This window comes from Vidua macroura, chromosome 5, assembly GCF_024509145.1.
Source record: "Vidua macroura isolate BioBank_ID:100142 chromosome 5, ASM2450914v1, whole genome shotgun sequence".
NCBI lineage: Eukaryota > Metazoa > Chordata > Aves > Passeriformes > Viduidae > Vidua > Vidua macroura.
This window is the reverse complement of record NC_071575.1, coordinates 22,319,476-22,554,207: the sequence shown is the minus strand read 5'-3', so window position 1 is coordinate 22,554,207 and position 234,732 is coordinate 22,319,476. Positions and strand designations below refer to the sequence as shown.

General features: G+C 42.5%; 3 protein-coding genes and 1 long non-coding RNA gene across 8 annotated transcripts; 3 read left to right on the top strand and 1 right to left on the bottom strand.

Annotated features, from left to right (window-relative positions):
* The first annotated feature begins 20,969 nt into the window (after positions 1-20,969).
* Positions 20,970-31,179, top strand: FBXO7 (F-box protein 7). 2 transcript variants are annotated; one of them, XM_053978625.1, is made up of 10 exons: positions 20,970-21,201; positions 22,509-22,803; positions 23,740-23,800; positions 23,954-23,967; positions 25,293-25,434; positions 25,898-25,981; positions 27,070-27,162; positions 28,123-28,299; positions 28,954-28,991; positions 29,350-31,179. In XM_053978625.1, exons 1-10 carry the CDS (start codon positions 21,080-21,082, stop codon positions 29,752-29,754), a joined length of 1,431 nt encoding a protein of 476 aa, XP_053834600.1. In that variant the 5' UTR covers positions 20,970-21,079; the 3' UTR covers positions 29,755-31,179. The 2 variants fall into 2 exon arrangements, with proteins under 2 accessions (XP_053834600.1, XP_053834599.1); XM_053978624.1 differs by having other exon boundaries at positions 20,971-21,201; positions 23,740-23,967.
* Positions 31,180-35,562: 4,383 nt separating this feature from the next.
* SYN3 (synapsin III) lies at positions 35,563-227,731 on the bottom strand. 2 transcript variants are annotated; one of them, XM_053978623.1, is made up of 15 exons: positions 227,653-227,731; positions 205,603-205,654; positions 200,673-201,160; positions 188,789-188,846; positions 178,989-179,080; positions 167,155-167,311; positions 161,195-161,284; positions 68,238-68,300; positions 58,663-58,805; positions 53,326-53,400; positions 49,878-49,980; positions 44,057-44,191; positions 39,058-39,142; positions 37,305-37,602; positions 35,563-35,800 (listed from the first exon to the last, which is right to left on the bottom strand). In XM_053978623.1, exons 3-15 carry the CDS (start codon positions 200,987-200,989, stop codon positions 35,668-35,670), a joined length of 1,749 nt encoding a protein of 582 aa, XP_053834598.1. In that variant the 5' UTR covers positions 200,990-201,160; positions 205,603-205,654; positions 227,653-227,731; the 3' UTR covers positions 35,563-35,667. The 2 variants fall into 2 exon arrangements, 1 of the variants encoding a protein (XP_053834598.1); XR_008437310.1 differs by lacking the exons at positions 37,305-37,602; positions 39,058-39,142; positions 44,057-44,191; ... (9 more) ...; positions 205,603-205,654; positions 227,653-227,731 and adding an exon at positions 36,891-37,133 and having other exon boundaries at positions 35,652-35,800.
* On the top strand, positions 37,157-56,605 carry LOC128807921 (uncharacterized). Of its 3 annotated transcripts, none has more exons than XR_008437312.1 (5): positions 37,157-37,216; positions 54,102-54,476; positions 54,609-54,695; positions 54,811-54,937; positions 55,147-56,605. It is a non-coding gene; the product is annotated as an uncharacterized LOC128807921 (long non-coding RNA). The 3 variants fall into 3 exon arrangements; XR_008437313.1 differs by lacking the exon at positions 37,157-37,216 and adding an exon at positions 37,433-37,476; XR_008437311.1 differs by lacking the exon at positions 37,157-37,216 and adding an exon at positions 53,502-53,655.
* On the top strand, positions 120,744-158,343 carry TIMP3 (TIMP metallopeptidase inhibitor 3). Its single transcript, XM_053978626.1, has 5 exons — positions 120,744-121,073; positions 146,376-146,458; positions 152,436-152,547; positions 153,233-153,354; positions 153,986-158,343. Exons 1-5 carry the CDS (start codon positions 120,950-120,952, stop codon positions 154,181-154,183), a joined length of 639 nt encoding a protein of 212 aa, XP_053834601.1. The 5' UTR covers positions 120,744-120,949; the 3' UTR covers positions 154,184-158,343.
* Positions 227,732-234,732: the final 7,001 nt, after the last annotated feature.

The following is a 234,732-nucleotide window of genomic DNA, read 5'->3' as shown; positions in this document are numbered from 1 at the left end:
ACAGGTCCAGTCAGGCTAGTGTGGGCAAAATTAAGAAGAAGAAATTCTTTCCCTAGCTTATCTTCAAAAAGGACAAAATAAAAATACATTTGAAAGTAATAATAAAATGCACTTCAGAAGCATCTTTCTCAAGGAACTCAGTTTGTTTGCAAATTCCCTTTAATTAGCTGTTGTGTCTCTCAAGGGAGCTATTATTCATATGTACTAAAAGGCAAAAAACCCTGCAAAAAACTTGTAAAAACTCTTACAATCACTCAGCTGTCTGACACTGGGATCTGCCTGCCTTTGTTCCTCTTCTGGTATCTCCCCCTCAAAATCTGGTTTCTGCTGTTTTCCATTCTGACTTACTGTCCATCTTTATTTTCTTCTTTACTTGATCCTTCAGCCTATGGGCTCCTCTTATTCTAATCTATCCCTATTTTCCTGGATCAAACCCCAGATTTTTTCTTATTTACTTTTCTAAACATCTGACTTTTCACCCTTTCATTCTCTTTCTTTTCTTCTCATTGACAGCTCACCTTTTTCCCTCAGCAGTCTTCTCACCTCTGTTTGCCTCAGAGGCACCTTCTGTACCCTCCCACCTGCTTCTCTCTGCCACCACCCCCTTGTTCCTTGTCCCTTACTCCCTGCATCCCACAGAACTGATTTTCTACTTTCTCCTGCCTGTGGCAGCAGGGGAAGCACAAAGGCAGAGGGAGGTGATGAAGTTAGAGATGTTACCCTGAAGCCCAAAGATGCAAGTGTGCTCTGCACTTCCTCAGTTTGGGCCATTTTCTGGTCATGGCTTGACTCTGTCAGGGAAAGACTCAAGCCAGTCTCAGCTCTGCTGCCACACTGCATTCAGTGAAAATGGAACCCTAGCCCAGTGTTTGAAAGGGAGCAAACACTTGCTCTATGCCAGCCCCTGATCCATATGGCTGAACGACCAGGATTGAAGTCCAGCACAGAGTAAACCTGTCCAGATGTCACCAAATGGAAAGAAAACCTCCCATAACAAAGTCTTCAAAGCTGGGCACTCCCTTTTATGGTTTCAGTCTTGTTTCGCCACCAACTGTGCTTAGGAACTGGCTGCAGTTGATACCACTGATTACTGGAATCACTGTTCTCTGTAAAGCATAAGACAGAAAATTCTCCACCAATGACTTCTGCTGTGAGGGAAAAAGCACATTTGCTGATTAGTGCCTGATGTGTATGAGCTTGTAGCTTGATGAGGAAAATGGAGGGCTAAGACCAAAGTGACAAGCAAAATGATCAGAGCAGAGCTTGACAGAGAAAATGTCAGGCAAAAAAAAAAAATTATTTTGGTTTAAATTGCAGCTGAACAATGCAAAATATACATGGCAAAGAGGTGTCCATGTTTCTTGCAATTAATGAAATTGAAGAGGTTTTTTTTTTTTTTTTTTTTTTTTTTTTTTTTTTTTTTTTTTTTCCCCTCTATGTTAAGTACCTGGGATGAACCTTAACTTTAGGAATGAAATATGCTAAACCTCATTTCAGCTGGCAGGACTCAGTTCTCAGAAGTAACTGTTCTCTGGATGGAAGAACTGTCCTGGGCTTATTCTCTGTCTTAATGTCACTGTCATTAGTGTCTTTCTCCCTTTACTTAAAGATGTGGTTTGGACAAGACTCTGCTGAACATTGCCAAGCCTACACTGAGTGATCTAAGTAGTGGCATTGTGATTTTTTTAATTCCCCTTTTAAATTCTGGTTTTTTTTTCTATTTGGTTGATGTGATTTAAGATAATTCCTGAAATGGAGCTTAAGCCTGATTTTGTATTCACTCCAACTACTACAGATGTTCAATCCAGCTGTGAATTCTGTCTGAACCCAGGCAGACTGTATAACATTTTGAGTCTCTGATGAGGAAAAAAACCTCAACAGTCTTAGAGATATCTCCTCTTACTGAAAAGAAAAAGAAAAGCAGATAATATAGAGTTTCAAAACAGAAAGAGTATGGCAGATGATATCCCCAAGACAGACCAATAATTGTTCACGATAAGTTCAGAAGAATTTCTTTCGTCTCCGAAGGGCTCAGCTACCTTTCCTAGGCACTGGAACCATCAACTTAAGTCAGGGAAAACAAGACTGGAGTGCAGCAGGGAGAACTGGAACCTGAAGTAAAAAAAAAGTAAAAGAGGATTCACTGGAAAAACTGAAGGCACAAGTTATGCACACTGTTTGAAGATTCATTTGTGGAAATTCATACTGATTTCATGCTGATTCAAATATTAACTTTGAAAAAGGCTCTTCAATTCCCAACAACTTTTAATTAAAACTGGCACAACTACAAATGAGTTCTAGAATCACCAGGGTCTTTCTGATACTAATCTCCTCCTATGGTCATGTGTAGTCAGATGCTGTGACTATAAGACTTGGGAAATCAAATTTTTCTGGAATAGTAATTTCCTGGAATGGCTGAATTACATCTTGGTCAAATATTCATTAGGATTTGAATAAACTCATATCCATTTATAACCATTATGATTTGCTAACTTTTCCCACAGATGCCTGTAATGAATCCTTGGTTCACTGCCCTTTTCTATGTGGAATCCATGCTGAGAAAAACTTTTTTAGATTCCTTTTGCCACTCCTGGCAAACCAACTCTGTGATGTTCATTCTATCATTCTTTGCCTAGAGCTGCTAAGAAGTTCAGGCTGAAATCTGAGAGGGACTTTGACTACTTTAAATTATGATAAACTGAATGTCATGAATCCCTCTTACAAGTGGTATTAGTATAACCCAAATCTATGTGAAATGGCAAACATAAGGTGTTAGTCTTCCTTGCTGACTATCCATCTTGCTAAAATTTGTAATTCTCTTACAAGCAAATCATACTCACCTCTTTGGAGGTAGTGATGTTAAAGGCCCCTGATCTGTAGTGAGCAGTGAAGCAGACTTAAGAAAATAATTGGAGGCTCCCAGATATATAATGGAATCACCCTGGTTTGGGAGAGCAAATGGAGCTGGCACAAAGGGAGGGTCTGTGTGATTTCCTACTGGACAGACTGTGCCCTGCAAAAAGTCATTATCAAATATTTCTAGCTGAAACATTTTTATCTGTCAGAATGCATCAGCAGTGGTTGAACAGAAAGAATTTTTCATATTCCTATTCATATTGAGAAAAGTCTGATATTAAAGAAACCTTGAATTAAGCAAGTAAGTTGGTGTCATGCCCTAAAAATCAGCAAATTATGGCTCTTTTGAAAAAATACAGGTATCAAAGAAAATCTGTGTGCCAAAGTTTTCAAAGTTTTAATTTGAGCATTCTAGTGAGTATTCTGAACAGCAGCCCCAAGGCACACACAAAAAATAATTCTCTGGACTATAGTTTTCTTTCTCTTGTAGCAAAGACACCTTTTTAAATTTAATGCTTAAGGTGACATTTCAAGAAAATCTTCAGGCACTCTTGAAAAGCACTGGAAGTTACTTTGGACAGAGACACAAAAGAGCCTTTTATATCATCTAACACTTAGCCCTGACCCAGCTGCCAATCCTCCCAGACCTGTTTTGGGTGCTGCACAGGTAGGGGACCTTGGTTCAGGTATACTAAGAAAATAGCTATTAAAATGTGAGAGGGGATGAGGCCATGAAATTAAAGAAGAGTAATACAGACAGTATTTACTGTAGTTACTGACACTGTGAAGCTGAAAGATTGAACAGGAAAAACACTGGCATGGAAAGGTATAAAACCTTAAGAAAAAAAGCTGGAAGTTGGAAGAAGACAACTTATAACCATCAAGAACCAGCCTGTTCCAATGAGCACTGAATAACTTCCTTGACTGACTTAGAAAAGTCATCCTGTGTCCCATTGGGATGTCCATGTGTTAAAGCTTAGCCTGTGAATTCAATATAGTGACAGTAGCTGATAAGTAGTTCTTTTAAGCTGTATATATCCTGCTTGCAAAGTTTTTTGTGTGTGGTAAGAGTTCCTTGAACAAAATCAGCTCTGGCCCATCTTTCTTAACTGAAGTCTGTTCTGAGAGCCATGGGAATGCTCTGAATTACAAGGACTATTGAAACTGCTGGAAAAACTGGGTGTTGTTGAGATAACTCCTGCAACAAAGGTGAAAAGTAGATAAGAATTGTTATGTACTGCACAAGGACTGTCTGAGAGGAGCCTTCTTTTTGGGTGTGACCTGTACTTATACAAGATTCTGAATCATCTCAAAACAAACAGCTTTGGACTGCAATCACATTGGGAACCATCACAGATTACGTATCACTGCTAACAGGTGAAGACCAAGCAGCACTACAAGAGCTATGTATCTCAAGAACACTTTTAAGCTGTTTGTAAAGCACCTCTGAAGGTGCTTTCAGGTTATTATTATTTCGTATATTATTTCATATTATTATTTCATATTATTATTTCAGATATTGTCTCATATTATTATTTCATATTATTTCAGGTTTCAACTCTGAAATAATTTAATTATAAATAATAGCTTTGGTTAATTAACAAATGCATATTTCCAAAATAACTATTGACCAAATTTCCCAAAATGTCTTATTGCTTTTCTAAGTAAATATTTGAGAGGCTGAGTAAGACTGTAGTGAAAGAAAATTCATCAACTCAAAAGATAAGCAGAAAAGTCTCAGAAACTACACTGATATTAAAGACAAATTACCTTCAAATCCAAGTTAATGTGTGATTTGAAGACTGCTGGAGAACTAACTAGGAAATAGTCTACTTGTGCAAAGGTGTCAATCTGGCTTAAAACTAGAAGAATGATGGACAAAATCAAAGCAGATGTTAATTACAAAACCACATCATAAACAGTTATTGCTTAGTTAAAGTAAAGGCATTTTATAAATGATAAATCTGAAGAAGAATGCTGGGAGATGGAAGAAGAAAAATACAGAAAATATTCTAAGGGAAAGAGTGAGAGTATTCCCTTTGGAAAAACCACTGATTCCTCCTGGTTTAGGCCTTGTTCTCCTGCTGTTCACAACTGAATATGCTTTGCAGATGTCTCTCGCATGCAGTGAAAAATCTAGGGCAGAGTCGCCATTTTTGCTATGTGTTTGCACAAGAGAACTAAACTCTCCAATACGATTAGTGAAATACCGGTAAATAGGACTAAATCCTTTGGAAATTGATGTTAGCACATTTTTCTGCCTATCAGTGTTGAAGAAAAGGGACTTTTTCACATAGAGAGTGCTTCATTATCAATATGATCAAAGACTTTTTCTGAAAGGTGCTGGATGCAGCCTTAGTCTGATTGTTACTTTTGATTGGACTGTGCGGTCTATTTATACTGTACAAAAATTAGATGGGTTCAAAGAGAAATGGGGAATTCACACAGAGATTATAAACTTCTCAATATGAATAGGAATGTGAATATGACAGGATAGCTTGGTGTGCCCTTGAACCTTCAGCGTTTAATTATGTGCTATGTAAGAAAATTATCTCAATGACCATGATTTTCAGTAATATGTGCCACTTCTTGGCACATGGCAGGTATAGGTCATTTTAGGAAAAATAAATGTCTACTTTGCTTATGAATAACAAAGCAGATAATTGAAGTATCCACAATGAAAAGTGAAGAATGGGAACAAACTCTATGACTTGAATTATATTACTTACAGGAATTGAATTAATTTGATTTGAGAAAAAACCCAAATATTCTCAATCTTCACAGGAAAAACCCTAACAAGAACAATAATAAAAAGCTGTGGCATTGATTAAAGTAGTGAAAATCTTGTATTTATATACTTTTTGAACATAGATAACTATTTCTTCAAGATAGACACAGGAATTGTTACTGGTGGAAAATAAACAAGCTCTCTGTGACACAGTCTGCCTGCAGCATCTTGCTACCTCACTGAACACAAGTCTTATGTCCACACACCAAAAGCATAAAGGATCAGCAGGAAAATGCTCATCTCCAAAATCTAAAGAAATAACACAGATCAATTACAACAGACTGAAAGATTGCATGGGACTTCCTATGGGTACAGAAGAAATCTGAATATTGTATATAAGATGCATGCAAGAAATTTCTAGGGTGCAGTATGGAATATGTTAAGATACAGAACAATGGCTGTATTTTTCTTCCTTCCCTTTTTTGTACCATGAACACGGGAATAGTTTGGCATCTAATACGAAAGGCTTGAGTTTGAGCACTATGAAAATTACTTAACAAAAACCAGCTATCACCAACTCACCCTTATGCTTTCTAAGCAGAGCACCCATCAACCGGATTTTGTACTTGATATTTAGACATAGCTATATGAAAAGAGAGACAAGTCAGAAATGTAGGGCCTGTGTTTTAACTTCTCCCTTTGCTAACTGAAACCATCTTTGCAAACTTACATTTTCATCCAGTTTGGTATGAATGGGCTTATCAAGATAACCAGATAGAAAGCTGTAGAGCCAGCAGGAGGAAAGGAAAGGGACACAGTGGGTTTTGTACCATGGATTGACATATTTGAAATACAAAATCTGTCAGACTGGAATGTTAATGCCATTTATATTAACAAGAAGCAATTATAGCAATATGGTACACTGAACAGTTGACTGTTTTTATTAATTTGAGAGTCTCAGACAAATCTAGGGGGTCGGAGTCTCAGAAGAGCTATATAGAAGGCAATCTGCAAAGTTGTGTTAGTTTATAAATGATGCTCAATTAGCCACTTTTTATCTAAGAGTAAGAAAAAAAAATTCTAGAAAATCATAGTAAGAACTGTAAGCATTGTTTCATATTCTCTTTTGAAAGCTTTACTTGTAAATTGTAGGTCAGCTTGTCAAAAAGCTTAATCAATCTAGATCCCTTTTATACCTGCAACTTTCCATTTGCAACTTTGTATTCTCTAATATGGTTAAATGTTAATGTTTTCATGTGCAGTAGTTATAGTCAGCTCATTTGCTGGCACATGCAGGAAGAAATATAAATTAACTGCACTTCACACACTCAGCAAAGGAGTCTGGTTTTGAAAATAGATCATTAAAAATCTCTTTTCAGAGTCTTCAGTAGCTTTAATCATATCCTGTAGCTGGATCCTTAGAAATCAAAATTTGATAAGTGTCCTTTGTGGTACAAATGGTGCTACTTCCCACAGAGTAATTAGAAAGTTTGCTGATCCTAGATCAGAAAGTTTGCTGTACACACCTAGATCCTCCACTTGACTTGACTTTTACACTATCAATGCTCAGCTGGTAACTGTATAGCAACGTGGACAAGTGGCCTGTGTTATCCTGTGACACTTCAAAGATAACTGCAATAAACAGTCCTGAGATGGACACAGCAATTTCTCCTTGGTCTTTGCTGCTTGGGGAAAAAAAGCCAAACTCAGTCAAGAAAACATCTGCTGTAAGGGAACAATTTAAGAAATAGCCTGTAAATCAAATTTGAAAGGACTTCTTGTTTGTATTATCTAGAATGAAGAATGGGTTTCCAAGGGATTAAAGTATTTTAGGGATATGCCTGGTATTCAAAAATAGATTATATGCAAACGTTTCCAGGACATGAATTTTCAGTGTGGTGCAGAATTTGACACGTTTACAAAAATGTCACAATTTCACAGAAATACAGGACATTCCAGTTTTTCATGACAGATCAACCTGAAGGTCTCTGGGACTGCAACAGCAGAAGCCAGATAGCTCATAAATATATAACTCAAGTTTTATCAACTTTTTAATTGTTCCACTTTGCTCTTTCCTGTAAGAAAATTTTCAGTATCTCCTTTAGATCTTTACATTACTCCATTTTTTTTTGTCCAGCCCCAAACCCATTCATTCTCCTTTCTGTAAAACTCCCTACTTACTAAGATATCAACAGAAATCTCTTTAAACCTGAATTACAGCAAATTTAGGTATTAGGACTAAAAGCATCACTTTTCACCCTTTCATCTTGATTACTTGGGTTGTCTTTTCTCAGGCATTACTACAGTGGTGGCACAATATTATAATGAAAGAGCCCCGTCCAAGAGAAAGTTCAAACCATGAGTCTGTCCACTTTCCTCTTAATTTTTTTTAGGCAAAGCAAAATTCCTGGAAAAAGAAGCTGTAATCCTAAAAGGTTAATTTTTACCCTAGAATGCCCCTAACCAAACCAGTGTCTAGTACTGCAAGTCACAAAGTCCCTCCTATCACCATTACCATTTTAAACTGCCCCTTTTCAGCTCACGTATCCTTTTCTTCACAATAGTGATGTAACAGAAGAAAAACCAGAAAGGCTGGAGGCACAGTGACAGCAGTTTCCAGCCACCAGTTTCACTGAGACAGAATGCAGAACTGCATGTCCATGCTCCTTTGGAATCAGGATGTGCTGTGCTGTGAAATTTTGCAGCCTGCTGATCCATCTTGCTGTGCTATCTGGCTCACAACAGAGCAATGCCTACTGTTACCAGCTTCTCCATTGACCCAAACTGTAGAGATTAGCACTTTGCAAACTTTTCTGATATCCTAGAAGTTTTAGCCCTCCCCACTCCCAAGAAAAGCTATACTATTTAATATTATTTTATTAAAATTCTATTGCAAAAAAAATGCTGATATAAGTGGAAAAATCAATGTGTAATCATGCCATTACAATCTTACACTGCACAGGCTAAATCAGTTTTCCATAGCAACCCAAATTCTGGAGTTTCTGAAGTTCTGAATATTTGGCATTGTGACAGTCCCCTTCCTTTAGTAGGAGCTCTTTGGAAGGCAATATACACTGTACCAGCACATAGATAATTAGCTATATAATCAACCTTCCAGCTATACTGTACAAAGAAAGTAACAAATGTGGCCACTGTAAACTCTGTGGTCCTGAATATTCATGCAATGACAAACTGAGGATGCTAACAGATGTCTGAACTGATACTTCCCAAAGAGACCTGTGAGGTAAAATATTTTTTAAAAACCCACAAAACAACATTAGTTGTCAGGGGATGTTTCCTTTTTAAGAAGTTTATTCAAATAGATTATTGTTGGATTGTAGTTAAATGATAAAGTATATCTGACCTGAAAAATAATTTCCCAGTATATTTCTTAATTTCATTTGCAATCCTTCTCCCAGAGCCCTCCTACCTGCATTCTGTACAATACTTACAGGAGCCATGTGTGTATTCTCCAGTCTGCACTGATTGTAGCAGAAGCCTGTGCCACTGACAGATAAATGCCAATGCCAGGAATAAATAAAGCAGAAGTTTCTGGGAAATCTACAGCATTAATTCTGCGCCTACAGAATACAGAAAGGGGCATTATTAGACTGCATGTCAAGAGACTAAGAAGGACCTCTGATCACTGAAAACCCTTCTGCTATAAAAGGCAAAGTCTATGCTTCAGTAAAAGCATTTCTTAGAAATAATTGACCCATGAATATTTTAGGAAAGAAAGACATTTGTACCACTACACCTTGGAAAAAGAATCCTTGATATTTGTCCAGGGTGGTTTTTTTTTTTTTTTTTTTTTTTTTTTTGGTGTGTGGGTGGTTTTTTGTTTTGTTTTGTTTTTGTTTTAATTTTTTTTTTTTTTTGGTAACAAAAACCTTTCCTTGGGAGAAGAATGAACTCTTTAAAGAGAAATCTTCTTGCCAGGCAAAGAATAAATCCATGTTTAATCTCAGATGCGACATCTATAAATAAATCCAGGTTGTCCAAATGCTAGCATTTGCTGAAGACAACCAAAGCTTTTGTTTTCTCATTCTGCTTCCTTGCCTAAGTAAAGAGCTCTGGAGAGGATCCATTTTTCTAAATTAAATCTTACTTGAATATTTCCCTGCCAAAACAAATATTTCTGAAATTCAAGGATATTGTTTTACAAATTGGTGTGTTGAACTGAGCTGAACATTGTAAAGATATCATATGTCATCTTATTATGCAATATAATTCCTCATTGTTCCCTGCTATCTGGCAGAGATCTCTGAAACAATTGCCTTTAATCTGCTTTTCCTGGGGCAGAAGGCACCAGCTACTTTCAGTTAAAATAACTATAACTTTCCAATAACATCTCGGGCATGCCTGATACCTTTAGGTATCTTGTTTGCTGTGAGCAAAAATCAGATTATATACTGGGAAGATGGCAAATTTCAAGAACTATGGTTGGGGGAATGAATTGGGGTTTTGAAAATCATGCAATAATTTAGATTGAAATAGGACTTCAGGAGATTTTTCTGGTTCAACCTTCTACTCAAAGAGGAAACAACTCAGAGACTCTGCCCACCTGAGTCTTAAACTCATCCAAGAATGCAAACTCCCCAACATTTTCAGCCCTTGTTCTGGTGCTCCCTAGAATGTTTTCCTAACTGCAGTACTTTTCTTGATGTGACTTATGCCTTTTGCTCATCGTTGTTTCAGTGTGTACCCTTGGAAGAAATTGGCTCTGTGTTCTCTTGGGTTTTTTTGGGGAAAAAAAAAAACTATTGGAAGGTAGGATTGAAGGCTGTAGAAAGACCTGCTTTTATATTAGTATCTGTATTTGGAGAACTTGTAGGAAACTCTATAAAAACATTTTTCTACTGGCTGTTCCTGGTACAAAGACTTTACAGTAAACACTTGTTGAGCCCCATCCAGTTAAAATGGTAATTTAACATGTAAATTCATCAAAAAATATTCTGTAAAAAGCATCTTCCTGCCACATTAGCTAAGATACACCAGCCCCTGCACACATTTTTATCTTATCCCTTTTTTGGCTTTTTTTTCATCGAACACAAACAGATTATTTTCACGGCTACAAGTCCTTCATAGTAGCAGATTGTTAATAACACCAATTCTGCCCTCTTTCACCCTCATTTCCCCTGCTGTATCATAGCCATGCTCACACCTGTCTTGCCCCAAGCTCTGATACAAATGAGCTGAAAAAAAACCCAGCCAAGGTGCTCCTTCAGAAGCTTTATAAAGCTCATCTCTGAGTGTAGCAGAACAAGTACTTTTAAAACCCATCGGAAGCAGAGTTAGACGAACCACTAAAACTTTACATTGAACAAAACAGTGGCTGCGTAATTATTGCAATGTGGTAATAAAAAGCTGTTTCATCATAAAACTTTGAAAATTATTTCCTTTACTTACCTTGAAATGACATAGTTGATCTTAACAACTGAGAAACTCTCCTGCCCACTCCAGCTTGGGAAAGTCTTTCAATACTGCTTGCTTCAGGAGCTCTATCCCAATCCTCCTGCCTACAAGGGGACATAGGAAAGCATGTGCCCTGCAGATTGGATTCAGGCACCTGAAGGCCCGGATATACTGCTGAATAATTTAATCCTAATTTTTAACATAGTTCTTTCAACACTCTGATTCTGTGATCCTTACCTAGATCACTTTCCAACTACAAATATTCCCATCTATAACTCCTCTTAGGCTCACATATAAGTCATTTAATATAAAATCAAGGCAATCTGTTAGGATCATTTTGTCCCTGAGTTGTATTTCATATCAGGTCAGGTCAGGTTTCTGAAACTCTTATACTCCCTTCACTTGTAATGTGGGTGACCTTGGGAAACACTTGATCATCACCTTTACCTCAGATTGCCTCACATCTGTTGGATGAAAAAGCAAGTTATGAAGTAGCAAGGCAGCTTCTCTATGTAGTGGTTACTTATAGAAAAAGTGTGACATATGCATCTGAGGTGTTGGTATGTCAAAGGCAGAAACTGTCTGAATTGTTGCTTGTGTACAAGAAGTTGTTTGAGTTTTGAAGACAATCCTCTAAAATGACTTCACGTTTCTTTTACAGTACATGTTTTGCCACTGCACCTTAAGCTTTACAGCCTGCTTCAGATATCTGACTTATTTCTTTACCTTCTTTCCTGCTTTAAGGAATCTCTACTTTCTGGAATGTTTCAATGCTATTTGTGCATTGATAATATACACAGACCCTATTGTCAACAAACAGAGCATCTTTTAATTTCAAATTCCTCGCACCTTCCTTCTTTTTGCTCACCTTCAATTAAGACATAACTAAAACTTTAATACTGAATGATGTCCTGCTTTCCAATGTTTGTAACACAAGTGTCTTTAGCTTTTGACCTCACAATTGATGAATAAAAAAAACCCTGGGCTTTTTTCATCGCTGGGTTCCATAGTATTAGAAAAGCAAAGAACTGAACTTTGTGATAATGTAACACTGGAATATCTTTTTATAAAATGCATGTTTTGTGAAGGAGAAGTAAGTTATGATTCCCTGGGAATTCCTGTCTCCAAAGCAAATATGGGCTCTTACTGAAATAAATTAAAGCTCTGTTATGACTGTCAGTGAAGGCAGCCAGTGATCTCAGGTGGAATTTCTCTCAAGGTTCTTGTAGGCAGGCAAGAAGCATGAAGGCAGGATCTATTACCTCAGCCTTCAATTCTCACATTCTCACAATTCTCAAATTCTCACCAAGCTCTTCAAATATGAGAAATCCCTTTGGGAGGGGCACTGTTAATCTGCTTTTACTACTAATGCAGGGGTGTGCCAACTTAGTCTGTTCATTCAGCACTTGGAAGCCATGCTGACTGTCACAAGAACTCCTGTGCTCCCACTAAGAAACACCAGGCTGAATTCTCATTTCTAAAGGCATCAGAAATCCCTAGAAAGCAAGGGAGATCACTACTGTTTTGGATGATTGATGTTTGCCCTGCACTTTTCAACTCCTCAGAAGCCTTTAAAACAATGCTCATACAGCCAAATAAGTGGACCTGATCCGTACTTTCATTTCAGTGTCATAAACCCTTTTATTTTTCACCTCACAAGTCCATTGTTTACCTGTCAGTATGTTCAGTACATAAATGACAATTAATCCTTAGCATGACCCAGTTTTTGTTGAATTTGTGCTTTGTTAAACTTCATTACTAATATTAATTCTGTAAACAACTGAAATTCTATTACATGTCCTCCACACCCATGGAGTAAGCCTTAGGTAAGAGACAGTGAAAATTAGCATGAATAGAAAGAGTATGGAAAACATAGTGTAGAAATTTTCTGTTAAGGGGCAGAATTATGGCAATCACTACATTTTTTTTAAAGAATAGCACATGCAGGTGCTGTCCCATGCCAAATGCAGGAGTGAGGCTCAAGGTGTGCAGCTCTGTGGCTGTTCCAAAATTGTAAGCTTTTTTCCCAGTTTTGTCTGATTATCTTCAGCTAAATGTTGCACTATAAGTCAGGTTGCTGACACTTTAAGAAAAGAAGAAATTGTATGACCATCTAATCCTGGTTCTAATAAAGTATATAGGTATGAAGAATGTAGCAGAAGCTACTGGACTGTAAGAGAATGCAGTCATCAATAAAACATAAATTCACACCTGGGATGCACACAAAAGAAAGGAAATAAATGAGGGAAGAGACAAAGTGTGTTCCTGGTTTGAGGTGACAAAAGGAATATATTCTCTTTCAGTATTTAAGAAGCTTGTTCCTTCATTGCACATCTATTAAGAAACAGTATTCTGTACATAGAGTATTTATGATAAATGAACATCTGGCAATGTTAGACATAACATAGTCCAGCCCCTTCTGAGTAATCCTCACTTTAAGACAGGATTAGCCTCAAGCCTTAAGGACAGCCAAGACAGCAGGAAAAAATACCATGTGTTTAGATCTTTGTCACAGATCTGTTAACAACATGTATGATACACGTTTTCATAAATTATGCATACCATAAGCTGCAAAAAATCTGTATCCATGACTTCCCTCAATGAAATTTGGACAAGGATGGACAGGAAAGAGAACTCTAGTAAATTATTTTATTGCACAAAGCCATCATTGTGGGAGCCAACACAGATTTCTGATTTCTTGGATATCACTTTGGCAGGCACTAGCTGTTGGTGAGACTGAATGGTTCTGCTCCACTACTCTACCCTTTCCCCATACCCATGTCTTGGCTATTGTAATTTACCATCTGTCCTACCACCTGCAGAGTGAGCATGACAAAGCAATCCGAGTCAAGCAGGAGCAGGTTTGTCTTCCTCTGTAACACCACCTTCTTTTTACACAGGGCCTCCTAGGATACACTGGCTTTGAGAGTTCCAAAGTTTTTCAACTTAATCTGCTGGTATAATAAAATAAGGTAGGTCAGACACTGCTACATGAGATTGACTAAATGAGATTACATGAGAAGGGAATGCACGGGTAAATTCAAAGCATGTGTGAGAATTACATGGTGATCACAAAGGAACAGAGAAGGGTTTCCTGGCATGAGAATGCAGTGGTTGAGTTGAGTGCAAAGCAGGCTCTGAGCCACTGTGTGGTGGGACATAACCACACAAAACAGATTCACAAAAGCTGAGACAAATTGTTTCTTTCTGTGACACATCCCTACTACAAAAGTAAGGTTTCTTTGTTCAAAATTCTTGTACTGATCCTGATTTTCACTACCAATGACAGCTACTGCTCAATTTCCTAGAAATAACAATACTGTTTCTCAAGACAACTTCAAGTCTTCCCAGTGCTGCACTAGAAAATTGTTTATTAGGGACCTATAATAACTTTACACTGGGCTTACCACAGAGGGAAGTCACACATCCTTTTCTAACATGTCTGATTGTGATCAGACATGCCTATGTATAAAACCATGCTAGTTAATTAGTAGCAACAGGTTTTGCTAGTTTCCCAGTAATCTGGAGTCTATAGAGTCATTCCTGAATTTCTAACAAGCATCATATTGTCTTGGACAATCTTTTCCATAATCTGATAGAAAACACATAAATGCACTTAAGCACAAACCCTCCCCTCCACCAAAAAACCCCACACCCCACGACCCTTTGTTAGTCTTACTTCTGTATTGAACTTAATATTATCAGGTCAGACTATAAATGGTTACAAATCTATGTTCTACCTAGCACCTCATAAAAAACTGGTCTTTGATAGATTCCCCACTATAAGACAGACAAAATGCATTATCACTATTGGTAATAGACCTGATATTGGTTCTTCGAGGAATCCTTACAAAGTTATCCCAGGACACTATGAAAGAAAATGTAGCCTCAGGGAAAAAACATTTTAAGAACATAATCCACGTTGTGACAAATTTTGAAAATGTACCCTTTAATTGGTCCATCTCTAGTTCTTATGCCTTTTTGGTTTTCTCTATTTTAAGCAACTCAACATAAATACTTTAAGGAAGCAACAATACCTTATGTGTATTATGCACAACAGCCTGCTGAAGTCATATACCCTACATGTTTTCTAAAAAAGTGTCCTAACTTTTCCTGCAAACTAGAGACTTTCAATCCTGTTTAATAAGGGTAATAATAATTAAAAATCAAGGTAAACTCAGAAAGATTTTTCTATTATTAAAGGACATGGATATTTACTAAATATTTATCTAGCAGGATTGCTAGAAACTTTGATGCAGATAAGATATCTCATTCCCATAGCATTTCATTCACAATGAGGAACAGAAAACAGCAAACTTGGTCATAACTGTGCTTTGGAGTTGATTAGTTCTTTGGATCTTAAATGTATGTTGGGTAAAAAACTGAACTGCCATGGGAATAAAAGACGTAACATTTCATACTGCTTCTTCACACCAGTAAGCTGTACTTCTGCACTCCAAAGCTCATACTTTTGGTTTCATTCCCAAGCCCCTCTCAACTCTGGGATCGATTGTCCAAGGTCAGTCAGATGACTGAGACAGACAGAGCTAAGCAGAAGGAACTTGTCCGCTTCCTGATAGTCTAAATGAGAGCTGCCAATTGCACTGCTGAGGACAACAGATGTCAGACAAATTGCTCTGATTTTTATCTTCAGTAACTGAGCAGGCACAGACCAATATCTGTATGTAAATAATTCTTTTAATTCTTTTGTCTTCACAAAGATTAAAGTATTTTCAAGTACTTGAAGTAGAGAAAAAGATTTAAAACTCCTTTGTTTCAGTTTGTGTACCTGTCTCACCCTAATGAAGTACTCTACTTACCACACTGTAGACACCATGTCTGGTTTCTCTTTTGTGAACAGTCTGCAAAAACTTTTAATAGAAATTGCAATAGAGATTACAGATGAAATTTGCCTAAGAACTCAGTGAGCTTCTGATGTAGAAAAAGTCAGCATACTTCTCTTGTACAGGTTTACACACTATCTTAAACTGATTATCCTTAGAATAGAGTATATCTGAAAAGGAATTTTGTCATTGTTTTATCTTGGTCCTGTACAAGATTCTCCAGTCTACAACCCACAGAGCCATTTCTTTCACTTTCAAACATTTAGAACCTCACTAGTTAACAAACACAAGATAAACAGTTCTCAAACGTGATAGCAAATATAGAGTCTACCCAACCTGAAGTCCAGAAAGAGCACTCTAGTTTCCCAAATATCTCTGCTGTTATCACAGAACTGGGACTGGATTTTTCAGTTTCTTCTTTGCCCCACTGTTTCTAAGTTACTCTGCAGTATACTCAAGAACTGGTGTGGTTTCTGCAGCTCACTCAACAATGTCAAATCAAAAAGGATTCAATAGCCTCAGGGTTTTAACCCTTCCTACACACTGATACTCCATAGGGAAGATCACCTCTTGAGGGAAAAGGAATATAAAGTTTATATGATTGATAGAAGAGATATATTGGCAGGAATGCTTAAATTTAACAGCAAATGACACAGGAGTTTGCTAAATGACATAAAAGCAGATGAACCTTCTTTCCAACTACTGGGAATACCCACAGAATAAGAAAAACTCCAGTAAGTTCCTGTTCATGGTTTCCTGCAATCTACGTAGAAAGAAATGCTATCCACTTCCCAGCTCATGAGGCAGCTATCAATCTTACTCAGTGAAATCTTCAAACAGAAACCACAGGAGCAAATGGCTGCCCCTACCCCACAAGTTGTATCTGTGACTATGTCTGGGACACTCCCCAATTTTTCAGCAGCTTTGCAAAAAGCTTTGTGTTACCACAGCTTTTCCTAAGAGTGGCTTTACAACTGATGCCCTTCATAAAGGCTTTCAAGGCCTTGGAGCAGGGTTGCCAGAGAACTATTAATCTATGCCAGGCTGCAAAATAAATAGCATAGCTGCAATGCCTACACAGAATCTGTTAACAATGGATAACAATGTTGGGAGGCAGTTGTCTGATGAGCTGATGGAAAAAAAAAACATTGTCACTGTTTGGATCCATTGAGTCAATGTTGCTGAGGTCTGTAACTGCCCTATCCTAGCACCTGAGCCAGGACTATGAGGCTCATTTTTACCAAAGTCCATTTAGCAAAACAAAAATCAGTGTCCTTGTTCTGGCTCTGCCCTGCATGCTGCCCTCACAGCTAAGAACTGAGGGGTGGTTCCCAAGAGATAGGGAAAGAGTGTTTCTCTGAAACAGAAACACTGAGATGGTGAACAAGAATGCAGCAGGCCTTATTTGTCTGGAAGCTGCCCGCTTCAGACTCAAGTCCATCATCTGCATAGCTGTGTTCTAAGCTTTCTTCTCAGCTTTTCTGCTCATCGTTTGGCTCATTCACCAGCCTCTTGTACAACCATTCCCTTCCTTTCATGGAGCTGAAAGTAGCATGAAGCACTCTCAGCCTAGGCAGCCACTTCCCTGGGTTCACACAAATTGCAGTCTTGTCAGATTCCCAAGAGGTAGATGCAGTGATGTCCCTGAGAAAAGAATAAGCCTCTTTTTACCACCCAGAGAAATGTGATTGTAGTCTGCTAATGAAAAGATACCAAATTCTGACTTTAGTGTGCCACTTCAAATACTTTTGCTCAGCACACAACTCCCAGCAATTTGAAATTGTTAAAAATATGCAAATACAAGAAAAACCACTAAAAGTGCTTGAAGCAATCTGGCAAACTCCAGGAAAACTGCTGGAAGGTCTTCTGCTCCACACAATCAAGGTTTTAATCAGAAACAGAGAAAATATGAGAGCCACATGGGCAAACTCAGGTGCTGTTTAAGGGTCATCTGCAGACAGCCAACCTGAGATGGTGTAATGAAGAGTTCCACTCACTGTATAGAGCATTAGCATAAAGGGCTCTAAAATACCTTCTAGCAGTAAAGCTGGCCACCAGCAAGCTGCAAGAATTTAGGAGGTTGTCTCCACTAGCCTTCATTTGAATCTCCTCCACTGGCACACTTCAATAGCACTTCAGACTCTGGCACTTCATCTCCTGGTGATACTCCAGCCTTCATACCCATCTCTTTCTCATCCCACACTTTATCACATCTTTCAGTGTGATTCTTGTCATTCAAAATATGAGCATCGTAAGTTAATATATACACATGTGTATTTATTTATACATATTATAAAATACATTCTTTGTAGTGACAAATACATGAAGAGAAATAACATAAAAGGTCCACTGGCTCACAGCTTTATTACCACACTCATCTTTCAGGAAAAAAAATTTCCATGATGTATGTAACTGAACCAAAGAGACCTTTACATTTAATAGTTCTCCTCTGCCATGGGACTCGGTCAACAGGGCCACAGCTTTAAATTTCAAATTACTCAAGAGCACCCACAAGGGCTATCAGTAGGGTTTTACAGCTTTGGTGAAAGAGGTTCTATTGCTTGTGTTTCATCCTGACCATGAGGAAAAGAAACACCGTCAATAAAGTACTTTGAGTAGAGAAACCACATGGTCTTCAACAACCATTCCAAGCTACTGACATAGAGCCTTCTTTTGTCACCATACTGTGTATTATCTTAATGAAAGAGACTTAAAAATAATTCACGCTTTCTGATGAGTGAACTACACTGAAAGTCAAAATTCCTCTGTACACAACCATTTTTTCAAGCCTCTGAGCACAAAAGTTTCCTGTACTATTTTGACAAGTGCCCTTCCCCGCCATTGAAAGTCTCCTGCCTGCAGATTGAGACAAAATTAAAATGGGGGAGAAAACCTCTAACTCATCAAATAACAGCCCCTCCTTCTAGAATGATGCATGAAGAAAAAATAATGATGGTCTTGAGTAATTTGAAATTTGCCAGACTTGAAAGCTGAGGAAAATGTTTTAGCCTTTCATCCTAATTGTTTCCTAGGAGGTTTTCCTGCTGTGTGGAAAATGTGTCTAAACCTTACATTGAGTGGAAAACATGTCTAAACCTTACATTACAGCATGACTTATAAAGTTCAAAGGAAAAATTCACAGAATGGCAGCAAAAAAGCTCACTTGTAACTTGGTCTAGCTGGTTACCTAATAATGACTATTAGTCAGCTCCTGAGAAACTGAACCACTTCATGTCACACAGTCGCTTCAGCTTGCGCAATCTACAAACAAGGTGGTTCTGCTGTTAGCACCACGTCTGCACCCGTGGACATTCCTCATACTAGGGAAGCTTCCTCCACCCTTCCAAAAGAGCACAGACTAAGATGCCATAGAGCCAGCACGATAACAGGAGGTGGCTGTGACACGGATAACTCTGAAGAATGAAACAGAATAGGACATCCACAGCCAAAGGAAAATGGTAATGATGTTGAGGCAGCAGCATGACACACTTTGGATTCAACCCTCTTTGAGAGAGCAAAGAATTTCTGAAAGGCACAGTGCTCCTAACGTGTTCTCCTTTCTACTTCTCTGCCAGTTCCACTCCCATCCCCCTCTGTGGCGGCAACCCACTCTTCTGGGTTTATTCAGAATGTGTCCCCATTTGATGACTGTGTAAGCACTCCTTCAAAAAGGGCAGTGGCAAAGGGCGCAGCTTCTCAGGAAATCACGTGTTGTGGAAGAGCTGGTAAGTTACACCAAGCTGACTGTAATTAGCTCTTCCCTCGTCCAGCGAGTGGTGTTCCAGCTAAGCAGCCTCTTTCCATTCATCACCTCCAGTACAAGCCTCTCCTTTCCACTGAGGAATTTATTGGCATGTTGAAAAGAGAGGATGGCTGCCCTTCAGCTTGAGACCTCTCTCACAGCCAACTCTAAAAGGAATTGGATGAGATTGATTGGATGGTCATGTTCAGATGCATTAAGGAGAGTTCACCTGCAGCCCAGAATAGTTTTTTGAAGTTTCAAGTCTCCTTTTTCCTGTTGAGCCCCTAGGTTCTGAACGAAGACAAGAAGACTGTTCCTACAGGGTTAAGCAATGTGAATAGGGCCCTAATAAGCAGTTGTACTTGATGGTAGGTGTGTAAGCTAGGTCTTGTGATTTCACAAGTATTATTTTAGTATTATAGTCCTAGAAAGTTTTCTTGTGTTATTTGTATGGAGAAATGTGATGCAAGCCAAGTTTTATTGTTAGAAAGAAAACCAAGATGATCTGAGAATATGCATTGTTCTAAGTTACCTCTGAATTTACTGCTTTTGAAAATTTTGAAAATTCGATGGAATTCATTAAACAAAGTGAGAACTTGAAAAAAAATATTGCTTTTTATATTATTCACCCAGTCAACATTATACTCCTGCCAAGTGTGCATTTCCAGGTAAAAGACGTGAGGAAGGCTTTTTTTCCAAGTATTACAAGTGAAGGGGAACTAAAGCCAGCAAAATTCAGTTTGTACCATTTCATACTTTTGTCGAGATTATTTGCTCACAGGTGTTGCAGCACTACCTCTGAAGTGACAACTAAGCAGTCCGGTCTAGAAAAATCGGGTTCCTTCATAAAACTAAACACTCTCGGGGGCAGCATCATCCTTCAGCCTTCCCCTTTGCGCACTTCCACCCTCACCCACCGTTTAACACCCAGCCAGGCTATCCCTTGTAGTTTTCGCTACAGAACATCGCCTGGCCCGACGTCACACCGAGGAAGAGGAGGGCAGCGGCCCAACCACCCTCGCCACGCGGCGTCAGGCAGCCCGGGCGCAGGAATTACTGCCGCCAGCGGCTGATCCATGGCAGGGTAGGAGGCTAAGCAGGACTGGAGCCGTTGTGAGGCGCGGCAGCGGCAGCGGGGCCGCACTCGCAGCGGCGGAGCCACACACGCACCAGCGGCGAGCGGAGCCGCACTCGCAGCGGCGGCGGCTCCCGCACCGCCCGCGGGGACGCGCGCAGCCGAGCGCCCAATCATCGATCGTGGCCGGGCCACAGCGCGGCACGCAGAGACAGCGATCGGGGGCGTGCTGCGAGCCCCGGAGGCGGGGCCGGGGCCGGGCTGAGGCGGTTCCGCGAGAACCAAAACAACGGCCGGGCCCGGCAGCCCTTGCGCCCGCGCTCTGTCGCCACCTTCACCGCCGCCGCTGCCCGGCGGGGCCCGCTCGGGGCGTGAGGTGGGCGCGGAGACCGTCCCCCCCTTGTCCCGCTGCCGCCGCCATGAAGCTCCGCGTTCGGCTACAGAAGCGAACGGCGGCCCTGGAGGTGCAGGGGGCGGAGCCAACGCTGGGGGAGCTGCGCGCGCAGCTGCGCGCGGCCCTGCTGCCGGCCTGGGGGTACAGGTAGCGAGCGGAGCGAACCATCGCGAGGGGTGCCGGGGGGGGGGTGGCGATGCCGCCCGTGCGCGGCCCGGGCCGGCGGGGCCGTACCACGCGGTGCGGGGGGAGGGATCTGCCCCCGGCCCCGGGGCGCGGTGCTGCCCCCTGCGGGGCGGGCGCGGCGCTGCCGCGGCGGCACCGCCCGGGCCCGGGGCGCGTCCCGGGGATTGACAGCGGCCGGCCCGGCCGCTTTACCCGGCACACGGCCCCGGCTGCCCGCGCTCCTGCAGGGCCTGGGACGCGGGCTGCTTCCCGGCCGGGCACTGCGGACCGGGCAAGCAAAACTTTGGGAGTGCTCGGTTGCGAAGTGTGGGTTGCAGCGCGGTCAGAGCTGACTGAGATTTCTGCGCGGCGCTGAAGTTACAAAACGCTGTAGGGTCTCAGTTTTACACTTCCCTCAGGCTTCCGGGAGAATCTCTATTTAAGTTTCAGAAACACTTTATCTGTGAGGAACTCATGGCATCCTCCGTAGAAAAATGAATCGCCTGTAAAAGGGGAGCATTTCCTGATGCTGGCTGAAGGGTTTGTGTCAGAAACCTTTAATTATGTCCGACGTGCTGGTGTTTCACTGGTGATTCACACAGCAGTGTGGGCACGAGGAATCTGAAGTTACTGCTTGTCATGCTGCAGTGGGTGTATTTTGTAGCTGCTTCCCTGCTAACCAGTTTAATTTCTTTTTTCTTTTTTTTTTTTTTTCTTGAAGCATCTTGTTACCCTCATTAGCAGCTAGCATTCTATAGCACACCTGCTGATCACTGAAATTAATGTTCAGCTTGATGAGAAAGCAAGTTGGTTGAGTCTTCAACACTATTTATTTTTTAATAATCCGAGGCAGTAGTTCATTTAGATCTTGTTTTCCTAACTGTGATATCTTTTATTTTGAAGGGCACTTGTCTGCTTTCTTTCATAACTGTTTTTTGAGCAATTTCTGTAAATAAAGTTTTATTTACCAAGCAGCTGCAGCAACTTAAAATGTACTTGGCAAGAAACATGGGGGAAATAATTTAATATAATCTTTTTTCCTCTCACTATAAGATATGGGTAATTAATAATGGACTAAGCCCTCTGGCACAATACTATTGTAATATGCAGTATGCATTTCTAATTGTAGAATTATAGAATCATTAAGATTGGACAAGATCATCAAGTCCCATCTTTAACCAACCATCATAAGGCCAAGTAAACCATAGCACCAATTGCCATGTCCAGTGTGTGGCTATCCAGGTGCAGCCAACCATGTTTCCTTACTGTTTTTTTAAATTATTTTGCAGTTCTGATACCACATTTTCAATAACATTGAACAGAAAAGATGCTCTCACAGAGGATCAGAAGACCTTAGCTTCATATGGGATTGTTTCTGGTGATTTGATATGCTTATTACTAGAAGAGCCAGATGGACAACCCAGCCTACCTCCTCCTCCTGCTACTCCTGCCCCACTTCAGAATGGTCATGAGCCGTCCACCTTGACCCCCAACAACAGTCAGGCCAACAGTCCAAGAAAAGGGCAGAATGAGCAATCTAACAATGAGAAGGTTCAGGTGGAAGTTCAGGAGAGTGATGAGAAGGTAAGTACATGAGAATTTTCCTGTACAGCACAAAGCAAAAAGGAAGGTCTCCTGTTGTGTCAGTTGCTGTACTGTATAGGACTGAATTTCTTGGGAATATTTGGCTCCTTATACTTGTTTGATACATGCTCAGTTATTTGAATTGAAATTTGTCTCTGTTCATTGTATATTACTGTGGCACAGAAGAGAGCCCAAAGTGTTTCAGGTTTACAGGAGTATTATGTTTTTGCTGGAACATGGACTTAAGGAAGTAAGGATTATGTTTCTTGCCTGCCTCAGTGCTGTCTTCTTGAGGGACTCATTTTAGATTGGGGCAAATGCAACAGGCACTGTCTTTTCCCCCTTTCCTGACCCTTACCTTAGGTAAATCTGCTTACAGTTTTATTTCTACTCTTTTTTAAATAATGTGTCTGTGTGCAGTTTTGTCAGTTAATTGATAACATGCCATGATTGAGAAAAAAGGAAGCTACAATGAAGCCACAGTCCTCCTCAAGTGGCAGCAGGTGCACTCCATTGATTGATTTTTTTTTTCTCCCGTGCTGTTTAGGCCTGTTGTGTTTGGTGGCAGCCCAAGTTGCCATTTTGGTTACTTGCCATGCACATTGGCTAAGTTCAAATAAATGGTGATACTGTAGTGATTAAATTATTCCTGTGTATCTTGCAAAAATTCTCATGAAGGTTTAATATATTATAATCACTTTGTCTTCAGTTAGTATATGCAACAAAATGACAGACCATTTAATGAAGGGTTTGCATTATAAAGATTAAAACCCACAAAGGTACATATGTAATCCCAGTCTCCATCTGGAATGCTAGAAAATGGAGGTATAATGAATCCATACAACTTGTATGGGAAATCAGGCTGGAATAAGCAGCTGTTGATGTATATAGAGATGTAATATTCTGAACAAATATATGTTTTGCTTTCCCCTGAAGGCGGGATCCAGCCTAGAATTTCCTTCTGGATTAGTCCCAGAAGATGCTGACCTGGAAGAAGGTACAGGTTCCTATCCCTCCGAACCCATGCTGTGCAGCGAAGCTGCTGATGGTGAAACACCCCATTCCTTAGAGATGCTCTACCTTTCTGCTGAGTGTACCAGTGCCACTGATGCCTTGATTGTTCTGGTTCATCTTCTCATGATGGAGACAGGCTATGTACCTCAGGTAGGTAGGTGCAGAACCAAACAGAAGGTTCTAGGTCAGTGTGGGGAAGCTGTGGAATATACAAGCTACATCTGTGGATCTGCTTCTGCCTTTCTGTATGTCAGTTGGCTGTAGGGGCTGCTGAAGGATCAGCTTCTCAAAATTCCCTGAGAAAGTCTTCAGGCTAAAGACTGGAGCAGCTTCTAGGTGTGGAAGAAGAGGCCTGTCCTTGTGTTTCTGTTGGTCCTCAGCCTCACTGAGACCCAGCTGAACCTCCTGCTTCTGCCTTTTACTATAGAGCATGTGAAGATGTGCTTAGATTGTAGTACTTCCCCAAAATACTGCCTTAATTGTTGGTGTCATCTCAGTGATACCTTGTCAAGTGGTACATAATGAGGTCTAGGTCTGCCAAAAAAGTGTCTCTAATTCCATATTCAACTAAGTGTCAAGTTTGACTTTGGTTTTACTAATCTGTAGAGGTATCATACTCAAGCACCTATTGCAGTACATCTGTACAATGTATGGATTCCCTTTTCCCCTTTACGTTTGCGTTTTATGTTTACTAATACGTGGCTGAATGTGGAGAAAAAGACTTGATCTCAGGCAGGTGTTTAAATTCTCATCTTTTTTCTTGCAGTGAGGCTGACTAAGCACATGTGGGTTTCTGGTTGACCAATACAAATTTAATAAATCTGCTAAGTTCATTTCCTCTGCATATTTTGAAATACTGTGTAAAGAATACATTTGCCACTGGGAATAAAGTTTGTTTATGGCCGTGAGCGGGCTTGGAGGTAGGGAAGATGAATGCTGTGCAGATTTAAGAGGAAAGAAAGAACCTACTTGTGCTTATATTGTATCCCAGCTCTGATAATCCATCTGAGCTGTTTCAAAATGAAATTGAAAGCAAACCTGTTAGTCGAGTCAGGTTTTCTAATTAACTTCAAACTATCATTCTTAAAGCCCTGTCGGATACTGTAAGTTCACAGGAGGGGTGCAATAGTTTTTTTTTTTTTGAGCAGCAAATTAATTATGTGCAGGAATTGTCAGAATGCTGGAATGGATGACAGAATGAAGTCTGTGTCTCAAAGAAATGGGTGTGAATGCTCACTGAATGTCTGTTCCTATCAGGACAAAAATTACTGAACTTCACTTAGATTTGCTGTTAGTTTTGGGGAAAATGTGTATAATCATACAAGTTCATAGTCACTGTGTCATTAGGACCGTTCTAAGAGTTGAATTGCAAGCATCATTCTCCCATTTCCTAACTTCTAATCCTTTTCTCACCCCTCAGCATTGGTACATTGCAAAAGTATGACAGTGTGTTTGTTATCTCTTTACATTTGTAGGGGATAGAAGCCAAGGCAGTCTCCATGCCAGAGAAATGGAGAGGGAATGGTGTTTATAAGCTGCAGTACACACATCCCCTTTGTGGAGAAGGTTCTGCTGGTTTGACTTGTGTGCCTCTGGGAGATCTTATTGCTATTAATGGTAAGTCAGTCAAGTCTTCATCCTGGATGCACATTCCTAAGTATCACCATTGTTTAGGAAGAGAAAACTTAAGTGTGCTTTTGTGTGTTTTGAACTGTACCTTTATTACTTGGGTTGCTGAGGTGCAGAAGATGCCACTTCCTGATGCTGAATACTCTTTTCTAGTCTCTGTATTAACTGTTTCTTTCTCTCTTGTTGTAAGAGATTAATCCTTAGGGGTTTCAGCTGGCCTTTTCATTGCAATATTGTAGAAATATGTTGTCTCATTTCATAGGAACTTTGGTTCCGCACATTGCCAGATATGAAGGAAGTAGGTTTGCTTCAGCTAAAATGTTTTGGCTTTTTTAATGTTTTTTTGCAAGACTTACAACTTCCAGACTATGTATTACTTCAGTAATGAAGTGGTCTTTGTTGTCTCTCTATGTTTAAATTTTTGAAATGTCTTTCTTTCTTTTATTTGTAGCAACATTAAAAATCAACGAAGAGATTAGAAGTGTTAAGAGAATCCAGCTATTGCCATCATCCTTTGTTTGCTTTCAGGACCCAGGTATGCCTGAGCTATGATCTCATAGTAGTAAACCGAAAAGTAAAGAAGGGACACAGTAGGTAAGAATATGCTTTAGTAGAGCACCAAATAGGTACAGAATAGCAAAAAAGAATAAAAGTGTGGTTACCATTTAGGTTAGTCATAACTTCATGGTAAAAGGATTTCAGAGTGTAGCCATTTACTCACACTTTGTTGTTAGAATAAATTGTATTTCTTGGATTAACAATGTAAGGAAAGAACCTTGCAGACCTCAATTTATCCTTTGGCCCATATGCCTGTTATGTATGAGGTCCTAGGCATCTCTGGGAATAGCAGTGCTGGGTGATATCCCCTTTCTGCCTGGCAGCTCAGGGCTTCAGAGGCTGATGGTACCTACACTCTCGTTGTGGTACTGTAGTTGTTAAATTCTTTTTGTCAGAAAATATGCTGACCACATAGGTTTCTTCAGAGTGCCAAAATTAGAGTGAAAACTAAGTTGAGGGAGGAGAGAAGGGCAGACCCATGTGGATCCTTGTGAGGACTGACCTGACCATCCTTATATTCTCTGGAGGATATGAGTTGCTTTACTGGCAGTCCAGGCTGACTCAGTTTCCTATGTTCTGTGTAGTCTCCGATGTACAAGTCTAATTGAAAGGTTGTAGAAGAACTAGCTGAGTGCTGAAATGTGTCCAGTATAACACTAAAGTCTTCTTGCTCCTCTTTCTTCAGAGACCAGAATGGAAGAATACTTCTGTCAGAGAAATGGAAGATTGCAGGCTCTTAGAACATAGATCTATGTTAGGCAGGAGCTTTGAAGTCTGACAAAGGAAACTCTGACAGCTTGAGAGTCAGTTTGTTTTCAGAGAACTCAAGTCTTTCCTTTAACTGTGCCTTCTAAGGCTGAAGGGAAAGCTTAGCCCAATCATGGAACTGGTTTCTAGTTTTTCAGTGACTGACTTGTTGGAGGAAAATTACACTCTAGCTGCAGAGCTGCTCCTATCAAGATCACAAGCAGATTAAAGTTGTGTTAATAAGAAAACTGTAATTCTTATATAATTGTTGCATTATAACCTCTTGAAGTTAAGCTTTTTCCCTCTCTTCTTTGATAGAGAAGGTTGCAGGTGTTTACAAAGACCTTCAGAAATTGTCCCGTCTCTTTAAAGACCAGCTGGTTTACTCTCTCCTGGCTGCTGCCCGACAAGGTGAGAGAAAATATTTACAATTAGAGATGGTACTTAAGTTTTGAGGATGGAAGGAAGGGAATCAATCTAAAGCCTTGAAGAAGAGTGTTAGAAACAGCTGTTCTGTGATAGACATATAAACAGTAAGCACAAAGTAAAATATACATGCTAAAGAAATCATATTAATCTTTGTAACTCAGAAAATGTTACTATAATTCTGGTTTTAATTTTTGATTGCTCTAGTCTCACTTCAGAGATGGAAATGGAGTGGCTGTTTTCCATGCATAATGATGAGGAAATCCTACCACAATAATTTTGTAGCAGTAGTTCTGTAGTTTTGATCTATTTCTTTCTCAAAACAGAAAAACTTATTTAGCATCATGTTTGGCAGTCTGACCTCAGGAATGATCTTGTTAGGAACTGGTCATCGAGGGCTTGTAAAGGATGGTAGGAAGTAACACAGGCTGGTGTTTGTGAAGCAGGCTGTGTAGAAAGCCAGGCTTTCTCTGCATACTTAGTGCCATAAGAGGTCTCAGCTTTGTATTCTGAAGACAATGGAATTCCCTCTAGATTTCAGTGCATGAAGATTTTATGTGAAGCACGTGCTCTATATTTGTGGTTTTCGCAGGGTCATGAAATTGGGCAGGTCTTTTTTTTTTTTCTTTACTTATTCCTTAGCTCTGTGGCCTATAAGCATTTGGTGTGGAATGTTTCGTAGTTTGTAGTGCTCAGTATAAAGTATCATTTGCCCTATTTTGCACCTCTTAAGTGTAGTTAGAGTTGCAAGACATCTGTTTTGCAAAGAGTCACATCACAGTAGTTGCTCAGAAAAGTGGTGTAACTCAGGCATCAAAGGGAGAAGATGTAAAGAAAAGATTATAATGTTCTTCCTTTCTTTTAGGGTCATTGGAGATAGAAACACTACCTAAGTGATGTCGAGTTTACTGTAATTTTTCTGAACTTTCTTTCTCCTTTCTTTAGCTTTGAACTTGCCAGATGTGTTTGGGTTAGTGGTCCTTCCTCTTGAGCTCAAGCTTCGGATTTTTAGACTTCTGGATGTCCGTTCCCTCCTCTCTCTCTCTGCTGTTTGCCGTGATCTCTACACAGCTTCCAATGACCAGCTTCTCTGGAGGTTTATGTATCTGCGGGATTTCCGAGGTAATGTTAGGCACATCTTTTTCTAATTACATTCTCATGTTAACAGGGGGTTAGTTCTGACAGGTTTTGGTAAGAGGCTCCTCAGGCAACCAATAATGATTATTGAAACACTGTGAGTAAATGCAGTTTGTGATACTGATCAGTACAGTTGGTCAGGTGGATGCAGAGTTGTTGCCAAGGAAAATGGTTGGCAGTCTTCTGAGCCATTACTGGTGCTCTACTTGGTTCATCCTATTGTGTGGTGCAGGCTTTCCTTGTTTTCATCTGTGTCCTTTGCTACCTTGGTGTATTGACTACTGCAGATATTAGGAAATGGAGGGAAGATATATTCCTGCTTAATTTCTCACAAGAGAGTTAAGAAACAAAGGTAATTAAGGGAAGTGCTGTCAGAAGGCAAAGGCAGAGATGATGTTTCTGGGATTTCTCTATTTAATAACATTTGGAGATGATGCTTTACATGGAATGGGTGTGCAAGTAGATTATCTATCAAATGAACCTGGAGCTTTATATTTTTAAAGCTACATTATCTTTAGAAAAAGATGTATTGACTAAAAGTGTTTTTCATATCTTGATTATTCTTTGAGTTCTGACAAACTGCAGATATCTGTGGCACAAGATCTGTTGCTTTTCTTAATGCATTGCTTCTCTTTGCAGATCCTATTGCAAGGCCTCGGGACACAGACTGGAAAGAAGTAGGTAGCTTTTTTTATATAATCTCTCTCAGATAATCTTAGCTTGAGAATAGACTTTGGGAGGCAGTAACTTTGAGTTAAAGTTTAGCTTAAAAGTGCATACAGAGTGTTCTGTGTGTGCATGTTGGTCAGACTAGCGGAAAAGAAAGGAACATCAACAAGTTACGTGGTGCATGCTCCGTGGGGGTTAGAGGTCTTCCAAGGCTGCTGTGCCTGGTCTTTGGTGGGCAGGGGAATTGCTGCTCTGAGTTTTCAGACTGGTGAGGAGCACTTTTTTGAGAAGTGCTGTAAAACTGAATACAGTTGCTGAAGCTGGAACACTTAGAGAGCTTTAAATACTTTTTTTTTCTCTCTGCAGCTATACAAGAAAAAGTTAAAACAGAAGAAAGAAGCCCTGAGATGGAGGCACATGATGCTTCTTCCTCCTATACCTCATCCAATTCCCTTTCATCCCAACCCATTCTATCCTAATCCCTTTCCACCCAACCCATTCCCATCAAATCCGATCTATCCCCCAATGATCATTGGGGGAGAATATGATGAGAGACCAACACTTCCATATGTTGGAGACCCAATTAACTCGCTCATTCCTGGCCAGGGAGAAGCACCAGGTCAGTTTCCTCCATTCAGACCACATTTTGACCCAATTGGCTCCCTGCCTGGGGCAAACCCTACGCTTCCAGGACGAGTTGGTCCCAGTGACAGGTTTCCACCTCGACCCAGCCGGGGCCGCCCCATGGACATTCGCCGTGCATTCATTTAATAGCTGCTTTTTCCTGCAGGGAGTTTTGTAGTCGCTGAGCTTGCTTTCTAACTACAGGAGATTGCAAATCCCAGGCACTAACATCTGCCTTCAGATTGTTTCAAGCACATGCGTGCACGGTGATGTCCCAACCTCAGAGGCTGGGTTTGTTTTGTGCTCTGTTAGTGCTGTATCACCTGGCACTTAAGGTCTGTTCCTCAAAGAGCTGCAACTTAGAGCAGTTTGTTCTGCTGCCCCCCCTCCTTGCCCTTAATCATCTGTGAAGTGCTACTTAGAGACCAGAATAACAGCCAAATCCTTACTGCATCAGATAAAGAGCACTTTAAATACAAACCCTCTACTTGTCTGTCTTATTTGAAGAGTTTTACTGCCTTGCCAGGATGAAAGGTTTTGTTTAAAATCTACCCAGCTAATTAATAATCTTTATTAACAGAAAAGTTACCACATAGAACAGGATACTGCCACTGTTATGGTGGATATGTGTTCATGGAAATTTTTAAAGGTGTTGTTTCCTTTTTCTTTTAGTATTTTATTAGGTAAAAAGTGTTTTTGTATTGTTACTTAATGCACAAAGAATACACCGAAGGGATTTTCTTTACAATGGAAATATCAGAACACAAATTAATTCATTTTACAAACAATTGACTAAAGTCATGCCACAGTGCAACTCAGAAGTCTAAGCAGAAGCAGAGCAATTTTACAGAGAATCAGCAGCAAAACCTTTGACTTTGTCCTTGCCTTTACAAATAAGGATCTGTAGTAAGTGACTGCATTTATTGTGTTTGATCTAAAAGCGGTGTGAAAATGCATCTGTTCTCCCTATCTGACGTACTTAAAGAATTAAATAGACTGACTTGGTTACAGTGGGAATGGGATCACAACAACATGAGAAGCAGAATGAGTTCTGACTTCAGTAAATTCCATTTAGTTCCATTACTTAAGTATCAGATGATATCGTGCCAAAAAGAAATGTATTGTAGCATGTTATGAGCACCTTTCAAGTGTTGTCTTATTAACTAATGAGCAGCTAACAAGACCACTGTTAAAGTATCCTGATGAGACCTGCAGCCTGATGCTGGAGCTCAATTAAAGGAAGATTGGAATGACTAAACTTTGCTAGAATTTTTAATTTCTTATGTATTTTTTTAAGATTATTGATCTCAGTGTTTCTATAAATGTGAATGGTACTAATGACTTTTGTGACAACTGATATTATTTTCTAAAACTTTTTTTAAATTCCAGCTGTGGAAATGGAATGACATTTCCTATTAAATACAAGCTATTTAATTAGTAATACTTATGTGCTTTTTCAGGTGAGATTTCAGTGGTTCATCTTCTTGTTTTGTATAAAATCATCTGACTTTAGTAAGGTCAGGGAGTTTTGCCAGTGGAAGTAAAATATAATACTTTATTTTGCTGTCAAAAGTTGTATTGCTTCTTTCTTCCTTTTCTTCTTCACAGAGATAGTTTTCTTTCACTACCAAGATTAGCCTTAATTTTTAACATTTGCCTTCAGTGGTTGAATTGCCTGTTCCAAAAGCATTTTCAGCAGTGAAGTGTATAGTCAGATCTCTTATAGTTTGTAGCAATTCTTAGTATTTCACTGACTATAAAAAGGAAAAAGGTAAATCTACACTGTGTTGGTCTTGCACCATTTCGTCCTTGTGATGAGTGCTTCAGCAAAGCATAAATAATATTCAGATAAGGTTACAGAGCTTTAACTGATAAAGTAATTAGTAACTTACCTTTTTCCTTTTTTTCCAAGCTATTTCTGGGAACAGTGATCACATAATGCGTGTGCGAAGTTTATTTTGTGGTGCCAGTGGTGCTCACATTGCCAATGCCTTGATGACAGTCACATGGTTTGTCCTGCTGGCAAGCCATGTGCTGCTCTGGAATTGGGTCCTCTTTTTTGTGAAGACAAGCATGAAGTCATGCTGATGCCAGAGGTTCAGTTTATCCTGGATTTTGTTATTGAAATGTTTGTTTTTGAAGTAATGAACTCAGCCCTTTTACACATACACCACTAAGTGACCTGAAGATACTCCCTTTTTTTGTTGTCCCTCACATTGTAGTAAAGGTGTTGTGAACCAAAGATTAGGAAACCTGACTTAGCTGGAACTGTAAAGTTCCTTAAAGAGGAGTTCCAGTTATTCATAAAACAGGGTATAAAGTGAGTATCTCAGGACCAACAGTATAAAATTAGAAGACAAAACAGAGGAAATACTTGAAAACTAGCTGCTTGCTTTTTTTATTTGTGACCTCCAAGTTAAGTGTGTGTGTCATTGCTGTGGCAAATGATATAAGAGAAATCACAAAAGATGAAATGCTTAAGATGAGCATTCCTTACCTGTACTATTCATCAGTATCTAGCACTGTAAAGGTTGCTACTGAGTCACTTGGAAATAAGGAACTATTATCCTTGGCTTTTCTGTGTATTATTTTATCTTATTCATGAAACTTTAAGCCAACCAGATGAAGCAACTGAGCCATACACAAGGTGTAAGGTCTTACGTACCTGCTTGTGATTAGTGGAAGACTACAATACCACTGCATATACAAGTGGTATTTTGTAAGCAGGGCTGCTGTTCTGCTGGACCTTAGCTTGCCTGGGGATGTGTGTTCCATTCTGCTTGAAATACCACACCTAGCTGTGACAAGAAAGTCAAGGTGTTCTTCAGTTTGTTGCTAAACAGCAAAACGTAAACTAATTTTCTAGGTGGTGGATATGGTTGGGTGTCGTAGCTGTGTCCCAGCTACTTCTTGGGCTGGACCCAAACACACAAACCTACTCATGTTTCCTGGCTTCCATGTGATGAAACTTAAAGCAAATAGGACAAAAGAAGCTTTGACCAGGTGCTCAGTGTTCACATCTGCGTGAGAAAGATCCCAAGGTGTGCAATGAGGCTTGTATGCCTTGTGATATAAATGTGGCTTTTTTTTAACCAGTTTTTCTGTTTTCTTACTGCCCCTGCAGTTATATTTAGGTACCTAAATGCCTCTTGGGTGTACCTTAGTTTCCCATTCATGTAAAAGAAGAATACCCTTTGTATTCCCTTTTCTCTTTTTCTAGAGTGTGGGGATTTTGGAGCAGAAAGCCAGCATCAAAAGCGCTAACTTGAAGGGATGATGCATCTGTGACTCTCCTGCTAGCCACATCTAGTATGTGAGCATCGTAACTGTAGACTGCATGTGTTCTGTTTGGACAATTACAGGACACAACAGATTTTCATCATTCTAACTTTAGAAATCAACTCAGTGTTTTAAAGCACTTCTGTGCATAGAACTGAAGGTGCTTTTTCAGGAACTATAGACTAAAGCTGAGAGTGCCTGTTTGTACTTGATGTTGCAACTTAAAGCTAGGTGGTGAGATGCAATTCTGTTTGCTTGTCCCTTGAAAGATGACAGCTGGGAGCTGTAGGCAAATGAAGAGATTGAGTTGCTGCTGGGTATGAAAGCTGACAGTGCTGTCTTGTTCCTGTGGTCTGTCAGAGGACAGTCCTGCTGTGTTCAAATGCAGCCTCAGCAAATGACCCAGCTGTTGCACTTTCAGTGATGAGTTGCTCTTGATTTATGGGGCCATGTCATACTAGTCATCATTCCTTTTTGTATATATTCTATTGGTGAGGGAATCACGGAGTTTCAGGGGATAAAGCAACTGAGGATTCTTGCAGTAAACTTTCATTTCTGTCTCTGCATCTCTGGTGACCATTCAGAAGGGAAAGGGATAAACCATGCTGAAGGAAGTGTTACAGAAGGAAATCCTCTTCTCCATATAGTGAAGCCTGTTAATCTGCTTCTCTTGCCAGTGGGACACTGCTTGCTCAAGGCCATTTCTCACTCTTTTATTGCTCCTGGAGACAAAACAGCAGGGACTGGGTTTTTTTTTTCTCACATGATGACATATATTTATGATGCTGCATGGTAAACCGCTTATCCAACCCTGAAGGACAGCACAGAGCTGAGGAAAACAACAAAACAGAAGACAAAACCATCAGAGAATAAGGTGGTTCTGTAATACTGAACTTGAGGTATAAATCATTGATCCAGATGAGTCTCTTGAGGGACTTCCAATCTGGAAAAGCTATGCTATTTGCCATTACGTGTGCAAAGGCCTGCTCAGGGGTAGGTCATACAAGGTCCAGATGACTTCATTGGATTTAAATGTTCATTACAGGTGCTATGCAGGAAGGATTTCCTTGTTTGGCTTTATTCCCACCAGTGAATCATAAGATCCAAGATGGCTAATACAGCTGTTGCTTTTGCTGCTTTGGGAATCTCCTTGTTTTAGTGACAGCAAAGATCTGGGCCATTGGCTCAAATATTTTTTTGACTTACTGACCTCCCTGGGCATTCCTAAGTATCATCATGGTGAAGTTGCCAAGGGAAGCACAAAGCCAAGTCTGGCCTCAAAGCTGCATGTTGAGGAGGTGGGATGAGGACTGGCACCTGCATTAGGTGTGTTCCAAACAGACCTCCCAGGGTGCAAGGGGTAGACTCTCAGCTGGTATAAATAGCTATAAATATATGGATTTACCTAGGGTGAGTTTTTTTTCAGTCATGAGCACAGCTTGTGGGGGGTCTGTCATGTCCCAATTCCAGTATATGTGCACAGCCACAGCTTCTTCCAGTGTTGCAGGATTAGAGGAAAAGCACACCAGCAATGATCCATCTCTGTCTTCTCTGCAAGAATAATTCTCGGGAATGGTCAGGGAGAACTAATACTGATTGTTACTGCTTGGGACAATCCCATACATACCCTCCTGTGGCTTGGTGTCTCAGGAAGGACCCAGGTCATCTTATTTGTGAAGTATAATTTTCCAGTTCTGTTACAAGTTTGTCACCTTGCATTCATTTTGCATTCGCCCCAGCAACGTCAGTGGGAATTCAAGGCAGGAGACAGGATTTCACTCCATCTCTCTGTCCGTCCAGTATTATGGAACACTCAGCACACAGCTATGTGCACTTCATCAGATCTGCTATTAATTAAGCATGTTCCTGAGGGACATACACAGCCAGATGTGACCAAGTCACCAAAGTGCTTGGAGTTTAGCTGGGTTTTGTCTGGAATTTGTGTGAACTGTGAGTGTGAACTCTGGTGTTTTCAGGGGCAGGGGAAGAAGTTGTTTTTTTGTGTGGAAGACCCATTTCTGAGGTTATTTTTGAACTAAGGCTACAGGGTTAGAACATGACATTTTTCTCTCAGACCTCGGGAATCACACGCAGGGGACATAAATGCAAGGCATGAAACAGAGATGTTTTACCTGCTATGAGCAGAGTGATCTGGAACAAAGCAGCAGACCATCTGGCTGACCTGCTTGTGTGATCTTTGGTGCTTACTGATGCCTGGTACCGTATTTATCTTGAACGTAGTTTTGCTCTGAAAAGTGACCTTTTATGAAGTTGCTATAATGAAATTCCACTGTTCACTGGATGCTCAAGCATGCTTACTTTGTCAGTCAGTGGATACTTATTCTTGATTCTGCCTTTGCATGTGTGTTTCTGAAAGAAGCCTAATATTTTTTTAGCTTGATCTTAACAAAAGTTCAGTAATTGGAAGTTAACAATTGTATTGGCTATATGCAAATTAAAACCTAGTTTGCACTGTCATAACTGTGTTGACTCCACAGGGGTTAGCAAGAGTAAAATTTGCTTTACAGCCCAGTAATTTGAACAGATACGATTCTGATTATGCACAAAACCCAATGAAATAGTGACACTTTTATACAGTCACTTTTCAGACCGTTATTTGAATATTTTCTTTGTTTTAAAACAACTATAGTTTTCTAAATTCTCTTTACCCAGGTGTTAGTTGTAAGTCGCTGGGTTCACTGATTGTATTCCAGGATGACAACAGGTATGACATAATGTAGAGTGAGGGCTGAAAAAAGCACAGATCCAGCTGCAGGACTGTTAATCAGAAAACAGGCTAGCAAATGATTTCCTCAGGTTGCGGATGGTCTCAGCTTTTGCTTCGTCTTCAGTGGCATTTCCTCGCTGAGATGACTCAGATATGCTGAAGCTGTTTGTCAGGGACTGCGATTTGCTGGAAGGGAAAACAGAGTTCAGTCTCAACAGGAGAAGGTGGGAATTCAAAGCTGGTTACTCATGCTTTGTGTTTCATCACACAGACAAATGCAAGGATAAAAGGCTAGGCTGGCATGGAAAATAACCATGTGCTAAGACATCCAGAAGTGGGGGAGGTGGGACGGAATGAGGCATGGGCAAGTGGCTCAGTCCAAACTGGTAAGTGTTGATGAAAACATCTGACTAGAAGTATGCAGTTGCCATTTGGTGAGGCTGTTGTGAGAAACCCTGACGTAATTTCACTACTAATACAGAAGAACAGATTAATATTAGGGGCTGCCTGTCTTTCATCAGCCTTACCAGGAATGATGGGCTTGGCCTTTCGGCTGTGAGAGCCCCAGAGGCTGGGTAAGTTCGTATCCAGATCCCCTGCAATGTGTGCTGTTTCCTGCCCTCCCCACCCTGTCTGCTCTGACTGTCAACTCTGTAATGCAGATCTTTGGGTTGACCACACTGCTCGTGCTGACTGTGTATCTGCTAGTGGTCAAGTTCAGATCAGGATGTGCTTTTGAAGTAAATGTCCCAATTTTCCCTGCTACCATGCTTAGTTTCTTCTGATCAGTAATAGGTATCCAGCACAAAACCAGACTGGAAAAAGTATCTGAAATATGTATAGTGTGGTGACTGTATCCTTAGCACCAACATTTTGATCCTTAAGTACACCTCTTTTAGTTTGCCTTGCTAATATAAACATATAAACATGAACACTGAAAGCCTGTTATAGAACATTGCTTCTCTGCTTCTCAGAAATTGTCTTCTTATTCCTAGCCTATGTTTTATTCTGGCCTGTTCATACCAAATTGCTTCTGTTGGCTTCTTGTCAGCATCAGACCTTTTTTTTGGTCAGTTTTCCTGCCATGGTGCCAGCTAGATATTCTCCACAAAGGGTGACAGCAAAAGCTGCTTCCAAAGATCCACAATAGTTCAGCAGTGTGCTCTGTTCTAGAAGAGTGCTTCTACATACAGTCACCATCTGGAATTTTATATACATGAATACAGCCACTTCCCCCTGTCTCCCCTGACTTTTTGCTACCAAATGCGAAAAGTACCTTTGTAGCTCCTGCACTTAGGAAATAGTGAAGGCATAACTCCTCGTGAGCTTTCTGGCTAATGCTGTGCTGTTTGCAGCCTGTGAGGATTTTACACCCTGCTGGGAAGGCGGTGGCTGTGTTGATATGGCCGGAGTAGAACACACGATGAACACTGAGCGCATGAACAAGAGGAAGAGTGTGAAATCTTTGTGATGTCAAATACAACCTGTTCTTCCTGACAACAGGTCACTGGTGCACTGTTATGCCAAGGGATACACATTTACCTCTGAAGTCACTCACAGTTGTGCAGGCCTTTGTCCCTGGGGACTGCCGCTTGACAACAGGTGATATACTCTCCATGTCATCTCAGGATACTTTTTGGACAGCCTTATTCTAATATCTACAGATACTAGGAGTTTGTCAGAGACTTACTTCAGGTGTGGGTGTGGGGAGGTTTGCTGCTTGGACATTTCCGTGGGGCTTGGCTGGCTGGGAGCCCGGCCTTGGGCAGGAGGCCGAGGCTGCTGTGGAGGGAACGCGCCTGCCTTGGAGGCCTGGACTGGAGAGGAGCCAGTTGCTGATCGAACTTGCTGTGGAGATCCAGGTGACCTTTGCTGCTGAGGGGAAGTGGACTGGGGACTCTGGGGCTGCTGTCCTTGAGGAGACAGCCGCTGCTGTGGGGGTGCATTTGTTCGTGGAGGCTGAGATCCCTGTGGCTGGCGTGGTCCACCTGAGAGGGACATATAGACATAAACATGAGGAAATGCATGTGGTGGGCAACAAGCATGGAACATGTCTATGGAAGGATGGGTTTTGCTAAGAGGAGAGACTCTTCAGAGTAGCTTAATGGATAATAATATGGCAAATCCTCTCTTATAGGCCCATTGGTGTCATGCCCTCCTCTCTAGAGTTGTCCTTTTCTCTACGTTCTTCAGCACTAAAGAAGTCCCTCCACTCTCCCCAGAGGGAGTCACTTCAGCCTGCCTTACTTTTCATGTATCTGGTGTTTCTTATCCTTGGTGAGCACTTCCTGCTTGGGTAAGGAAGAGTCACTGGAGAAGCAACTGTGTGGGAAATGTAAGCTGACCCTGCTGGTTTGGGTCATTAGTCCCTTCACGGGCCCAGCATTTTGATGTGAGACATTGCACCCTATCACTATCCATACCTCTGTTCCAGAACCATCACCAGGTGCCTTCAGTTGCTTTGGTAGCAAACTCTCAGAACTGAAGAGGATGTAGAAAACAATTGGGCATGACATGAGAAATTGCTGGACATGACAGATAATACTGTGAGAACCTGACAAAAGTTGCAGATAGTGTTGTGAGGTCTGGCTGGATTTCACAGGGGATCAGGGGAGTTACATGAGAAAAAGTTTTACAGAGATTGAAGGGGAGTACTGGAGACAGATGGAGAGTAGTATTCTGCAAGGCCAACAGCTCATATCACTAATAGTATAGAATGCCAAGATTACATATAAATGCTCAATTTTGGATACAGCAAAACTGTGACCAATGAGGAAAAGGTAATTAGAGGAGGGTGTTAATATGGTAGAAGGTTGAAATGGAGAAAGGAAGGGAAGGTGGCAAAAGTGAGGGTCTAATGAGTTATGTGAATTGAGTGGCTGGTGTGATCTGGCTACCCATGGGGCAGCCCTGTGCTTCATCACCTCAGCATACATCAGGACAATAAGCCAAACCTCTTGTTCTGACCAAGCCACATAAGTCAAACCTGCTTCTGCTCTCAGGAAGAACTGAGGGTGTGCTCTTGCTGACATGGGAACTTCGGGACAGATGATCAAGGATCCTGGCATTGCAACATTGATGTCTGTTCCAAGCCTGACAACACTAGCATCTTCTCATCACTTCTTAACACTTGTAACTGCACTGCTTTGTGTGAACACAATATACATTGTGCCCAGAATCCTGCTCCAGTGCCAGTTCAAGTGGCCTTGTTTTGCTGAGCCAAGTCTTACCAGTGGTATCAACAGGATCTATATCAAATTTTCATCCCCCTTTCTGAGCTGCTGTGGAATATGACAGTATCTGCTTTAATAGTACACTGAATTTGCTGCCTGCTTGGCAGTGAATTGGAAAATGAGCAAAACATTTATCCTGATACATGTTATTTAGAAGGCAGACTGATAGGACTCAGAGTCATCACTGAGATGGGAATCGGACAGCTGTACCTTGTGGAGGAGGCCGTGGTTGTGACAGTTGTCCAAGCGGAGGTCCAGTCTGAGATTTCATTGACACAGGCTGAACTTGTGGAGGCTAGAGGGGAAAAAAGCCAGTCTAGTTAATACAGAGTCCCCAAAGAGAAGCCCTGAGGTAATACAGGAACTGTAGAGTCATGAAATGTTCTTTAAATACACATTCACACATGCAGCATCTGGCTGGTAAAATCTCATGGGACTAAAATGGAGAGGTGAGTAAAAAAGAGCACTGAAGTTGTTTGCTTACAGGGAATAACAATGAAATTAAAATTTAGAATGTTTTTTAGGTAATCAGGAATTACCAAATGTATCTAGCTTGAGGGGTTCTCTTAGTCCCATCTCCCATTTTGGACAGTTGCCAGCACCAGATGTTCTGAAGGAAGGAGGGATGAACCATGGAAATATCTACGGAGTAATCATCTCTGTACCCTAAGGGGTCTCCTCTTGATTGCTAATAAGCATGGGCCAGCTTCAGCCCTGAAACATGAAGCCTATTATCTGCTCCACAAAATTTTTGCAACAGTTTCAGATATTTTGTTTTCATATTTACATGCAGACCCTTTGAGTCTTGCTCAACTTTCAGCCTCGTTGTCTTTCCTATTTCTTATCTCTGTTGCTTTGTTCCAAGTTTTGAGACTAGTTCTCACAACCTGCCCATGCTAGGCCATTCATTATTTTGCAAACCTTCATTGCCCTCTCTCTCATTTACCTCCTTTCTAAAGCCAAGAGACTTCAGAATCCCTCCAGTCCCTCCATGGGAATATTTCCAAGTCCCTAATTGTTTTCATCACCAGCTTCTCTTTCCCAGCTTTGTAATTTCTCCTGCAGATGCCAGAGATGGGTCTGCTTACATTTTTCCAGATGAAGCAATATCTGGGTTCTCTGTATACATTGCCAGTTCATTTTTCCTGCATCCTAATTTCCTGCTTTTCCCTTGTCAACACAACCATAGGCTGAGCAATGGTTTTCATTAGCCTGTATGCGACAAAGCATTTCACAAGGGAATGGTTGGTGCCACTTGAAAGTTCTGCACATTGTTTATGCTCTCCCTCTCTCTACCCCCAGCTTAGTTTACCCTTCAGTCTTCCATACGGAGTTTCATTTGCTGTTGTGGTGACTGAACGTATATAGCTCTGTCAGATGTTCTTCACTGCCATCCCTGGTCCTGACTAGCGCAAATAATTTGGTGCCATCTGCTCTTTCTTCTCTCTTGCTGTTTAGTCTTTTTGACAGATTTTTTAATAAACAGATTAAGCAATGCAGAGCTGCTGCAAAAAGGGCTGGTCCAAAGTTAACAAAAGTCTGAGTAAGCCTATTGCACAAAATTGTTTATGAAAACCAGGAAAGCTGGAGACAGATAGGCTGGTACATGCTGGATTATTTACATGCAGAACATTGTGATAAAAGGGTCTTCAAGGCTCCTGAAAGGTCAGGAGAATGAGCTAAGTGATTCTGGAAATGTGAAGAAATGTTTCATAGTTGGAAACATTGAAATTAGTTTCAACTGACTAACATAAGTGTGATGAAGTAGCCAGTCCATTTTTGCACTATTTATCTGGGACTTGCAAATGGACGGGGAAGGACAATCTGGGAATTTTCCATTCATGGCTTCTAGCCCTACATAGCTTGGGAACTAAACCTTGCCTTGGTGTTGATGGAAATTACCTGTTCTCATGCTGTGAGATGTTTTGATTAGATCAGGCAAAGAAAAGGAATTGGATCTCATATTCACCGCTGCAGCCTCTCCCTACAGTCAACCAAGGCATCTCAGAAATAAAGGCAAAACAGGTTTTTGAGGCTGAGAGATGAAGGGGTGAAGGCCAGCCCAAGGTCTTCTTGTGGTGGGTCAGAGAGGCAGGGACAGAACCACAGCGTAGCCATAGGACAGGGTTTCATGTTGAAGGCATGAAAGCAAACTTGTCATTAACATCTTTTCCTCTCCTGGGCTCAACCAACCCATTTATCAACATGGCCAGGTGCAGTATCCTTGAAGTATCCCCTCTGCTGTTTGCAAGAATTAAAATCTCTAACATCTATAGCTGAGGTCAGCTTCTGCTACACAATAAAACTTTACCTTTTAGCCCCTCCATGCTTTCTTTTGTAGCTTATCTGTTACCTTGCCTAAGGCTTTTTGACTAGCTACATCATTCTGACTGATTGCTTGTTATCTACCACTTCATGAAAGAATTCATAATGAAATGAAAGGGAAAGAATCAAAAAGAAATTAATGGGACTTCTTTCTTCTTTGCAAAAAAAGCATGTGGTAAATGCCCTGAGCTGTGGTTTCTGCTGATTTATTTATTCTTTTGTATTCTTCTTTAAATTATTACTTGAGATAATTCATAAAGTCTATGACTTACTTGTCTAAATTTTTCAGTATTACTCTTACAGCTTTCAAACCACATATTTTGTATCTGTTGTACACCAGTTCCTCTGGAGCATTAACTATTTCTAATGATATTGCACAGTTTTTTTTTGGCAGCTTAGTCACTTCCCAAATTCAATTCACTGGATGTGGCCATCTGGAGTTGGGGGCTTAATTTTTTAAAAATATCAGTCATCACTGATTTAATAACTGTTTTTGTTCTTTTTTGTGTCATTCTGATCAGGAAAAATTACAATGAGGTAAAGAAGTTCCCCACTTTCAGCAATTACATTTACTAGAGTCACAATGCTGTGACAACTCCTGTGGTCTTCTTTTTCTCCCTAAACTTTGGATGATCCATAGAGCGTACCAATTGTTTGGTAGGGGTCCATTGTTCTGATGAACTCAAACAACTTTTTTCATTCTTTCCTCCATCTACTCCTCAAAATTAATTTCTGTCCTTTTTGCATTTCCTTTTATTACTTGTAGTTTGCCACATAAAGGTCTTCTTAAATGTCAGATTTCCAAATTTGAAATATATTTTCCCCCGTTTGTCTTAAATGTCTTTTCTGTCATTCAATTCTACAAGTTTATTTCTCACATTCTTGGTTCAGGAGCAGATCAGAAACACATATAGGCATTCTGGAAAACAGTGGTCTCTCAAATAACATCTATACAGTTTTGCTGCTAGACAGTTGGTTAATTTTCTTTTCTCACGCTTGTGTCATATCCTTACTTTTTGATATAATTTTGTCCCTTGGACATTAAATCTAATGGTACACACTCACTATCTGACTTTGTACCTGGATGTTTCCTATGGCAAAGTCAAGGTGTTTTTACCTCCCTCTGAATTGCTGTCCCCCTGTGATATTTGACTTGCTTCTTGATAGCTGAAGTCTCACATTGTTGTGACTTGTTACTTTTTCATCTCTGTCAATTCTGTTCACTCAGTTTCATAATTTCTCAGTTTTTCTCAATCCAGAGACTAGTATAAAGAGGTCCAATAATAAATATAGGTATTCTATTCATACCCATAGGATATTCAAGGATTCATATTTCTGTGTATTCAGTACTGCTGTCTTTATATTCAGAATTGCTCTTTGTATTGCTTCTGTGGAAGTTTTCATCTGTAGCTCTAGTTCTGTATCTCACCAGCCTACATATTTAACTCTTTCTCTCTGGACACTTCTGTTAGAACATTATATTAGTAATGCAGCATGTACAATTTTTGTGATGTTTGTGGCACCAAGCTCTTTCTCTATTAGTAAAACACTCTAGTTAACATGTTTGTGGTTTTAGTTGTCTTGATTATACATACAGGTATTTCTAGGTTTTATTACCAATGAAGACACTTTTCTTATTTGACTCTTCTATTTGACACTCTATCCCTTCAAGACTTGTTTTGGTTTTGTTTTGGCCTTAATTTAGGTCTGCTGTAATCCAATCCAATCCTGTACCAGTATATTACAGACATAGAAAACAGATGCATCTGTCCATGTTCTCAGTTTCTGTTGGCTTGCCCTTTGCTCTTAGTTCATGCACTCTGTATCTTGGCTATTTCAAAAGGTAGTTCTTGATTCCACTTTGTAAATGCTATCTCTTCTGTACCACTTTCCCTGCCTCAAAGCATTTTCAGTGTCTATTAAATGTTTACTCCTTCACTCTAGCTAAAACTTGGAATTACTCCAAATATTCTTCATGCTGAGTCCTGGTTTAGCAGGAATGGACTGTCATATGACAAAGGCAGAGCACCATGAAGTGCCTTCTCCCATTTTTTTGTCTCAAGTGGAAATGAAAATTGTACCAGTCTCTTGCAATCACTTTTGCCCCTCAACTTTTTACTCTCTTGTCTCTTCTGTTGTACAGTTTTCTTGTCCTCAAACCTTCACACTTGGCTCTCTGTTAGATACTGAAAGAGGTGTAGCAAGTACACCTGGATACTCAGGTTATGTTCTGGGGTGTTTCATTTATATTTAACTGCCTCTGGGAAATGTGGCGGTAAAATTAGATGCATTTGATACTCAAAATAGATGTACACAGGAAGAACTAAGGGGCCAGTTTAAATGCAAAAGTAACAGGTTCTTATATGAGTTCACCTTTAGTAAAGCCTCCCCCTGATGAAGGTGGCTAAGGACATCTCTGAAGAAGAAACTGCAGTAAGGAATGGAACAAGTCTTGCTGGAGATTCCCACTTTCTGTTCTTGAAAGCAGAACAGAAATGCAAAAACCAGAATGAAACCTTTCCTGAGGAATGGTGTTAGACGGAAATGAAACTGGGTATTAGAAGTACCTCTAAAAATGCCTGTCTTCAATCTGAATCAATGAATTTAGTAAGTCAGAATGTCTAGATGTATGGACATGCTACTGGTGTGATGTCATATTTATCTGGAAGGAGAGTAAGGGAGAGAGATGTGTTCCTTAGGGGCACCCACTTCAAAGAGCCTGTGAGTCTCCTTTGGGAGAGCAGGAGTCAGTCTGTCCAATACACTCCCATATGGGACTGTTCAGCTCTGTGAGATGTGTGACTGCCTGACACACTCAGCAAGGAGGGAGAAAGAAAGGAGTTCAGGGAAATAACTTGGTCACAAGGTCTCTGTTCACTCATACCCAAGGCCTCAATGGCGACGGTGTAGATCCAGCAGTGACAACAAGCTGAGTCATTTTGGAAACAACCAGATCAGCTATAAGTTGTCTGTCCTCTTCTATGTGCTCCCCAATCAGGGGCATTGAGCTGTCCATCACCTGCCACAGGAGGCAAAAACAACAGTTAGTAAGGTGGTTTCCTGCTGGCAGATACCTGTTTCAACTCACCTCTTACATTAACCTGTTTTGTGTCTGCACATCCTTGTCAATATCTACAGTCGCCACTTTCCTCATGCTGAAACACGCTTGACTTTTCCAGGTGTGGGATTTCGCTCAGGGTTTTTTGGAGATGCATTTCTCCCAACTCTCCATCTTCCTTCCCTTCACAACTTGGGAGCCAAGCCAAGACTTATGGTGGCTGGAAGCTTTCTAAATCGACTTAATACAAATTTTCTCCTTCACCTGTCCTGAGGAGATGCCTCTGATGGATAAGGTCTCTCTGGCATTGTCCCACAGTACTTCGGGGTGACATTGCAACTTAAAGGGCCTCAGGAGAAGAGAAACAACATGTACTGAAGCCTGAGGAGATGAGAGCAACAGGGACTGGAGGAAACCAGGAAACATTTGGGATCAATGAACACAAAGCACTGCACCCTGAGAGGGAAAATAAACACCACAGATGTGTAATGAATAGGATGTCACCAAACTGGCACCAAGTGCAGGAAAATAAACTCAGTCTCTGCTTGTCTTCTTGATAATGCTGTGATACAACTGCTGCTTCCCAAGCAAGTTCTACAAATCTAATGGGGAAAACTGAGAAGCAGGACTGTGGGGGTCGGGGAAAGAAAACTGTCAAAGGGTCTTTGAGGTAAGAAATGGCCTCACAACAGTAATACTGAAAGCACAGCAGACCCTCAGCTGTATAGCAGCCCTGAACATGATTTTCAACAGTTCATCATAAATCAAGTGTTTTGCAAACATTAGCTAAATCCCACAGGAAGAACTGTACTCTGATGAAGTTAAGATTCAGCTGGAGTAAATATAATAGTACCAAAATATCAGGGTTGGAAGAGTTTATTTTATTTTGCTTTTATTTTTAAAGAAAACATTAAAATCCCTGGAAATGCAAAGTTGAAGGTTGAATTGCTGAAGAAAGGCACTGACTCACGCTCAGATAACAATCGGAAGTCCACTCCACCCTGGCAAGGCCACAAGAATACACTCTTGGAGGGAAATGGAAAATTTTGCACCCTCTTTTTTTAAATTTAAAGTAGAGGAAATCGGTGAGGTGAGTTCACTGAGTTTGTATTCTGCTCTTTTCTTGCAGGGCAATGGTTTTGTTTAAATTCTACAGGTCTCTTCTAAGAACACTAGAAAAGCTACCTAGAAAGTTTTAACTAAGGTACACATGGAAAGGGGGTTGTTGTTTATATCCATGGCCTACTTGGCCCAGGGGGCAAAAGGAGAAGGTTAGAAAATTATATGTCAATGTTTGGCTAAATACACAAGGTGGCTTTTCCTTCCACTATCCACTTAGCTGTTGTTCCGTTGAGAAATGAGGCGAGGAATGTGACGCTTCCTAACAGTGTCAGGGGATGGCCAATTCCCACCTGGGTCTCACTAGCCAGGGGCTCCTGGGGGCCCTCCAGCAGGTCCCTGCTCAGGTTTCCCTCCTCTGCACTCCTATCTTTAAAGGAAATATGGCAATTACAGTTCCGGAGAGAGAAGCAGTCTCCCGTGTCCCCGCACGGTGCGGTGCGAGGGGCCCGTGTGACCACTAGATGATGCCCTTACCCTGCCTAGAGTCAGGCGAGCCGCGCTCCCGGCTCCTGCCCCACTGGAGTCACCGGCTCTGCTCAAAACACCCCGAACCCCGCTTTTCATAGATTCGTAGAATGGTTTGGGCTGGAAGAAAGCTTTAAAGGCCATGCAGTCCAATACCCCTGCTATGTGCAAAGACATCTTCAACTAGATCAGATTCCTCTCGCACCCCATCCAATCTGACCTTGAGTGTCTCCACAGATGGGGCATCCACCACTATCTGCACAGTAAAAAATTTCTTCCTTATATGTAGTCTGAATGTACCTTCTTTTAGTTTAAAATCAATTATCATTTGTCCTGTTGCAACAGACCCTGCTAAAAGGTTTGTCCCTTTCTTATGGGCCTCCTTTACATACGGGAAGATGCTTTAAGATGTGCCCTGATCCTTCTCTTCTTCAGGCTGAACAACCACAGCTGTTTTGGGAGCTATCTTCATAGGAGAGGTTCTCCAGCACTTTAATAATCTTCATGACCCTCCTCTGAATCTGCTCTAGCAAGTCCATTTTTTTCCTGTGCTGAGAACCCCAGAGCTGATTTTCCCGACTCAAGGACTGCTTTTTCCTATTTCTGTGGCTGCAGTGGCTGAACAGGAAGATGATGCTTTATAAACCAAATGCTCCAGGGGGAGTGAGCCCTGGTGCAGTGAACCCTGGAGCAGGTTTCACCTGAACCAGTGAAGGTGCACCAGGGATTAGGCTATCTGCTGCCCTGAGTGTAGTATCTGGCAGGGGAATGTGAGATGTGGGAGACAGCAAATACAGGAGTGAACAATCACATGCATAAGGGAAGGCCTTTGAAAATGGCAGTGATTTCTGACATCAGCTGGTTGACACTAAACTGAAAAGAATCATGAGATGTCACCTTCCCTGTACTCCAGGAAGGGTGAATTGGTCTGGAACTGGGCAGATACAAATGCTAATACTGAATAAATCAACAGGCTGAAAGGAATATGTGAATTACAGACAGATTGCACTCATCCCTTCCTGGGCGATCACAGAACAGCTGGGCAAGGCAAGAAGATGTCAGCACATATGGACCCAGCCTTTGTAGCTGCCCAAGGTCAGAGGCTGCTCCTGGTGCAGCTGCTGCTGCCTGATAAGGTGAATGAGGGGTGAAGGAAAAGTGCCCAGGCAAAGAGACTCAGGAAAAGATCATCCTGGTTCTCCCTCTGTGCCTATCTGATGCTGAAACCTGGGCTTGTTTTTTCACACTCTGATGTGCAAGAGTGGAGTGTTAGGTGATTTCGAGGGAGGGAGGGAGGGAAGGAAGGAAGTTGCGGAAGGAAGGAAGTTGCGGAAGGAAGGAAGTTGCGGAAGGAAGGAAGCTGCGGAAGGAAGGAAGTTGCGGAAGGAAGTTGCGGAAGGAAGTTGCGGAAGGAAGTTGCGGAAGGAAGGAAGGAAGGAAGGAAGGAAGGAAATAAATCAGTGATTGGACATAGCAAAACAAATGACAGGCACTGCTGAAGGGATGAGCAGGGCTCCTTGCAGGGCAGCAAGGAGCATGTCTAGTAACATAGCTTAGCTTTATGGCAGTCAGGGCTTAGCGTATTCTTCCAAGAGGAAGAATAAATCACATGGACCATTTTGCTTGCCCTCTGCTTGCTTCATATTTTTCATCTTAGCAGAGATGTGGAAATGGGCTAGATTACAAAAAAAAAAAAAAAAAAAAAGGAGAAGGAAGATTATTAAACCATACATGTTGCTGATAAAGTTCTTTAAAGCAGAAGAAAAAAGAATTACCAGCATTTACTGTTAAATTCACAATCTGTTTCAATATGAGCCATGAAAATGGTACCTAAGTGTGATAATGCTCTGAAGGCAGAAATGTAACAGATTCTGCCGTTTGTCATGGGAAAAGAAAAGAAGGTGAAGTTCAAGTAAGAGCAAATACCATGTGTGCAAGATTACTCTTATGCTGTTGATAACTCATCTGTCTTAATCTTATTTTGTTTGCAACAAACCACTGTGATAAATCTCAGTTCATAGCACTGCCCATCACTACCTCTGTGAATCTTTCCTGAAGAACTACTTTGTGAAAATTAATTACTGCCTGCAACTGCACTGTGCAAATTCCTTGTTTGTTCAGCCCATTTAGGCATGCTTTCTTGTAAAGTGTCACAGCACACTGTTCCTTCTTACCAAGAAAATACAACTGTCACTCTGTCAAATAACTTTTTTCTCCCACTATCAAAAGAAAAAAGCAAAACAAGGGATCAGTTTCAGACCAAGAAAAGTATCCCAGGAAGTTGGCTGGAGGCAATTAATTACTTGTCAACATCTCCCTTAGATCTGCATAAAAAGGTACCTGTTTGGCTTTGTTCTGGTCCTTATATTGCACTACTCTGCTCCTTTCCCAACAACACCTATCAGCCTGGCATCTGAATGCCTGCTAGATGTTGGTATATCAGGCCTGCTCAATCAGGTTCTCCACTGGGATAATCCAGCATGACCCATCTGAAACGATATTGTGTTTCTTCTGATTTGTGTTGTGTTAGATGCATTGCTGCTTACCTTGGTCACAGAGAGAGGAGCATGAGCGTGCATTTCTCTGCGTGCAAGCTGATGATGGCTGTTAGGGTACGGATGTGCTTCTCACCAGTCAGTTACACACAGTGGCAGATGTGAAAACCCAGAGGCATACCCAGACAGAGGCATATAATCTTTAAGCCCAGAACTAGCAGAGTGTGCACGTACATAGGCTTACGCACAAGAATATATGTAGGGATATGAAAATCACATATCATGTCTAACCATGTGTGGACACAATCCAAATGTCCTTACAGTTGTCTCTAGCAAGGCTGCTTTCTTGCTCTTTTTTTCCCAGCTGCAGGGAAACAGTCTGCTCTAGGGGATGCTCCTCTAGGTGCTGATGAATTGCATACGGGAGCAGACCCATTAGCCCTGGCCCCATCAATTCAGGAAAAGACAGAGGCTTGCCAGCGTTTGGTTGCTGGCAGCACGCTTCTATCACATGGCCTTTGACAGGTCACTGCTCCCCTCCCTGGGGAGAGCAGATACATAATGCAGGAATGCACAGTCACTGGAGGGCTCATGTGGTTCTCATCAGCATCCCAGCCCTCAGCGGGTGGGACTGCTCTCCCACACATAGCTTTCCAGTGTGTCAGCACCCCTGCATGAAGCCAATAGGCTGGCTCTGCTCGTCTTCCTCGGCTGGCCTGTGTTGGTGGAGTTTACAGCAGGTCAGATGTTGTGTCTCTTCAAGTCACATACTGACAGAGTCACTTGCTTACTTGCTGGATTGTCTCTCCTCCAGGGCATCTCTTCAGTTTCCCCCTTTGATTTTCTGGCCAGCTTTTCCTTCTCTGCCCTGTTAGGATGATCTGAGTGTGCTATTTACCCCACCTCCATATCTGCCTCCTGGCCTGGGAAGGAGCACACTGAGCTTTAGCTCTCAGAGCCACAGTCTGTCCAGCCCTGAATACAAAATATTGTAGTACACATTACCCATAGTAACTTTGTGGTGCTTGATGGCGTCTTACTGTAGTGAATGCTGTCTGCACAAAAGATTTTAGAAAATACACCTTTCTTTTTTTGTTCTATCAAGATGCTCCTGTTGCTTGTGAACCTTTTGCTACACTCTCACCATTTATTTTCCTCTTTTAAATAAGGTGCAACTAGGATTTTTGTTTGGAAGTCCCCTTTAAAGTGATCAAAGAAAGGTTCATTCAAACAGAAGCTGAGATTTTTAATGAACTGAATCATCTGCTGGAAATCTGAGGTGGCCAAACACTCTGCGGCTCTCCATTTCCTTTCACAGTCCACACTGAGAAAGGAAGGCACTTCAACCCTGACACCTTGCTGTGTATCTGCTAGTTTGGCTGGGGCTCTGAATCAGTTCCTAACATATCAGTGGGTCATGGCCTGAGGATGCAGGTGGGCACGGAGGAGCAGACACTGCAGCAGCACGCAGGGTTGGTGCATGTTGGTGCATGTGAACTCCAAGGCAGAGTGCTTGCAATCTACTTCCCAAAGGAGACTCACATTCAGGTTGCCTGTGCTCTCACCTCAATGATATAGTCTTTTCCATCTTTGCTGTGGACAGCTTTGACAGCGCAGATATCCAGGCCTCCAAACATTTCTGCGCAGGCATCTGCCCAGAGTCGGTACCTGCAGAAACCACAAGAGCATGGCCTAGGATTAGCTATCCTTGGGTAGTCCACCAAAACCAGCCACCCATCCTGGGGCCCATAGGAACACAAAGTGATTTGGGAGCCCTTATTACAAGGTGTCTTTCACGTGTTTTGCTGGGTCCTTGACTCCCTTTCTTGACTCCCACTCGCAAGAGATGGAGTAAAAAAAAAGTATCTTGCCTAAAGTTTCCCTTCATTTCAGATTGATTCAATCCTGCCCTCAAAGCCACCTTAAAATGTTTCTTTCCTTCCCTGGTATTTATATCAGATCTCCAGTTGGTTGTCATTCAGCCAAGCTATAAATATTTAGCTCATTTAATCTCCCAGTAGTGTTGGCCCCTCAGCGTTTGTATTGGCTTTGCCTGAAAGCCCTCCGTTATGCAGGCGGCTTTCTCCTGATAAGATGTCCTGGACATTAGGACTGGAATAGGATCAGAAAGTGAGTGTTGAATTTAGCAAGGAGTAGCCATCCCCTCTCTGATCTGTAATGCAGTAGCTCCTGCATTTTACAATTTACTTTCAATTTTATCCTTTTACAGTCTCCTGCTTCCTTCTATCCCTTGGATGCTGTTCCTAGTCAGGCAGTCTCATCACATGGACCAGGCACTATTTGTTGGAAGGAGACCTTCAGGCTGCAGCACTTTTCCCTATCCATCCCAGGATGGGAATGTGAGCTGGTGGCCCCCTTAGCTATCCTGGAGTCAAAGGAGGAGCGAGAATGACAAGAGGCATATTATGGGGGGACCACATCCCCCTGCTGCGCAAATGAGGAGGGAATGAGGCAGCCTGGTTTTATTTCCTGCGCAGCTGTGCCGTGGTCCTGGCCATTTAAATAAAAATAATAATCTCAGAACAGCAGATCTGTAAGCAGGACTATGACATGATGCAGAGAGGGGAGAGAAGGCCACAGTCTCATGAAAACACTGACATTTTGCAGACCCTACAGGGACTGGGGAAAGAGCTGTTCTGGCTAAAGAACAAATTTACGTCCTTGAAGCCAGCCAGAGTCCCCGTAGCTTGACAATATAATGATGAACTTGTGTGAACACAATGTCTCTGGGAAGAAGAAAAATTATGGCTTATATGACTACTGGTACTCTTTTATCCCTAATGAGGAGACCAAGTGTGTTCACCCTGGACCCCCAAGGAAGACAGTGTATGAGGAGGAGTCAGTAGCATTAGGAGGAAGAGAATTATGGACTGCATGAGTCAGGCAGGAGGCACAGAGAGCACCCCTCTGCACTGCTGTGGCCCAGCATCCAGGGGCACCATTGTGGGAACTACCTCTCTTCCTGAAGAACATCTCTAGGTGTCTGGGCTCAGCAGCCAGACTCAGGGAATTGTTGATCATGCCAGAGAGTCTGATGGCTACACATCTTCAATGTTTGTTGGCCATAGGTGAGCACTGGGAGCATCAGGGCTGCTGGGGTGTAATAGGAGTATTACAGGGAAGAAGAGCATATTAATGCACATGCACCAGGTGTTGCATTTTAAGAGGATTTATTGTCATTTCTGCATTACCTGAACATTTCAATCCTTTGTACTTATGTTCAGTGCAGTAGGTACTTCAGGTTGCTCCTACTCATCAGAGCATTTGAGTATATTCCTGCCTTGTTTAATGCACTGGCAACTCACAGATTTCAACAGGGTTTGTTGCATTTATGGCTGAATAAGGCTGGAGTGCTTAATTGTGGTACATTTAACAAAATGAACCTTCAAAATGCAGTGTTGTAGGCTGGCAGGAATCTGGGTTTTAGTCCTACAACACTGCAATAAGGTAATGTCTACCCTTCATGCGTCTAGCTTCAGCTGTGTTATAAACAGCCTGGATGCATCATCATGTCCACTTCCCACTATTAGTACTGTTAGGGTCTTGCAGAGTCACCTTCAGCATCTGATTTGGGGCTTCGCTTCCCTGTTTCACAGAACTAAAGGTGCAGAAGGGACCTTTGATGGTTGCCTGCACAACTCTCGTGTTCCCAAGAGGAGACATTTCTTTAATCTGGTCTGAGAGGACAGAGATTTGCCATCCCCTTCAAAGCATCGATTTCTGTGCTATGCTAACCTTACTTTAAGAAAATATAGGAAATGTTCAAAGGAACCTTTCAAGCTATAATTTTTTTCTTGCAGTATTATACTTGTAAGTAGTGAGAAATACCTGTTAACAGGCTTTCATATATTTAAAGACCCTATGCTCTTTTGGTTTTTTCATCTTTAGGATGAAGAGGTGTTCAGCTTGTGGGCAACTTCTTCCAGGTCTGTAACAGTTAATGAAGGAGAGTGAACCTCTGCACTGCAGGCAGGGTAGTCTACACCCCTACTGGAAAAATATCAGTGGTCTGCTAACTGAAAAAGGTGGAAAACTACATAGAACTACATAGAATTGTTGCATGTTTTTCTCAACAGCTCATTAGGTTTTTTTCTGAACATTCCTTTTATTGTCCTTTGGACTTTCTCCAGCTCCTTGCTATTTCTCTTCAGTTGTGGTGCCCAAAACTGGACAGAGTCAGAATTAATCATGAACCTGACAAACTGGGGGTACAATCTGAAAAAATCTTAAATTCACTAAGGATGAATGCCTACATGTAATCTATGGATTCTATAAATGTATGAATAATCTACTTAGATGGGATGGAGAAAAATGATGAGAACAAGTGTTAGGTCTGCAGGATAGAAGTTACAGCAAAGCATGTTACCATGAGTCCACAGTGTCAGGCAGTTGCAGTATTAGCAAATATCACAGTGATTTAAATACATGGAAGTAACATTTGTAAATTTTAGTCTGCAAGATGCATGAGGGAATTCTTTCTGCTCTATTCAGCAGTGAGAAGACCTTACCTTAGACAGTGACCACTTTTGTGAGCCTAAAGCAAAAATGTGCTTTCAGCACTTCAGCTAACAGTTTTTCCCTCTGTTAAGCAGAAGAAAAACTCTTTGTCTGCCTCTCATTAGTAATATACTTAGAATAACCTCATGTTACTTTGTGTTTTGTGCTTTGACCTTTCTGATTTTATCCCTGATGTTTGTACTGGTACGCTTGACCTAGCATGCTGGTCTTGTTTCCTGTGGTTGCATTCACTAAAGATCTAATGATTTAGCAATGTTAGTTTCTAGCTGTACTTTCAGTCTGTTCTTCAAAATAAGACAGTTTGCCTTTATGTCCTTAGTTTTTTTTTAAGAAAACACTCGGTCTTTTAAAGTCTTTATCCAGCCTCTCAGGAGACCTCTCTTACCAGTTCTCTCAATTAACCAAAGTCGGAAATACAATTCCTCCCTTCTAACCCAAGAATAACTCATACTGTCTTGAAACACTCTTCCTTACCTCTCTGTCATTGCAATCTGTTCTAGCATCGCAGAACCTGTATTTGCCTTCCAGTTTCCAGAGATAGAAGTCCTCCTAGGAAAACAAACCAAAAACATAACCTGAACATGAAAATAGACTCCTGACCCATCCTCCCGCATACTGTAGTCCTCATTCTTGACTCTGTGCTTGTACAGGAGGGGATGAGGTGAGGTTCTTCCTCCCAAAAGCCTTTCCAAATCCTTCCTGAACAACACTCCATACAGGATATGTTGTTCAGACTCATGAAAAACTGACTGAGGATTTTAGGCAGAGAAACCTCCAAGGAATCTTGAGCACACATCAGGCTCTGTGAGTACTTTCTTTCTTTATACATCAGACCTAGGGGAGCTGAAATGTGTGTAAAAGATCTCTAGGATAATCTTATGTTCTGCAATGGGTAGCATCCTCCATCCATGGAACAGAAGCTCTCCAGGCAAATATTTACTGAGCAGCTTCACAAAATATCACTTCTGACATTCTGGGTCTACCTAAATTTGATTTCAATTGTACTTCTGTGTCCACTTCAATTTGATTTCAGCAGTACTGATGTCATAAAATATATTATCATACTGACTTTTCATTGACTTTTCATGGTGGCTCACTGTGTTAGGACTTGGAGAATTTCTTATTTCAAGGTCTTTGGAGTTTCATTAGCTTCAACTGATACTTATTTTCCAAAAAAGGTACTATTGCTAGAAAATTCTGGGTTTCACCATCACTGTCAGTGGTGAAAATTTTCCTTTTCTTCACCTTAGGCCCAAAGCAGACATTGGACAGCCTGCTCTGACAACATTCCAGATAACCCTTCCATAGTGTACAAGCCAGGACAAGTCAACTAGCTGACAGGATACATCCAGGAAGCCTCTCCACACTGGAAGAGATTTATGAGGGGAGTATGAGGTGCGATCCAACACTTCAGTATGAGGTTGTGGGAGCCCTTGCTGCCAGTTCTCTCACATTTTCAGCAACACGTACAAAAGACACTGAATTTGCAAAACTACGTTCAGCAGTGATAATACTGATGTCCTGCTAGATTATAAACTTGAATCATTATAGCTGACTACCTAAGGCTCCCCTTTACTCTTGTGAGAGACATCCTGGAGTGCTTTTCCCAATTCTCCTCCAAACTGGTACGTTTAGTTGCTGTAAAATTGAAATGGTCTTTGTGACCATGTTTATTGGAGTGGACTGGGGGGCCAAGAAGCATGATTACTGTGTCAAATAACCGTGTTTTCACTTTTGGGCCTGTTGCCTTCACCTAGCATCCATTTTGCTGCCCTACTTCCTAAGCAAAAGAATGGATTCCTTCTCAAGCTTGGACTGTCATGAGCCCTTTGATGGTCTGTAAGGTCAGTGTTCAGTCCTCAGCCTTTCTTTCTCTTTTGATATGGGATTCTTAGGAGTATATTTTTTCAGCTCTGCAATGGGAAAAAAACACTCTTGGCTATCATTTATTTTTAACAGAAAATTGCCCTGCAGTGGTAGAGGACATGCAAAATCCCATTAGTACTGGTGGGAACTCCTGGAGTCTCATTAGTGACAAGATGATTTGACATTGGTGTGTTTAGAAAATGTACCTGGCATACCAAATGTAAGCAGCTGTGTTGTCCCTAAGAAAATTAAACCACAGTTTGACAGTTTTACAAGGAAATTTGACATGGGAAAGCTCCCAAAATAAGAACTCTGCTCAAGCCATTGGGTTAATTTGTTGGACTTGTTTATTATCTATCCATCTTGAGGCAATTTTGGGCATAAGATTTAAAATACATCTCTCTGCTGTATTCCTAACTTTCCTATTAGGGAACTTTGCTATTTTGAAATGGGAGAGTTTTATTTGAAGCCCACTGGATCAGACACCAAACCCTGCATCACAGCCTCTGTCAAGATCACTCCCTTCCAAGCAAGTCTCAGCAGTTCAGGTGTCAACCGTGCCCCCAAACTTACAGAATCACAGAATCACTGCATATTCTCAGTTGGAAGGGACTCAAAAGGATCGTTGAGCCCAGCTGCTGGCTCTGCACAGCACCATCCCCAAGAGTCACAATATGTGCCTGACAGCATTGTCCAAATGCTTATTGAACTCTGTCAGGTGTGGTGCTGTGACTGCTTCCCTGGAGAGCTCTTCCAGTGCCCAATCACCCTCTGGTGAAGACCCTTTTCCTGATATCCAATCTAAACCTCACCTGACACAACTTTAGGCCATTCCCTTGGGTCCTGTCACTTGTCACAAAAGACGAGAGATCAGTGCCTGTCCCTCCTCTTTCCCTCCCGAGGAAGTTGTAGACTGTGATGAGGCCTCCCTTCAGTCTTCTGTTCTCCAAGCTAAATAGACCAAGTGACCCCAACTGCTCCTCATACAGCTTCTTTTCTATTTTCTTTATTGTATTGTATGAAGTGAAAAAGGAGACTTAAGACAAAAAAATTTTGCTAAGGATGTCCTACCTCAAACCTCATTTCTCTTAGGGACTGAAAGGCTTCCAACCATCCTAAACATCAGGTGGCCACACAGTGTACAGTCAGTATCGTAGAGAGAAGGACCCCAAACTTTTAGAGATTAGTTGCCCAAACAGATTTGTGACCACAACACCTTCAGCATTGTTTAGAAGTGGATAAACGAGCAGAACAAGAGCTCTTGGTGTCCTAGCTCAGTCTGTAAGTAGCTCTAGTTTAGACACCGTTGATGTGATACCCCCTACAGAGCACATTGAACTGCACTGGAGATGACGAGTCAGAAATCCCACACATGAAACTACAAAGGAAGGGTATTACCCTCTTACTAAGAGCTGGTGGTAAGAATAGCCCATGTCTGAAAGTCAGTAGCTGCTGGCTTAATTCAAAAGCGAGCAACATTTCATGAGTATAAACTGGAAATGATCCTGCTGTTTGCTTCCAGTTGGGGTGAGTGTGGAAGCATAATTTCTGCCCCAATTTCCCCTGTAACATGAACTGTTTTCATGTTTTCTCTTTACCAGTATTACAATGGCAGTCAAATACACTCGGTGGAATTTTAGGCATGTATAATGTGCTGCTTATCTGCTGTTTTCAGACTGGTTCAAGGCATGGACAAAGTTGGAGTATGCTAGCAGTGTAAATCTGGAGTCACTGTGCTGAGGCCAAACTGGGAAACTGAACTGAAGCCTTGGGCCATGGGCTGGAAGGAAGTGCACTGAACATCTGGGGCAGGGAAGAATGCATGACTCACCCTGCAGCATCCTCCCTCTGGCAGATCCTTGGTGCAAAGTAAACATATTCTGGAGAATTTTAGTGCAGTCTTTTCTCAAAAGAAAAGGGGTTTTTAAAGTCTATATGTGTGGGTGAAGGTATAAAATTACTGGATAGATTCCACGGCTCACAGATCAAAGCAAGTCACTTGGTATGACGCTACCGCAGATGCTGGAATTGCCTTTAAGGCTGAGATTTGCTAGCATGACTAATGGTTTTGAGTCTCCTATTTGGGACACCAGTGAGAGCTCTGATATTTTGGGTTCTTTTACCTCTGTCCTTGGACATAGTAGGGACTTATGCCATAGAAATAACCTATTTTGTTTAATGCTGGGGCAGAAGGAACAGTTCCTGTTGGGACTGACTATACCACTCTCCCAAGCTCACATCCATAAATGGCTCTCTGAATCTAAGTCAAACTCCTGGGTTAGCAAGTCACTGGGTGAATCTTGCTGTTTGTTTTCTTGCTAATTAGCTTCATTTCTCATTAAGGTGTTCTCTGTTCATGACTGTTTTCACATGAGAACATTTTTTCTTTAGCAAACAATTCTTTGTGCAGCTATATTCCCAAGTGGGATTAGGTCTTAGTGTGACTGCTTTCTTTCCTCAGTCATCTGGTATTATTTCTGATCCCTGTTCTGGATGAGTGCATGGTGAGTGCAAATAATAAGTGAGGAGAGAGTATGGTCAGGCTAACTTGGCCTTTGTTTCAGTTAGAGGCAGTTGGGGAGTAGGCTCTGGAGCCAAGGCTGGGTGTGTTGGCAGGAACAGGGAATTTTAATTGATATTTTAAACCTTCTTTCCTTTGGCCAATTTGAGTCAGACTCTCTGAGATGTTAATGTAGTATTAGGCAACTGTGCTATTGTTGACCTGATTCAATTAAAAAGAAATTTTCTTTCATTGAGATCACATGAAGTAGGCAAGTGTCCCCCACGTCCTTCCTTCCCATGAAGAATGTGACTCAGTCATTATCTAGTTTTCTTAAACATCTCTGTGCTAGGAATCCAACTTGGAATTTTAGGCAGTTATAGCTGAAAAATATATGATTGTGTACATTTGATTATCTTGTTTAACTATATTTCAGCAGAACTATGGCCTAGAGGTTTGTACACATGGACCCAAAAGTCACAGTGTTGTGGGTTTTAGGTAACATATGCAATTTATGTGGCGACCTGAAGAATGTACTGCTGGAGCTGACTACTTGTCCAGAATTCTCTGGTTGGATAAGGAGCTTCTGGAGAAGCTGTGCTGTGTGGCTTTTTTCATTTACTGGTTTGTAGTAAGAAGAAACAGGTGTCTTACTGACTCATGTGGTTACATCTCTAATTGAACGTGGTGACTAATGAAGTTTGGCTGAATGCTTTTTAATACTTTTAAACGTACCAGTGTTGAAGATTGCTGTCATGCCACCTCCCTCACTACCTACCCCACAGAGCAGGGAGGAACTTCGGGGCACCCACAGAAGTGTTTCACCTCCTCTCCCTCCTTTGTATGTGTCAAGGAGCACACATGCAAAATGCCCACAGAAACGCTGTGTGCTGCCCCGGCTGAGGCCATTCGTACCCAGTGCTCTGTGCCCCTTGTGTGATGTGTTGCTGTGATCTGCAGCTGGGGAGAAGATAGGGTGCTGCTGTGGGCTGAAGGATGGGGTGCTGCTATGGCCTGGACATTGTAGGACTCCAGGAGTTGCAGCTAGTTCAATCTTTTTTATTTTTTTCTCCAGCTGGAAAGTGGGCAGGTTCAGTTTCCACTAGAGGGTACTTGGAGCTGGAGGATTTTGCCGGGAAAGATGAGCCCTTCAACAACAGGATGGAGAGGTGATGGCTGAGCACAGTCATTATAGTGGGAACTAACTGAATCTCAGAAAGAGACAGAGAGAGATTTACATTCCAGAAACAATGACCTGACAGTGACTAATGAAGAAGATGATTGGTGGATGAGGGATCTGGGTTCAGAGGTGGGAGGAGAACAGCAGGGTTATTCTTCAAGGAAATGAAGTCAGCTACCTACTCCTGCCCAGAGCAGACACCGACTCAATGACATCCACAGCACTGTCTCCTCCCCATCTTGCTCTGGCACAGCCATGCACTCACATGTAAGCCTTGTAGTTGCTGCCAATTTTCTGGATTCGGATGTCATATTTGGAGTCAATGAATGGCTCGGTGGTGGCATAGGTTTTTGCCATGGCTACTATGCTGGCCATGTCCCGGAAGTCGTGCTGGTTCTCAACTTTGACCTTGATTATCAAAATCCAGTGAAAAAGAGACAAGAGCAAAAAGAACATGAATACTTGGTGAGCAGAAGTCATCTGTGCACCTGAATAGCACAATGTCAGTTAAACCCCACACAGACACAGCTGAGGACAGAGCAAGGTTTCTGTGATTCAAAGAGAGAAGCTTCCCAGAGCAAGTCAACCCAGACCAAATCCATCTCATTCTCCTTCCTCATGCACCAGCCCTGGTAATCCTGGCACCAGAGAGGCAGCTAGACCTTTGCCCAAGTGGCTCTTGCTCATGCTCTTTGCTTTTAGGATGCTTCAGGAAAATATTCAATCTCTTAAGAGGTATTACTTCATTCAAACTTTGCAACTGCTGTTTCCCATGTTGGGACGGATGAAAACAGAGTACTTTGGATGGTCAGGAAATACAAACCAATTCCAGGAAATCAACATGAGAGCTGGTTGTCTGTCACCTCTATCCTTCAGTTCCCTGGCATTTCACATTAACCCACTCCAGACTTTCTTTGAGGAGTTGTGCAGGTCTCTTGCCTGGGCACAAATTCTGAAGGAAAAGGATGTCTCTGGGGGAGTTTTTGACTCTTGGGGAGACTTGTGTGAGGCAATGGGCATGTGGGTAGGACAGCTGGTTGGGTGTTAGACTTGAGTCTCACTTGGAAACAAAGGAGCAGTTGAAACCTATGAGCTAAAGTTTTTCTGAGAAGATGGCTTTTCACAGATCTGTATTTAGTTATTGGAAATGCTCTGTATTTAATAAAAAATAAAAAGTGAAATGAGGAATGACCAAAACAGTAGAAGTTCTAATGATATAGTCAAACCTCTACAAAAGCTCATTGATTTGGGAAAGCAAAACTGAACAAGCAGGTAACAAGAACATAGTGGACAACTTCACCTTACTCATATCTTTAACCATGGCCTTTAGTGTATTGGCAAACACTGGTTTGGTGCATCCCAGAAACTTGTAAAAGTCTTGTTCCTTAGGGCTGGACATATGCAGGAAGGGTGGATTAATTTGTGGAAAAAAGACCATGACTGTATGAAAAGAATGAGCAAGTGAGTGACTTCCTGTACATTATTACCCTAATTTTGTATTTTGGTGATGCTTTGAGACCACAGCTGGGGATTGCAACCCTACTTTGCTAAGTGTGCACTGATGGGTGACAATCCATGGGTCTCTTCTCCAGAAGAGCTTCCCAGCTGCGCCCCTGTGTGTTAAAGGAGGGTGATGCCAGACTCTGTGGAGCCAGCTGAAGGAAGCACATGCAATGGTATTTGGTGTTTCTTCGCAAAGAGCAAACAAGTGGTTTTATGTATCTGCTTTCAACCATGGGAGGGTGGGAGCCATCTTCACTAGGGAACAGAGAACAAGCTTGTTGCTAACCCGTTTTACTCTGTTTAGATTGTTCTGTGTGAGTGCCAGCTTACACATAGAGCACATACAAAGATTTAGCCACATCCTGTTGCAGAAAAGCTTTCAAAAACAGAACAGTTGTGGGGAAGGTGAAAAGTGCAACCAGTTTGACCTGTGACCACTTCTAGATGCCTGAATAGGAAAAAGAACTCATCTTTGCTTCTCCTATTACTGACCAGCAAATACCCCTAGTCCTTCTCCCTTTTGCTGTGGTGAGGACTGTGCTCTCACCGTCCAGGAACTGCTGAGAAAAGGAGCAGAGGGCGATTGCAGTCATCTGTGGGAAGGGAGGGTACTGAAAAAAAAAAAAAAAAAGAAATAACAAATATAAAGGGGATATGTAAAGGCAACCATTGCATGGCATCCAGGAGGAGCAGCCTTGCTCTAGGCTGTGTTGTTTCCCTCTCTGGGAATGTGTGGGGATGTGCAGGGCAGAGTGAGATGGTAGGAATGCCTTGGAGGCAGCAGGGAGAATGGGAGAGGGAACCCAGAGTCTAGACTTGCAAAATACTAGAGAGAAACAATGCAGGCTGTGTCGGAGCTGGGTATTTTTGTTGCACTGATAAGAGCTGCCCTGGGCTGAATGACATCAAGCAAGAGAGTCCCACCCAGATGAAATGATCACAGGAGGGACTGCAAGGGCAGGCGACACTGACACGGTGTTACAACATATTCTCCCGGACCCTTTTGGGAGTGAGAAGATACAAAAGCCATTATATAATGACCTACTTGGAACAAGGACATTTGTGGGATTTGAAACAAAGTGCTGTGCTTGTGCAACAGATGTCTTTGGGCCCAAACTGAAATGTTTGCATCCTCAGCCCAGGAACATTTGACCCAGAGCAAAGGAAAGGAGGAAGCTGCCCCCTCCAGATTGGAATTAGACCATATTGATATTGCTAGAAAGGAGCTCATCTTGTTAAATGTGATGTTTCCTCAAAAATACAGCATGTCTGGAAAGGAAGGGTCCATTTCTTCTACCACCCCTTCCCTACAAGGAGAGAAGGAAAACAATTGAAAATGTTCTCTCTAATGGGCCTGAGGACTTTTGGCTGGGTTAATAAAGAGGGGGGACTCACCAAGGACACAAAGTAAGAAATGAAAAATAAAGATGACTCCCACAGTGCTACACCACTGCACAGTCCTCGGGAAACAGCTCTGACATCTTCCTTGGCCTGTGCCAGAGTACATCCCATGGACTTTTCAGAAAAAGCAACCCACAGAAGTCCCCTTGTAGGGGATCACAGCCTTAGTTCCCACCAGGCATCAAAATAATCACCACACCAAAGCTGAAATCTGAGCCACCATTTGTTAATTGTTAGAGCCAGCCAAATTTGACAAAACAAAAGCCGTGTTCTGGGTTAATGCTGGTTTATCCCAGGGTACAGTTATTACTTCATAAACAGGAAGCACTCAAGTTACAGTCAAATTAGATTTATTTTCCTGCCTTATCTATTGAGTCCCCCATTTTATTAGCTTTCTACTTTTAAATTTTGTATAATTCATTTCCTCCTGCCTTGTAACCCTTTTAGATGTCAATAAGATATCCATTTTCCTAACAGAAGAAAAAATCCCAGACATAACCAAATCCAGGGTGGATGTAGTATGACACCAGAGGGCATTATTTAAGAAGGTACTATTAAAAATCAACCCAGAGCAAAGTTTCCAATTTACCTAACAAGAGACAAATCTGTCTTCTAAAATGGCAGGTTGGCCAATACATGAAACTGATAAAAGGAGTTGAAAAGAAATCAACAGGAAGCCATTTTCCCCCCTCTCTCTCTTTTATTTTGTAACCTTCTTAGGATAAATGCTATATCCCATTAACTGCACAGAGGAGTGCAAACAGTGAATACAAACACAGCCCCTGCCCTGGCAGCCTGTTTGCTTAGCTGTGCTGGCTGTTTGAGCAGCAATAGACTCATTCTGAAGCCATAAGTTGCTGTTTGCTGTAGCATTTTAGTGACCTGTTAAGAAGGGTTTGGGGCAGTGTTTGACAAATGCTTTTTCTGAGTAAGAAAGCTCCTCCTCTTCTGGCTCTCTTCTCTAACCCAGGCACCAGTGATGCCCTGGCATGCTCCCTGTTGGAAAGGGGAGTCTGGCTGGATAGCTGGGGTCGTGCCCACGCAGATGTGACCATACCTTTGTCCTGTGGTGGCATCTAAGAGCCTGATGCCACCACATGACCTGCATCTGGCACCTGTTGCCATCCTCAGCCTGCTCAAGAAGCACTGATCTTTCTGCCTTTGGCTGCAGAGTAGTCCAAGGGGCAGGTCATGAAGAAACATTCTGCTCCATCCCTGTTGCAGACCTTGTTTTGAGGCCGTTCTTGCAAGGCAGGGTTTTGGATTGGGTCTGCCAGAGTTAAAACCCCACTGTGGCAATTTCCTGGGCAGTCTGAGCCACATCTGAGACCTGTGTGAGCACACATTCCTTCAGTGAAGGATCTGTCTGGGTAGAAACTTCTGCTTTCTCTGTCTCACAGTTCCTTAATCTGCTGCCTCTTCTGGGTGTCCCTGGACACCAGGGTCCCAGGGCTATGGCTCTCCTCCCTCATCTTGAGCCTAAATGCTGCAAGGTCTTGCTTTGCAGTCCCCTTTTGCTTTCATTATGTGGCCACATGAAAAAATAATTGGTTAGCCGAAGTGCCATAATTATCTTAGTCTGCTAGGACTGCCCTAGCCTTGCCTTTCTTGAGCATCATCCAGTGTGAACTCTGCTTTTGAGGTTAACTCTGCCCTACAGGCTAAACACACACCACTTTGGAGATAACTTGCAAAAGCACTTTCTGTGTCCAAAATGAGGTTAGCGCCAGGTTCAGCTGGAAGGTGAGTGTCCAAGGCTGAGCCAGGGCTGGACTTGGCAATGTGATGTTTAACTGAGCCTTGGTAGGCTTGTGAAAATGCATGGTCTGAGTGTTTTGCTCCAGAGGAACTGGTGCAGCCACACAAAGTTTGTGATTTTTTGTCCATCTCGACCTGCTCTCAGCCTTTCCGTAGGGACCCTACCATCTTGGGTTAGTGGGTCTTCAGGAACAGTTCTGTGCAGATGGTTTCCTGAATCTCTCCATTCCTCTACCCCAAATTATGCTTTTTTTTTTCTCAGAAAATACCCAATCCAACTGACCACAATCAGTTTAGACCTAACTTTGACCCACCCCAAAATAGTGAAGTCACAGCGGCATCTGCATTTCCTTACTATCCTCACAATGAAGTTCCCCATCTGCTGCCTTTAATGCTTTGAACCTTCCTAATACAGAGCCCAGGTCTTGGCTGCTGTGGTCCTTGGTGCCTTGGATCAGTCACTGTTTCCTGTGTTCAGCAAAAGCTTTCAGACTGATGTGCAAGAAATGGGGATGTTTTTGCTATTTTCAAGACATTTGGAACATCCTCACTCATGAGTCAGTGGGAATGCAGTGATTGGGCTGCTCTGTTGTGAATGAATGTTACATGTCAAGTCATTATTTGTCTTCTCTAAAAGAAAATATTTGTTCCTTGACAAACGGAGGCAGCCCTTTCCCTTCCTTTCCCCTTTAGCACACTGGATTTTCAAAGCTCTCACTTTTGGAACATTCTATTTCCAGTCCCGAGAGAGACAAGGTGACGAGCTGTCCTTCCTGATAAAAACCTTGCAGTATTTTTACATTACAGAGTGGCTCTGTTTAGTTTGTGCTATATTTATACCAGGAAAAAAAAAGAATCAGAGAAGCCTTTCCCATCCAGTAAGAGAGAAAATAACTCTGACTATATTATTATGAACAACAAGTTTTTCTTCTACAATGTCATAAATTCATCCGAGCCAGGATTTGTACTGGGAAGGTGTTTTCATAATTATGGGGTAGGAGGGGACAGGAGTGACTCTTAAACTGACCTAATTAGAGAGGTCTAAAAATAAAGTAGGAGTAGCAAAATATACATATATATAAAATTGATATAAATATATGTAAAGTCACATGATCAGATACTGGTTTTACTCTCTTTGTAGATCTGGCAGTTGTTTTCTTCTCATGATCTGACCAGGAAGAGGTGAAGAGGCTCTTTGAGTGAATTTGCAATGCTGGGCTCTGTTCCTAGGGCACTTTAGGGTCATGTTAACACACAAATGGCAAATACTAGCACACTCTGAGCTTTATTCTTTTCCATGGGCTCTGGCATTATGAGATCCGGAGTCAGGAAGAAGTGTTATTCCTTTCTCACTGCAGTGCTGTCCCTATTCAACAGAGACCCCCCCATTACTTCTGGGGTAGGTGGGCTCAAACTGCACAATGCTTAAAAATGCCTTGACCTCTAAGGAGCTGCTGGGTAAACAGCAGTTCTGTCCTGCACATGGAAAGACATCTCCTCTCAGTGTCCATCCATGGTTTCCCTGGAAGATTCCTTGAGTACTGTTGATCCTGTGAGTCTAGGCAACTTAAGTACAACATGAGAAAGGTCCTTCTCTGCTGACTCCATTGTAAACAGTTGTCTAAGCAGTATTTCTACAAATATTTTATTTGTATCGATACTGCACAGGGCCAGCAGCACAGAGAGCACTTGTTATGATCTTCCAGTGCCATGGAAATATGAAGTAACTCCAAATATTGGAAGGAAGATAATGATTATCATGGGAGGGGCTAAGGGGCATGTGTTCTGTTTTTAGATTAGAAGATTGTCTGTTCCTGGGTGAAGGCTATTACTGGTGTCTCTGTTCAAGTCAATAGAGAAGCTATTGTTTCTGCATTTCTCAACAGAGATTTCAAAAGATGCCTGTTACTGCAAATTTGTTTTCTCCATCTCCATGTGCACCTCACATGCACACATCACTTGGCAAGAGCATTTCTTTCATGAATGGTATACTGCCACCCCTTTTGGCTCTGATCCTGAATAATAGCTGCTCCTCTCCCAAGCTAAAGTGACCCACCCTTAAGGGGTAGGCAGTCAATAGAGCCTATTTTGTACAAGTCCTATTGTTATTTTTCATTTTAACTTTGAGGATTCTTTGTTCAGCCCTCTGATTAAAAAATGTGGTGAGTGAATTTTGTGAGAATTATGTCAAAACAAACAATATGTGAAAATGAAAGTCTGTTATAATTATGCTCCTTCTAGCAATTATTGCAAATTAATAAGCATTCAGCACTTACACTGCCAAGAACATTATGAAAATGAATTAGCAATAAGTATCAGGTAATCATTATATTTCCTCTGGTCTGTAACACAGAGAAACTGAAGAAAACTGTGAAATGACACAAATCTCCCTGAAAGCAGATGGTGGAACTCTTTGGGGAAGAGGCATTTTCTGCGTCCAGAATTCTTCTGGCTCCTGCCCACTACCTCAGAAAAATAAAGAGTAACAGTGCCTGGACTTCCCATCTTTGCTCATTCTTCTATGTGTTGGTGCCTCCCATTACATGTGATTTTATCATTAATAACAAAAAAAAAAGTAAGTACTTCCTTGACAATTTCTGTTGTAGTAACACTGTAACCTGAATGCTCACGTCCTTTGAAGCACCAATTACAGGTACAAATACAAAGCTCGCTGTCTTGGCATCATTTGTTGCAGTAAGTACTATTTTAATACTCACATGTGTACTTTGGCTAATACATCAGCTATTCTATCCTTTATTTCTGCAGTCACTGGTTTAATACAAAACATGACCTGATGCAGGTGCTTTATTAATATTTATTTTGTTGCACACATCAAACCAAAAGCAAACCTATCTCTTTTCATATTATGTATATTTTATAGCTAAAGATCTGCTATTTCCTGCTATCATCTCTACTTCTGAAAACCAGTGCAAGGAAATAATTTAGCTCTCTCTAATGTCACTGGTTACTGCTTTTGCATTATGATGGTTAAAAACACCATAATGTCTCCTGGGAACTTCCCTCTTCTGCATTACTTTATTGTAGGTTTGATTTTTTTTAAATCTGTAGCTGTTACTTTTCTAGTATACCCATAATTGCACTTCTCTGTATTTCTCCTGATATTTTCTGTGGTTTCTTTTGTCAGTCCCACTGGGGCTTGAACCCTACTGTTTCAAAAAAAGCATGAAACAAATTCTTGTTACTTGTGTTTTAAACCAACTGATTTATTCTTTATTTTATTTTATCTTTCTTTCTTCTCTTTTTGCTCTGTGCAATGAAATGCAGTGAGTCTGAAGAGAGAAAATTTAATCCATCTCAACTTTCCTTCAGGCTGCTTGTGGCTGGAGAAGGGCCCAAACTAAAACCATAAGGTCAACAACCCTTGCTTCCTGTACCTTCCCCATCTACTGAACAGAGCAGTGTCGAAACTTTGTGCCCAAATGCATATTCAGACTTTGCTAGTAGTCACTAATTTCATAATGGACCAAAGTAAACTTGGCTTCAGACCAATTCTTTCTTCTAAGATGCTGGCTGTTAGCCTATCTTTATCTGGAACGACTTCCTACATACCCTCCTTGTACCTCTGAGTACAATTGTGCCAGGAGTCTGAATAGAATCTCTCTTCCTCCTTAACTTGTGACAGCAAAAATCAACATAATTAAAGGATAAAAAGGGAGGGAAAGTAGGAGGTGGAAGAAGATCTGGTGTGTGGTGCAGAAAACAATAGCTAAATGTTCTGCTGAGAGTTTTGTCTGGAAATGCTGTTAAGATTGGAGTACTTTTCTCTGATTCTGCCCTCATTTCTGTAGCCACTAAGAATCCTTGGTGCATGAGACACATGAAGCCCTGCATTACAGGTGAAACGGCAGAGCAGTCAGAGACATGCAGACTTGCAGGGTCCCAAGGGAGAGATTTTCCTCCTGCTTTGTCCTGGTTGGTTTTTGCTAATGAAACCCTTCCTAGGAACAAGTTAGTGGCTCCCTACAAGCACCTCTAGGCTGTCTGCACACACTCTAATTCAATGACACCTCTGCCTGCTTAACATAGGCAGCACCAATATATTAACCAACATTTCCTGCTTATTTACATCTTTGTTCCTTGATACTGAAAACCAACTCCATCACTGGCACAGGGATCTGTGCCCACTTCCTCCCCAGCAGCTACCATCCAGACAGGGGAACATTGCAACCAAAGCAAGAAAGATTATTAGATCCTCCATGTGCAATCCAGCAAGCCAGAAAGGGCTTCTGTTTCCAGAGCACAAGCAAACAAACTGTACCAAGTTTAAATTTGGTGTAACTATATATATTTTTCAGGCAAAGTGCGAGGCCAGGAGAAGGTCTAGGGAGGCACTATGACAGGCATATTAGTTATGAAGTTCACGTACCACTCATTTGGATTCAGAGATGATACCTCAGTTTTGTACTTCTGAACAAACCAAGTTTTAGACAGATAGGGGATGCCTTTTGAAAAGATAAATGGAAGAAAAAGGAGACACAAGTGCAACAGGAATGTGCTGGTGATGCCTCACTGAAAGGGGAGCCCAGTCACCCCAAGAAACAGAGACTGCTAATTCACTGGGGGAATAAAGATCCCAGGGAGCCTGGGAAAAACAAACAGGTCCTTCTGGGTAGTGAACTGTTTTTCAGGATTCCTTGGCAGGCAACCAGCCACTCTGCTTTGTAAGGTCTTGTTCTTCCTTGCAAGGAGGAAAAAAAAATAACTGAAGGGCTCCCATTTTTTGAATAAGGTCATCATAATGCACTCAAGAAGCCCAGTGCCACAGCTCCTCATTGTGAGTGCTATGGGGTGTAGCTGCACTCTACAGGTGCTTGAATAAACAACACTACCACTTTCAGGAGAAGCGAAAATGTATAAAAGACAAGCCTAATGACTTCAGCCCAGCCAGCTTTTCCCCCACGCTTCACCAACCCCCCTTCCCGCATCCCAGACAGCCTCCACCCCAATCCCACTGCCTGTCTCCAAGTGCGTGACAGCGGAAAAAGGTCTTTTCTCCCACAGGAACAGCCAGTGCGACCCAGATAGGTTGTGGGGAGGTTTAACCCCTTGGCTGGCTGGTCACATGCCATGTGTGATCACAGGAATGCTGAACCACATATGTATCTGTTTCCATATATATATATATATATATAAAATTTTTTTTCCCCTTTTACTTACCTTCCCCATTCCAGCATGAGCATGTCCCAGCTTGACCACTACAGGAAAATTTGGAGTTGTGAGCTGAAAGACAAAAGGACCCTTTTATTAGTTTTTTGGTTTGTTTTTTTTTTTTTTTTTTCCAGCCACTGTATTTGGAATTATTTTCTTTTTTTTAGTAGCTTTTACCCCCTTCCTGGATGCTGCAAACTGGATAATAAGAAGTCCAAATAAAATTTGCCTGGATGGTAGGGCAGTGAACAAATAGTGCTTCACTGGATCCCATATGATTGAAAATGGAGGCCTGGCAGAATTCCTCAGATCTGACCCACTTCTGTTGTGTGATAGCAGTTTTCCCACTCTGTACATAAGGATTTGTGTACACCCATATGCATGTAAAACACTGTTGCACTTGCAAGCTTGAGTAAGTGAACACTTTCAGATGCTGAAAACACCTGAACGGTGAGAAAGACAAGAGTTATTTGTTCTTCTTCACATGGACTGCTTTGGCCTTAATAGTGAGTGGGCTCATAGAGCCCATCTATTCATAAAGCCTGTTCTTCCCCACCTTCAGGGGTCGGTATAGTGAATAAAGGAAGGATTGGAATCAGCAGTAAAAATAGAAACAAAAAGTCGTATGTTCTCCCTGGCTTGTGTGGTGTTTCCATTGGGAAGGGTTCTGCCACCCAAGGCATACAAGGTCATTTTAGAGCACATGTGGGACTGATTTTACTCGAAGAACTGCAAGCACCCTCTCTGCCTCTTCTTCTCCAGTTTCATGCTCATGCAAGGATTCACTTGGAGTGATCGACTCAGAGCTGGGCAGCTGTACTGGTAGGAAGTACACATGTCAGGACTAAGTAGGATATATGCACCACATTTCCCCTATGTACTGGTTGGTCCAATTGCACACCTCTGCTTGGCATCCCAGTGACCTTCATCTTATCTTATGCTCATGATTCTTGCGATCTAAATGCTATTTGTTTAGTATATAGCTGGTTATTTTTATTGCATATTTAATTTCCTTTAAAGACACTTTTATCTTTGCTGAAGTGCCCAAAGCAATGAGGTCTATTCATTAAGCAGTTAACCTGGAGAGCTAGCAAAGGGAGGTAGTTGAATTTTGATGGATAAATGGGTCTCCTATTTATTTATGTTTGAGAATAGATAAACAATTTGTTCTTGTGCTAATTACCAATTGTCTGTACGGACAGGCAGGCACTACGCCCTAAAGATAGAATGGTGCTGCAGTCTCCATCTGTGGCAGCTCACTATAAATAACGAAATTAGTAATGAACACTGATATGTTTTGCTATTCAGCTGCTTATATAAAGAAATGTCACAGGAGAGGGGAACAGTGAGTGCATCATGTCCTCAAGCAGCCTATGTCACTTTCTTCAGGCAGAAAGCTGAAGAAATATCTTATTTGGACCACAGAAAGGCACAATAAATCACAGCACCAGCACAGGCAGGGACCAGCACCACTGCTTCAGAAGAAGAGGCAAAAGACTGATAGGTGTCCAACCTGAAGTCAAATGGTTAAGTATATGTCCAGGCACATGCTTTTGTCCTCTATTTCACCTTTGCCTTTTTAATTCATTGTAAGAGCCTGAAATTTGATTTATGCTGGCATAAATGAATCAATTGGAGGACTGCACCTGAGGCTTACTGAAGATAGGGCTCTGGATGGACCATGCCAGGCCTTTAATGCTGGAAGATGAAAGGTAACCTAGGAGCTGGGGCACCCACCTGCTCATGCTCTGGGAGATGTGGCTCGCTTCCCAGCTCTCTCATCCCTGCCCCATGTGTCCTGTTTGAGCCAAAGTGCTTGCAAGCCCTGGCCTCTGTTCCCTGTTTGGGAGCAGAGGCAGCAGCTGTTCCTACGGAGCAGGAAAAGCAAACTGCACGCTGTGAGCCTGTCTGATAGCCTGGCAAAGAGGCCAGAGAAGTGTGCGGGATAGATAATGCTCTATCGCCAGCTCAAAGCAGACAGAGGCAGGAAGCAATGTCTCTGCTGCCCTGCTTTTTGTCCCCTGCCTGTTGCTGAGGGAGCCTGCTCGGGCATGGGGCCTGGGAATGGGAAGCATCTGTTTTCCTGTATACATGCAAAGAAAGTTTGGGATCCAGTAAACAACCCAAGTTTACTATTAATCTGGAAAATATCACCAGCAATGACAACGTGCTGCGCAAACTTCTCTCTTTCTCTTTGCTTCTTGGAAACATGAGCTCAGCTTTCTTACTAAGGCTTGATCTTATCCCACCTAGGCATGACCAGCATGTTGGGGTCACATATGGCTTGGCCTAGGCATAGCACTTGGGGCTTGAGGTGAGACAGTTCCAGACTGTGGACATGTGGTAGCCTTGCTGGGAAAGCTGTGGCTCCAGAGAAATGCTGGTGCATGTTTAGCCAGGAATCTGCCTCTGCCACTGAAAACCCATCAGATTTCCACATACATGAACCTGCCTTATGGGGGAACCAACAAGAGAGCACGGCACATGCACAGAGCTGCATTATATAATGAGTTTATCTAGTGACAGTGGAGTGCCCTTAGCCTGTGCTGAAGCTAAGTGTAATCAAAAGCTCTCCACAGTCCGCAGGACTAAAGCAACCAGAGTCCACAACAACCTGCTGGAAAGCCCTTGCTGAAGTGGTGGAAGTGGTTGAACACCACTGCAGTCAACACGGAGACCTCCAGCTTCCACCAGAGTCTTGCTGGGACTCAAGTACCATTTTTATTGCTAATAAGGTGGCCAGCCAGCATACTTGGCAAGCACCCAGATGGATAGGGAAGCCAAAAGAAGGGAGAAACTATTATACACACAGCTCTGATGTAATTCACACACAAACACAGTGAGAAGTTCTGCGGGTGGCCAAAGCCACCACAAGGGCAGACCCCTGAGATGAGTATTTACATACTGAGTCATACATTTCCCAGGAAAAAAAAATATTGTAATCACAGAATAGCATCACATTTTAATAAGAAAAGCATGTTTTTACTGAAAAAACCATGCAAAGACATATATCTGTGTCTTTCTATGTGCCACAAGGGCTCTTCTTTTCTTGGAAAAATAGTGAAAAGCACTTTGATAATTTTAAAATGTGCATGAACTGTTGACAGGATTGTTATAGATGAAGTTGGCAGGTTTTGGGATGGGACTGTAGTGCTGCAGCTAGCTCAGTGATCCTATGTAGGGTGTTAGTTCATATGCACAATTCAACCCTTTGAAGTAAAATCTTACAAATGTATTCCCAGAGGTTGTGACAAAGCCTTGAGGTGCCAAGGATTACATAAATGTCTAGAGCTTGTTGTATGCAGAGGCCTGTTAAGAGTCAAACAGCAATTTGAATCCTGAACTAGCAACTCATCCATGTCTTTGGTAGTAGTGAAGAGAAAGTCATGGAAGTTTTTCCAGCTTAAAACACTGATGGCCCAAAGTGTACCATTTCAGCCCCTGATTTTCAGGGCTCTGCTCTCCTCAGTATGTAGTGTCACTGCAAAGATTACTTTGCAGTTTATCAGTTTTGGCAGTGGTGTGTAAAATGAGTGCTGGTATGCACACATTAACCTTTATTTGAAAACAGTGTGGCTGTCAACTGTGACACTTTCCCCTTTACCTTCTGCCCCTCCTTTCCAACAAATAACGAGGGCTTCAGTACTTCTTGTAAATTTATGAATATTTTCTCTATTCTTTACTGGTGGAGCAGTAGAGTAGAGTTGGATCTAAACTGATCTGAAGGAAGGAATGTTCGACAGGCAGTGTTCAAAACCAGGTTGGACAAGGCCTTGAGCAACTTGGTCTAGTGGGAGATGTCCCTGCACATGGCAGGAGGGATGATGGATGATCTTTAAAGTCCCTTCCAACCCCTTAACATTTGATGATTCTATGAAACCTGTGAGACCCTCAAGAGAGATTTTAAGTTTGTGATTTTTTGTAGTGTCCTGTAGTAGTCCATGAACAAAGTAGAATGTTTTTTTTTTTTAAATTTCCTTCTGTTATGTATAGTTTTGTGCATTAGTTCACCTTATCTAGATAATTTTATACAATGAACTTTCAGTTTCTAGTACTATTCTTTCTTCTGCAAAACCCTTCCAATCAATGCTTAAAATGAATAGTACAGGCTGCAATTACATCATGGAGGAAAACTCCCCCATATTAGGAGGGATTTGGGGTGATGGGAGATGGAGTCATTAAAATTTTGTTCTCTTGGCATTGGTATTGTATGACCATAGCATCCAGTGTTTTCAACCGGGCCAGAAGGTTCCATAGCAAAAGGTATTGTAATTTTGCCTTTACCCTTCCCCCAGAAGTAATATTCTGAATTTTCCTTTTATACTCTAAACCTGATTTTTATATTTACTTAGCTGCTTTCACTTGTATAATGACAAAGTCTGTTTTGGGTGGGTACCTAATGGATGATGGAAATGTTGTTCACGCACTTTAGACCTAAATGTTGGAAGTAACGTGTGTGGCACTTCCCTGGTGTCAATTAAGTTGAAGGAGCTGTGAACATATAATTTCCTGTAAAAGCAAGCAAGCTGATTCAAACTTACAGGAAAATAATGATGCCATGACATGATGTCATTGTGTTTATGGAACTATCTTACTAAAAACTTGAGCTGAAGATCAGCACTGGATAGCAAGATCAGGGCTGCATGTGATATGGTTTCCTGTAAGACACACACCTGTGTGTTGATTACTGTATTCTAATTAGAGCACAATGAAGAAAAAAGCCATTATCTGGGGAAAGAGGGCCTCAAGACAGCTTTCAAGATCATTGCAGTAAATCCTGAGGAGGAGTAGGTATCTGCAAAGGTCTCAGGAGGAAGGAGGAGATAGGGGGTATGATGTGAAGAGCAGTGAGATACTTGTGACAGGAGGAGCCCAATGACAGCTGGATCGTGACAGCATTATGTACAGGTGGGATCTGAAGCAGTGAGGCAGTTGATGGATGAGATGACAGCAAGGTGGTAAAAAATATCCTTTAATTCTCTCATTGCTTTAAAAAAGTACAACAAAAGAGAGAAAAAAAAACCAAAAAAACCCAACAGCAGCATGACTTAATCCCCACATCCTTGAGTAAACAAACCACAAACCAATGTTTCAGGGCTCCTAACACTTGCTGTGGTTAGAATGGGTCATGGAAGTGAATAAAAAGGGGTAAGCACAAACCGGAACATTTTGTCATTGATTCCACCTCTAATGTTATGTAACTTCTTTATTTGAGACAGGACATATTTGGGTTCCCCTAGTGGAGAACAGGAGTGTGAGCATTTGATATTATTCTCATTTCTTTAGAGCTTCAAGTGTGATAATTATATTAACATATCCAGACAAACAGATGCTCAGCAAAAAAACTCAAAATGCACTATGTGCTTGCTTGTATTCACACACATATCTAGCAGTCCTGGTTGATAAATCCCCATTACCACATATCAAATCACAAGCAGTTTTTAAAAAGGTTTTATGACTACATAGAAAATTTATATAATTCCTTAATGTATGATGTTCACTTGGCAATTTTGCAGTGGTGCCTTTAAGGAAGCTTCTTATATTTCCTTTTTTGCTAGGAGAGTGAATATGTTCTCCCAACTCCTTATGTTGAGAAACTGTCCAAATATTTTTTGTGGGATACAGTGAAAGAGAAGAAGAAACTCTTGAGTTTCCTTTTCCCCCTGACCTGAACTGTGTGCCTTTTGTTGTATTTTTCTCCAATTAGAAAATTTCATCCCACATGTAAGAACATTGCAAAGGAAGAGATGGTGAATACAGTTGTTAACTGTAGCATCTAAGCTATGCTAAAATATATAAGGAGATGGGAAATAAAATGCTTTATGAATTTGTGCTGGAGTCTTCTAAGCCATCACACTTCTAAGAATCCCTGAGGTTCACAAGACACTGGCCAACAAACCTCTCTTCACTTGGTAGGTTTGACTGTATCCCTTTTTTGGGAAAACTCTGAATTCTCACTGATTTCAAAATGGGCAGCATGGGGTTTCTTTGGAGAGAACAAACTTTTCTAAACTTCACAGAGGAAAATAACCTTTTGCAACAAGTCTCACTGAAGCCAATCATGCCCCAGTTACTGCTGGTCTCTAATCTCACCACACAGTCTGCTGCAGGTAGTTTTCTGTCACCAAAGGACAAAGTGCATATGGTTCTGACTTTTACACACAGGGAAGCCGTGTGCCCCAACTGCAAAGCTGGGAGGCCCCCACATGACTCCAAGGCCTTAGCTGTGATTTCACAACCTTCTGTAGCACATCTGAGAGCGGTGCAGTTATGTCAGTGTAAAATGAGAAGCAGGTCCTGGGCTTATTAGTACATTCATTGGGAAATATCTGCCTGCCACAGAAATGTCTCCAAAGTTTTCTTGTAAGACTCATGGCCTTATAAATGCCAATGACTGCGTGCAATGCCATGGCTGGCAATGGCATGTCAGATGCTGGCATGAGCAATGAGCCATGGGTGCTGCCTGATATGGGCAATGGCATACTGGAATATTTGAAATACTCTCTGGGCTCCTGAAAGCTCTTGGGCAATGGATCACCACCTCCTTCCTTCTTGCCATTCTTCAGCACTGAATGCTATAGAAATAGCAGCACAGAGGACCAGGCACAGTCAGACTTCCTTGAAAGATCCTTTTTTATACTTTTTTAAAAGCACAGTTAATAATCTTTATTAATGCCTCAGGAGGGACTTTGGACATAAAGAAGAATGAGGATTATGGGAAGTATCAACCTGCAGCTGGCATCTCATGCCACATCTATACAAGTAAATAGAGCAATGGCATAGCAAGGACACTGGCCCTGATTTGCCTATACCTATACCTATTAAATTGTTAGACCAGTCTCTGGCATACTCTGTCTCAAGATGAATAAGCTTCTTCCAGGCAATTCCCAAGCACAACATGGAACCATCATAAGTCTGCAGACATGCCCACAGAACACTGGAGGCTAGAAGAGCTTGGTAGCACAGCTGTTGTTGGGCCATGACAGAGCTGCTGGAGTATGAGCCTGTCACTGTATGTTTTGCTACTGCTAATATAGCCTCTGTCTGCCTCACTGGGTTGAGTAGGAGAGTAGTTCTTATCTTGCATTATGTATTATATTTTTCTGCTCCCACATTAGTGTTTCATTTTGGTTGTACACACAAATGGTCTATCTCATGCAGCCAGATGTCATACCATTCCCATATGACAGTTTCCACCGACTACTTTTTTCAGGCTGAATTCACAGTGGGTCCTTTTTTGGCTTACAGCCACAGATATTTACACCACATTTCTTTTGCCCATTGACCTGGAAAGTCAGGTATTGCCTCACAAAGAAATGTTTGGGCTATGGGCTCAGTTTGTTCTGTTTTACAGCTAGATCATATTTTCAGCTTTTTGAGCCCTTAGGCCCATGCAGGAATTCAAATATTTTGCTAATGTGGATTGGAGTGAAATACATATCCTCTACTTTTTGTGCTCTGGGACATGAATGCGGGGAGTAAATCCTGTTCTATGGATCTACCTCCTCCTTGGGCTGCACGTGGAGTTAAACACTGGCAACAGCTCTTCTTAACCCTCAATTTGTTGTGGTGTCTTTTTTAGGCACCTAGAGCAGGTGGGGGCCAGGTATGAGCTCTGTTCTTCCTACATCCTCATTCTTGTGCTTTGCAGTTTCAAGCTTCTTTCTACAGATAAAAATCTTCTGTGTTTATCCAGACTAATTTTTGGCTCCTGTTGGAGACATTGAGGACATGAAAGGCAGTCATTGTATCCCATGTTTGAATTAGCTCTGTGTCTTTTGAGATTTCTTGGGAACTTTCAAATTACATGTTTTTGATAGGAGCCAAAAACTGTAGGAAGGGCTGTATTTCACAATCTCTCCAAATTCAACAATTGCTTGGGAAAGAGAATGAGGTCCCAGGGGGCAAATGTTATATTTTGAAAGGTGGAAGTATCATGTTTCAATGATTCAGTGAATAAGCACTAATTAACTTCTTCGCCCCATCCCCAGTCCAAATGGGACATGGAATGCTTTCAAACTGCAAAAGGGAAATTTTTCTGATATGCATTTAATTTCTCCATGTTTCATTCTTGAGGATTTTGGAGATATTCAAAACCTTGAAACCCCTCAAGAGCTGAGAAATACATTTTCCTATCTAGGCTTCATGGGCATGGGTCCACACTGGCACCACTTGGGTATTTGTCTCCCTCTTGTGTCTCATTCCTTGAGAAAAGATACAATCCCACTCCACCTATCTGATGAAGCCACTAGAGTTCCCAATGAAGTGGAAGAAACTGTGGGTGTCCTGTGCTCCTAAATGTCTGTGAATTCTGTGCTGAGAGACAACCTAGTTTGACATTAGCAGCAAAAAGCAGAAGGGAGATCAAGCAGGCTCCACACAGGACACAGGCAGAGTTATTTTCAGCTGGGACTGGCTTCTGTTTACATCTTTCCCTGCTGTAACAAGGAAGGGGCTCTTGAAGTGAAAGCATTCAGACAGAAGACAGAAGAAACCACTGTGTGGATCAGCCTTTTTCATCTCGCAACCACCACCTCGGTCAGCAGCATTTTTCCCCTGCTGAGCACACATTGATGTACCACAGGCTGCAGCAGCCAGGAATGGTAAGAAGCAGGAAGCAGAGAAATTCCTTTTGGAGTAACACATAGACCCTCTTTACCTTGGGCAAGCCTGGAGCGGCAAAGGATGCTGTGGTCTCTGTGAGCCCACTCCTTCTGTTTGTCTAGAGTGACAGGGTTCACCCTTTACTGGAAAAAGAGGTGGAGACCTGAGCTGATTTCATCTCTGAGGCAATATCTCCACTTCTCAGGGATAAATGAGACAAATGTAAGTGAGTTGGTCCACGCCCAGTACAGGAAGACATTTGTTTTTTTCCCAGGCACAGTACTGAGGCTATTGTGGGATCCAGGTAGGATTTTGGAATGCGAGCAGAAGCCCACATGGAGGTAACTGGGGATGTGCCCAAAAGAAGGGCATTGGGCTCAGCAGAGGAGCTCATGTCAGGCACTCTGGTTGGAGGTAGAACCAGGCACAGTCAAAGTCTGAAACTCGTCTGGAAAAATGGGTTTCCTTAAAAACTTGTTTCTTTAATACAATTCTACCTCTTTTCTTCCCATCATACTCTGTGCCATTAAATTATTTTTCAAAACTAGTTGCTGAAGTCTTCTATTGAGGTCATGGCTTTCATTCTCATGGAGGTAGTGCCAGCACCTCAGTAATGCAGCAGCTGAACTTCTCTGCAGAGTTTCTGTGCTGCACAAACTGTTGCTATCAAAATACGCAGATCAAATTTCAGAGGAGCTGGAGTACCTTTTAAACAACAAGTCTTTGCACAGACAAAGAAAAGAGTTTGCTTTCTCAAAGAAGATAAATCATACCTTAACTGTTTAGGCTTACATAAAGGCTGTAAAGTAAAGTTAATGTGCAAAAAATTAGGTTTTAATGAGATAAGCCAAATGGACTTTTCATTTTTTTTCTTGGTTTTGTTTCTTAAATTGTGAAATCAAAGAGAGTTTTGTATACAAAGAGAGTTTTGTATACAAAGAGAGTTTTGTATCCTTGAAGACTTCTCAACTGATTGGTTTTCATCCATAAGTTGTGGGTGGGACAATAAAGAAAATATTCAAAACTTCCCATGCAGAAGTGGCTTGGCTAATTCCATCCTCAGAGAGTAGCAGGTGTCCATGCTATGTATCTGTGCACTTTTGGACTTCAGTAGCAAGAATCTCTGATACTGGGCCTTGAGGACAGAGTGCTATTTCATATGCACTTTGTAGAAAGCCCTAACTAGTTAAATTAGTTTGTCTGCATCATAAATGTAAAGCAGCGCACATTGGGTTTGTCTCTAATTGTGGCATTGCTCTGGTGATGGGTTGCAGACTTCTTTTTTTTTTTTTTTTTTTTAACTTTCTCGTTAATGCTTAGCTTTAGGCATTTGTGAGAAACCACAGCCTCCTAAAGCTCCCACTTCTGTCCTCTTAATTTTGACTCAAGAGGTTTTAATGGATGAACAGAAGGCAAAGAAAGCCTTTGGTTCTCATACCATTCAGCAAACCTCCGGCTGGCACTGGCATTGTTTGGGAACCCTTGTGGGGATGAAAGCAAACTCTGTACAGATGTGGCCTCTTCTGAGACTGCCCTTTGAGGCCTGTTGATTCTCAGGACAAAATGCATGTGAGGAGAGTGACTGGCAGGGGATTTCCATGGAGTGCTCTAAGTGAATTGTTTTAAACTGATCCTGTACCACACAGGGATAATGATAGTCCTTGGTGGAAAGGTTCCCAAAAGCACAAATGCTGCTCTGATCCTTTGTACAGAGCAAATTTTTCCGTAACCTCAGTGGGACACTGTGTGGAGATTCTCTGGGCTGATAGGCTCATGAAGCACATCATGATGCTGGCCCACCAGTTTGGAGCTGGAAAATGTAGGGCTGGATGAATGTGGCAAAAAAAGCCACATGTAGATGGCCTATGCAGGGACAGTTTGGGTGTTTCCATTCCCAGACCTTTCAGGGGAGGGAGCATGGGGTTGCCTACATGCATCTGGCTGCTGCTGTGTATTTTTGAACCTCGGTCTCCACCTGTGAGAAGTTAATGGAGTGCAGCCATCTGGTTGGGTATCTCTGTGCCTGCTGTGAAGACACACTCACAGGGCGCTATTGACAAATCCTGTCCTTTCTTCCTAAACCCTCACACAGGGAGTTTATGAGGCATGATATGCGATCCCTGCCCCGCGGAAGGATTAACCAGCTCTCCAAAACTGGGAGTGGTAAATGGGATCCCTCCTGAAACAAATCCCACTGTGAGTACAACCACTGATTAAACTGAGGCTTTGGATGGTAAAACTGTAACCAGGGCAGGAAATTTCATTACATCCATCAATCCAGCTGTCTGACTTCATGTGGCTAATGCTGTCCTGAGCTCATCACTGTGGCAGCATGGCATCGCACACGTAAGGCTTGGAGCCCCGGCCACACCGAGGGCAATGGGAGGCAGCTCATTCATTTTGATGAGGACGTGCTTTTGCAATATCTGGTAAAGAATGTTTATCTCAAATTCCTCTCCTACCCTGAGGTATTTTCACTGTTTTATTGCTCAATGATGTAACTTTTAAGCAATCCATATGAAGATGGCCTTTCATGCCCAAAGCTGAGGCTGACTGAAAGTAGAGGGACAGCTGAGAGGCTGTGGCCATTCACCCAGCTTATGATGCAAGGTCCCAGGGGAACATGGACCAAAGCTGCTTCAAAGTGTCCCCACAGCAGGGAGAAGCAAGCTTTTTCAGGAATTTGGAGCAGTGCTGGGAAAGCTCAGAGAGAGGGGGAAGCCACTGACCCCTTCCTCTCTCTCTCATCTCTTCCCACACATCTGTGAGGTCTCAGATGAGGTCATTAGGGACAGGCTGGGACTCTTCCTTCTAGGGTGGCATGTCTCCATGTCACACCAGCACTGGCCTGGGACCATGGACCTCATTTGCCCCAAAGTTTCCAGGTTGCCAAGTAATGCCAGGAGACACAAATTACTTCTATACATTATTTCATTCTTTTATGCCATAAGCTAATTGCTTCCTTGTACCACAACATGTTCCAGCTGTCAGTCTTTATCTGTTTCTGGGTTTCTTCTGTCACTCTGGAGCATGGGCAATTTAGAAATGGTTCCCACATTTCCTCTTTTACTTCAAAAGAAACAAGAAAACAAAACACTCTCAGGCAAAATCTGCCTGCTCCTAATTGTACTTCTCCATGTGAGAGGATCGAAGATCAAATTCTCTAAAATATTACCTATCAAAAGGGTCACTTTGCATTTGTTGATGAAGAGCAGGGCTTCTTTGGTGATGCTGCACACATAGAAGCTCAGATAGAACTGGGACAAGCTATGTGACAAAGACAGTGTTAATGTTTAACATGGTGAGACTACTTGTCCAAGCTCACAGTTTGGCTTGGGAGGGAGAATAAGGAAACTTCATTTGTAAAATTTGGTGTAAACCTTCTGTGTCGCCACCAAAAGATGACATTAATTATATTGAATTCACATCTTTAGATCCACTGGGGTGGTTGAGAGGTGATTAGTTGGTACACAGTACTGCATAGAGAGCCAGAGATCAGATTTTCAGAACTTCAAGCAATCCATGTGAGAAAGGGATTAAACAGGTCCTTCTTCTCCAAACACAGCCTTAAAACATCTCCCAACACCCAAGATTATTTTTAACGTCCTTTCAAGATATAAAGCAGTATATAAATTTTAATATTTTTCAACTGCAAATATGTTATGAAGGGAAGAGAAGATGTACAAGGAGTTGCCCAGAGAGGTGGGTGAACTTGGCAGCGAAATTCAAAGCTGACCTTTTCAAAGTATTAATCACAGGCTAAGCTAACATCTGGCTTGTAACTTCAACAGAGGACAGGATGCTGAGTTTACGGAAAGAGTGAGCGGGAATTTTTCACTGAATCAGTAGGAAGACAGAAATGGCTGTATGGAATAGGTGTGAATTGTTAGGGAGCTGCCTAAATGGGATGAAGCAGAGGCTATTTGCTTTAATTCAATGTGAGTGTTGCAGGAGGCAGATGCCCATGGACACCCTAATCCTTGGTTCCTATCACTCTCCTTTGCTTGCAGCTTACTGATGGGAACCAGCGACATGAAGAATTAAATACCCAGGTGCAAACTGAACCAGCTCTGAACCTCAGTGACCTCTATTTCAGGCTCATTATTTTGGTCTGTCCTGGGAGTGTCAACTGGTGGCCAGAACTTTTCTCCCAAGCAATAGCCAGCAAGAGATGTCTGTGTTGTTCATGAGCATGGTGAGTTGCATCATGCAGCTTAAAATACAGTTGGGCAAATATATACAGCAATAAGGAGGGTAGATTTAAACTGTGCAGGAAATTTTTGTAAGGAATAGGGTTTATAGTAACTTCAAATGACATTTAGAATGATTAGTGCTACTGCTATTCCTCACCAGTTCCTCCCTGTGAACATGACCACAAGAGCCAGCAGAGAATCGATACTTTGGCCCTTTGGGTCATGCTTGGGACAGGAGCTTTCCTTGCCAGGTTGGCTATGGGAAGTGTGTCATTTAGTGGAAATCCATTTGGGGTGTGAGGCCAAAACCCAGCATGTGTTCTGGCAGTAGTGCAGGGCTGAAACTCCTCTTTTTCTGTGAGATAGCAGCTCAAGCCCAGCTGGCCAGGCAGTCAAAGCACTGGCACTCTGAGCTCACATTGTGAACCTCATATTAGCTGTGCCTCACATTTGTAAAGGATGGTACAATATATGTCAAGTGAAGAAAGGAGTTTTAGTCTGTAGAAGTGTGCCAGCACTGGGACTTTTTGCAGGTGGAAAGATCATAGGGCTGACCCTTTACACTGCTTAGGGAGACACAGGCAGCAAGAAGGGAGGAAGCCCCATAGATACCATGGCTTTTTCTGGAGGTTTGTAGTGACTGCAGATGACAGTGAAATGCAGTCTGTCAGAGTGCTGTCAGGTGACAAATGAAAAGCATAATCCCATCATGCATTAGCTCCCGCTCACCCTCTTTACTGCAAATATAGCCCAAGTTCCCAGATTTGGAGAAATAAGGGCTTAGATCTAGGGTTCAATGGACTCGATCAGCTTCAGAAAATGATTCAGCTAAAGCCAGCACTGACTGAAAACAGAGGGCAGCTCCTCTGGTAACTGATGCTTCAGTGCTGCCAGCTTAGGGCTGAGGTCTTCAATGCACTAGGCATTGTACAAAACCAGAATGCAGACATCCAGGCAAAACACAACTGGTGAATAAACAGGAAAGCAGATGAGTGCAGGTGTAGTGGAATAATGGTCAGCACAAATGAGTATACACCACGTTGTGACAGAAAATCATCACTGCTCCTAAACACTTACCTGGCTAGTCAGAAGTAGATCCTGGGGAAGCCCAGGAGTAGATCCTCCTACTGTAAGCTATTCTGAGACTGATTATTTGACAGGTGGAGATGTGAGAAAGCATTAGAGTGAAGCAAGTCCTTCAGCCATTCACATGACACTGAGTTTTCCCAGGCATGCTGGCCAAGCATGCTCAAGCCAGAGTTTCTATGTTACCTAACCCACAGGCCTGGACCTGATCTGTAGTAACACTTCTGATGAGATTTCATACACTCCTTAGCTTAGATGAAGTCTAAGGACGCAATGAAAGAACTAAACTCTTCTTGAAGTTGAGTTCTTAACTTCCAGAATGAAAGCCTAGGCTTTGGAAAGCCGAGATCAGCATATTTACACTGATGAAAACTCAGTTTTGAGCATGGTCTGACAGAGCTCTGACATGGCCTGTCTTGGTGTGGTGGAAAGTATAGTTGTTTTCAAATCCATGCATTGGGAAGAACTTGCAGAGGGATTTTTTCTTGGAGACCAGATGACCCATTAACAATATATACGATTATAAATTAGAGTATGTGATGCTGAATACTGTGCAAAACACACCCCAATTCAAGCATTTATAGTCAAAACAGAGATGATGAAGGGGAATTATCTTCATTTGGGGAATGAAGAACTGAAGCACTGGGAGATTAAGTGACTTGCCATGAATCAAACAGGCAATCTGTGACAGAGCCAAGAATAAAATCCAGATCCCACTGAAGCAACCTAACTAGGAACATCCTTCCCATTGAATAGTTTAATTAACATAAATAAGCAGCAAGTTGACTCAATGTGTTTTTAATTTTACTTGTGTACTTCAGAGAGCACAATAATTGCATTTTATAATCTAAAAATAAACAAACACATATGTTTGTTAGAAAAACAACAGGCACACAGGAAAAATAATTCTTCTTTCTATTATATTTAGTGTGGAGTCCTTCATTAGGACTAAAATTGTTATGTGAAGTGAAGGAAGAAGGCAAAGAACTCTCTCCTTCTATGCTAGTTCATTAGAATTAAAAATAAGCCTTCTTTTAGGTTTGTGCTGAGTGCCAGGGCTCTGTGTAAACAGGGAGTCAAAGGAAGGATTCTTTAAGTACAGATTCCATCAAATCCACCACATCCTCAGTCATCTCAGCAATCTGCAGAGGGCAAGAGGCAGAACTGAGAATTTGCTAGCACCTTTGCAATTTGAAAGGGTCCAAGATGGAAAGAGTCTGGAAAGCACCTGAGCCCTCCCATATCCTGAAAGGGAAGATAAGAGTAAAAAGGGATACAATAGCAAATCCCAGTCAGGGGAAAGATGTCTTTTAAACTCAGCAGCAAATCTGTCTAGTCTTTGAAGCTGGCTACACCAGGCTTCATTCCCAGACAGCAGGGTGAGCATTCCTCTCTAAAATTAAGCCCCTGGCAATTGCTTTCCCCAGGAATAGGCATGTACTGAGTGCAGGAAAGCTACACGTGAGTGACAATAGGATTTAAAGAGCAAGAGAGACAGAAGAACTGATTTAGACCTCATGGGAACATTCACAAAGCCTTTTCTACATGCAAAACACTTGCATTGAATTAAGCTAAATCAATATAAGCCAGCTGGAAAGTGATCAATGGGGATGGCATTCCCAGGCAAACAAGAGATCATTTTGCAGGGGCTGCCTACCAGCCTAGTGCCACGTAGCCCTGGCCAGCACAGATTCACTGGGAGGGTCAAAAGGCAGCAGCTCTTGTGGTAACCACTCTTGCAATGCATGACACAAGCACAGCCCATGTCTGCAGCTACTCCCCTGCCAGAGCACAGCCACATCCCCACCCCTGACAGGGAGCACTGGGCCTGAGGCAACTGCCCCTGTGGATGGCAGTGGAGCAGCTGGAGCCTGGTGCTGTGCTAGAAGGACGATGTCCCTCCTTGCCAGCCCAGAGCAGGTGCCAAACAACTGCAAGTCTGCAACGCATGCTTTGTATGTAGATCAGCCTTCACTAACTTGGGCTCTCTTCTGCAACTCCTTTTTCACACTTAAAGTGAAACTAGAAAATTTGACAGACCTCTGGCTTTTGTCTACAGAGCTGAAAAAGCACAACCCTCTCTTCCTGTGACATTGCTGCCAATATGACACAAACCCTGCTTTGATTTTCACTGGGGTGATTTCACACTAATTTTTTTGTCTGTAAGGAATGTCAGGAAAATGCAAGTAATATTTGATGTACCCAGCATTATGTCTAAGATTGCATTTTGAAGCAGAAACTTTGCAAACTGGAACCTGGTGGCTGCATCCTTCCAGCCACTGCATCCCTTCAAGGAGAAACTGCCCCCGTTGCACTCTATTTTTCATCCACGATCAAAGCTTGAAGATATTTAAAGGTTATAGATAGATCCCTTTCTTGTGCCCAGGTTTGTGTTACTTAAGCCAAAGAGTTGGGAGTGAGATACTGATTAAAGCAGGTTTCTGTCACACTCCTCCAATCAGTTAATTGTCACCCAACATTAGACACACATGAATCTCATTTTTATACCTGTAGCATCCAGTCTGGACAAAGTTTAATATTTTAGTAAAGATCAGTTGTAAATATTTTAGTAAAGATCAAAATATTTTAGTAGAGATCAGTTGGAGGTTTCAGAGCCTGGTTTGTCCAGCCTGACATACATACCTCAGGCTGAGAATAGCTATTCCACAGTAATACCTGTATTCCCCCCACTGATGACAAAGACAGTGCCAGTGACCAAGTCAAATATATACATTTACAGGATACATGTGTGGATTTGGTTGAATGAAATAGATTTTGACTAATGCCCTGGTGCCCACAGGTAAAAAAAAAAAACAAAAAAAAACCGAAGAAAATTCTCTGAATGGAAGAAAAATCCTCACCTTACTGGAGCTAATACTCTCTGGACATATGGAGGGTAACTTGAGGAATTTAAAGAGGGCTTGTTGCCTGCCAGCAGACATTGGGAGCCATGGAAAAGGAGGAGCCTGGTTTGCTCTAAGATGCTGGGGAGTGGCTGGAGTGACTGGGTGTGGAAGTGTGGACACGCTGTGTCCTTGTGGCCTCCACTGCTCAGTGATTACAGGAGATTATGCTTAGGTGACTCTTCAGGTGAATGCTTCTACATCACTCAGAGGTGGCTTCATTTTTGACAATAGCTGGTTCTGGATTATTGGATGCTTCTAGTAGTTTTGAATTAAGCCTGACATCTGTGGCTCACCAGGATGCTGCAACACAGGAATTTGAAGAGTACTGGCTTCCACATAAAAATGAAATACATGAATCATATGTCATTATGCAGTAAGATAACCAGGGGTAAGGGCAGCAGAGTTTTGGATTGTCAGGGGTTTGAAAATCCAAACTCCTTGATCTTGAGAAGCTGACTCTTTAGGAAGACAGCAAACATGGCTGGAACCTGAGAAAAAGCAGTCAAAATCTACTGGATGAGCCAGAGCAATTTTTTGGAAATGCCATTAAAATTTGCCAGCCAAAGGAAATTACATGCTTCAGACTAAAAGCTACACAAGACAGACAGTGCTGTCATGCCACTGAGGATGCCATTGCAAGACAGGAGAGTGGCAGCAGAACAGAATACTGAGCATGAAGCTGCCTCACAAAGCTGCACACAGATCTACAAACACCACAAGCCAGGACAAGGACTTGTATTTGGAAAAACCTTCAATGACCACTGCAATTTCTATCTCTGTCCAACACATTGCCCAGCATAGACAAAGAGGACAATAGCACCATGTTTGCAGGCAGCACTGCATGGGACCAGTGAGCAGTGCTGCAGAGGATTAGAGCACTACCTTCTCAAAAGCAAAGGAAATGCCTGTGTCTTGAACATGATGCTGGTGCAAGCTGAAATGTTGCCAGGAACAGGCATGTTAGCATAGAAAGTAAAACTACAGGCAATTGACCATAAACAAATGAAGCTCGGGACTTAGTGTGGTGAGCTAATTCCTATTAGAGTTGACTAAACTCATGGGCAGTTAGCAAATTGGAAGAAGTACAATTTATAATCACACCAATAGAAAAAAATGATCCACGAATAAAAACATGCCACTCCCTTAATTTCATTAAAGAGGTAACTCACCAAACAGGCAGAAGATCAAAACAATTGAAAAAGAATTTGAGGATATCTCCCAAGGGAAAGAGAACCTGTTAAGGCTTGTAACAATTACTGAAATCACAGGCCAGTCAAGTGAAAACTCCCATGGCATGGGAACAGTTGGTCAGCTGATGCAGTCTGGCATAAATTCCTTTATGTTGAAGAAATGAGGTATTTATTTCAGAGGCAGCCTTACTAGATAGCCATAAAGATGATCATATCCATTTTTGCTAGGTCTACTCACGTGGCATAGCTAGTTGCTAACACAGCACTGCAGTTTTAGCAGATCTGAGTCTGTGATGAGACATTATGAGACATTTTATTACTGGTCCAAATTTAGTACTCAGTACAACAGGTTGGTAGGAAGCATTATCAAAATGAGAAACCACCCAGTGGAAAAGGGTAAGGATGTAAGAAAGTTAACTGTTACCTGCATTTAGCATTGCTAAATTATAGGATTTTTCAGAAGATGAGTGGTTTGTCAGCTACACAGGTCCCCTTCAGCAAAAATCTGAAGAGGTAAGAATGTCTAAAGTGTTAGAAAGTGATCAAACTAAAGCCTAGCACATGTACAAAGAAACAGATGAGTTATAATGAACTTTGAAGGACTGAGGTCCTGGAACCTTCCACTCCTTCATGAAAGCAAAGCAGACGATCTATAAAAACAAAAATGTATCTGGCATTCTATGTTTTTGCTGGTGAAGGGGCACAGGGAGAACTGTATTTTGAAAGCAGTAACTGCCTTGATGACAGGCTCATGTTGTACACTGATGGACTGAAAATCAGGCCCCAGTGAAATAAACCTCCATCAGATATGATAGCTTTAAATAATTTCTGAACAGGCACAGGTCATTCAGGACTCCTGTTTACTGCCATTTAATGAGGAGGTACTGCATTACCTGGTATTCAGGATAAGCATCTCTTGAAGCCAAAATAATTTTGCAATTACTTAGAAACTGGTTGTACTTTCATCACAATACTGATTTGCCAAAAGATCACATATCAGTCCAGTATAACTTGGGAAAAGCAAACTAAAAAGCACTTGAAATGCAAGGTTTCAGCAATTCACAATGGCTTATCTCTTTGTGAAAAAATGTCACCAAGACATTATTTTCTAGTGGAAATGTCAAATGAAAGCAGGAGCATTTTAAACACTGGGAGAAGAATACATTTCCCTTAAATGCAGATTTTTTTTCTTAATGAAAATGCATTAAACCAGTCCATCGACAATACTTTTTATGCAAAGTGGGACTTTTGGGACATTACAAATCACACAAAACTTCTAATTCTGTGATGGCCTATCTGCTATCTTCTGCCAGGCTTAAAGCCTCTTGTGTTATTAGAAAAATTACAAATCACCAGGGCAGACCTAAGAGAAGCACCTATGACTGTTCTGGGAATCTAAATGAAGCTAGTTACAACTCTTAATTATTGGAAAGTTAATTAGACCACTGAGGTACTTAGCTATCTAAGGACCATTTCTGTGGTCTGGGCCTGAATACTTTTGGAACAGAGGGGCAAAGCACTGCAGCTGTATTGGAAACAGCTGAAACAACCTTTGTTTTATCACAGCACCATTTCCTAACTTCTAAACCCATTCCCTCCAAAAAACTCTTATAAAATGTAAAAGGCCAACAACAAAAATAAAGCAAAACAGAAGGGATGTCCTTAAAATAAAATATAGAATTAAATTTCCTTCTGGACTCCTCATAAAGTTCTCCCATCCCAATAAGGGAATACTGATATTGGTTCAAGGTGTCATCCCCTGTCTGAGTCATTCACCTGCACAGAAGGGAAGGGAAAGGGAAAGCATTTTGAATAGGTCTCCAGAGCTTTGCCCACTGAATTCCTCTTCAGCACACAATCTCTGGAAGAAGTGGAGGAACCCCTTGAGCAGGAAGTGATTCAGAAACATACGATGGTCTGTTTGCAGTGACTCACAACACATCAATAGCAGAATTGTCCAGAGAGCTATAGAATGTCAGGACTCTTTTTATACCATTGTGCAAGCACAAGTACCAAGAAACATATGTTTCCTATCACTCAGCCCAGCTTTATGCTAGACTAATACATAATAATCTCTCTTGCTTGAAAACAGCCCTGGGCTTGCATAGATGTGGCCAGCATATTATTATTATTAACATCATCATTAGCATCTTCATCATCATCACATATGTTTCTGTTGAAGATTGCACAGATGCAATCACAATTTGTTCTTTGTTTCCATCAGACTGCACTGTGTCAATATATACACTGTGGATGGTATGTATGTTTAACACTGTCCTCTACAAACAGGTTTCATGGAGACATACTATGTACTATATGATACTGGTTTACCTTTTGAAAAATTTTTCCTTCTGGTGACCATTCAGGATGAATATTCCACCCTGAGTGCTTCCCTTAAGAAGACTAGATGGAATATTTCAAGGAAATCAGAAGGCTTAATAGACATAAAATCAGACACACAAGCAAAAGAAGAGATGGTTTGCCCGTAGTGAAGAATATCTGTGACTGCTACCTTGTGAATCTGAGAACTTCAGCTATGAAAAGAGCCAATGAAGGGTAGCAGTCCCTGATTTTTTTAATAAATATAAAAATTTGGCCAACTTTGGTCAAGTTTCAAACTTCTGGTACCTGCAGTTAGCACCTGCCAAACACAGTCCTGCCAAAGACCTACCCCAAGTGTATCAAAACATCTCTCTGTGCTAAGCAGGTTTCTGAAGAACAGAGGCTCACTGTGATCTTCCCCTGCAATTACAGGTGCTGTAGGTACTGAACTGAAGCAAGGCAGTCTGTGGGTGTGGAAACATGAACAAACAAATGCAGAGAAGCATATTACTTTGTGTGAACTGATATGTAGCAATTATCCCTGTTCATTCTTACCCTGCATAAAATGGGGTATTCACAGCAATTTACCTTTCAATAAAAGGCAAGTAAACTGCCCTGCATTTACAGCATGGTGAGAGTTGTCAGCAGACAGACACCAGTTCATGGTCACGAGGAGCTGATGGGATGTATTACTGCATGGTGATGTTTCTGCACCTCTGTCCCTTTCTTTGGGACATGTGGGGCATGCCACACTCCCTGTGCTGGGCTAACATCAGGGCCACTAGGAAAGCCATGGTTTAAACTCAGGAAAAACAAGAATCAGCTCTGGGAAGGAGTGGTGTTGTCCAGGGAGCAGTGGAAAGTCAGCTGATGGCACTGGGATTGAAGACTGCTATGAAGGAGGAAACTAGAAGTAAAGTCTGGCCAGGTGAGAATAAGGGTGGGAGACAAGAGCAGAGTATATGGGGACCAGTGGGACAGAGTTCATGAGGAAAGACAGCAGAGATGTGATCTGATGTGCAGTGATGAGGAAGGCAAGGAGTAGCTGGGCAAGCAACTATGGACCAAAGAAGAACAAAGTGTTGACAAGAATCTTATGGAAGGCAGGCATCTCACCGGGATCAAGGGGCAAACAGAAAACTGTGATGGGCTGGAGAGAGTTGGAAACAAAGGGGTGTACTGTGAATAAACAGATATCAGGGAAGGGAGTCTGACTGAAGAAACAAGCAGGTAGGCAGAGTCAGAGACGGGAGGGAGCGAGCACGGATAGAGCCAGGGATAAAGGCATTGGATGGGTCAGCCAAGGCCAACGGCACTGGTGACAAATACTGTGACTTAGTGGGCACCATATTTATGACAGGGAAGAACAGGACAGATATTAAGACCAATTACATGAGGAGAATGGGTCTTGCCTAAGGAGCCAGGATCAGACAGACCAAGAATGTAGATACAGATGAACTCAAGGGAATGGGGAAGGAAAACCTGTCTCCAAAGTGATCTTTTCACTTCAGAGTCCAGAGTGGATTTTAAATGTCCCAGTTGTTACCAGTTCTCTCCCAGCAGAAAATATTTGCAAATATGTCCTTATGGCCACAGGTGATGAATGCAAACACATGCCTGCTTTTCATGAAGTGCAGGTCAAAGTGCCAACCTTGGTGAGTCATGCATGTACCAATATACAGCTGCCAGAGGGAATTTTTTTTTTTTCCAGTGTGATTTGTGGTAAGCCTAGGGATTGCCATGCCCATATATCACATGAAAAGAACCTTATTAAGGTCAAAAAGTTAAGCACTCAAACTTTAGGAAACACAAACTTCAGGAAACACAAACTTCGTTTTCCTTCCTTGTACATAAGCTTTATGAATCAGCATTTAGTTACATGACTGTGAGCTATTTTTTCCACAGGTCCCCTTCAGAAGGGTCCACCAGGTAGACCTGTTCCGAGGCTAAATTTGGACTTAAGGAAGAGGTTGTTTGCAGGACCCCTGCTTCATTTCTTCCAAAAGTCAGAAAATGCATAATTATGTGTCAGGGAGTAGCAGATTAAGAAAGGGCACTCTGATGATTTAGGCAGCTGAAAGATATCTTAGGGAATTGAATTCTTTTCCTAAGTGTGCCAAAAAGTCCAAATGAAATTCTGAGAAAATCCTTTAAATCACAGTTCTCTGTAGGAATTAATGTTCTGTCTCTCAATTTTTGACTTTCTTAGTTTTGGACACAATAAACTAACTTGAAAATTTTTCAATCCTGCTGTAATGAACTCCAGAGAGTGACATCTTGGACTCATGATTGTTGTGGAAAGGAAGAACTGACTTCTTAAACTTTTCAAACTTTTTAAAATGTGACTGGAAAACAGGTTACAAATATGTTCCTGTGGAATAAATACCAGATGTAAAAAGAATCTATAATCCAGTGGAGAAAAGTAAAGTAAGCACCTGTATATGTGAGTTGAAGCTAGGCAGATTCATATGAGTTATTTGGCATGAAGTTTTAACAGTGAAAGTAATTAATCATCTCTCCAAAATCAACCCAAGCAAATTATCAGCACTTTATCTCTTCAGGTCTTCAAATTGAGACTAACTGCCTTCCTAGCTACTTGCTTTATTCCTTGAATAATCCTGAAGTATTTGACTAATTACAGGGATAACTTAATTAAATTATATATAGGTCTGTAAAAGAGAGGAGGTCAGACTCTGTGACCTAACAGCCCTTATCTTTATTAATCCAAGTGCCAGGTAGTCATTGTTGCATCTGAAGTCAGTTGAAACTTCTCTATGATTACATTAAATTCTAAATGGTGCTACACAGACAAAAACTCCCAAAATCTCAGCTATCTCACTTAAGATACTTAAATACAGTACTTTTGAATGTAATTCCTTACTAGCTCAAATTTACATCTATATGATGGCTCTGATAATCTCCCCTTAGCTGGATGTTTTGAATGTGCACTGTTTATTAGTTATGAAACTTCAGCAGTGAGAACCACTGAAATGCCCACAGGTAAAAGAATAATTCTCTCCTTAGGACAGCATTTGAATAGTGTCAGAACAGCGGACCAAAACTTATGAGGAGGAAACAGGTCATTCAGTCACAACTGGGTGTTAAATGATGCAGAAAATTTGTGGAAAAAAAGTCAGTATGTGATCAGGAATCAAGGACTGGAGCACAGTTATGCATAAGGGAAGCAAAGAAAGTTGTTTCAATCAACCCTGATCATGGAATTTCTCAAGATATCTACAGTTTCCAGCCTGATTATGTTCCTTAGCTTATTATCTGATGCACAGAATGAAATGAAGTTTCTGTTTTTTCAGAGCCCTGAGCTCACTAATGGCCCTAACGACCCTGAGACCTCTCACCTGGAGCTCACACCCAAGAGCCCAGGAGCTCTATCTAAACTCAGCCCCAGGCATTCATTGTTTGCTTGATCCATACTGGGGGAGTGCTGGTCTCCTGTCCAGCCACGGCCCTCCTCCTGTCTGATTATGAAGCCTGTTGAACTGGATCTAAACCTTTGGATTAGCTTCATGGCTTGATTTTTGTCACTGTGGACCTGCCTGGTGGGCACTGGATCTGATCCTTTTCCCTGACTTTGTGGCTTGGCCTCAGAACTTGTCCCATCACTATTATATAGCATTTTGACCTGAATTTTTGGTTGGATCTGGCCATCATCTCTGGGTTTGTCTGGCTCACCTCTGGCAATGTGGGTCTGAGACCTGGCTAGTAAGGCTCCCTCTTGGCTTCTGTCTCACCTTCCTTTAAAGAGCAGCCCTGCTCTTGCTGCTCTCTGAGAGATATATCCTGGTGTTCGGGTGCTGGGTGCTCTGAGGGAGCAGCTACCTTGCCATTTGGAGCAAGAAAGCAATGTAACAGTTCTGAGAGGGAGGGAGAACTCTCCAGCCAAACATAACTAATTTAATTTTTTAGCCATAACAAAAGTTTGGTGACTGGTGTGTTATGTGCGACCAAGTGCGTGCACCCAGAGCTCTGACTGTAAGATGACATCAGCTTAAGCAGCATGCCAGCAGACTCTCAGTCATCTCTTCCTATTGCTTGCCAAGAGCTGTTGATGCTTCCCAAAATATGTGGTAAAAGAAGCCTCATGCGTGTTTACATTCAAGGCAGGATGAAGGCCTGGCCCTGACCAGACTGCCACAGTGCACTCCAGAGTCTGAGTCAAAACAATGCTGCTTTGACAGAGGCTGATTTCTGATGTCTCCTCAAGAGCTGGGTGAGGCTGCTTCCCATCGTGTTCCTCTGCTGTGTCTGTTTATCTTCTGTGACATTCCCATATGTGAGAAATCAAGTGTGGGACAAAAACGATCATCCTGGGAATGACGGAAGTAAGGTCTCATGCTCGAAGGCAGCCTTGGTGAGCGGTTTCCAAAAGCTGGCACAAGCACAGAAGCTGTGTATGAGCTCTGTGAAAAGCTTATCTGTGCGTGTCCTCTGCCTGTTTCCCAGCAAGTAAATATCATGTAATGTAACCACCCTTGTATCCGTCCATGACAGAGATTAACAGGAAGGAGTTTGGTTTGTAGGTGTAACACCAACACCACACAACTTCTAACTACTGAGGCAGGCTTGCCATTGTGAGCTGAATAGCTGAAGTTTGAAGGGCATGGAGATCCCTCTGCTGAGAAAACTGAATGGTCTGCTGAGGACAGTGTCCCCTCTCACCATCTTGGGAAGGGACAGAAAGGGATTCATGGGTAGGCTTGAGTCTGTTCACTTGGCACTTCAGGTTTTATCATAACAGTAGTGAAGTTTAAAAAAAAAAAGTTTCAAATATAATGGGGAGAGATATTGTGTCTTTTAATTATGTGCCATAAACTGGGCAAACCAGTGTTACCTAAACATGCACAGGAAAAGCTTGAACATTATAATTTTAGGCAATAGCTGTACTTCAGGGAAGTGACAGTCCAGTCTAAAGAATGGATTAGGATATGTTGTTTTATAAAACCCTTTCTTTGGACAGAATGGAGTGAGTCTTGTGTATGTGTCTAAATTGTGCATGTTCTTGTTAAAACAAAGGTGTTACTGATGACCAGAAGTGGCTGTCAAAGTCAGTGCAGATGGCCAGCTGAAGTAACCTGGAGGGATGGCTAATGGCTAAGAGGGACAGGTTTTAGTGGCCTGGACATGCTGTGTGGCCTGATGAATCAGGGGTCAGGTCTTGCTATGCAGTTGTGACAGTCTCGGGCCCAGGCCAGCAGAAGCTGCAACTGTGTCTCTGAAACAGCACTGGCAGCTGCTTCACCAAGAGCTGATAGGGCTTGAAATGATGGCTGTATTATAAGAAAGGTCTAACTGATTAATCTAGTCCTTCCACCTCATTGTTCTTACAGTACATTATTTTATTTATTTTTACTGTCTTCCCTTTATTCAACAATGTGCTGTTTTGGTAAGTTGTTAGGTGTACCATATGGCAGCAGGGAAGCTGAGCCCTCAGATGAGCCCATCAGTTCTTGTTTTCCCATGTTTTGAGGTTGCAGATTCAGCTGGTGCTTGTTAGAGCCTCAAAATTGAGCTGTACCATTCTGCTGCTAGCCTAGGATCATGCAGGAGGATTATACAACCTTAGCTTCTCTCCAAATTTTTTTGCTATGAGAATCTGCTTTATTTCTAAACATAACTAAAGAAAGGGGAGAATGGTACTTCCAAGGAATATTTACTTTCTTAATGGCTTTCAAAGGCTTCAGGGGAAAAGGTCCTCATCAGCTCCTAAGGTGTAGAAGAGTGGCCAGCTGATAGGACCTCAGAGTCTGGAAAATTGTAGAGGCCCTGTAATGCTTTTTCAGAGTTCAGCATACTTGTCCAAAATCTCACCTTTCTCACCATAGTACAGCAAGTCTTAGGAAACTCATTGAGTCCATCACATCCTACCTCTAATTTTGCAAAACTTCCCCAGGGTCTTCCCCTTTTTTCCATCAGGCTTTGTGATTTATAACTACAGAGGCAGAGCCATGTGAATTTGGTAGTAGTACTGCGTTCAGAGCTGTATATAATGAAGAGCTGCAATTTGCTGGGCACAATGACCTCTGCTGGGATCTTTCTCTCTGTTGCAGGCAGAGCTAATGCACATATAGCTGTTTTCCACTTGGTCACGTTACCTTCTGTAGAGGTCAAAGCCCCACTGCATTCTCTGGTTTTGCTGCTCTTTAGTACCACTGGAGAACGTTCCAGCTCGTGCTGTTTCCCAGAACAGATGCTGTCCCACTATGGCACTCCAACCTATGGCTTCCCCCAGTTCAGAATGAAAGATGCCCAGCATGCACAAAGACCATTTTCAATGGGAGTGCACCTGACTACATTGCTGGACTTTGTGGATGCTGTCTTTTCTTGCTTAGTACTAAAAACTCACATGCCCTTTACACAGAATTTACCCTCATTATTGCATTTCTGACAGGAAACCAGAAGCTTTTCTTTGTCAGTATTTTTTCATCTCTGTATCTAATTTTGTAGATATCTACCTTCTCCTTTTGATTCCAGGCACATACATTGGTCTGCCATTGTTTTTGAATTAAATCCCCATTCTGTATTTATATTTGTGTTTTATTCTTTTGGGGGGACAGCTTTTGACATGTCTGTAAGGGTATAGAGCTCTGCTGGTAGAATAAAAAATAAGTTTTAGTTTTAACACCCTGAGATCCATGTGTTTCCATGCTGAGGTCCAAAGAGCCAAGTGAATAAAATGTGCCTTGCTTATGCTTGATTTTATTTCTTTAAATCTAGACCTCCTGGTGCCAGGAGCGTTCTTCTGAAAAAAAGACAGTAAGAAATAATTATGTCCACATTTGTTTTTGTATTTTCTTGACATTTCAATCAACCTCTGAAAACTTCAGGCTGCGAAGCAACCTAATCAGCAGTAGGTTCAATTTTAAAACTATTTTCTATGTTGAAAGATAGAGGTATCATCCCTGGGAGACGTCACTGATAAGCACTTGAATGTTGCAATCTGTAAAGAATATTTTAAAATGTCAAAAAGAGAAGTCTTGCTTCACATTTGATGATCAGAAAATACTCCAATACTTGTTTTTTTAATATGGTACAGGTGATAGAAATACCAATGGGAATCTGTACTATCACTTAAAATGGGTTGACATGAAATGGTAGTAAATATGTCTGTGCTGATACTGATTTCAAAAGTAATAGTAGCAGCAGGTATTTAACTGAATTCATTACAAACAACTAATTTTGAATGTAGTTTCTTGCTACGTTCACTTGTCCGGGCTGGTTTCTTCAATGGTATGTTTGTTAGCTTTTGAAGCAAACACCACCAGCCTTTAGGCTGTTTTAGAGATATTTGCAGCTGAAAGCATAATTTGTTACATCATACATGTTACTCTGTACTTTCCTGGATGTCAGAAACTACAGAAATACTTCACAACTAAAATGGATCAGACAGCCAAAAAGCAAAAGGGAGGAAAAAATTTGTAGGCAAGGAACTGAGGATGAGAGATTAAGCAGCCTGCCAAAGTTTACAAAGGAAAATCTATGCTAGACTAGGAATTGGACCCAGACGTCCTAAATGTCAGTCCAGCGGTAACCACAAGCCTGTCCCTCTTCTGATTCATAAATGCTATTGCAAATTAACTAGCAGGTCTGAGTCCTTGTGATACATTAGTCATAAACAGTGGAGTAAAAGTATTGCATTCTTTGTAAAAATGCAACACTTTGAGTTTGGGTTTGCCTTGATACTAGTCAGCCTTTTTAACTAAAGGGTCATTGACTGAAATGTGAGTTACCAGATTTAGCCTTTGGCTGTTTGTCATTGTCGTGTTTCTGTAGCCGAGACTCACTCAGGATATTACTCTGTGACAAAGAAACTACATTGGTAAAAAGAGGACCTAGCATTCACATTTTAGCTGTCACAGCAAGGAATGACTGCTGCCACCTGATTAAGTGCCTTTTCTTGCATAGGTATTGTGCATATATACCTGGGACATAGGCATGGGCCTCCAGAGTATTTTTACATGACAGTAAGTTATTTGAAGCCAATTGACTCTGCTTCAGGATTTTTGTGGCAACATCTTTTGTAGCTGAATACCTCTGAAAATGTCCTTATAGCTTCTCAGAAGCAAAGAGAAAGTCCAAAAGGTGTCTCTGACCATCAAGGATGGTCTGAGCTTGCTCTCAAAACCTCACTTAAGTGTAAGTTTTTAAAATCCCTTGCTGCCTAGTGAGGTCCTCTCTGACCAAGGACTGATTAGAGAAGATGCTGATTGTGCAGCTGATACCAGTATTAGTCCCAAAGTGCATCCATCTCAAACTCAAGTTCCATGTAAGTATGATCTGTGGCTGACTTGGAGTCAGAATAATAAATGGGAATCATGTTGCTTGGCATGAGGAAATCTAGCTATAATGCTGCTTGCCATATTTTAGAGGAAAAATAGCTGTCAGGCATGCAATGATCTAAGTCTGCTAGGAAATAACTCTATCTGCATAGTGAACTTTGGGAAATCCCCCTGTCAAATTCACTGACTAGTGACTGTAAAGAATCACAGAACAATAGATATTGTGATTGGAACAGATGTAGAAGTCATCTACTCCACCCACAGAATTATTCACAGAAGTACTATTGCCAGCACATCATCTGGTCACCCCTAACTCCGAATTGCTGCATCCTGAAAACTGCCTAAATTGGATATTTTATGACCTCTGTGGCCAGTCTGTTCCAATGCTGCACTACCTTTATAGGAATTTCCTCCTTAACGTCCAACTCCTGTGGCTCCTGTTCAATGTTATATCATCTGATGTTGCTGAGGAAAACGTGGATCTGTTGTGCTTGTAATTACCCTTCAGGCAGTTGCAGGTTGTTTGATTAGCCTTCCTTTCACCTGCCTCAACATGCCTCAGGTACACCCTTGCCAATCAAGTGCTCCAGGCCTCTGACCACTTCTGGTCAGAGTGGTAGACTTCTGCTGGACACTCTCCAGTTTCCTCCCATCCCTCTGCCATGTTCAGGTTCCAGACTGGATAGCATGTCCTATGCAGCCTCATCAGTGTCAGGCACTAGGGGAAAGAACTTCCCTAGATCTGCCAGCCATGCTGCTCCTAATGTAGTGCAGAATGCAGCTGCCTTGTGCTGTCAGTGCAGGATCAGCTCATTCAACCTGAAATCCACAGTAACCTCCTGACCTTCATCTCAGCCAGCTCTCTCCCAGTGTGTAGGAATCATTCCAGCTCAGATTAAGAACTTTGCATTTCTCTCTACTGGACTTCATGAGGTTTCTGTTGCTACAATCCTTATATCTTTGAGATGCCTCTCAGTTGAAGATGTCATTTGATGTGTCAGATGTCATCATTTTGCATCTTCCAATGATACGCTGAGGGTGCGTGAGTATATTATCCAGGCTGTTGGTGAAGCATGTGGAACACAGGATCAACCTCTTGTGCACACCATTTATTGCTAGGTGTGATGCCAAGCCTTTGATCATCACTACCTTCTCAGTCTTGTGGTCCAGCTGATTTTTAACCCACCTAGAAGTCCTTTGTTCCAACCTTGGCATTAAAGAGCCTAGAAGATAGCAGAGCTTCACCATTTCTATGTGTTTCTAAAGCAGCACCATGGGGTATTGTTTCCAAATTAATTGAGATTCTCCAAAAAGATTGTCTGCAGAAGTAGGGGGTTGATAAAGGAAAGACCATGTTCAAACTGAAATTAGGCAGTTATGGAAGATAGTGTGGCTCTGTTGTGCTGGAAGCTTCAAAACTGTTGCTTTCCCGTTCTGCTATTGCTTCTTTCCTTACAAAAATTGAAATTTAGATCGATTGTGCAGTTAAAGGAGAAGGGATGAGGCCTGGGGTAGTGACAGTGAGCTGATACTGCCAGGTAATGTCTACAGACCCAACAAACTGCAGTGAGAAAAGGCCACTTTCACCTTATGTTGTCCAAACATGTTAACTCAAAACATCTTTTTCTAGGAAAAATTACCCAGCATTCTGTCATAACATTTAATTACAACAGACTTATTTCCCCACCCGAGATAGACTGAAAAAGTTTCAAAAGGTGAAAAAATTAAATCAATTAATTTTTAATTTGTTTTGACTGCAAGTCCTTCTTCCTGGTGTGAAAAGATGGGACCAAAAAAACCCATTCACTCTCCAAATGTGCCTGGCTCTGGATTTGGTTATTTCATATCCAAGCTCTCTGCCTGTAGTTCATATTTGCTAGCAGGAGGTCAGGGATTAAGATGACCCCACCCATCCAGGTCAGAGCTGTTATAAGGGGGCCTTTTATTCATTCAGTTGTTCCTTACCCATCCTCTTTCGCATTCAATTTCTCTTTGGTTCCTGTTTGGTTAAGGGGAATTACACATCCATATGGTTAGGAGAGAATGGATTCCTTCTTCCTCTGTAGACAGTAAGGAAAACTAGAGGAAGCATCAATTTGTAATATAAGATGACCAAAGAAATCCTTAGCAATTATTTCATCACAACTGTCTAATTATGAGGATACAGTTTCCTTTCTACACCTAAGGAACTGCAGGGCTCAGCTACATCACAGATAAGTGTGATATGACTGAACAGTGCCAGAATTAAGTCCTAATGGAGAAGTTCCTCCTGTTGCTAAGCTGGCTGGGTGACCTACTTGTACTGTCTCTGGATACTGAGCATCCTTGTTTGAACACAAAGTTGGTATTATTGCTGATGCTTAGCCTTACTAGCTATTTCTCCCTGCCACCCATGATAGGATTTAATCTCAAGTAATCTGAGGTGGCAATGAAACATGATGCAAAGCAACTTGGAGGGCTTTTCACTTTGGACAGGCTTATTCAGTTTGCCCTGTATGGCAGAGTTTATTGAATACCAAGCAAGAAACCTGTTCTCAGGGAAAAGGCTTTCTCCATATATATGATGACTTGCTGTAGTGAAGGAAGCTGCCCTGACCTTGCTTTTGTTCCTCTCCAAAAGCCAATCCAAAGGTACAAAACCAAACTCCCAACAAGGAGGTGAAGGAGCCGGAGCCTAGAGGCAGTTTCAGCTGTCTGGTATCATTTCTTTCCACTAACATGAGCCTCCTCAGGGACAGGGGTCAGCAAACTGGGTTCCCACCACCCACTTCACATGGCAGGGACTACCTTTGGCCTTGGGGGTGAACAGAGGGAAATTTCCCTTCAGCTCAGTCAATGCTGCGATGAGGTGACTTTGAGTCCTCCATCTTTCGGTTACTTATTTTCTTGGCATTTCAGTGAAAGGCAGAGAATCTGTTTTCCATTTGCTGTACTTTTACTGGAGACTGTAATTGCTCTTTGAACCTTCAGGAGCAGGAAACCCATTAAAGGCCCAAGAGGACAGGGATTCAGTGCCAGCCAGCACATTCCTTAGCTCCTTTCATCCTGCAAGAGGAGAGTGCTTCTGGCTTCTCCAGAAGGGATATTACTATGTTTTGTTCAAATGTAAGGCTGATTTCAAGAGTAATTTTACCACTCACCTTATAGTTTTCAAAATTCCTGCTATTTGCAGTATTCTCTTTACGGTTATTAACAGAGAAATATCTATGGGGAGGTTATTACAGAAAGCCCAAGTATCAAGCTTGCTTTTCAGTATCTTGCAGACTGTAATGGACAGATATATTAACAAGAAAATCTGAGCTGGGGCATGGCACATCAAACTGTGGAAAACTGTTGGTCAGAGCTTTTAAGGAGCCTCTGGAAAGAGAATGAGAAGGCTGCATTTGTATGGGAAATAAGACCTGCCTGTTTCAGGTAGAAAAAAGTATGAAAAATCTTTCATTCATGATAATATGCCTTTAACGATGCAGTTGCCACTCAAGAATATTTTTTGAAGAAGTGAGATGGCTCAGAATAGGTGGGATTGGCATTTGCTGGATTATCTTGGTTGTGCACCCCCTCTGTGAACTGCTGATAATCTTCCAGAAAGTGGGAAGTGGTTTGCTGTCACTTTGCCTCAGTATGGTGCCCTGCAATGACTTTCTGGTGCATGAGACCCCCAGGGTAGCTAGCTGGCTGTGTCTGAGTCTGTCCCACAGATTCTGGAGAGGGAGAGAAGGAAGCAGCACACCACAAAGAGAAAAGGGTAAGCCTCGGAAGGTACTTCTAAGAAAATAATGGCAGGCTGGGGTAGTACTGGGAGCAGGAAGGCTCAGATATTCTCAGCCTAAAAACTGAGATTGAGGAGCTTGGATCAGGTGCAATGAAAGAAGCAAAAGAGATTATGTTAAGGATGACCCGGCTGAAGTTTGTTTGTTATTCTAGTGAAATTCACAACAGCTAATCCTGTGCCAGGTTTTAGCCCCTTCAGTAGTTGGCTCTGTGCCATTTTAATAACACAGATTGTCACTAAAGCTGATAGACTGATCTGGGGAAATAGAGGATAGTGCACAAGAGTATAAGTGAAGTGGCTCACACTGTTGTCCCATTCTCACCATGCTGAAACGGTAAAAGGAAAGGAAGCAGGAGACACGAGAATATCCATGTGTCATGAAAATGTCAGAAAGGCCTTGAGACTTCTCCAGCTGATGTCTGGGAGTGGGTCCTACTGGAGGGGAGCTAGATAGACCATCCTAGTGATGGCAATACTTGCAGAGGAACTGTCACTTATTTTCTGTATTTCTCCTTACAAGAGATCAAAAAAAGGATTTTGCTAGGCAGTGACAGTGCAAAGCCTGTCATGCATGCTCTGTGTGTCCAACAGAGACACTGACATATTAGCAGTGGTCATGGGTTAAGAGGGAACCCATGCTGTACATCACAGTAACCATTTTGCTTCCAATAGAAAATAGCACTTTGCAAGTGGCAGCTTCTCTGCAAGGGACCAACAGGTAGCTCAGCTCTGCAGTTTACAGCAACAGCCAGGTTCTGAGAGTGGGGAATCTTTGCTGGTAATACCTCCAAACTCCTTTATCTCCAAATAATCTAGCACAAAGGGCAAGGACAAAGCATTGGTTCTGGTCCTCAGCATTGTCCAGATACACATCTCCTCTCTTCCTCATTCTTCTTATACTTCAGGTTACTTTAAATTAGGACATATAGAATTGTGGAATTGTTTAGGTGGGGGAAGACCTCTAAGATCAAGTCCAGACATTAACCTAACACTGCCAAGTCCATCACTAAACCAAGTCCCTAAGAATAACTTCTACACGTGGTGCATATTGCACACAAAATGCCTGCATAAAATATTTGCAATGGCTGTGGACGCAAGTGCTTAGAAATCGAGGAAATCCAGGATGAAAGTTACCTGGGCAACTTTTGAGCATGCCCTGATGGCTACTCATGGCTGTGAAAGGCTCACAAGGGCTCTCTAGGGTACCCCCTGCCTCATGTATCGTGGGACATAGATGGCAGTGGTCAGCAGAGGAAAAGGGACTGCAGAAGCAGCAAGAGTCATCACGGGACTGAAGGGATGGATTGCTGCCCTGCAGAGCTGGCCAGTGCTCCTGTCATCCAGTGTAATGCTGGGCAAGTTAGCCAGATTCCCCATGAATGATTGTGACAAGGCTGTCCATTGCTTTCTGCATGCCTGACATAGCCTCCAGTCCCAGACTGTGCTCTGAGGCCAAGCAGGGTTATTTTTATTATGAATTGATTCCCTGATCCTATTTGCAGAACAGGCCCACAACTGAAAGTGGGTGTGTATTGTGAGACTCAGTGTAGGGCCAGGGCGGGAAGGCAAGGGCTCTGCTGACCAGGGTGGAAGCTATTGAAGCTGGCATTGCAGCCAGAGCCCCCGAATGGCTGAGCCACAGCTGACTTGCAAAAGGCAATGAACACTTGCAAATGCACCTGGACTTTGTGCTTTGAATATAAAGTGTTGCAGCATGGTAGAAACTGAAAATCCAAGTCCTTGTCATTCTGGATCAAGTACACAAATCTTCTGACTTTGCACTTTCAGCAGGCAGCCTCTCATTTACAAAATACATAATATTTTCTTTCCTGCTGTGAAAACAAATTTGTTGATGTTTCTGAAACAGTTAGATATTATATCTTGCTGAATGCCATGAGCTCAAAAGAGGTTTTAGTCATTCTGCTCTCAGAACTTTGTTTAAACCCTATAAACTAATGATCTAAGTTCATCCACTGAGCAGAAGGACAAAGCTAAATCTGAAATGTTTATTTTTTTTTAATTGCAGAAATCTTGTGAAAGAAATTATCTACATTGCATGGCTCAGAGTATGGAAATTAAAACTTCAGTGTCAACCCTTGTACAGGCACTTCTCATGGGCAATTCCTGTCTTTGCAACTACAACAATATTTGGGTGTAGTTTTTGTACTCAGACAATACATTTACAGTCATTTTCACTTGTAGCCTACCAGTCCCCGGTGACCTGAAACCTTCTCAATCCAAAATGTTTTGTTTTAACTAATAGTCAGCTACAAGCTCAGTTAAGCCAGAGCGAATCTTGTATATAGACAGCTTTTCTTGGAATAAGTGGTTTATTTGATTTGGCTTCCTCTGCTCTTTTTTTTTTTTTTTTTTTTTTTTGTACAGGAAAAAATATGAAACATGTGAACATCTTTCATCATCTTTATAATCTATAAACCCTTCTGGATGGGCTTACTAGCACATCCCTGGAGAGACAGCAGGTATGTGTGGGAGCTGGAGTATGTCTGAGATGGTGGCCACTGACCTGTTGTCTGATTTTTTTTCAGAAGCAAAGTTCAGCAACACTTCTGATGGGGCAGGCTTTTACTACAAAAAAAAAATTGATTGGAAAATAAAAAGAATGTAAGAAAAATAGTATTTTAAAACTTTTTTGTTTTCTCTGCTCCTTGTTTACAACTTGGAAGCAAAGGAACCAGATTCTTTCACCCCGTGAAAGGTTTAAAACAGGTTAAAGCACCAGCTTAGGATTTTTCTTAAGTAATAACCAACAAGCAAAGCTAAATCCTTTTGCAAAATAACAAATTTAATCGGACAGGCAGCTTTGCACCAGCTTCCGCCAATCAGCTGCCCAGTGCAGAGGCACAGGAACCGAGGGGGCCGCAGCTGCTCTCCAGGGAGACTGGCAGGGCTCCAGCACCAGCCTGCCCAGCAGATAAAGGTTCCAGCCTGTTGGGAACATGCAGCAAAGTGTGTGACTGTCCCGCTGGTACTCAGCGTTGGGAAACTATTAGAGGAATGTGTAGTTCAACAAGCCTCTACACACATGCCTCTGTTTTTTCCCTTGAGATAAGATTTTGTGTTATGAATTCTCAGGGCTTCCCCTGTTTTTCTGGCCAGAGGAATCCTGCTTAACCCAGCAAATGATGAAAGGGGGCCATAACATGGGACAGAGGCAGGCCTTGTCACCTGAGGCACCTGGCAATTCATCAGGAAGGAGTTTTATAAAGCAGGCAACTGTCCCTCTTGGCACAGCTGTCCCTGCAGAAAGCAGGCAGCAGCTCCTGCAGCTCCATCCATGTGCAGTTCAGATGCCCTGAGCTGGGTTTTAGCAGCACTGTGGGCTGCTCAGAGCCCAGTGCAGGCTCCAGCCCTGAACAATTCCTGGGATGAGGATATTTGCTAACAGCTCCCCGTGAACTCTGCAGCCTGGGTTATCAGCACACACTCCAGGCAGGTTACAGCGAGTTCAAGCTTGCCTGCGTGACCCAGGGGCTAGCCTCTGATTACAATGTCACTGTATGCTCAGCTCTACACCCCCTTCTGCACTGGCTCCTTTGACAGACTACTTAATACACACAGCACATTTCTGAAAGGAAGAAACAATTCCCCACTCCACTCAGAGGCTAATGGAGAAAACTCTTGCTCAAATACAAGTGCATGAAATGCTTCAAAGTAATTTTCTTGAAAATGGCTGGGAGTAATTTCCTCCTTTGCCTCAGAACTTCTTCTTACTCTTTCTTTATTTATATAAATACTTGCAACAATGGCTAATTGTCAGAAAAATGTAAGCTATTTTTTAGCAGGATTCTTGTCTGCCCATTTCTACATTCTAAACTTCTGTCTTTATAGCTGAGGTCTTGACTAAGTTATATAGCTCAGTACTGTGCTTGGTACTACCTCCCCAGAACAAGCCTGTTGGGGCTGACAAACATTTTTGTTAAAAGCCTGAAATAAAATAATCTGTTCCAAATGACTTATTCTTGGCTCTGGCAACTATTTGTGTGTATATATGCCCCAAGTTATGTTAATGTGGAAGTAACAGATCACAGAGAGCTGGTAGTGTTGTATATGATACTTACACATTAAGCCTATGGCCATGACATCACTGCCCTTGTTCTGGGCTCCAGTGATGGTGTAGCCAAAAAAAGCGTAACTGAGAACACAACTCATTGTTCCTCTCAGCTGCTAAGGCCCTATTGACTTTGTGAGTCACGCTCAGCATGTAGAGGTGACACATTCCCCCATTAGTGTTACTAATTCCCTGATTTGGGAAGGGAATAGTGCCTGCTCTAAGAAAACAGGGAAGGGGTGGAGAAGCATTGGAACTCACAAACTCACTAGCATGGCTTAGCCTTTCTGAGTTCGTTTGTCTGCAGCACAGATATGACAGTAGGGTCTAAAGTTGTTATAAACAGAGGATTGTCCTGAGGCTTAGATAGGACAACTACTATTTTTTGGTGAATCGTAATGAGAGCCTCAGGTTTACTGCAAGATACAGGGAACTAACTTAGATCCCGTGTTTCTGTTTTGTAGGCTGACCAGAGGGATGGAGAGCTATAGGGACAGAATTGCTCTACTGGCCTCAGTTGGAGAGAAAAGAGCTGAAACAGCCTAATACTGATCAACATATGCTAACACATATGGGTGGATTTGTATAAGAAAACAACAACATCATCATCATAAAAATGAGGATAATGAGGATGACCAAGTGTGAAAAGCTGGGACTAGCTGTGCCATAGCAGATCACCACCCTTAGCCTCATGTAATGGTTTGCAGTCTTGGCCGATAAAATACAGAAAACTAAAGGACCAGAAAAGTCTGTTGAAGAAGTCATCTTTGAGCAAAAAAAAGCCAGAACCCAGCGAGGATCAGGAGTGCTTAACAGGAACTGCAGGTGGTGGGAGATGTTTATCTGGACCCACTTAAGAGGAGCTGCTAGAGGAGTTAGAATAGCTGCAAGAAGCAGTAAGACAGAGGGACTGGTCAGGATAGCCACCCTATCTCAGCTCCAGCTTGAGGAAGCCTTTGCTACCCAGCAGGTGTGTGGCAGTCCCCCTGAACTGTCAGCTGTGAGTAGAGTGTTTCCAGACCAGGGGAGCAATGGTCTGCTCTAGCAGCTGTGCCAGCAAGCAATGCGAAAGGGCTTTGGCAAGTATCATTTTGGGAGCTGGTGGATGCCTGTTATTTTGTTTATGTTCCTTTGTCCTTCTTTATTTCCAAAACAGTGCTGTTCTGCTAAGCCATTTATGATTTGTGAACAAAGCGGTAGAACTCTCTGAACATTCAGTTAATTTATTTTTCTCAGATTGGAAGTTGGAATATGAAATTCTGTTTATTAATGAAATTGAACTGCCCTTACTGTTGTCAGTCAGACTGGAAGAAAGAGTCCATTTATTCCTTCCTTAATTTTTTATCTTTCCCTTGTCATATACTTGAGGCAAGGGTGAGGAAAGCTGCTTATTGCCTGTGTTTGGGCTTTTTTCAGACTTGATGAGTCTCTAGTGAAAGTCTGCATGAGGAGCCATTGGGAGCTGGGTACCACAAAACTGGGCTTTCAGTTTATATACAGGAAAAAATAAAGGGCCTGACCCCTTGGCAGCCTGGCAGCTTTTACCCCTCTGCTAAGCAGAGCCTGAATTCCTGACTGCATCTGAGATGTGCTCACCATGTGTGGCTGCAGTATGCAAAGGTGTGTAGAAACTGGATATAAAATAACTCATATGAGTGGTAGCACAGGTCTAAGGTCAAACATGCCCAGGCAAAATCCTGGGAAAATGCCCAACAAGTGAAGCACATGCCAGCATTGATGCACAACACTGCAGTTCCCTGTGCTAGCCAGAGGAATGAGAGAGGTGTGCCCCCACACTGCCATGTGTCTCTAGGAAACTGCCAAGGTATTCTAAGTTTCACCTGGGAGGCCTAGGAGAGGAAAGAAGAGCCTTTGATTATGTCCTCTGCAAATGGGGCCAGAGCTATGCTCTGATGATGCCACAAGCATTGCACAGAGCCTTTGTGCAATGAAAAAATGTAAAAAGCACAGAAGCTTTTTACAGCTTCTGTTCTGATGGTCATTCTGGCGATTGCACTTTCAGAGCAGTATAAACAGTATCAGCAGTATGAAAATATTTGTTACATTTGAAGCCTTTGGAGTTCAAGACTGCTTCTTACTCTTGTGTTGCTCAGAACAGCCTGGAATGATGTCTAACATACCAGACTGCTCTCAAGCCTGAGAGACTGTTTCAGCAGTAATCAGGACTGGCAGAAGCCAATTGAATCAGGCAGAGAGAATGCAACAGATTGGCCTGAGGCTGTTCATACAGCCCTGAAGGAGTCAGCTGCAGGGAAAGGATTATTTGGGGAGATAGATCCAGATCTTGTGATACTTGCTCAGTTGCACAGGGTGAGCAATCCCCTTGCAGGTAACCGTACGCTCACAAGGACATCTTTGTCTGTCCTGCCATCACCCCCCTGGTATTTGTACACAGACCATAGTTCCATCTACCCCCTATGAAAGCTGACCCCCATGTGCTGCTTTTTTCACAGGGACTTGATCTATTCCTGTGTTTCTCTATCCTTGCTAGAAGAAATTGTTTCCTAAAGTCTAGCCCAAAAGACTTTCATCATTATGAGCCCTTTCACCTTGATGCTGTTCTTGGATCCCCTTGAATAAGATTACGAGGTGCTCAACATCTTTTACTTTCTTAAATTTACTTAAATTCACTCTTCAGAATGGTGTGTTCTGCTCCTTTCCCACAAAGGGGAAGGCTCCATGCATAAGATGCTGCAGAGAGCCTTTGCCCCCACCCAAAGTCTTGTTTTTCAGAGTGACGCACACCCTGCTCTGCTATTACTTAATAAGAAGTGAAGTCACTGCTTTCCTCCCCTTTAAACTGCTCCACCCTCAGTCAGGAGGTCTGCTTCTCCACCCTTTGGCAAAACAGCTGTTTGGGGGTGGAGGTGAGTTTAGGGGTGGTGTTGACCAGCTTCTCATCTGGGGAGAAAGAAAACAACTAGTCTACCCTTGTCAAAAGTCTGCTTCAGAGCTGGGAACAGCCCTGAAAGCTGTCCCTGCTTCTGTGTTTGTGTGTATTTCATGTGAGCACAAGTTAATAAGATCATTCACGTCAGTCTGCGAGGGTGCTTTAGGATGCAAAGAAAAGTGTGAGCACAGTAAATCACCTGGCTATTTTTAATCTGTCTTTTTCCCCCCCTCCAGAAGAAAGTTTTCACTGGAACTTCTACCCTCCTACTTTGGCAGGTAGAAAGAGGCAGAGAAGTTGGTGTGTAGTGTGATGTGGGTCTAAATTTTCTCTGCTCTGCGCAGATCTTTCTCACAAGCAGTGGGACAGACAGTCCCTAGGAATTGGGTGCAGCTGTATGATGTTGCCTTACCTCTCTCACTGCGAGCTTAAGTAGCCCAGAAGCTGCCCTAAACATACTCCAGCATCCAGCAATCCCTTAGGGACCACATGCCAACTAAACATGCCTGGAACACAGTGTGGTGCAGCCACTCTTCCTTCCCACCCTTGACATGCCCTTCCCTGCATGCTGGTGGCTGTTCTGGCTGTCTGCTCACTGGGCACTTCACTGCAACAGAGAAACCACAGGCAAGGGAGGGATGCCTGGATTGCATTCTCTGTCCTTGAAAGAAAGAGTGTTGACATTTGGGGCTTCAACATCAAGGGGAAGGCTTTTAAGGAAGGCATTTGTTCCAAGAGGTGCTATGTTGCTCTAGAACCTCTGTGTTTAAAAAGGGGAAGACTGTGAATGTTCATTCAGAAAAGAAATTGTGTCATGCAAGGAAGCACAAAAAATGTGAAGGAAACTTGTCCTGGTAGGGGAGGCAAATATTTCACCTGGCTCATGCAGAGGGTGACAACTGGAAGGGACCTCTCCCATGAAAAGGACAAACAGATGGTAAGGGACAGAAGGCAAAAGCAGAAGGTCTGGCAAGTGAGGAGGCAGGTGGTAGGTCCAGTGGTCAGAATGGCCAGCTGTCCTGGGTTTGGAGGACTGGACCTTCACCTGCTGTAGAGCAAATGTAGTTTTGTTCCAGTTTTGTTGGGACCAGTAGAGGAGCTCTCTGTGTACATAACTACTTTTCTGCTATCTCCTGCTTCAGCCAGTCTGTACCGGCTCATGCATTCTGTTCCACTGTGCTACAGCAATTTATACTCCAGTCTCTGTTCTCCTTGCTCCTCAGGCATTTCCTGACTGAAGCAGCCGTTAGCTCTGCTCTGCTCACTCAGATGCCTTATGATTATTTACTTTTAAATAATCAACTCAAAAGCAGCAAAGAAGAAAGTAGGGGTCCCATTAATTTTTTTATTTGTTTATACAGAGGTAGCACCTCACTCAAACACCAACATCCCCATCATGCCAGGTGCTACACAAAAATGGAACCAAGTCTGTGTCCCAGAGGGAAAATGATTTTTGTATTAACTGAGACAGATGGAGTGCAAAGATGCAATGAGCTAATACTGGTTAATTCCAGTGGTCTAGGACTTCAGCGTTGCATTGTTACAGAGCTCACATTCCTGGGTCAGAGAAACCATATTTTTGGGAATGTTCAGTGGAAATGGTTTTGGGACTGTACCAAAGCCCTCCCAGGATTCCAGTTTCCTTAGTCTTAGCCTCAAAGGAATTTACAGCTGGCTCGGGCAGAACTGGAAGTCCCCACAGGAAGGATTTTGTTGATATTCAGTCTTAGGAGGACAGTGAGCTTCTCTGTGAAAGGCAACACATATATCTGTCCATGACCACAGCACCACACCCACTGCTCCTCCAAAACAGATAGAGTTTCAAGGGCTCACATGACCACGTCCATCTGTTCAGGGATTATTAGGACAACCTGTAGATGGGGGCTAGGAGCAGGGGGGAGATTCCCTCCATTCATTCCTTCAGTTTAGGCAGGACTTATCTCTGTCTGAAGGTGAAACAAGCTGCCAACACTTCTTAAAAATGAAGGGACCTTCCGCAACCAGCAGAGCTCCCAGGAAAGCAGCTCATGAGGTCTGTTTTATGTGCAGACTGACTGCTTCCTGTCAGCCAGAACAGGGTGCTACAGGCAGTCTTATCGAAGATACCCTAGTCAGTCTTTTGTTTCTGGTCCAACACAAAACCAGAGGTGTCCGTCTAATCAATAATGTAAATCTGGCCTCTGACAGCTCAAGGAATACTGCTTTTCTATCCTTGAGAGACATAATAAATATCTTTTCCCCCTCCTCATCAGTTTCTCAGGATTCCTCACCTGACTCTAAGACTTTTTAAATCAATCAACTAAAAATAAGGTTAGTGGCCCAGTTTCCAGGCCTTGAACTAAATTTTCTTACAGAGCACAGTCAGCATCTAAGGGCCCATATACCCTTTTACTGTCCACAGTCCCACACATCCATCACTTAGAGCACACACTTCTCACCTGCAGAGCATCCTCTACAGATTAGTATGTGGAGAGGAGAGGCAATCAGGATAGGAAATCCAAGAGAAATTTAGAGGAAGAAAAAGAGCCACCTGTTGCTCACGTTTCTGGGAAAATTTGGTTGAACCAGGAAGAGTAATCCCTGACCTTTTACCTTTCTTTTGTACCCTGCGGTGCCTCTCAACTTCAGACTCATCACAATGTGTACAGCAAACCTCATGGTAGATAAAGCATTGACATCAATTCACCACAGGAGTGTAAAGCAGGTAAGACTCAGAGTTCCATGAATGTGGTATCTGCAGTACAAATGCCACATGCTGCAAGCTCCTTCACTCCTGGCATGGCACATTTATTGCCACTATGTTCATTTTAAACCCTCTCTAACATGCACTCAATGTCCTTTGGCAGGGATTCATCCTGCCTGTTATGTATCAGTACAGTGTTTGGGACAATGTGGTTTTGGTTTTTCTAACAAAGAGCAGTGCCAAAACATAATGAAAGTATATCAGTCGTAGCCTGCATAGGAAAGGCAGTGTCCATGGGATGATAACATCTTTGGTGGTTACCATAAAATTTTAAAGAATAGGTCATTCCCCTCATATACTTTAAAAAAACCTCATAAACTTGGTATGCTAAGAACTTCTAATATGACTATATCTCCCTTATTTGGAAAAAAAAGCAAATTATGCTTCCAGTTGCATGGTCCCACTTCTTTTTTTTGATATTTGACCTGCAGATTAGAGGTTTTCACGTCATCTGTCAACCCACAGATAGTATCCCAAAGTTCAGTGTGTGTGAGAGAGATAGGAAAGGAACATTAGGAACAGGCCAACCACAAATAGCTAAAATTAGCTATGAGAACTGGAGTGTTGAGGTCTCTGAGGAACACTAGTCAAAGGAAGAAAATGGTTGTTTGCTAAACTCCCACTTATTCTACTGCCTCTGAGGCCTCCTGGCTCATATCCCTGCCCAGACATCCTCCATGGCTATTTAAGAGGATTTCCCCCGCCCCTTCCCCCTCCACTGGCCATAAGTTTCCTTTTTTGTAAGTGCAATACAGAGTGATATGGGATTCCTGCTCTGGCAGCAAGATTCTGACTGGAGACAGGAAACAGGGGCTCTGCAGAGCTCGGCCTCTGTGACAACACGGACGTCACACCCACGTGCAGACAGGGATGCTTCTCACATATGGCAATGATCAGCAGCTCCCCTTTTTCCTCCCCTTCCCTCTTCCCCAGAAGGGCTTACAAAGCCCTTGAGGGGCCATGTGTCGAGTTAGAAGCAGTCTTTAGGAAGCACGGCTGTGTGAGGCCTCAGTTATGACAGAACATGATTTCTTGCATAATTCTTTCAGATTTTCTGAGGCCAGTAAATTTGAGACTGTAAATCTTCACGTGACCAGAGCATATGGTCTTAGAATAAGACATGAAGTGAATTACAAAGAGACAGCCCCTCTTCTTCAGAATCTGATTAATGGAATCCTTTGAGAACTATCCCTTACATGCAGCCACAGGCATAGCTTTAAAAGTTTCCCTCCCTCCTTCTTCCCAGAAATGCCTGATGGAATTAGTTGGGTTATTTTGGCAGCACCAGGTTCCCCTATTTTCTCCTTCCTATTTTTGAAAGCCTTTTCTCAAAATAAAACCAAATGACTATGACTGCCTAATCCTTCAGATTATAATTTCAGGGAAAAAAAGAATAAAAAGATTGTTAAAAGTGATTGCATTAATACATATGGAAACACCTTAGGGGACTTGGATATGTTGTCTAAGATAAGGAGGTATGTTCTGGAGGCGCAGGAGGAGAAGGAAATGCTCTTGCATTCACTGCGAGTGAGTATGGGTTTCCTCCAGCCAGCTCTCTGTAGTGCTATTGCTTACATCCATGCACAGATTATGCTATATTAGCCTCTCTAGGCTAAGTTGCCATTATATATGGTGTTCAAAAGTGAAGTTTTATTCTGGATGGGGAAATCAATTTCAAATGAAGTAAAATATTTCCTTCCTGGCTTGCTCCTTCTTTTTCATGGGGCAGACTGTGCTATTCTTGATGATCCTGCTTCTTTGGCACAGAAGAGACTTTATATAAGTACCAATTGGAGAAGGTTTTCTCCAGCAATAGCTCATTCAATCTCAATACTGGGAGGGAGAATTGAAATGCCTTCAGTAGGAACATCCACAGCTATCCTGTGAGGAAAGGCAGACCAGATTTGTGCCTTCTATCCTAGCTGCACTAAGGATTTGTTGGCACTGAGCAGACCTCCACTGCTGCCTTCCAATTCCACTCACTGGTCTTGTGGTGGTTCTGCTGAACTTGAACTGAGGGAAAAGGAAGCAAGGTTTTGCTTAAAAATGCTGGGTTGTAATCTAGGGAACATAAAGATACAGCTAAAATGGAAACATAAAATGCTTGTCTATCTACTGTCTTTTGTACTGTCAGGTGCTGGGAAAAGTCTGCTGGAGAATCATATCTCTGTTGGTAAAAACTGCTGTTGCTCAGCCCTTTGTTTATTATTTTCCATTAATTATCTCATGATTAAAACTGTGGATTCCTCCCATGCATTGCATAACTTTTACTCTGAGAGCATTTTCCTCACTGACCTCAGCTAGGGAGAGCCCTTCTGCTTCCTTGGCCTGTGTGGTGAGAGTTCAATCTCTTCTTCCAGTTATGTAGGAGAGGAGAGGCATGCAGAGGCAGAGGGAGAGAAAGAGGAGAGGGAGAAGAGAGAATGTGCTGTGCTAAGCTGCTATTGGACACCTGCTTCTGCTGGAAGTGTTCTGTACCTCTCCAACCTCTTAGCACTTGAGATGAGCCACTGCTTTGGAGCAGTCCAGGATCCCGCTGCAAGGCACTTGGGATAATGCTGGACCCCTGGCCAACACTGTGCAAGATTTGGTGGCACAGCTTCAAACAGCAAAGCTACAGAGAAGTGTTTGCTTGCTCAGAGCACATGGTCAAGCTTTAGTACCTTCAGATTCCAACTCCTGGTATGTAATCTGTACATACAGACTACACCTTCCTGGTTCCTTCCAGCTCTGGGTGGTTCTCACTGAAACACCCCTCAAAAGCACCCCTCAGAAAGGCACAGTGAAGGGATAGAGGCTGTCAGATTAAAGGAAAGGGGAACAGGGACTGTGGATTATCTCTGTCTTCAGTGGACAAAGAATACTATTTTCGCACATCTGTGCTAAATCAAACACTGATTTTTTTTCACTCCTGACATTAATACATTAGGTGTGGAACTCACACTGCTGACCTGAAAAGTTCCTTTGAGGAATGCATTACTCTTCATTTGGGAAGAGCAAGACAATAAACAAGTAAGTGTCCTCACTTCAGACTGCAGATCTACCATCTCCTCATCTTTTGTCTCACACTGAATGCCAAGATTTATGGATAAAAATTCCAAAAGAGTGAGGAAACTGAAGCGCTGCCTTTTGCTCTAGAGAAGAAAGAGATCCGTCCTTGAAATCTCACATCGGAAATTCCCCAGCTTCTGCTGGCTGGGATTGTGAGTCTGAGGGTAGGGCCTGATGTCAGTGAGCAGTCAGCTACTGTTTAGAATACAGCATAGATTTGGGAACACAGGAAGAAAAGCATTGAAAAAGTTTGGATTTATAAGAAAAATCCTATGCTGGAGCAACAATCTCTGTTGGGATTTTCATACAGAGGAACTGCTTCTCACTTTTGACATCATGTGGTGGCATGCATGACAGGAATCACTGAGTTCATTCCCTGCTGGGACACTATCCTTGTCATTAGAGACTGTCCTTGTAACTAATACCTTAATTTGCAGTTTCAGGTGAGAGACTGGTAACACCTGCACTATGGGGATGAGGAGACTGGCTTTTTCTTACAGGCAGTTTCTGAAAGTGGAGCAGGGAGAAGCAACTCAAGACAGCAACTTTTCCTGCACTCACATCCGTTCTGCAGGTAAAGAAAAGACCCTTCTTCACACCTGACAACCCAGTACTATCTCCAGCCTCATTAAAGAAATGAAAAGAGGGATGCAAGTCCCGTGGTACTGCTCTTTCACATGTATGGTGATTTTAAGGTAGTCCAACTTGCTTTAAAACCAGTGACACATCCTAGGGACTGGCATATGGAAGGGCTGCAGTGCTCATAGCCTCAGGATGGTCTAAGTGCTACAGGATTACTGCCTCCCGCCTGGGATCTTTCTCTACCTCCCTACACTCACATGGGGTTGTGGAAACAGCTGTATCCTGACAGTGCCCTCTGATGAGAAGGAGAGAAAGATTATGCTGAGAGATGAGGAAGCAGGCTCAGTCCCTGCCTTCAGAAGACTGGTGAGAGGCAGAGAGATGAGGGAAGAAGGATCTAGCTGTTCAACATGCCAAAAAGGCCATGTCATCAGGTCAGTCAGCTTTCCCCCCAAGGGAGGCTGTATTCAGCTCTCCTGCTCCTCTGTGGCCAATCATCACTATGAAAAGCCAGGTCAGTAGTTGAGAGAAAACCAGGGATGCAGTGGTCAGCCACCTTCAGTAAAAACAAAAAATTGGAAAAGTTGAAAATGAAATCCTGGACTATGCCAGGGGGACCAAAAAGCACCAAGATAATCCCTCACCCCTGCCAAGCAGAGCAAACCTCATCACAGGGAGGGCAACAAGCTGTGAGAGACATGCCAGTCTGCCAGGCTTTCTGCTAAACATCAGGGAGCTACTTGGAACCCCACAAATACACACAGCAACCACAGTGGCCAGTATTCAAATCAAAGCCTCTCTCATAGAGAGAGACATTTCCTATACAGTACCTAGGAGGAGGCACTATGAGATTCTGATATAAAGTGAGAGATAATCTGTAAGTTCTGTCCCACACTTGAATTTCAGCAGGACATTAAGGCTACAGTGAGAGATGGCAATCTCTGACGGCCACACCAACCTTTAGGCTCTTGTCTCATCAAAAGGAAGACTTGCCCCATAGCTGCTCATGGAGCTGATGCAGGGAGCAGATGTTACTGCTTTTCTGTGTCTATCCCTTCTTCCTCAAACTCCTCTCAAAGGCCTCTACAGAGATATTGTCTTCTTCAAGTTACGTGGATAGAAACGTCAAACCTCGATTGCAGTCATGAATCTGCTCATGAACTCTGCTGGCTGCAATGCCACAGAGCTGCCTTAAAGCTCTCTTAAAAAATGTGAGGCATTCCAGTCATTTTAATTACTGTGCATTGCATAAGCCAGAAACCAGTTCATACAAAGGAACAACAGAAAAGTGATTTTCAATTGCTCTCACTCTCTTCTGTATTTAGTGCAGCCTCCAAATCTCTGGGAACACCAGCTCTTATTACCATTTGAAGCACTTCATCTATTTGAAATCTCTTTGTTCAGTCACTTAAAGCTATTGATGCAGTTTAGAAGGGTTTAAAAAAAATAAAATCAAAACTTCAATTTGGAAATGGCTATAGCAGCAGGAAAGCAAAACAAGAGAAATGTAAAGACTTACTATAAACAAAAACGAGAGAAAATTAATTGCTTGGAATGAGGCATAGGCAGGTAGAACCAAGCAAATCATGTTGTGTCCTTCCCTCCCGGATTCTGTCAGACCATCTAATCACAGCCTCCTGGCTTGAACCCCGCATGGTACTGAGCCCTCTGGCCCTCGTCCAGAAATGCACTTAAGCTTATATTTAACTTTGTGTATGTAAATGGTTCTGTTGACTTCAGTACAGCATCTTGTGTGCTTAAAGTTGAACATGTGCCTTAGTGTTTTGTTGGATTTGGGCCAAAGAGCACCATCATGTGCAGGAAACATTTTCAGCTTGATAAGGCTGTTAAAAGATATTTCCTGGTTACTCTTCTGCAGCTGATGCCACATCACAGCCTGACTGGAGGATCCCCACACTACTGAGAGGGTGATTTCATATTCCACAACCCTTTATAATGTAATATTCCTGGAAACACATGGTGCCTACAGTCTGCTACCAGGTGCTCTCAGTGGGCACAGTCTCTAAAGGATCCTTGAAGACTGAACACAGTATAGAACTGTTAGAGCTGATGAAAATTTAATGGTGTACCTCCAATGAAAAGCTTGGGAATGGGATGGAGTATTACCTATGTTTGGCTTGCAGACAGGAAGGTGACATAATTCCTTTGCAACCTCAGAGAAAGAGATCAAATGAATTTTTTTGGTATGTATTTATGGAATCAAAGACATTTTTGAAGAAGGAGTATTCTCATTTTAAATAGCACATGAAGTTCACTGATACAATGGTGGAATTAATAGGAGTTTTTTCAACTTGTTTCAGGCATACAAATCATAGACAATACAAAAATTTAAAACAAAAAGTATTCTCAGAGGACAGTGTTAGAAAAGAAACAATTTACTGAAAAAGAAGCAGATAATCAAGAAATATGAGAACCTTTTTCTAATGCAATGCATGACCATTCTCTACTATCCTATGAGATGGCAGGAGTGTGCTGTTGAAAGGACATCAGATAGCTCTGAAAACACCTACCCTTCCCCTCATGCTGCATAAAAGCAGAAAAACAATGAGACCTCCGACAGGGCATGATGCTGAGCTGGTGTAAAATATATGAAGATCATAAACTTCAAGAAAAGCTTTTAGGACAAGAGGATGCTTTTGAGCAACTTGTCAGGTGGACAATTTAGAATGCTAATGGCAAGATTCCATGCTCATGAATCAAGTAAATTTGCTGTCAAAGCATTAAAATAAAAAAGAGCCCTTACTTCAGAAGCTTTTAAAGTTAATATATTGTTAAGGAGGTGGCAGGGCTGTTGAACTGCAGTTGAATTCTCCTGATTTCATTCATACTAAGCTCAGTTTAAGCCAGCTAAGATCTGGTGAGGAACTGAAGTGTTACTAACCACTACATGTGACAGTTGTCAGGGTATTTTTCTCTGGTGATAGTAGGATCTCTCTCTCTCTCTCTCTCTCTGTGCCTCCCTCTCTCTCCCTTTCTCTCAACCCTCCTGGTATGTGTTTTTTTTTTTTTTTTTTTTTTTTTTTGCCAGCAGTTGCTGTAGTTTGATGAAGCCCTTCTAAAGCAGCTGGCATGCCTCACAATGAAATGTGATCAGAAGGCAAGTGAACGTGCCTTTAGTTCATATATCAGTCTCTGTCCCTGGTTCTAGGTGGGTCTTGTGAAAGGAAAATTATGTTAACATGCACCTGATATAAACTAATATGAGTATCTATGAAAGTAGAAGGTAATTCTCCTTCCTTAAATTTAAATAAGACACCCAGCTTAATATGTTTACTTTTCCAAAGAATCGGATCTTTAGGTACTGCGGAGGAGCTGGCTCCATCCGTGGAGGTCGGAACCATCTCTTGCAGCGCACTGCCCCCTAGCACTGCCGCGCACATTCCTGCAGGATGGAGGGGAGAGGGACACTGTGCTCAGTCAACAACACCTGCGGGACATGGCTTTCCCTGGGAATTTTCACACCAACTATTGACCCAGCCCAGTCATGCTTGGCTTGCGGGATCCGACAGGATCACAGCGTGAAGTTGTGTGCCTGCTCGGTAAGGCAGAGAGATCCTTAATTGTGTTCAGCAGTGTGTTCTTGATGGAAGACTGGAATAACACAGATTTCTTTATTTGGTGACATTAACAAAACGTGAACTCGAATTTTCTCATATGAAGATCGAGGTGTCTATTTTCTCCTTCTTTCAATGCTACCTTCTTTATGGCCATATAAGGCTTAAAGTTTTACCTGAGCAAAGAAGCGGAATGATAGTTTTTATTTTATTTTTTTTTCCCATTGCAGTATTTCCCATGAAGACAGGGCATAGAGGATTCTCCTTTCAGTTCCTTTATTGACTTTCTCTGTTACTCTGACACCATTATCAATATTTTCTCATATAAATAAACACTCAGAATCCTTGCCTGGCTTTTTCAGAGTTCACTTTGCCAGTAGGTCTTAAGGGGAAAAGGCTAATATTGGATATCTAATGGATATTATCAGATGATAACATAGAATATCTCTATTTACAGATGATAAAATGAGTGTAGAGGCAGATTAAACTATTTAACAAAGGCCTCGAGGCGGCCAGTGGCCATATTGAACTTTCCTGAGTATGATTTACTTTATGTACTTTACAAAAATAAGACATTCTGGTTTCTCTCTGTGAAGAGCACTCTTCAAGAGGCAAATAAATATTGTTCTTATTGTATAGTATCCAGTCCTGATTGAAAAAACTGCACCCCTACTACTGTAGATAAATTAATATATTTGAAAAATAATATCTAAGTGTAAAAACAGCAGGTGAATCAGCTATGACCTGACCAAACACAGGTATGCTACTCCAGGCAATGATAATACAAGCACTAAAAAAAATTTCTGGATCATCTCCCAAGCAGTGGTATAGAAGATAGTGGTAAGCCTTGCTATACTGACAGCCTGCACCCCATCCCTTCCAAAGAGATGTGCCCAGCCCTTGGATCAAGCCGTGTCACTCCTTTTCATCTGATTCCTTCTCTATATCTGATTTCTTCTGATTCTCCTATTCTCTGATTTCTTCTTCTATATCTGAAAGGTGAGCCAGTTCCTGCAATCAGCACAAACTTGGTGTCATTTTAACTAGCTTGGTCAGCCTCACTGTAAGCAAGCCACTTCCATACCTTGGAGGGCCCTGTGGAACTCCAGTAATTTGTAGGCCCCTTCCTCTCCCATTTCAGAAATCAAGGAGGTGACTAAAGGATTTGTTTTTCAGTCTCCTCTGAATGTGTCCTGCATCTATGTATCATAGACTCTCAGCATTTACACAGCACCCAACAGTTTAAAAGCTTATTACAAAGCATTTAGCATGTTAGTCCTTGGAACACACAGGAAAGGTGTTATTATAGGTATGAAGAAACATACTCAGGGGAGTTACTTGGCCAGAGAGTGAAGGGAGGTGGTGCAGGAGCTGTGATTATAATCTAGTTGTGTGTGGGCCAAACTCTCCCTTATTTACACCAGTGTCAGGTTCTGACAGAATTCTACTACTCTCAGATATTGATCTGAGACGTTGATAGGCCAAGTGTATCTTGATGTTGGTGGATATCAAACTTTTTACAACAACAAAGGAAAAACGAGAGTGTCAGACACACCTCATTCTTCTTCCGTGTTACTCTGCTGAGGTCAGTGGAGTTGTTCCTTGTTTACACCCAGTGAGACTGAAATGACATCCACCCATCCTGATGGATCCAACCTCACTTGTAGTACTTTGAACAGGTAGCCCAAGTACCTCAAGTATTTTTTGCGTAGGGTTTCAGACTCTGAGGTGTCTAAATGGAATGATCTATTTAATACCCTGTCTCATGCATACTTACAGGACCCGTTAGTACCTCAGCACCGTCCGATTTTTTCACTGTGTTCACTAATGCACATTCCTGAGCAGCTCCCAACACTATTATCCCATGACACGGGGATTTGAAGCACAGTGAGGCAAAGCTGCCACACAGGTTGTCTGTGTCACAGTGAGGATAGGAACTTGTGTTTCCCACTGCTGGCATTGCAACCTTGATCCCTTCTGACAACTCCCATCTTGAAGCTTTTGCCTACCGATGCTCCAAATAAAAGCCTTCCATAAGACAGGAGATTTTAATTTTATATAGACAGACAGTATGATTAAAGAAAAGGTGCAGGAAGGCTGTGCTTCACCCAGATGGAGCAGAATTGTAAATCTAAAGACTTAGCTGACTATATAGAAATTTAGGACAGCTGGTCCCTGGCCTTTAATACCAGCATAATTTATAACTAGACGCGCTTAAGTCTTGTAAACCCCGTGGAAAGTACTCTGACATTATATACACTGGTTTGATACTGCGATTAATCACCCCTCAGTCCCCTTTGGAGGATAAGGCTGTCTGTATCATGCAGCTGGCAATCTCCTTCCTTACAGTCCCAGCTCTTCTATAACATTTACGTTTCCACAGCTGATGGAAATTTATGGCTCCAAAAGGGGATAAAGGAAAACAAAACAAACAGACATTTCTCTAAATTCCACTAAAGCTGCTCTGCTGAAATATACTTTGAGATTAAATGTTGGGGGTGCTCGGGTAGATACAACCCTGCTTTTTCCAGGTTGGTTTTAGCAAATTATGAGCCCTTTCTGACTGAAAGGCCAGAGAAGGGGAATTGCTGGGTGGTGGAGAAGGAGCATCCAAGCAGGATTAAAAACATTCAGGGCAAAATCCTGGTTTACAGTTCAGATAGGTCTTGTCCTTCTTTCCCCCCATCCTCTTTCCCTGCTTGTTGGGAGAGGAAAAGAAGCAGCACACTGCACTTGCGCGTTATCTGATCGCTGTCTGAAAGCTCTTTGGAACAGCCTGAACAGTGTGCCATGCCTCCAGTTTGAAGTCAGTTTGCAGACAGCCCAGACGGACTGAAGGGAAACAGCGCGAGCTTTCCAAGCGAACCGCAAGCCCCGCTTGCGTTTTCCAGGTGTCCCGAGGAGCGGAGCGGGGTCGGCCCGGGGGAGGATGTGACAGGCTCGGGCGGACACTCGCCGGTAGGAGAGACGTACAGTTGGTACGGAGCGAGGCTTCCCCCGCCCCGCGGTGCCGGGAGCGGAGCGGGCCGGGGCCGCGCCCCCGCCCGCCGCGCGCCCGCTCTATTCCCTATAAGGCGCGGCGGGCGCGGCCCCGCCCCGCGCTCGCGCCGATGAGGTAATGCGGCGCTGCCATTGGCCGCGCGCGGCGGCGCCCCCGGAGCGCGAGCGGCGCGAGCCGGGTATAACTCCGCGCGCCGGTCCCGCTCCGCCCGCAGCGCTCCGCACCTCCGCTCCCCTCAGCTCCGCTCCCCTCAGCTCCGCACCAGCACCGGCCCAGCACCGTCCCACCGAGAGAGCCAGAGAGACAGGGGCAGGGCAGGCAGCCGCGGCGCACGGGCTGTTAGGGAGCAAGAATAAAGTCAGGCGAACACAGCATCAGCCGCCTCCCGCTCCGCAGAAGTGAGGAGGCACTTCGGGGGCAACATGACGGCGTGGCTGAGCTTCCTCGTCGTGTTCCTGTGCAGCTGGAGCCTGCGGGACTTGGTGGTGGAGGCTTGCACTTGCGTCCCCATCCATCCGCAGGACGCTTTCTGCAACTCCGACATCGGTAAGTGCCGCCGCCCCGCAGCCGCCCGGGCCGGGAGAGCTCGGGGTAACCAGAAAGCTCCCGGGACCCCGAGGGGTGCGGGCAGCACCGCGGCTGTCACCGCACGGCAGCCGCGTCCCGCGAGTCACGCAGTGAGGGCAGAGGTGCGGCAGGCGGGTCACACCGGAGAGCGGTGACCTGACTTTCCAGGAGCGGGCTTGGCTCCGTTGCTGCCGCGGACGCTTGGGTTGTTAAGAGGAGAGGAGCGTGGTGGCGGACCCCCGCCCAGCCCTCTCGAGCCCTGTCCCGCGGCAGCAGCAGCAGCCTTTCCCAGAAGTACCTTAACGAAATCAATCATTGTTAAGAGTGGCATGTTTTCTACAGCAGGACAGAAACACAATTGGAGGTGTAGGCTGCCAAAACTTCCTCCTCAACTTGGTGACAAAAAGTAGGAGGCAGGATTCAGATGGGTTCTCCCAAGCCACGAAGCCGCCTGTGGCGGCTGGTGTTTGGAGGTGCGGCTCTCACGGGCTTGTGGTGCTGCGCTTGTAACGTAACGTTGGGAAGGGCTGGAGGAGCAGGTACCAAGTGTCTCCCGGCTTTCTGCATGCTGCGCTGTGGTCTTTGCACATCTGTGGAGGTACGCTGCATGCTTTTGGGAAAGCTGAAACGCTGTCATTGGATCCTGACTGATGTTTTCCACTATGGGTTTCAGCATCCCTAGGGTTCTTCGTTACACTAACTTTAGGTAGGGGACAAGGACAGCACGAAAAATCTCTGAGGAAGAGGTAATAGAGACTCTGTTCCCAAGTTTGTTGGCGGGCTTGTAGACAAGGGTGGGTAACAAAATATGGTTGTTGCTTGGTAGCTCTTCCGTGGCAAAGTATATGAAATCAATTAGTGGTGTCCTTGACACATGTCCGTGTAATGGTAAATACAGGCTGTCACTTCAGCAGTGGTGAGGGGGTGGCACAAGTCCAAGAAGTCTCCTGCCTTCTCCTAGGTTGTCTTAGTAGCACAGCAAAAAAGGGGCCAGGGACTTTGCACTGCTGGTACCCACATGGTACTGACTGAGGGTAGAGTCTGCAAAGAAATCCTCCTGGCAACTGCTATGGAAGTCAAATAGAAAGTAATTCTCACTGCAGCAGAACACCCATTGCTGTGAATGCTGCCAGTAGCCTTTTCAAGATAGCCAACGTTAGTGGCAAAATATCTATCTCTTGTCTTCAGTTCTTCTACAGAAACTGCAGTTGTACCTGGTTATTCATATTTATTTTATATAGTGTATCTGCTCCTGAATGCAAAAAAAACTATTCCATGTTAAAAGTGGTGGGAAGGTTACAGTTTGTTTCAGATAGCCTGGAAAACATTCATAAAATAGTTTTATACTGGGAAATTCTCCCAGGAAACTAAATTATTCAAATTTCTGTTGCCATTTTCATAGTTTGGATCAACAAGTGTGCCACCTAAGTGGCAACTGCCAGGGAGATTGTCCTTTCTGTGAAAGTGAGTCTGGGAAACAGGTTTTTTTCATAGGAAAAGCTGATGGCAGCATGTGGCCTTCATTAGCTGCATTTTGGGAGAAGGACTGCTTTCTTGCTCTGGTTAGGTCATGCTGTAATAGATGAGTGGTAGTTTTGGTTCAAAAAAAATGGTATTAAGTGCATTTTTGTAATGAATACACACTGACAGAGTACTTTTACTAGACACATAAATGACTAGGAGTAAACGATGAAGTTTCCTATAACGATGCTCCTAAACTTGAGGGCACCAAGTTTTTCTGTTTTCTACTCTGATTTCTGGTTGAGTTCAAAGTCTTCCCTTCATCTTTCCTTTCTCTCTTCTGGGCTCTTCATTAGATCTCAAGCCTTGGCTTTGCTTTGAGACAAAGTAGTTCAAAAAGTTGATGTGTCTGGGGCTCTCATGCCTTCAGACATCACAGCAATGCAAAGGAAGAGCAGCTTGAGGGGAAAGAGCAATCCATTCCACTAAATGACTTGAATGCCAGTTTGGTTAAAGGTCTCTGGGTTGAACCAAAAGCAAATCCTTACATTTGCTAGGATTGTCTGGAAAATGTGATATTTCTGTAGGCTGATTTTAGTAAATGCTGTCATGTTCTTCATATGTGGAAAGGACAAAAAGTGCACTAAAGCTTTCTGGCTTTGGAAGCGTTAATCATCTCCATGGAAACTGATGGTAGTGTACCAGTGCAGTGTTTAGACAGACTAAACTACACGCGGGGTTATAAAACACATTGTGAGGAAGAAAGGGACTTGGCAGCAAGTTTTTATCGCTCTTGAAACTTCTGACAAAATACCAGCTCTAAAGGGAGGAGTCAGTGCAGTAAGAGCTGGAGCAAAAGAGGCTTTTAAAATAGCTCCTACAACAATGTAAGAAATTAACTAGCTAGGTGGCAGCCTAGGAGAGGCTTTTCATCTTCAGAAGCACTGCAGTTTGAAGAAGGAGAACTTTTAGTTGAGGACTGTAATGCAAACTTCTACTGCTGTTTCCTGCTTAACCAGTGAAGTCCTACTCTCAAGTTTATTCTCTTCTCCTTTAATCTGATCTCACCGGACATTTAATTTTTCATTTTCCAGTGGCTCAGTTCTGATACAGCCTCTCAACCCTGCAGTCACTAGGAGGTTTTAATCTTTACAGAAACAGATGGTCAAATAAACCCATTGGAAAGGGCAGGATTTCAATATGTACATCGTTTGAAAGTGAAGGTTGTGGTCTTTGAAGGAATCTTGAACTTCATAAATAACAATGTATATATACATTTTTAATTTAAAAAAGGAGGGAGGGGAGAAAAAAGAGGTACTATTGCTAGAGGTACTATTGGTCACAAGGGATCTTTTCACTCAGCCTGACTTTTCCATCGTGATGAATGGAGAAAAAGTGAAGAGGTGTGTCTTATCTGGCCCTGTGGGGTCAATCAATAATAAAATTGCTGTTTTAACTGTTGGCTTTCTTTCTTTAACGGGATCAGTGAGTGCCAGAAGAGGCAGTACTGTAATTGGACAAACAGCGACTGCTATGATTTGCCATCTGAACTTTGCTTCCTCCACTCCTGCCCTCTGCCTATGACCTCTTCCAGATGTGAATATTTTTCTTTTGTTTGAATTAAGAGACCTTTTGAAAGAACAGAACCAGGCATGCTTTGTTCTTTTGTGACAAAGCTGTGACATTTCCAGCTGGACATAGCTGACATGAAAGGGACTTGTTTGTCCTTTTTTTTTGCACAAACAGCAGGAATTTTTGAGCTTGGCTGCTGAATGTTGAGTTCACAGCTTTGGAAAACACCTCCCATTTGGCCTCCTCTGCCCCACATGTCCTTTCAAGGAAAAAAAAAAAAAAAAAGAGAAAATATGTGAAATTGCAGACTGCATTTTGACAAACTAGTCTGCAAGTGATAAAGTACTTTATTCACTCCACAGCTATCTTACTTCTGTCTTGTGTATATACGTTAGAGAAGAGCTATGGCACTATTAGATGTCTCTTACTGAAGTTCAAAGGAGCTCAAAATAACATTCCTTTGTGTTGGGGTGGGGGGGGGGGAAATACCTGTATCAGCAAGGATGCCAGTGGGTACTGCTCCTCTCTGTTCTAAGTAACCTCACTCTTGGTGAGATGGAGGTGAAGGTAAGTAAGTTCTTAAGGGTCCCTCAGTGCTGTGGAAGCCATTCTTTACTCCATCCTCCTGTACCCATAGCACTGAGCTCACAACACCTGCAGTGGCTCCCATCCTTTGAATTGAGAATGTGAGAGAAGTGCAAGAAGGAAACAGCAGAGAAGGAGGAAACTGGTGAATTTGTTTGGCCTGAAGTCTGAGTACCTAACTGAAAACCCGCCCTTTCACTGGTTTTCCTGAGTTGATCATTCCACCTTCTCACTAATAAGCTAAAAGAGATGTGCAGAACACTTGATCATACATGAGATTTTGAACATGCTTTCTTTATTTTGGTGTAGTGATATCAAATGTCCTGCCTTAGCCCCTAAGGCAGACAGGTAAGGTCTGCCAGACTGATTCAAAAGTTACAATAACCCATCTCCAATTAATTATACCAATATTTAGAGTTGAGATGTATTTAAAAGTATTTTTTTGGTTACATTTTGTGGCAATGGTTGCAAAAGTGTATCCACTTCAGAATCAGACTTTTGACGAGGAAGTAATGATGTGATTTTTATTTTTAGACTGGACTTCCCTTGGAGGCATTTTAGAAGCAGGAAATCTGAGAAGCATCCCATAAAGCTTCAAAAAAGAATAAAAAAAAGTACTGCAAATTTCATTTTATGTGGGAAGAAATGGAGGAGATTTATTTAACTTCTAGGCAATTCCAATGTCCATGATAAGAACTTTGTTGAAAGAGGGTGTTCCTTGTGACTGGTCATGTCTCCTGACAGAAGAATGGCCACTTGCAGCTGAATTGTCCTATTTAGTAGAAGTGGAAATAGAATTTTTTTTTTTAATATTACTTTTTTTCTTTTTTGTGTGTAGTTATTTGCAATTTTAGTCCTTATAAGAGTAGTGGGATCTGGAGTTAGTCACTTCTCCAAATGTTTCTATTAAAAAATAAAAGTGGTGAAAATTACTGGTTGGAAGATGTAATGCAGAATGTTATTTCTTTTTATTATTGCATATGCTTACTCCAGATTTCCTGCAGGAAGGGTCTCCAGCAAGGTCTCTGAGCCAGCGGAGAGCCAGATGTTCCAACCTTAAGCCTTGGAGCTCCTGCTTCATGCGGACATTCTTTTCCTTCTTATTTTCATTGATTTCCCACATGTTCTTTAGAACTCTCCACCTGCCAATTGCTCCTCTGATGTTTCTGGAAAGTGGTGGGCTGGTGGGAGCATAGTTATCTACAGCTATGCACGGTAGTGGTATTTTTCTTGGGAAGGTTTGGGAAGGACCTGCCTTATTCATGTCTGTTTTTCAGGATGAGTGGATTTGGTTGTTTGACCGTAGGAGAAGTAACACAAGGTGACAAAGTAATTCTCAGCTCTATCAGTGGACTTCACTTTTCCGAAGACACTAATTAATACATTTTGTCCTGCACTTTGAGACCTTCTTGGATATGGCAACTGAGTTGCATCTGATGAAATGTATCTCTGTACTCAAGTACAATCCCAGCTGGGGTGGGTGGGGCCAAGCATTTTTAGTAGGAGCACTCATTGACTCACCTTGCCCTACGTTGGGTGTTAGAACTACTAAGATGGAAATTTAGTTTTATGATGTAACAATGTTGTCTAAGCTCAGCTTTTTCCTCACAGCTCCAGTACCATGTGGTGCTCTCAGGTAGCCCAGCCAAGAGTGCATCACTGACAGAAGGAGCCTATTTAATCTGGGCAGGCGGTCTTGGAATTAAATGAAACTTCCACCAGCTGCTCTCTGGGAGTTTAGAAGAGCTGGTAAACCTGATAGGACAGCTTGGTTTTAGTCAACGTGCAAGAGCAGGGATCCTGTGTTTGCCAGCTCTGAACCAGACTAAGCTAGGGAACTTATTTTTAGTCCTCATAATGTCAGCAGTGCCTGTGTTTGAGTTTCCCTGTAATTATATTTTTTTTTTCTCATTTCAAGATGAAGAGGCTTTTACTCTAATGTGCTGCTTATTGCTGTAGACTTTCAGGGTATGATTCTGTCTTTTACATGATAATATAAATAGGAAACAAATTACACTGGTAAAATGATAGTAGTGTAGAAGATGAGGAAAATTGTGCCTTCAAGCACCAATTAGTTAAGTAAATGCAGAGTTCATTAAAGGCCTACTGTAGCTCATCTAAACCTCTGAAGAATGTCTCCATGTGACACTTAAAATTTTACTGGCAGAATTTTATTGGACTCTTACTACTCTTTAAGCTCACTATCCCTTACATAGATTTCTCTGAGACAAGGCTGATCAGAGCAGCTAACTACATTTGAAACTATCTAAGACTGTTTCAGCTTTTCCACAGCTTTGTAGCACTGAACACTCTTTGTAAATTGCTGAGCCGTCCTATTTGACAACCCTCCGTGTGGAGCTACTCAGAGCTCATGGGAGGGGATGCACACTGCTGGGTCTTTTTCACTTCTCTGCCCACCAGTGACATGACTACCAGTGCTAATTGCCCATAGTGGGATAGGGCCTTATTTAAAACTAGGGCTAAACTGGGTCTGCTTTGGAATAGCTTGAGAAAAGAATGTTAACCAGTGTGAATTTCAAATTTCTGCTATTTGAAAGTATTAGGCTGGTGCTGGACCTGAGGTAAATGATACCAAGGGGGCTTAAATGGATTTGCACCCTCTTATAGAAGACCTAAAGTCTGTCCTAGTAATGAATATGGAGAGGAAATACTGAACCTGCCTCATAAGCCTCATGCTCTGCATAAGGCAGGCGCATTGCCACGTGTCTCACCAGTATTTCACCACCTGGTATCAGGGCTGGATTTGACTTCATGTTTTCAGGTTTCTAAGAGGAATGTTACAAACATTAGAGAGTTTAAAAGCTATTGTCAAAAACAAAGTTAACATTCTACTTTAATGTGAATTAGTTTCTCTTGAGTGACCAGAGTGAAGACATAGTGCATTAACTGACAGTGTCTAATAACGTAAAAATGCAGGTTATTTCACATAACCCTGATTACTTTATTTATTCAAAATTTCTTCCAGCTAGAAAAGATAGTGGGAGTCTTCTGGAAATAAGACAGAAGTCTCTTGAGTTGCTTGGTACTAAAATTAATGTTGACTATGAATAGTCCAAATTCCTGCTAGTGTTTACATAAGACCTTTCTAAAGGGCAGTTTGAGCCCTTAGAAACCGTATACAGACAATAAAACTCTAGTTAAATAGCAGAGAGGTGCATATACAAAAAATTACATCAAACCTCATAAAAATCAGCTATGGTTTGCCTGCAGTGTAGAATCTCATTTTTACTTTGGGAAGAAAGGAGGTGGTTTGGGGTGTCCCTCCTTGGACAGGAATGTGCCAAGAACCAGCAGAGAACAGTGCTTGGGTGGTAGTGAGGCCATTGTCAACTTAGCTCCCCACGAGCACAGCCCTCCGTATCCCTAAGGTCTGTGTCAGTGGGCTCAGCTTTGAAAACTTCTGTCTTTATTACAGGTTGGGGAAGAGAATGGCCACAGCAATTGGTTCAGTGGGAAAGCTGTAATAGGAGAAGGTATTTAGGAGCTGTGGGAGAGGCAAAGGCCCCCCAGAGACTATCTCAGAGTATAAGGAGGAGAGAAGAACTCCTGGAGAAGGTAGAGGTGCAGTGTGGAAGCCCCAGTGAAGAACTAGTACAGGCTGGTCAAGCCAGGAGGAGTCACTAGCTGTGACACATGGCAGGCCACCCCACCTGGAGCTATGGGAACTGTGTGAGGCATGGCTAAGGTGGGTTTTATCCGTCCAGGAGAGTGAGTGTGCACTTAGTCTTCAGGGAACACTTAAGTAGGAGAACCCCCATAAAACAATCTGATGTTCTATTGATTGATCCCTAACAGCTTGTAGCATGGTAACTTCTGACTGGCAATCTAGGCTTAGGCTTTGAAAAAACCTGGCTGTATGGACTGACCATGGATGGAACACATGCCCTTTATCTGGACTCCAGACAAGCTGTTGCCTTCCTCCATTCAGATGAATGAAAAGTTCCTTCAAGTAGCCCTTCAAGAAATGCAGGTTGTATGGGTGTGTGGGCAGGGCTTGGTCTATTTTTTTTTTTTTTTTTTTTTTTTTTTTTTTTTTTTTTTTTTGTCAGGCAAGATATAAGAAAAATACTGCTTAGCTGGAAAATTATTCACATTGAGCAGCAGGAGAAGCAAATCAAATGAAGCCATATATAACATGCTGTCTGAAGGTACTTTTGAAATACATGATGTAGCTACCTGCCCCACTACAGCCAGGAGATAAAAGGAGAGTGTGCAAATGGCAGAGCCATCATTGTTCAATACGTTGTTACTGATCCTGGACAAAAATACACACTAATAAAAAAAGCTGCAATCTTCCTTAGTTATCTGTCTGTTCCTAAAGTGTCAGAGCTCTTTAATCCTGTTGGTTCATAAGAGTTTAGAACCAGTTTATTGGGGAGGTAAAAAAAGGTTAAAGGACCCAAGGAGGGAAAAGAGACCTCCTAGATTTTTCTCTTTCTTAATTCCTCAATTTTGACATGAAAAAGCCCAGCTTTCTGCTGGCCTGCATGATCACTGGTACTTCAGCAAAGCAGCTATAAATTGCACCAAATTTGCACAAAGCTCAAGCAGGTAGCAATAGCTACACCAGGTTCAGCAGCATGAAGGTAACACATTATTACTTCTTGTTCCCTACTGATTCATTAAAAAAAAAAAGTCACACAACAGCCCATAGGAAACAGGAGTACTTCTATTTCACAGGGCTCCTGCTGGCCTAGAATGACGGACTTGAATTTTAACTCCCTCATGCTGCATTGTAATTACAGTATGGAGACTTCAACATCTGTTTCCTTTTCTCCATGTTTCCCTCAGTATTGGGTGTTACTGCAGTGAAGTCAGCAGGGAGGCCTGCTGGCATTATGTTAGTCTGTTAATTTTCTATAGAGGAGCACTGAAGCATTTGTTCAGACAACAAGTTCAATCTCTCATGCTCAGTGAATACACGAACAAGCAAAGATCCTGCTCCTCTGATGTTTAATCAGCCCTCTCAAATTTCATGGATCAGCTGTAAATATGAAGCTTTCCCTCCGGTGAGCAGATTTTTTTTTTGTTGGTCTCCAAACAGTTAAAATATAAGAGGGAAAAAAAATGTTCTTGCTTGTACCAAGACAGGAAAACCACAGAATGGAAAACTTCCGCTTAACTTTGAAAGACAGGAAATGGCTGGTGTTGGAAAGGGAACAGGTAGAGGAGGAGTGAGCCAGGGGATATCTGTGGAAAACCAGCTATTCTGCAGATACTTCTTCTTCAGCTCTGTGTTCTTTTGGGGGATGGAGTTTCAGGCTGACCCCTGTGCTCCAAGCCCTTTATATTTCCCAAGCACCCACCCCAGTTCTCTACTTCCTGCCTCCTCTGACACTGCTATAAATATCCTGCCTGCCTTTCATAGGTCCAGAGATATGCGCATTGCAGATAAAATGGATCTGAGGTGACACTATGAAACAGCTTTTAGACCAGCTCTTGTGGACTGAATGACTGTTGGGTCCTCTGCTTTATCTTGTGAAGTGTGAGGTTGCTGAGTCCCCTGCTTTGAATTTCTTGAAGAGTGAAACATCCTCCTTATTTATCATGCTCACCTCTGGATTAGGATGCATGGGTGTGTTTCTAAGGAAATCATTTCCTCCAATAAATAATGTGCTACATGAGGCACAGGACTGAAAGCTGAAAGAATTCTGGTATTCAGGAGAATGTAGGGTGGGGAAAAGATGGAACTAGTTGAGAGACCACACTGCATGCAAAGTATAGCACTTGCAATACTGAATATCTTAAATGCTTTGGTGAGGTGGATCAGTCCAAGAGGAAATAAAACAGTGAAGTGATCCCTGGGGCACTTAAATAGCCATCATGTACAGTACTTCAATAGTCACAAAATATCCAGCCCTCCCTTAGCATCCTGCAGGGCAAAAATCACAAACCCAGAGAAGCGTGGGAAGACAAGAGCTGCAGTTCCTGTGCAAGAACTTCAGGACTGAAAAAGATAGTGCTGAGGTGGGGGCAGGATGAGTTCTTAAGCCCTTTGTTTTACTCTTTTAAATATGAAGAGCAGCACCTGTCCCTTTTTTATTTTTTCCTTTTTTTTTTTTTTTTTTTTGTTCCCCAAGGGGTTGGGGATTAAGGATTTAGTTGGTTATTTCCTTAGAGGATCAAGATGAAAAGAGACTTCAATAAGTCTCTTTCCATCTTCTCTACAGACAGTATATTTTCAATTGAATTAAGCAGCTGTCCTGCTTTCCCCTACTGTATAACAGTTTGCAGCTTTACAGGGAAGCAGATAAATAGAAGATTTTATAATATCAGGTAGAACTTTTAGGTGTACTTTAGGAAACTCCAAGTTATCACAGGAAGGTTTTAAGGCATTCAGAGAGAAGCTCAACTAGATCAGGTGGCAAACAGCCAGTGACCCTTATCAGTATTTTGCCTTTAACACCTTTGGAACAAAACTGCTGCAGCAGAACCTATGATAGTGAGTCATTTGCATCATCCAGCGAGGCTGGACTTCTGATGCTGATAAAATATACCTCCCAGAAGCATGATGTGGGATACTCTGACTTTCCCAAAGCTCCCTTCTCAGGCTGTCATCTTAATTCCTTATTATTAGAGATTGATTAAATCCATGGAGTTTTAAGTTCCTTCCAAAACTCTTTAGAGACATACTCCAACTCTGAAGTCTTTTTTTCTTTATCAGGATGAGTGCCTAATCTACCTCCCACATGCATTCTAAATTGTAGCTATTTGTTGAGTTTGCCAGTGTATTCTGTTTTCCTCTTTTTCTGTTTGACTGGGAGACCAACAGGATGGGAAGCAGGTCCTTGCCGGCCTTTATTCCAATGGCAGGTTTAATTGACTGAAGAAATGGTGTAGATTGAGAGCATCAGACCACACCTGTCTGGTGTATTTGGCTCTATGGGAAACAAAGCTTTCACTAGTACCGGAAAGTTTTCAAGCCAATAGGTTCCTTCCTGTCAGTGCAAGATCTCGTGTTTGTTTCTGCATGCCCTTCTCTCACACCGATTTCCTCTACTACTAATGGCTGTTGGAAGAGCTGGGTAAAGGAAAGCACGGAGTCTTTCTTTCCCTCCTGTCTCAGAAACTGCTTTCCTGTTTGTCCTTTATGCAGCATGGCAGCTTGGGCTATTGACGTAAACTTTGTTCTTTGTGCTGTTCAAAGCTCTCCTCTTCTGAATTTGACATTGCCTACTCACATCCTGACTGCTGTTTTGACAGAAAGAAGGAAAGAGGACAGAACAGGATTCTAGTGTGGTAGTTGTCTTGGCACACCCGGGGATTCACATTTTTGTGCAGGTTCAGTGTTTGTTCATCAAACTGTCATAAGATCAGCGCATGGCAGGATTTCTCCAGTACATACTCCTCAATATATATGTGGACCAACGTTGGAAAGATTGACCAAAGTTGTTATTGAAACACTATGATGGTGTTTTGAAAAAGCATCACTAGGTTGCACTGTTGAAAAATATGGGAAAGGCAGTTTTGGTTCAAAAAAATATCCAGGTCCTGAATGAGAGGGAAAGAATTCAGAGTAGTTTTCTAAGAGGAGTTAGGAGCTTAGCCCACTTGGTTCCCTTCTCTGATGAAATCCACCAGAGCTTGCAGTACCCCATCTTAACGTGGGCAATTACAACCAAAATGCTGATGTATATAATTTCCCCACTGAATTTTGGGCAGTGTCTTTTACTCTACGTTTTTTCCTCATGTGAACATCTCTGCTAGAGTTGCTGCAACATGCCGTATTGTCATAAGCATACTGAAATATATGGACAATCATTGTACACTGGGATGAACAGGTGTCAAATGAAATAAGTCTTGTTTTTGTGTATTCCCAGGGTATTTTCCTTTGCCAAAGATCAGGCACTGAATGGAACTATACACTCATGAGTTAGCTACATGTTTGCCTGCCAATTTAATAGGAAGAGTAAGCAGGATCTGTAATGCTTTTACCCAGAAAAACAAAACTATGTTTTGGTGAGATTTCACTATAATGATGGTTTCAGAATATATAGGCAGCAAAGCTAAAGCTGACAGAACCAGGCAATGCCAGTCTGCTTTCTGCAGAAGCATTAATGTTTCAGCTATTCAAGATAATATTTCTTCTCTGCCCTGTTTGGAAGGTGTCGGGAGAATCCTTAATTGTCTTGTTGTGTTTTCCTTAAAATCCCTTAACAGAAAATGTTACTGCAGTCTGAGGCAAGGAGAATGTAATCTGTGGCTGTTTTGCATAGTTGGATAATTTGTTGTTTTTGTTTTTAAGCCAACTTGTGACTCTCTGAGGCTAACATTGTTCCAAATCTTATTAATAGCAGTCCTTGACATTTTAGAGGTTTTATCTTTTCATTACTATTAATACATGCTCATTTCTGAATTTGCTAATGTGCACTTGCACTTTCTCAGCTTCCTTGCTAGTTGAAGGAAGCTGTGGAAGGAAACACCTTCCACAGTGTGCACCAACAGCATGGTTTTGTTAACTGGGGTTCTACTTATCCCACAGACTATTAGAAGTGAACATGAAACTACGCATTGGTAAACCACACCTCTGATTTTTCTGAGGGGAAAAAAGCTCTGTAGCTATTCTTAGCTGGTATATTACATGTGAAATGAAGTAGTTCCAAGGGGATGAACAACTGCTATTCAGAGGGAGTACCTTTATGCTTTGGTCTTCTCAGAGCTACAGCAGTTCAGTATTGACTCAAAGTGTATCCTTGGGGTAGGAGCAAATCAGAGCCCAGACAAGGCTGCCAAGCCCAGGCTTAGACGTGTGCCTCGTGTGCATGTGTGTACATCTTGCAGTTCGGTGATGACCCCGGTGACTTCTTGAACTTTTAATGACAATGCAGCTGTCTGTTCATGGTGCTAATTAACCCAAAATCTGATTCCTCCCTCCCCCTCGTTATCCATTGCGTGAATGAGATGTGAAAACAAGAAGACGACTTTTCCCGTGCCCTTAGGGCTGTCTGAGCCTGGCAGCAGTGACCCTGCCTGAGCCGAACTGAAAGAGCTGCTGCGCAATGGCCCATACGCCTTTTTAATGGACTATTAAGATTCCACCTTCTCCCCCTCCCTCCAGTCCTGTAACAATTTGGAGCGATATGGCACTTAGGGGAAAACAGCTGCAAGAATAACTTTTCTTTTGGAAAGCCAGAGGCAGCTGTTCAGTTTGTAAGTCTAGGGATTCCTCCACTACTTATTTAGGGCCTGATCCCACTCCAGTTAAAATCAGTAGAAAGTTTCCAACTGGATTCAGCAGGCAGTTGAAGGAAGCAGCTTCAGGAAGCAGCCTGCAATCAAACAATACTGCTTCAAAATGTTGGAAACAGCCAGTAGGAAAGCATTTGTCACAGAGTTGACTTTCTGACTTGCCTGCAGGCTCAAAGTACAAGCACTCAGCAAGCCAATGAGGAACAGGTTAAATTAGTGTTTGGGGTATCCTAAGTTGCTTTAAAAAATGGCTTTTGTAGGTCAGCGTTCATTTACAGTCTGCAGTGTTGGCAGACTTTTATTGGCACAGTGAATTAAAGGACTGATCTTTGATGTTGAATGCTGATTTTAGTTTAGATACTCTGAAATCATAGGGGATAATGGCTTACTTTTTGAAATTATGCAAGTTCTCAGCACCTGCAGCTCTCATAGGTATGAATTTATTTGCCACGTCTGAAAAATGAGGAGAAAACTAGAAGTACTCTTGCTTCTGTTATTAGAGATTGTTGTTGTCACCTGATTTATATACAGTGAAAGAGAAGGCTAGAAACTTGCTGAGGAGGGTCAGATTTTCTGCTTCATAGAGAATTTTGAAATGGCGGAAGTTTATTCCATCTGAAATGTGAGGGAAAATGATAATATTGGAGTTTTCAGCATGGCATTTTCTAGGAAAAGTGATTCAGATACATCTGAATCTAATGTTTTGAAAGATTAATTGAAAATGCCCAGTTTGACTGAACGTGTCATTTCATGTCAACATTAAGACTTCAAGTGCAATTGAAGAGAATTGCTGATGCAGGTTAAAAATAGGTCAAATTTTTCCTGAGAAAAAATGAAAAAAAAACCAATTTTGCTGAAGTTGATACTTTCCTTAGAAATTTGTGACATAAGTAAAGCCATTATCCTTAACAGGAAAAAGCCTTTCCAAACACATCCCTGATGGCTTAATAGTAACAGCTTCCCCTTCTGGAAGTGATGATTCTGATCAAGTTATATGCTACTTCTCATGCTTGGAGAGATTCCAGTTCATTAGTCCTTCTAAGCTTATAGTTAGCTTTTTCTGAATGCTGAGAATTACCTTTAAAACACAAATCTACCTTTTCCTGAATGCTGAGAATTCCCTTTACAACACAAACCTAGATTCCCTTTACTTGCTCCAGTCCTTGTCAATATGCTGTTCTCCTTGAGTTTGCTGCATTAATGAACAAACAAGTTTGCTTTGTGATTGGGTTGCTGCCAGTGGATTGAGAGGAGGTATTTCCCCTTGTATTTCTGTTAGTTCCCTCCCTGTCAATGTTTAAACAAGCTTATACCGGTGTCCCAGGTGTGAGCTTAACTCCAGCCCTGAAAAGCTGGCTCTTGGGAGCGTGGTTCATTACTTTGCCAAAACAGTCCTGCTACAGCAATGTCTGAGGAGACCAAGACGGGCAGGAAACAGTCAGGCTTGGTGGATACCCTGGAAATGATTACCTTCTCTGTAAACATTCAGCACTTCAGTATCCAGAGAACTTCTGCCTCCCAAACAGTTAATGGGCCTTAGAGCATTCAAAAATAGCCATCACTCTGCCAGGGCAGCTGTGAAATGATTACCCAGCCATATCTTGTGACCTTTAGGTTTTTTCCTTAAAAGTTACAAGGACATCTAAGAAGTGATATGGGAATGCAAGCTTGCCTCCCTCAAATTGGAAATTTATGGAAGTTTTCAATAAGAATTCTTTCAGAAGCTGTCAAACTTCAGTAGCACAGATGAGTTAAGTGACTGCTACATTCACTTCAGAGTGAATCTCCATCAGATTCATATGGTCAGACTTGAGCATTTCAATTTAAAACCCCCTTATTATCAGCAGGTCTAAGAATAAAACAACAAGGGTTAGTCTTTAATTTGTATAAATATTTGTTGTGCAAAAAAAAAGTCAACAATTGGTGGCAGACAGGCACAAATAACCATTCAGTGTGTTCTCTGCACTTAAACAAGTCTGGCTAAGAGTCATAACTCATTAATATGTCATTGGTAGCACCAAGGATGTATATAAGCACCCTAGCAATGATACACTACTTCTGGAAATCCATTTTGATTATGGTCTACTGGGTTGTTCATGGATACGAAATTCTGATGAAAAGTATGTGTGAAGAAAGTTTGGGTAGCAGAAGAATGAGATGCAGTTTCCATGAAACACCTTAGGCTAGTCTGTCAGTAGGACAGTCAGGGTGTTTGAGCAAACTGTTTGAAGAAGAAAGATGACTGGCCATTGGCTATCTACCTTTTCTGCTGTCTGTGGCTCTGTCTTCAGAGCCAGAGGATGCACAGTGTGCAGTATTTGTGTTGCTCATGTAAAGAATTGGGGGTTTTGGTTTTTTGGGATTTTTTTGGTTGGTTGTTTTTTTTATCTGATTTCCACAACAAATCAACATTGAGTTCTTCAGGGCTTCTAAGGTCAAAAGTGAAGGAAGGTGCTTTGGAATGCAGTTATGACAGGGTACTATATGGACTTCTGCAAAGTTCTGGAGAGGTGGGCAGATTAGTCAAATTGCCCTGGTATTTTGCCCTAACCTTGACCTTGTATTGTCCTTGTCCTTGACCTGTAGGCTGCTGGGAACTGTGGTATGTGAGGCGCTCTCAGGACTCAGGGAGGTTTCCTACTTGCTTTAATGAACAGTGAATCAGAATCTGAGCACCACCTAAAGCTTTACATGGTGCTCAGACTCCAGGGTAAAATTCTTCATGTACCTAAAATCAGCTACATGGCAATAATTACTGTGATTACATAACAGACATTAATAACATGGGCAATTAGTAAATTCCTTAAGCATTGCAATATAACCAGAACTGTGTCATAGAGGTGTCCAGTGTATGTGAACAGCCTGCAGATTTTGGAAGCTTGAGAACAATTGATGATGTCTCAAGAATGGTGAGCAAAGATACTCTTTTCACTGGGGAAATTGTTTGAATGCGGGTTTAATTCCAGGGTCTGGCAGACCAAATACTAGGTCCTGTCAGGCCCAGTGTGAATAGGAGTGGCAGAGCAGTGCCTGTAGGCCTGACCTGGTTAAATATGTATACCTCTCTGGTGTGGACAGCTGCTTAGCCTGTCAGTTTAGTGAAAGTTTTCTAATGCAGGAAGGAATTTGCAGGCCCACCCAGTACCCTTGAAATCTATACATGTTCCCAAACAGTTCTTCCTCTCTAGCTCCTACGTGCAAAATTGAGCATAAACCATGTGATCAGCGGAGTGCAGCCTCCTCACAGAACGCTGGCACCCATCCCAGATGGGCAAGGTGCTGAAGCAAGGAGAGTCCTCTGAAGTAAGTTGATGAAGCAGGGAGTGTCCAGGCCTGTGGCTTTTGATAATCCCTCTTTTGAAAGGTTTACATGGACTGTCAGAGATGCCCTACTTCTAATGCATAGATGAAAACTGCCTTCAGATGTTTTCTTTAGTAGGACTGTCTTTCCTCCTTCTCTTCCTCCTGTTGAACTGTTTGGATCTGGTGCCCAGTGGGTTTGTGGATTGCACAGTGGGTCATGAAGGACTAATATATTGGCAGATTTGGCTCAAGAATTTTTATGTTGCATCCTTAAAAAATACTTAAAAAGTGATGAATTTATGTTGCTTGTTAACTCTGGTTATACTCCAAGGGAAATCTTGCTCTAGGATCAAAAACATGCCAGTTCTATGTGTCTGGTTTTACAGAAGTCTCATTATTACTTGAAATGCCAAGTAACATCTACTAGGTTCAAGCCTTGGGCATTCACTGGTCAAGTGCTGGATCAGAACTTCTTCCCTTACCTCCTCTTTGATGTATGTGAGCCATCTCTTGGCTACTTAGTGGAGACAGTGGGTTTGTTCTGAACCCTGATACCAAGCTGCAACACAACAGCCTGTAGAAGAAAAAACCATAGCCCAGTAAAGCAACTTATCTATGACTTTCCAGGCTGGGGACTTCCCTTTCTCAGCAGAACTGAAACTTCCTGGGTAATTTATAGTAAATAAAAAAAATTAAAAAAAAAAATTTAGAAGGGTGGGTCTACACTGCCTCTTCAACCTGAAATCTCATTGTGTACCAATTTTGATGTACACCAGAAAGCAACATCATTTGAGGACTGTATTACCCTTGTTTAGTTTCAACAGTACTTTGTTCAAGGAGTGCCCATGACCTCAAGAGAAAAAAAGTCTGCCCCATGTGAATCAGAATGGGATTTCTATGATTGTGGTAGGTTTTTGGAAATATCACTCAATCCATTTTAATCACTTTAGCACTCATTCTTGCAGTTTATCATCATGATCTGTGGAAATAGAAGATCAGCCTCATTACAGCTGTATCACTAAATCACAGGCAAAGGACATGTTTTCTCCTTGCAGAGGCTGCTCCCCTAACTGTACTCTTTAGGCAATTCATCTCTCATCATATGCTCCAATTTGCTTTCCATGTTACTGCTCACTTGATGGGTTGGGAAACGATCAATGCCAGATGCACATTCCTTTCAGGCAGTAAATGCTCCTGCAGCAGTAAGTTATGTGCACCAGCTTCTTGTTTCATTAAAATCGCATATGGTTTCCATTTGCCCCTAATTGGTCTCACATCAGCTCTGCCATATTCTCTGAGTGGAAAGCTTAGACCTGTGGCTCCTTTGAACAATTCCAAAGAACTGTGGGAAACCAGAACCTTGTCTCAGCCTGGCTTCCCCTGGTCCTCTATGTACTGTGTTGAGAAGTAGTTGATCTGGAAGAGAGGCCTGAACTAAATCTTATTCTGTTGCACCAATTGTATGTAGACAAAAGGAAATGGAAAAGGTGTTTTGAGCTGAGTATTGCTCTGAGTCATATGCTTGTTATTTTTATCCACTGTTGTAAGCTGGCTTTGGAAGAGCTTTTGTGTGTTGGTTTTGACAACCATCTTTCCAACACTGCTAACCTTGGCTGAAAGCATTTCTGCCTTTGGCAGTTGTCAGAGACAGAAGGAGGCAAAATGCACTTTGCTGAAAACACTCCTTGGAGAATGCATTCTGCTGAAAACACTCCTTGGAGAGAGATGCGAGATGCCTCTACTGTGCTCTGTACATGAGACACTCCCTTCCTCTCCCTCCACTTCTTTCATTTTTCCTTCCTTTTCTCTGATGCTTGCCTACTGCCTTTGGCCTTTAGCCTGAATTCAGCTTCCAGTGACAAGTTAAAAAATATAGGTGGAAAGTAAAAAAAAGCCTGCCAAAAGGGAGACAGAAAAACACCTAGTTGGCAGGAATGACATTTTCTCCTTTTATTTTACCAGAGAGTTCTCAATGCTGTAGGCATGCTCATTACATAGTCTGTAGTGTCTCTGCTTAGATGTATAGCAAACTTAGAATGTTTTGTTGATGCAAGCTGTGAGACTAACCCAGAAATGCATGTAACTCCAGTAATTTAACTCTGTGCCTGATATAGCTAAGGTCTTATGTCTACCTGGCTTCACTGAGTTTATTAGGTATAATAGCTGGTAATAACGGACAGTGGGTTTTTTCCTTTTCTTCCTTTAGCTTCTCTGTGTTTTTCATGAGGTATTTCCTGAAGCTGGTTTTTACATGTACTAATTATGGATCTAAGAGATTCCACTTGGATCTTCTAAATGGATCTAAATGCATTTTAGATCCATCCATTCTCCCGTCACCAGTCAGTCTTCCCTCTGTATTTCCAAAGGCGTGTATGAGCAGGGGGACTAACATCAGGAGTTAAATGGAGGGGAAGTGCTGGGCAGTTGAAGAGTCTTTGACCAAGTTGCATATAGGAACCTGAAAGAAATGTCCAGAAGAGAATTTGCAGGTTCTCATTTAACAGAGATCTCTTGTTTCTCTCTGTTTCTAATGTATTTTAAAAAGTGCTTGGACTTCCATTGGATCAAATGCACCATATGGGGAGGGAGAAAAATGATTGATACTGCTGCCATCACAAAAGTTGTATCTAGTTAATAAGCTACAGGTGAAATGCTGAGCACTAACCAAGTTCTGCTTGGTTGTGTTATGCAACCTTGTTGCTTTAATTTATGGTCTTGTTGGGAGGATTAACTTTCTCCCGGGTAAAGCCCTTCTAGAGAAGTTTATACTTTTTGAGCTGATGGAAGGTCTGACACAATCAGATCACACATCTTGTATGAAAAAGTTGTATCACTCCGTATTTTGCAGTGTTAGAAATCAAGCAGCACAGCATGTTGTGCAAAGAGAATTTCAGTGGCAAGGAAATCTGCAGGGATGGGAAATGTGGTTAATATTTAGCAAGTGTAATTGTGATCAGTTGTTTTATATGGAGCTTAGGCCTGGGCAAACCCATTTAATTGCCATCCACTTTTCTTTGGGGTGGCCTTCAAACAGACTTGCCATGACACAGACGGGGAAGTTTTTTTGGATCTGTAAAACAAACGCCAAAAGTAAATGTCATAATTCTGGTTAGAACAGGGGAAGGAGGATTATCTGCATCTTGCTTTCCTGTTTTTATTTAGACTTCCATTGTTAGTTACCAACACACTTGCTGATGTAAAAGCACGTCCTTTACAATGTGATATTTATGTGGCAACTGACTGGCAGAGGTGAATGGTGTTGAAAAGGTGCTCTTTCTCTGTTAGTGTTCCTGAGAGCACTTTGAAAAGACAAGAAGTCAAGATATGGAGTGCCAATAATGGGAACTAGTTTGTTGGTCAGGGTATTAGAGGAAGGCAACCAGCAGTGAACCTCTTAACTTCACTACCTTTTTTTTTGCTTCCTTGATGTTCTTTGGTGATACTGTGTACCAGCACAGCTGAATTTGACTTCTTCAAAGACAACCAAAAGGGGTTTGTTTTGCATTTTTTGGCTTTGGATGGAGGTCATGATGGAATGAGGCAAAAGGAAGCTTCTCCGTGGTATTTTTTCAGCCTTCTTGTGCTTTGCGAGAAGCCTTCAAATTCAACACTCTGATGCAGAAAAGAACTCTGTTTTGGTTATGGAAGAGGCGACATTCAGTACTAACAGATCATCAAACTGGCTGGAGGCATCTGGATTTTTCTCCTCTTCATAAATCCCCCACTGTAATCAGTGTTTCCCTCTCCACTCTGCTTTCCTGTGGAAGTGGGGGAATGGGTGAAGAGCTGCTATCTCTTTTCCCTCCCAAAGCAGGCACCAGGTACTTGCTGCTCACAGAAGCCTGCAGCCACCAGGCAATTTAATAGAACCTCCCAAGAGGCTGCATACAGTTGGGCCACGCTTCCAGTTCAAAGGATACAGTCCACCTTTAGTTATGGTCCTCTGGTTTTAGGGCAACCAAGACTGTTGATAGTAATTGCTAACAGATCAGCCAGGGGAATGGGAAAAGGAATGCATCTTGTGTGAGTGAGCAAGGGAGACAGCAATTCCATCTTAGCAGCACCATCAGCACCAGTACTAGAAAATCTGTGTGTAAAAGCATCCCACATTAGGGGACACCCCCATAAATGACACTTATATTTCAGTAGTGTGCTAGGTATACTCAGGAGTCTAAAACATACCAGCTGCCTTAGCCCTGTGTGATGTGAGCCCTCCAGCATGTAGCAGCACAGAAGGAGATCTTGTGAGGCAGATCAAATTAGAGAGCTGCTAGTAAAGCTGGTAAAAAGGTCTCCGTAAATTGCTCTTGGAAGTGAGCCCTGGTATAGTCTTTGGATGAATAAAATGGCAACCATCCTCCTTGGCATGTCACGCGTCTGGTGTTAAAGCAGTGTTTTTAAGTGTTGGTGTAGTCAGTGGCCTCAGGACCGAAGGAGCTTTTCTTCAGCCTCCCAGTCACGTTGCTGCTCTCTATATATTTTGTTTAGCCACTATGTCGGAGAGTGGCCTGGGAGAATAACTTGTCCCGTGTGTCTCCATTAGTAAACAACGAGTTCTCCATATCCTTCACTCGCTTAAATGCAATGAGCATGCATTTCAGCCAAAGCTCTCACTTAAAATTACTCATATTGCGCACCAATAAAATAAATCCTTGAAACAATAATGAGAAGTGTAGCAGTTGTTACCCTCCTGAGCTGTTCATGGTAATTGGTCACAAGGGAAGTGGATTTGGAGCAAATCCTAGTCTCTGAAGGGTGTGCCTCCATTTAAAATGCTGTTTATGGATGACAACCAGGCCACTTGCATGAAAGCATCTGGTTCTCATGGTGCAGTTGAGCAAACAGCTGGGATTGGTGGTGTTAGCCTGGGTTTGTACCGCTGCCCTCTCATCAGGGGAAGGTAAGATTTGGGACAGAGTCACCATCTAGTGGCTGGTCCCGATAAAGGACACGTGCTGGATTGAACCGGGACATTTGATGTTGCTTATCAGCTGGGAAAAAGAGCTGCCAGACATGTAGTGGTTAGTGTGTGCCTGGATGGAATTATTTGGTAGCTACAAGTCTTTTCACTGTGTTGTTTCCTCAGCTTGGCGAGTGCATGTTTTAATCTCTGTTTTTCTGCTCCTTGACTCATGCAAAGAATGCCTTCTGCCATCTCAGATGTAAAGTCAATGTCCTCTTCTGCTTCATGCCTTGCCTCTAGGCCTATTCTCCCTTGAATCCTTGAGGAAATGGCCACAGAGTAAGTGGTAAGGTGAAGAGTACTTGAGTTAGATATGTATGCATATGGGCAAATAAAAGGTCACTTTTTCTCATTCCCATTCTGATTTGTTTGCCTTTATAGGACCTCATCCAGTGACATTTGGAAAAGATGTAGGTGATTTTTGCCTGTATTTATGAGTGTTCTTGCACCTGCAGACAGTTTGTACCACACTAGAGATGCCAGGGAAACACAAACCAGTAGCTACTAGTCCTGGCAAATCTGAGCCATCTCTGTTTTCCTAACTACCAAGCTAGTTTACATAAAAAAAAAAAAAAAAAAAAAAAAAAAAAAAAAAAAAAAAAAACACAACCAAAAAAACCCCGCAAAAACCACAAAAAAGCCAGTGAAAAGAGATAAATACACTAATTATTTGTGATACAGTCTTAGATGCATTTCTTGAATACTCAAACACAGCAGGTTATTATTTTAATTTTGGGGGTTTTTTTTGAGTATCAAGTAAAAGCCTGGTTTCCTTCCTTTCACGAGGGGATGTTTCCTCCCTGCATTTTTTAATCATGTCAAATGCTGAGAAGCAGTACATACATCTTCTCCTCTTTGTATCATGGCATGGCTGCCATGCTTATCTTACCAAGATTTATATCCTTGTCTAATTTAGCTTTTCATAAATAATTACAAATCACTCATGAGACCTTGCCAACTGCTCCAGTCCCACAAAGTGACCTGACCTGAAACCCCAAAGTACTAAGAAACATTCATCTTGGAATATTTTCATAGGCAGTGCTTCAAAGGAATTGCGGTTTAAAAATATGCAGCTATTTTGGTGACCACTTGTGTGGGATAAAGTTTCCCATCAGTAATAGCAGGACTGTAATAGAGCTTGAAGGAGAAGGGAGGAGCTCAGGAGAGCAGTCACAGCACCTTTGCTACATTCTACTCAAGAAGTAGGAGTCTGCAGCAGTAAACAGTCAACTTAATTAAATTAACATGGACTGAATTTGCAACAGAAATGCTGTAAATTTCAGGTAATTTGCAGAGGGTGAAAAGTTCCTCTGGCAAGTAAGCATGGCCCCTGCTCAGTCAGGAGCAATGTTCTTTATTTTCTGGTCAGGTGTGAAGAGTGGCCCAGCCATATAACTGGGGAGTGGTGGCTTGCAGGAACAAAGATAGGGCCTGGGAAACACATGGCTGCAGGTGTGCAGAGTGGAGCTCTGCTCAGAGCAAGGTGTAGACACAAGTGACTCTCCTATGTGGAGCCTTAGGGGGTTGAAGCTACACATGCAAGAGCAGTTCTGGGCAGTTCTGTCCATCCAGCATTTCTCTCCAGTGGCTCAGAGGCATCTCATCCTCAGGGACGGGAATTTAACCTCACAAATTACAGGTGATAGACTTGGAACATCCTCTGCTACTTGGCTAACAGCTTGTTTTTCCCTTTAATATGGGAAAAAATATGCAGGGTGGGTTCTTTTTTAATTTCTAGCTCTTCAGTAAAGGGCTTAGCTAGAAACGTTACCATTGGAGTGATAAAGGCACCTTCTCTGAAAAATAGAGGGCTTGACCCTCTTACAAAAGGCTTGATGTGGTAGCCCACACTAAGGTTTGTCATGGCTTTTCTAAGTATTTTTCTAGGAATTTGCGAGGATGGTTGTTCTCCAACTTTATTAGGGAACAATAATAGGAAAATACAGAGCCTTCTACTGATTTTCAAGGGTATTATTAGTTGAAATCGGAATGCTCTTACGTCCTAGTGGAGATATGCATTCTGAATATTTGGCGAAGCTGTGTGTTAGTCCATAAATCAAAGCTTCTGTCTGAAATGGCTGTGGTACCCTAACTAGAAGTCAAAGGACTGACAAGCTAGGAGTGAAATACATGAAGAAAATGGGTTTTTTACATATTTTGTCAGCAACTGAGAATGTGCTTGTGATCTTATATGCTAACTGTGTTCTGGTTTGGAAACCCTAGCATTTTGTAATACTGCCTTTTAGTATATTTCTTATAATTGTCAATAAGATATAAGATTTTTTTGTTCATGTTAGATGTGTTGGGCAAACACCAGTTTTTTCAATTTCAGTGTATCAGCAGATAAGATTTTTGACACTCTCTGCTGTAGACTCCAGTGTTAGTGAGCTGTCCTGGAATTCACAAAGCCTTAAGGAATTGTGTTCTTTCTCACTGACCCTTGGACAGTTTGGTTTCTGTAGCTTTGCTGGTGGTTGTGGTGGCTGGGGGCAGCAAGTGGAGGAAGCTAGTTCTTCAAAGCTATTTGCAGTCCTCAAGCACATGGTTCAATATAGCTACTTAAGTTTGAAGATGAGAGTAAATTGAAGTCAGAACAACTTGTTAAATAGAAGAATCAATAAAATTGCTCTTACTGCTATTGAAAAATAGAAGTTTAAAAAAAAATGAAGTTTTACACTCAATGAATGAAGGTTCTGTTGGTTCTTTGAATCAAAGCCAGGACCGTCTTACCTAGTTTAAAATTTCTTTGACAAGTCTGGCTGAAGCACAGGATATAAATCAGAGCAGAGTGGATTTGTCTTCATTTCACACCACCCTTGTGGAACAAGGTCCAGGAACCGGTGTGTAAAACCAGACCTATCTGTTCCTTTAAATCTGTTCTTCTGATTATTCCAGAAGCTGGAATAAGCTTTTTGCCTCCTTAGTTGGACCTAGGTAGTGAAAAAAACCTTAGTCTTCTCTTTTTCCAATTCCTTCCGGTGGGCTTCTACAGATTTGAAACCTAAATAAGCTAAGATGCAATAAGATGCTTGTTTAATGTCCTTTATATTCAGCAAAATGTATCCCTGAACTTTGTTGCTGCTGTTAGGTAATGCTGTAATGCAAATAAATAACTCACTGTGTTTTCCTGCTTCCACCTCTTTAGCTCCTTTCTATGCCTCCCTGATTTTTTTGTTTGTTTGTTTTTTGTTTTCTGTGATAGATTAAAATGGATAATGCCTGCCTTGTCCCTGAGCTTTGCTCCTCTGCTGAGATGAGCAGGTGGTTGCAGAACTTTTTCAAAAAGGATCAGTAGAACAGTTTTTAACATTTTCTTTTGTGTGTGTATGGAATGCCCCAAAAATAGATGAGCAAGAGAACCCTTCATTAAGCATTGACTGTAAACTTCCCGCTAGATAAAAAAAAAAAAATCCTTACCTATGAGACCTCAAAATCCTTATCTGTGGTGGGTTGGGCTCAGTTGACATTGCTGTCGTGCACTGGTAGTACCTGTGCCACAGAGCACACACTGCCCCTTGCTGTCCACAAGGAAATGCAGTGCAGTTTACACAAGATCTTTAGTTTGTCTTCCAGGTGACTTCTGGCTAGCCTGGCAGCTTTCACTGGGCACTTGATGGCTGCTGAATAATCTGGTTTGCACAGTAGCTGTTTGTTCAAGGGAGCATTTGTTAGTTTTGTGGCACCTCAGAGGTGGCAGTTGTAGTGAAATCCCAGATATGGGATATTCTAGTGCCCTGTACTGAGTTACGTTTATTGGGAAACAGAAACTGCATTGGGCACACAAAGGACAATGTAAAAGTACTCTCCTATTGAACATCATCCTCTAGGCTGAGAATTAAGGCATTACAAACTTTGCTTGGTGCAAAGATTTTAATCTGTCTTGGTCCCAGCTACAGTCTGCTCTGCAGATTTCAGTAAGACTTAACCACAAATAATGCTTGTTCTTCTTCTTCATACAGAATTGTATTTCCTCTAAATAAACACCTGCTTTGCCATCCCATTTTACATGCCTTCACTGTGGGTGAGACTTAGAATAAATTGAGAGGAAGGTTGACCTGGACTTTTGTTTATTTTACAGGATAACTTATGTAAACAGTTTTGTGGGGTTTTTTTTTAGTGGAGGGTATAGCAAAAATGTTGTGTAAAGTTGTCTATAATTTGCTGTATTTTTCCCTCCCTTATGACAGTGATCCGAGCTAAAGTGGTGGGGAAGAAGCTCATGAAAGATGGACCCTTTGGAACGATGCGATACACGGTCAAGCAGATGAAGGTATGTTTGCAGACATATCCCACAGGCTAGTAGATATGGTAAGGAATCTAATTAACACATAATAACAAACACTTTGCATACCTAACAGCACCTCCACTTTTTGTACTGGCCATACAGAATGGAAGGAAACCACCAATTGGTAGAAACTTGCCTGAAGAGGGGAAAGGAGCAGGAAGAGATCATTCCTGACATACAGTGCTGAATACCTGAATTCTTCCATTATTTTAAGATTTCTGGTAGTAAAAGATGCCAGATGGTCTTCTCTAGGTACTGAAGACGTGTTTTGTGTTCAACATGCACAGTGTTAGACTGGAAATGCCAGCTTTTCTGTGCAGCACATTCATTAAATCCAAGAAGGAAATTATGGTGGGGGTCTGCCAGCCTTGGGAGAGTGCTCGTTTCTCTTCTTTCCTTGCTTTCTTTGTGACCACCAGTTAGGATTACAGCATTTTTTCTATGTACAAAACAAATGAAAATCATATAGTGAAGTCTTTATATAAAAACTAATCGGAGCATTGTAGCTTTTAAATATTGTCAGCTTAGAAGAGCTGTGAAGTATTGATTCAGAGATGAAAAGAGGTACAACTACACCAGTTGTTTGATTTCTTTAGTTTCTTTCTTCAGAGCTCTAACTCTTTGCTGCACAAACTGCACTCAACCTGCTGCTTTGGACTTGTTTTTTTTTTTCTTAAACTGCCCCCTTGTTATGTAATGCTAAAAATCAGCCCTAGATTGTTTTTCTTGGCAATGCCATACCAGTCTTATGACTGGTTTATGTCTTGAGGAAAAAAAAAAAAGAAAGGGAATGGAAAAGCTTGGCAGAGACTGCAGAAATCTGAAACATATTAGACAAAGTAAAGGTTCAGAAAAAACCAGTCACTTGCCTTGTAACAGTAACTCTCTTTATAAGGCAGTTTATAGCTAAGCACGAGAGCCGGGAGGAGGAGAGGCAAAGCCTGTTTCATAAACTGTCGCAAAACCATGCATGTAGCCAAATCTGGTCCTGGCATGGCTCTTCCACAAGAGTGGAATGCCTGCACTTTGTATAGGAGGGCATGAGATGCTGTGCTTGTTGACTTCCTTAACCTTAAAAATTTCTCTGCAAGATTCCAAAGGAAATATATATTTGTAAACAAAAAAAAAAAAAAAAAAAAAAAACAACCAAACCAAAAACAACTGGTTGTGTTGGCAATAATGAGACAACACTGCCACTTTTTTTTTTTTTTTTTTTTTTTATGGCTGTTGTTTGCCTCAACAAGCTTGCAGCACTTTGTGCCTTTCTTCTCCAGTTTTGTCACTCTCCAGGTCAGCAAGTGTACCCTGCTTCATAAAACTATTCAGTGTCCACATACTGCAGTGGCTTCATCAGCTTCTCTTTCTGATTTCATCCTGGTCTGTCCAGTACCACTACTTTTCCTCCTTCTCAGTGCCAAGAGTGGTGCTTCCTGTCTAACATACAACCATGAACAGTGACCTAGAATAATGTTAGTCCCTTGATATGAACTACTACCCTTAACCACTCAGAACACTGCCCCTCTTCTGACGAAGACACCTGAGCCTGTCCTGGCTGTTTTCATTGAGTTATTCTGCAGCACAGGGCCTTTCTGCAGAAGCATTTTCACAGTGTTTTGTGGGAAGTTATGTGTCCAACAAAAGCAAGAGGGATTTTAAAGAGGAAATCATGTGTTGGTCAAACTGCCCTTATGTCTGCTGCTTAGATAGTGGGCTGGTGGGATGTTGCACTGGACATTCAACTGTGACCTTTGGCAGGAAGGAACCTGAAGCAAAGTGCTCAGTAGGACTGGAATGTCCGGAGGACAAAGTTCTTCATAAACAAACAAACCAACTGTCTTCTTTGGAAACCCTGCTGTCTTTCTGCTGAGCTTAAAGACTTCAATCTAAAGAGAGATTTAGATCCATACAGTGGGGGAGTTCAGAGTGACACAGCAGATTTCTCCCTTGTTTGCTCCAATGAAAGCTAACTGTCTTCCTGCTGAAAAGAGAACTAAGGAGCCCTATGGCTCTGAATAGCTGCATGGGAACAGCTCTGAAGATAGAACTAACATGTCAGTCTGCATAAACCCTTCTGCACCTGCAGGTGAAAAATAAACAAGCCATTTAGTCTATCAGTGTGTGCTGAATTTCAGTGGAAAGCACTGAAAGCCTTAAAGGGCAACAAACCATCTCCATAGTCCTTTCACGGCTCCTTGGAGTTTGCGGGTTAGAGTCTTGATCTCACTAACATTCCTGAACTTGTTGCTGCATTTCACAACTAAACTAGCTTGGGGCCTGGACTGGAGCACAAGGTCAGCCCACAGGCACAGAACTGTGCCAGGCTTTCTAGAGTTCAGGTTTGTTGTCTGAAGAGGCCTTGTGCTTTTCCAATCAACATCTGCCTCTCCCCAGTGCTTTCTCAAATAATATAAGAATACTTTGCGATCATATGTCAAAAATCTGCACAGGACTGATCTAACCCCTACATGTTCTGTGATCTTGCAGTGCATTCTGAGAATGGCCCAAGCCTATTTTAGGAAACTGCAAAGGAAACAAGGAGATAAGATATTTCTTCTCCATGAGCACAAACAGTCGTGGTTGACCATGGCAGCACCCTGCACAGGCTGCCAGAAGCAAGGAGACTTTCCTTGGTTTGTTGCTTATCTGTAAAATGAGTCTGTGGGGGGAAATGTGATAGTCCCAAGAGGAAAGAAGTGGGGTAGGATTAATTTAGTTTAATTTTAGACAGACTAAAATGAGGTGTTGAGTCTTTCCTGCTCTCTTGATTGTCAATGGGTAGAGAGAGGAACCACCAAAGTGTAATCCAGCCCATAAGTTGTAGGTAGCTATTTTAGGATGGGCTGAGTTGCTCTGGAGGTGTCTGTTCTTGGCATTTGACTAGAGAGGATGCCTAATTCCTGTGAATTGCCTATATTTTAGGTAGTTGAAGGTTAGGCAAGGTGTGACTCCCAGCTCTTGGTATCTAGTGCAACCTCACATGGGAGGAATAGAAGGAGGAATATCATGAACAGTTTTACAGGGTGAAGTCATTTAAGCAGCAGGAACCACCACAGGATTTGCCTGTGCGTTTGTGAGGCAGTATGGGGGCTGCTAAGTGGAATGCTGACACAGATGGAAACAGAGCAGCACTAGTAGACATCACCATGTCATGCTTGCTAATACTTTATTCTCTGTTATTATGCTTCCAAAAATGCACATTTGTGGGGACAGGAGAACTCTGAAGGTAGCAGTTAGGAGAGAGGGTAGCTTTATGGGTGGGTTTCTTCTGACTGGTCTAACAACGCTTCCAAGACATTTTGTATATCCAAAAATAATTGTTTTATTTAACAGTGGGCATCTGTAGAAGATTCCCCCTTGCCAAACTTTCTTTTTCTTTCCCTGAGAACCGAGGTCCTACTGGTGAATTTTGTTCAGTCATCAGAGGGTGTGGGAGGCCCTGTCTACCCCAGTATGGGTTCAGTTGGTGTGGCAGTGACTCCCATTGATGTGGATCACTGAGGGCGAAATGGAAGTGCCTTTTGATAGGCTGAGCATGCTTTCTTTAGTGGCCCTGACAGTGGTGGCCCTGATGGTAATGTGAACAGGAAGTTAGGTCCAGGAGCTGGAAAACAAGCCCCAGTTCAGCATCACTGGCTACTTCCTAGGCAGTCACATTGGGCTTGATGGCTTAGAAATGCAAAAAGTGATGACTAACAGTCCTGTAGGAAGGACCTGAACAGCTTCCCAGGGGAATGATTCAGGTAGCTCATAGCCCTGTGGGCAAGAGGAAGAAAGGGCTCCAAGTGTGCCTGCCCGTGTGCAGACTTTGTAACACAGATACTTAATTAGCCCAACATGACTGGGAGCTCAGCACTGTGAGTGACAGATCCCTTGCACTGCCATGCACAGTGTGCAGCTCTCTGCAGTGTTGATGATACACTGCCTGGAGGAACTGGGCAGCCCCAGCTGTTATCTTAGCTAGTTTTATCTGCTTAGATACCGTTATCTGAGCTGCTTGGTGTGACACCCACTAGAAAGGGGTCTGGACACGTGACCTTTATTCTATGTGCCTTTCCTCAGAGTACCCTTGGGAAGCATGAAACAAAAGTGTGCTGAGGGCTAAGTAACTCATCCAAGGACAGACAGGATGCTTGTGCCAGAATCTAGATCTCCAGCTCTGTTGACTGGATTGGAAAATCTGAGTAGGTCATCTGATACCAAGAAAATTGCAGGGATAAAGCAGAGATTAGGTAAAGTTCACTTCTTCCATCTCCATTGAAAGAGACTTTGGCCACTTATAGATACAATGTCATATTTCAAGCATAATCTATGAGTTTTTGTTGGTACAGTAGGATTAATTAAAAAGTACTTTGCTTGCATATTAGCTGGGTATAGAAGAAAGGCTGGAAAATGCAAACTCTTTAGTGTGTCTTTTACTGTACCCAGCAGTGCTGTTCCTGAGTTGTGACACTGCTCCAAGATCATACTGATTAGGGGAATCTAAGGAGAAAAAAACTTACCTGGCTGACATTCCATAGATGCTCCAAAGATAATTTGACCTCTCAGCATAGCAGAATTAGCAGTAATTTTTTATGGTTTTATATTAAGTATTTGGGCCTAGAATAAAGTCTGTTAAATTAACAGATGTTCTTTCAGAAAGAAAAAAAGATTTGTTGTTTTTAAAGGAGGTGGGGGAATGGTGAAATACCCTGGGGTAATAGAAGACTTAAAGGAAAAGAATACATCCTGGAGAAGAATACTACAGTTTAGGTGACACAGCAGCAAAGATCTACAGACTGGGATTGTTTGGGATTTTTTGATCCTCTTTTGCCTAAATAATTAATATTTACTACTAAACTGAATGTGCTGTCTATCAGTAAAGAGGAGAGAGAAAAGAATAGGCTGGGAAATGCCAGGAAACTGATTCTCTCTGACTTGTGTTATTTCTTCTTTAACTTCTAAATATTGGCCATTTGTGGAGTTGGCAGGGAAAAAAGAGTGACTGAATGCTTTGAAAAGACAAAAAAGAAAATTTAAAGATTAAATTCTCAGGAAAATAATCCTCTGTTTCAAAAATAGGATATGTTTAATGGGTCCAATGTACACATGTAGTTGTTGTTTCATTGCTATGCAAAGACTTCACTATGCTGCTAACAGGTGGGCATGAGTTTCTCTAAATTGCAGCAGTAAGGCCAGGTCAGATGGGGACATGTGCTAATTTCTGACTGAATCTAACTGCTAGTGTATCTGTGGGCTCATGTTTCGAATAAACTGAGCTGGAAGAAAGATTATGAAGAAGGAGGAGGAGTGCAGAGGAATTATGTAGACATGATATTTTCTTTATGGCGCCCATCAGTACGGGGCTAATTTTAGAAGATGGTGTAGAATTCAATGTCTGCATTCATTGAGTTAGAGAAATAGTAAGTCCTTGCTGAGGTCAGCAGGAGTTGTGTGTGCTACGCATTTGAGAAGGAGGTGTCTGGCTTGATGACTTAGATCAAGCACCAAAGGTTTGAAACTCTTACAGCAGCAACACTGGAAAATAGGGTAATTGTTTAAAAGAAAAATCCCTTAGTTTGGAAGAAACTGTTTAAATCACATAGAGGAGAAAGATTCCAAGCTTGAACTAATTTTATTTCTCCCTAATTTTGACCTTTATAAGGGAGAAAAAAATGCTCAGGATGTTGGCAGAGCCTGTATCACTGGCACTTTGTTCAGTCAGTGCCACTGGAACTAATAGGAATGGGAAAAACTGGTCGCTGTGCTGAATTGCAATGGCTTATTAGCAAGTGGTTTTTCTGCTTTACCAGCACATCTGGTAGGGAGACTTCCATGAGTCCACCCAGTGTCATTATTCCTTCACTCTTGTAAAAACCAGAAAATTTATTGCTTACCACCACAAACTAGGAATGTAGATTGTAAAGAACCTTAATTAAAACTTGTCCTCTTAAGATGACTTAAAGCATTTTTATTCTTTCTGTAGATGTACAGGGGCTTCCAGATAATGCCACATGTTCAGTACATCTACACAGAAGCCTCTGAGAGTCTTTGTGGAGTCAAGCTGGAGGTCAACAAGTACCAATATCTGATTACAGGTAAAGGACTTTGTACTTCTCCATAAGCAAAACCTCTTCTGTTTTATACACACACCTGCTAAGGACATGGGCAGCAGTGTAGACAGCTCTGTACACAATTTCTTAAGTGTTAAGATGGCCAACAGTATTCTGTTGTTCAGCACTCTACTCTGAGTGACTGAGAGTCACTTCACTCTCTAGATGTCCCTCTCTTTCCTGAAGTGTATCTTATACCCGGGCATGCTGTGACAAGTATGTTGTATGACAGCTCATGGCTCTCAATTTATACCTGAGCTGGCAGGTCTGTCACAGGGAACTGGATGTTACTGGGCTGTGTCAGAAAAGGAAAGTCGTTTTTGGAATGAGCTGGAGAATGAGATGGGGTGATGCAGAGGGATGGACATGTGGCAGTTGCCAAGTCTTGTTTCTAGGGAAGGTGTCAGTTCATTTGTTCTGTTGTTAAGAGGAGCTGGAGAACATTACTAGCCTGTGTGTTGCTGGTGGTGCTCTCAGCTGGCACAACACTCCTGACTTTCAGAAGTGCTGTTATCTTGCTGGCCAGAGATTCCTGAACCAGTTAATAAAAGAAAGCATTTGCTGAGCAGTGGCTGAAGCCAAACATATTGAGAGCATTAGCGATGTCAGGAAACGAGAGAAGTGCTTGAGTTGAGAAGTGCTAACTTGTGACCGTGTGTCTGTTTTCAAGGCCGGGTGTACGAGGGGAAGGTTTACACTGGCCTGTGCAACTGGTATGAGAAATGGGACCGGCTGACTCTGTCCCAGCGCAAAGGACTGAACCACCGTTATCACCTGGGCTGTAGCTGCAAGGTAAGTGTGTCTCTAAGGTAGCATTCAGACATTCAAGTCCAAGAACTCTGTTTCTCCTGGCTTGGTAATACTCAGTGATGCTGGAGAACAGCCAGGAAGAGAAATAAGGACAACAATTTTTACAAAGAAGTAAAGCTCATTTTTAGTGTTGAGACCAGAGAAGAGACAATCAAATAAAAATGCAGAGTCTATGCCTTTAATGCCCTGTCAGAGTTAATTGGGGTTGGGGAAGACTTTCAGAATCTATGCAGAATCATTTGCAGGTGAATGAAATCAGGTACCAAAGGCTTGGCAAGATATGTCCAGCTTTTTTCCTGTGTAAACATTTTGAGTACTTAAAACCCCACAGCCTGGCACTGGAACTAAGACTTTTGCACATGGCATCAGGCCTGCAAAAATACACACATAAGCTCAAGTTTTCTGCACCTGAAAAGCCCTTTTGACAACGGAATTAGCTGTGTGTGTGAAGCTAAGCACATGCTTACGTGCTTACAGAACTGAGGCTGAATTTTGGATTAGTAAGTGAGGTTTGAGGCTGTGGAATTTTGAATCACTTGTTTCTGCTAAAAAGACATTTTATATAATGTTGTTTTTACATGTAGCCTTACCTGATTTCTCTTTCCAATTGCAGATTAGGCCCTGCTACTATTTGCCCTGCTTTGCCACCTCCAAGAATGAGTGCATTTGGACAGACATGCTCTCCAACTTTGGCCACTCGGGATATCAAGCAAAGCACTACGCCTGCATCCAGAGGGTGGAAGGCTACTGCAGCTGGTATAGAGGATGGGCACCTCCAGACAAAACGATAATCAATGCCACAGATCCCTGAGCAGCTCTCCCTTTCCTTATCTCCCCTCTCCCTTATTTGTGGCTGATCTTCCTTTGGACACTAACTCTTACCAGATCGTGATGATGACAATGAAATTAGTGCCTATTTTCATGCAAATTCTAGCACTTCGAACACTTAAAAAAGAAAAGGAAAAAAAAAAGGAAAGGAAAGAAAAAAGTCTGCGCTACCTTACTGAATTTGTAAACACCTTTTCCATTTTTTGATACCACTCATTTTGATCAGACAACATTTGGGAGCTTACTTTTGCACACCAGAGGGAAAAATGGGAGGGAAAATAAAGGAAAAAAAAAAAAAAAAGATGGAGCTCTTGCTCTCTTACATGTATCGTTAGCTGTAGCAATATAATCTCTATTTTTTTAGGAAAACAAAAATCTAAAAACTATGCCAGTTAGGCACTGTATTCTTCTATGTGCTGGCTTCCCATCACCCCTCCTCATGCACTAAGTGCTGAAAATACATAGAAAAGGCTATTTTAAGGGAAACGGATTTCATTAATCAGATTAATCAGGCAAACGAAGAAAAATGAAAAGAAACCCAGCCTAAACTATGGACAAAATGACATCCATAAGAAATCCTCCCCTCTAGGAGAGATTGGCAATGTGATTGACTCCAGCAGTGGGAGACTTTACCTGGTGTGTCTGACCACATCATCTGGTAAAAGCATTGTTGACTGACTGTCCTTGCTAATTCAGTCACAGTGTGAATGCAACAGCACATTTAAAGTTCTGGCTTTCCCCGGAACAAAAGAGAGTATTTTGTATTCTTGTTGTTGTTGTTTCAAAAACAAAAGCCCCATCCCCTATTTTCAGGGAGGTAAATGTAAGTACAGCAGAGCATAAGAAGGGTTGTCCCATCCTGTTTTGAGCAGCATTGGCCCCTGAAATTTTTGCAGCTTAGCTTCAACAGCAAAACCAGCTTGTGAACACCTTAAACCAAGCAGATGCAAAAATAACAACTGCAAATCAATCATGTGCAAGAGGGAAAGGGGAGACTTGCTAGAACTCATATTATTAAAAAAAAAAAAAAAAAAAAAGTATTGCCAGAATAATGTTTTGCTGAACTAAGATGTATATACACATAACGACATAAGCTATTTTTGACAGGATGTGGAATTTTTTTAGTGTTATAAACAAAAGAATAGTTTGATTGTGTTTTAAAGACAGAAATATTGACATTCCGAGTTGGTGAGTCGCTTTTAAGATATTGAAGCTCCAGTGTATCTGCAGTAGTGGCTACAGTCATTGTTTCCTCTGTAACTCCTTGCACCACAGTTCCTCCCCTGCAGCTACAATAGCTGCATTTGTTTATATGGTGAAAGGAAGTGTGTGTGTGGGCTAGCAAGGAAAAGTGGTCTCCTAATAAGTGTTGTCTGGGATCATAAAATTTTCAGCTGCCCGGAGGATTCCTTCTGTGTCAAGTGCTGTGTTTCCCTCTAGGCACTGTTAAGCATAGCCCTGTGCATGTGCTCATACCATGTCCTGCAGTCATGTGGGAGGAGAAGCCTTACTGTCTTGTGCTTTGCTGTTGACTGGAGAAGTTTTTTTCATTCTATTTTGTTTTTATTATTAAGAAAACTATAATATAATTTTTCTTATCAAATAAAAGTATTTTAAGTTTTAATGATGGTGAAGAAGGGGTGCTGACAAAATGGGTGACTTAAGTTTTGGATGGGGAGGGCTTGGGCAGGGAGAAGATTGTGCTTAACTTCATTTTTGTATTATTATGATTATTTATCTTAAGTTTCCATATATCTTCCGTTCATTCCACTTAGAAAGCAGAGCTGCCACCAGCAGGAAAAAGTTGTTACAGTGACTCCAGCTTGGGGCAATACAGCATTTTACTGTCAGTGACCGCAATTACTGGAGAGTTGTTTAGAACCACTTTGCCAAATGGAAAAGAATGAGTGTCTGAGATGGGCCCTGATGTGTTTTTAAGTTCCTTGTGTGCTACCAGAGCTCTGCCAGATGTACACCCTCTGAAACGCCCCATTTGCTGGATGACTTGTTACAGCAAAAAGCTTAATTTTTAGCATGAACTTTAAAGGGCATTTTCACAGAGTTGCTGTAAGAGGTGCCTAGGTCTGCTGCATATATTTTTTTTCCCAGCAGCTCTGAGTGGCAAGGCAGCACAAAACACATTGAAAGTCTGTTGGATTTTCCTGTGATTTAGATTTAGAACACTTCTCAGAAGTCCTCTTCCCTGTGACTACTCCTAAATTATGGGTTGGAGATGAGAGGGAGAGTAGGGTGCTTCATGACACCCATCACAGGATCAGGTGGCGGTTCAGAAAGTTGTTCCTTTTGGCAAAATATGGATTTGGGCTTTGGGCCCAGTGGAACAATCTCTGTTTGAGTTTTGCATGGCTGACAAAATCTGTGAGGGTCACTGAGGGCAGAATGGAGCCACCCTCAGTGTTTGCATTGTTGGCATTGCAGGATGTGACCCTCCTCAAGCTCAAGGTGACTTGGCAAAGCTAGTGTCTCTTTGAGCTGCAGCCACTTCTCACAGCTTTGAAAGGCTAAACAAAAATGCCCCTCGATGCAGTAAAATGTTGATTTGAATTTTCATTAAACTGCAGCTCTGCGTATTTTACCTGTCACTGATTCATTTAGCTAGCTGAGACATCACAGTATTGCACTCAAATTATTGTGAAAATATTTGCATTCTAATACTATGAGGACTTGTGTCCCTACGTAGGATATGATGTAGCTATGTACTTTGTAAACAACAAAACAGCAGATGCATTACCAGAAAGTGAAGCATATTCCCACTTTGTTTTGCAGACAGTAAAATGTTTCTGAGATGCAGACAGCTAGACTGGCAGGGGCAGAGGTTTGGTTGCAAATCTTTGTCCTTGCTGTGTAAAGAAACAGATGTTAAGGCTTTTCAAAATGTGAAGCCGAAAGGAGGGGGAAGAATCCAGTGAAAATACATTTCTTTTGGGAAGCTTCTTTATTTTGTTTCTGTGGATGCTATCAGGGACATGCATTTCTTGGGCTTGTGTTTGCAATAAGGACCTGCCTGAAGGCACTCCTGAAGTGGAAGCCATTACATGGATTGAACAGGCTCTAAATAGATTCAAAGACTTCTTCCTGCTTTCTGTAAGCTCTCCTTTCTTCTGCCTTGCTAAGTCACTTCTGCCTGCCAATGGAGACATCCAGGATTACACACACACTCCCTGCCGCTATGCTTTAGACACACAAACATTATTAAAAATACTTTTTAAAGTGCATAGCTAATTTCTAGACCAAAGCTGTTCAGTTTTGTATGCATATTTTTCCTTTACTTGCTGTAGAATGTTTTCCCCTGTAAAATGACAAAAATAGATATTGAAGGTTTGGGAAAGGTTAGGTTCTCTTTGCCTTTTCCAAAATGGAGAGGGTAGAGAGTAGGAGATCTGTGCATGGAGTTCCTTAAATAAAATCTTCCTGTGGGAGGCTTCTACCTCCCCTGTATGGGAAAAAAAAAGTCATTTTAAGTCTAAATTTCCCATGTTTTGAGGAGTTATGTGGCCCTTAAGGTAGGACAATTCTAAAACATAAATCTATCATTGTAGCCCATTCATACTTGTCAGAGTGAAATGCTACCTCACAGTGATGGGAAACATACTGTTGTGTTTTAAAGTAAAGACTGTTGGAAATAAAGGCCTCCATGAGAACAAGTTCCCATCCTTGCAGATGTCTCTGAAAATACTGCTCTCTTATAATGTCCTTTGTAGCTTAGAAGGACAGAACAGAATTTAGGGAACTGCAAAAGGTTTTGGCTTTTTTTAGAGTAAGTGACTTCTGGGGCTACCAATCTTGAGAAAAAAAAACATTAAATCCCACTAACCATTTGCTGCTGTTTTGCTTGTACTGGCTTCTCCTTCTCTCTGACACTCCCTTCATAGAGCCACTCTGCTGTTCCTGATAGTCACGGAAACTTGGGGAGAGAACCAAACCCATGTGAAAAATCTTGTCCAGAAGGAATGTATTTGTTGCTAAATTTTCTAGCACTGTTTACAGTTTTCCTCCATGTTATTTATAAATTTTATATTCAGTGAATGTATATTGTCTTTTAAGGTAATGTTGCATAATGTTCACTTTTTATAGTGTCCTTTTATTCTAAACAGTAAAGTGGTTTTATTTCTATCACAGACATTCTGTCTCTGCTTCACTTATATTAGTTTTGGTCAACTTCAAATGTACACAAATGGATTTGCAACTGGATTTATTAATATCCTTCCCCTTTCTGATAACCTTTTATTGGTCCCAAAGCCGATATTCCACCTCTGGCAATTATTGTGCTTTGGCAAAGATCCCTTCAGGAATTCCCCCTTCTATTTAAGAGGTTGTTCTCTCTAAGAATTGTTACTGTGGTCATAAGCCCAGGAGAGGCGAAGAATCCGTTTTGAAGTTAATGACTCCCAGTTGTTAATTGGCCATAGGAGGTCAGTACAGAGCAAGGCACTCATTAGAGCTGGCTGTAGCACCAGCAGGTCCTTGGAAGAACGTTTGCCAGATTGCTCTTATTTCCAGAAAACTGATTATTATGGGGAGGTCTGAAAGGTGCATGCCCAAGGCAAAGGGAACAGAGGTTCATCTTTTCTGCTGCGAAATGTAAGAATCTTGTGTCCTCTCTTTAGGCTCACTGTTAAAGGCTGATTTAAAGTGCCCTGTTCTCGTGAGAAATGAGAATGCTTCAGAAAAAGCATTTTCAGATAAGTTAAAATGCTCACAAAAATGGACCTACTGTTAGAGACTTCCTATATCTCACTTTTTACTCTGGGAAAATCTAGTCTCCACAGAGATGAAAGAATGAAAGAGAACTTTGAATCTGTTCTCTGTTTAATCCAAAGGCTTAGAAAGTAGACTCTGGAAAATTTTGGATATAGAAGGATAAGGGTCTCCTATGTGAGAACTTAAGTGCTTAAAATGTGTCATATTGCAGAGAGGTAAAACCATAGCGTTCGTTATAAACACTTCCAAGGGGGTCGCTCATCAAAGGACTGCAGTGAGTTTTATGAGTGCTCACTGGTACAGCTTGGAAATGCCTCCAGGAGAGTGAAGAGAAAGAGTGGTAAAAGGGATCAGTATATTCCTATCCGACAAATGGAGAAGCTGATGCACAGTGGACAAGCAACTTCCACAGGTGTTTGGTGATGACTGCAGTGCCGCATGCTTGGTGTAGGCACTTGACCTCTCAGATTCTCACAACTCAGGATGCTGTGAAGATGCTCCCAGAAAAGAGTTGTGAAGATTCATTCCGTGAGGCAGACCACCCCCGTCACCTGGGAAGGGCTGACCTGAACTTGCCCAAGTGGATTGTTGCTTCTGTAAATTGTTGGGAAGTGACTGATTTAAACCAGATTACTCAGGCTTGCATGTCAGCAGTACTGTTTGTGTTCATATGAGATTACCTACAGTTTCCTGTACCCTTTTGGAAGTAGGTAATAGCATCTCCAAGCAGGTGATTAGTTATAAAGATGGAAAATAAGTGAAATTAAAATCAGTGCTAAACCAATCTACTTTGCTCGTACCAAATACGTCTACATCTGAGGAACCAAGAATCAGCCAGACAAGAAAATTGTGATAAAAGTGCTAACTTATTTGCAATGATAACCTTTATCAAGTCTTCCAAAAATGCTGTTCCTGAAATGGTGGTCCAAGTCACAACTGTCCTGAAGCATTACTTAAGTCACAAAACCTTCTTCATAAATCATTAGGAATTAAATGCAATAGGTACATGACTACTCAATCTTATAAATGTGCAAAACACTGTTACATTGTTTAAGGACTATCCATTTATTTATGTCCTAAATGATAATACAACTTCATGACTGCACTTACCTCCATGATGTGCCTGTGAAGCATGGAAGTGCTGTAGTCTACACAGCACAGGTAGGGAGAGAGTATTGGAACAGAGAGGTGAAGGACTGGCATTTCAAAATATTTGAGTACCTAGCAGGCAGCAGTGGGATTTTTCACAAGAAACTAAATTATCATGTATCTACATCCTGTTTTGTGTTGTGGCTGGCCCACAGTGTTGCAACAAGTGTGTGAGAAAAGACAGGATTGAATATTTTTGAGCCTTAGTTTGACATCTCAACAACCCTTATGTTCAGGCTGGCAATGCTGCTTGGGTTCACAGTCAAGCCTGGGAAATTAGCTTAGCCAGCCAGTGGTCATACAGGGGGTCATGGTTCATACAGGGCTTCATCAAAGCCCCAGCCATGTAGGAAGAGCATTAATTCATGGGTGTAAGTTAGGAGCAAAAACTCACAAAGGACTAGTCTTTCCTTTAATGCAGGAAAAACAAGAGCCATGACCAGCTGTAAACAAAGCCCCTCTCTTTGCCATGTTCTCCAGGACTAAAGGCACCTACGCAGATTTCTGTGGAAGGTGCCCTGAGAGTTTGGTACAGTGCCCAGCAGTCACACAGGGCACTGAGTGTTCAGCTGTTGACAGAAAGACCAGGCCCCAAAGCACTGTGCAAAGAAAACATGAGAAGCTGAAACAAACTCTTTTAAGAACTCCAAGTTACCCTGAGTACCTTCAGGCTGATAAATGTTTCATGGATGGTGAGCACGTGGCAGATCAAGAGAACTAACATTCAACAAACAAACATCTCTTAGAACCCATGTTCCAAATTGTCAGCATATTTTAAACAATTCCAGGAGGAGGGAAAATCCACTTTATCTTTGAATAGAGTGATTTTTTGCTCTAAGGGATGAGCTTTTTGTTGGCTCTGTTTTATAATGGAATTCTGCTTTAGTTTTGAGCCTTTGAGCCTCTTTGTACATTTTTTCAAGGTCCTTACATGACCTAGGGGAAGGCTGGGCAAGAAAGGAAAGAAGTTCCCAAGCAATGCCTTTTGTATAGCACTTTTTAGCTAGTATTTTTCTGTAAGCAAAATTTAGACCCTCCCCAGCATTCCCACCACCATTTCCTGTGCCCAACTTGCATCTCCACTCCATCCATAGTGGCATCAGAAGAAAGCAAAGTTACTCACCATCTGCTTATGGCTTGGGAAGAAAGTTTGTTCCACCAGGGGGAACTTCTCAGGGCCCAGCAAGTTGAAGATTTTAATGAGCTGAGAGAACTTGGGGTGAGGGAGGGGGAACAAAAAACAGACACAGTGGATGTCAGTGACTTATTGTGCAACAGGCAAATGCTTGCAAAATGTTCTGATAGTGGTGAAGGAGGTGAGAGAAATGTTATCATGTCTTTCCCTCCTTGCTTTTTTGACCTGAGAGCAGCAAGAAAATATGAAGCTGCTGTATTTATCCATGGCCAAGCCAGCCTATGTACACAGACCTTGGACTAAGGGAGCATAGAAGGGATTCAAGAGCCAGAAGGGAATCAGTTTGCATTTACTTACAGATCTACTATGAACAAATTTGCATTCCAAATGCAGCTGGGGAGAGGAGCCTTTCTTAGTAGAGGATAGAGCCAGGAAATCAGTGCCACCACTCCCATCAGAGACCAAATAAACCAAAGCTGTCCCTTGGATCTCTTCCTCACAACCAAATCCAAGCAAGGCACTTTGTGCTGGAGGGCAGGAGAACTGCTAAGGGACAGCAATTACAAGAGGGTTGGAGTGTCAGACCAAGGGAGTAGAGTCCCAAGGGACTCTACCAAGGGAGTAGTGTCAGACCAAGGGAGAGAGTTAATCAGAACTGACATTTATTGTGGACCAAGGGCCCCCCAACAACCCTTCATGAATGACAGGAGAGAGAGGGCTTCATCTGCCTGTCCTTGTCCCATCTACCATGAGGTCTGAGGGGGGCACCAGTCTGTGAGGGTGGTGTCTAGAGAGCAGTATGTAACCTTAATAGGGACAGCAACCACTCTGGTATTTCATAGACAAGGAGGAACATTTGTCATTGTCCCCACCCATCAGCATGAACTTCACCTTCATCACCACTATCATCACCATTATAAACCCTTTTATCATTCAGGGTTGTGCCCGACCAGACACAAAGCTCCCCATGGTAGGACTGAGTTTTGATTTCTGTTAGGTTCCAAAACACCAACAGAAGCGTAACACATCACAGGAAATTCCTGCTCCGCTTCAGCCATCTGTGAAGCAAGCAGACTGTTCTGTATGTTGTCTGCAGCCTCCCTGTTCGATCCATCATTCATCACCCAGAGAAAAAAAATCAAACTTATAAGGGAGAAACCTAATAACCATGACAGAAAGTGTTTCTGAAGCAGGGTTCATATACCAAAGAGAGTAAGAGTGATGCATACCCCAGAATCTCAGGAGGAGCTTAGACACAGCCCTGTTACCACAGAGTGCTGAACTGGCATGACTGCTGGTGAAGCCGTTGGTCCAGCAGCCACATAAGAGAACAAAATGTTTGGGGATTGGTTCCTGCTGAGCTGGTAGATAGGACTAGGTTCCCCATTGAGTCCTATTCACAAAGTAGTTTATAAATTGAATTCAGTTTCCAAGGACCCCAGAATTTGGTAAAATCAAGTTAATTTATAAAAGTCTCCACCCTGGGCCAAGTAAGGACAGATTTTAAGTCCTTTGCATGAGTTTCTCAAGTTACCTATCAACGGTAGGGATGTATTAATCTTGAAGGAGACCCCTGTGTCACATGAGGGAAGTAACACACAGATTAAGGGAAGGAAACAGACATCTAGGGAAGAAGGGAAAGAAAAGCAAGCTACCTTTCTTCCCAATAGCATTAGCTGCTTAATCTTGCATGTTCTGAGCACTTCTGGGCAACAGCTGGAGCCAGTAAATGCACCAAGTCACAACACCAAGGTTAAATTGTAGATAGAGAGAGGTACTGAGGATGTTTTCTGCTGAGTAGACCTGTTAAGACTCCTCTCATGGTTACTGGGCTAGTCTAAGGACTCCAAAAGAATTGCTGCATGAAAAGTTGAAACTTCATTAGCTGGTAGAGAAGAACAACCCCTTTGAGAGTTAAATCTTGGCATGCAGTCACTGTGAAAAAAAAAAAAAATAGGCTGCAAGGTGTGTGCCAGATCCAGGCCAAATGCTGAAGAGGCAGTTGCCAGCAGATTTGCAGACAAATGCAAAGAATCCTTTTCCTAATCTCATAGTTCAAAACACAGCATTTAAAGAAAATCCAGGAAACATCAAGAGGCAGCATATCGCATCACTAACACCACCACCACCCTCACATGCATCAGGAGATAAGAGGAAAAACTCCCAATGTAGAATAATTATTGTTGGCAAGGAGGGTATTGATGTTGTGGAAGGAGGACAGCTTGCTTCTCTCAACTACTTGTACTAGCCCTGCACATTCTAGAAAAGAAAAATAAAGCCCTGTTTTGACTAGCAAGGTGAGCAAACAGGGCTTAGAAGTTAAACAGAATGAGCCAGAGACAGGGAGAGAAGGAAAAACACTCTGGCTGAGAACAGCCCATGCCCCTTGGCGTGTGTGCACACAGCCCGGGTGAACCATGGACACCGTGATGTTGAGGCAATGTACATTTATCCTGGGAAAACAGCTCAAACAAAATAACTGGAGAAACTGTGCAGCTGATAAACAATGTTCTGACTTGTTCCTTTTGAAGCATACAGCTCTTGGCTGTTGCTGAAATAGCGAGTGTTTCAGATGAGAGATTGAGACATCTGGGAGCCTCATCACTGGGCCAAGCCTGCAAAAAGGTCTGACTTTGGTATTGCCCCTCATAGGACAGTTCCCTCCCATTTTCTCTTTTTTTGCCAGTTGTTAGGGACAGGATGTTGACAAAGAGACTCCCACGTTATGTGGTGCAGCAGCCTCTGAGATACCTGATAACAGAGCTCAAGTAACATCTCCCCATGCAGATGGGTAGGAACATTGTTGTCAGCAGCTCTGCTAAATACAACCACACCTTCCACTGCTGGCAGCAGTTCTTGCTTTCTGTTCTTCCACTGGTTTTAGTGAGATTGCATCCAGACCACCAATAACACGCGGGGGAAGGCAGTGTGGCACAGCCTGGTTTTAGGTATTTGGAACACGTAGGCAAGGGAAATACCTTGGCCTGACTGCTTGGAGATGAGAGTTACATGCAGGGAGTCTTTGCAGAGAAATAAAAAGATCCATTCAGAGGACTTTAAGGCCTTTCACACATTTTGAAGGTGCCTAGGTCATGAGGGAGCCTATATCCCTTGACAGTTTGGCTAGGAGTCCGTGGACTCAGGAGGTGACTGTCAGAAATGCTTCTTATTTTCTGCTGCTTTACAGATGCAAAAGTTGCTTTGCAATTACAGACATTACTACCTGGAGTAGTGTGAGCACTACTCCAAGCATTCTTCCCACGGTATTTTGGACTGCAACTTAGAATTCTAATACAGAAATTATTATTGGTGGTTGAAGCATAGTGCTTAGTGTGCTTGTAATATTATTTCTCAATCGTTCTGGGATCATCTTAAAACTTAGATCTCTTAGATGTTTCTCTCAGAGTGTGAGACCCCCTGAATACATTTTTCTTTTCTCTCAGAAACATCTAATTGAAACTGTGCCTGTTTTAATCTTTGAAAAAGTTTTTGTATTGAAGAACTGGAAACCTGGCAACTGTCATTAAAAATCGGGCTGCATGTTTGAGTAAACTCAAACCCAAACTCAGCTGATTGTAATTAGAGTTGCTGAGAATAAAACATGATTGCAAATTGCCAAGGAAAAGCACTCTCAATTTTATCCCCCTCCACAAAATCATAAACATTTCTATGAAATGGAACAATTTTTGGAGAAAATAAAAAATGCAAGTGAAAAGCAGCTTTCCCAGGGGTATTTAATTTCATTTCTTCATGTATCTCAACTCTTTTCTAGATCCAAAAAGTTTCCAGTAATCTTTGTTATGCAGATCCCTTATTTCAAGATGCCTGTTTTGCAATAAAAGTGGAACGTGCACCGAAGTGTCCCTATCTCTCACATCCCAGCTATCAAAAAAACAAAATTTTCTGATTCTGCTGCCAGTGAAGCTTTTTGCCCTCAAATGCCCCACTGCAATCTCTACATGAGCTTAAATACCATCTGAGTGTTGCTCATTCAATGCAATCTTAGATTGCTGAGCATGTTACAATCTCTGGTTTGGGGGTGATGTGTGTGCAGGCGCAGCAAGGAAAGGAGGCATTCTGCAAACCTGTTTAAATTGTTTGCAAGTGGTTTCCTTGATTCCTCTGGGAAGGCTGCCTGTGCCAGCTGTATTCCCCATGAGGAAAGCATGGCACAACCAGACCCAGAGTACCTAGAGCCAAGCTGCTGGCAGAGCCAAGTTTTCCCACACTGCCTTTCCAGCACTACGTTTTTTCTTTTTTTCTTTTTCTTTTTTTTTTTTTTAAGTGTGTTAACTTTGTTTGTTTTCTTTTATTTTAGATGCCTAAAAATAGGCCTTTCACATCTTGAGGCCCCTTCACACCATCAGAAATGTAATTACAAGGCTTGAGTTGCAAAGTGTCAACTAAGCCCTGACTGACTCGAGCACAAAATCAGATGGAATGGACTGTCAGCAAAAGGCAGTGTAAATGTGGAGGCTTTTTGTCTGGTTACCAGGGCAAATGCACTTGTGCATAGGACCAACTGTCAGAAACAATGAGGAGGTGATACTGAGCCTGGAGCTGAAAAATCAAATGGAAACTGAGGTCAAATGTACATTAAACACCTATACAGTCATGGCAAAGTGAGATTGTTCTCACTACCCTGATTATTGCATGACAGCATTTTTGGAAAACCCAAGATCTTTCTTATGGCCTCAACAAACCCCAAAGATGTTGTAAAAGGGTTGAAAACTGAAAAGACTCTGTTTATTACTCTGGCACCATTTTAGTAAGAAATTACTTAAATCCAACACTGCCCAATCATGGAAATAAAAGTCTGAGTCACTACAGACCTAATCTGGACTTTAGCTACCAACCAACACACTGAGAACCACTAGGATATTTATTCCAAGAAGAAAAACAACAATAAACCCCCACTTAATTAGGTGATGAGGAAGATTGTTATCATCTGCTATAAACATTCTATCTCACCCAAGCTCAATTTGTGCAATGAGTAAGAGAATTCCTGAAAACACATCTAAAAGTTTTCCATGGTGTCATATTGGAAAGCCCCATCTCCTTCTCACATCCATATAGCTGTAGTTTCCTGCTTTGAACCCAGAAGAAAGCAGGGAAATTTCCATTCTGGAAGCCTCAGTGATCAGAGAAGACATTTTGGGACAAAACTACTTGGAAAACCCATACGCCAATTCCAAAATGGTATCAGGATCTGACTTCCTCCTGCAGGTGCTGTCATGGTCAACCTTACTCTTGTGGCTCTTGGCCAACTTATCTCTCCAACTCTCCTGCTTCTGCAGCTTCAGCTGCCTTGGAGCTGGTCATAGAAATGGTCTGGGGATTTGGGGTTGAGAAAAGTCAATGATAATGTTTTCCAAGGTTTTCTGAGATTTTCATGTGAACTTGACAAAATTTAAAGAATGGTTGAAGGGATCTTCCAGTGCAAAATATCAAAACATTGTCCTGTCCTCATCAGAAGTTGATTCACCCAAAGTCTTAGCAAGGTGCTGTGTTTCAGGTTCAATGAACCAACAATTTATGACAATATTTCATTTCATTCTGGGACTGCTGAGAAATGCTACATGTGTGGTGATTTGACCCTGACTGGACTGATTTTCTCTACCTCTTCCCATGTGGGTTCTTCCATGCCTGACAAGAAATCTAGGTGCTTCTGCACTGTCAGCTGTTGGTGATCCTTTAGAGTCTGGGACAAGGAAACATCCTGCTCAGGGTGAAGAAATAACACCTTGATATAGCTAGAGGCTGATAAAGAAGTAGTGCTGGTAGTTTTTTTCCCCCAACAACTCCTTCCTGGATTCCTAAGGTTGTTTAGATTTTAACCTAAAGAGACCAACTCCTGTGAAACTCCTGGAAGGCGAGCTGGGCTTTCTATCAGTACCAGAGATCTCCTGTGCAGTGCTGACTCACAGCAGAGCTGCATCATTACTTACCACCCAGGGCTTGCTGCAGAAGTTGTAGATGGAGTAGAGGGAGTTCACCGTGTGGATGCCACCATACTGGAGGCCGATGATGAGGCTGCGGAAGTCTTCCCCCAGCGCCATGCTGTAGGCATGCTGGCGGATCAGGACAAAATCTGGCTTGAAAGACCTGGAAGAGACGAGGAGAATGGTGTTTTACTTTCAAATGCTCCAGAAGCACTTCGCTCCTTGTTTCTTTTCCATCCTTCCCATTTCTTTTCACTAACACATGTTGCTCTTCTCTGGGCCTCTCATGGTGTATTGCTTGTGTTATAATGTAACAAACCCAACAAAACCCCCTAGTCATTAAAAAAAAAAAAAAAAAAAAAAAAAAAAGGAAAAATCCAACATAGCTGCAAGTGTGAGAGCATAGAAACAGGCCAAACAGATTTTCTGCAGTTTCCATGTCACTCAGGCATGCACAGGAACAAGCCACAAGCAGAGCCAAGGGTCATAAATTCACTGGTGGGGGGATTCTCTTTTCTTTCTAAAAGCTTGGCCGTTCTTGGCAAGCTCGTTGCAATGTGCAAGGCAGATGAGGGAGCAAGTTTGTTTCCTGACGATTGAGCTCCATATTGAAGCCATGCCCAGTGGGTGGGGAGATCATAAGGGATTTCAAAAAGCTCTCATACACATCCATACATTGACACACATTCTCTCTTTAATCAGTTTACTACATACGCAGCACATCCCAGGCTCTTATGGTTATGAGTCAACAAGTGAAGGGCAGGCATGGCCATGTAATTAATCAAATGAGCAGAGCCCCTCATACACTGCTGTGACTCATGGCATGGACTTCCACAATATTATTTAGCAAGAGTGGAGCTTGGACTCCTATGGTTCAACAGCAGCAGCCCTCAGCTAATGCACAGAAAAGTGAGGCCCTTTCTAGGTAAGCCAACAGGCAATGGATTATCTTTCAAGCAGCCAGATTTTATTCCTTGCTGACACTCTGTCTTCAAAGCCATTCAAAAATATCTGGAAACAGCAGCTGGAAAGAAATGGTTCCCCAAATGGAGCTCAGCAGTTCATTCTTGAAGAAAGGGGCTTTTCCACGGAAAGAAGGGATTATTTTACAAGTTAACAGAGGTTGCATCAAGGACATTGAAAAATTTCCATGCTGTATTAAAGATTTTCAGAGAAATGAGCTCTGTAACCAGGTCCCATTACCTCACTACCCTCGAACATTTTCCTTGCTAAGAGACTATAATTTCTATCCTTTGGAAGTATGAGCTGGAAATATTTTGGGTTTATAACCCCTATTTATATTTCCATCATTCTGGCAGGGAAATGTGAGATGGTGACTCTGGGCCAGATTGTGGCAACAAGCACTGTACACAAACCCCAGCACAGCTTTGTTGTTTTAAAGCTATTCATTTTGTTTGTTGACCTTGGACTTTTGTTATCACCCGCCTGAGACACGGTGAGGAGTATGCTCAGCTTTTGTGATGCAAGAGGCCAAGCTGTAGAAATGTTGTGATTCCCTCCCATGGAGTTTTTTTAAACCTAGGCATGTTCCCTAATGTACTTGGCACCAAAGGTGGTGCTTTTCTCCAGCAGCGAGATGCATAATGAGCATCGAGAGGGCTGTGCTATCGCTGTGCAGCTGATTTATGGACCTCCCTGGTGTCAGTGGGGTGACCCCTGCTGAGAAACAGCAAGTGAATACAAATCTCGGAAAGTCTGAGCTGCTCCATTCTGCTGAACTTGCTGTGTAGAAAGTACCCTGGAGGCAGGCACAGGTCCCCAGGAAGGATTAACCAGCTACTTAGGACCAGGCCTCAGTATCTATGCTGACTTACTGAACAGTTGTGGTGCCTGGAGAGGCAGGAGCTCCGGGCATGTCTCTTCATCCAGCTTTCTGAGAGGGGGAGGACACACAGTGGCTGGGAAACTGCCTTCATTTGCTTTACTTTTGCCAGCCAAAAGCTCAGGAAAAAAGCTCTTGTCTTTTCAGATCCTGGCAAAGAAAGAGTTTCTCCACTTCGACGATGGACACAAGAATACAGAATTAATGTAGAAAAGCCTATTCTCAAACTCTGTGTCCTGTAGGAAGGCAGGGCACTCTCTCATGCAGCAGATGAGGAGTAAATCTCTAAAGTGAAGATGGACACTGAATCCCTGTTTTAAGCTGTGGAACAATGTGAATGTTCCCATGGATACTGAGAACAAGGCAGTGGAGTGCCAGGCCTGGGACTAACTGAGAATAAACATCAGCTGAAGAGCACTAAAGCCTGAACAGAGAAACGGAGACCAGCAGCAAAATGAATAACAATCAATAATATTTCTGTGCAGAAAGCAGCTCCCCAGCATGCAGAGCAGATGATGACAACGATTCCTGCTGGGAGATTTCATGCCTTAAAGAGATCTCCTATTTCTTATTTCTGCATATAGCCATAACTCTGACTTGCTTCCTGGTCCTTCAGCTTTTCTCACTGAAGCACAAAGAGATTCGAGGGCATGAAGAAAGAACACAGAAGAATACACTATTTGCATCAGAAATAGTGTGATCAACACATAAGATTGTCCCCCTGTGGTGAGCACTGGTGAAGCCACGCCTCAAATCCTGTGTTCAGTATTGGTCCCTCACTGAAAGAAAGACATGAGGTGCTGGAATGTGTTGTAGTGAGGTGGGGATCAGCCTCTTCTCCCAGGTAACAAGGCATAGGACAAGAGGGAATGGCCTCAGGTTGTGTCAGGAGAGGTTTAGTGGATATCAGGAAAAAATTCTTCATGGAAAGGGTTATCAAACTTTGAGACAGTCTGCCCAGGGAAGTAGTTGAGTCACCACCCCCTGAACTGTTCAAAGGGTGTGTGGATATGGCACTTAGGGGTGTGATTTAGTGGTGAAAATGGCAGTGCTCATTAATGGCTGGATCAATGCTCTTAGAGGTCTTTCCCAACCAATTCTGTGATTGTCAAAATACCTCTTTATGACCCTTCTGCTGTGCATAATCATTTGTAGCCAAAGGGTGCTTTATATTTCAGCACCGTGATGGGTGAGAGAGCTTTTTCCTGGTGTTTTTGGAGAAGGATGGGCTCTCCTGCTCTCTTTTTAGAAGACTGACAGTCTTGTAAGACACTTTGCCCTTTGTGTCAATAGAAAAAGATCTTCCCAGGACACTGAAGATGACATCCTCACTTCAGGTTCTGGCTACCCTCCATTATTCTAGGAGACTTCATTCAGCTTTCAGATACTTCCCAGGGATCAAGACACTCTGACTAAATTCCCTTCCAAAGCCTTTCCTATCTGGCATGACAGAAAAAGAGAACTGCATAATTTATCAAAATGATACAAGTTTTGCATTACTGGCAATTAATGAAGCCTTCAGGGAAGTGTCTGAGGCACAAGTCCAAGCCATAAGAGGCTGCAACTTTTTCCCAAGAAGTGCAAAAAACCCTCCAAATATGTAGTGCCTCAGGTGTCTGACACCTAATAGAAAATGGCATTTACAAATAGGAACAAGTTCTTTTTGTGTGTTGCTTCAGTGTTAATAGCATTGTTATTATATTACTGAAAAATCAATGACATTTTCCCCTATCACAGTTTAGATTTAACATTCTGTTTGATGCTTTAGTAAAGTGGAAAATTTGCTAAGAAAAAATGTCCTTTCAGTCAAAACCACATGTCATATTTTCCGCAGAAAGAAATAAACCTGAAGTTATTCAAAGAAAGAACAAATGTGACTGCTTATATAAATAAGGTAACACAGAGCTGGTTTTAGAGAAAAAAGAAAGCAACATAGAATAAAGAAAAATCTCTCCTTACTAGGCTGGAGGAGAGCAGCAGAGTTGGTTTTTTTTTTTTTTTTTTTTGAACATTGTAATACAGAATGGCTGAGTAAAAAACATGGGAAGTGTGGGAGATTAGTGCAGCAAAACCAGCAGGAGCCAGGAATCACAGTTGCAGTAGGACCAATACCACTGCAGGCAGATGAGGACAGCATGGAAGATGCTCTGATTTGCTTCTCAGCCACAGGTCAGTGCTCAGCTAACCATTAAATCATGTCACACACTCTCTGAACTGTACTCTGGCAGTCTCAAAAGTCTGCCATATATTTTACTTCTAAACTGATTGACACTGACAAGGAAAAACATGTGGACTTAGACAAAGCCTGAAAGTAGTAACAACCACACCTGCCAACACCAACTTGCCTTCAAAATGCTTGTGATCCTAAGCTTTTACAGAAGTTGATCCACATACTTTCCAACTTCACAGAATAAAGTCATAGAGTAATTTAGGTTGGAGAGGATCTTTGGAAACCATCTGGCCCAACACCATGCTCATTGCAGGGCTAACTTTGAAGTCACATTAGGATGATTGCCATTCCCTGGAAGAAGCCTTAGTAAAAACCCACATGGAAAGGAGACAGATTGTGGCAGGATTGATTAAAAAAAAAATAGCTGATCAAGACTGAAACAATATACAAAAGTTTTCAACTATTCTTGTATTTAATTCTGGATGAACTAATTATTGACTGCTCCAGACCCTGGCGGCTTATTCCTTATTGGAAAGAATTACTGTAAATGCAAAAAGGGTCAGGGAGTAGTTTAGTATCTGAAATGCTCTCCACCCTGGTCTGCTCAGAGTGACTTTTTCTTTCTGGCAGCTGCCTGCATGCCAAATGCTTTCCCGATAACTGTCAGCATCCTGCCTGCACGTCGGCTGGGTGCCAGCAGCCGGGGAGGTGAAGGGGGACATTATTCATCTGGGACATCAGCAAACCCCCAGGGGAGAAGCAGGCCTCCAAACAGCTGTTTAGCAGCAGGAGCTGAGGTGGAACTAACTGAAAATAAATACATAAATCATCACACACCACTGTCTCTTCTCTTTTGTATGTCCTGCTAAAAGAAAAATTAAAAAAAAAATATTGAGGACAGGGACAGACAGGTGAAGAGGGGGAGATATTAGTGGAAAAAACAATGTTAGATCATTCCCCATATGGGAATAATTTCTCAGTTTATAAATGTTTACTAGAGGTGTTAAATTGCTTCATATGTAACTGCAGCTTGCCAGGGTGTATACCCTGTTAGACACCTCGCCCCAGCTCATTGTCTCTGCAGGGTATTTCAGTGAGGAAAGTGGTCATTTGGCACATTGGTCCCTTGCCTAAACTGAATTATCAAAAGCTTACAGGCTGTTACAGATACTTCTCCATTACATTTATGGATTGCCATGCCATCAATAGAAAAAATATTGCCCAAATGTTTCTCAGTGTTAAACACATAGCACATATTGTACTCCACCATGGGGCACTTTCTGTGAAACTTGGGACAACCATGCGCTCAACATATTTTTCCATCTGGCTGCTAGAAACCTAAACTTTCCCTATCAGTTTCTGCCATTTTTTCTCCTATTTTCAACTTCACAGAAAATTGCAGAAATTTGGTTTGGAAGCAGCAAAACAACCAACCAATCAACCAACACAACACCACCCCACCCCCAGCCCCCAAAGCAACAACAATATCTAGAAAAAGACATTCCAATTAGGGTCAAGAGTTAAATTTAAAAATACAGGAATTAGACAATGGCTGGAGTTTGTCTTTGGCACAAGCTTCTTTGAACATAAGAAGCTGAACAATGACCTACTGCCTACCAATACTTCTTACATCAGTGTCCAAGAACAGCAGCTACTCCCATGACCTTCCTGGGCATTGTCCCTGTAGAAGAGCTACAAGAAACCATCAACTCCTGTGAACAAATAGTCCTGGAGAGACAAGAAAACATATTTCTAGCAATGTGCAACTACTGTGTGGTGAGCAAGCATGGCCTCTGTAGGATAGAAAACCTGCATGCCCCTTTCAGATAGATGCTTCTCAATGGGCCTTTGGGGTGAGTGAACCTATTGGGATGGGAAAATGCAGTGGGCAGAGGACAGTGTCTTCACTGGGCTTTAAAGAGTCTCACACCCTGGAGCAGATACATCTTTTTTAGTCAGACTACACATCTCCTGGAGACTGCAAGCTCTGAATAGCAGGGAAACACCTGTGAGTTGGCCAGTTTCTTCTTTCTTCTCTACCTGTCCCATGTAAAAGGATTTGCCTCCTTATGCTGTGACCATACCATAGCTCACAGTGTGAAAATATACTTAAGGAAAAAAGTACTTTCAGGGATTTTGGGGATGGTGATTCAATAGGTTGCTGAGCTGTTGTTACAGCACAGGGATTTGTAGAAGCACTGAATCAGCTGGAAGCAACAGGAATGTCAGTGTAAACTACAGGAATGAATGGGCTTGTGTGGACAAAGTGGAGAATTCACTGACTCCACCACAGCTGTGAGTAGCAAGGGCACATCATCCAGGGTGAGCAGGGGAGACACACACCTTACACGCACAGGCCACATGCAGGCAAGGCCTGTAGGACTAAACATCATTCCATGACAGAGATCTTCCCCACAGCAAAGCTTTGTCTCGGGTGCTGTTCTTGTTTCCTTTGGACACCCCTCTACACTTGCCAGGGTCATTTCTCCTCGCAGACTCCTCCCCACGTCAGACCCTGGGTATCTCCTGGTCCACCAGGAGGTCCACAGCTGTTGTCTGTGCTGTGGGGTTGCATGGAGCCTGCATTGCACACTCTAAGTGGTATGGCCACCACTCTGATAGGTCCCATGCAAACATGAAAATGTGCCTTCTCTCCTGGATGATTGGCCCCAATGACAAAAGAGGAAGCTCTACAGGGAGACAGGAGATGAGAGCAGTTTGGTGCTTGATTAATTTCTATCCTTAAAGTCCTGAAATGCTCCCAACGACATTAGTATTCCCCAGGTAAAAGAGCTGTCCAGATTTTCCACATATCCCTGCCTTACATCTACTGAAATTAATAGCTGAAGTCTGTTGAAGCCCAACAGTCAAGCATTTAATTGAATACAGAACCTGAGATCATAGTTGGGAGTCTAAATGTTGCTGTCAGAAACAGACACAGCCCAAATTTTCATTTCTACTTAGACACTTTTATAATATCCTGAAAGCATAAATGCATCTCAGAGTGGGTGCAGTGCCAACACTGACAGCCTCTTTACACTGCCAAAATATTGATATGAAGGGCCCTTCAGAGGAATGTGAAAATAAAAATCCCATTCCTCACATCTAACCCCAGTAAAAGTGACACAGTCCAAGAACTTTCTAGAGTAAATTAGATTCCAGATGGTTCACTCTGTCTCTTTCTGTTTGTGTGCATCGACCTGTCCAAAAGGAGGTTGTGTATGCATTGGGAGGAGGATGAAGAATCCACTCAAGTGTTTTAAAAGTAGGCATAAGCCCACACTTGTTTTTACACACTCTTTAGTACTCCAGCTATAGCACCCAGAAATTATTCCATTTCTCTGTTGTAAGAGTTGCTGTGTCTAAGTTGGCGAGGGATCCTTTGGGATGAATAAACACTACCTCCTGCTTCCCATATTTAACTTTTCAATAGGGAAGGTCTGCTGCCAATTTTTTTCCAAATAAGTGCTGGGGTAACAAGGACCAATGTGTGGGAGATTCCCCACCCTACCAGTCCTGGCTGAACACAACACTGCTCTTGGTGCCCAGCTCATCCCACCAGTGTCCTCAGTCAGGGCAAGGGTTACAGGGCACTGACATAGAAAAGTGCTTGCTAGAGGCTGCACAAGATACTTCATGGCCAGCTCTCTGTCTGAAGGAAATGTGCTGAACAGGCTGATGGAACCTTCACAAACCATGGTGGATCTGGCACAGAAAACACAGAGGCAGTTTTCTACATTTGTTAGATGATAGCCTCTGTCTCCAGTAGCACATTTTGCTGACACTATCTCAAATCCTCCACCCCCTCCTACAGATGTGCAGAACATAGTAACTAAAAAAGAGAAGCTGGAGACCAAGAACATTGTTACTGTAAAATGAAATTCTTGGAGCCACACTTGTTTTAAAACTCAGGCAAGCTAAGTAATGTCTGGCTTCAGTTAGATTGTTTGCTAACTTACTTTTAGCTACTTATTTCAAGATGCACAGGCTAGGACTCATGTATATGTCCATATCTTTGCTTTCCGTAATTGCCAATAGTATTTCTAAAGCATCTTGTTTGCGGTGGTTTTTTTTTGTTTGGTTTTTTTTTTTTTTTTTTTTTTTTTTTTTTGTTTTTGTTTTTTGTTTTTTTGTTTTTTGTTTTTTGTTTTTTATTTTCCTGAGGCAAAAGTGGTAAAAGGAAGGCTTTGAGGATTGGTATACCTTCTTACTAGGGGATTTATCTTCCTGGTAAAAGAACCACAATTTTTTCCTGGTGCGGTTCAAATCAATTGACATGGGGTGTGAAAGAATGCCTTAACTCCAAGTTATCAGAAAATACCAAGTGATCAGCAGAAAAAACTTTGGTTTAAACTTTGCTTTACAGGTTCCATATGGTATTTCCAATTTAAGGAAAGAACTACGAGACCTGCTCCAAAATGACAGAATTTAATAGGCTAGTAAATTGTTAGATAGCTTATCAGTAAATGCAATGTCAAATTGGAGAGGGCAGCCCAGTGGCTGCTTAATATGAATACGAATATGAATTGTTGCTGTTAAGAAATTTATTATTTCAGTGATTTAAATTTGCTGGTCTGTAGTATATTCACTGTCTTTCCACTAAACTGCTACATTCTATTGCTCTCCCTTTGAAGAGGAATGTGAAGCAGGCAGGGCTCCTGCAGGGGGAATCCCAAATGTGCTCATTAGCAAGATGGTGTTGTATTTATCTCCTTATAAATTGTCAGTGGGATTTCCATGACTCTGGGTATTCAAAAAATATGATGAGTATTATATTTCACCATCTAGAAGCCTTCTGACTTTTGACTGAATGTTTTGCTCAATAATTAACAGAGGCCAAATAAGTGATGGAAAGAAGATGACAGCAGGAGCAGGGTTGGTGCACACATGTGAGTTGAAGGTGTCTCCCTGTGGCTGGGCACTCTGAAAGGTGTCTGTGGCCAGGCAGGACATGGCTGTGGATGGGATGGTGGGACTTGAAGGGAGTGGGAAGCAGCTGTACCCATGTGGATGGGTCGAGGTGCCTCTACACAGCTCAGTTCCACAATTTGCTTTCTAAAGTGAAAAAGAGTTTTAATTTCTATACCTTCTAGAGTATTGGAGTGGCTGTGGATGTTGACTGACCTGAGCTCTTAAACTCACTGAGCTGGGCACAACAGGGGCACATCAGCACAGGCTGTAAACAAATATTTACTGTTTGCAAGGATTATGGCATGTAGCATATGCTAGATAAATTGCCTATCCAGACAAAAACCACCAAAAAAAAAAAAACCCCAAAAAAAACCCCCAAAAAAACCCACCCAAAAAAACCCCCAAAAAACAGCAACAAAAAAAACCCCTGAGCTAATGCCATTCAAAACCCCATGTAATTCATATATAAATATCCATGCAAAAATGGTAGCTGGAATACCTGTGTGTTAACTGTGAGCAGAAACATGAACACCATGCCCCAGACAGTTTTGTAAAATAAATTTTGTCTTCAGTTTCAGTTTAATAGCTCAAGATCTTTCTGCCAGATGTATGAATGGCTTTGGGAGGAAAGACACAGGAAGGCAAATGAAGATGTGATCAACCTAGGAAATGGTTCTTGGGAAACCTTCCAGCACCATGAGCAAGCGAACACAGGAGTACATTAGTGCTGCACACTGTCTGATGAATGCTCCAGCAGCTAGTTCATGGGACATAATGCTTTGTTTCACTCAGAAACAGACATTTGTGGCACAGGAGAAAGCAAATGCATGTAACAGACACAGCTTTAAAATTTTATAGCAGAGGCTCGTGAAATTTTACCAAAGAACAAATGGAGACTTGAGGATGTACTAAGAGAAATGTCAAGACCTGAATGAGTTAATGGACCACAGTCATAGCTAATTGACAGTGACATGTTTTGTTTTGCAGTGTTTGGACTGGAAATGAGATTTTGAGAAATTAAACTGAGGCCAGCATGCTCAAAATTACAATTTTTCAGCTGTTCTAATAACCCCTTTCAAAAATATCACTGCATGCTACATTATGTGTCTCTACCTTTAACTTTGAACTAGTTGCAAACAGAAAAAAGCATTGATTAAATGTGTCAACAGTACTAAACTCAAAGATGCTGAATACACCAAAAAGTGCAAAGGAACTGTACAAAAAGAAGGAGGGTGGCTAGAAAAAATGAATTTGGAACAACAATGAGATTTCAAGACAAACAGAGAAAAGCTGTTGTATCAAAGATGAAATGTAGAGTTGTAATGAAACCATAAAGATGAAGGATTTGGAATAATAGGGTGGAAGGCAATATTGGTGAAAGTAAACAGAGGCATCATACACAGATGTGACAACGTACACTATTCTTTACATAGAACTTGTAAAGATGCATCTAACATTAGCTGCAAATTGCTGTCACTCTGGTGCTTGAAAGAAGGGGAGCAATGCTTTTTAGAAGCGAATTGTATGTGTGATTGGAGAAGCACTGCTTGGGAAAAGAGTCTGCTTGCAATGACTGCAATTATGAAGTAATGCTAGTAGGACAGAAATCCCCATGACAGAGATAGGTATTACCTCTGAGATATACCACCTCCCACAAAAAAACCACCAAACCAAACCAAACAAAAAAAACCAACCAAACAAAAAAACCCACCAAAACAAACAAACAAACAAACAAACAAAAAAAAAAAACACCACAAAAAAACCCCCAAAAAAAAACCCCAAAAAACCCAACCAAACCAAACAACAAAAAACCCCCAAAATACAAAGTGGTGTTTCAGGAACAAATCAGTCTACAAACATCAGGATCACAGAATTACAGAATAGTTTGCATTGGAAGGGACCTTAAAGGTCATCTAGTTCCAACCCCCTTGCCATGAGCAGGGACACCTTCCACTAGACCGGGATGCTCAAAGCACCATCCAACACTGAGCACTGCCAGGCATGGGCATCCACACCTTCTCTGGGTAGCCTGTGCCTGTGCCTCACCACCCCCACAGTAAAGGATATTTTCCTGGTATATAGCCTAAATCCACCCCCATTCAGTTTAAAGCCGTTCCCCCTTGTCCTATCACTACATGCTCTTGCAAAACTCTACTGTAGTACCCTTTAGGTACTTGAAGGTCCCATAAGGTCTCTCCTTCTCATCTCTAGGTTGAACAGCCCCAGCTCTCAGCGTGTCTTCACAGGAGAGGTGTTTCAACCTCCTTTTGGTTATCAAGACCCTCCTTTGGACTCTAACAGCTCCACGTCCTTCCTACATTGGGTGCCCCAGAACTGGATGCAGTGCTTCAGGTGGGGGGCCACCAGAACAGAGCAAATGGGCAGAATCCCCTCCCTTGCCCTGCTGGCCACGCTTCCTTGGAGGCAGCCCAGGATGTGGTTGGCTTTCAGGGCTGTGACAGCATACTGCTGGCTTATGCCAAGTTTCTCATCTGGGCTTAGTGGCTATTGCAAGGGCAGTCCACTGGGATCAGGGCCCAAGACAGGTAGGCTAATGAATTAGAGCCACTGTTTAAAATGAGGGTTAGTTGACAGAGAAAGAGAGAAAAATCAAGGGAGAAGATCTGTTGCCCCTTTTATTGGGAGTGTGGAGGCTAAAAAGAACCTGAGAAAGAGACATTTGCTGTTGCATGAAGGGTCTAGACCGGAAACAATGACTGTATGGCATAATGTGCACCTGAGACCTGATACAAACCCACCAGAGTCAGGCCTGTCTTTTCACCACTTCCAAGAATCCTTGAAGCTACCAGGACTGTGCTGCCCTGATTCAGATATTTTTCACCCCATGAGGCCAACCTGCTTGCCCCAACATTGATCCACAAAGTCCAGTTTCCAAGACTGGCTGGTGCTCCTCACCTGACCACCTTGGTGCCGTTCCTCATGACCTGCATGTCCACCATGCAGCCACCCATGACGTAAGCAGCCAGGTTCAACTCAGAGAACTCAGCCTGGAGTGGAGCAAAAGGACAAAGTGTTACTCAAGGGCTGCAGAGACACAAACACACAGACACAGACACAGAATTTTCTTTGTCTGGAATGTACCTTTTCTTCTTTTTTTTTTTTTTTTTTTTTTTTTTTTTTTTTTTTTTTTTTTTTTTCTGTGAGGCAACTGGAGATCCAATTATAGCTGGTTTGCCCTGAGAGACTGCAGAAGTATTTATGACTCCCACACTTGAGGTGTAAAAGTACACAGGATTATGCTTACTGCAGTAATAAGTACTAAAGGAATTAAGAATGAGCAGGCTGACAAATGCACACAGGAAAGACTAACAATAATAACAATAATAATAAAAAGACATAAGGTCATTTGAATTCAAAATCCAAGTTTCCACTTGGAGACATCCATTTAGAATTATGTCTGAATTGGCTGTCGTGCCACAGGCTAGCTATAAACCTAATACAAAAGATTTAAACCTTTTTAAACCTCATTATGTCGCAGGAAGGTGATAAGCAGAGGTCACCTGATGTGATTTGATGAAAATTATTAAGATTTTTACCATTAAAGAGTTTGCAAAGCTGGGTAAGTTATTAACAGAGCCGCTCAATCATTAAAACACTTTGTATTTTAAAAGAGGCATGACTTGCAAGGCTGGAAAGGTTGGCAAGGGATATTTCAGCAGTGGGGAGCAAAAGACATGGGGTGATTATGATAAATATAAATAAACACATTTCATTTTTTGAGGCAGAAAATTTAGTCTTCTCCCTTTGAACAGTTTTTTTCCCCTTCCTTTTAAGGCATTTTTCAGACTTAGTATGATGAAGACTGGCAACAGTAAAATCATCTTCTAACCAGTAGCTGTGTAATACCAGAACACTCAGATGGTGCTGCTAATACTTAGGACTTTATTGAGATCCTTGTACTGTTTAATGTTCTTCTGCTACTTCTATTAGTTGGAACCAAAAGATAGTGCCAAAACCAACTTTTATACATTAAAAAAAAAGGGGAAAAAAAGCAAGGAAAAAAAAAAAAAACCCACGTGTTTTGTCCTCATGAACTCATGGAAAAAACTTGCCAATGGAGAACTAGTGCACCTGTAAAGGCTCAAAGGCCAGACGACAAATGAAAAAATAATTTCCAACTTTCCTTTTAAAATCCACATAATTTTAAAGCAATGGCTGTGGATTGGTGACCCGATGATGTAATGAGATTTCATGTCTGCAGCTCTGCATAAACTTTTTAAAGCAACACCCTTAAACAATCTTACATCATTGTAACTCCCAATTACAATGAAAAGAGGGGGAACATTCCTATTGCCAAGAAATAAATTCTGCTTCAAACACAAACACACACACAGACATGCTCACAGGGAGGGATTGGCAGTGGTTCAGGTGACTGCCTGGGTTTTACTCATGAGATACTGCACTGTGTTGCCTTGGCCACAGCCACGCTTCTTCAGTGACCCTATCAGATCAGAGGTAAGAAAACATGTACCCCTGAAAGGCACCTGCCTTTTATACATTTGAAAAATCTCAGGAGACCTAGGGAGAGAGGAGTCCAACTTGGACAAACTCAGTAAGATCAGATGCTTTGAGCACCATCAGTGATCTCCCCAGTGGGTCATGGCAAGCTTGCTAGTTTACACATTAGCTCCAGAAGCTCTGTGGACTGGGGAGATGAAAGGATGCTTTTTCCACCTCTGTGTCTCCATATGCCTCAGAGATGTCCCAGTCTGAAAGCAGAGTGTTGCCCAGCTGGACCTCCAGCTTCTCTTGCTGAGGAATGCATCATCTGATGTGAACACCAGTGGAAGAAAGGGAAGTTTTAGGTCTGTGTTTTCATGTTCTTTATGCTTTTCTTCCAAAATTTTTTTCTGTGATAGCGTAGCACTCCTCTTTGCTGGGGGTGAAAATGGGCAATCTTCATTCGATGAGGGGCACTTGCATTCTGACTAAGTTGGTCTGACAGGCGTTTCCCTGAGGCAGTCAGGCCAAACAAAGCTGTGCTCAGACACCTGACCTGCAAACAGGCCTGAGAGCCCCCCAAGCTGGTGAGTACTTCATGCCAAACTGCCAGGACCAATTTCAGGCCCTGCTAATGTCAAGAGCCTGAAGAAAAGGAGAAATCCCCTTTGGCAACCATTGTCCAGGGAACACTGGAAAGGAGAGAGAAGTGTAGAGAGGGTCTGGGGGATTCAGCTATCTCACTCCCAAAATGTCCAAATCTACAATCAGAGCTGAGGGACAATCTTGACCTTTGCCTGGCATTCACTTCTGCTTTAACGAACAAAGTTAAGGAATGCTGCTGCTTTCATGTAGCTGCTTTGTTCCATCCAACAGGCTGCTGCTAGCTGGCTTTTGGAAGAAGGCTAAAACCTTCAGTCAGCAGAAATTGTTTCCTGTTGATTTTCCAGTGCTCCCTGTATTTTTAACTTTGTGGGTTTGTAGCCCGATGACTTCCCTTGGCTGGGATTTCAGCTCTGAGATCATCTCCAGCCTGAGTTTACCTTGCAGACAAAGAGGTCTTTGAAAGCAGCCCATGCAGATAGAGTGACAGGTAACTATGCATAAAACAGGAGAGCCCAGCTCCCCATGGCCTTGCAGAGTCATTTGCATTAGGAATCATGGAAAAGAAGAAGGCATTGCATTAGCCTGATGATGTTTTATACTTTGCAGCAGTGCCAATGGCTGCAAAAGCATTCACAACAAGAGCAAACCACGTGTGACAAATGTGACACAATCTGTCTTGAAGAATAATGTAATAAGACTGTAGGAGTAGAAATATTTCATACCCCTGTGAGGCTCAGATGTGAGATGATGCCCACAGCTACTTTGATCATAGTTTTGTCAAAAATGCCTCCTTCAGGTATTAAGAATTGGAAGACTCTCCAAATAATTTGGACTACACCTTAAGGTACTCAGTTTCCATCAGCGTCCTCTGTGTGCTGGAGATCTATTTGGTGAGCTATTTTAGAGTGTCTATTTCTGTTTCCTGATATTAAACCAGGAAGGTATTGTCATTTTCAATCCTGCAATAGTAGAAATGCCTGACTTGGCAGCTATGCCTGTTAGTGATTTAAGGGAAGCACGTGTTCAAGGTGTATTTTAAGCATTTTTCGTAGAATAACAGAAAGCTGTGTTGGAAGGACTTCAAGATATCACATAGTCTTTCTCTCTTTCCTAAGGCATGACCAGCTCTACCTCTGCCATTGTGTGCAGATACTACATAACCTTCTTCTGTCTTCCATAGATGAGGAACCTCCTCAGGCAGTCTGTACCTTAACAACAATGGAAAATTTTCCCAAAGCCGTATCTAAATCTCTCCCCTTACTTTTTAAGGCAGCAATTTTTTTGTGTCCATGACTTCTTTCTGCAGAACCTGAAGACTTATTCCTCAAACACTTATCCTTCCTTTTTTTTTTTTTTTTTTTTTTTTTTAAGACATAACTAGTCCCATTCTTTTTTTCTTGTAGATGATGTTTTTCAGTGAATTGATCAGAGTTGTTGCTGTCACAGGGATTCTCTCTGGCAGAGCCACAACTTCCTCCATATGTAAAATTGCCAACCATATGCTTGAGTGTGGATTTGTCATACATGCAGCAGTGTGACTATTTTTTAGCTCATATTCTGGCTGAGATCCACTGTAAGCCTTACACTGCTTTGTCTAGGCTACGGACTAGCCTGGTCCGTGCCATGGCTTAGGCACTTGGGATGAGGAATTGCTACTGTATAATCAAATCTCATACATTCCTCTGTGGATTTTATGCCCTATTTTTTGGTGGATCTTCCAATATGTACAAGGAAAGGCCCACATCAGGCTGCATTCCTAAAGCAGCACGTTTCACTACAACCATTACAAGGATCTCAAGGGGAAAGTAAGCAATCCCTAAATCCTGCACAGGCAGAAAGGTGGGCAGATAGTTTGGATGCCTATGGGATGAGGGCTGAGGCTATGCAGGCATGCAGAATTAGAGATTACACATCCTGATTCCCTGATTCCTGATTTCTTTTCCTGAGACATTTTTCATTAGTCAGGCACCCTGCACCCCACCTATCCCCAATACCAGGATTGCTCTCTGGGAGGAAAGAATGGAGAGAGTCCATCTGTGATGTGAATACTGCTTTGTGGCTCCAAGAGCAGCTTCTATAAGTGCCCTTCACAAGTCCTGCAGCTGGGATGCGTTCTCCTAGGCTAGAGACAATGCTGGTGCTGAAGGTCCACATGCTTTCACCTATGTGAACACCTTTTGGTGCATTGGCTCTGATGGCATTCAGAATTGTCTCTTGAGTTCTCATTTCAGAAGTTATGTGACTAGCTGAAAATTTGAAGTTTAGAGAAAGCACATTTCTAAATATTTTGATCCCAGGAAATGGCTCAAAACCATGAACTCTGTAAACTTCCAAAAGCCAATGAAAATTAAAAAAAAAAATGAAGATAGTATTAATATAAGAAAATAATGATTTAGAGTAATTCTTGCTCGTTCTCCCTTTATTCATGGTTTCTGAATGCTTGCATGTGGCAAGCTATGAGAACTCTGTTGCTGTTCTTGAACTGCTTTCTGACATTCAGCTGGAAAAAAACCCAAACCCTAAACATATAATGAATAAAAATTATACCCTTGTTTGACAAGAGGCTAGTTTTCCTTTCATCACACACACAGACCTGTCAGACTCTACCTTTTGAAAGGACCATTTTACACCGCACATGAAAATACCTCTTTAGGGCGGGAAGTACAATGGAGCTGGAATTCATGATTTGTATTACAATTATCTTCTGTGACTGCCAAGTACAAATTTTTCCTGACAATGCTGCCAATGGAGTCATAATCTATACCACAAGACTTTTCCAGAAGCATGTACATAGGAGTTCACTGAATAATCATTCCCTGAAAATAAACTGAACAGTGGGAACAAGTGAATGAGCTGTGCAAGAAAAATGCGTGTCAGACGGACAGAGGGACCCACCTCGTCACAGCAGGAAATGGTGGGAAGGAGAAGGGTGAACAAACATCAGGCATAAAAATGTAGATGGACCTTTGGACTTCATGACTCCCGTTTCACACTTTTCACCCCACTTGACCATCAATTAGCCAATGCCAGGAAAGATGTCTCTGAACATATTAAAATTCCTTTGGGAAATACCTGCAGGAAAAGTATCCTGAAGGTGGTGGATTCTCTCTAAGAGGTGCTGCTTGCTCTTGCCTGCTGTGTCCCTTATTGGTCCATGTAGGGCACAGGACTGGAAAAGCCCATCAGAGCCACAGGGTTTAACCCCTCGCTACCCTTGGCACTGTGTCCTGAAACCCTTACTTGCACCAAGGTATTTACTGAAAGCACTCATGTTTCCTTTATCCTCTGTTACGGCAGGAGAAACAAACTCAACTCTTCCAGTCTCCTCTCATCAGCCAGATCTCTACGGCTATCCCAGTGAGCCTGCTCTGCACATCTCCTGCTTTGCAGAATCACTCTTCCAGACAGGTGTCAATTGTCCCCCTCATCTGCTCCTCACCCTCAGGGTCATGGTCTGTCTGATGGCTCTGTGGCTGTCCAGGTCTCAGCCCCATCTCTCTTGCCCTCCTCTCCTTGTCCATGGGTGTCCTAGGGATACATGGCCACGAGGCATTCCCCTGGGGCATGGGGCATGTTTCATGCCCAAGGAGACCCCACACAAGGTATGTTATGATCCAGATGAAAAATCCCAGAAATCCTTAGAGCATGCCAGTTTAGTTTTCTCTGGGACAGGACAGAGAGGGTGGGGAAGGAGGTGCTGAATTAGTTTCTCTCTAATGAAGGAAAACATCTGACAGAGCATAAGGCCTATGGTATAATTCCTCCTCTTCCTCAGTATACCGTGGTTCCTAATGCCTCCTGTCCTCTGGCCAATGAAGAACTGAGGAGATAAAGCAAGATTTTTTTTTTGTGAGAGATTAAAAGCAATGTGGTCCACTCCCATGGCACTTTAAGATTCTTCTTTAAATTCAACTTTTAGAGCCATTTATTCAAACTTATGCTTTTCATTTCTAAAATAACTTTTTTAGTATTTGTATTTCTAGAGAAAAGAACTGGAGATGCATACACTGCAGTTCTGAAAGCTGGAAATCACCAGACAAGTAAAAGCAACAATGTGGATCAAAATCTAAGCAGCTTATTTTTAGCATAAAATAGAGATAGTATTTTTAGACTCAGCTGTTCTCTTAAAGCTTAGAGCTTTACCCACACTGAGTAAAACTTAAACCACCAGGGTTTTAATCAGAATAGGTCAAATAGGTTTTCGCTTTTGGATCAGTGTTTCAATCAGTCTCATGAACGGCTATCATTGCTACAGAAGTGGAAAATACCCAAACAAGCAAAATGTAATCCAAACTGCCTCCAAGGAAAAAAGGGCCATGACTCAGAAGAGTGCTTGAACTGCCTTTACACCACCAAAGCCTTTCACCTTCCTCCCTGCAGTCAGCAGGAAGAAGGCAATGGCACTGCCCGCCTGGTTTCACTACATGGTGGACAATAATAAATCCTTCAGTCTTTAAAGCACGTTTTAAGTATGGTTTCAGTGTTACATTGAAGATCAGAAGAGAAGAAACAAAGGTGGAAACAAAGTCAGGCTTCACATTAATTTCAATGAATGACAGGAGAGTGGTGTACACACCACAGTGTCCCTGCCAGTTCTCTCCTCATCCACTGACACCAGGTGATGCCCACAGTAACCCCTGTCTCTTCCTGGGGATAATGGATCTGACAAACTAGGGCCTGGGCTTGCTATCAAGGTATGCAATTCACTCAGTGCCAAAGAACCAGAAAACCTTATTTGAGAGTCCATTAAACCTATTTTCATACAAGCTGAGACTTGCAGAAGCAGGTCCCTGAGCAGCAGGATGGCATTTAACAGCCTCTTCCCTGTGTATTACCCAGTGTCTAACATGAACTGAATTCACCTCTTGCAGAAACTTAGTATCTTCAAACATCTGCCTGTTCCTCGAATTCAGCTGAAGTGAGCCAATGCGTTCCACAGAGCTGGGTGTGGGGGACAGACAGAGGAGGACAGCATGATCACATATGTCCTGCATTCCTCAGAGGAGGGGGGAGGCAGCCTGGAGAGCTAGTAGGGGTGTACAACCAGATTAGATAACTGACTTCCCACTGCTGAGAGAGGGAGAGACACTGCTGCTTGCAGCACTCCTGCTCCATTACAAATAAGTGATGCCACGGCTTTCAAAAAATATCACCTACTATCCTGTTCTGCTTCCCCCACAGATTGCTAAAATGGCTTACTTAGAAAGAATTAAAATGTAACAGAGATGGATATGAAAGAGGAGGAGAAAGTGTTCAAACAAACTACTGAACATCCTGGAAAAACAGCAGAGTTAGCATGGTCAGTAAAAATAAGGCAGTGGCTTTTTCCCAGTGTGGTTTTCCAAGAGTATTTAACATTTGGATATTTCCTTTCATTGCTTTCTGCCATTCAAACTTCTTTGTTATTTAGCTTTTCAGATCAAAAGTGGTTTTTCTCCTATAAAATCTAAAAAAAGGTCCTAAGGCAAACTGTATTTCTGGCTGAGTTAATAATGTGTGATTATCTGAAACAGGATCAAATGGAAAAATGAAAAACTAAATGAACTTACTGAGCAGACCAAATGGTTCAAGAGGTGCCTAAGAGTCAAACTCTCTGATGGAGAGTTTATTCAGAACTGAACAGCCAGGTTAAGGCTTGTGCACACAGTCTGTGTGCTGTTTGGGGGAGGGTTACAGGAGTGAAGACTGTAAGCTGGGAACTCAAAGAGAAAGATGTGGACTATGTTGATGAACACAGGCTTTTTTTTTTCTTTTTTTTTTTTTTTATTTTCTTTTTTCTTTTTTTTTTTTTTCCTCTTTCATAAGAAAACTCTGGAAGAACATTCATTTTTCAGGTAGAGAGGGTCAGCATTCAGCTTCAGGGGAGATCTGTTACCACAACAGTTTAGGCTGCTGGACTGCTTGAGGAAGAGGTGAAATTAGGAAGACTCCACTCCAAATAAATAGGGTAGGAGCAAGGAGTGAAAATTAGCTATCAAGAAATACTGAGCAAGGCTGGATGGACAAAATAAGAAGGGAAGAAAGAGCCAGAGTCTGAAGGAAGCAATGCCTCTCTCTTGACCTTAACAATATGCACAAGGGGTCTGGGGTCAGATTCAAGGACTGCCCTTGACAATGCAGCCTCTGTGATTCCCTGGAGAGACATTGATCCAGCTGGGAAAAGTCATCATCCCTTCTCCTTCTGAGGTCTGGAGGAGTCAAGAGCAGCTCCCTGCCGACTAAATGGAGGCTGGGCTGCCTGATCTGAGTGGCAGGGAGGGGAAAAGTGGGAATAGCCAGGATCCTTGCTTTCCATTCCTCAGCTCTCCTACCCACTGGGGGCTTCATTCCCTTGGGCAATGCTGCAGTCACTATGTGGGCATTTAATGAAAGCTGCAGGGGCTTAGCCATGGTCCTCACCAGCAAAATTGCATTATGGTCTTTGCTTGGAGCAATTTGTCATCTCATCTAGAATATGGGTATTCAGCCTGTGTGAAGGATTTCAAGAGGTAAACTGGGAAAGCGTCCCTACAAGAGTCCATGGGGACACGTGATAAGCTACCTTGTAAAGGTGACAAGGGTCACAGCTTGATCCCCCAGCAGGGATCAGGAGTCCACTCCTGACCTGCACTCACCAAACATTTGAAGGCAGTTCCTTTATAAAGACTTCAAATGCAACAACATCTGAGGAGAAGAATTATGAGGGGAAAGGCAGAGAGTGGAGATTTAGGAAAGAATTAACAGGACATTTTGAAGAGCACCAGGTCTAGCTTTGAAGCTGAACCTGCTTTGAATGATGGAGAGGGTTGGATCAGAGGCTTGAAGGGAAAACCTAAATTATTTGGTTTCATGCTTCTAAGTGAGTAGTATGATTTGTAAATTTTAAAATTTTTCCTATTATCTTTTAAGAAAATTGCTAAGGCAGACAACAAAATAAAGACTTTGATAAGGAAATGCCAGGAAGTATTATTCTTGCTAATCCACCCAGACTGACAAGTGTGATATCAATAAGAAAGAAAAATCTGTCCCAGACACAATTTGATCAGAACATGTGTGCTCATGAACAGTCATAGACAACAGGACAGGACCATTTTGAAAAGAAAAGAAACACCTTTTCAAGGGCAATGGGTCCTGAGAAAATCTTCAAAACCACTGCATTAATAATCCATACACACACACGATGCAGATGAACAGCCTTATAAAAACAGAAAATATCGGGTCGTTCAAACAACATTCAGCAGCTTTTTTTACCCACCCAAACATTTTTATAGTCCTAATGAATATAAAACAAGCATATGATTCCTTCAGGATCACCTTCTTATCTCTACATCTCTCTCTTCTTATGCCTGCTTTCAAGCTGGGTGCCTGCAGATGATTATTATTAATAATAATTCCTCTTCTTGCAACAGCATCCAGTCTCAGTCCATATGGGACTTTTTTTGACAGACACTTCACAAACACACAGAGCAGGGGATAGACCCCAACATGAAGAGGCTTCAATTGAAATGAATATCTGGTGCCAAGGCTAACAGAGAAACAGAATGTTTCCAGTGCCCAGTGGAGCACAAAAAAAACCAGGCTATGAACCTCATTACTGTTCCTGGGACAGATTACCTCTCCCTAGCCGTGTCTGTATACATTCCTTAGAGAGAAATTCACTTGACACTGACCTGTTCCACTCGGATATCAAATTCTCCATTCACCTTCTTCCCCTGGAAATATTTGGCCCTGCAGAAGAAACAAGAGAGACAAACATGGTTAAATAAGATTTTTTGCTTTCATTACATACGGTTTTGCTTCTGCGTTTCCCTTTTTTGATGAAGAATTTCTATCTGGGTCACAGCATGTTTTTCTAATTCCTATCTTCTTTTACCTTTCTGTTCTCCAGAAGAAACCTGCCAAGCCAGATGAAAACCACATTGGAAAGTTCCTTCAAGGCTTGTTACTTTTTCATTTAATTTTCGAACTGAAAACCAAATGTTCTCCTAATCTTTTCCAGGGAACAACTCTAATCAGTGATTCCTTGCTATATCTCATTTAATACTCAATCTTTATTCTGTAAAAGGAGAACAACATATGGCACAGCATCGGGAACTTCTGATGTTGAGCAAGCAGCTTTATCATCACAGCTGAAGTACTTGTGAAGCCTGTTCTCATGCTCTCTCACTCCAGAGATGCTTTCCACTTCTGTTTATTTTTGCTATTGATTTAGGGAAACTGTATCTGCATCTCTACAGGGTCACTGATGAAGCATTTCTTTTCCTGAACTGAGAAACTGTGTTTCTTTTGGGACTGAACACTGCTGTGAGAAGAATATACAGCTTCCACCACCTCTGTTCCTATCTCCCCACACTATGCAGACAACAAAGCACTTTTAGAAGGTTGTTTGTGAAAGGGGAAGGCTGACAGTAGTGCTGGAGAAGAAAACAGAGGAAAAGGACAGGCAGTTTTAGGTTTTTGTACTCATATTTGTGTATAATGCCCTTTCTATTGATTGGTCAATGGGGAAATTACCAACATAAATTTCCCTGTGAATATTTCTCCCCAACTGTTCCTCTCATCAAACAAGCTTGACAGAAGAAAATATGAATTTATTTTGTCCTCCTGCCCTATAAACTTTCAGAAGGCCATGTAGGCTCCAAAGGGCTCTTCTATTTGGAAAGCACTGAAAACAGTTTAGCCCTACAAGAGCTGTTTCCAGAGACAAAGTAACTCTGGGTTCTGTTTCCAATTGGCAAAGACAGGACAGAATAAAGAAGTAAAGGAAAATGAGGGGAAGCCGGCTTTGCTCTCTATTTTATAGTATAAGAGAAAAAAAAAACACAAAAAAACTGGCTCACATTTTTACTATGTGTCTATTTGTTCCAATAAAAAAAGGAGAGACAGTAGGAAGGCAATTTTCCCCATGGCTGAATCACACCAGTTTATAGCTGAATGCTTCCCTCCCCAAGAAATGTGACGTGTAAATAAAAAAGTTGTTTTGTCATTCTGGCTCAAAATAAAGTAAAAATTTTTCATTATAATAGAAAAATACATAAAAAATTACAAAAGCCTTCTGCTTAATTCTAACAAGGACATCTGAATGCTGTATCGCACTTCCCTCCCCAGACAGTCCATCCATCAACATGTAAGACTTCTGCATAGGTGAGGGACAATGTAGCAGCCATGTGTAACCAAGACCGGGCGACTTCAACAACCCTGTTTTGTATAAAAAGCAGACCTCTGCCCATTTTTCCTTCTTTTTTTGAATCTATGAGCATTGTATGAAAAAAAAACAACTCAGCAGACAAGCTAAGACATCATGCCTCTAACAATAAACAGGAACTCTAAATGCACTTAATAATTCCATTAAATTTCTGGAGGCATGGCTCAAGAGGGTCTGGCAACATTCCTCACTCCTAAACATTGAGGATGTTGCTGGAACCAGTGACTTCTTAAAAACTGCAATAAGCTTTTAGAGAGCTCACAGGAACTGGTCTGAAATTTGAGGCGTACTATTCCCTGGTACAAGTTTTATTCCCAACATGCTCATAATACATATTCCTTACCCACATTTATGGAACACACTTCCTCCCTCTATGGCCTCTCCTCTTTGTTGACCAGCTGGTTGCAAACTCCTCGGTGATGCTTTGCTTCAGCTTGTAATGAAGTGTTATTGACCACAGTCCTCAGCCTGGCTCAGAGGCAGCAAAGAGGCTTCCACTGCCTGGTCAAGGAAATTAGCCTCCACACACTTACACAATCATCTTTCTCCTCTCTGCAGTACTGGTTGGGCTTATGGGTGGTCACACTCTCAACACAGAGGGTGCATACAGCATTAGGAGTTGTTGGAATAGTGCAAGGGACCTCAGCTTAGACACTGTGTGACCTCTCTGTCCTATCCCTCTTTCCACACAGGTTGTCTCATCCAAGGTCCCTGGAACTTTCCTTTAACAGTAAAATATATCACTTTCTTCCCAAAACAGTCCCCCAGGAAGCTTAACCTGCTCTGAGTGCCTCTGAAGACTACAGGTGCTAAGCAATTTGTAGCCAAGTATTTTGGTCCACTCATCATTTTTAGACAGCCCAGGGTAAGAATAAAACATTTCTTACTGAAACATCTCTGAAATGGATGGAGTGATGTTTTCAATTCTCACCTGGGGTTTTGGAGCCCCTGGGCAGTAGATGAAAAATGGCCTTAGCATCCTCCTGGAACCCCTCAAATTTTAAGCAAGCTGGAATCATTGTGGAAGTATCATACCTCTTGCAAGAGACTCTTTTGGTCAGCTCTGCACAATGTCTGAAATGGCTTGTGATCCTCACAGTGGGCATGAGACAGAGGAAAGGAAGACCATGCTGTTGTGTTGGGGATGCATAAGAAAGAGAGATGGATGTTTCTGGCAGTCTCCTGGCTGTACAAGACATTTGTGGATGCTCCCTGCCCCAAAACCACCTGAACAAATCTCTTCCAGACCTCTTTGTAGGACCTGACTGCTGCAGAATTATCTAGGCAGCTTGTAGTGCAGCAGAGAAGATGTGCCCAGAAGCTGTGCCAAGTCCAAAAACTTTCTGGGAACCTCGCAAGTGTTCCCACTCACCTTCAGCTCCCAGAGATGAGAGGTCATGGCAGAGATGGCAGCTCATGGCCCCAGGAGGGTTCAACGTCCCCAGCTTGGGACACTGGGCAAGCCACTTGCCACACAGACCCACCGCCTCTCCCAGGCAGTCTGCAGCACTGACCACTGCTTGGCTGGCCACCCCTTTATTTACAGCATGTCAGATGTTCAGCTCAGCAGAACACAGCTGTAATTTGGCTAAGCAGGGTGCAGATGGGCTGGTGCGGTTGCTGTGATCTCAGTGAATCAGCATGTAAACATGTTTTGACTGAAGGAAACTGCAGGGCCATGCTCTAGAGCAGTTCCTGGGTGGGATTTATAGAGCCAGGCAATCCATTTAAATGTGGCCCCATGGACTGGGAGGGAGGAAGCACTGTGATAAACAGACAAATGTCTGCCCTGGCTTGCAGGAAAGAAGCTTGCCTTGAACCCCTCTTTCTTTCTGATTAAGAAGCTGCATGCTCTGGAAAACGATGTATGGGTGCAAAGGCATCAAACAAACCTAAGTTTTGCTTTCTGCCCCAGCTCTGACATGATTACGGGGACTTAAGAAACCCATTGCGTCTTCTTATGAAGTAATCCGGAAAGGATATAAGTTTATTTTGTAGAGATATTCTGTAAACTAGCCCCAGTCTGCCTCAATTACCATGGCTGGAGGAAGCATATACAACAATTTTCTGTCAGATATGGAGTGTACCTTTACCAGCAGTAGGGAATAATAAATGATCATTTCACCTCCCATTACCTACCTTAGGTTAATTCACAGATTTTCAGATCTTCCTAGGAGAGACCTCAGTGGAACTGATACAGCAAATATTGGAATGCTGTCTTGGAAACTGGGAAGCCATTCTTCAGATGAACTAATAAGCCTGAGCCCAAATCCCCTGTGCTGTGAGTGAACCCTGACTCACACCTCTACCACTGTTCAACAGAGGCCTTGAGCTACAAACTCAAGAGCTGGCTTGTACCTTCAACCCAGAAATGGGCTCTCCTCACTGAAAGCATGCAAAAGGACACTAGGATATTGTAATGGCAAATTCCTCCAAATCCTCTGACTGAGCTTGTGCCTCTGGATCAAGACACAACAAGCAGAGAAAGCCAAGCCAAAATTTGCATGGAAACCACTTCTTATCTAGAGCAGGAAGCAGCCTTTCCTATGCTATGGAGGGGCCAGAGCAAAACACAATGAAGAGAGAAATGCATGGGACTCTTGGGGAGAGGTGGGCAAGGGAGTGGGTGAAAGAAAGAAGGAGAAAAATGGTAAGAAGAGACTCGGGTAAACAAACCAAAAGGCATCCATGGGTAAACTCTGGAATTATCTGTATTATTTCCCTGGTATCACATTACACACATTTCTCTTGAGCCCTTGGGAAAATAAGGCATGTAATTTCTTTCTGAATAATCTAGGAAAAGGCAAGGTTGAAGCCCCCTGGTTTGGGTGTGGGGGCACCTCAGGGTGTGGGGAGGTGGTAAGCCGCTGTATAAAATCCCCATGTCAAAGGGCCTGGGGCCCAAGTGATGCACAAGGCACTCACTGTATGTCCGCATTGTCTCCTTCATAAAAGGGGCTGGGACTGGGAAAAAGGAGGCAGTTTCCAGGATACTGGCCAGCAGCTGCTGGAATGCCCCGACCCCCCCAGCCCCTACACGCTATAAGGACAGCAGGGAGGGGAAGGGGGAGGAGAGATGCATTTGTGCCCTTTTTTTTTTTAAGGGTGAAAATAAGGAAGGTTTTCCTTTCAGGAGCCTGTTCTCACTCCCTCCACCACTTTTCCCCACTTCAGAAATTATCAGCCGTACATAGTAAGGAATTTTGAGATGGTCAACTCCTGACTGCCCAGGGCATAGCGATGGGAAAAATCACTCTATAAATGCTGAGGTCTGCAAATTGCTAGAGCTTTTGTCCACATCTACTTTGGCCCAGAGACCTTTATGCAGTGTTCAGCTGTGAGATGGACTGGCTGGTAATTAATACTTATTCTGCAAGAGTACCTTGGGGCAAGGGGTGAGGGTGTCAGAATGGCGAATAAGAGTGATGGATGTGTGCTTTGACACCACAGAAAACAAGGTTTGAATTAAAAGTTAGATGGACCAGAGGCAAGTGCAGAAAGAAAGAAAAGGTAATCACATGGTACATACCGACAGGGTAAATCTCAGGTTTGTGGTGGGTCAAAAGGTAACCCTAAATACACTGATACTTTGCCAGGAGCTCCACAGAAGCTTCAGCTCCATCCCTGGGGCAGGGCAGTGCTGTGACCAACCCTGCTCCTCCCTGGGGCAAGATCACCTTGTTCATGGTGCTTTCACCACCTGACTTGCTGTAGCCACCGAAGAGAGAGCCAGCTCTGCAGTGCTGTAGGTGTGTCCTCAGTGTCCTCGGTTGGGCTGTGGGAACAGACTTCTTTTGTTGCCTTCTGGGGAGAATCACAAAACCCAGCCCACTCTGGTTACTGTAAAACCACCCCTGAAACATTTTAGTTATGGGATCACATCAAGGGAAGGAACGCCTCACCCAAAGGGTGTTGTGCTGGGCTCTGATGGCAGGCTCTGATGGTTAGGGTTTTTTTGGATAAAGGAAGTCCTTCTGGTGAGGTTCTTGATGAGATCTGAGATCTCACCCCACAGGGCTGGGAGGATTTTCTGGGCTTGAATGCCGATGGCAAGGGAAGTGTTGGGGCAGCAAGGGAGAAGGATTTTTAAAATCTTCTTTTGTGAGTCCTCCCTTTCTGAAGGCCTGTTTTCCAGGGAGACCTGGCTTGGCAAGTCACCAGCACTTCAAGATCACAGACACAACCATTCAGGCCACTCGTTCTATTCAAGGAATTGTGGAGTCACACACAATAGTGGCCTCCCAGCAGCTTCCTGTGCCACCTCCTGCTCATCAAACAGGGGTAATCAAAGCCATCCCCCCACCAAGAGAAGAAGCACTAGTTAGTGCAGCACTATTGCTTTTGGGCACAGCTTTTTGTGCTTCTCCGAGCTGTCAGAATAGGAAGGACACTTTGCTGTAGGTCTAGTCCCCACCCAGGCTGTGCTGTGGTCACATTCCTCCTGCCCACAAAAAGCTGGGGGTAGGAGGGTAGGGGGTGGAGGTGGGGTACTGCATTAAGTACAACATGAGGCAACAATTTGATTTTGTGTATTATCAAAATAGTGCATTGCTGGAACATTTCCACATTGCTAAATCTAAATAATATGGCCTGGAGCTGTTTGCAAGAGGTATCATTTTTGGTTGAGGATTTTGCAATATTTTTTTCCAGCCTACTTCAGTTCTCCTTGAATTTGAGGAGCAGTAGAACTGGCTTAACTTGGACCTGGGGCAGGGCTATGGACTTTCAGGCATAAGAAATCTGGCTCACAAACCTTGAGAAATGTATCTGAAGGTTGGGTTTGTTGGATTTTTTTTTTTTTTTTTTTAATATGTACAGGACTAGGCAGGACATTCTGAGGTTAAATTCTATGCATTTATAGGAACTCTGGTAAAGTAATTAAGGTCCTAGATTTGACTTGCATTAGCATAGTTATAGCCTGGTGGGGAATGTTTTCCATATTCCTTGTGTCTATTTTTGTAACGATACTAATCCTTTACATTTCTGTATCACCTTTCATTTAGGGGGACTACATCCCAAGATACTTTACATATGCAGGACAAAAATACAGACAGACATGACAGTGCTATACCTAAAACAGATTGAAAAGTGATGTGATGAATGCAATTTCTTGAAAACTTTTGACAGCCTTGTCTCCTTTTCACCCCTATGTCTATATGCTAGGGAATACAGAAACTCTCCAAGCTCCTCCCAGGCATGCATATGTGCACAAACACACACACTCATTTAACACAAACTTGCCTCCACTTTCTGCTTTCCACTCCTCAAAAAGTGGATTTTGGCAGGAAGTGTAGGAGCAAAAATATTTGATCCTGGGTAGACAAAGCTAAATGATGAAAATATAAGGGCTTTTTAACCAGATTTGTGAAAACGTGAATTCTATGTGCAAGTTTTTTTAAATTATTGCTACATTGTTGCACAGAACTTGTGAAACATTAAAAGCTCACCACTGTGTAAAAAAGCTTATTCATAATAATCTATTGTTAGTAACTACTATGTTAGATTATTTGGGACTTTCTTATTAGGAAATATAGACAAAAGTTTGCAATTTTACCAGCAAATTCTTAAGTTCAAGCTTGAACTCCAAAACTTCTCGTTATGTTTAAATGAGTTAGGTACAGGAATATTCCTCTTAATGGGAGCCTTAGTATATCACCTTCAGCCTACTGAAAGCATGAAATGACTCATGACACTCATTGAATATTTTTAAAAGGAATTTCTTGAAAAAAGTCCCAGTATTTAGGAACTCCCATGTTACCAAAATTCAGTATTAGACTGTTATTATTCACAATCAAATTTTTAGGCAAATGGCATATTTAGGGCTCAATATTTTTATGTTTCAGAAGTAAATAATTTTCTTTTTAAAAAAAGTTGATTATTTCCTTTGACCTCTATAAAACAGTGATCCTGTCAAATCAGTCCATAATTAGACCTGAATCATGACATTATTGTTATACAAAGAACCATTTCAAATATTTAAGAGGATTTAATTCAGTGCTAATCACAGTTTCTTTCTTCCTTGATCTTAAAATTTTTGGAGACAGTATGTTCAGGCAGATTTGGCTGCAAATGAAATAAAGATAAAACAGTGCAATTTTTATACCCCCTGTGACTTATTTTTTGGTGAAGCATTTCACAATACTCATGTATACAATACTCAACTGGTGCACACAGAGCACTTGTATTTTGGGCAAGGCAGCAAGCAGCACTGTGAGCTCTGGAAACAGCCTGAAACGTGGTCAAAACACACCAATGGCTTTGAAAAGCCACATGAGCTGTTTCACAAATGTAACTTAGATATCCAGCAAATGCAAAAAGAACAACTTAGTTATGCTGTCTGGTCCAGAAAGCAATGCTTTTAGCATGTGTGGCTAATAGGAGTCTTAGCTGTGCTTGATCACTTCCCCATAAGCTGTTTAAACATAAGGCATTAGGCTGGAAAGCTGAGCACTTTCACAGAGGATGGGGGTTAATAATTCACAGCGCAAAATCCGGTTTGATCTGCTGAGAAATTCAATCCAGCTAGAGCATAATTTTGTTGAATTGCATGGTGGGCGAGGAGGTTGCCAGAGGTGGGATGCTTCCCTCCTGGCTGACGTCAGGCTGCTGGAGCTGGCCCATGTGCCAGCACCTGGAGTTCTGCTGTCTCCCTTCCTCGTGGTCTGCTCCCTTTTGCTGTGGGTTTTTTAACACACGCACATGTATTCATGTCTGAGCTCCTTTTTCTCTGGCAGCTGCTGTAGGTGAGTAGTGGATGAGTTTTTGGAAGTCTCCCAAGGCACAGATACTCCCAGCCCACCCGAAGGAGCCTCATTCTCCAGGTGGAGGCTCCCCAGCTGAGGAATGTGCCAATAATGAAAGAAGAGAAGCCAAGCTTTTCCCTGGTGTGTCAATGCACAGGTACACTCACTGCTGGGCTGAGGGCTGCCTGTCAAAGCCAAGAGCACAAGGGAGCTGTATAGGTAGGATTTTCCCCTCGTGCACGTCCCACACATGGCAATTCACTGTGTGCTTCCTTGCAGTGTCCAGAGCTGCGTCTTTGAGGAGAATGGAAAATTTGTCAAAATGCTGCTACTTTAACAGAAAGCTGGGTGAGTTCCCTTGTTCTTAATAGAATGTACCTTTCTTTTACTGCTGCTAATGCAGAAAACAGCTGATCATATTTTGTGGGACTCACATTGTTTTTATAGTACTTTGCCTCTGGAATAAACCAGAGCATATTACATGTCAAGAACGGCACAGATTGTATGGTGGAAGACAGGCCATGGATTCCCATGGATGCTCTTTCTTTCCTTCAGACCCCAGAGAAATTGAGTGCTGTACTGTGCCATCAGAGACACAGTAGCTTCTCAAAAAGAGAAAGGATTTTCATTTGTCACTTTAAAGTGCATTCAACATGCACTTGCCTATTTGGATTGTTAAAGCCTTTCGTCAAGCACTTGTGCAACACCTCATCCTAACCCACAACTGCAGCCCTTTGCTGTAATACAAACAGTGATGATAAATTAATGTCTGGCTTGGCAATATTGCTACAGTCTCCAATTCTGAGAAAGTGTTTTCATTTAGAGAAGAGAAATCAAATGGCAGATTCCACTGTCTCTCACTCTTCCTGTCCGTGAACAAGCTGGTCCTTGTTGTAAACCCTGTGTAACTTGCTCTGGGGGAGGAGGCACTGTGGAAGCCCCTCACCCTTGAAATAAAGGCAGCACATCAGTAGTTATTTCTTGGGGATTTCTTTAGTTAGCTATTTCAAAAGGAGAAGGAAAGAGTTTCTTGAAAACCAAATACAAAGGTTTCACAAGTAGAAAGGCCAGAGCAGGCAGAGGTGAAATGCATTACAAACATGATGCTCTTTCCAAACCCAGAATCACCAGCACAGAAGTAACAATGTGCTGTTGTTCACCTTCCAAAGTCTGGCACTGTTTCCATACATGATGCAGAGGGCGTAGTCAGAATCCCCAGATAATCAGCTTCGTCAGCTGGGCTCTCACAAGGCAAACACTGCTTCCTGAGACTGCTCAGCCTGAACTCACATAACACCCTGGCTGAGACTAAGAAGGTGACTGGCATTGTTCAGAAGTACCTTACCCAAAATAAACATCCACGGAGCCATGGAGCCACTGCTCTTCAGTGCTGCTCTCGAGGTCTCACTGAGTTTCCTGGAGATACAAAATCACTCGTGGCCCTCTGGAATAGTTGCATTGCTATGCTCTCTCAGAAAGGACCAGCCTTTAAGCTGGGGAAGTTTCCAGGCATGTATTTCTGTCCATGCTACAAAGAGCCACGGCCAGCAAGGGTTAGTAATATTCTTTCCTTGTTTTTCATGTCATACATACATCAGGGTATGATCATGAATTCATAGACTAATTTTGTTCAGTGTCCTCACAGCCTTAGAGAAAGTAAAGGCAGGGAACCTTTGCAAGCAGCATTTGATACCTGCAAACTTGTGGGTTGAGTCAGAGAGCTGGGATAAGTGAAAGGGATATCCCATCATTCCTAGAAATGTGTAAGTTAGAGACAGCAGAGGGATAGCCAAGACAGCAGGATGTGAGGAGTGCTTAGAGGAGTGGAGGAGTGAGGAGAGCATGGGTAGCCTTGCTTAAAGGAAGGTAAACTTCCTTTTTATATATCCCAGCTGTTGCTCCCTCAGCAAGCTCAGCTCACAGACCACAAAGTCTGCATGAGAGAACAGCAGCTGGGAGATATAAAGGCAGGGATTCAAATGAAGTGTGTGTATTTTAAAACATGAAAACACTGCAGTAGGGTCCAACCCCTCCTTGACTTTTGCCCTGCCCTGACTACCCCAGCGCCATTAATCTCAAGGGAAAATTAGACTGGCCTTTGAACTAGGGCTTTCCTCTCTGATTACAGTGTTTGTACTACACAGTGCCGGCTAAGCCCCAGATGCTGGAGCATCAAAGGCACGCCCATCCCCAGACGGAGGATGCCGCGTTAAGGGACTGCCACCTGGCAGCATCTCCAAGGAACTGCAAAAACACTTTGCAGAGACAGAGGTTAGTGAACATCAGCCTGCAGGAGTCTCGGGGTGCACCCAGGAAAGAGAGATCAGGTCTGGTTGAGCCAGACTGGTGCTGCTGACTGATGGAGCTGGCGTTGAGGGGCTGCTGCTGTGATGAGAAACACTAGGCCAGGGAAACATTGATGGTGACAACCTTATCAGGGACTTTCCCACGCAAGAAGTTGTTGCTCCTTTGAGAAAAATCCCACTGCTTTCCATCTCTTACTTCAAGTTGGCTGAAGATGTCTGGCCTAGTTGTACTCAGTCATGGCCTCTTTTTAGGTTTGAGCTAAGCTTTTGATTTGTGAAGAAACACCTAAAAAGGTAGGTCTCACCTTGTCCCTACTCTTCTAGTTAAACAGAGAAGACCAAAGGTGACTACTGTACTGAAGAGTGGTGTGGGATGAACAGAAAAATAAAATAATCTCTCTTGACGAAGACGTCTTCCATTCCATTCCAACTTCTTCCACTTTGAAGGCTTCAATACTGCCCCCTTACCTGGGCTACTCTTTCCTTCTTTTGTCTTGCGACAAGCTGGCAGATGAAACAAGAGCATCTTCTCAGCGCATTCTCTGGATATTTCCCCCAGAGAAGACTCTCAGACAGGTTGCCTAAAGCTTTCTAAACCAGATGAATTTGAAAAGGAGCATACAAAAGGCAGGAAGTAATTTCTGTAACATTTCAAAAGACTTCAGTTGGGAACATTTTGGAAAGTTTACTGTGCTACCCAATATCACAGGAAACAAACTTCCAAACTTTTGTTTGTAAAGAGACCTGCATGAACAAGACAAATTTGAAGCTTAGCTGAGCCTGAGATCCTTTTGCCAGTAGTTGTTGCTATGCTTAGCAGGTAAAGGGCCCCTGACAGGTAGTACGAAGTTTGGTTATCTTTTCATAATTATTGTATAAATTTGCATACAGAGAAAAGCTTAAGAGAGATAGAGAGCTAGAGAGATTGAGTCACTTTTAATTTTTAGAGTCAGCCCAGTGGATTAAGGTCCTGAATGACATCACTAACACATCTTCAGCTGTGACCTCATAGGTTCATTGCTAGCTATGACATCTTAGCTAAGCCTGCTTAGCCAAGAACCCTATGTATATTCATATATTAAGGCTATGAGGAAGTTGGTCAATGAATACCAAGCGAACATTTTTTACCAAGAAAGTTATGAAAAATCCTACTCTGCCGTTCACACAAGTTGTCTGACAGGCACCAACCAGGGGCCAGAGCTGGTTACCCAGATGTGAAAGCATCTGTGCACCCCCTGCAGATTATCTGTGATTCCCTGAGAATTGGAGCTGAATTAGTGGGGAATCACGGATGACTTACCAGTCTGTGTGCGCGTCATCGATCACCAGGAGGATCTTGGGTTTCTGTGCCACAGGGGGTGCGGGGCCAGCTGAGTGGTCAATCAGTCCCGCGGCCGCCTGCGTGGTTTGCTTCATGGCGCTGGAGATGGAGCTGAAGATGCTGCTGCCGGTAGAGGAAGAGTGCGAGGGTTGGGGTGGCTGCAGGTGCTTTCTCTCCGTGGCAGGAGAAACCGGGGAGCTCGTGGAGCTGTCAGGGCGCTGCAAGTCCATCATGTAGCCATTGGGCAGATTTGCCACAAAGCTACTGTCTGAGAGACGCCGCCGGAGGAAATTCATCGTTGCAGTGTTGGGGGGAAACTTCCTCAGCAAGAGCAAGGCTGAACAGTGCTGTTACCAATCTCTGTGTCAGTGTGGGTACCTCCTTAAAGTCCAGGCAGGCAGGCTTTACCCCTTGAAATTCTGCTGGAGATATATGCCTAATTTTTTCAGCTATATTTTCCTTCTCTCCTGTGGGAAGAGAATCAAAGACATATATGTGAGATACATACTGTGAGACTGAGTTAAGTAACCTCTTTTGGTCTCTTAGACAGGTACCTTAATCAACAAGAGAAGAAAGGACTGCTGGTTGCTATGCAGTATTCCACATTGCTACAGTCAAACAATTAGGACAAAATATGTGTCACCATTCTCATCCCCACACGTTTTCTGGTCAGTAGAGACCAGCCTGCACTAGCTTATCTTTTGTGGAGAAAGAAAAAATTACTCTGATAAATGTTAATTTTAAAACGAGAGACATCTTATTTCTGGTATCTTGTGTGTTGAAAATTACAGAATAACCAGCTAATAACAACTTTATATCCAAATGGATATAAAGCTGTATCATCTTTGGTAGGCTTGTGAGCAAGGTTCTGAATGTAAGGAACAAATGTCTGAAATTCAAATAGGATGTAAACAACAAATAGCAAAAAAGTCCCATACGCATTTTTGATCAAGCTCAGTGACAGAAATTACACTTTTCTGCCCCTCCTCCTCTCTGCACTCACTCTGAGCCAGGTCCTCACTGGTGGTTGGTTGGTAGATACTAGCAGGCTATCTGAATTTTGGAAATTCACTTGTAGGAATTTTGCAGGTACTCAAAACTAGAAATCTGGCTGTCTAATCTTCAGACAGTTTTTTTCTCTCTCATTGGTGTTTTTGGTTTGTTTGTTTTGTTTTAATGAGAATTTATTCTGCTCATCTCTTCAAGTGAGAAAACAAACATGGTGAAATAAAAGTTTTTGACTCTTCTGCCTTGACTATGATGACTTTGTTTTTACTCAGAATACTAAGTATTTCAGCAATTAAATAATCTCACAGTTTAAAATAAAATTCACCTCTAGGTACACCCCAGAAGACAGACTTCCACAGAAATTTCCTGAGAAATTTTTATCTGCTAAGACAGCCTTTGAGTCTTGGTTGGTGAGATTTAGGGGAAAACAAAAGAAAATTTTTACTGGTAAAGCATATATGTTTTTCAAGACATACATATTTGCAGCAAAAAAACGAGTGTTATCCCATACATCAAGTGAGATGAGTCTCATGCATCCGTGGTATCATTGTTTAAATTATGCCTTACCCGCTTCAAGTCTCTTTGAATGACCGACCCCCTGCAAATACTGGAGCTGCTTGCCTTCACCTGGTTTGGTCTCCCTTACTGCTCACCCTCTTGTCCCAAACTCTGATTGCCTCCTGATGGCAGAAAATTGTCTTTTCCCAGTAGTCCAAGAAAACTAACTACTTGTGAATCTCCCTCCTGGAGCTGTGGGTGAGACCTCGTGGTGCAACCAAACAGCTTTCTTAAAATAAGCTCTCATTTATTTTCAGCTACCGGGGTTTACAAAGCTTTACTGACAAAGGAGTCAGACCTGTCCATGTCTGTATCTCTTGTAGCCCCAAAACCCTTAGAGAGGCTCAGATGAGCCTACTGGAAGTAAGCAAGCTACAAAAAGCCCCTTGGCACATCCCCAAATCTCATAGTCCATCACCACCGTGACTCTGCGGGCATAGGATCCATCTGGAGCAGAGAGCTCCCTCCTGGAGCTGCTGACACTGGCTTACTAGAATAATTTTTCTTTTGATTTCTAAGCCCTGGCAGTGCAAGTCCTCTGACTTTGCTGGAACCCAGAGGTAGTTTTTTCCCAGGGAATGGCTCAGGAAATCTTTAATGACTTCCTGCCACATTCACAGTCGATAATGTATCTCAAGGTATTGTGCTGACTTCCCTCCTGGTCCCGGTGCACCCGGTGACTGCACAACATCAGCAGACACACACCAGGGAGCACTTCAGTAGCACTGCCTGCAGGAATTGTTCCAAAAAGCAGGTAATGGAGAGTACCCATTAATTGTGAGCTAGCTACTCACCCCATATATGCACCCACACAATTCCTGTCCTGCTGCAGGAATGGTGAGAGCCAGCACTGAGCCATCCACTGTTACTTGTCCAGGATGACCTGGGTGGAACAGCTCACACAGGCTTTGGGGGATTTATATACCGCACACTGGGTAAAAATGTGCTGTGCTGTCCTCTGCTCAGGAACCTGTGTTTTCTGCTTGCATAACACGAATAAGAAAAATCCCTTCCCTTGAGTGACAATCTATTTAGGAGTAGGTGCAGTCCTGGTTAAACAGGAGCATCCCAGAGATCTGCCTACTGTCAGAAGGGCTCCAAATAAGTACCCCATTACTGTGTACAGCTATTAGGCATGCTCTCTTCTAGGGCCTTGGTGTTAACTGGCAAGACATGGGGCATACATTTGATACTGGTCTTGGGAGAAGCACCTGCAGCAGAAGTTTTCTGCTCTTTGCATGACCTGCACAATATCAGAGAGCTGCTGGTTCCTGCCGTGGCAGCTCTCAGCCACGGGAGGGAACCTGCCCCCAGCTATACATGCTGGACAAGGCTCTTGTCACAAGCCAGTATCCTTGGGACAGAGCCTGTAAGGACTTGCATTATTGTGAAGGTGCTTCTTCCCCTCTACCAGGTGTTTGCATAGCTGCTTCCTCCCCTGAGAGCTTTGCACTCTCCAAATGAACCTGGGTAACTTCCAAAGCATCAGCAAGTAAATAAATGGGCAAATGTCTCTGCTGGGCCCTGCAGTGAGGGAAGAACAGCATGGAGGCTTATGACCTAGGGTGTCCCAAGGCTGAGTTGGGCCAGAGTATTCCATGAGGTGCATGGAAGGCACACAGTTTTCCTCTGCAAGGGGGCTTCCCAAATTATGCCCAGTGCTCGCACTAAACAATTTATCATACTTAGTGCAAGGCCATGACCACTCTCCTCCAGGACCCTTTTAAACAGGAATATGTGCAGTGACCTGTCATTTTTTTCCACCAGGGGTTTCATAGTGGGAGTTGCTGCTCAGAAGATGCTGGGAGCTGGCAAAATTGTCTAGAGAGTTTGGGACCTTGTACTTAGTCTGGCCTTTCCCTCTGCTGGTTGGCACAACCTCCACTATCTGCCAAGACTGGACTGCATGATGTTGGCTTGGGGAGGAAGGAGAGGAAACCTAAACACTGATGTCACAGGGAAATGTCCGTCTGGCAAAACAGACAGAGGTTAAAATCAATGGATGACACTGCTGCAGCAGAGAGCAATGCCTGGCTCCACTCTGGGGTTCCTGTCAGGAACCTAAACTTTGGGCATCTCAGAGTGATGGTCCTCCTCTCATTACATACATTTCTCTAATGATCTGGCTAATGTACTTTAAAAAGATTTTTATCCTTTTGTTTTTTTAGGCTTCACTGTATCAATTTGTCAATTGCCCCAGATTAGTGCCACCTCAGAGATCTTCTCTGCAATGGGAGCAGTGCAAACTGCCAGGAGCTTTTCTGCCAGCAGTTTACACTGCTTTGATTGCTGGAAAACCTCATAGTCTGCTTTTGCATCACTCACACTTACTGTTATTTAACTTTCAGAAGTAGGTGTTTTCATACAGGCACAGGCTGAGTAGGTTAGGACCTCATTTTCCTACTGCTTGAGACTCTGTGGACTTCCTGAGGGCTCAGCCTGTCAGGCCAAATCTGGCTCTGTAGCTCTTATGCAGCACAGCATCCACCCAGTGCATGCACAGATCTTACCCTGGCAAGTGAGTGGGGCTGCAATTTTAACAAATGCAGGAGCCTACACCTCCATCAGAAGCAAGACAGATCTGCTGAGTGGATTTTTATCACTCCAGAGCCACAGGCAGGAGAGCTGCTGGCTCTACACCATCAAGTCATATGTTCCCTGTGTACACCAGTCTTCCTATGGCTCACACGGAGACACATCCCCTACTTAATGCTGTGCCAGGCACAAACTTGCCTGCAGAAAGGGAGCTCCCTGCACAGCTGGAAATACAGCCCATGGGCTGCTTCCAGACCAAGCAACAGCTCCTGTGGAATTCCTCAAGTTGCAAGACAAGCAGCTGCTTCTCACCAAGCAGGAGTCATCTGCTGCTGAGTGCAACAGCTGCTCCTGAAAACTGGCTGGGAAAACAGCATCTGGGCCATGGAGCTGCAGGCTGGGGATCTGGTCTATGCTGCAGGGTGAGGAAATAGTAACCGAGTCACAGGAGAATGAGTGAGTCCTGAGGAAAGAGAGCAGGCAAGACAGACGGGGAGAGGAGGAGGAGGAGAAGGCACGAGCAGAAAGGGAGGAAGCAAGCAAGAATAGGCTTAACCAGCCGACAGTGCAGGAACGCACAGAAATCCCAACAATGTGAGCACCCTCAGGGAATCAAAAGGGAACAATGTGAGCAACTAAATGAGGCAAGAAGGTCAATTAGAGCTGACCTTGAAAACAACAGCCAAGAGGTTGGCACTGTCAGCCCCTTACTAACACACAGCTAAACTTCCTGGCTGATATTTTTGGAAGAGCAAGGGAGGGTATGCAATGTACTCACTCAGCACACTGACAGCAGCCACGCACTTACCTGCTTTCTCTCAAGGATATACTCCATGGAGACGCAAGTTATCTCAGAAAACCTGTTGACATGTGTTAGAAAACAAGAACAGAATATTCACTTAAACCTCTTGTTGGGTTATTTTCTGCTGAGCAGTAGTGTCTGGAGGGAACCCAGCTCAGCCGGCTGATAGCTGTTACTTAGATTTCCCCTGAGCTTGTTATCTCATGCTGTCAGGTAATGAACTGACACAACCACACCAACCTGCATCTGATTACTGCTCTTGACAGAGCAATGCTGGGGGCAGCAGGATGGAAAAACACTGTGGAGGGATTATCCTCCCACCTGACCGTTAGGGACTGCACTCTTCTTTCTGCTCCATGGTGGGTGGGAAGGTGAGAGGATGCTCCTCACCTGGCAACAACCATTGACTTTCACCCCTCACATCCATTTTGCAGATCATCTTCAGCATACATTCAAGTCTTAATACATTCCCATGGATCCCTTTCTGCCTTCAGGCATACTGACATTGTGTGGGAGTTGGCCTCTGTGGAGGGACAGCCGTGTTAGGAAACTCAAAATCCAGCAGGATGCGTTTCCACACAAAGCATATTTTTTAAAACTGTATTTTCCACATTTCTAGTATATTTCAAAAAGAGGGAAGCAAGAGGTTATTTATTTTTGTTAAGCTTTCAGTGTTTCACCCTGAATGGTTTCAGCATCCCAAGCTTGGCATAACTTGGCATTTCTTGGAAAGAACTGAAAGCACAATAAAACAAATTGTTCTAAAATTAATTAGAATTTTTGTTGGATTTTTATTTCATTTGCCACAGTCCTGGGTTCAAGAGGTTCACATGTTTAAACATTTCTTAGTATTTTTCAGCAACAGCTGAAATTCCATAAATCAGGAAATTACAACAATATGGGTAAGAAAAAGGAAAGGAAAAGGATACCCCACCAAATACTCCATGTTTTGTAAACCTGAAGCACATACAAAAAGCATAAGAGTTGGAAAGACTGTATGCCAGCCCAAAGAACAGAGGGAAGTGTGTTTCCGTGTTGGTTTTCAGTTTGCAGAGAGCTTTCCCAAACACCAGCTACAGAATACAGCTCTAATGTAGACACTGGTTCAAATTTTCCAGAGCATGTAAAACTACAGCACAAATTCCACTGACACCAGCAGAGCCATATGGTGTCTTTTGAGGCAGTTGCAAGAAGTCAGAAGCCTGCAGCTGGAGGGGATGCCAGGGCAGGGGAACAGAAAGAGCTATCAGGAGAATAATCCTACCTGGAGCTCAAGTCTCCTGCTATGTGTTAGACAGCAGCTCACCAGAATCAGAGAACGGCCTGGGTTGGAAGGGATCCTAAGGATCATCTAGTTCCACCCATTCTTCTGTGGATTTCCACAAGAAGTCAGTCTCTTGTGCATTCGATTTCTCTGCTCAAACAGAGAGATTGTCAGAGATGGCAGGATGTCTCTCTGTCAGAAGTGAAGCACTTCATAATGTTCAACATGCTTCACTAAGCCACAGAGGCATATTAAGGTGCAATGATTCCATTGTCTTATTGCTGCATTCCTGTAGATCTTAGAAAAAATTCTCTCTGCCTGCTTGGGTGGCTATTTAACTGGAAGTCTAGGTTTCACAAATCTTATCTGTATTTTCCTTTTGCAAAGCTGCCAGAGCTTTCTACATAGCAGTTTCATGGTAGCCGGGCTGCCTTATCTCCTGAAGATAGTGGGGGTATGCACATCAAACCAAGTGCAAATGGGACTGTGTCCCAAAAGCTACACCCTCTTTTGCACAGCAAATGAGTAAATCTGCTCCCTCTTTTGCCTATTATTTCATAATGGCAAGTGAGGAAAAGAAGATGGGGAAAAACAATCTGAAGTGAAAAAATGCCTCTGTAAGATCATCAGACTTTCAAGTAGATTGCAAAGGAAGATGACTAAAGCCATGAACAATAGTGAAAAATTTTCTAGCAAAAATAAATCTGAATATTATGATAATACTCTCTGGTTTTAATATCCCCCAAGAACAAATTACAACGTGCTACTTCTTGGAAACAATATATTATTTCATCATTTTAGTCTCACTTTGGAAATCCTGTTGGCACCTAATGGCTGCAGTGTTGTCTCAGTGGTAATATCCTCTTGTCAATGAGCTTATAGAGGCCTTTTGTGGCCTGTCTGTTCAACATCAATAATTGCTTATCAGGAAAGCCAGACCCAGCACAACTGGAGCAAGCAGTGTGTCTAATCCTTGAATGCCACAGACTCATCTCCATCTCAGAGTCAGTTGAGTTTGCATCCTGGCTCCATTTCTTATTTCCCAGGAGTGCTGTGGTCATTCCTACCCCAAGCAATAGCGACACTAATGCTTCCATTAAGGCTGATAGTTACACGCATGCCACAGTGGCTCCTCATGGTGATAGTAAAGGAAAGCAGGAGACAGCGGTACAAACCAGAGAACTTGCAGAGATAAATGCTCTGCATATTAAGTGGATGAAATCATAAGAAGGAAGTAAGCAGGGCTTGGAAGGCCCTGTCTTTTTCCTTCCCAATTGTGGATCTGATGCAGTTCATGTCGTGTGTTGTGAGACATGCTTCAAGTTTCCTGCAGCAACCACGCAAGTCCTGATTTCATGGTGATAAGAATGAAACCAGATATGCCATTAATAGAGCAGGGATTTCCTTCAGCTGAGAGGCGTGCTGCTTTGAAGAGTGCTGATCTGAATAAAATCAAGAAGCTGGGTGTATTTAATATGTAGGGCCTGCCAATATGCATTAGGGCTCATGCAGATAAGAGGTGCCTCAGGGACTGACAACTCACAGGGTCTCAAAGGAGACTGCAGCAACTTGCCCAGTGCTAATGGGGCTCATGTCTTGATTATGATCACTTCCTCATTCCTGTGCCATTTTCTTTCTATTCTATTTCAGTTCTGCCACAATAGACTGGTTATTCAAAATGCTTGTAAACAAAATATTTCATTACCATAAAGTGAACTAGATATGTTGTAGGGAAAAAAAAAGTGCTATAGGCTGTGAAACAGGAAGAAACAAATAACTAAGAAATTATAATATACATCAAATAGATAATTATTAGTTAACTGATAGTGATAAGAAGGATTTTATGTTTGGAGCACAAATTGTATTACTTTTGATATGTTTATAAGACAAAAATCTATTGCATATTTCCAAATAAAAAATTTTCAAACACAACTTCATAATTTTTGCATCTATGCTTCTAATTAATTTTAAGCTGCCACAAAAACTCCATTTCTTTCCCAAATGTTCGATGCTTCTAGAGGTTAAAAAGTCTTCCTTCAAACATTTGAAGTCCTCCAAACTATCTGCAGTACTAACAGATTCCATCCAAGCTTTGCTGCCATTTCCATCTGCCTCATTTCTTTCTCTTGCATCATTCCAGGCACTAGCATATTCCAGTTTCCCAGATTTTCCCCATATGGCAAGGAACCCCTTATCATACACTTGAGATTTACTTCACCTGATGGTGTGAACAGCAGATACCTGGAGAAATAAAACCTGTAATTTGCCTTTGTGTAGCTCATTTGCTTTCTAACCATATGTGCCCATCTCATGTAGCAATACAAAGCCAAGAACTGGAGCACGCTTACTGATTTCTTTTGATGATGGAAGAGAAAGACGATGTTTTATTGCATTCTAGGCAAGATTTGTGACACAACTGTAAGACAGTTTGATGCCAATTCTTTCGTGTGATGTAGAAGTGGTGGGAGATTGACTGGCTGGACTATCCCTGCCAAAGAGACAGAGAAAATGAGGATTGGTAGACCTTCAACTGGAGCACTGTAGGGGGTGTCTCAAGCTCTGTGACAGCCAACCGAAACCATACTGAGCATTTGTGGGAGATATTTTTCTTCACTTTTTTTCATCTTTAGTATTGATCACATGGAGACACATGAAAAGACGTGTGGGTTTGTGGAACATGTCCCTTTTGCTCCACCATGTACCCACACATTTCCCACCTCAGCAAGGGCACATTCCCCTATTCTGGAGCTGGACGGAGCACCCCAGTCTTTGTGACATTGCCAGTGTCTGCTTCCCTGTTGAACCTCAAAAATGTGCATAAGATCCTGCAAGCCAAACATATTTGTGGTAACAGCAGAAGCCTCTGCAGGACAGTCAGTGGGTAGGTGTTTAGCTCCCTTACAATAAAGAATCTGGACAGGTTTTGAAGGCCATTTATGAATTTATGTTGTCTCTGTAGGGACACTGTGTCGAAAAATAGTTGCATCACCAGAGCTGCACTTCTGAGATTAGAAAATAGCTAGAATAGAATAGAATAGAAAAAGCTAGAAACTAGCTTTTAAAAAGCTAGTGATAAATTTTACCACTTCCTTATTTCACTAACTCTCTTTTATCTGGCTGTCTTCTCTCCCAGTTCCTGCCTGCTCTCCTATCCCGTCTTTGTACTCGTGCTGGATGGTGTAGGAGCCCTCCACAATTGGCTCCGAACACCAGATACTGTGTTTAGACAAAAAGCATCAGAATATACAATATATGAGTATTGTAGACACTGGATTAGGTTCTGGACCCAGACAAAGTTCTGAGAGATCAGGCTAGTGGGCTGCACCCAGAGATGGAAAGAAAGCACAATTTAACAGACTTCTGCTATCAGCTTAGGGAAAGGTCACGCGGTGTCAGTGCCTTGGTTTCCCATTTAAGAAGACAAGCTTGATTTTGCAGAGATCTGCAAGGGTCAGCTCATACACCTCCATGCAGCACCTCTGAGTCAAACCCAGGCAGCTTCAAGAGCTCTGCTTCCCCTGCTGATCAATAGCTGAATTACAAAGCTTTTAATAGTTACAAGAGTGGCCAGCCTTATTTAAGAAACCAACCACCAAACCTTTCAAGACCTGGAGAGTATATAGCCACCATGAATGGGGGAGAAAAATGAAAAAGCTTTCTTGGAGGAAAAAAGCAGCACTTAAGACCATTTTGTAACAGGGAACACAGAGGATGAATCTGCACAACTATTTTAAGTTCTCCTTCTATGCTTTGGGAAGTTCTGTCTCAAGGAAAGGAGAAAAGAGAGGGGAAGAGAACATGTAGCAGCTCTGCAGCTGGACAGTCCCAGCAGGCACTGTGAGAGGAACTCAAGCCACTGGCACTGATGTGAGCTCTTGCTGGGTGCACACACAAGTATGGTGTGAATTACTGCTCACAGAGAATATGAGCATTGCAGCAGGTAGAACAGAAATGGGGACATCCTACAAACCTCACAGAGAAGTTATCTGAGAGCCACTCTGGAGCCTCCCTTTCCACATCTGTGTCCTGACTAGCAGGACAGGTAAGCAGTCACTACTTGTGTACAATTGTACAATGATAGAAGCAGCATTGCAAAGTATTCCTGTTCCTCTCTGAGGCAATCTGCATTTTTCAGAGCTAAGTAGTGCTGTCCCACATGACTGAAGCTTACAGACAAAAGCCATTTTTTTTCTCTGGATATGCATTTACAAAACAAAAAGATGTGCCCAAAAGTAGACTGTAGTATCAGTTGAAGAATCCAAACCAAACTCCACAGAGTTCTGAGTAACAGCTGGAGAGTTGTCTTGCTCTGTTAGGTTTATTTCCAGCTTTTGCCCAGACAGAGTGCCTGTGCCCTCAGGATCATTAAGGCCAAGAAGGTTTTAAATTTTCTGGCCACCTGTGAACAAATGCCTCTTTGTTATCACTATGGAGGCACAGAATTGGTTAAAAAACCAAACCAAACCAAACCAAACCCAACCAAACCACAAACCCCAGAGTATAACCTCCTGGTTTCAAGATTTCCGTGGCTGGCATAGATGTCAAGTTGTTAAATAAAGCAGGCTGAGAAAGTGTTTATTCCCTGCAGCTTTGCAGAGGCACTCATCCTGGCCTCCTCCTGATCAGATGACAAGCCAAAATCTGCCTCTGCTTACACTTGCATATCCAGTGTTTGCTAAAGGTTTGACCTGAAGGGCAGAGCTGATATTCCTGCATGTTGCAGTACAGCAGTCAGTTCACTAAAACACAAAAAACATTGTGCTTTATTTCAAGACTACACACACAAAAGAAAACCAATCTTTGGGTTTTTGTGGATCAAAAGACCTGTTCCTCTCTCTATTTTTTCTAAAGGACTTTAAGCAAGTCACTAACTGTATAAATAAAGCATTGAAAGGCTAAATTGGGTCACAGTTTAGAGAGACTGATCTCTGCAGTGATATAAATACAGATTGCAGAGGTGTTCAATAATATACAATGTAAGTACAGCAACTCTCTAAAATTAAATCTACCTGAAAAACATATTACAGAATTACAGAATCGCAAGGTTGGAAGAGACCTTCAAGATCACTGAGTCCAACCCGTTCCCTGACACCTCAACTAAACCATGGCACTGAGTGCCACATCCAGTCTTTTTTTAAAACACATCCAGGGATGGTGACTCCACCACCTCCCTGGGCAGACCATTCCAGTACTTTATCACTCTTTCAGTGAAAAATTTTTTCCTAATATCTAACCTATATTTCCCCTGATGCAGCTTGAGACTGTGACCTCTGGTTCTGTCAGTTGCTGCCTGGAGAAAGAGACCAACCCGCACCTGATTACAAATACCTTTCAGGAAGTTGTAGAGAGTGATAAGGTTGCCTCTGAGTCTCCTTTTCTCCAGGCTAAACAACCCCAGCTCCCTCAGTCGTCCCTCATAGGACTTGTATTCCAAGCCCCTCTCCAGCCTCGTTGCCCTCCTCTGGACGTGCTCCAGCGTCTCAATGTCCTTCCCAAACTGAGGGGCCCAGAGCTGGACACAGCACTCAAGGTGTGGCCTCACCAGTGCCAGGTACAGAAGAAAGATGACCTCCCTGCTCCTGCTGGCCACACCATTCCTGATACAGGCCAGGATGCTGTTGGCCTTCTTGGGCACCAGGGCACACTGCTGGCTCATGTTCAGTCAGCTGTTGACCAGTACCCCCAGGTCCCTTTCTGCCTGGGCACTGTCCAGCCACACCGTCCCCAGCCTATAACGCTGCAGGGGGTTATTGTGGCCAAAATACAGGACTCAGCACTTGGAGTTATTAAACTTCATCCTATTGTACTCTGCCCATCCATCCAACTGTTCCAGGTCTCTCTGCAGAGCCCTCCTACCTTCCAACAGATGGACACACAATCACAGCTTAGTGTATCTGCAAATTTACTAATGAAAGACTCAACACCCTCATCCATGTAGTCAGTAAAAATATTGAACAGAACTGGCCCCAGCACAGACCCCTGAGGGACACCACTGGTGACTGGCCCCAGCTGGATACAGCACCGTTCACCACCACTCTCTGGGCCCGGCCATCCAGCCAGTTCCTAACCCAGCAAAGAGTGCTCCTGTCCCAGCCATGGGCTGCAGCTTTTCCAGGAGTGTGCTGTGGGAGACAGTGTCACAGGCCTTGCTGAAGTCCAAATAGACAACATCCACAGCCTTTCCTGCATCCACCAGGCAGGTCACCTGGTCATAAAAGGAGACCAGTTTTGTCAAACACAGCCTACCCCTCCTAAACCCCTGCTGGCTGGGTCTGATACCCTGGCCATCCTGTAGATGCTGCATGATGACACTCAGTATAAATTGCCCCATTATCTTGCCAGGTACTGAGGTCAGGCTGACTGGTCTATAATTACTAGGAGCCTCCTTCCCACCCTTTTTGTGAATGAGTGTTACATTGGCCAGCTTCCAGTCATCTGGAACCTCACCAGTGAGCCAGGACTGTTGGTAAATGATGGAGAGTGGCTTTGCAAGCTCATCTGCCAGCTCTCTCATCTCATGGGATGGATCCCATCTGGTCCCATGGATTTATGAATATCCAAGCATCTCAGAAGTTCTCTGACTGCCTCCTCTTGGATGATGGGGGACCATTCTGTTCCCTGGCACCATCAACCAACCCAAGAGGACGGTTTTCCTGGGGACAAGCCATCTTCCCACTAAAGACTGAGGCAAAGAAGGTGTTACTTGTTAACATGGAAGGATATACAGAGTTCTCAGCTCAAATGAACACTGCTAATGTCACTGGAGTCCAGTTTCAGAGCTGATTACTGCAAAAACTGTTGTTGATGCCCAGAAGATGATAACGATAATGTGTAAGAAATTAGTGTATGGATGATCCTTTATAATTAAGCCAGGTTAGACACAAGGAATTCTGTCCCCTTTTTTATCTACTTCAGTGCAAAAACAGTAACCAAATCTGTCCCAGTGATGGGATTATAAAATCTGTTATCATCACTGAACTTCATCAAAGTATTGAATCACCTTTACATGTTGGCAGCAGGCCCTGCACATCCACATGTATTTTCCTAAGAGTTGCATGAGTGATCCTGGTTAAATCACTTCATATTGGAACACAAATGTAAAACCAGGACAAGAAAGGGCCATATTGTGAGCAAAAATAATGTACACAACATGATAACAAATATATAGAAGTCCTTCACTATCATCAGCTTAATCACTTGCTCTTGTCTCGCTTCAGCTCTCCATCATTAGTATCTCATTTCTGAAAGAGGATAATTGCTTTGGATCTCTTCAATTACCACTAAAGCTCTGCAGAGCACTTGTAAAAATCAAATGAATTTGAAGACTAGGATCATTGAGCTTGTCCTCCCACTAGTGCAGCTTGTGTAGTTTCTCCTATCTCCTCCCATCACGAGTTTATAATTTCTGATTGAAAAAACAACTCCAAGGCTAGTTTGTAAATACTCACCAGCTGGTCCAAACCATTCCTGTAGCTAAGCCATAGTCCCTGCAGCAAGAGCAAAGAAACACCTCCTTGAAAGCTTGAGTGAAGAAAACAGTGTTTTCTCCCGACTACAGCAAGGATTGCGTGACCATATGGTACCCCAATGCAAAGACACTTGCTTAAGCATCCCAGGAGATATCAGATATTCATGCTGTAAACCAGAAGCTCTCTCCTGGGCAGCTAGATCTTGAGCAGCAGCTGCTGACAGTGCAGGGCTAGGCAGTGCCTGGCAGCAGTCTTAGCTGATTTTTGGCTTGTTGAAAATTGAATAAAAAATACTGCCAAGCGATGCAGGAGATGACAGCTCATTTGTTATTTATTGCAGATGATTATTGAAAAGGGCCCTGAGCAACCTGACCTAGTGTAGGGTGTCCCTGTCTGTGATGGTGGGGGTTGGAATTAGGTGATCTTTAAGGTCTCTTTCAACTCAAGACATTCTATGATTCTATTCTTATTTCACCTCCCCCATCAGCTGCTACCCCTGACCATACCACAAAACAGGCAGGTGCTGTGCTCTCCTTAAAAAAATCGGAGTTTTTCTTACCTGCCTATTGCCTTTGTTGCCCTATCACTAAGCATGAAAACGTGCACTTAGGAATTAAGACAACTAAAGAGTCTATTCATTCTTCACACCTACTCTGTTCTTGAAAAATATACCGGTCTTACAGCATTGTGTGAGGTAATCAGCTATTGCTTCAATTAGCAGAACAAGGCATAGAGAAAAACTGTAGCAATGCTACTTATTTAACTGGAAACTATCTCAGAAAGCAGAAAGTCAATTCTTTCCTTCTAGCTCAAGCAAAATTCTCATCAACTTCTAAGGGCTTCTCTCTGAAATGAAAAAACTTTGGAAGTTAGAAATGACCCCTCTCTCATCCTGATGATGGTGGAAGGCAGGTGGTCTTGCACAGCTGGCATGATTTTTGCAAGAGATACCAGCTGTGACTTTGCAAGGTCTGAGTTTGCCCTGGGTGACTAAAGGCACTGTCCTGCTCTGAAGGTCACGCCTGAGGAGGAAACAGTCTGACCATAGGGCTCAGCAGAAGAAAAAGGTGGCACTTTCCTTCAAGAAAGAAGCATGACATGTAAAGCCAGAGGCCTGTGAACTGTGACCAAGAGTCAAAGACATCAAAGACTCTTCCCTGGAAAAGCCTGCCTGCGCATTAATTGGAATTGTCAGCTCCAGCTCTTGACAGGCACCATCCTCTCCTATGCCTTGTGTTTCTCAGTAACTGGTGCCTTGAATGGCCTCAAGAAACTCTCATATATGAAACTGCCCCTGTGGGGAACAGCGTGGGAAGCCCCGACTAGAAAGGCTCTGCTGAATTATTAAGGTTGCCCAGAGTGAACCAAGGTAACCTTCATGTGGATTCCTGTCAGCCTCTTTCAGTTTTATTATAAAGCAGCAACCCCCTACCTCGCCTACTCCTCTTTCTCCTGCTAAAAGAAACTTCACAAGACTGCTGAAGTAAGAAAGTCTGCCCAAAAGATTAACTAAATACACACAGGCCTATTTTAGATAGAAGCATCAAGCTAAATACAGCAGCCTTGAGCTGCTGGAGGGGGAGCAGTGTTTCATCCAACCCCTCTTGCCAAAGTGCAATCAATGCTTTAGCAAACATACAGGGAAATACAGGCATTAAGTCTCATTCTTTAATCAGTAAATCAAAAACCTTTGGGGCTAAAAAAAGAATAAATGCTTCCTAGCTTGTCACGTAATTTGGTTTTGTCAAGCCCACGTCAGAAAACAGCCACGCACCAAGTGTGTTTCCCTGCCCACACACTGTGTCCCCATGGCAGCTGCCAGTGATGGGCACAGTACATCAGAAGTGTGTGTGGTGACTCAGGGACAGAAACACAGGGTACCATCACCTCTGGCATCGTGGGATCATTCTTTATCCCAAATTTCCATTTTATTGTTCACAGCTGTACAGCAGTGGCTATAAAAACCTGCACTGTGCTGGTAAGTTCAGTGTGAAAACTCCTGATTTTCCTTCTCCAAGAAGGATCTGTATTTTCTAGCATCATCCTCTGGAGTTTATCAGTTTGCTCTGCAGAGTCAGGAAAAAGTGTTTCTGCAGCCAAGAATTTCTTTGATATGTTCCTGGGCTGCAATGCACTACAGGGCTCTTCAGCCCTACTCTAAACCCAGCAAAGTACAGTTAAAAGTGGGGGAGAAAGATGATGGCATAACAGATATGTTCATTATATTTTAAAAAAGAAGAAAACCACATAGGGCCAGAATATCCTATATTAAAAATAATGCACTTCATCTAAAAAAGGAGTGTTACTATATTTTAAATGACAGATTTTAAGGGTCTGAATCATCTTGGAGCTGACTGTTCTGCTGCTATTGGTTTTGCTTTTCTAATAGCTCTATGTAAATATCCTTGTGTTTGCTTATAAACTTAATTTAGTGCTGGTGAAAGCCTACCAGTCCTTCTAGATTAAAAATATTTTGCACTGGCTACATAAAATATATGATGTAAGCATTTCTGGCTGTTTTTTTTCCAGCAGGCTTGGAAGTCCTGAGTTGCAGAGGAGTGGGTCTTTCTCCATTCACTTGGATGGGAATCAGTAAACTCCTTATTTGACTCCAAGTAATCTGAGTGGCTTTAGCTGTGGCTTTTACGAGCAACTGGTCAATTAGTATCTTTTCTTAAATGGCTTTGTGGTTTTAAAGGACTAGAATCAGCAAGTTAAAATACTATTTCCTTCTTGTGCCATTTTCAACTAAATGTAACATTAAATTGTAAATTAAAACATAGGGCTCAAGGTAGCATACTTTTTAAACTCAAGGGAGCTCAGCAAACAGCCATTTCAAACCATGAAGAGCTGGCTGGAGACACTGTTTGTCATCTTTTAAAAGGAGTTGGTAGGTGTATGTTTGCTCCTGTGTATGAGAAGAAACAAAGAAGCCAATGCTTTTTTTTTTTTTTTCCCATGTAAAGTATACAGCAAAGGAGTGCTGGCTCTGGATCATGCTGAGAGCAGGAAATAAATCAGCCAAAACCCATAAAGCTTGGCAGAAACCAAAATTTCCTTCTTCCAAAGAAAGGCACACCCCTCTCTTTTACTTTGTCCAGCTTTTCACATGGCTCTTCAGTCCTACCTTTGTCCTACCTTCCTCCTTCTTTTAACACGGACTCTGATTTATTTTTCAGACACGCAGAAATATAATGCCATTTGCCTTCTTCAGGCTGGAGTATGATACAACACAGCAGCTCTCTGTCTTGTTCATATCCCAGCCTGATACTTCAGAGCAAAATTTAATGTGCTTTTAAAAATGACTGTAGTTACTCTCTCAAAGTGATATGAAGGGGATACTCCCAGTTTCAGGAAATCTAGAAAAAGGGTCTTTCCTACTCCATCCAATTCACTTCACTGCCCCCCCCCCCCCCATGCCAGTCCCCCACAGACCATCCTGGGAAGCAGACAATCTTTTCTTCCCCTTCCTGTCACTCTGATGGCAATTCAGCCCTTTGCAGTGGAGGGCTGCCATTAGGAGAAAAGTTTATTCCCACCCAAAGGCCACACCACATACTCTTCCTCCTACTTTACCAAGGCTGTGTCATTAGTTTTTCTCACTTTTATGAGTGGGGTCTAAAGTACAAGCATATGCCCTGGGCCACCAGGCATATGTGGCCACCATAATATGTGGCCATTGTAATCTGCTAAGGGCAGCAGAGCCAAACTGCACCCTTGCTTTAGCATTTGATCTGCCCAGACATAGTAGAAATATTCCTCATTAAACAGAGAAGAGATGAATGTCTGGAATCTGATAGCCATTAATACAGACATTGTTAGTTCTGCATAATCACTTCATTTTCCTTGATAACTGTATTATAAATATATATGAGTCTACAGTACTGGACTGGGAAGTGATCTGCTACGGTTGCTAATCAAAATTGTCGGCATTTAAAAAAGCTCTTTGACATTTTCAAATCTCTAGATGAGGTAGGAGAATACCACAACAGATCATGAAGGATGGGAAAAGTGAAGAATTATCCAGAATGGAGAGAGAGCATGGCTTCCCCACTGCTTAAACAGAAAGGAAACCATTTTATCCCATAAATAAAAGGCCAATCTAGAAATTGGAAGATTTCCATTTGGTCTTACCAAATCTGTTTGAAAACTTATGATCCAGGGCTTTGTACACCTCTGGGGATGCAAATCAGCCAAACCACATAGGCCTGAAGTGAGAAGAACGGCACTGGAGTGAGCAAGAGGGAGGGATCCATGTGGCAGAGCAGCGATGTCATTTGACACTAAATGCTCTTACAACAGCTCTGAAAATGCCCTGGGTGGTTTGTCTGACATTTCAAGTTATATGTTTCACCTACCAACAGATTAACAGATCAAGCTGCTGCAACTTTATCAGCTATTAATTGTGTCTGGGCCAGGACAGCTCTTTGTAATGCCCACCTGGGAATTCTAGACTTATTTATTCGCTAGTAAAGAGACGGGAAAGGGATTTTTAGCCTAAAAACATCCCAAAAGAATGAAATATCCTAGAGAATTTACTGCAAAACTTGACATTCTGAGGAATTTCCAGACCAACTAAAAATTGATCCTACACCCCTACAGACTGAGCAGGACCCTCTGAGAGGGGAACACCACAATGCAACAGACCAGCCACTGTGCAATAAGAAACAAACACACGTTTTCTTTTTCCTTTGTAATGAGAATAATCCTGTTTTTTCTTGTTGGAAAGTGCAATGTAAATGACATAAATGAAAATAATGAAAGCAAATAATTAGAGCAATAATAATAATTAATGAAATAATTAAAGCAAAAATCCTTGTTGCAGTGTAGCTGTGAAAGTTAAGGAGCATTATGGTTCAGTCCTCTGGTGTAGAATTTGCAATACTGCAAATCCCATAAGAACACTTGCTCACACATCCCATGGCACCACCCCCTCATCCCACCTAAAAAACCCAAGAAAAAAGTGGTACCCTTTCTGGGGGAGGAAGGATGATGTGGAGCACGCAGTGGCTGGTTTGTTCTAATTAGTGTTAACACCAATGAGGAGCACAAGTTTCGTATCCCATCACACCTCTCGTTACTAGAGTACATAACCTCCTAACCTCCACCCAAGAAAATGATATCATTGCATGAATTAATCATCTGAGCAATTAGTGGCAGAAAAGTGACTTCAGGTTTCCAGCACAGTGTCTGGCACCAGTGAATTGGCGATGATGTCAGCTTCCCTGGGAATACGCTGGCATTTTGCCTGTTCCTGAGCCTCCCTGTTGACTCTGAGGGCAGAAGCAAACAATGTAGGCACCCAACCGGCAGTAACTGCTGCAAGCCAGCACCAGGCTGCTGCTGCTGCAGCGTCACAGGGATGCTTCTCCTGCCAAATCCCGGTGGGCATCTCCCAGAGAAGGTGCACTTCCCAAAACTGGCAAGAGCAGAGGACTTCCTCTGATGAGCAGAGAGAGGGACTCTTCAGGAGCAATGAGTATCTGCAAACTCTTTAGTAGGGAGAACCTCCTGCTCTGCACCTGGAAGCTGAGCTACACCTTTTGTAGTGTGTGAATAAGCAAATTATTGGACTATTCATCTGTTTCTGGGGCAAAGGGAAAGAATTTTATTATACTGGGGAGTTTATTCTCAGATGGCCAGGATTGTTTTGGTTTTTTTTCTTCACTCACTCTGTTGCTGCCTGTGCTTTCAAAGCTAGAGTCAAACACAACTATGACCATATGCCCTGTGTTAGATCCATTTTTTAGTCAGCTATTCCAGGTGAAATAAGCAGAGCCTGCCTCTATCCTACAGGAATCTGCAATGTTTCCTTTTTTTTCATCACCAAATACAAAGACCCTCTGCAAGGTGGAACCTTTTCATACTTTTACCAAGTGAGTATTCCTTTGGTGTCACTTGAGGTGCATGCACAAACTGTGAGACAGAGGGGATCAGACTCAGCCCATCACTCAGAGGAGCACAAACCAGAGAGTTCAGGAGATGTCATGGGCAGAGTGTGGACAAGAGCAAGGAGGAGCTCTCTGATGGGGATATCAGTCATTTTCTAAACCTTCAGGCCACGTGAGAAAAACACAGAAAAGAAAGAAGCTTGGGTAGAAGAAAGCTGACCCCTGATGTAAGAAATTTGGTGTCAGGAAAGAAGGACAACCTATTTGGGCAAAAGGGTTTGACCAATCCAAGATAAGCCATTTTATTCCTTCTTCCTAAGGGGGTTTTCTGCCTTACTTCTCTTTTTGGAGGCAGCCTCTGGCTGCTGCTTTCTGAGCAAACAGAAAAAGCATATCACCTCCACACTCATAATAAGAATGAGTTTCCAAGATAGATGAGACATCCACAGGTGAGCAACATCTTTGTCTCAGCAACACTTTTCTCTGGATCCCAGCTTGAAAAGAATGAGGTGGTGAAGCCCTATGAGAAGCAGCTAAAAATTTTAGTGCCTTACAGTGAGCTGTGACCCCTGCTTCAGTTAGTGACCAGAATAAGCTTACTCCAAATTCAGGACAGCCTTGTCTTACACACTTGCAAAGATGTAAGCTGAAGAAGTGTGATTATAACATCATCACTGCAAATGACACTCACTGTCTGCACGGCTTAATGCCACTTGCCACGTTTGTAATCCATCTTCCCCCACCTGCCCTGTCTGTTCAGCTGTCACTTGTTATCAGAGCAAAGGCAGTGAAACAAAAGGAAGGGCAGAGGCTAATTTGCTTGATGTGATCCTGTTCTTCCAGATGATGTCAATTTATGGGCTCTAACCTGATCCTCAGACATGCTCATATTTGCATCATTAAAAGGGAAATAACAAATCTGTGGAAGCAACTCAATAAGCTACCACTTTAGCAGCAGGCACAGCAGGCAGGATTGTTTGAGCACCAGTTTCCCCAAGCAGTCACATTACCTGTCCCAATTCCCAGCCCTTCTCCCCTTTGCTTTCCAGGTGTAGTCAGCTCAGCAGATAGGATTAATCCACTTCCGTACTCACTTGCATTCTCCATGTTAGAGAATCTGATTACACAGATTGCCTGCAATTTATCTCCACCTGCGACACCTAATGCTCCAGTCTGATCTCCTCTTTCCCATTTTAACATCTCACTGCAGATCCAGTACATACACGGACAGATGCACACACACTTGCTCTGTTTTGTTTGCAAACAGCTCACTAAGAGCCTCGAGGTTTTCATTTTCAATCAAACCAGAAAGCACTACTGCTTTCCCCACTCTGCCCATGAGGTAATTCCTCCCTTTGGACTCCCCTCGTTACATTTACACTGCACAGGCTCCATGCGCTGCTGCTGGATCCACACAAACCACAGGAATCTCTGCACAGACGCGCTCAGTGAACATGCAGCATGAAAGAGCCCTGCAGCACGTATAAAGACAAAGGCATAGGCTACATGCACTGAGCAAGTGCCACCACATGCATTCCTGTTCCCTCCAAACCCTGCAGGAAAACATTGCCTGCAGAGTGCTTTCCTATGAACAAGACCAGCCTTTCAGCACAGGGTCAGTATATGATTCAGGCAAATCCCATTCCCACCCGCTCCCTTACCTTTCCTTTCCTTAATCTGCTAATCCAGGGGCTCTGGACCAATTCCTTTTCCCTCCTGCACACAAACTGCCAGTCCGTCCTGCTTCACATTCACAGCACACCAGCAGGATTCACCGTCATCCCATTCTGCCGGATCCTTATCGCCCTATTGGCCAATGCCAGACAGTAAATTCAATTAGGCTCCTCCTTATAACTATATTATCACAGGAACAGGAATGAATAATTTAGTAAAACAACAAGGATGTGCAGGCTCTGGTGTCACAGACTTCACCCCCACTGTCAGGCTTTTATCAGAGAGGCGGGTAAAAAAAAAAACCAGAATATGTCTGTCACTCCTGAAAAGGAGACCTTAGATTACTCGCTTGTATTTCCCATTCCACCCCTCTTGCCCTCCTCCCCCTAATCCATGGCATTCCAATTTTATTGTTGCACCTCCATCCTCAGCTTACAATACAGTATTTCCCTTGTGAAGGGTCATTACCATCTCAGTGGATGCAGAGATTTCTGTCCAGGCAAAGCAATACCGCAGCACATCAAGCACTTTGCCTCTTCCCTGAATACAATATGAGAGAAAAGAATGAAACAATTCTGGAGAAGGGAGTGACAAGACAAGCAGATCACAGGGAAAAGGGAGAGTCTGCCTTGTATCACAGTATCCTCTGTAAAGCAACTGTGCTGTCATCCCGTCAGTTCAGACACCCAGAGGATGCAAGTACATGGTTCTTGAGAGAGAAAGGTTCACAGATGCACTGCCCATGGACTGTGATTTCACATGCCTGCTGTGGGAGTTTGAATCCCCACATAAAAAAAAACCCACACCAAAGTGGCAGTTTTCCCCCAAACCAAATGACTAAAGTGCTCTGTTTTGGCACTTTTTTTTTTTTTCTCCTGACCAGAAATTTCTAGAGACAACTATCTATACTTGCATTTCCTAAAAAGTAGTTGGTCCCAAAATGAATACTGCTGTTTTTCCTCAGGTGATGCTTTGTTTGAAGAGTTACAGACCATTGCATATTCCCTCAAGAGAGTCACCACTATCTAAATCAAGCCTCAGACCACCTTGATTGCCTAAAGGGTTTTATTGTTATGGGAGGAATAGTGGAAGTGGAGGAGCTCAGCGGGACAACCCTTTGATATCCCCAGAACAGACCAAGCAGCCAACAGGGATTTTTAATGACCATTCACAGCAATATTGAAAGCTACTGCTAATACATGCTCATGTGCACAGCATCAACAAACAGATGTGTCATTCCATCATAACTGAAAAATAAATAGGCAGGATGAAGCTGCCGTCCTTCCTCCCTTAGAGTTCAAGAACACCCTTTATACTCTGCTTTCCATGTGCTAATATTTACTCTGTAGAGTCTATATATCTACTACCACAACGATGAGAGGTTCAAATTTGCACTAGAGCCCAAAGTAACTCAAGTAACTCCCACACCAGCTCTTGGTTTGGCTCCTCTCCCAGCCCTGGTGGGCTGGGTAGCCTCAGCTCTGCCTCCAGAGGCAATGGGGATACCAGGGTAAGTCAAGCCCAAGTACCAGCAAAGATACAAAGGCAGTTCACTGGTGACAGACCAGAAGTTTTCCTAAAGGCAGTGCCTTTCTGTAGGCACTGCCTTCACATTGAAAGACTAGCAGGAAGCTGGGACAATGCACGGGGATTGCCACCTCCTAAATTGTTGGGCTATCTACCTCCATCTCAGTCCTGAAGTAGGATCAAGCCACACTGCCTTCCCTGGGAGAATAGAGTACGGGATCAGTGGATGCTTTTGCCCTTCTTACCAAGTTCAAAGTGATCTAAAGAGTGAAAAAGTAAGAGTCTCAACTAAGCTTTTGTCATTCTCTGTTATGGGCTTCTTTGCCACAAAAAGGGACAAAACTGCCCTCTTGCTCCTGAAGTTGCTTCACTTCTGAAGAATGGCAGCTGCTCTTCTCCTCCTCTTTCCCTTGCAGCCATTCAAACTTTTTTCCTGTGTTAAAGGAAACCCTGAATTATGCACTTGGTGGTAGCTTCAGAGCAATTAAACTAAGCCATGTGGCAAGTTGCCCAGTGTCACTACCAAAGCTCAGGATGTTTTAGCATCATTTATTGAGGAGCATTTACACGATGCTTACTTAAACCACAAAAAGAGAGCAAATTAGGCTGTTGCCATGACAACTAGAGAATCTACTCAAAATTCAGGAGATGCTGGGGAGTGAGGGAGAGCCCTTCAGTGGAGATCTCTGCATCATGAATATGGCTCTTCATTATCAAATTCCTTTCATGTTAATTCCTAGCATCAAAGCTTCCCTGACAAAGGCTTTAATAACTGGGAGCAAAGCTTGGCTAAAGAGGGAACAAACCAGCCCTCCCAGCACTAATGTGAATTTCATTCTGCTGAGAGGTGCTTAGTTCTGAGGTCCACAGAGCAATCACAGAGGTGGCAGCGCTGCTACAGGAACACGTATGAGGCAGGGTGGAGGAAGGGGCAGGGGCTTCACTGCAGACAGGCACTGCAGAGAGAGAGACAGACCCTGAATCTCCAGTGCAGTAAAGAGGGAGAGTGAGAGAAGTAAGAAGGGTCCTCGCCACCTCTGGTGGAAACCCTCTGGAAGTTGAAACAAGCTGAGCAAACGCTTTTGCCAATCCCAAGGAATGAATTAAAGCAAAGAAGAGAAAAAAGAAGAAGCTGACAAACTAAACAAATGGAAGACAGTCTACTACACTACAATTCTTTTGAAGGAATTAAATCCTTGGTAGGATTGTTGAATATTTTCCATCAAAGCTGGCTCTCTTTCTAATTTTTCTTTTCGCTGAACATTTTTTTTTCAGTTGCAAGCCTTCTAAGAAAATCATTATTTTAATAGAGAATTTTTTCAGTGAAGTCTTCTGGTTCTCAATTGCAATAGCTGAGGTATTCTTGGCTGAAAACAAAGTACATTACTTTGGAAAAAATCCAGAAAATTTTGTAGTTTTCATAGATGCTCTCTCCTTCCTCATAATTATTTTTGATCAGATAATTTATTGCCAGTGGAAGTTTTGGTGTTCTCCTTTGAAATGATGCCTTACTGGGCATAAACCCCTTTTGGAGGGTAGCAGCAGTAAGTGGGAGCAGATCCAAAATTAGGGAAAATTAAGCATGTGGAGAAATGGAGTAAATTGCAAAACTTTCTCTTCCTCCCTTTTCATCCTCAGATGAAGAACTGTGTTTAGCATGAAAATCAGAAGCAATTGAGAAATTTAAGGATAGATAAATGATTGTATTGTAGTGAGCATTACAATCCAAGCAGGATACTTGCCAAGCAAAAGCCCACATACTGTAGAGATCCAAACATTCAAGAAATTATGAAAAGAAACCCATTAATGAAAACGATGCATTTTCAACATACAAGTGTTCCCATACCTGATGTCCAGTTCGTATTTTGAGCCTCAAAATTGTCAGTCTGCCTTACTTGGGATGTTGTGGCAATATTTCAACATCTTGAGTCAGTGTTGATGTTCTGATGGGGTCTTCTTCCCGGTGCCTGGGTATCACATACACTAAGAGTGTCCAATACCTAACTGATTATAACTGACCAGAAAACAAGGCTTTAATTCATTATCTACTTGCAAATGAGACTGGCTATTCCCTTTCCTGATCCCTCCCTGCTATTTTGCCAAAGCCTTGCACAAAACATTTGTTAGGTGATCCCATAGTAGCAGCAGGAGTAGGCTGGGCTGCACACAAGCCATACAGGCTTGTTTTGGACCCACAATACGTGGCAGAGACAAGAGGTTGAAGTGAGCTTCTTTTTTCATATTGTGACAGCTACTTAAACAGATGTCAGTTTGGCAAATGTGTTTGTGGGATGGCAGGAGCAGAGGCATTCAAGGGACAGGGTCTGCAGAAATAAATCTGAGGAACCAAGAATAGGGTAATAGGAAGAATAGAGCAATGCATAGCAGAAGAGGAATGGCTCATTAGAAGTGTCTGGGATGCTGTTTTCTGAGGTGGGATGCCTTTAGGTCAAGTTGAATTTATTTTGTCAGATTGAGGCATTTTTCTGGGGCTTCAGTGCTACTGCATATGTGTATGGTGGTCTCTATAAAAAGCATATTACCAGCCCCCTGAAAATATGCTTTATTATCCTAAACATGTTCTTAATTAAAATAATTTTTCATTCTTCAGCAATAGTGACTTATTTAAATAAACTTTTAAAGAACTTCTAGGTATCATCTTTTAATCTAGGGAAAGAAAAGTGAACAATTTTTCTATTGGCATTCTTTACTTACTTCAGTAAGGAAAGGTGAGAAGCAGCTGAGGGAGCTGGGGTTGCTTTGCCTGGAGGAAAGGAGACTCAAGAGAGACCTTATTGCTCCCCACAACTACCTGAAAGGAGGCTGCAGCCAGGTGGGGCTGGTCACTTCTCACAAGTGACAAGCAATAGGACAAAAGGAAACTAGCTCAAGTTGCATGCATTAGGAGAGGTTTAGATTGGATATTAGGAAAAAAAAACCCTCACTGAAAGGGTTGTTAAGCATTGGAACATGCTGCCCAAGGAAGTGATTGAGTCACCACCCGTGGAGGTATTTAAAATACATGTATATGTGGTTCTAAGGGTCACAGTTCAGTGGTAGACTTGGCAGTGTTAGGCTAATGGTTGGAATTGATCCTAGAGGCCTTTTCCAACCCAAATGATCCTATGATTCCATGATTCACTAAAATTTTTCTATAATTAGCTTATTCATTGCAGTGACTTCTTCCTATCTCAAAGACAATAGCACTGAGGCCTTAAAAAGCCATGTTTTATCCCACTCTGCAATTACACAAGAAAGCACAAATACATTTTTTTCCCCATGAGGCTCTTTCAGTGTGAATCTATTTAACAACTTTAATCAGCTTTAAAAATAAATCAAATTTTCACGAAGTCCTGTGCCGTGTTTTGCAAAGCACCTTTTCTAGGGTGTTTTCTAAGGCAAAAATAGTGTTCCTGTTCACTGATGGTATGGGCTTTCCCCTCCCAAAGATCACAAAAGAGAGAGACCTACCCTAACTCCACGTCAGCATAGGCAACATCCCAAAGGTTATAGCACTCATTTAGGGTGCAGGAAACAGAGGGCCCAAACCTGAACAAAGCCAACAGGAGACTCACCTCTGGGTCCTCCCCAGCACAGAAAGTAATTGCACCAAGATTTTGTCAGTTATTCAGAGGAGAGACTATCGTTACACCTCCTACAGAAATCATTCTTCTGCCTGGAGACTCTGCAACATTGGACCAAAGACTGAATGGATGACCAATGGCCAAGACACTCATCAGAAAGTGACACTCATTTCGGTGGCTTGTAGCTCACAGACCACAGGTTTGACTTCTTTCTCCCACATTCCTGCTACATCTGAGCTTATTTTCAAACAACAAATCCTACACTGGACATATTTAATTGGAGGTAGAAACTCCTACTTTTCTGTTTCTTTACTTTCTTTACTTTCTTGTTTAAAAAAAACCTACTTCACCTTTTAGAGTTTCTAGCTTTTTTGACAATTAAGGAAAACATCATGTACAAGATCTGAGGTTAAATATAACGTTCGGAAGGGACAACTGAGCTGAATTCATCTTTGGCTTCCTTTTAGCCAAGGGGCACTGCTCAGTCACACAGCATACCTAACACAACACAGGGAAGCTCTGGGCAATGGTCAAAGCTCTTTTCTTACCTCACTTGCTCCCACTGGAGAAGAAGAGTTCTGGCACTGCCAAAGGATTGAAACTAGAATGAAACTCTTGTAAAATTACAGCAGAATCATGGTCCTCACCTTTGGCAGACAGCTATCTGAAGAAGGCCAGTGGGAATGACCTATTGCAATGGAGTAGCTCAAGAGAACCAAGAGCTGGTTTGCTGCAGATAGTGACATTTTACTAATAATGTTTGCTGACTGGTTTGCTACAAATAATCTGCTTCTTTGGATGCCTCCATGCTCTCACATCTTTCTCCTCCTCCTCCCTTCCCTGGTTGCCAGGCAACCACATAAAGGACCAGAGAGCATGCTGGAGGAAACCACCCTGTGGGACACTGCATAGGTTTGGGTTTTTTTCCACAGAAAATGCTCCAGGGCGAAGTGGCCTCGGCTTTGGAGGCAACATGTCACTGTGAAACCTTCCTTTGCATGAACACCTGTCATGGGTCAAGTGATGTATATCTGTGATTTCCAAAACAAATGCCTTCACGGACTTGAAGCTCGCTTCTGAGATTTTTCTGTGGCTCAGCTGCTTCCCATCAATTCCACAGATCAATAGTTTAAGGAGCTCAGGCACAGAAGTTGCCAGCCTGTGCAGCAGGAGATTTCCCAATAACAGACGCCCCATTCAGCTGAGGATCATTGCTGTAGCTGGCCAGAGCCATGTGTTTACAGCTCTTACTTAACAGTGTGCCTCATAGGGTTAATGCAAGAGAAACACAACATTTTTTGACCAGAAATGTGTTTGCTCATAACAGCTCAGAGGTTTTTAGAAGAGGACTAAGTGAGATCAGCCACTAGAAAGTGAAATGGAAAGCCCTGCACTGGTTTCCATGAAGTCCCTTGGCCAACTTGGTGTGAGAGAGGCTGTCTCATTCTCCCAGGTATATCTAGCTTCCTTATAATTGAGGGATAAATCTCAAGTATATGAATAACCACCCCTTGGGATTTGATGGTTGGAACCATTAGTATTTCAAAAGGTAATTTAGTTTAAAAAATGGTGGCATGAACTAACCAGAGGTATAAAGTCAGATAAAAAAAAATACCTGGAAGATTAGACACACACACCCCTATGACTTTACTTTCAAAACTAGCTTAATTTGCAAGGTCTTATCCTGTATGACTGAATTCAGCAAGAAAGAGAAGAAACTTTCCATTTCACCAACTTCAATACCACTTTTCATTTTCATTTACTGAATTCTCAAGGCTTTTCAGTATTTCAGGTATATTTTTGAGACTTATTAACGCACTCCAAAATCTGGTTTATACCCAACCTCCATATATCATGCCAGAAAAGCCATCTTTTCTAAGCAGTTCTCCATTCCTATTTTCTTTTGTGCTGCCTAAACTGATAAACGTTGTACCCTGAGGCCATTCAACCTAACAGCATCCCCTACAGACTCCACAGTCTCAGTTCACATATCCACTTTACCACATATCCCAAATATCTCGGGAATTTCCACAGTTTCCCCCTGAACTCTTCTCCCTTCCCAGCCCTTTTGAGTAGCCACCTCCTATTTCTGTATAGCACACAAACATTAATTACTACTGATCTGGATGGCCAGTCCCTGAACAGACTCACATATTGCTCTCAGTGGAAAGGAGAAGCGCTTTTCCTCTCCCACCTGCATCTCAACCAAGGTTGAGTTTTACTAGCAATTAAATAATTTCACAACTGCAAAGGGCCTATTTTGAATCCTGTTGTTCTTCTTTGAGATTTTCTTAAACAACTGCATCCAGCCTTCAAGTTTACCCCTTGCATCAGCCATAAGAAGCAGGTTTCTCCTTCAGTCCTCTAGCAGTCCAACACAGATAGTTAATTTTTTCCTGATTGGTTTTTACTTTTTCCTGTCATATCCAAGGTCAAATTTTGGCTTTCTGTCTTTTCTGCTGAGGTTTGAAACACAAAGCAGTATTCTATGACAAAATCTCAAAAGTGAATTTGCAGTTTTGGAGTGGAAAATTGAAGTTTAGAATGACTAAGGAAAGGAAACTAGGATTTAGGAAGTTTTTTTTTTTTTCCTGAGCTGTCTTTTCCCTCCTTTTAAAAATCTTTCAAATCTAGTAGGAAACAAAACAGCTATTCTAATGAAGTGTTCATTTCAGCTTTTTAATCTCAAGGTCCCTGCTATTATTCTGAGAAGAGTAGGGATGGGATTATGACTACTGGCAAGCAAACCTTGCCGTTTTTTAAAATGGTTTATCCCTTTGCTGGATGTAGAGAGAAATGTCTTGAATAAGAAAAGGGGTTTGAAAGGATTTCCTGAAAAGAAAGGGATAGGCAGGGTTGCCTGGACACATTTTTCTGCATGATACAAAAACCTCAACTATTTACTGTTGTGCAGCAGCCTCAGTCATGGTGGCCCAGCTGGGCTCTGGGCTGGGGCAGATTTCACATTGTCCCAAGCCCCAGGGTGTTGCAATGGCAGGCTGAGGCAAGAGGAATGAGGAGAGGGAACACAAGGGGGCAGGGGAGGGAATTGTGAAGGGAGGGGATGGTGAACAAGTAGAGTGGCAGGCAGGTGATGTGGAAGGAATCTGGTGTAGCCATGCCGATTCCTCTTGTTTGAAGTGGTTAAAGCCTTGTTCAGTGTGGAAGAAAGGTGAGGGAATAAATTCTTCCACAAGTGCAGACATCCTAAGGGAGCATTTCAAATAGCAGCCTGCAGTGGGCAAGAAACAACTGCATTTAAATACAGCTCACTAAGGAGGGGTATGGGAATCAGATATTCTTAAGGCTTCAAAATTAAACACAGAAATCGTTAACAGAAAAGTCATGTTATAATTTAGAACTACTTGCTGACTGATAATGAGAGTCAAAATATGAACACATTTCTTAGTGCTGGTGGTTAAATGCCTTCCTCTGAGCATGCTACAGGAGAAGGAGACACTGGTAGCAGCTGGAAGGAATTTGAGAGAGTATGTTACAGCAGGAGACAGAATGGCTAGGACCAAACAACACAGCAGAACAGTGCAGATATTGACCACTATTCCCTCTCAGTACCTTTGGTGTCTCCTGTAGGGTATTATAAAAAGTGTGACTTCACAGTTATTTGGGAAATAACCTGTTCTTCATTAAAGAATATTTTTTTCTGGGATTGGCTAGTCAGTCTTCTCTAACATTTCTTAGGTTATGTCTTTTAAGCACCCAGCACCATGTGAGGATGCCTTCAGGTTTGTATCTCATTCCAGCTGAGTTCTTGTGTGAGGAACAGGGCCAGTCTCCTTGGACAGAAGAGCACACTGGTGCAATTCAGGTGTTCCTGGTTCTGTTGCTGCTGCAGCCCCAGCTCTGTGTTTGCAGCACAGTGCTCTGTGTTGTGCAAGTACACTTCCATGTTCTCAGAAGGCAGCAGCTCTGGCTTTAGGGACTGTGGTACAAATAAATAATTGTCTACAGTCTCAGTAGAAAAAATTAGCTACATGTGGTGTCTATAAAGCCTGTGAGTGAGGGGTAATGACAACTCATAAATTTTCACTGGTTTTCACAGGTACTGTCCCACGAATACACTTAAGCAGAATCACACAGTAATCCTGTCTCCTGAACAGAAGACTTTCAGATCTACAGCTCAGTCAGACTTGGCACGGGCCTCTACCATGGGGTCTTCCCTGTTTCTTAATTGTTTCTACTTCTGCTGCTGCTTAAATGACTTCCTGCCTATATGACACAATGACAAAAAGATGGATATCTTTCCATTTTCATGGGTTTTAAATGTATATCTTAGGTATACTTCTCTCTCCAGTTCTTTATGCATTTAGATTGAATATATCTGGACAGACTCAAGATTTCTATACCTTCCAGACCCAGGACTCTTTCCCAGATAACTTTAGACATCTCAGTCGAATGCTGTTTTCCACACAAGCTTCTTTTCTCTTCTCCAGTCAGTAGATTCTAAGGAACCCCACGGAGAAGGAAAGACAACACCGAGAACCGCAGATGTTGTAGCTGTAGCACCTGTGCTTTCTTAGTGTACACTGCTGGGGAATCACTGCCTATTCTGTAAGTCAACGTTGGACTTGGGGCAGAAGTTCAGAAGCACCTTGCAATATCCTCCCAGTGCAACTACATCCTAAGCACTACCAGTAAAACAGAGACATTTATATTTTCAGAAAAGAGCTGCACCAATTTATTTGTGCTGAGACTTCATCTCCATGGGGTCTGTTTACTCAAATAAAGCAATGTGTGAAATTCAACAGGCACAGAACCTCAGAGAAGTCTTCTGTCTGCTCTTATTAAAGAGAGAAGGAAAACACCAAAGGATCCTTTACTGTAGCAAAAGCGAAAAAGATCAACAGGAACCACTGTGGGTGGATGAAGCCTCTACATTTTAAGGACTTCTGATATATCTTTAAGTCCTCCAGGCTTTCCAACCATTGCAATACAAGGAAGATCACTGTGGTCACTAAACAGAGATTATGTACTGCAGATCTCTGATTCTAATATGTACATCACAAGTAAAAAAATAAAGAAAAATTCAAGTCTTGAGAATGTCAGTTAGGAAAAATACAATCTTACCTCTGGAAAAGGGAGATATTCATATGCAAGTAGAACCACCACGATTTTCCATATGCCTTCCATGTTGTGTGAGTTGAGGGTTGATTTGTTTGCAGTATTTAAAGCTCCTTTTTAATGAGTTGTGTGAAATCTGACAGACATATAACCTCTTTGAACTACAAAGCATTTCCTGCATTAATGAAGGAAGAAAGAAAGCCAAGAATTAATTTATTACAGCACATTAATTACTGCATGAAATAAAAGTTCAAATAATCAGCAGAAACCACAAGGGTGAGGTAAAGGTGAGAGAGAAGATAAAATATGTACATTCTGTTTTGGTGATGGCCAAAATGGGGCCCCATTACTACCAAACAAAAATATTAGAAATGCAGCTGGAGTTTGTTATTGCAGAAGAAAGGAATTATATTGAGGCAACTTCTAGAAGTCTTTTCTTTTGGTAAAAAACTGCTCCAACCTTACACAAAGGGAATCAAATAAAAATAAAGACAAGATCAACCACGGCTAGCAAGAGTGGATAGATACACAGAACTGCACAACTGGCTCCCAGACAGGTATGTCACACACGAAAAGAGCAGCTGCAGACTTGGAGAAAATTTTGCCATCAATGGGGTGATTAATGAATTAAAAAACCCCCAAAAAACCAAAACAAACCTTATGAAACATTTTCCCCTGAAGCAAGGCTCTCAAAGGGCATGTTGTAAAACTGCATGCACATGCGTGGGCAGGAGGTCTGTGTGCTTAAATACTGAAGGTACACAACAAAGGGAAGTGGTGAAAATGTCCTTTTTACAGGATGAAAACTGAACACAAGCATTTGTTTGCCTGTGCATGCACAGGTGGAGTTGATGTTCTTCTCTTGCAGTGGAATACCCCCTAAGGGCAAAGCAGCAGGGAACAGCATCCTGCACATCCAAGCATCCCAAAGCAAACCCAAAGATCTCCACTCAGACAAGAGATAACAAAAATCTTGCCGGGACCCAATATCTTCAGTCTTGCATTCACTGCCTGGTGCCACAGCTTTGAGACCAGAGGACATTGCATGGTCTGTACCTCATATATGGTGTACTACATACAGTGGCACTGACCAGCCTTGGTGGATGTGCCCTGTCCTGGCCGATGACCAGGAAGAACTCACTCAGTGCTACTTCTCACATTTTAATTTAAAGGTTTACTGGGAAAAAGCCATAATACTGAGTTTGGGTTATGAAATTGCTGACTACATACTTGCAGGATTAGCTAGCAATGAAGAATTTTGCAGAATCCACAGTTGGAATAGTGATTGCCTTCTTTAGTTTCCTGTAAGACGGTCTGCAAATCTTTTCACTGGAAGCATCAGAAGAATATCTGTTATATTCTTTTTTCCATTTCTGTGGTTCTAGGTTTCCTCAAAAGAAATATGGTTTTACATTAAGATATGCAGGTGATAGAGATTCATCATTTAGATGTGAACCCACAGAACCTAAAGCAGAGCTACAGGTGGAAGCTCAGATGTCCTGCAATGCTCCTAACATTGCCCTCTGTGTGAACAGTCAACATTAGATAGTCTTGTGCAGAATGTCTTTGGTACTTGTTTCTGGATATCCCACAAGACCATGTGGAATACAAATCTCTTGCTCTGAGAAATAAAGGATGACATGAGACTGTCAACTGCAAAAGGAAGTGAATCAACTAAATGCAAGACTGAGATACTCAGAGGGTAAAAACAGGGCATACTGAGAACAGGTTTGCTCTGAAGAGGACCACATTTTCAGTCCTCCTGCTTGGCCAGTGCAGGATACCTCAAAGACCACACAGAGCAATCCTGAGCTCCAGTGACAGCCTAAACAACCCCAGCATCCTCGGCAGTGCTCACCCAAGCGTGTGGGTAAGGACAGCATTTCCTGGAACTGGAGTTCTGCTCCCTTCCCTCACAGCTCTCCTTCTCCAAGCGCTGCAGCTTGTTTTGTGAACAGCCTCATTCACTGCAGGCTGCACTTGCCTAAGGCTGGAAACTCATCTCCCCCCTTCTCCCTCCTCACAGCCTGCCGCTAGATTTGATGGGATATTTTTCTCCTCATATTAGCCTGCTCTCTGCTTCCCTCTCTTCCCGAGCTGGGCCTGTTTCCTCCTTCTAATTATTCAGGCAGAAGAGCAGATGGCAGGGGGAGTGGATCTCTCACTCATGCAGACATGAGGCTTTGTCACACAAAGAGGGAACAACACCAACTGCAGAAGAAAGCAAGATATTCCAGAGCCTGGTTCCTAGCAGCCCCCTATTCTCTGTTTTTCTTTCAAGCATGATATATTTTGGGAAACACCATTCAGTTCTCAGTGTGTATTTATGTCAGTTACATCACATCATGCCTTTTCCTTCTCTCGTTTTAAAATTTTAATTTAGCTGAGAAAACAATTCACAGTGCAACATTCTCAAAATGAATACAGATTTTTTTCATCTCAAGAAGTAGCTGCGGTTCAGTAGTCACAAACATTTGTGATCCCCATTTTCAAGTCGGCAGTGGAAGCATCAGTTGCCCTGTGCAGTTGTTCCATAATCAGAACAGGTCAGTTGTGATGGGATAAGTGGGGCACGGGCAGGATCTTTCTGACCTGAGGAGAGGACATTTGTACATCCAGCTTGCCTGCAAACTGTGCTGGGATACTCA

Bases quoted from the DNA above. Each gene is read 5' to 3' on its own strand.
- FBXO7 (XM_053978624.1), top strand. From the start codon at position 21,080: ATGAAGCTCCGCGTTCGGCTACAGAAGCGAACGGCGGCCCTGGAGGTG. The intron at 23,968-25,292 runs GTAGGTAGGTGC...TTACATTTGTAG, and splicing joins AGACAGGCTATGTACCTCAG to GGGATAGAAGCCAAGGCAGT. The intron at 28,300-28,953 runs GTAATGTTAGGC...TTCTCTTTGCAG, and splicing joins GTATCTGCGGGATTTCCGAG to ATCCTATTGCAAGGCCTCGG.
- TIMP3 (XM_053978626.1), top strand. From the start codon at position 120,950: ATGACGGCGTGGCTGAGCTTCCTCGTCGTGTTCCTGTGCAGCTGGAGC. The intron at 146,459-152,435 runs GTATGTTTGCAG...TTCTTTCTGTAG, and splicing joins ACACGGTCAAGCAGATGAAG to ATGTACAGGGGCTTCCAGAT. The intron at 153,355-153,985 runs GTAAGTGTGTCT...TTCCAATTGCAG, and splicing joins ACCTGGGCTGTAGCTGCAAG to ATTAGGCCCTGCTACTATTT.
- SYN3 (XM_053978623.1), bottom strand. From the start codon at position 200,989: ATGAATTTCCTCCGGCGGCGTCTCTCAGACAGTAGCTTTGTGGCAAAT. The intron at 179,081-188,788 runs GTCAGTGTCAAG...GCTCCACTCCAG, and splicing joins TTGATATCCGAGTGGAACAG to GCTGAGTTCTCTGAGTTGAA. The intron at 35,801-37,304 runs GTAAGTCTCTGA...TTTCCCTTCCAG, and splicing joins TCCCCACACCCACACCTGAA to CAAATCGCAGTCCCTGACAA.